The sequence below is a fragment of the Colletotrichum truncatum genome (genome assembly GCF_014235925.2).
Source record: "Colletotrichum truncatum strain CMES1059 chromosome Unknown Contig_0002, whole genome shotgun sequence".
Classification (NCBI taxonomy): Eukaryota; Fungi; Ascomycota; class Sordariomycetes; order Glomerellales; family Glomerellaceae; genus Colletotrichum; species Colletotrichum truncatum.
In genome coordinates, this window is record NW_027222399.1 from 4,597,502 (window position 1) to 4,868,734 (window position 271,233).

Below are 271,233 nucleotides of genomic sequence, written 5' to 3' on the forward strand. Positions count from 1 at the left end.
TGCATTATACACCAGTTTCAAATACTTCCTTACATATATTCAGTTCTGTTTTATCGGAGCTCGCTTTCGGATGTTGCTCTTTCAAGCTTTTCAAGCAAAGTCTTGGCTTATTAGCCCGGACATATCTATCCCGCCATGTCGGGATCGGGCCCGATTATGTGGGCCAGAGCGAGATGGCGACTGGCTAGGCAGGTCTCGCGTCATTCAAAGATTGCAATCACTTCCGAGGGCCACATCCCACTCTCTCCCCCAATTAAACCCAGAAACTCGGGCTTTCAGTCGGTGCCAGCCCGACATCGCGCAGAATCAGCGTTCGATTTGTAGGAAGGCTCTGTGGAACTGGGACGACATGGAGCATGAGGAAACCATGACCTTGTCCAACAACGGGCTTGGCTGCGTTAGACCGTTTACGTGATTAGGGACGGTCGGAGTAGTCCAGCCCAGTTGATAGCACTCCATGGGGCAATAAAAGGAATCAAGGAGAATGTGCATGTCATTCAGCTACTTTTCGATGTTTGTGAAACTTACCATTCCTCACGGAAAGTCTTCATCATTCGGCCCACAGCCTGTGCACGAAAAGAGATGGACTTCATCCGTAAGAAGAAAACGATGGTCTCCTCCGCGGAGGTGGATCAAGACGCACTCACACCCACAGCAGACGGTGGCGTGCCTAACGAGTCAGTGAAGAACACGCCTCAGCGTGTTGACGACGACAAGTCTGATGACGGCCTGAAAGTAAACGATCCTGAGCGGAACGAAGCCGAAGACGAGAGACAGCTGGTAAACGGTGGCGTTGTTATCAGAGACGGTAACGATGTCGCGAGATACGTTGTCTCAACGCAAGACGACGGCGACCCAGCATGCACATTTCGATCTTTCATTATCGGATCTGGTAAGAGTTGCTCTAAGTGTTTCGCTGGACGAATCGTAGACTCATACTAACTACCCATGTCAGGCCTCACTGCTCTCGCAGCGTGTATTAACCAAATGTGCGTTCAATTAAAATACGAAGTTTCAAGACAAATCTAACTTGCCCAGTTATTTTTACAAGCCAGTCGAAGTCTCCTTTGCTTCAGTGTAGGTTATGCAGCCGCTAACTTTGTTACTTAAATCTAATCGTGTGTATACTATAGCTTCCTCTGCCTAATGGCCTACGTGATCGGAGTCCTATGGTCCGTCGCGCTTCCCCGGCGCCACCATGTTGAGAAGTATCTGCCATCTCAAGCAAAATGGCTAGGCCCTGTCGTTCACTTCATCAATCCTGGCCACTTTGGATTGAAAGAGCATGCGGTGGCCTCAATCTTATCCACATCCAGTGGTAATGGCGCAGCAATTGTGCAGGTATTTGGTGCCGAGCGACTGTAAGTCTTGGACTGATGCCTGTTGAAAGTGATCTTTGGCCAGATAATCTAATTTCATTGCAGGTTTTACAACCGAAGCACTGATGCTGCTACTGCCATCCTGACCGTGTTTTCTGCCTCAATCTTTGGATACGGTCTTGTTGGTCTTCTTCGATCTATTCTAGTTCATCGTAAGTAGTATGTTGATTTGAAGCTGTTCGAAATGGCTGACGATCTACAGCAAGTGAAATGGTTTGGTGGCAATGCCTTCCGATGATATCCATATACCAAACTCTCCACCGTGACCCTAAAGGAAACAACCGAGAACGCCTTCGTATGTTCGGCTTCACATCCATCGGCATGTTCATCTGGGAACCGATTGCATCTTACATTTGGCCATGGCTGAACGGCATTTCCATTCCTTGCCTCGCTTCAATGAAAGCCGCCCCCCCGACGCGAAAGGTTTTGATGACGATTTTTGGCGGTATCTCATCCAACGAAGGTCAAGGTATCCTCAACTTCTCGCTCGACTGGCAGTACATCACCTCCCGCTACATGTCACTTCCCCTTCTGCAACAAGCCAACTCTTGGGTTGGAATCGTGCTGTCTTACATCATGTGCTTCAGTCTCTACTACGGCGGAGCTTGGGGCGCCAAAAAGTTCCCTTTTATGTCGACCGCCATGTTTGACGAGAAGACTGGAAAGGTCTATAACCAGACGGCAGTCTTTGGCCAAAATGCAATTTTAGATGTGGAGGCGTTGGAGCGGCACGGCCTCCCGCGATTGACCGCGACGAATGTCTGGGCGAACATGGCCGCGATGGCAGCTATTGGCGCGCTGATCACCCATATCTCATTATTTTATGGACCATTGTGAGTGTTCCATGATTTTAGAGTCGAAGGGGACTGTGTTAACTTGAATCAGGATCAAGCGGTCGCTTATACAGGCCTGGAAGAAGACCGAGACAGACCCTCATTACAAGATCATGCAAGAGAATTACAAGGATGTGCCGATGTGGTGGTATTTCGTAATCCTTCTGATCGGCTTTTTCACCGGTCTCGGTGCCGTCATTAAGGGGCACACTACTCTAGATGCATGGGCCTACGTTTGCGCTATTGTAGGTCTGCCTTTGAGATATTATCACATGTTCTATTACTGACAATCTAGCTTCTTGGGTGTATCGTCGCGCCTTTCTCGCTCTGCTTGTATGGCCTCCTTGGAACTAGTGTTGCAACCAACAACCTTTCCAAAATGCTGTGTGGTGTATTGCAACCCGGCAAGCCCGTTGCAAACTTATACTTCTCGATGTTTAGCCACGAGGTCACAGTGCTTTCCGTCTTTCTTTCCACCGATCTCAAAATGGCGCAGTATCTCAAAATTCCGTGGAGGACAATGTTTCTTCTTCAGACTTGGGGCAGTTTGTTTGGAACTGCGCTGAATTATGTCATTATGGATACCATCGTTACCAATCGTCGAGAGATTCTTCTTGACCCTATTGGAAACCAAGTCGTTAGTCACAATCTCGATCTCTCTGGGAGCTTGACTACCGGGTTACTGACATATATCCAGTGGAGTGGACGTAAGATCCAATCTCTCAACACCACCGCAGTGACTTGGTCACTTGCGAAGTACGTCTACGGCTTCAACAAGGATGGATATGGTTGGTGAGTTGCCACAACGAATGAACAGATGCTCTGGAATGATTCCTGATTATTTCCAGGATTCCCTTATCCATTGTTATTGGCGCGGCAATTCCTGTCATTCTGTGGCTTGTCTCTCGCAAGTATAAGACCATCTACGCTTGGGAAGTCCGGAAGATGGTAACTCCAGTGATCTTTCATAACGCGTCTGACACGACCTCTGGCACAACTTCAGTCATTTGGTCCCAAGTTGCCACAGGCCTGTGGTCTCAATGGTACATGCGCTTGCGCCATCCGGCGTGGTTCGGCAAGTATAATTACATCGTTGGTGGTGGCCTTGACGCCGGTGCTAAGGTCATGATGTTTATTCTGACTTTTGCCGTTGCTGGCGGCTCTGGAAAGGAGGTTCCTTTTCCTAAGGTACGTAATACTATATCACCTACTGATCTCGAATGTCTTGAAGCGGCTGACAGGGACGCAGTGGTGGGGCAACCCAACGTCGACCTCGAAGCAATACGCCGATTATTGTGGTACTGGCTAAACCAACTATGCTCTGAAAATTGGAGCATACAGGCTAGTGACTGGAACATTAATAAACGCAAAGTCTGAACTAAGCGCTGCTCATGTCAGCTTGCGGGAAAACAATAGGCGTAAATAATCTATTAGAGGGCCTTTAATACACATATACATATAAAAACTCAATACGATGCTTGGACTTTTCGAGATTGTCAATTTATGCTTTGGATAGAAGAAGTCCTGGTCCTCTAATTCCTCCAGGGACCAGTGGATACCCCACAGTTCAGTGGTGGAGCCCTCAGTGAGGATAGGCGCTAGATTATAGGATGTGTCAACTGCCCCAGTGCTGAAATGGCTCTGCGTCACTCGCCGGTATGAATCATCATGGCTCAGGTTTAGCGCTAAACTTCATTGGCTTGACAACACCACACTTTGTTTCACTTGCATGCGTACCGCGTTAGGGTTGGCTTCCAATAAACATTTGAGGGGCGGCTTTGCTACATGCTCATCATCAAAACCGCAATCGTCGAAACAGCAGCGCTAAATTCATACCTTCAACAACTCCCCCATTTTGCCACACTCCATTATTCGAAAAACTTCAGTCATGTCGGAACGAAATCATGCAATCGTCTTCGGCGCCGCTGGCCTTATCGGCTGGTCAACTGTCAATCAACTACTATCCAACTATCCCGCCAAGGGCTCGTTTGACAAGGTCACTGCCGTGATCAACCGTCCACTACCAGAAGCCGAATTCCACTGGCCACAGAACTCTTCAAGCCGACCTGAGTTGCAAATAGTGCCAAAAGTAAACCTGTTTGATGTGACTGCGGAGGAGTTAAGTCAACAGTTGAAGGCCAATGTCAGCGGCATTAAGGACGTTACGCATGTTTTTTATTTTGGTACCAAGCTCTAGTCTCACCTCTTCAATGTGACTTCTTCATCGCTAACACGTCAACGTAGTCTTCAAAGAGGTCAACGACAATCACATCCTTGAGTGCCAGGTAAACTGCGAAATGATGCAACGCGTTGTTGACGCTATCACTTCTTTGTCGCATAAGTTGAAATCAGTCGTCTACCCTGGTGGAACTAGAGTAAGTGTCAGCACCCTTTGATGAATGTTAATCTTTCTGATAGTCACAGGGTTATGGAATATATGTACCTGGAGGGACCTTTCAGCCTCCACTGGAAGAATCCATGGCGGATAATCTTCCAGAAGACTATGCCAAGACCGTCGCGTATCCATGGTTCAGAAAACTCCTCACCAAAGCTAGCGAAGGAAAAAGCTGGACGTGGACGGAGGTATGCCCCGACGCCGTGGTCGGCTTCACTCCGAATGGATCTGGATGGTCACTTGCGTTGCACTGGGCTCAATACCTTTCACTATATGCCCATAACCACAAAAGTTCCGCAGACAAGTCAACCTCTCCTGTGGAAGTCCCGTTTCCTGGCACTGAAGGTGGATTTGACGGGCTTTTCACCCCCGTGTCTTCACACACTCTGGGGCGTGTTATCGTCCACGCTTCTTTGAGCACAGATAAATGCGGCGGCAAGATCATCAACGTAGCCGACAGCGAGAACCCAACAAAATTTCGAGAAATTTGGCCAGCTCTCGCCGAATGGTTTGGCCTTAGAGGCACAGATCCCAGTGGAGAGGAGAATGTCCTCAAGCCTGGTGAGTATGTTCAAAGGCACAAACACCTTTTCCAGGAGATGGGTCTACACAAAGCTGTTACTGCAGGGGTTGGTGCAGGAGCGTCGCAGCTCGATAGCGTGGGCTACTGGTTGTCTTTTGACAGACAACTCAGCTTGAAAAGGCTTAGAGAAGTTGACTTCGTGGAAGAAAGAGATCCGATTGAAGGCTGGTTGGAAGCACTAGAGCAATTCAGAGAGGCTGGTATCATTATTTAAAGCTAAAGACATGGATTGAAAATTTTAGCAGGTAGGAAAAATCCTATTTATAAGCCACACTGCTCGGCTCGTCTGAATCATGACGATCAATTATTTCCAAGTCGCACTGGATGTGAGGGGCATTGCTTGCCTCCAGATGGCGAAGTTGAGTTACGTGTAGAGTTTAGAGGTCGCATGTTGTTACGGATATTGTCGTATTGAGACACAGGGTATGAGAGTAAATTTCTTGACCGGTCGAGTGATGCCATCCATATAGCCGTGTTTCGGACGATACTCTCTTTCCCTATCTTGTCTCCTGAAGCCTCCCAGTACATGGCGCCGCCCAGCTTCTTCTTTTTGATGTATTCCTGCTTGTATAGAGCGCTTTTTAGGTCATCGTAAGAAACGAGTTGTTGTGTGACATTATCATATGAGTACGTTGCTTTAGCCACATTGTCCCACATGACTTTGGCTCCTGGGCGTGGGAGGTCCTTGTAGGTCCATATGCCGGCCTGACCAAGGGTACCGTTAGGCAAGCCACGATAAGGCTTGCCGAGACCCTTGGTGCCGCTGAAGGCACGTCCATAAAGAGGCATACCAAGGTTAATCTTGTAAGATGGGACACCAGCCATGGTATAGTCTTTGACGGCCTTATCGATGCTCGCTCTTGTACTGAGTGGGTTCTTCTTACTTGGATATACGTTTGACTGGTGGCCAGTAGTGTTTTCCCATGGACCTGCGAAATCGAAGGCCATCAATGACCAGAAGTCAAGCGACTTGTCCATTCCCTTAAAGTCCAAGGCGGCGTAGTTCTTAGGTCCGGCAGGTGCTGCGAAGCCCAATGTGAAGTGATACCCATTGGCATACTTTGCTGAATACATATCCAATCCAGCACGGAGCTCAGAGAGAAGCTTTACAGTGTTGTTGCTCGCCGCAGTGCTGTTCGGGTATTCGTAGTCCACATCGAGTCCATCCAAGCCGTGATCGGCGACAAGTTTAATAGCCGAGGAGACAAAGTTGAGCCTGAGCTTTTGGTTCGCGAGGATAGGCGTGAGCTTTGGTGATCCGTTGTAGCCTCCAATAGATAGGATAACCTTCATTTGTCTGTTTGCCATCTTCTTCAGGTACAGCTGCTTTACTAGACCGTAGGCATTATGGCCTGGCTCATTGGGTTTATCCTTGGCAAAGAGCTTCCCCGTGTCCGCCCAGGGATCGGAAGAAACGCTGATTTTGTGAGTGACTTGAAATCATTGTATCTCTAGCGTAACGGAATGAATCACTTACACAGTTCCATTAGGCTTGACATCAGCGAAAGCATACAGGATATGGGTTACACTGTCGATTGGGATGTTGTCCGGGTTGTAACCTGCACCATAGATGCTCCAGTTGGTCACGTATAAGACACTCCGATGCCGTATCTTCATAGAACAATTCCCACGGTTCCCTGAAGGCTCGTGGTCTCCTTTCTTGGGGGCTCTAATTCCTGCAAAGGGCTTCCTTTCCATAGAAGGGAAGCTGAGCGCCTGGGTCACGAGGAGTGACACAAGTAGTGTTAGGAACTTCATCACGAAAGTAGTCCCGAACGGGAAGAAAAAGAAGCAACGAGTAAAAGATGTTGACGTTATACGCTAACATGTTGCGAAGGCGGAGACACAGGCCTAAATGGTAACACAAAGGCTGTGAAAGGCCGATAGCAACACGATATAAGCTTCCGAGGAAGCGCGAAGCTCTTGTTTAAACTTTCTCAACAAGGATTGCGACGGATCAAAGTTCGTCAGGGGAAATTCTCTCATAATCTCTTCAGTTTCCCTTCTTAGTATAGTATTGCTCGGATTTCGACATCAACGGCTAACGAACTCCCTAACAGTATTTATCCGGCAGGTTAATTATACATTTTGATTATGGATTCTTTGTAATATACATGTTTGATGACGGAAAATCACCAGAAATGACATTTATACAACCGGGTGGTTAGCTAGTTTGTGGAATGCAAGCATGTCTGTATCATTTTACGTTGCAACCCCTCAAAGCTTGTTTGTTTCTCACACCTTGTCTCAAGCCAATGGCACTTGCCATGATGAAAGCCACACGACCTCATAGCCGATGTTTGTGTGATCGGATGACGCCAGCTAAAGCTTGCCGTGGTCCGTGAGTCAGGATTTCCTCGGAGCAATGTTGGGATGCGTCGGATTCAATCATATCTGTTGTTCATCGAACAGCAGAAAGTTCCGTCTGAACAGTGGGGATCATCGGTCCAAGCCGAATTATCGGCATATTGTGTCCACTCTGATGGATCCGCGTCGGAACGGAAGTAGGAGCCGTTGGGTATCCTGGAACCAATCCTTGATAACGATAGGAACCTAAACTTGTTCTCCCACCCTTTGCGACTCGATATGCTTTCTTATTCTACGGCTAGCTTGGTTTTGAGTATTGCTAGGTTATCCGACGCGGAGCATTTTTGGCATTCCAAATACCAGGACATCTTTTGGTCTGATCCATATGATGCCATCATTTTGCCTTCGTCAGTGTCTTTCCCCTCACTTTCGATGACGAGGCCTTTCCGAAGCCGGCTAACCCTTGCTTTCCCAGAACCTGCTTAACTCGATCTGAAAGATAAGTAGCTCGAACCGATGAGGAATGTTAGTGTCCATGGGAATTACGAGCCATAAAGCAACTTGAAAGAAATAGAGGGTTCCAAGGCTGCTGTTTGGGCTTACCTTACATATGGGTAGGTGAAGATCCCCATAGAGTCTTGTCTCTTAGTCACCGACGCCAGTCCCCCATTATCAATGGCAGTCAATTCGTAAACATTATTATGTTGAAATTATTTTCATAAAGGAGAGATGAAAATTGACTCGACTTCCATGTCACGGAGAGATTGGTATGCAAGTTGCTTAATTAAGAGACGGTAGATATCGACATTTGCGGGTCCCCACCAAAAGGGTTGTGGGGGTCAGGCAGTTCCAGGATTACTTCTTGAACGGCACCAACCAAGATGTGCAGTTCTAAAAACATGTTGCTAGAAACTCCAATTAATATACACGAGCTTTATTAAAATAATCAAACGCCAAAAAAGTAGAAAATTATCCCATTTTCAAATGTCAATGGGGCCGAGTAGAGCAAATATCCTTGCTTTTACATGCCGTTGTTACCTGTTATCTCCCAGCTACGAGGCATATCCAAATTCAAATAAGGGGGTTAAGTCGAATATTCTGGATCTTTTATGTCTAGTATGTCATGAAATCTAATCAAGCATCATACTCCCCAAATTTCTTTTGGCTTCAGAGGCACTGAGTGCTCAGAGATGGAAATTCAATCTTTCATCATAACAGTTCAGCTTCATCTCTAAGCGACGACAGGACACGGCGCCTAACAATACCATAATGAGCGTAGATAGTGAGACAAGCAAAATAAAACCCACTTCTCAATGAACAGCTTGCGGGGTTCATGCGGGGATGCGGGGGGGCCATTCCGTTACCTTCAATCATCTCCAACGCTTTCTAAGCAACCGTGGGGAACATCTGACCTCGAAGACGTCCCTATTCCCTGTCTTTCTCCACACAAGTACCGGGTGGTCACCACCCATTGGTGCTCGTCGCGTGTTTGACAACCGAACTTCTCCTCTTTCACTCCTCATGACAGACCCCAAGTCTCATAAGAAAGAGCTCGATTTCAAAAAAGACGGCTTGTATGAGCCGCATTCCAGGCGATGTCGAAACGGACCTGGTCAGATGCCAATGACGGCATGGAATTCATGACGGTAATTCGTCTTTGCTTACCGATTTGTGGCATTAAGTGAGCTGACCCAAACCTTTAGTTGCTAACTGCTGGCAATGGAGAAGGATCTGTTCCACAGATATCGCGAAAGATAAAGGCATGCGCTGCATGCCGCAAACATAAGGTTTGCGCCAAGCCTCAATATTCAAGGTCCATTGCTCACAATTCGTAGATCAAGTGCTTAATGGACGAAAGCGGGCCGCCATGTCGTCGATGTTCCGAACGAAACTTGGGCTGTGTACTTGGAAAGAACCTTTCAGAGCATTATTGATGAAAAGACTCAGTAAGAGCCGCTGTTAGCTTTGAGACATCGTATCTGGTTAACAAGGCTGATAACCTCACAGGTACAACGAAGCAGTGTTGCATGATATCGAGAGTCTTCATAACACTCTGAAAGATATTACCAAGAAGATTGGCCTACCTGAGCCTGCCGCACTTCAGACCTTGAATCTTCGAAACTCTACAGATTCACCCTCACATAATGGGCGCCCGGCGTCCACGACAAACGGTAACGGCTACCGCCTTGGTGTACCCGGGGAGGACAATCATGGCCCGTCTTGCGACAACTCGCCCAAAATCTCCCCTGAGGACGAAAACCTTCCCCATGTGCCCATTCACTCGCTCTATGCCCTCACAAAACTGAGAGCTCTGAGGTCTCCAGATGCTCCTGAGGGCCACTCAAGTCCTGCTCTTGACGACTTCATTGCACGTGGTGCATTACGATTAGACGATGCTGAACGACTTTTTCGGCTTTACCGTGACCGGCTGGACCCGTTCATGTATGGCGTTGGATGCAAATATCACACACTGGACGAACTGCGCCGCAAAAGCTCTATCCTCACTGCTGCGACCCTTACAGTCGCATCACTTCATGACCCCCAAGCGAACGGGATCTACGGGGTCTGCAGCTCAGAGTTTCGTCGGCTTACTGAAAGATCAATGTTTGATCGCAGGGTGGATCGTGATTACCTCCGTGCCATGTGTGTGGCGTCCTACTGGCTCAGCGATATGTCATGGATGTTGTCGGGCTATGCAATCAGAAGGGCAGCAGAATGCAATCTACACAATAGCTACACTCGTGCGATCGAGGAGAAAAGTGAAGAGGCCGCTGATGGAGCTAGGCTATGGTACATCCTCAATATCTGTGACCAGCACCTGGCGACATTGTACGGAAGGCCCGCAATTGTTCAGGATGACTCGTCAATGCAGCAATGGGAAAGCTTCCTCGAGTCACCGGTTTCAACGGAACAGGATAAACGACTAGCAAGTCAAGTGGCGCTCTTGGGGATCATTGGTAGTATTCGAGAACTTTTTGGTCCAGACAAGGGGCATCCAACTCCAAGAGCGTACATTCACCAAATCACGCAGTTCAACAAACAACTTGACCATTGGATTAAACATTGGTCAGAAACGCTACCAGGCAAGTGGACTTCTCTAACGCGTATTATTGGGCGATAAACTGACAGTATACAGAAGAGTCAGAACATATCGGGCGCTTCCCACGTAAAGGCGCCAAGTTGCATTTTCACTTCGCGAAACTCCATCTCTACTCGCACATCTTCCGCGGTCTATCAGGAGACAGTCCGATACCTTACCATTTCCTCGACTGCGCTGCGACTGCAATATCAGTCGCAACCTCGACCATTAACTTCATATTAAGCGACCCGGACGTTGCTGCTGGTGTTGTGGGTATGCCGTCATATCTTCACTGTATGACTGCATTCGCATGTATGTTTCTGATCAAGGTGGCTGTCAAATACGGTGGAGATCTCATTGAACCAGACCGCGTCTGGGACTTGACGACAAGCCTTGTACGGCATTTTCGATCGTTACCCGCAGGAAAGTGGCATCTGGCCAATCTTATGGCACCGGGTCTTGAACGCATGGCTGCAACTCTGAAACGAAGCTATACTGGACAGCCAAGTCAGCTCCATGACATTATGCCTGCGAGCAACGGGATGAACGGAACAATAGGCTCACAACTGGCTGCTCCTGGAACTGACGGAGCGTTTCTTGGCCCTGAAGGAGAGTTCTTCTTTGACTATGACATGAGCTTTGGGTTATCACCAGTATTCAATTTCGACCTGTCGTCTTTGAATAATGAGCAGTCGTCGGCAACAGCTCAAGAGTTCCCAAACGTTGAGTACCAACTTACGAGACCTGGTTCATGAAATCAAACATCAATCTATAATGACATCTGAAATTAAGTACATAGACCATCACCAAGAAGTGGTGTTTGCTATAACGCAGTCGATTAAATTACAAACTACATGCCCTGAATTTGCCTAGGTCTATATTCGGATTCCAGATATTCGCACTCCTCTTCCGTCAGCTTGACCTTGAGAGCCTCAATAGTCTCCTTGATTCGCTTTTCCGAACTCAATCCTACAATGGGCCAGCACCCTTTGTGAAGCACCCATGCGGTAGATACAAGTGCCATACTCACTCCCTTCTTCTTCGCGATCTCCTCCACGCGGTTGACAATGTCCATGTTGGCATCGGCAAACCAAGCCTGAGACTTCTTGTCTGTCTGGCTTCGCAGCGAAGTGCCTTCCTGGCCTTCTTTTGGCAACGGCTTGGCGAGGATACCTCGGGCGATCGGAGACCAAGGAATCACCCCGACGCCAGTCGCGCGACAGAAAGGCAGCATCTCTCGCTCTTCCTCGCGGTAAAGAAGGTTGTAGAACGGTTGCATAGAAACAAACTCGGTCCAGCCGTTGGACTTTGCGATGTACTGCAGACGGGCGAATTCCCAGGTGTACATGGATGACGCTCCGATATAGCGGACCTTGCCGGACTGAACGACTTCGTGTAGTGCCCGCATGATTTCCTCGGGTGGTGTCTCGCGGTCAAGACGGTGAATTTGAAGCACATCTTATGTCTGTGAGAATTTGCTGCGTTCTTTTCCTTTTCAAGGTTACTCACCGATGTAATCCGTGCCGAGACGTTCTAAGCACTTGTCAACCGCATGGAAAACATGCTTTCTGCTGAGACCCATCTGGTTGACTAGCGGCCCGTCGTTTATACTCGGGGGTCTTGAGTCGTCGTCCATGACTGGATTGAAGATCTTTGACAGTATCACCACTTTCTGTCGAGGGATGTTGAACTTCTTCAGGGCTTTGCCGATGATTATTTCGGATTGACCATTTGAGTACATGTCGGCCGTATCCCACGTGTTGATTCCATTATCATATGCAGCCTTGAGAAGTTCCAGGCCTTCTGCTTCCTCGAGAACCCATGGTGAGCCTTCCCATTTAGGTGAACCAAAAGCCATACATCCAAGGATGATTTTAGAGACCTTCAGGCCACTGTTTCCAAGTCTGGGAGAAAATAGTAAGCATTGTCATGTAAGAAAACACAAGTTTCGAAAAGAAGAAGAGAAAAGTGACATCAAAGTGTTAAAAAAGGCACAACAGTGAGATATAGTATAAGACTAATTCTTGAACGAGGGGCAGCTAATGTGAGGGGTTATGTCGTTAACTACCAAAAACATTTCGCAACTAACCTTACGTATTCCATGTTTCGGTATCTGTGTGCTGAGAGCTTGATTGACAGGATCTTCGACAATTCAACCCGATTAATGAATTGGATAAACCGCAACAACGTAGCAGTAACAACTAGTGTGAACAACCTCGAGGTTTTGTTTCTTGTCCCATCACGTCATTTTCCTCCTTCTTCGGCCTCACTTTCCTCTCGTGCTCGGTTATGTGGGACTCCATCGGTTGCGTGGACCCCATTAGGTGCGGGGAACCCCCCCGGCCCGTACGAGTTCCACTTTGTTTTGGGTATGCCGGCTTTCTCACCGATGACCAAAATCGGCATCCTGCATCGGCTACCTGTCCGACTAACGAACGCGAACGTTGCTCGCCTACAATTCCGCCGCGCATCAGGTCGGATACACTCGGCAACTGGCAGCCGGAAAGAGGGGACTTCCCAAAAGACGTATTTTGGCCTTCCCCGTAGCGAGATCGGACAGGTTAACCGAATCGTGAGGGGGCAATGAGGGGTGAGGATCGTGTCTACATCATTTAGTAGGTAGAGCTTCATTCTCTGTGCAGCACGAACTGTCATCTAATTACCAAATACCGAAACAATAACCAACATGGCAAGCGAAATCCTCATCACTGGAGCTGCAGGCTTCGTCGGCCAGGCGCTTGTATCGGCCCTCATTAATGCCAACCCCTCTAATCAACTTACCATAACCGATGTCGTTGAACCTCCAATCCCGGCTGATGTGGCAGGAGAAAGTAGCAGAATAAAGTCGCTAAAGGCTGACCTCACCGACGCGGCTGCGGTAACGTCTCTGTTATCCAAGCCGTTTGCCGCCGTCTACTTGCTGCACGGTCTCATGTCAGGCGGGGCAGAGGCGAACCTTGACCTGGGTCTTAGAGTGAACTTAGACTCAGTCCGTGCAGTGCTCGACCACCTCCGCAAGAACTACCCTGGCACTACCGTCGTATTCACCAGCTCATGTGCCGTCTACGGCCCTCGTCAACCCGTCATTGAGAGTGAGACGGTGCCGAAGCCAAAGACTTCTTATGGGACTGAGAAACTTATCATCGAGTTGCTGGTGGAAGACTACTCCCGCCGCGGCCTTATTGATGGACGTATTGTTCGCCTTCCAACGGTTACGGTCAGGCCCGGCGCTCCGTCGGCAGCAGCGTCAAGTTTCGCATCTGGAATTGTTCGTGAGACATTGAAGGGTATTAAGAACGTCTTACCCGTTAGCCGCGACCTTGAGATCTGGGTCTGTAGCCCAGCTACAGTCGTCAAGAACCTTGTCAAGGTCAAGGACGTGCCTAAGGAGAAGTTTGGCGATTCAAGGGTTGTCAACCTCCCTGGTATTACTGTAACTGTGCAGGAGATATTGGATGCAGTGGAGAAGGTTGGCGGTAGGGACGCTTTGGCATTGATCGAGGAGAAGAAGGACCCCGGTATTTTGGCTATTGTGGACACATGGCCAGCTCGCTTCGACGTCAGTCGAGCCTATAGTCTTGGCCTGGAGCCCGACGGGCCAATTTTGGAGGCTGTTGAGGCATTTGCAAAAACTTTGAAGCAATAGTTGGGTCCATAAAGAAATCGGAGTATCCGCACATAACGTCGCACACCCACTTCTCGCACACCCCCACATTTCGCACACCCATAAATCGCTCATGTAGAATTTTACCCTCTTCAACATTCTTTAATATCTTCACCACTTTTACAGCGATTATTATAATTCTTTGAATAGTTACTCTTATACGCTTAATGGGCCAGTATACGGAAACAGAAGTCAATCAAGCTCTCAATGCAGTTGCAAGTGGGCAGAGTGTCCGAAAGGCAGCTCATGATGCTGGAATTCCACCATCAACCCTCCAGTCTCGATTAAAGGGTTCACAGGCAAGAAATGTAGCTTTCTCTAGCTTCCAGAAGCTATCTCCAGCACAGGAAAGTCACTTAGCTGAATGGGTGCGTATCCAGGCGGCGTTAGGGCTGCCGCCAACACATCAACAACTCAAGGAATTTGCCCAGCGAATCCTAGACATCAGAGGCACTACCCAGCCACTTGGGAGAAACTGGATTCAGTTCTTTATTAAGAGAAATCCATCAATCAAGGTTCATAGAGCTAGAGCCATCGATTCTAAGCGTGTCAATGGGGCCTCAACTAATGTAATCAGGCAATGGTTTCAACAACTCGCCCTTCCAGAGATCAAGGCGATCAAACCACATCATCGCTATAACATGGATGAAACTGGTATCCTAGAAGGCAGAGGATCAAATGGCTTAGTACTGGGATCATCAGAAAGCTCATCAATGCGAAAAAAACAGCCTGGGTCTCGGGCTTGGACAACTATGCTTGAGTGTGTCTCTGCAACTGGTCAGGCGCTTCCTCCACTTGTTATTTATCGAGGGAAATCGGTTCAACAACAATGGTTTCCTCTTGATATCCATAAACGTGATATTTACAGTGGTTGGAAGTTCACAGCAACTGAGAATGGCTGGACTTCAGACTCTACAGCTGTGGAATGGCTTGAGAACATCTTTATCCCTCTGACTAAGCCTGATCATCCCTCTGAGCAGAGACTATTGATCCTAGACGGTCATGGCAGTCATGAAACAACAGAATTTATGTATCTCTGTTATAAACACAAGATATATCTCCTTTTCCTACCGCCACATACATCCCACGTTCTCCAACCTCTAGACCAAGCAGTCTTTGGGCCTCTCAAGGCGACCTATCGAAAAGAGCTTGGATACCTCATTCAACACAACGATTCTACAGTTGTAGGCAAACGGAACTTTCTTACCTGCTATGGAAAAGCACGCCAGATGGCATTTTCAAGCAAGAATATCAGAAGCGGCTGGAAAGCAACAGGACTATGGCCCATTTCGATAGCTCGACCGCTCATGAGCCCTCTACTGCTTGAGAATGCTTCCAAGCCCTCAAAGCCAGGCTATTCTACGCCTATGAGGGCCTCTGATGGTGGAAAAGACGAAAACTGGGCATCTGCTACATCCATAGTAGCCTGGTCAACGCCCAAGAAGACAGTTGATCTATATGATCAACTTAGCTTATTCAGCAAGTTGGATAAAGATCAGCAAACGCAGCGACTGTTGTTTCGGAAGGTTCAAAAGGGATTTGATGAAAAGGACTATCAATTGGCTACAGCAGAGAAGAAGATTGCAATGTTGGAAGCAGAAGTTGAGGCTGGAATGGTACGGAAGCGGCGTAAGGTCCAAATGAGCTCAAATTCGAAGTTTGCCAACATTGAGGCAATTCACAAAGCCCAAATTGAGGCTGGCGAAATTGAGGATAGCTCAGATGAATCTAGCGAGCCTGAATTACCTATTAAAACTGGCGATAGTATCACAGTTGCAGGAGACGAATCAGACTTATAGTTATGAAGTTGATGAATACCTCATGATGACCCAATTTATGGGTGTGCGAAATGTGGGGGTGTGCGAGAAGTGGGTGTGCGACGTTATAGAGAATAAAGCAGGCATAAATTCTTCACGAAAGTTGTTGACTACTCTATTGAGATCAACAGGGAATTTTTTACTGAAGCAGATGCTTGGCCCCAGGGCACCTATGAACAAGAACATTTTTGAGTCGTTCCAGTGGCACAAAACAATGAAAATAGCGACGAAATGAATTCCATTTGCAACTGTAACATAGCTGGAAACTAGCGATTAATTCATATTTCTTAGACTCTGAGGTTGACACTTTCAGGCCTGGCGACACGCCTTCAGGCACCTCCCTGTGAACACCAAAACCACACAACACTACGCAAAACCTGCTAACCGACTCGTACACTCTCCGTCAGGGGACCGAGTAAGTGACTCGCTACCTACAAACAACCTCCAAACGCTCTGATGATCATATCTACAGACAAGGCCTACCGAGGGCAAGCTGCCACATGTACGTCATTTAATTGGGTTTAATACGCCTTCTCTACTCAGAGGTGAAGCGACCACTGTCGAAACTCCACACGGATGTTGTGCCCAGTCACACGTAGTTTCTCTCCCCATTGTGTGATAATTCCTAAATTATATGTTTTTTCTTTGTGTCTGTCCTTCTGATGAGGCTTATGGGGATCTCATACGCCTTCTAAGAGCGTCCTTGACTGCTTATCAAACCGTCTCCCTGACCAACGCACGTAATCACAGGGAAGAGAAAGCAACAGTGCCGCTAGGTTGCATCTAAACTGTCAATTAAACAACATCCAAGAACCATATTTTTGACAAATATTTGCATGGCTTACAACCGACCTATTCTCAGCTGGGACTTCTAGGGGCAACGTCCCACAGATGCTGACGTCTGCTATCCACCAACTACTAAGTCAGGTCACTTGGACGTGTAAGTCAGCAACGTAATGACACGAGAGACGTTTCGACAGTCGTTGAAGCTGCGTTAGTGGACGTTTCGAAACAGCCAGAAACAAAGAACCCCTGAGTACTGAGAACAGTTGCGGATGCCTCGTCGGCATCGCACGACTCCCAAGAAGCCTGATGACGCCAAACCCACCTAGGGCCGTCTTTTCAAGTACTTCAGCCACGGATATGGAGCGTTCAAGCGTCCTTGTGGGCTGGAAACCTCGCTCAGAGAATGTTGACATCGCCACAAATGCAGGCGCCGGCGTCGTCGGGGCATAAGAAGGCGGGCTTGAATCACCATTATTGGCAGAAGGCAGCTACAAATGAATGCAGAGGTCAACGGGAAGTAAAGTCCCTGGGGGCCTCATTTGAAACACCTGCCTTGTATGGCAGCATGACTAACTCCTGAATTTCACCAAGTGAGTTCAAGTAGAGCGGATCCTTAACTAACATGGCTTGCCAAAAGTTCATCGACCAGTATTTAAGAGAGGTTAGGTTGTCAGGCCGTGGAGCCTGGGTTATGACTCGAAAAGGGCCTTTTTTCCAAGACAAGATGGAGGGCATTGGGGCCTATCACAGGAATTGATCGCGCGGAGTAAGATCAGAAGTCATTGGTCAAACATCTATAGATAAACTTTATTCGCCCTGACCAAGGTTATGAACATCATCAATCAGAGTTCGTCTTTACTGTATCTCCTGCGTTGTTCTTGACACATGTTGGATTTGATCGACAGAGCAGACATCCAACTCAACTAGGTAGCCTTTAGAAATACGAAACCCGAATCCTCCTTTTGTTGAAGGTAAGAATAAGCATGTGGCATGATCTTCCCATTATCTTGGCGTTCTGTTGAAGGCTTTGGTGAGTAATATGGCAGGTCCCAACAGCTTCACCGTTCACGTGTTCCTAAAAGCCATCGTTTTGTCATCTAAAACAGTTCGGCCAGGGTCAGGTCTGGCAGCGTGAGCGTCACACCTACGCGAAGTGATCTTCTGTCGGTGTACTCGGCTGCAAGGTAGATACCATTCGTATCGCTTCCTGTCCAAGTTCAGTTGACTGCGATAGCGTAAAGAACTTAACTACGCCCGGCGGTAAAGCCGACGGGGAAACTAAAGCTGATTGGACATACATTTTTGACTCTATGCTATGGTTTCCTCGAAGCCTAAATTGTGCCCACTTCCCTGCTTGCTCTTCTATTTCTGCCTTTTTGCGAATTCCCGCGGCCTATTGTACCTTATTAGTAGCATGCCATCTTAAACGCTGTTCTCTAAATGTTTGACGTACTGTTCACGGCGGCTGAAGCGGTGCATGCTGCCTATGGGATAGGTTGGTATGTGCTTAGTTACGGATTTAAACCATGCTTATCACTCTTTTCTCTCCTCGCCGAAATCTGAAATTTGCCATTGACACAGTCCGATCTAATACTGCGATACTGACCTGTACAAATTTCACTAGCAAAGGGGGGCTTCTCTATGCTTGCTTTGGAGTCAACTTTAGCTTTTGTATACTCAATGCTAGGGGTCTCAAGTCGGCAAATGGCCAGTTTTAGGTTATCCAATTTCTGTTATTAGAGAATGTTCTTGAGGATATAGGTCCATCGCAAGATTGCATACACTGCTTCTGCAAAGTAAATGTATAGACCGGCTCCCAATAGGTTCACGGGTACCCGTGCGTGTAAAATTTCACGGGTACCCGTGGAAATGACTAAGCAACTCTGATATGGGGCTCATGAGCCAATGAGAGGCACGGCCTGCATCAAACTTATCCGGAAAGTTTACGACTTTACTACGATGCACTCTTCGGGCTTACTACCAGCGTATAACGCCTCCTGCTCTGCCTTATCTTGCTCGACTCGTTTCCAGACTTCGCTCATACCTCTCTTACTGTTTTTAAAGGGGTTTTGTCCATCTTCCGTAATAATCAGCTTATCGACCCGTTTGTGTTCAGCCCTATCCTAGTCCAGATAAGCTATCATCTCCTCCTTCGTCCAATCCCTTGACCCGTGTGAGGTAGTGCAGCGTCCTTTCATCTGCTTATAGTCAAGACACCACTCATAACACTTTTTGTCATAACGTAGCGGAAGTCCTATTGCCCTTCGATACTCCTGGTTTGTTTTGACACTCCCACGAGGTTGAGCACCGTACCAGGCGCTTCTTGCTGCATAGTACCGTCCGTATATCGCCTGAGGTGAATCGTATCCTGGCAGCGAAGGTGAATGCGAATGCGCAAATGGTGATAATACCCGAGGTGGTGATATACTGGTCTCTACCACTATAGCAATAGTCGGTTGAACCAACTCTGGTACGTCCTGCACGGCGTTTGAAGGAGGTTCTTGTGTATCTGTCGTCGTCCCGGTAAATATCGCAGTTGATACTGTAGCTGGATCTGGAGTAGGTGTCGGTTCAAGCAATAAATGCGTGTATCGCAGAGGGCACGCCTTTGAAGTCATAGTATGGCCAACTGTATGACACCTACTGCATTTGCTTGGGGCCCGTGAAGCAACTTTAACAACTTCGAACCTGCTAGGCTTTTGTCTAGTGCTTGATTTGGGAATACTGGGATTCTCTAATTGCAACCTGGGCTCTATGCGCTGGCGAGGCTCTAGCAATAGCTGCGGCGCTCCATCACGCCTCAAATGCTAATGTGCATGGAAGTGCTCACGTAGAAGAACAAGATTCTGTTCTTGTAAAGTCTTCAATTTGTGTAAGCATAGGAGACCATATACTCGAGAAAACGTCCCCGTACAGGCTATGGAAGGATTTGTGTCTTTCTTCGTGAGCAGCTTCCGTTGCTCTTCTACTTTGCGCAAGGCTTTATGCGATACCTAGCCAAGCATTGCGCCGTATATTGACCCTGAAAGCTCAACTGGTATCCGTATTTGCTGTTTAACTTGATTTGACTTTAGATCCGATAGCTGATTTAGTAAAGCATGCTTCATTGCTTGCCAAGCTTCAAAAAGGTCTAATATAGATCGTTTCAAGTGCGATTTAAGTAGTGCATGAATACCCTCAACTCGCGAAGTAGCCATATTGCTAAAATGGGTATGCTGATCGACCTAGGCTTTCACTAGCTTCTCTTTGTATGGTTTTAACCAAACGGACGTAACATAGCCGACTTCTTCGAGATGGTCCAGAAGATAGCGTTCCTTAAACTGGGAAACGCGCTCCTCAAAAACCACCTCAGATGGCGAGCTGATGATCGAATGCCAGGAGTTATAGAATTCTTCCTAGCTCTGAGTTGAAGGTTTGAGCGCTGCAGGATTGTTGACTGTCTTTGGCTTAGTAGAGTCAAAAGCTGGATTATAATGTTGAAGAACGGCCTTGTTTGCATGCCAGAGGCAAAGCAAAGATGCAGAAGAGGGGAAGATGGTTGCAACAGCGTTAATGCATGCTAAGCAGCGATCTATGAGGATAACCGCAGGTAGGCTAGCGTTGCACTGACTATACAAGGATTTGACCCGCTCTAAAGCCCAGGTATAGTCATCTTCTGCCTTGCCGCTAAGAAATGCAAACGCAATACAGAACGACCGTTGGCAAGCATCGACGCTAACTATATTAAGAAGTAGCATACCATACTTATTAGTCTTATAGGTACAGTCTAGTAACATGATGTCTGGGTAGGCTTGGAGAAGGGCTAAGGAATCTGGATGAGCGAACAAGACAGCCGTAACTCGGCCATCTGGTACAAACTGCATGCGACTCCAGAAGCCTTCCTCATCAAGTTGATTAGCAAGTGCATGGATCGAGGTCTGCCCTTCACGAACATCTCGTTTAGCGGCTGCAATATGATTGTAGATATCCTGCTAGGTCGCTATAGAGTCTGTCGTTTGTCGTATGTATGTTCTGATGTCCCTGGGTGCGACGCTAGCGTTTGAAAGACCGGCCACCTTGGCTTGATCCTCCTCAGATAGCTTGCAATGCGTTGGGTGAGCAGACGGATGTTGGCTTGGGGGATGATTATGAGAAGAAAAACGCTTATCGGGCTGGTGTCTCAAGCTCCATGTGCTCTTATCCAAAGATTCCTTAGCAAGGACGGAAAATTGACAACCAGTCCCCCTACTAGTAGTTTGCCTTTGCCGCGCTATTGATGTGCTTGGCGGATGACACGACCTATCGCATGAATATATAATCGTCCGTCGTCCGCTTTTCTCCTTTGTTGATCTCCCGGTAGTGAATGCGTATCCCTTTGTCGCCGCCCAGTTGTTGATTAACATAAAAAGCTCATCGCGAGATTTATGATCGCTTTCAGGGGGGAGACTGTCGTCTGGGAATGTGAGTATTGAGTCTTTGAGAGCTATTTCCATTTTTAAGAATATATGACTGAAGTGCTGGATGCAAATAACGCGTGAAAGGTGTATGACACAAGACGCGTTCATTGACGTGGGCAGGTTGCTTAGTCATTTCCACGGGTACCCGTGAAATTTTACACGCACGGGTACCCGTGAACCTATTGGGAGCCGTATAGACCAATTGTATTACATAAGCTATGAGAACCCTAAGTCTTTATGCAGAGGGTTGTGAATGTGTACATTGATTTGAGTGTATTAGGTATCCTGTACTTTTTTCTATCATCTTACTTCCAAGGAAAAGCCGAAACTGCATCAATACGGTCTGAGGTGATCAACGTAGAATCAACAATATAGATGTAAGGCCTATGTTGAATTAACAACTCACTTCCGGAGGATCTTCGATTGAATCTCATTATACACTCCCATATCCGGATTCTATACTAGAAATCCTTGCATCACGCGTATATCTCCACCTAGTGAGGAGGTCGCCGTTTCGAAGTCGCGTGTCTGGCTTCTGTTGAATCTTTTGTTGAATCGATATCCACCCCAACTCAAGCGATGTTCCTGGGCACCTCTAAACATGCCGAATCTCGCCCGTCTAGGTTGATCACCATGACTGTCGAGGTGGCGCGTCTGGCGGAAATGCCGCATTTCTGTCCATTCTTCTCTGAAAGTTGAACAACTAGTCATGAAGAAGATCACCGCATTCCACACCCCTTGAAGCGGCAGCACCACGGCGCAAGCAACATTCAAACCGAAACTGACATTGTTTGGATTGACAAGTTCGTAGATTATGTTGATTGAACTTGGAGTCCATGTAAAGAGTACGGAAACAGCAAACAAACAACAGGTTCGGAGATAGGCGAGCTTGATGGGATCGAAACTTTTTAATCGTGACGAAATCTTTTCGTTGACGGAACCTACGCGCGGAAGGATGGAAAGTTGGGGCTCCAACGATGGTGGACTAGAATAGTAGGTTGTTTTGAGTAGTGGGCTGCCCTGCAAAGCAGCCTGCTCATCACTCAGATGCTTTGGATCCTGGTCTCGGGCTGTAGGGTTCACAAAATCGTTTGTCATGGCAGAGCAGGGCATCTGAGGCACCCAAGGCTTTGGTGAGACAGTAGTAGCCTGTATATCAATCGCTGTGTCTCCACAGTTTTCGGTGCGACCAGTGAGGCTCTGTTGGGTATCGGGAAGAGACCAATCTTCAGACATGGGTGTCCACGACGAGTGAGACTCCTTTGCTGCAGAGTAATCTTTACCCAACCACGAGGCGTTCCTGGAATCATTACTTGGATTGCTCAAGATGAGATTCCTCAGTTGATCCCGCTGATGGAACACGTGGTACCCGACGATAAAATACACAACGGCTGAGCCGAAGATGCAGCACCACGTAGGTACGTAGAATGTGTAAATGCGAAGAACACCCCATTTGGTTGTGATCCAGCACCACAACTGCTGTCATATCAGACCATGCCCGATTATCTTCAAGTTATGTGGAGTTCAGGCTTACCGCAGCATCGCCATAAATTGAAGCACCTGCTCCGTCCGGCTTTATCACAAGCAAGCAGATGCCGAGAATCAAGGGTCCCCCGAAACATATAGCACAATAGACCCAGAGGTATCGTCGAAATGAAGACGGATTGGCGCCGTCGAAAAAGATGAGAAAAGCGTTGACAGCCATAGCGAAGGACCACCAAGGGTCGGACTGCATGAACCTGCCAAGGACAAGTGTCAGTTGTCGTGACAGTAAGGAAGAAGCTTCTGGTGCACCCACACTTGTAGCAAGAAGGCCTGCGTCTGACATAACCCTGAATCCGCACCGATATGGAGCCCACCATAGCCTATAGCACAGGCGATACTTGCACCGACATTGGCGATAGAAGCGAGGAGGACAAAGAGATTATGAAGCGATCGCATGCGTTTAAAGGCCCAGTAGGTCACAAATATCAAACTAACCCCCAACAATGATAAGATAGCACCAATTCTTTCGAGTGTGACTAAAAGGTTGATATCGTTCTGGGCGGCAAAATCCGAAGTCGTTTTCGAGACTACATCGCCGAAGCTGTCCTTCATTTTCCAAGATGAGCTTCTCAGTTCAACCTTCTCGTAGCCGCGTCGGCCTGTACGTATTAGGCGAAGTCGATCGATGTAGCTGGATCAAGCCTATTAGCTGACTGGTAAGGTCATGGGCAAACGCATGTTTTTGTTCCTCACTATAGAGAATATGACAGGCGAAGGTGTAGCCCTACCTACAATTGTGTCCAAGCAGCTAAGGTGGAACAAGGCGCAGGAGAAGTCGGCCATTCCAAGGAACAGAAATTTTAAGAAAGACAAGAATGAAGATTGAATGGGGATTGAGACTGACTATATGGACGGCAAAAAATGAAGTTTCGATAAAAGCTTTGAAAACCTGGGGGTCTTCGACGAAGAACGTCAAGTCAGGAGTCGCGCTTGGCTGCTCAAAGACCTGCGCTAGACGCAGTGTTGCAAATTGGAATGATGTTGCGGCGAGTCGCTGATTATTGCGATGCGAGAGGAGCAAAATCGAAATTTTGGGTGGATTGCTACATGTTCATCTCCAGCAACAAAGACTGGCAAACGGAGCAGCAGCTGCAAGGTAGCACGTTGTTATCAAGCCTTTGAAGGTTTTGAGAGAAATTTTTGTATGGTAGGAATGCGCCGATGCACGTATATTGAGGCTTTTCGCGATTAGGAACGCCCTAGGAGGTGACAGAAACCTTGGAGAGGATGTTTGACCTTACTCAGGCTTATTACACCGTACATGATTGACTCAGTTCCTTCAGGGAGGTATTGGATGAGTGCAACCAATAGGCATACATGGGTGTCGAGAATCACGCCACATTCTGAAACAGAACCTTCAACATTAGCATCATTATCTAGCTTTCCCACGTGAAGCTTCAAAGAAGGGTGCCGACTCAATCGAATCACTAGCAGAACCCCACAACACAACAGCTGTCGCGAAGGCGCCCATGAAAGCAGGCAGACCCTTGCTCATGCAGCCACTGAGACGTTGTTCAGACCATGGCCGGCATCAGATGAATCTGGGATTGGATGGATGAGCAGATGTCACCAAGAGGATATGAGGGGGTGTATGTGCTTGGCAACTTTATAAGCTGCTATAGTCCTCTTTCTTAGGCAATTTAGTCTAGAATGAATAATTATGTGATACCCGTCCGTTGCTGTTAGACACTGAGATATGGGCGCCCATCTTGGAGAAAGTAGCTTAACCACCTCAATATAGCCGCTATGTTAAACTGAATTGAGAAGCGACCACCCGTTGTTGACAGCCATTATAATAGTGTATGTCCTTTTGAGAAGCAACACAGCAATTTCAACATAACTGTAAGTTAAGGCTAAATATAGTAGTGTTCGTCCTCCTACATCCGCAACAGCGGCTTCTGCGCACGTTTGAAGAAGCAAGAGTACAATACTTATATTTCCCTTTACACACACTACTACAAGCGACTTCATAACCCAAGTCCCTCATTCAGATCATGTTTGCTCTTGCTAGTAGGAAAACGCACTGACCCAGACAAACCAAAATACGAAGCATAATGCAAAGGTCCCGCTAGTAACGAAGGTCCCGCGGCATAGCACCGACCTTTCCACGTTAGCAGCAAGCCATTATTTCTACAAACCCTAGATTAGTCATATCAGTTAAACATGGAGTTCATAATGGCCATTAATATCTTCTCTGCCTATTCTATAGTAGCATATTAGTACTAAAAGCTCACAGAAATAGTAGTCTTCCAGGAACCTGCAGCATAAAGTCTCAGTTGTAGGGTTGTCCTGGTATAGGCCAAGCCAAGTCTTCTCCGGCTCCCAATAAGCAACATCACGAAAATATCTGGATCGCGGCTAATTAAGCCTACCCATGACAGGCTTTGGATGGAACAGTTCCACAGAAATGCTACTTACGTGATCCAGGCGTTCCACAACGCTTCTCGTGCTTTCTGGTTGTGTTAGCAGCCAGAGCAGGCGCCTCGATGGCTTTATGTTCACAAAAAATATAAAAGATTAGGACAAAGGAGTTGCAGGAGCTGATCATCATTTATGCTTACAGAAAGAATAATGCATAATATCATACGCCAAATTTTCAACTTACGCCTCAATTTACCAGCCATCACATACCTATGGTGACAGTAGTATCGACCACGATCGTCCACACTATATGCGCTACTGAAAATTCGAATGTCTACGAAGTGCTACCATGCTGGGCGACGTGTCGGCACAAAATCGGATGTATAATAGTCTTCGAACAACAATCGCTTCCTTGAGGCACACCAATCACCCAGACGTATTGTCTGTAGTTCAACGCAAACGCAGAGATATTCGACATGCTGTCACGCACGTATCCAAGTCTGTCCACGCCCTGAGCGATATGTTAGCTATCCATCAAGAGTTTGATAACGCTTGCTACCATGAGGCTGCCGACAGAATGCGAGTTTGGGCCATAGATATCATAACTGATATTCGATTGAGATTCAGCGCTCTCCAGGAAAATGACGACCTGCCGCCGAATACTGCAGAGGTCAAATAAATTCTGGATGATCTTGTAGAACAGATTCGTTACATTCAACCGCCATCTGACGTCTGGTAGGCATCAGTACCTCAGTGTACCTTATAAGCACATGGCGGTAGCGGCGGGATCTTGTATATGTAAGTAGATGCTGTAATTAGTAGCTATCTGATTAAAATCAAGTGACAAAGTGAAGAACAAAGTGCCTAGTTGGGCATGGACTCATACCCGTCAGGCGCAATGAGCGGCGGTCGCACGTAATCAATCTCATCCAACGAAAATCCGTGTGAAACATCGTATGTAGAGACCAATTGTCCGATTTTAAAGTACTTCCAGCCCACATACCATTCAGTACAGCCCTCAACATCAGGATACAAGCCTCGGTCTGAGCCAGGGGTCCTCCCATCGAAAGCAGCATCAATGACGGCGATGACTGGCTTAGATAGGACACGATACTCCTGGGGCTTAATACTATTCGCTGGCATTTTGGCTAGCGTATCGATACATTTACTGTCCACATAAAGGCAGTAGTTGAATCGCGGTAGCCATTCCACCCCAGAATTGGTAGCGCCAGGGCCGTCACGCTCTTCACTACGGCCTGCGCACCAAGATTTAAAGTGTCGTCGTACATCGGCCTTGGATGCACCATTGAGTAAAGCCGGGTCGGAGATGACCGGCCCTAATATTTGCGTTAGAAACGTCGTAGTACTTCAATATAGGAGAGCAAACGATAATTAAGTAAAGAGACCACTCACAATCCATATACTGCTCAAGAAGTACGTCACCACCTACAATGTCGAGAGATTTACGTGCAGCAAGCTTCAGCACCTCGAGATAGCGTTCCCACGCTGCATTATCGTTGTATACAGTCCGGTAGATAACAAATCCAAAGCGGTGGAAGCCAGCATCCTTCATGCCAAAAGATGTGGCGGCAAGCGGGTGTTCCCCCCAATTGGATGCGTTAGTATCCTTGAGCGTGAAGCTATAAGAGCCATTTTGAGTGCTCATATGCCTTAGAGAGCCTGACGATGTCAGTCGCCAGTGGTGGGAAATTAATTGATGGGTGGAAATCCGACCCATGCCTAATAACAACCTTTGGGTTAATGCCATTGATACTAGAGTAATCTTGAGATTGTAGATTGATATGGGTTTATCAATGTGCAGCAGGTGTTTCTTTGTTTAAGTACTCGTTGGTGGCCCGTGCTACGCAAGCATCCACTATACGGTTCGAGACAAACTGGCATAGAACAGATTGCAGCTCACCTGAGGTGCCGGGGGGCTTGCTCCCTGAAGGTAACAAGACCCATTTAATTTATATTTCATTATAGGTGAGATCCCTGACCCTTGTTGTGTCCAAAGGGCTGGAACACCTGATATTCTCAGCTCGCCAGATGCGCGCCAACCAAGTTTCTATCCTCGCTCTTCCTAGGCATGGTTTTATTCTCTCACTAACCGGCCTATTCTTAGTAGCGGGCAATTGTTAAGTACCTACACCATTTTGTCAGCTCCTCAGTAAAGCTACAACACCTATATAAGTGTACTAGAAAAACAGCTACGTAAGATAAGTTTTTATTTATTTAGTAATGTACCTATTGTACTATCTTGTATCTCAATATGTTAAATGATTGGTCTTCCTTTCTACGGTACCTTGTTACCCCTTCCTACATCCCATCAAATATCCTGTCTTAACCGCCTAGCCTGGGTCTTGGTTGGATATACATAACGGGTAGTAGTAGTAGGATTGCCTTTTACTGTAGAGGAAAAGGAGTCTATTACTATAATCCGTATATAGCAGAGATAATGTAGGAGTGCAGGCTGAAGTAGTTGCCCAAGCCATCTGGTTCGCAGTCACCCACGAGACTGGTAGAGACAGGTAAACCGGCGGTCCCGGGCTCACTTCGTCCCAGAATTCTACCAATTGCAATCATAACTTTCAACATGACGGTCAACAGTCTCCCTTGATCCCGCTAGTCCATCCTGTCAACGGATAAGAACCTTGGCTGCCGCCGGGATCGGAAGTCAGGAGCAACCAGTCCCGGAATAGGTAAATATGATGCAGCTTGGATCGTTGAAACACCTTTCAAAACATTGTTGGGCAGCGAATGAGCCAAAAACCCGAGGAATGCCTGCGACTGCAGTATCGCATTTTATCTGCATGGTTCTAAAACACTGCCGTGGGTTTGAAGGGCATACGATTTTCGGTGCTGCTTCTGCTGTAGATGATGTGGCTGACGAAGTGGTTGTTCCTGTTGTTAAGTCGAGGCTAGACATGAAGGTGGTGGTGGCAACGTTTGTGGGTCCCCCAGTAGTAAACGATGTTGTAGTAGTTGCTAAAGTTTTCGTTGTGACGTCTGTAGAGGTTGATCTAGCAATGCTTGTTGTGGTAGTCTCATCTGTCGTCGTAATGCTTTTACTGGTCGACTCTATTGTAGTCTTAGTTGTAGAGCTTGAAATTAACTCTATTGTGGTGCTGGATTATGTCGGCGATTTTGAAACGGTGAACTTGGTGCTTGTTTTTGAGGTTGATAATGGAGGGTGGTAAGGTGATGAAATATTAGACCCTCTGGATGTGCTTGTCGTCACGGGTTCGGGAATTAAACTATCTGTACAGACGGAACTTCCTGATTGTGTTGTGACGATCGGTGGGCCAAAGGGAAAAGAGGATGATGTAGATGTTAACTGTTAAGCGCTCCTAACAGATCTTGGATATCTCTAGCTATACTAGCACACGTTTCTTACATTTTGCAACTTGAATATGTCTTCGCCCTGGGAAGGGCATCTACTACTAAAATTTTACGCTCGATTCTCCTAACCTCGTGTATGTCCTAATACTATTCTTCATCTGGATATCCAAGCTTTAATTTATGGGTATGACTAGACAAAAACACACAAGAGCATATGTAGGGTGGACCAATTTCACCGCTCATAGTTTGGATCGAGGTGTTCTTAGCGGCCTCTTTTGTCGCCCTTGCGCCTCAGACATAACCATGTAATCTACGTCCAACGTGTTTACCATTGCGGGAGTAGCTTGGCTGAGGCTCGTGATACCACAGAGTCGCATTGAAGTTTCAATCTCATCTTTCAAGACTGGTTCGAGATTGACTGGTTAGCAGTCGCCTTGTTACACTGTAGAAAGTGAAATGGGTATAAACTTACTCTGTGATAAATGCTCGACGCCTTCTTGGCCGTAGACCAGGGAATAGAGGAACGGCCGACCAATGCCAACTGCAGTCGCTCCAAGTGCGATTGCTTTCAGAATATCTGAGCCGCGCTCAAAGCCGCCATCAATATAAACCTCAAGCTTATCAAAGACTTCCGGACACTGTTCTCTGAGTTCCAGCAGAACAAGAATTGATGCTTGAGAGCTAGAGATCAGTTTGGTTAGCATCAAAACAACCCGGACTGTAGATTTTCATATCCAGGGGGTTTCATACCCATCAAGAGAGCGGCCACCATGATTACTGAGAAGAACGCCATCGACGCCATACTCTACAGCCAACCGGACATCGTCAGCGGTTTGTACGCCCTTGAGTACGATCGGTACACCGCTCGCCTCACGAATCCACGTAAGGTCTTCCCATGTGATTGACTTGTCGATATACTGTGCCATAAGTCGCCCCAAACCGCTTCCTTTCTTGTCCTTGCTGCTTTCAGCGTTGCTAATAGCCGATCTAATAGTACCTGCTTGGGCTGCGCGTTCATCAGCCTCCCGCTTACCAGGAACAGGAGCATCCACGGTGACAAAAATCGCCTTGATTCCGAGTGCCCTCGCAGACCTAAGAATCTCAATCGTTTTATGGCGTTCCGAGTTGATATAGAGCTGAAAGAAGAATGGCTGGCTTGGGGGCGCAGCTGATACAATAGACTTGAGGGTGTATGATGCGTTACTGGAAATCTTTTAAAATGTCAGTAGTTTGATCCTATTTCTTTGACAGGCATATAAACTAACGCATTGAATGATCCCTTCACTGGAGGCTCCTCGGCTCAAAGCTAACTCGCCGTCTGGATGAACTAGCTTGGCCATTGCTGCTGGGGAGATGAAGAATGGAGCCGAGCTCTCAAAACCAAGAATGCTCGTCTTGAAATCGACATGAGAAACATTTCTGAGAATCCTTGGTCGAATCATGATTCTTCGCACCAACTCCTTGTTCTTCTTGTGGGTTATTAAGTCCGTAGCAGCAGAAGAGTAAAAGGCCCACGTTTTGGGAGTTAAAGCCTTGGAGGCTACAACTTCAAGGTCTGGGGCGCTAATGATGGCTTCAAGAGGAGGGATTTCAGTGTCTTCTTCTTGCACTGTTACAGAAGAGTGAGAGAGGCCAACGGTTGACGCGGCTGTGCGGTTATCACTGGCTGGCTGCGATGCCATGGCGGGAACGTCTGGAGTAGCGTCCCTCAGTACACCAACAAACTTCTCTTCTGGAAGTTCCTCAAGGATGTCAGGGGCGTGAACTTCGTCAAAAATCTTTGTGGCGTTTGAGCCCGCACACTTCAAGAGAACTGACAGGGTTTTAGGTAATGAGACAAATGACTCGGTCGAGGAAGCGGGACAGAAACTTACCTGACGGACCTCCTGGATGCTCACTAATAAAGTCGGTGATATCCCACACCTTAGAATGAACTGCTATCCAACAGTCTGTCTTGGTGTTGTGTTTGCTTAGGTCGGTGAGGCTGATGAGGTTACTTTCTTGGGGCTTGGCCGCCATCGCGTTTGCTTTACCGTATGTGCCGATTGTCTCAATGTTTGTCTCAATGTTTGGTCAGGTAGCTCTGAATGCTGCCAAGTACCTCCGCTTGTCTGAGGTGCTAAAGTAATATCGAAGTAGGATGGAATTTCTGGTCATCAGAACTTCAAAAAGGGGATTTTGAAAAACAGCCGCGCGCACTCCATGCCCCGTTAGCTGTTGACCGCGCTTTAGCAAAACCGTCAGTTCCGCATTGTCTCCCAAACTGCAACATCCCTGTCTTCCCTGTGCACCGGCCGCACCCTTGTCAACTCCGAATCCACTTCCCCACGCTTACTCGGCCTTCTCACCGATCTGGGCCGCACCAGAATGCCGAACAACTCCCTGAGGAGGTACACTATTCCCCACGGTAGAATCCATGGCATCTGTACCATCAGTTCTGGGTACGTCTGACGTTCAACGAATAAGCGGATCGCCCGAGCCAGTTCGAAAAGCGAGATCGGGGGATAGTCCGGTATCAGGACATTCTTAGACATGGCCGAGTGATGCTCCGCTCAATTCTCCACAGTGTCCGAATGGTGAGTCTGGCTGCAATGAGGGGTCAGGCCAGGACCAGCGCCACGAACTCATTCATATCTTAACGTTTGAATCAACAGAGAATTGTCAATGCTGAAGCCCTAGTATTCACATTCCAACTCCCATAATTCCTTGTTTGCATTATCTCGTTACTTGGAGACCTTCACGATGCCTTCAAGCACTATTGCGCCGAAGTCTAAGCCTCTCCCTCAGGGAGTGTACAACCCTGTTGTTACGCTCTATAAAGCCGGCGACCCTCTACAACCTGTCGACCATGATGCTATGTACAAACAGTGTCAAGCGCTAGTACGCGCTGGAATGCATGGCCTCGTATACTTGGGCACGAACGGCGAGCTCGCACTTCTTACGGCCGATGAGCGCAAGGCGATAATCGAGACCGCAGTGCGCGCCGTAAAAGACCTCCAAAAGCCAGACTACCCGATCGTCGCAGGGATCTCAGCACAGTCGACCCGCGAGGCTATTTTGAACGCAAAAGACGCCACGAGCGCCGGCGCCAGTTTTGCCCTACTTCTGCCCCCTAGTTATTGGCCAAAGGCACTATCCAACGAGGCGATCCTGGGCTATTACCGTGATGTTGCAGACAGCTCTGATATCCCGATTGTCATCTACAACTTCCCTGGTGTAACATCAGGGGTTGATCTCGACTCCGACCAACTTACTGCATTGGCATCACACCCCAATATTGTGGCTGTCAAGTTAACCTGCGGAAACGTCGGAAAGTTGACGAGATTAACAAGCAAGTTCAACCACGAGCAATTCGGTGTCTTTGGTGGAAGCAGCGATTACCTTCTACCTACGCTGCAAGCAGGAGGCAGTGGTTGCGTGACGGGAATGGGGAACATCTTTCCGGCCTCGACGTCTGGTGTATTCGATCTATGGAAAGCTGGACAACTCGAAGCCGCACAGAAATTGCAGTTCGACGTAGCTAATGCAGAGTGGGCTTGTAAGAAAGGCATTGCGCTCACCAAATATGGTGCTTGGTACTTCCTTGGCCGCGATATCGGCATCGATGATGAGTCTTCATGGAACATGAGAAAGCCATATCTGCCACTGGGTGATGCGACGAAGAATTGGGCCCTGGAGACATTAGGTGTGCTGGAAACAGCCGAAAAGCAGAAGCCTTGGCGCAAGTAGGCTAGACTAGTTATTATTATTTGCATCTATATCCATGAAAAGACACAGATAAATTTATATCTGCTCTTTGACAATCAACGTGGCGACGCTAAGATTAGGAAGTGCAAATACAAAGTTGGCATCAGAGCCAGCGACAACGGTTGAGACGTTGGTGTGAATTACCTCGGGGCCACCCAAGACATTCTGGGCATCAGCACTACTCGACGTAAGAATAGTAAGCTCTCCAGTTGCTCCTGCAGGCACGCCATCAAAATCCAATGATATGTGAACATCGGCGGTGCTGTTATACACGGCCGCCTTGAATATCAATGATCCTGTCTGATTGTTGCGCCCAGTAACCCAGTATAGAGGGCCGTACCCAATATCTCCCTCGCTAGGCAAGGTCTCGGTCAACACGTGGGATGCTAGCAGCTTATATGTGTGGAAGCTCGTTGAGCGGGTTGTCCGTGCTGGGTCAGCATCGTAAGCAATCTGCGTGGGCGTCCACTGCGAGGCATTGGGGTTCATGTTCGCCAAAAGTGGTGCGTACGACACGCCGATGACTCTGTCACCGTTCCGCTCGGCACCGAGAAGAAAAACAGCCTCAGCGACAGAACCTAGCCAGAAAGGGTAGGTAGTGTACTCAGCTCGGTCTGATGGTGCGGAACCGTCCGGTCTGTTTGGTGCGACTACAGCGAGTTCGGAGACAATGGTTTGGTGAGTAAAATGGTCAAAAAAGCCAAAGTTAGATCCCACAAACCGATCGGGAACGGTGTATTTGTGTTGGTCTCCCGCAAGATCCCCAGGAAATGAAGTCATGTTCATCGTCAGCTCCGAGGCGGAAGCCATAACAATGAGGTCTGGGTAAGCCTCTTTTATGGCGTCATGGTACATTTTAAGGCGGTAACCCTCATAGGATGGCAATCCACCAGTTAGATTGTCTTCATTGCCGATTTGAATGTACTTGAGTTTCCATGGATCAGGGTAACCGAGAGATGCACGGAGAGCCCCGAACTTGGTACTACTTGAGCCGGTGATGAACTCGAGTTGATTGAGGGTGTCCTGGACATAAACGGCTAGATCGGAGGCTGAGAGGGGACCGTCGACGAAATTCAAGCCTGACCAGGCAACCAAGACTAAATGCGAGTTAGATCTAGACGGGTAGTCGAAATATGTGATGGTTAAGTGTCACTTTGTTTTACTCACCAGGTTCCATATCTAGGTCATCGCACCACTGCAAATATTCGATGAGGCCCAAACCTTGAGTCTCATAGTAACCCCAAACAGCAGTTCTTCCGGGTCTGTTCTGCAAAGGCCCGATTGTTTCGTTCCATTTATGCTGGGTGCCTTTCAGAATTCCGTTGAGGTTGCCTCCTCCGGGAAACCGGAGGAATTTCTAAGAAATATTAGATACGTGGGCTTAGAGTGAGCTGCATAACTTATGAGGACCCACCGGCTTCAACTCAACCAGGGCATTCATAATGTCAGACCGTAGCCCATTGGCTCGATTGTTGTATGTAGGAGGAAAAAGACTGATAAGATTAAAGTCCAACGAACCGTCCGTAAGCTAGAAACGGTTAGAAATGGTACAGGGTGCGTATTACTTTCGCAGCAGAGCTTTCGCATACCGAAGGGTCAAACGTGATTGAGATTACATTGTTAGTCGACTCAGCAGCGGTAGTAGGAGTCAAGGTGAATGCATGCTTCGTCCAACTCTCATCATTGCTCTGTGACCGAATCTGTACGCTCCCAAACGTCTGGTTTGTGACCGCCGACTGCAAAGATGCTGTAAAGGTTCCGTTGTAGCGGCCTCGAACGAAAAAGGACCCTTGATAGGGTTGAACCTTGACATCGATACCCCACCAACCAGAATTTGAGAAGCCAATTTGCGCAGCAGTGGTGGTATCGGATCCATTGCCAAGGCTGGCAGAGATACGCATATAGTTGGGGAGGGCATCCGACAAGGGTTCGCCATTGCTGCTGTTCTGAAGGGAGAGGATTGCACCGTTGATGGCACTGTACGATGCCAGGCTTGCTGGGGCGCTATCACTTCCTTGAAAGGCTCTATTCTGGATCAGCTCCGCATAAATTCCTCCGTCTGCACTGTGGTTGATCTCCTATAATGACTGTCAGACAGGTTGCTGTTTTCAATAGAAGTTGTGTGGCGAGAAATTCGGTATACCTCAAACATTAAACCGTATGGAGTATGGCTTGTGTAGTTGCCCTTTTGTGACAACACGGAGATATTAGCGGCGAGTCCGCCGCCCATGAAGGCTGCATGTATCAAAAAGTTCTTCATTCTGAGACCAAGCGCGCATGAACCAGTGGTGAAGAGAAGGTGTCAGAACCGATGGCAATGCTTATTTCGAGTTGAGTGTCTTTCACCCGTCTTAAATGAGCTTTTACGGAAGCCTGTTTTCCCTAAGGTATAGGTAGTGACTTTCGAATACACCGTAAGCGCTCCTTATGACGACAGCACTTTAGGTGAGCCAAACTCGGCCAGTGTTCTCGAAGATGAATAAACCATTGAAGTGGGGCCGTGAGATACGAATGCGCGGAACAAGGGAAGAAAATGCGAGGAAACGGACCTGTGCCACGCATCAACCGCTCGCAAAATAGTCTGCCACAAAAATGAGTACAATATATCCAAAGACTTGGCAAATTTGGTCTAGAACTCGCCGTAGATCGTTTTTCTTGGGCTTTTGAGGGCTTGTTCATTCAATCTGTTATTTGCAGCCAGGGGGAAATTTACCGCGGTACTTCGGATTTCGGCTCTCTGTCCTACAAGAACAGCATACTCTGGTTGCTGCAGCCCACAGTTTTGATCTATGAGCTGACAGTATCTTCAGCATGTTGCCGACATCCACACGATATCTACTTGCAAAGTGACAGGAATGTTTAAATGTAAATTTGTGTGACTGATCTGCAAGATTGACCGATCTCCTCTACCTGACGTCTACTCGATGAGATGCACAGTGTGCGTCGCGGCAAAGCCAATTGACCAAACGTACATATATTTATTAGGGATTCTCATGGGTATGCAATCGTCGAAAACGACAAAATTGATTTCTTAAAACATTTGACGCAGTCTCTGTCCCGAGTGTGTTGCGTTTAATCGCTGCTTGGACTGATGCTAAAGCCCACGGAACGAAAAAGCTGTTCACGAGAAATCAACATGTGACAAAAATATTACATAATATTCTTTACTATGAAAAATCCTATGGAGAATAGCTGATCGTGATCTGGGTCGTGATTCACGTGGCTTAGAGCTTTGACAGGCATCCCGATTCTACTCAGTACTCCCCAGACCAGAGTAAACAACAACCTTTGAGCCTTTTCAAGATGCCACGGGTCCGTATGCGAGACTGACAACCTCCGTGTCCCTCATTGCTTGAAACTCTTGGATCTGAGAAGGATACCAGATGTAGAAGATGCCCATGGTAGCAACCATCAGGACGGCATCGAAAACATACAACGTCCACTCGTTCTTGAGGGGGTAAGCATCAGCACCCATGACATACTCAATAATGCGGAAAATACACCGAACGAGGATGAGTGCAGAAGTTGCATACAGCATCATCATCATCCCCTCCCAGTCAAAAGTCCCGACTATTCCAGTGGAGTCCATGGTCCTCCGATGAGCACTTCTCTTGCGGTAGCGAAGATGAAAAATGAGAGCCGCGGCAACAAAGAGCCCAAAGAACAGGATTTGGATGAAGAGGCCGCCAACGACGATATTCTCGCCCATTTTAGGGTCATTGCCAGCGGCCATCAAACCTGCTCCAGTGCTCTGAATCAAGAACGAAAAGACGTCTCCAATAACGAACAGTTTCGTCAGCCACTTTACTCGAATGATGGAGCACAGTTCGGCTTTAGATCCGAGACCACTTATGATTCGACCGAGTGTCATATAGATCGAGGCGGCGAAGAGAGAAGGTGGAATGAGTAGGAAGACGGATTGGATGATGTACGGCATGAGCTGGTCGGTTGCATTATTGGCGGCGATTCGACCGATAAAACCAATGACTTCCACTGTTGATACACGTTAGCATGCTCCATTTGCGTGATTCAGAATTGGGCCAATGCTATAAACTTACTGTATCCGCCAATAACAAACGGAATGCAAAACCACAGGCGGGTGCGGAACATCTTCCATGTGTGTAACGCGGATAGCGCGAGAAAGATAATGGTGAAAATGACAGCAGCAGCCATCGAAGGAACGTATTTCCATAGGTAGAAGTCGCCTTTGTAGGGGAGAAGCTCTCCCCTGGGAGACAGAAAATTTCTGTAGTCCATTTTGGCGATGTTTGAAACGGTTGGCTTTTGCAGTTTTGAAATTATTGAATCAGTATGGTCTGAATGAAAATTGGCTTCGCGATTGTTGAAAAACAAGCAAAACCGTAAAAAGAGATACCGATGTACAACGGTCTAATGCGAAATGGAGGTAGTGAGTTTTTGAAGATGAATAATAAAGAGTAGAAGTATTGAAGATCTTTGGAAAGAGAATGTAGTCATACCGATATTTAAATAGTGCTGGCTTTTGTCGTCTTAAAAATAGAGTAAAGTAACCAAAGTGAAGAGCTTTTCAGAATTGTTACGAATACTCGTATCATCCGACATTGCTGAAAAGAGGATTGCATTGTGGAGAGCGTTGATTGAGAGCATGCAAATGTGGTAGTGCGTGTCTATTACGGTCAAATGTCCAGTATGCCAGCCAAGGGACTTCTACCTTTAGGATGAATCCCGAGTATTCGTATCTCGAATCACTACTAAGGGTATGAGCGGGGTGGCTGTGTAAAGATTTTGTTATCCAAGGGGCATAAAGCCACGGTGGAGTACCTTAGTGGGCAATTTCCTAGGCTATCAATCTAGAAGCTCTCCGAAACGCGTGTTCGTATTAGGCTACACCTCGCGTCTGCAACGGAATAACTACTCGTCAGCATAGGCCTCTTATATATGTTAGATATGGTTTATGGCACAGCATTTAAAGCTTTGCAACAAGTCTGTTTCAATGGGTAACATGCAGCGATAAACAAAGCAGTACCAAAAGCTCTACTGCAAGCGATAGACAAGGTGGTAGTATTGATAGTAGCTGTACAGCCTCTTCTAAAGATTGTTGATTGCTTTGAAGAGGACAACAACACATTGAGAAACAGGTTTTCCAGTTCAATTGGGTCACTGATGATGTTTGCAAAGGATTTGCTCGTGAGGAATGAAGGCAGAAATTCGCCACTAAGCTATGAAAATACTATGGGTGGCCAATAATGGAAAAGACCTTACCTAGTACGTTGCAAGACTATTCTCATGCTTCTAAAGTAAACAAAGGTCTCTAAAAATGCATAGTTGGACGTGAAACCTCCATATTAAGACTTTTGTAGACCTGACTTTCACGTTTCTGGTTCCTAGCTTTGGTGTGATCTGCTCGTGCCCTTGGTTCATAGCTCAACGAAGTAATCGTGATTCACTGCTAGCATTTTCTATATACACAATCATAAAAACTTGGGGTCTTACGGATTAATCAGGCGCTTTTTACCTGAGCATATGGGTTACAATATGTTGACTTCCTTCTTCGATTCTTATACCTTGTGACATCGTCTACCTATGAAACTAGACAGTTAGTGGTAAGTCAATTGTGGAAACTATTACTAGTAAATTAAACCGGAGGTACGAGGGAATTATGTGACGACTTTCGTAGGCTAGTGGGCGAAATCCAACTCAAAGCTCAAGACATAGAGTCACTTCATGTACATGCATCATGCAAAGAGGGCTTTTACCTGTGTTCTATTCATCGGCGCAATACTAACTCATGCTTGTTCGACCCATTTCTCAATGCCTTCGATCCTAACGTACTTAATGTACTGCCGGTAGAATGTGAATGCTATGTGTACAACTGGCTCTTCCAAGTCCACAAAGATGCTTGGGTAACTCAATTCCCGATTAGTCTTTTCCTTCGAGTTATTCGTCATGCAAAAGCCGTCGCCATCTTCGAGAACCCTTTCTGTCCATGAAAGACCCTCATCACTAGAAATGGCAAGTGTCAAGGTCTTTCGGGGCGTTCCCCAGATGGCGGTTTTTCCATTGACAGACTCTTGGTTGGGACGTTTGTCATCCTCTGGAGTGATATCATCGTATAATCCTTCTCTCTTGGCCATGTGCGGCTCTGAAGCAGACCGATTGAAAACAATTACCAGTTTGCCCGAAGGCAGACGAGCAGCACAGATACCGCTGTTTGGGTTTGGTAGGGATGTCGGCTTCGGAGGCGTCCATGATAGGCCATCCGTCGAGGTAGACCTGTAAATATTGTCGGCCCATCGGCTCCGGTAGAAAGCAACATAATCTGAACCCTTGCCGGGGCGAATGACGTTCATATGAACTGCGCCTATGCTGTCGGGGACGATATTTTCCGCCCAAGTCTGCCCCTCGTCTCTAGAATAGAAGACGGCCGAAATGTCGTTGTTGCCGATCCATCTCTGACCAGGTATAGATCGGCAGTGGAAGACGGGCAAAACCCATGTTCCATCATCTAATACCACGAGAGGTTGGCGCACGAATACACCGGAAACCCCTTTAAGAGGGTAGCGCGCCTCAGACCATGTCACGCCGTCATCACTAGATGTGCGAGCCATCACAACTGCGCCATCTTGGTTACCGGCATCTTGAGAGGTGTGGAACAACCAGATATCACCAGTTCTGGGAGCCCTAAATAGGACAGGGTTCTGGCAACTGCGGTTGTCGTCGGAAGATATTTTTCGCGGAGCTGACCAGGAGTTCCAGCCAGGCTCCAGGCGCGAAAGCCAAATGCTGATATCAGGCAGGCCCTCTTGTGAGCCGCCAAACCAGGCACATAGCAGCGTCTTATTGGGGAGTTGGAGAAGGTTGGAAGCGTGCGATTGGACCGTTACCGCGGGGATTGCGGCGCTGTGTAGAGTAGGAGTTGACATTGTTACGGTCAGGGCTCCGGAACGAAGATAAAAATTAGGAAGTATAGAGCAAAGCGCGACTGACGTAACCTAATGTCAATGGAAGCACGATTAATGATGATGATGCCGTAGAATATCGCTGATATGATGGAACCCTAGTGGACCGCGGCCCAATTCTATGTATTCCATCCACGGTGCCAAATGCCAAGTTGTGATGCTTTTGCCCCGCGTCAGTTAATCCCCGCTTCCAACTTTCCTCCGCGATTCAGTGACCCATTCGGCCCAAACCCCGGCCCCGCTATTCAGCGTTCCGAGAAGCCCCCGTCCTTAGGCTTCTTGTGTCGCAGGGTGAGAGTTCGAGACTAGGACATGTCGCCGAATTTCCTAATTCTGCCTAGCTTGATGGGAACCTGGGGTTGCAGAAGCCCCCAAATATTGAACCTGGGGAATGTGGGAACTAGAGCAGATCACTTTGCCAGATTGTCGAATGATTGCGATTGAAGCCCTTTCAACTAGAATCTCTTGTTGTGTCTTCCGGCATTCTCGCCGAGTTATTGCATAGGTTGATTCTCATGGTTTCCCTGGCCCTTGTGGTTCGAGGAGACGACTGTGGGTTACGCGGGGTAGTTCGGCTCTTGGTATCTGGCTCCTCCCCCATGGGGTGGTGTTTTACGAACGGTTAGGAGTCATTAACCAAGGCGATGCAGATATATGATACACGGAACAACCTTTACTTCAGTTTGTCTTTCACACAAAACTGTTCGATATAGTTTTGTCAAAATCGGACGCCCAACTCTTCACCTTCTTCACTGCGAGTTTGACGGAACAGACTGCGAAAATGGGCGGCGGAACTTCACTCTTCGCTTCTCCTGATTGGAAGAAAGATCCTCGAGAGATCTTTAATTCTAAACTTCTTTTGCTTGGAATCACCATCGCCTTTGCAGGATGTTCGTATGGCTTCGATCAGGGAAACATCGGAGGTATCATGACCTTCCCTTCATTCCGGAAGGCTTTCGGTTTCGACAAGATAAGTGAAGCAGAAGCGGATAAGAGAGGTAAGATTGAAAATCAATATGTGCTCAGGAGTTTCGGATCTAACACATTATGGCAGAGGGTAACATTGCGGCAATGTGTGAGTGGACACTTGTTTAGCCTGCTGAATGTCAGGCACTCCTAACACTATACAGTGGCTGCTGGAGGAACTGCGGGTGCTCTGCTTGCGGCTCCGCTCTCCGATTACCTTGGCAGGAAGAAGGCTGTGACCTCCATGGCTGGTCTCTTTCTCGTAGGATGCGCAATGCAAGAGGTTCCCAACTTGGATGTCCTCTATGCAGGTCGCCTGTTGGCAGGTGTAGCTATTGGAGCCACTTCTATGGTAAGTGGTTGTAGACAGAATCTGCAATGATCATGTTTGACTTGAGCTAATGATTTGCTACGAACTTTAGCTGGCACCCCAATACCTCGCAGAAAACTCCCCCAAATCGATCCGAGGCTCTCTTACCACGTCATACAATCTCATGATCATCCTGGCCCTTGCCATTGCTTTCTGGGTCAACTACGCAGTTAGCCTTTGGCCTAATCAAGACCCCAACGATAACAAGCCTTGGCAACTGGCACTTGGCATCCAACTAGTTCCTGGATTCTTTCTTTTCGTTTTGATCTGGTGTAAGCCTCTGCGAGTATCAAACTCTGTTACAAAACTTGTTAGCTGACTCTGTGTAGTTGTTGTCGAAACTCCTCGCGCTCTCATTGCAAAGGTAAATCAAGAACTTGGCTTGAAGAATTTGTGCAAACTGAGAGGCCTACCAGCCGACCACCCCTACGTACGACAAGAGTACATGGAGATTACTGCTCAGGTTGAGGCAGAGCAAGAAACGGTCAAAGGTAACATATGCCAAGTTCGAAAAAATAAAAAAAATAGAACAACCCTAACAGTCATAGGAACCAACTATCTTGTTGTCATTCGGGACATAGCTACGAACGCCAGCAACCGGCGCCGTTTCTTTCTGGCTATCATGCTGTTTCTGTTCCATAAGCTCACCGGTACCGATTCTCTCAACTACTTTGCGCCAGAGATCTTTGCCATGATTGGTGTTCCCAAGGGCTCTAGCTCTCTCCTCACCACCGGCGTTTACGGAGTGGTCAAGCTCGTAACGACAATTCTTTACGTCACTGTCATTGTGGACCGTGTTGGGCGCCGTCTTCCACTCATTATTGGTGCCACCATTCAGGCCACAGCCATGCTGTACATTGGGCTGTTTCTTCGATTCTCCAAGGTAGAGGCGGGAAGTGGAACTTCCGCTGGTGGAATAGTGGGTATTATCTGGTAGGTCACTCCCTTTCCACAGGCTTTGGGTTGATGATTCGTCTTACTGACAATTGGAACAGGATTTACTTGTATGCTTTCGGGTGGTCATTCGGGCATTCCGTCGCACCATACCTTACTGCGTAAGTCCAGCGCGGTCACAAAACACATGAATAGTTCTAGAGACTAACCGCGACGTACTAGGGCTGAGATATTCCCCCCTCGCATCAGATCCTTCGCCATGTCTTGCTGTCTCTTCACAAACTGGATCGTCAACTACGGCATTACTTCTGCCACACCGCACATGCTGCGAACGATGGGTTACGGCACCTTTTTGTTTTTCGGTATTCTGACATACATTGGCGCCATCTTTGTCTATTTTTGCCTGCCCGAGCTCAAGGGCCGCAGTATCGAGTCGATGGACGACCTCTTTCAGCACTCTCTCTGGACAATGTTCAAGCGGGCCTACCCGACCGAAGATGAAAAGGTCAGACATGACGTCCAAGAAAGACTTCATGACAAGATGCAAAATGAGGAATACAAGGATACGTCACATGTTACCATGGTGGAAGACAACAGTAGACGAGTGTGATGGAAGTTGTGGACTTGGAGTGACCTCGAGTCTTTATGATTCCCTACCTTTTTGTCCGATCCATTAATTAGCGAGTAATTGGTTTTCAACAGAGTCATGGCTCCACATTGTGGTGCTATATTGAACGTTAAATGTCTAACTCACATGCACTGTTGATCCTCTTGGGTTATGGTCAAAGCCACGGGAGAGCCATCCGACATAGATATTCATCGTGAAATAGATCCCGTCCCGATGGGACTGAATCTCGATATCGAAGATTCGAAGATGCAAGATTGAACAATGTTTTGCCCCACTAGATACCATAATTTGAGTGAGCGAATTAGATAAGAGTCATTCAGATCCATGACTTGTCTCATTGTGATCTGTGCGACTGACTCCGAATGGCTGGGAGGGACACACCCGCTAAGACAAAACAGGCAAGTGTTGCAGTGCCGTGCAAATGTCGACTGGGAAGTTCCGCTTAAGTTCCCCTGGAATCCACTCACCATCTTTTGGTTTCCATAGGGGTCCCTCTTTTCCCTCCAACCGTCGTCAAAAGACCCCCACGTCAAGCCCATTACGCCCAACACGCCGCACCACACGTTCAATCATCAGCTGCTGTTTTGACTTGATGCTGCTAATTAGGCGATTCCGGCCATGTCAACCGCTTCTCAGACAGATACCCGCCGTAGGAAAGGGTCCAAGCATGACAAAACTGGCTGTCTGACATGCCGATATCGGTAAGCTCTCCGGGCACCTTTGCACTGTTTGCCGTCAGTGCGTGTTCTGACAAACATTGGGGGGAGATAGGCGCAAGAAGTGCGTCGAAAACACATTCCCAGTCTGTGGAGCTTGTGCTCGCTTGAATCTGAAGTGCATACGGAGTACAACTCGCGACGTGGTGCCATCAAGTTGGGTTGATCGAAAACAAGAGTCACACCAAACATCTCGAATAGCGGCCTCAAACCACTCACAACAATGGTCGCGATGTTTTCCTCTTTGTGCACCAGCGCCGGTTCCAGATCAATACAAGCCGCCTCAAAAGCGGCACATCATGAGGTATTACATCGATACTCTTAGTCATCACTTGACTGTGAATGAGCAATTCAACTCCTTCATCTCAGGTAAGCTCGAAGCCTCCGTGATGATTGTGTGTTCTCATTGTACTGACAAGACGGTCCGTAACAGCATTCCTGCCCATGGCAATGGAATCTTCCGTGCTTTACGATGCATTGGTTGCTTTTGCTTCAGGTCATCTATCACTCAACGACCAGTCTTACAAGGTCTCGGCGCTTGAAGCCCATTCAAAGGCCATGAACAACATGGCAGCAGCTCTAAATAACCCTCAAAACGAAATCACATGGTATGAGACTAAAGCAGCGACATGTCTGGCGTTTGTAATCGGGGAGGTCTGTGTGGGCAGCTGCGACAGATGGTACACTCACCTTAACGGGGCAAAACTCATCATCGAATCTGCTACTGCAAACGCCAGTTCGGGAGTCGTGTTGCGCGGGCCTGACGCGTTCAAGAACAGCTCCGAAGGCCAATGGATCCTTCGGAATTTCGCATACCATGATATTGTTGGCAGCGTGACCCTACGGAGACGACCGCTGCTTGACTGCAGTTATCTGGATGGCATCACGGATGTCGTGGACACCTATTTAGGTGTTGCAACAGGACTCCTACGCTATGTCTCTAAACTCTGCTGTCTCGACGAGGAAACGAAACTAGAGTCGGGCTTGTCAGCGGAGGAATCCGCCAAGAGAACGGCTCAATTTCATAGCACTTGTGCCAGCGTTGAAGATGAGCTCCACCGCTGGCAATGCCGCCAGGACGCTACGCCCGACCTGGTGGCCTTGGCACACGCTCTCAGAAGTGCTGTTCTGATATTTCTGTACCGCCTTGTGCGTTCTCGGATCGAAGATGAAGAATCTTCGGATCAGAACATGGTGCTGTCCTCATCAGGGGCATGGGAGCTTTTGCCGACAAAGGTCCGTACACAGGTGTCCAACATAGTGAGGCATGTCTGTGATATCCCCGTCGGCACCCACGCCGAATCTGCCATTTTGTTTCCGCTCTTTCTTGCTGGTGGAGAAGCAACAGAGGAGGAGCACATGGAAGCCATCCGCATGCGATTAAAGATGACATTGCAGAAGCGGCGCTTCCAAAACATTGCACTATCCCTAGATACGCTTGAGGATTTGTGGCAAAAGCGGAGGTCTGATGACGGGGCTCGGGTTGACTGGACACAGATTCTGGATGAGTATGGAGAGCCACTATTATTGACATAGATTAATACAAAGTTAATTTTGACTATTCATTGATGTGCCGATGACTATAGTCTTAAAGTGGGATAGTCAGGAGCGTAAAGAGCCTTTTATATTGTAAAGGCATTGTAGCCCATGCCTTTCCTTTACTATTTCTTGGTCGGAGTGATCTGCATCGGTTATCGGCCTGGCTTGCAAGCATTCTGCCCCATATGAGATATGGGACATGCATTTAGAATGACGTATTACCTTGGGCTGTTAGTCACCGGTGTTGGGTGCCATATCGGAAATAGCGTGTGGGCAGAAATACAGGCCCCAGTTTGAAGTCAATATACGCGCTGTAGACTGGGAATGAGTTTCGACAGTGTCAACCAACTGGTCTATAACAAACAATCACGAATTCGAGACAAGATGGAATTTTAAAGAACTGTCGATGATAATTCCATCGAGAGTCAAATCCAGAATGTTTAATCTCAGCTTTCAGTCTCCCAGAAAGCTTTTACACGATGAATGAGACGGCAGCTACACGTAACGCCCGTAATATGTCGGTTCCAGTTTCTTACTTGCCAACCTCATCGGATAGAGCACAGCATCCTTCTAGAAAGGAACATGTGGATGTTAGAGTTTTGTTGTGGTAACGGCCGTACGGACTGATCCGTCCACTGCATATTATGACGCCTAAGCGTGTTGGGAGAGATGGAGCTACCCCTCATTTATGGGACACGCCAGATACGCCATGCAGATAAGCCAAGCGTAAGGTTATTTATCCATGGCTGATGGGCGCCTAGCAGTGTACAGTACCAGGATTTAAACCGACAAGAAGCGGCAAAGTTAAGGCTTTGGCCCCAACAAAGCCCCTTTTACCCCCATCTTACTTACTTTTATTCAACTACTTCACCACATTTGCCAGAGGAAAGCAAGTGGAGCCCTGAGTGATCCCCGGACTGTCAAACGGTTCACTGCAACATCACTGACCTACTACTACCACTTCGATACAATGCCGCTTAACCACCCCCTGACTCGCACCTTAATGCGGCCTTGTCGAACTCCCTCGACGAGAATCACAACCATTACTCGCCGGGGAGCTAAAACAACTATACCCTCATTAAACAACAATGAACCCCACTCACCGCCCACCCGGGGAAAGCACCCAGCTACGAGCGCAGTGCTCCATCGTACACTGAAAGCCCCTCCACCGCAGGTTGTCGCGGCGAACGGAAAACATCTTACCTTTTCCAACGGTCAGACAATTCTGGATACAACATGTGGCGCGGCCGTAGCCTGCATTGGTTCCAACAACGAGAGAGTCAAGAAAGCAATGGTTGCGCAGCTCGACAAATTCGCGTATTGCAACTCAATGTTTTTCGGCCATCCGATTGGGGAGGAACTAGCGGATGAGTTGATTCAAGGGACAGACGGCGCCATGTCCAAGACGTACATAATGTGCTCTGGTAAAGTCTCTCCCCAAACCTTTTTACCCATGAGATATCTTTCAATAATCTCATCAATTTCTAGGTTCGGAAGCTATGGAAGCGGCCATGAAGATGGCCCGTCAGTATTTCGTAGAGATAAACCAGCCAAAGCGAATCAACTTCATTGCCCGGGAAGGGTCGTATCATGGCACGACGCTCGGCTCTCTTTCAATGAGCGGTCACGTTGCGCGCCGAAGTCTCTTCACAGACATGTTGCTCCCCAACATTGCGCGGGTTTCAGCCTGCAATGCGTATCGCGGGATGAGCGCGGGCCAGACGGTGGAACAGTATGTCGAGCAGCTGGCAGATGAGTTGGATCGCAAATTCCAGGAACTTGGCCCCGAGACGGTCTGCGCTTTTGTCGCTGAGCCGGTCGTCGGTGCGGTACGTTTCGACGGATGAGCAAAGATGCATAAAGGTATTTTACTGACCAACATGTAATAGGCTTTGGGATGTGTTCCTTCAGTGCCTGGCTACTTCAAAGCGATGAAGAGAGTCTGCGATAAATACGGCGCTCTTCTTATTCTGGACGGTGAGATTACTATTCGCTAGCTTACTGATATGATTCTCACACTCATACAGAAGTTATGTCGGGCATGGGCCGCTGCGGCACTCTGCACGCCTGGCAACAAGAAGGCATCGTACCTGACATTCAGACGATGGCGAAGGGTCTAGGTGGTGGATACGCGCCCGTTGCCGGGATAATGATTAACCACCGGGTGGCTGACGCGCTGACTGACGGAACTGGGTAAGTATTTGGTCACTCATTCATGTGGTGTCCTGCTGATGTTTTATAAGCGCGTTCTCGCATGGCCATACATACCAAGGTCATCCGGTCGGATGTGCTGCTGCGCTAGAGGTCCAGAAAATAATCAGAGAAGAGAATCTGGTGGCGAATGTCCGACGACAAGGAGCTCTTCTCGAACAGCTTTTGCGTGGATATCTTGAAGATCACCCTCACGTGGGTGACATCAGAGGCAAAGGACTCTTCTGGGGGGTAAGTTTCCCTTGCACGGATTCTGCTACATCTGCTAAAATCTGATCAGATCGAGTTTGTCCTGGATAAGGAAAGCAAAGAGCCTTTCCAACGGTCAGCGGATATCGCCAATAGAGTCCATCTCGTGGGTCTCAACCAGTTCGGTATCAGCCTCTATCCAGGAACCGGCACGAAGGACGGCGTTTTAGGGGATCACATACTCTTGGCCCCCGCCTACACCAGTACAGAAGAGGAAATCAGATACATTGCCGAAAGGACAAGGGATTCTGTGATTCGAACATTTGATGAGCTGTTTTCAGGTTTCTTTTAGCTGTGGTGCCACGAAAGGCTTATGATAATGATGGATGCCCTCGATTTCAGAAACTACTTTAAATGAATAGTAATGACTTACTTGTGCCAAAGCTGTCCCCAATTATGTCTGATAAATAGCAGGGTTAGCCATAAAGCTTGGGAACTATCGGTGGATGTGTTAATGAAGTCGTACACAGTAATATTGTCAGCTTGATAAGATATAGGATGCGATGCTTGCTAAACAAACATTGCCGTGACAACTTTGACGAACCGTTCTTCAGGTGGATATAAAATCCATGCGTCTTAGAAAGACGTAATTCCATCTCCGAAAGAATGCCCCAGATATCTTTCAATGTTTGGGAGGAGTCGCGGCCTCAAATCCTAGCACGGTCCCCTGTTGACTTACTAGTACCCCTCCATCACTTATGAAAACCTACGTGCCGTCTTAACTAGACCCGGCAATGCTGTTGAATATCTCGTGAACCGTCCTGTGTCATCAAACTGATAGATATATAAAATCCTTATTTGCCGGCACTTCGTCTCGGAGCCATCTATAAGTCCGTCCGTCTCGTTTTCGCACGAGTAGTAATGTCGTTGCACGGGCACTATTATTGACTTTCGGCACCATGCCGACAGGTTCATCTGACCGCCAGATACGCGAAGTAGGATTGGTGAAACCTGGAATAGTGTACTAAAGGCTCCTTTATGCAGTCCGCCACCCAATAGGGTACCGATTATTTATAATTGCCAGGTGCCAAGGCCAGAAACTCGATGATGTTACAGCAGATAACGGTCTCATGCATATTGGATCGTAGTTGAGGCCATTTCGATTAGTTTTCTTTAGTCGCTAGTGACTACGGTACTGGCAAACGAGCATATTCCCTTCGTAGCTAGAGTGCCGGGCAAAATTGCATCCGTGCTTGGTGATACTGAATCTCATATTAAGCTTGTGGTTTTGCAGTCGAAAGAAGGAGTGAAGCTAGGACCGCATGATGCCGCTGCAAGCATAGTCGACTGTGAAAAGTGCGGGGAACCTTGCGTGAGCTACATTGTAAGGGCTGTAACCGGACCATGACATCTCGATCAAAAAGTTTAAAACCAATTAGCTGAAGACCGAATCGGTAGTTATAACATCTATCATGTACCAGAAGACCCGTTCGCCCGGTGGTGATTTGGGTACACCGAGCCATCTGATATCTTCCCTATAAAGCGTGGTTGTCCGATGAAAATTCTGCCGGGCTTCTAGATCAATACTCGAACAACTCACATGAGAAGCTTGAGACTTATTCCTTCTTTGTCTCTTTTTCACAAAGTTTTCTTTGACCAAGATGGGCTCCAACAGTGCTGAGCATGATGTCATCAAAAATAACGTATCAACACAGGCAAACTATGGGTTGAAGACGAAATGGCCAGAAGCCTATGACCTAGCTGGCTCCAACTTGCCGTGTCGTCTTGAAGGAGAGATTGGCGACCTTGTAGTTTTGGGAGAAATCCCAAAGGAAATCGACGGGACCTTTTACAGAGTTATGACAGACCCTTTCGTGCCACCGCATCCAGGCAACGTTCCACTCGATGGCGACGGCCACATCTCGGCGTTCCGCATCAAGGACGGAAGAGTGGACATGAGAATGCGTTACGTCGAAACAGAGCGTTACAAGCTGGAGAGAAAGGCGAACAAAGCCCTTTTTGGCCTCTATCGCAACCCTTACACGCACCACCCTTGTGTTCGCGCAGCTGTGGACTCGACGGCAAATACCAATCTCGTACTCTGGGCAGACCACCTTCTGGCTCTCAAGGAAGGAGGGCTACCCTATTCAGTTGACCCCCATACTCTTGAGACGATCAAGTACGACCCTTTCGGGCCGCAGGTCCGGTCGAAAACGTTTACAGCACATCCAAAAGTCGACCCTTACACGAACGAGCTGTTAGTTTTCGGATATGAAGCAACAGGTCTTGCATCCCTCGACATAGTGATATTCGCCCTTGACAGCCAAGGAGTCAAGCACGACGAGCAATGGATCAAGTCTCCGTGGTGCGCACCTATTCATGATTGTGCTATCACGCCGAACTGGATCATCTTAGTGCTCTGGCCTTTCGAAGCAAATGTTGAGAGAATGAAAAAGGGAGGACACCACTGGGCCTGGGACTACGATTTGCCGGCGACCTTTGTAGTCATTCCCCGCCGCAGTACGACCCCGCTGCCCCCCGGTTGGAAGCCCGGTGAGCATAGGGTATACTCGTGGGAGAATTGCATGCTTATCCACACTGGCGGTGCATGGGAGAGTGAAGATGGGTCCACGTTGCGAATAGAAACGACGCGCGTCCACGATAACGGTTTCCCCTTTTTCCCAACGAACGACGGTAGACTGCCAGCACCCGACCCGGCTTCCGACTACGTCTGCTGGACACTGGACTTATCACAGCCAAATAACAGCAAAGTATGCGACCCGGAAGTTATTCTTAACTTACCGTCCGAGTTCCCACGGATAGATGAGAGATTTCTCACGCAGAGCTACAATTGCGTCTGGATCAATGTTCATATTGATGAGAGCCAAGGCGCAAATGGGCACACGCTAGTCCATGGACTCAACGGGCTTGCGATGCACAACAAATCAAGCGGCAAAACAGAATACTTTTACGCTGGCTCCCAGTCATTTGTCCAAGAGCCTATCTTTATCCCGAGAAGCGATAATGCCCCGGAAGGAGACGGTTGGGTGATGGCCATGGTGGAGCGCAGAGGAGCAAACAGAAACGAGATCGTTGTGCTGGACACCAGGAGCTTTGGGAAGCCTATCGCCGTGATTCAGCTGCCATTCCATGTCAAAGCTCAGGTTCATGGTAATTGGGTGGACCAAAGACGTCTCAAGAGCTGGAAAAAGCTTGCGAGAGAGGTAGAGGCCGGACCAATTAGCGGTTTAGGAGCTCTTGAACCTCTGTGAGATGGCACGTGAGAGTATGAGTATAGGCACCTTATCCAATTCTCGTTTGTCGAGCTAGACGGGACTGGGGCTTCTCTTCCATTTGTGAAAAGCTCAGCCCAATGGAATATGACTTCATTTGGCTGCCTTTCCCGCCACCCTTGCCCGGTACAAGCGCAATGCCAGCAACACACGTCTGGCCTCGCAGCTTCCCCACCGCCTAAATTCGAGCGGAATCGAATACAACTGTAGTGAGCAGCGTGAAGTGTGCTTCAAAAGTACTTGCATTTCTGCCAACACGGATAGTGGAACCCCAGCGTAGGCGTGAGTAGGATGTAGGCGTTTTGCAGGCAAAAGGTATGAGGTTTTCTGGTTGAAATGACTCAATGTGCGAACCCATAGCCGACTAACTGAACTGATAGTCTTCGAAGACAAGTATGTCAATCGCATTGAAATTAAATGCCCAAGAATTTATTTACTGGCATAGCAAGTCAAACGCTCCGGTTGGTCAATGGAATAAATACATTCTTGCTAAACTCATGGTGAACAGATAACAGGAAGTGAAGTAGCTGCATTACCAACGTCTCATCCAAGGAGGACATCAACAAATTCGATAAAAAGTCTTAGTGAAGTCCTAGGATTGTGTCTATCTAGTCCAACCCTGGAGATCTCTGTTTGCTTGTGACTAAGACATGCTTTCTCCTTGAGGGTGACATACAATTCAGCGGAGACTACAGTATTCTTGTATGTCGATTAGTAGAACGATCAGACACTGCACTACCTTAAAACCCCATTCCCCTAATCCTAGAACCGACCTCACATCATACTTAAAGACGAAAATTTTCCAAGTGGCTGAGAAGATACTCAAAGCTACTGCTCCGGAAATCTCCGTCCAGCAGTCCTGTCGAACCGGCCCCAAATTCCAGCAACTGCCTGCTTTTATGCCATGATGGCCAGTGCATAGAGGCGCCATCAACAGCGTCGACTACGCCATCGTTGGGATCGAGAGAATTCACAAATGTAATGAGTCGATCCTGGATGCCCCTGCTGATTGCATCTGTCTTGGCGAACATCCTTGGTACATCGGACACGTGATACGTCCCCAGAATAGGCGTGCCACGCCCATAAGTGCTGAGATAGGACCATGCAGGTACAGATTCAGGGGCGAAGTCCAGAAAGACTCGGCTGATGAGAGTAAATTCGAAGTCTCCAAGAATCGCGGCCAATCGCCTAAATTCTGGGTACGTCTCGTTAGCCGTAGCATTTAGTGAGTCGTTAACGCTGCAGAGGGGATATGTGTCGACAAGGTCCGAGACTTGTTCCCTCGTAGCGTTGCGGAAAAAGATGTTGTTCAGATAAGAGATCGTTTCAGCTTTGGTGGTGATATTGTAAGCGAACATACTAAAAACCGTGCCCTGTGACATTGTCAGCCTACTAAATCACGCATAATGTGACTTAATGCCTACAAACCTCGTTCTCCTGGTTGCCGATGATCATAGGTACGGCTGCGTACTTCTTCGTCTGGGCCAATACTTCTGCGCTGTTGGTGAGGATACGGCCGTCAGGTCGAGGTGTGTAACTGAACGCGATGCTATGATAACCCAGGTAGCTAGGAACCTTAGTTGTGGCATCGGCAAACGTTTTGTAATCAAGGCCACGAAGGCAATCTAGTTTGCCCGCATCAGGGAATGCATCGCAGCCCGCTTCCCGGACCACTGTGTCAAAAATTTCTTGTGCCTTGACGCCATCAACTGGCTCTGCTGGGGTCAGACTACCGCTGTTCATAATAGCTCCCCTGAACAACGACCGGCCCTTGTACGTATTATTGCCGTCGTAGAGCGCCATCTGACTGAAGACACTCATGGCACCTGCGCTCTCGCCCCATATCGTGACGGCATCCGGGTCGCCGCCAAAGGCCGCAATGTTGTCCGCAACCCAGTCCAAGGCCAACCTCTGGTCAAGCAAGCCCAAGTTGGCCGCGCCGTCGGCAAGTATTTCTTTTCCTCCTAGGAAGCCGAAGCCCCCAAGGCGGTAATTGACTGCGACGAAAATGAACGGCTTGCCCTGCGATACTGCCCTGGGGATCAACACGGAGGCATTAAAAGACTGAGCACTTCCCATCTGAAAAGCACCGCCATGTATCCAAAAAAGCACAGGCAGCTTCTCGTCGGGCTTGGTGTTCTTTGGTCGCATGACCGAGACAGTAAGACAGCTCTCAGTTTCGTTCCCCAATGCTGCAGAGAAAAAAAAGGCTTCGGGGACGTCGGGTATGCTTAGCACTCGGTTAAGCACTGGAGAAGGTTCTGCGTTTGCGAATTGAGGGCAGGCAGGGCCAAGACCGGTGGCCTGGATAGTGCCAAACCCTTCCACGGGCTTTGGTGGCCTCAGTCGGAGAGGGCCTATTGGTGGCTGGGCATATGGTATGCCTCGATAGTACTCAACATCGTCGACCAAAGACCCGATGATAGTACCGGCAGCAATCGTGACTGCAGGAGTTGCCTGATTCACTTCGCTCGTTTTGAGCGGCGTAGCCCGTGCGATGCTGAGAAGCGTGGCGAAAATCGAGCTGACGGTCTGCGGCTTCATTGTAATTGTTGAGGGGGGAGTCCGTAAGATAATTGATAAGTGGATAGAGCACAACTTGAACCATCATGCCAAGGTACTGGACTCTTATATATGTGTGCAACTGAGCCTGTATGCGTCAAGTCTTCAATTTGATGCTTAGAAATCTTATGGGCAACGATGAACGATGATTATCCAGAGTACCGGACTACTCCGCGGGCTGCTTCGACATGGCCTCGTCGTCCGTTTGCCTGCCAACCATGCGATTAGTAACTCGTCTACAGACCTGATCTACGTATGGCATTAATTTAAATACTTAGGTATAATTAATTCCTCACTGACCTAGATCACTAATCACAAACAAGGTTACGGTTTTTAAAAATTCATTGTTTAGGTAGCCTCCGGTTCGCGAAAAGAGAATGATCAGAGCTTCTCAATGGGCACTCACCGAGGGCAACTTTTGATGCAGACTACGAGCCATAGTCCTTCCCGGCGATAAGCCAATCAATAAGCTAACACCGTTGTTCGGATGTATTTTAAGAGTAAGTTTATTAATCATCGCGAGCTCGTAACGATAATCTCCGTCGCCAATCTGACTCGTGTGATGGCATTTTCTACCTTTTCGGTCTAGCGCATCTCTCACCAGAGTTTATCATGAGGCTCGGAGCCGTCCGTGATTTGATTTTTAGGCCTGCTCGATGACATTTTCTCCTCATTCAGCCTAACCTATACGGTGGGGTTTACATCTATTGCGTGCCCTTGTTCAGCTCATTATAATTGGCCTTGTTTAGTGCAACAAACTCTTCAACCCCAAAGGTCTTCCTCACTGTCGACCGCTACGTATCGATAACAGCAATACAGAGGTGTATATTCGGTGACTTGAAATTATGGAGCACTCCTTTATCCTGCCTTTGTTAGCCCTGGGTGAGAGCGGTGGGGTCATTCATCATCATAGCCATGTCGACGCTGAAGCTAGGGCCGAGTCCAGTAAGCAGCGCAGGAAGATTCAAAACCGGAAGAACTAAAGAGCATATCGTAAGTTATTCCAGAAATCCCTTATTGCCTGCTAAGCCAAAAAATATTTGAAGGATAGCGGATTAAGGAGCAAGAGCCGGCTTCTGTTTGGACGTCAAGCCCGTTCTAAATCAGGCGCTAGCGCCTAGACGAACCCGATGATTATCTATCCCAAGACATATCATTAGAATCGATTATTAATATCATGCCGCCTCAAAGGCACGGGCTTCGCACCCAATAACCATATCTAATCCGGAGGCCATATAGACCCTACCCCTTACTGCAGGATTTGATGAGGATGAAGTCACTGCGGTACGCAAAGGTTTCGTTGTCTAGGGCGAACCGCATGATATGCGGAGCTGGGAGGTCACCCCTGGGTTTCTTGTGAAGTAGCTATAGGCTGTGGAGGGATGCGAGGGTCTAATTGAGCCTAGCAACCATTAGAGGCTGATAAGGAGAGAGGAACCAATACGTCGCTTTGAATCGCAGATCCGCCCCGGGTCCCGCTTCCGTAGTCCGTTCGCCGGCGTGAGGCCTAGCCCACGCTTACTTCCGGGCATAGCCCGTCATAAATCCATATGAATCCTCCATTGATTAGTGAATCAAGCATCTAGTTGTCGCAGATAACGGACCGATTTGAAAAGAGACCATGAATAACCAATAATTGATTTAGGGTATCGTATTGTATTCATAGAACACCACGCTAAGCATCATTGATATCCATTCTCACAGAACAAACGTCAAACACCGATTCAACTGGCTGCAAAGGAGATGCATTAAAAATCTTTGTAAGTCCCCAGTAACATGGAGACTGCCGCCGTGTCCTTAACAAGCCTTTCCCCGCAACAAGACGTCTCCTCCCACGCCATAACGACGCCCTTACGGCATAGCAACCCAGCTTCCGCAAAACATGACAATACTCAGGCACACGATGCCGATGATGGGACCGGTCTTCAAAGGCGGGGGGACCGGAATGTTGGAAAACTGCGCCACAATACGCTGGGTGAAGTTGCGCTCGGCCTCGACAAGCGCAAGGGCCGTCAGGTTGCCGCAGGCGTCGTTGAGGGCCTTGTCCATGATGACAGAGGGCAGCTTCGCGATGGCGGTGTCGAGGACCTCGGCATTGTATTGGTTGCCGTTGGGCGAGGCGGCAAAGAAGGTGGCGCGGTACGTGCTGTTGGCACCAATGGTTGACAGGTTGGCAATGCGGCTGTAATCGGCGCATGACATGATGGTGGATTGGGGGTTGGCGGCTACGGGGGCCGCCTGGCGGACGACCACGGCCGGACCGGGGTTGGAAATGGCATGACCAAAGGCAGTGTTGGCGAAGACGGTAACCGCCAGGAGGAGTTGAGCGAGAAAGAAGTTGTGCATCTTGACTGGTGTTTTTTCTTGGCTGCTTTTCTCTCAAAGTGGGAGATAGTCGAGCAAGATATATATTACTTTTTGTGAGGTCGTGTGACGATGGACAGGGTAGGATAGACGAATCGTTAACGAGAGGACAACGACGAAACCACTCAAAATTGCACCCCCAAAGTCTAAAAGTGGCCGGCCACTGCGAAAAGAAGGAATAATACGAAGGAAAAAAAGGTTTAAACGGAAAGGAAGGTTGTGTCAAAAAGAGGGAAAATAGCAGCAGACAGGTGAAAGAGGGACAGGGAAGGCTCAGTGGTTATATGTGTGTGTGTGCCATGAATGGCTGTGTTCTTGTCAGTGCAGGGGGCTGAAGCGTCTGAGACGAGATGACACATTTGTAACCTCAGATCAGACGGTCAGTTGTCTTGGGTGAAGCCACACAAAAGGGGTAAGACGCCATGGCGCTTCTAATGAGTCTTGGATTGCTGAAGATAATCGATTGGATCTGATTGACTTGCATTTTTTAAAAAATGCCCGAAGAACTAAAGCTTGTGATGTTGATGCACTTTAGAGAGCTTTTTAGTCGATGACATTTGCTGTTAATTAAAGATGCCATTACAGAGCATCTCTTTTTTTTTTTTTTTCTTTTTTTTTAACTGCTGCACGGACCAGCAATGGCCACTGAAATGTGGTCCGGTCGTGGTCCCTCCTGTTTGATCCTCCTCTGGCACGACGGTCATTGTTTTTGGTCGCCACAAGCATGACTGTAAGCCCGAGGGATCAAGCCAGCCGGGCTCATGTTTGAATCGAAGAACTGAAGACAAGCTCTTTCTTAACATGCTCTGTTATGCCCTCCTTACTAGACCTAATCTGACAGTTTGAGACCGGAACTCTCGAACGAAGACAGATGACCACTACTCGACCAGGGTGGCTAGGGCCACAGCTAATCGAGCACCAGCAAAATCTAGTTTTTCGTGAGGTATCTTATTATTCATTAAGTCGTAAGGGTATAGCCTCTGAGGCACTATCTACCTGGTTGTCGTAGTCAAGGCACAGCCGCGCTTAGAATTTGGCGATCCGTCACCTCGATCTTCAAACCTCCTCCTCCTTCTTCTAGGATCGGCCGGCATGAATTGCGGCATCAACAGCCCTTGCCGCCTTGGCTGTCTTGCCAGTCGATTTCTGCATCTTCCCTCCGAGTCCCCCCAAGTTTAAGGGCGGCACCTCGACGGGTTTGACGCCGCATTTGATAGCCATACTCGTAAAAAACCCGCCCACCGGTCGTAGCTCGGGCTGGAAGACGGCGACGTTGATAAATGCTGTGCATTTTTGCCCTCTAAACAGCTTCGCCTCGCAGCCGTCTGCCTTGTTTGCCAAGAATATTCCACACTGCGCTGTGCTGGGCAAGTCGTAGCATTGCCCGTTCTGGCTCGTGAACTGCGGGCTTATCGACGCGTTCTTGGGGAACTCCATGTCCACTATCATCGCGCCGCTCCGACATGACTTTACGCCTGGCGAGCTGGAGAAAAGCTGCACCGTGATAGGGATCGGTGGCTTCCCATCTGGGCCGGCCGTGGTATTTGGTCTGGTTATGTCGACTTCGTCGGCTGTCGCGATGGGTTTTGGAGGAGCCGGTGGAGTTGGAGGTGGATCTTCACGATCAACAACTTGAGGGATCGCCAACGCCGTAGAAGCGATCCAGGCAATTGTGAAGAAGGCTATGAAGATTATCTTTGATCCTATTCGCATTGTGGTGGCGTGAACCGCAGCTTGAGGTTTACAAAGACAAAAACAAATAAATCAATTGTTCCTCCCCGCGCTCTTCTGGATATGCACCTTTGATGGCTACATTGAAAATCGCCGGCGGCGGCAACGCCAAGATGCCTCACCCACGTTTCAGACCAACTCCGTATTGAAAATGCACGGTCACAACCTTGAAACACTGGAGGGGTACATTCACTAAACCAATAATAGTCGGATATTTGATACGATGTTCATGAAAGATTGAATTATAAGAATATACTCTGGCTTAATCCATCTAGTCCTATACCCGGACCGATATATGCAACAACTGACAACAACAACATTTCAGGTATCTGTAATCTAAGGTATATAATTTGAAGAATCATCAATCACTGCGCCCACGCTTGCACCCTAATAACAACTCTGACATCTAACCGCTCTTGAGGATAGAAGTCGTTGGCGACGCCTCGCTCTTTTGCTCCGCGTTCAGGATGGCGCTCTCCACCGCCGCAGCAACGTCGATGTGGAAGAACGGCCTGTTCATACCTTGAATGGCCGCAAGCTTGCCGTCACCGCGTCCCGCCACCGGCACAGCGCCATCGCCAATGTGCTTGCTTGGTGAGATGGTGTCGTCGTGTTGTTGTTCCTCCTCGTCGCGGCTGCGTTGAGAAGTGATGTGCGGCGCCTGGTTGGATCCAGAGTCCACGGGAGCGAAGCTGAAAATGGGCTTCCACCGGCCAATCGTCTCATCCTTGACTGAAGGGAAACCGAAGCCTGCAGCAGCGAGAGCACGGCGCGTCCAGCGGTTGTTGACGTTGGCAAAGTGCCACTCGACAACCTCGGGCTCGGCGTAGTGGTCCAGCTGGTTGCGCACATCGATGAGACCTTGGATGGAGGTGACGTCGATGTTGTTAACCGCGGAACAGTCGAGGACAATGGCGCGGAGGATGGGGCGGTTGTCTGCCATGTCGATCTTGGCGCCACGGCGCGGGCCGGGGTCATTCCAAGGACGGTCCTATAGGGGGTGCCATGTCAGCCTTTTTTTTTTTTTTTTCAAGAAACAAGTCAAGTGGGGATTGGGATGCAACTTACACCAAGCTTCTCATACCGGTCGAGGATAGTACGACGGGCGTGCTTCATAACATAGGCAACCAAACCGTCCATGTAGTGAGCCTGGTTGGTGTAGTTGAAGCCCTCACCGAAGCGGTAGACGAAGACACCGGGGTGGGGGCTCTGGACGTCGATGATGGGGTTCGAGGCATCGTCCTTCTTGAGGGGGACGTAGGCCTCGCGGGCCGGCAAGTCAATGGCCTCGCCCTGGTCGTTGAAGGGAACGCCCTTTCCGGCAGTGTCCTTGGTCGCACGGTAGACCTTGACGCGGCCGAGGAAGTGACCCTTGGCCTTGGCAAGGCGGACGAGCAGAAGCGCAGCGGAGGCGCACATGGTCAGGTAGATACCCTTCTCGATATCAGTGAAGATGGTGAGGATGACACCTCCGAAGAAGATGAAGACCTCGAGGGGCGAAACTTCCCAGAATTGGTAGACGACCTTGGGAGGAGTGATGAGATCACCGACAGCGTGGATAATCAGACCCGCAAGACTGGCCATGGGGATGTAGAAGAAGACGGAAGTCAGGGCGTACAGGGCCAGGAGGACGATGACGGCCGTGAAGATACCGGCCAAGGGAGTACGGACACCGGCCTTGGACTTGATAGCCGTTCGGGAGAAAGAACCAGTGGCAGGGTAGGCGCCGAGGAAAGGTCCAAAGAGGTTGGTGAAGCCGACGGCGACCAGCTCCTGCGAGGGGTTGATAACGTAGTTGTTTATTCGGCCGAAAGACTTGGAGATGGCAATGTGCTCGATGATGAGCACAATGATGGTGACGGGCAAGTCGGGGGCGACGGCCGACAGAAGCTCGGTGTCGATGTTGGGGGCTCCGGCGTGCTGGAAACCGCTGGGAACCTTGCCAAGAATCTTGAACTTGGCCTTCTTGGCGTCCCAGTTGACGTGGCGGTTGACGAGCCAGCTGATGAGCACGTAAAGCAGGATGACAAAGGCCATGCGCAGAGTCGACATGAAGAACCAGAACTTCTTCTTGCTAGGCTGGCGCTCCGACATGAAGTTGCAGAAGAAACGGATCGCATACAACAGGAACAGAGCTGTAAGACCCATCGCGGCATCGAGCTTGGCCCTAGGCAGCGCCTTGAGGGTGTCGATGATGACCATGTAAGTCGCACCACGGGTGTTGACTCCGGAAATACCGAGGAGGGCGGGGACCTGGCCGGCGGCGATGGAGATGGCGGCACCGGTCATGAAGGAGGTGATGGCAACGAGTGGGATAAACTCAACGATCCAGCCAAGCCGCACCAAGCCGATACCGAGAAGCACAGCACCCGAAATAACAGCCAAAGCCTGGGCAATCTGGGGTGCTTCATACTGAGGGTGGGTGTCACGTACACGCAGCACGATGTTGCCGACCAGCTGAGACATGACAGCGACGGTGCCGATGGTGATGTCCTTGGAGGTCGCAAAGGCCCAGTACAGCAGGAAACCGACGAATGATGTGTACAGGCCATATTCGGGGCTCAATTGGGCCAGAAGTGCATAAGCCATACCCTGGGGAATGACCACGAAACCGACAGTGACACCTATCACGAGACCTGGGTTAGCCCAAGAAACAATTTTCCCGTTGAAGAACCCTCACGAAGGGGCCCTGTGCCGCCGTTGTGCGACACCCCCCCCCCCCCCTAGAGTTGGAAAACGTACCTGCAATAATGTCTCCCAGAAGCCATGTGACATTGTAGTGGAAGATCCACGACCAGAATGGGAACAGAGATTTGACATAGGCGATGGTGCCCGGGACCGTAGGCCGATGGGCATAGAGGAATTCTTTGACGGTCGGCTCTTCCTCCTCATACTGCTCCACGGAGTTGAAGGAGGCAGCGGCAGACTGGACGGCCTCTCTGGGCTCGTTGCGGTATCGGGCGTCGACGTCGATGCCGAGGCCCTTGGCCAGGACACGTCCGGCGTTAGTCATGACGGACAATGTTTCGATCTTCTATCCCTGGGTGGGAATTGAAAGTTTGTGAGGGACCTTGAAAAGATCAATCCGTTCCGGAAATGCTCTGTAGCCGCGACTGGAATTTTGGGCTGACTGAGCAAACAGAAAGAAGGGGGGGGGGTCAACAATGTAAGAAGACCGAAGGACCTGGCCAGAAAAAACGATCGAAGCAGACGACAGCGAGGCCGGACAAGGAAACTTATATGCAGCGACGTACGAGGGCGACATGATGATGTATCCCCCATCTTGGGTATAGAGCTTGGCCGCGTCGCCAAGAAGCGTGGCTTCGGATCGTCCTGGTCTCGCCAAGCGCTCAGTTGGAGCTCTACGATGCTGCACTCCCACATGCCGCCCCCCCAGGGGGGGTGTAGACTGAGAAAAGAAGCCATTTTCTGACGACATTATCAATCTTTATTGCGTTGCATGGGGTGGACACCCTTATTTTGTTTTACTCTCTTTTGAGTAGAATAAACTCTCGGTTTTAGAACTTATTTTCTGCCCCCCTAGTGTACTAAAAAATGTTCAGCTACCTGCACATCTCGCTCTTCGGGATAGACCATGTTATGGTGTAGTATTCTGGTGTAGTGTGCGTCTGTCTGGTCTGGTGCCTGGCTTGACCTGGGGGAGGGTACGGAGAGGGGGAAGAGGGACGGCGGGGCGGACAGATGCCCACCCCCATGGTGGACTGAACTAATAAGGGTCCTCTTCTGTCGTCTAAGAGCGTATTTTATGAATGTTTGTATACCTTTCCCGGAAGTAACTTCTGTGCGGAATGTGAGTCTTTGGCTACATTCGTCCAAGGTCTCACATGTCACAGGCTAGCTTGATTCTCCCTCGCCGAATACAGGGGGGGCTGGCTCCAGAGGACGTGGGGGCAACGGGAGAGCTGTCAGAAGAGCAATTCCGCCGTCTAATTCAGCGCATCGCCGGCAGCACCGCATTACCTTGATTCAGCATGCGCCATGTGCAGAACATGAGAATTAACCAACAGTGTGCGGCTAATACGCCTAATGACGCTGGCTTCGAGTGCCCGGTAGGCGCCGCGTGAGTGATGCCGGGGCTAGATGGATGAGTTATCTTCCCTGCCTCGCTAATGTTCATGACCAGTATGGTTTCCTAGTATGTTTCTCTTCGGCTGATGAAAGCCAATAACATGATAATTCACAACAGATAGCGCCTGAGGCTGATCTTTTGGAACCAGACCATGACGTTCCAGACCAGAAAAAGATTCAGAGTCTCGCGGGATGCTTGGGGCGTTGGAACAGAGCGGACATCGCGGGCGTTGAACTGGGGGTAAGTACCAGTCCATGGCTAAGAGAGTCTACCAGAACATGTACATACTTCTTTGCAATACACCCTAGCGGTACTTCTCCGCGGCATATGCCATCGGTACGTGGCCTTTGCTCGTCGGTTTTTCCCTTGTTAGAATGCTGGGGCAAAGCTCCTCTCATTAAGCTTAAATGCCAGACGGTTTGGTGGTAACTGCCATCATGTTCATCCGCCAGTGCCATGTATAGCATAGTTAGTCTTCTATGCGACCCAGAGGGCTGCCGAAGACCCGAGATGGGCAAAGAAAAGATGATGGATGTCACTCTTTGACTGTCACGACTACTCGCCGGTCTGATACCTCGTATACCGGATCGCCCCCCCTGCCCTGAAAGAAAAAAAGGACCAGGGAAGGCAAAGTCAAAAAGAAAAAGTAGGTTAGGCAGTAAAGGTCTGTCCCTGTCTCGCCCGTTCCTATCGGTTTCTGGGGCTGAAAGAGGGGAGAAATGGGGGGAAAGACCATGTCGTGGTCTGTGATGGGGTGTAATGTTCTTGGTGTTGGAGAAAAAAAAAAGATTGGGGCCGGGAAGCACCTTGGACGATGGTGTCGAGCACGCCATTCTTGGCGTAAATGAGACCAACGCTGCAGAGGCTCCTCCCTCTCTGCCGGTCTTCACAGGATCGCACCCGCGCCAAACAAAAAAAACTAAAAGGGCGCGAATCTTTCGGGGACCATCTCCTTTTTTGGGTGGCCATCTTGGCGTTTTCCAGCAAGGCCCGGTTCCAGGGGAGATCGCCAATGATTTCGAAGCCTTTTGACATGATTGTCCCTTTCGTCTTCCTCACTCCTTGGCAAATCATCTCGCCATCTCCCCGGTCAACACCATTGACCAGCAGCAAACTCCTTCACACCCCCCGTCCTCGAATGGTCTCACACCAGCACCAGGCCACCCTAACTATCTCTTTTTTGAAAAGCCTTCAATGCTTAAACTGTGAGCTTGGTGTTGCTTGTTCAGGCTGGGCATCGCGGGAAAGATTTGGCCAAGACGCTCCTAGACCAGAGTCTAACTCGCGCACAAGACATGATCTCATGGGTGACAGATGGTGGCTTCTTGGTTTTCTTGGTTTTCCTGGGCTTCTCTCCACAAAGAGCAATTTGTCACGCGATGGGTGAGGGGAAGCGGAGGCGAAAAATGGACTGAAGCTGGATCCAGGAGATGAAAAGGGTGTAAAGTCTGCAATTCAACCAAGGCCACAGATGTCTTGGGGTTGTCGTGTCGTTGACAAGACGAGCCACCGCGGTATCGAAATGGCAGGGTTCATTGCCATTGTCAAATGAGAAAACGGGGGTCTCGCAACTTTGCCCACGGCCAGACTTTGGAGCTATTACGCGAACAAATTGAGGAGGCAATGGTAATGGAGTGGGATGTAGTGTGTCAATCCTGCCGACGGCACGTCCCAGCTGAATGGTGAGAGACATTCGGTTCGACAGGCATGCTAGTGTACGAGAGGCCTCTACATTAGACTGGCGCCTCATTGGGACACGAGCCTTTTTCACTCGGGTATGCACATGGAAGTATGCCGTAGGGTTGCTCTCATCCGGTCTCTCGGCGCCATGCGAGCGTGATGGGGGTCGCATGGGTGCCCTGGCAAGAAGCTGTGATGTTCGATCCGGAAGACTTCGGTGAGATCAGTCGGCAAAGGTCTCGCTCGCGCCAGCTAGGGAGAGTAGAGGCGGCAAAAACGTCTGTATCACCACAGGAGCTGGGCATCGTCAATTGTGACGGAGGTGGCCCAGAACGCAATAGATCGACATGATTCCTCATCGCGCTATGCGCGGCTTTGGAGACTTTGAGAGGTCCAATCCATGAGATGATGATGCTGCCAACCTGGAGTCGAAATCAAAGCTCCTCGGGTGTCAATATTCCGGAGATGTGATTTTCTTTCCATTTCGCCCTTACATATCCCAGCCCCGATCCAGGGTCATGGGTCTCGAGATGGTGATAGTAGGGGTTTTGGATGGAAAAATAAAATGCGTGAACGAAGGTTCCCCCCCCCCCCCCCCCCCCCCCGTGTTTACGCGGCTGCATGCATGTATGCTCCTCCGGCTCACTAACACCCCTTTCACATCCTACAGATGCGTCACATATCACATGGAAATGTACTTTTTTGTAAGATACTTTGGCGAGACGAGCCTACCCAAAGAGGGTTCATGACCGACCAACGAGGTCAACACCAGTCAGTGATGGCAAAGACAGCTCAAATAGCCACATTTTCTCATTGAGACAAAATTCAGAGATAGACACGGGATCGCCGCGACATCTGACTCCTTTGCATGTTCAGAGGCTGAAATAGGCGCATTTGGCCCCCATCAATAGATCCAATGTGGTTTGGACCTTGCCACCAATGGCGAAGGGAGACGAAAGGAAAACTCTGCTCTCTAATTACCTGCGGGTTTGTTGGACAGGTTTCATCTGTTGAGCGGAAATGCAAGTGCAGAAGCCAGCTGCAGCCTGTAGTGGAACATCCCAGGACTGTGGTTCCGAGCTTTCCTTCAAGAAGGCAAGACAAACAGGAGGCGGTGGCCTTGGGGGACTAGGATGACAGGAATTGGGTGAGCAGGCCACTCACTTGGCGGTACGGTTCTAGAAACCAGCGCCGGCATTGATGGAAAGCGCACTGCATTGCTTAAATGTGCCAAGAGACCGTCTCAGTACCTCTGCGAGCACGTCATCGCTAGTCGGGCGAGACTGACCGAGTCAATGTTGCCTTAATGCAAAACCAGTCGAAAGGTTCCAAAGTACCTTTTGATGGAAACCCACAAGTGTGGGTATGATTTGAGATGAGTCCTGGGCCAACATCAAGCAGCAGTGGCCCCGGGTTGGAGGTCCGGACGTGAAGATGAGGCTCTTGAAGTCGACGGTGGAAGCCGTTCTTGGCGGGCCGGTCCGAGCCCGGTCTCCGTTCCGGCATCGGGTCTCGGTCTCCGAGCGATAACGCGCTGCCCTGCTTATCCCCACAACCCACTTCCCGCCTGATGGGCTGATGAACCCCTCCTTGAGGAACTTGTGCACAGTCAACAATCGGACGACAACAGATATACGACTTTCGACGCAGTTTACCGCAGCTTGATCTTGTGAAAGCGTGGAACAAAAGGGTTCAACTCGTCTTGTCTCTTGCCAAGACCTCAGCCAAGACCCGGGTAATCACAATCCTGATATCATGCCACCAAGATCGCGACATCTTCGTATCGGTGTCGATGTTGGTGGGACAAACACAGATGGCGTTGTGCTTGATCCCTCCCGCGCGTCAGAGCCGGACAAAGGAATAATCGCGTGGCACAAGTCGCCGACGACAAAGAACCCAAGCGATGGCATCAGCAATGCCATCGTAACAATGTTCGAGTCCTCCAAGACTGAGCCCAGCGAGATTGCCAGCATCACAATTGGGACTACGCACTTTGTGAATGCACTTGTCGAGAGAGACGAATCAAGGCTGGCCCCCGTCGCTATCATAAGGCTAACAAGTCAATTCTCCAAGCATGATCCACCATGCCTGGACTGGCCCGAGGACTTACGAGACCTCATTCTGGGGTACTACGCCCTCTGCAAGGGTGGACTGGAGGTTGATGGTTCTTTGATTTCCGAAATCGACCCGGAAGAAATCAAGGCACAGTGTGCCATTATCCGCGAGAAACGGATCAAGAGCGTGGTGGTCAGCGGTATTTTCAGCCCCATTGACACGAACGAGCGTCAGGAGGAGCGAGCCGCAGACATCATCCGATCGGAGCTCCCCGAATGCACCGTTACCTGCTCTAAGGATGTGGCAAACCTCGGATTTCAGGAACGTGAGAACGCGGCGATTCTCAACGCTACGGTGCTCGACTTTGCTCGCAAGACCATCAGGTCCTTCCAGGAACCCATGAAAAGGCTAGGCCTGCACTGTCCTGTCTTCATCTCGCAAAATGACGGTACCATTCTCTCGGGTGAGATGGCTGCCAACTTGCCCATCAGAACGTTCTCAAGTGGGCCGACTAATAGCATGCGGGGAGCTGCTTTCCTGGTCCAGGACCAGATTGACGAGGCGGTCATGGTGGTCGACATCGGCGGCACAACCACCGACGTTGGTCTTCTTCAGGCCAACGGCTTTCCCCGTCAACAGGCGGCCTTTAGTGAATTTGCCGGGGTTCGCCTCAACTTTTCCTGCCCAGACGTTAAAAGTATTGGCCTTGGCGGAGGGTCCATTGTACGGAAGGGCGATGGGAAGCTAACTGTAGGCCCGGACAGCGTGGGCTACAAGATCAAATCCGAAGCTCTCGTCTTTGGCGGTTCCACACTAACAGCAACCGATTGTACCGTACTGGCGAATAAGAACTCATCCACATCGATCTCCCTATCCATCGGTGACGCTGAGCTAGTTGAGGGCGCCTTAGATAGCGAGGGGCTGGCACGTTTCACCGCTACTGTTCGGCAGAAGATTGAAAAGGTCATTGACACGATGAAGACCTCGCCCAATGATATTCCCGTCCTTCTCGTTGGCGGTGGAGCAGTCATCGCTCCAGACGAGCTAGAGGGAGCTAGCAAGGTGCTAAAGCCCGAGTGGGCTGGAGTCGCCAACGCCATCGGCGCGGCCATTGCACGTGTTAGTGCGACTGTTGACACCGTCAAATCGACTGAGTCTAGAACGACGCAGGAGATTTTGGAAGAAGTGGAAAAGGAGACTAAGGAGAAGGCCATCGCTACGGGAGCCATTCCTTCATCCGTCCAAATTGTTGACGTGGACACGATACCTCTCGCTGTAAGTGATTCACCATGGGGAGAGAGGCCTCGGCTGACGCAAGTTAGTACATTGCGAACAAATCGCGTTTTATTGTTCGTGCAGCTGGAGATTTTGACTTTTCTCGAACTGACTTGGCGTCTATTCCTCTAAACGATGAAGCAGAGTTACCACAGACTAACACGGCCCCCCATACTCGGAGTAAAAGAACTATCAAGGCCAAGTTAAAGAAGGCACCCGATGTTCTGACTTACAAACCACGTGTCGAAAACCGTGTGTGGTACATTAGTGAAACCGACCTCGACTGGATTAGCATTGGCTGCTACATCCTCGGAACTGGTGGAGGCGGCTCTCCTTATTCCCAACAGATCATTCTTCGCGAGAAACTTCGCAAGGGTGCGGTCGTGAGAGTAGTCAACCCCAATGATATTCCCGACGACGCTCTAGTTGGTTGTGGAGGTTACGCTGGCTCTCCTACTGTGGCCATTGAGAAGAAATCCGCAGATGAGATGCAGGAGGCACAGGAAGAAATGTGCAGGCAAATCGGCCAACCCGCGACGCACATGATTGCCGTCGAAATCGGCGGCGCCAACGGTTTGCAGAGTATGATGCTCGGATCTAGCACCAACATGAACGTGCCAGCAGTCGACGGAGACTGGATGGGCCGGGCGTACCCTACAAAGTGGCAGACGACGCCTGTTGTTTTTAACGAGCGTAGTCCCATCTGGACTCCCGTTACTATGAGCGACGGCAACGGCAACATTGTTACCATGTCTCGCGCATCTTCGGATAAGCAGGTGGAGCGCGTCATGCGTGCTGCACTGGCAGAAATGGGATCACAAGTTGCCGTCGCTGACCCTCCTGTGACGGGGGCGGAGACAAAGAGATGGGTGGTAGAACATACACTCTCCCAGTCATGGAGAATCGGGAGAGCAGTTGCCAAGGCAAGAAAGCTCAACAGGGTAGACAACGTTGCCGAGACCATTATTGAGGAGTGTGGTGGTCACGGCGCAGCGAAGGTCTTGTTCAAGGGCAAGATTGTGGGCGTTGAAAGAGTATTGAGAAAAGGTCACGTTTACGGCGAATGCATCATCGAAGCTGCCAACGTTTCTGGTACGCATGATTCAAATGGAGAGGGTGTTCAAGAGTTCAAGGGATTTGTCAAAATTCCGTTCAAAAATGAGAACATCGCCGCAATCAAGACTGCTTCTGCTACTTCTGCTGCCGATGAAGCTGGAAAGGAAAAGCCAGAGGATGTTTTGGCCATCGTGCCGGATCTCATCGCTGTTATCGATGCACAGAACGGAGAGGCCATTGGAACGCCGGAGTACAGATATGGATTGCTTGTTATTGTTTTGGGCATTGCAGCAAGCGACCGCTGGACTGCTTCAGAGAGAGGTATTGAGATCGGCGGGCCTAGCGCATTTGGCTTCACCCATTTGGAATACAAGCCATTGGGGAGCTTTGTGAAGCCTCAAAGTGTCATTGATGAGTATGACACAGAGACGAAGGAAAGCTGCCTCTGTGGGAAATGTAAAGATCTAGGTTGGTAGATGGAAAAGCAGTACAACGATGGGCTTGGAAATCCTACCACAGGGTCCAGAGCTTTGCATTGGTAAAATAGCGGGGGAAAAAGAAAGCCATTTACTCGCGTTCAGACTGAGCCGCTACCTAGTGATTGTCACACCATGAGCAAAAACAACTCCAGCTCTGATGCCTGCCAAGCTTCTGACAGGGGAATGTCCACTAGAGAAAACAGTTCCAAAACATTCTGCAAGTTCGGACCAACTGTCTGTAACTCATGAATCGACAGCTGTGTTCCTAGCTTTTGCCAAGAGGGGACATCCTTGACAATGGAGGTGCTCACTCGGCGGTTGTTAGTAGACAGGTTAACATGGAGATGCAGTTGAGTAGTCGGTTAGAAAACCCACCGTCGAATAGTTTGTCGAAAAAGCTGGAAACGTGGCTTCGAAATGCATCCTCGAACTCTGAGAACTTTCATCCTATTCCAGGCCTTCTAGAATGGAGGTCTCGAAGGCATGCGAGTTGCCGACGGGCTTTGGCAGAAAGGATCATCCGCATCAACTACGGAACCGTGGGGTAGCGAACGTGTAGTCTGTTCTCACCCCATATGGGCCAAACTATTCTGACTGGGTGGGCAGGAAACGCAGAAACACGTCAAAGTCATGAATTATTCGTTTGGTTTCTGATTTGAAACACTTTGCTTTGCGGGAAAGGAGTCTGCTGTGCGGTTCGCCCCGTTGGTTAAGGTTCTGCAGCGGCCTAGCGGTGTTACGCTAGGATATCGGCCAAAGCGGGCGCTTATACAATGCGATGAGGAGCTCACCATCACCATCGCGCTGATGGAAGTTTTCACATTATCAATAGGATCGTAAAAGATTTAATATTATTACTCTTAATGGCAGCTTCGTTTGGAAAACAAAGGCCAAGTCGTGCCTCTATATTGGTGTTGTTCAGGGGCATGATATGCACCACATCCAGCAGATCTACTCCCCGTGCGCCATGAAGTCCAATCGCTTGGCCTCACAACAGACCTGCAGGACATCCTGAGGAGAGCTTGATGAAAACTTTACTCAGACTTGAGACCATTTTAGCTTTGATGTCCGGTCACGTGGTCGCAAGGACGCCATGCGTTTGCAAATATTATAGACGAAGAGTTTTTGCATGACGGTCAAGAAATTCTCCTTGTCAACCATCTTTCCCGCTTCATATCCAAACCAGAACACCAATTGAAAGGGCAAAAGCGATGTGGGCTGACTTTTGGTCCTTTCATGCCTTTGCGGCACTCTTCCGCTGGCTGCTCATGCCACAGAGTCATCTGCCGTCCATATCCCACGCAGCATCTGGAGCAGCTGGAGTAGCCTCGAACTGGATTTCCGGCACACCCGAGACCACGAAGTCCACTACGGTTCTGGCCGAAGATGATTTTGACCCGTTACAATACGTCGATCCCCTTATCGGCTCGAGCAACGGCGGTAATGTCTTCGTAGGCGCGACGTTACCGTACGGTATGGCGAAAGCCTCCGCGGACACGAATAGTAGCTCCAACCAAGGAGGCTTCACTCTTGACGGGAACCCCATCACGGGATTCTCAGTTATGCATGATTCTGGAACGGGCGGCGCGCCATCCTTGGGAAACTTTCCATTATTCGCCTATACGACATGCCCCAGCGGGGTCATCAATTACTGCACGTTTCCGAAAAAGGCGCGGGCACGATTCGGCTACTTCAGAACTAGAGACGTTATCGCAAAGCCAGGGTTGTTCAATGTGACGTTGAGAGATGGTATCAGAGTCGAGATGACCACGTCACAACGAACATCGCTGTTCAGGTTCAACTTTCCACAACAAGGGCAGCCGCTCATCCTCCAGGATCTTTCAGACCTGGGCGACACGAGACAAGATAATGCTACAATCAAGGTTGACGGGCGCACGGGAAGAATAACAGGTAGTGCGAAGTTCAATCCCAGCTTCGGCTCTGGCACGTTCGTGCTTTACTTCTGTACAGACTTCCAGGGTGGCGAGGTCTTGGACAACGGCATCTTTGTGGATAGCCGCGCCAGCGCTGATGTTAAGAACATGACTATATCCCGCTCGATCAACGGTTATCCACTTCCCGGAGGTGCCTTTGTTCGGTTCAGGTCGGCAGACCAACCCATCATTGCACGAGTCTCGACAAGTTTCATTAGCAGCCAGCAAGCTTGCTCCAACGCCGTGGCTGAGATTCCCGACTACAACTTTGAGCGAGTATCTCTGGAGGCGACTGCTATCTGGAAAAAGAAGCTCAGTCCGATCAAGATTTCAACAGACAGAGTGGATGAGTCTTTTGCAAGAAACTTTTACAGCGGCATCTACAGAACCATGGTCAATCCGCAGAATTACACTGGCGAGAATCCATTGTGGAAAAGCAGCGAGCCGTACTGGGACTCGTTCTACTGCCTGTGGGATTCTTTCCGTTCTCAGATACCGTTCTTGGTCATTATAGATCCCACCGCCGTCGCGGAGATGGTGAGATCTCTTATTGATACCTACGTTCACACTGGCTGGTTACCGGATTGCCGAATGAGCTTATGCAAAGGTTTCACGCAAGGAGGATCGAATGCAGACAACGTCTTGGCAGATGCATACCTCAAAAACATCACAGATGGTATTGACTGGGACAAAGGATACGAAGCGGTGGTGAAAGACGCCGAGGAAGAACCTTTCGACTGGAGCGTTAATGGACGTGGTGGACTGGACAGTTGGAAGAGACTGGGCTACATCCCTGTACAGGATTTCGACTACAAGGGCTTCGGAACTCTTACAAGAAGCGTTTCTCGGACGCTTGAGTACAGTTACAACGACTTTTGCATTGCGCAGATGGCCGACAAAATGGGCAAGGATGAAGATCGCGAGAAGTACATTGGGACGAGTAGAAATTGGCGCTACTTATACAAGCAAGACCAAAAGTCCGCCTTCTTTAACGGCACCGATACTGGATTCCGGGGTTTTTTCGAGCCCAAGTATATCAACCAGACTTGGGCATATCAGAACCCCTTGAACTGCAGCAATCTCGACGGAAACAGTGCTTGCTCTCTTCAAAACAACGGGCCAGAAACATTTGAAAGCAGTCTCTGGGAGTATGGATTGTAAGTTCTTCCTTTCCCCTCCAATACTTGACAAGCATGAGCGCCTGCTAACATTCATCACCAGCTTTGTCCCCCATGATCAAGGAACTCTCATCAACACATACGGTGGCCCCGACGCCTTTGTTCGCAGGCTTGACTTCTTACACGACCAAAACATTACCTACATAGGAAATGAACCGGCTTTCCTCACAGTGTTCCAGTATCACTACGCCGGACGGCCAGCGTTATCGGCTAAACGGGCCCACTACTATGTTCCAGCTTTCTTCTCTCCTCAGCCTGGTGGACTTCCTGGCAATGATGACAGTGGAGCCATGGGATCTTTCTTGGCCTTCACAATGATGGGATTATTTCCCAACCCTGGCCAAGACGTTTATCTCATCACTCCGCCCTTCTTTGAGAGCGTTGAAATTACCCACCCTCAAACGGGAAAGACGGCCAAAGTGCGAAACGTCAACTTCGATCCCAAGTACAGGAGCATCTACATCCAAAGCGCTACCCTTGATGGTGAGCCATACAGGAAGAATTGGCTGAATCACAGCTTCTTCACCGAAGGCAAGGAGTTGGTGTTGACGCTTGGCCGAAGGGAGAGCGACTGGGGTACAAGGGTCCAGGATTTACCACCAAGTATAGGAGAGTACACAGGGTTCAACCGAACGTTCCCTTCAGCGTTTCCTTCGAACGCAACTGCCAGGAGGAGAGAAACAAACTACAAGGGGACTTTCGGGGGCTCAGGGACAAACGTAGGTGGATTATAGACTTTCGAATAAGCCTTAGAGTTCGTATATTTATATTTAGTACTTGTTCACATTGTTCAGACATGATCATCCGCGCAAATTATTCCCATATTCCAAATATTTCAACCTGCATTGTAGACATTGGACAAATGGTAGACAACTGTGATTTGCATTTAAGTGTCCCCTTTACTACCAATTGATCGCCTTCTTCCCTTGGCTGATTCATTCCCATACGAAGGCCTTTTCAGTGTAAACCTCCATTTTCTTGGTTGGAATTTCATCAAACAAAGATGCTTTGATCAGCGCCTTTCCGGGAAAGCTGGAAGCTACGGACTTGACCGGGCTGTGAGAGATGTAAGCCAAGGAAAACGCAAGAACACTAATAGCGCCATCTACCTTCCGCAGTTCTTACAGAAGTGCCGCTGAGGTAGTCTTGTCAGCATACTTGCGTAACCATATCAAGAGCCCGTTACTCACGTGTACGGTATTCCCTGAATCTGTATTTTTGTCCGGGTATTCTGAGAGAGACTTCTGAGCATCATTCAACTCGTATTGACCCTCATCAATAACCAGATTCATGGAGAACGCTGCTAGAGTGAGTAGGCCGCACAATGAAACAATTTGATCGTAACTTACGGCCACCCGCACGTTTGCAGTTTGAACTAATTGGGGGCCGCAACGTTAGAGCTTGGTTAACTGGGGTGAGGCACCGAATTACCTACCAATGGCATAGAATGACGGTCTCTGGCTTCACTTTCAACGCAACTGTGATGGAGCCACAGTTGCAATGTCCTGTATACTGACCCATAGTAGTTTACTGGCGATAAGCTACTTAATTGATAAATTTTTGAAGAAATTGCAAAGTAATAATCGCGTCCAGAATGCCAGTGTGATTGTCGTGTGATGTTAGAGGGGTAGGAAACCCATTTAAACAAACAGGGGTGCAAGTTTGCGAATTCCGATAACGACAGGTCCCTTGTCAGAAGGTATGTGGGCCCTCATCATGAGCATCGCATACAACGAGGCATTCATTCAACCCATACATGTTTTCCCCTTAACAAGATAACGGGGTCTGCATATTGTTGTTAGATTGACGCCTGCGTCCGGATAAAATGCTAGGAAATCTAGCTTAGTTGCATTCTTGCAATATGCTGAAACCGGGAAGAACGGGTAGATACAAAACAGAACCCCGCTTCAACCGGAATGGGTAGAATCACTCAATCAACAACATGAATCACTCTTTGCTCAATGAACCCCAGGTGTATTGCATCAAACTAATATCGTTTATCTAACAATTGTAGGTGAAACCCGCGATGAGACAGACGAGTGAGCGCTAATCCATTAATTTAGACAACCATTACACATTTCACCTTTGATGTGGTTAACCATAACTACTTTGACATAATCTCTCGAGTCATGAATGACAACATCGAAACTACCAGCATACCAACCTTGTTTTAGCGTCTCTTCCTCTCAGGTCGTCACCGCCCTGAGGGGAACGTGAGGGGAAGGATAACGCATGGCGGAATCACATGCCGCCTTTGTGGGGAATGTGGCTATCCATACCTAATCCAGCTGTACGCAAAGATCGAATCGGAATACAGGCGGAAAGTTGTCGGAAATCCGGATGTGTTGGAAAGAACTCAGTTTGGCAGAGTTCTTTTTATTTTGATTCATTGATCTTTTTATCGATTCCTTCTACGAGCCAAGGTGCGGACTGATTCAAGTCCAGTCACTCCACTTGGATCCTTGCCAGTAAACGTTTCCTTCGTGCTCAAACTGCGGCCCCTCGGCATCAACAATATGCCCCAACTCGCAGCGTGAGTATTCGACGCGCGCCTGTTGCGCGTAGAATTGATCATATGGTGGTGAAAGAGCTTCGCGCAGACTGCCGACGTTACCCTGAGGGTGAAGTGCCCTCCATGGCTGAGAGCATGTAGACCCTTTGCAAGACTTGAGGACAAACATTAGTGAGTCCAGTCTGGGAATGATCTTTTCGAGAGGATATCCCAGGACAGTGGTATGAGCGGCCAATGACCTCTCATCCTCATGCAGGAGGTTATGCAGTTGTCCAGGATCAGTCTGTTACAGACATACGTTAGTAAATGTTAAAAGCAAGATGCATGCCGAAACTTACAGTCATATCGTAAAGTTCGTGTTCATTGGTGCACCACACAGAGTAGTACAGATTGTATCCCTCCCCAACTACGCGAAGCCCCTTGTAAGTGTTGTTGAAAATCCGCTTGGTGTCGTCGCCGTTAAACCCGAACTTGCTCTCGGTGATTGCCCACCCCCAATACTCGACATTGACGTGTTCACGCGTAAGAGGAGATTCTGCAAGTTCCTTGCTAGACAAGGGAATAGGAGTACCGTCGAAATCGGCTCGCAGTGGCGCGCCTACAAGGGACAGGATGGTAGGGACGAGGTCGACATGAGCGGTGACGGCATTAGTAACGCCTCCTTTGGGGACACCAGGACCGCGGACAATGAGCGGAATGTTGATGTCTGTCTCGTAGCCGCACTCCTTACCGGGCTGCAGCCGGTGCTGGCTAATATGGTAGCCGTTGTCGGTCGTGTAGAAGATGTAAGTGTTGTCCAGAATATCGTGTTTCTCGAGCTTCTTGATGAGACCGTCAACCAACTCGTCTACAGCTTGTAGAGCTCGGAGGCGGCCACGGTAATGCTCATCGTTGTACTCGACATTTTCATCCGTCAACTTGGGCTGACGGCGGATCCAGTCCGCTCCAGATGGCTTGTCCGGGTTGAAGTTGGCCGTGCGAGGGACTTTGGCATCGGGAAAAAGCTTCTCGTGTCTCTTGGCAGCCTTAGGGATGCTTGTCCTAAATTTGTCATCGGATACGGGAACATCGTCGTCTGGGCCCTTGACTGGCAGAAGGACACTTGAGTTCACATTGCTGTGCGGGGCGATGGGAGCAATACCCAAAAAGAAAGGTTTGCCAGCCTCAACAGCGTCGTCAAGAAACCCGTAGGCTTTTTCGGCTACCAGGTCAGTAGAGTACTCTCCAAGATGGTTGACTGGCTTGTCCTTGTTGCGCTGGAAGGTGGCGTTCCAGTAGTCATAGGTGTTGGGATCAAGGAGGAAGTCCTGGGATAGGTTAGGGAATAAGCGCTGGTGGCAATCGAGGAGATTCGGCGTGGGGGTCTGCATACGGAAGCGTTCCAGCCCTTCAAGTGGGGGCTGTCATAATTCCAAATGGTATGGGCATTGAACATCTTTCCGGTGTAGAATGTATTGTATCCGGCGTCCTGCAGCCAGATCGGCAGGTAATTCTCGTTATGTCCATTCTTGACAAAGATGGGGAAACCGCCTGCAGGATACAATCAGTACAGTCCTCTACTGTCGCATCTCGCTTGGCTATCTATATGCCATATGGCATAGCCGACCCCTGTGACAGAGGTCTTACCGTAGGGGGGGTTGAGGTCCGTTACGTTGGTGTTATGAGCCAACTTGCCAGTCCAAAGACTGGCACGGGATGGGCAGCAAACAGCGGTAGTGCAAAAGTGCTTCTTATAGAGAGTTCCCTTCTCGATGAGCTGTTTTTGGATGAGAGGAATGTACTCAAGAGAGTTCATATGCAGGTCCTGGTCATCAGTGAGAACAAAGATGATGTTTGGTCGTGACGAATGTGATGGTGGTGCCGCATCCCGGTCTGGGCCGACGAGGGGGGTCTGAGCATCGCCAGCTCCCGCCAAAGCGCTCCTAGATAGAAGCAGAGCCGCGGAGGCAATTGCTAATGATTTGAATTGCATCTTGTACACTTAAATCAATGGATCTGAAAGTAAGCTTCAATTGCTTCGGGAAGTAAATTGAATGTAAGAAGAAATATTTCCCATATAATCTTGAACCTTAAGGGCCAAAACTTGAAACCCCACACAAATCTAGCTAAGTTCTGGCGAGCCGATCCGAAAACCGGGTCGCCGGATGTTGTTTGCTGTGTGTGAACGACATGTTTGCGAGTTCCGATGACGTGCTCCGTCCCCAGTATCGCAACACCCGGATACCCACAACCTTGACCACAGCGAAGTCGGCTTTTCGGTGGCGGAAGAACGCCAACGGACCAGCAAGTAATCGATGAGCGAAAGCTCTTTTGCATCCGTGTACAACGGCTCTCGCTCGGGTCGGGGCACCTTTTGTATCTTATGTCGGACAGAAACTTCTTAAAGGTGCATGGATTTCTCTTGGCTTTGGGATTGCGTCTTCGACACTAAAATGCTGCGAATAACCTTCTTATGGGCTTGAAATTGTAGTCAGTCAGAAACTTGACCATCATGTCGTCTACTGTGTTTTAAGACGTTGACAATAGCCATATGACGAAGAAGATCCAACGAAGTTTTATCAATGCTACCATCCAACTTATTCCAACGAAGTCATTCTCTGCCGGCAGCATCAGGTTGGGATTCAACATCCTCTCAAGCCATTTAACCATATAACATTATGTTCCTGCTTATACAGGCCCAGTTCATGTTTGTTTGGTCAACTGCATTGCCGACAACACTGTCTCGGCTAAGACTTGACAAGCCCTGAAGCAACGCCTGGCGTTGTGAGGCGGTCTTTCGACCCTTGCCACTATTTGCTTATCCAGCCAATTGACTTTGCTGGTTTGGTCAAGATCCAAGGTCGCGACCGGTTGGCATGCATGCATAGTCGGGGTCCATGTCGCGGCCCTCGATCCGATGGCCGAGAACGATTTATTATATCAAGGACCCCCGCGATGGTGCAAGACATACAGCGGATGATGGTATTCACTTGTGCATGCTCTTTCAGTAGGTGACCTTACTGGCAGATCTTTCGGGGACTCTCCGGCTCTCGCTGGAACTTGATTGCCTGTCAGAAGCTGTGGCAACTTAGCTGCTAGGTACTCGAGATAAATAACAACAGATTGCTGTCCCATCTTTCGTCGTGATTCTGTCGCTCGTGACATCCAGCTTTTTCTTCGTTTCCATATTATATAAAATGGGTGTAGTAGAATCTGTCAAGCCGGCCATTGAGTCGGCCTCGGACTCGTCAGAATCTGTTAACAAAACAGTGCCCAAAGAGTCGATTGCGTCCATCGAACCGCTTGGCAAACCTCGACCCGAAAGAAGATTCTGGTTTCAGAAAAGGAAAAATTATGACAAAACTTCAATCGGAACTCAGGTAGATATGAGACTTTATCCTGTTTTCAGGCTTGTTTTAACCCGTGCTGCAGCCCAGTGTCTACGACGATGCTGTTCTAGCACCACAGTACCAGCCACGTGATGATTGGTAGGTGAACATACGCAGTTCAGATGTCCAATAATTAATGATTAACAGGGAGAACCTCCACCGTTTCAATCCTTCTGCAAGATGGACCTGGGAGGAAGAGGACGCCGTTGTTCGGAAGACGGACTGGAGAATCATGATCTGGGCTTGTATAATGTTTATTGGCCTTGAAATTGATCGCGCCAACTTGAGTCAGGTAAGATGTCTCTCCACTGTTCTAGTAGGAGGAAGAACTAACAGGTTGGGTAGGCTTTGACAGACAATTTCCTAAACGACTTGGGAATGACGACGAACCGTGGGTACACATGCCAACGAGTTGTTACAACCAGCTGACCTCATACGAGATTATAACATGGGCAATACTGTCTTTTCCCTTTCGTTCCTTTGCGCCGAGCTGCCTTCTCAGCTAGTGTCAAAATGGGTCGGGCCTGATCGCTGGATTCCAGCGCAACTTGTTCTTTGGTCGTTAGTGGCTGTCTGTCAGTTCAAGCTCAACGGCTATGCTACGTTCTTGATTTGCCGCTGCCTTCTGGGGCTGCTGCAGGGAGGCTTTATACCCGATGTAAGTTCCGCCAAACCTTTGAAGTTCAAACAGGAAAATCGTTTACTCATTTACGAAATGAACAGATCATTTTGTATCTGTCGTACTTCTACAAGCACGCGGAGATGACAATCCGACTTGGCTTCTTCTGGATGGCAATGACCTTCGCAGACATCTTATGCGCACTTCTGGCGTACGGTATTCTTCACATGAGAGGTGTCCTTGGCTACGAAGGTTGGAGATGGCTATTCTTGATCGAGGTACTTCTTTCTTGCATAAATGTCTCAGCGCTCGCTATTTCTAACCAGATTCAGGGGCTTTTCACCATGTGTATTGGCTTTCTCTCATTCCTACTAATGCCAGCGGGACCCACACAAACTGCTAGCTGGTTCAGGGGTAAGAATGGATGGTACACTCCTAGGCAAGTCTGATCTGAGGTTTTCAGAAGCAATAGTTACTGACCAATTTCAGAGAGGAAGAGATTATGGTTAATCGTATCATCCGTGACGATCCGAATAAGGGATCTATGCACAATCGCCAGAGAATCACCCTCAGGTTGCTTTGGAAGAGCATGTGCGACTATGATTTATGGTAAGGAGAATCTAGGTTCCCGTCTCGACTTCACAATCACTCACATTCCGTGAACAAACAGGCCGATTTACCTCATTGGTTTCACGTTCCTTATTCCCGCCACTACTCCAAGACAGTACCTGACCCTATCCCTCCGTGGCCTTGGGTTTAATACATTTCATACGAACTTGCTTGTCATCCCACAGCAGGTTCTAGGCAGTATGTTTTCACCTAACCACTTTTTATCTCTGTAATATGACGCTCATAAATCATAGCAATTACAATGATGTTGCTGTTGTGGATTGCCGAAAGAACCAAAAACATTCTTGCTTGGGCGGCATTCTCTCAAGTTTGGATGCTGCCGTTCCTCATCTGGCTAAGGGTTGTTGACAGCACGAAAGTCTCGAGGTGGGTCGTCTGGATTGTCATGACCCTTATGTTGGCAAAACCAATGCGTGAGTCCCCCAAGCCTTCATCCCATAAGAACCTGCCGTTCATACTGATTCGCAATACTGTTTAGCACATCCGATGCAAGTGAATCTCGTATCACGTAATTCCAACGCCGTCCGTTCAAGAACTGTGTCTGCGGCCCTGTACAACATGACGGTGCAGGTCAGCAACATCATTGGTTCCAACATTTACAGGGCTGATGACTCTCCTTTGTACCGCCGGGGCAATAGTGTTCTCCTGGGCCTTGTAGCTTGGAACCTTATCCTCTACGCAGGCAGTAGGACCTACTATAAATGGCGTAACAATGTGAGGGTTGGAAAGTGGGAGGCCATGCGTGAGGATGAAAAGGTCGCATACCTAGACCAGAATGACGACGAAGGTAGCAAGCGTTTGGACTTCCGCTTCACTTACTAGCGCTGCTCATGTTTTTCAACATACAAAAACACCTGTACAGGACTCCAAAGGTTCAGGTAGATCAGAAGACTTAGATAATAGCAAATACAATATTTGGTTCAGAGTTGCTTACCCCAAACTGACGCCCATTCGGACTGCTTGCAGTACTTGATTGCGACCGTAGTGTAAACACAAGCACAACACTAACGTATCAGGTCACCCATCGCAACATCATGTTCTCCTCGAAACATGTAGTATCGCTACCCAACAGAAATTTTCAATTGCAGCCACACCATTTTCTATCTACTGGTATCTTCATTATTCTGTGCCACAAACTCGTCAGGTATTGCTTGTTACCACAAGCACCTGGTCGCCTAATACACCTCACCACAGCCTCTACGCAGTACCCGCCTGCAAAAATGGTTCCGCGGCGAAAATCTTCCAACGGGATAAAAAGAAATCTGGCCGTCATTGACGTATTTGTAGGGGAGTAGGCCAGAATCATGCGTAGTGGATGTACGAAAAGCCCAATAATTCTGTTGTCATGACGTCCTATGCGCATTCCCAACTACCAAAGCGTCCAGCATCGGCTTTAGTGTGACCATGAAGGTCAACATGTCCAAATTCTTTACTGATTCTTAAGTTTCGCCGCTTGCAGTCATCTAGGAAGTTGGTCGATTTGCTATGGTGAGATTCAGATGGGCGCTTCCCCGTTCATTCCTCGGGTTCAATGAGTTTCAAGCTGCTCAAGGCTTTGCAAATGTTGGATTCGGTCTTGCCTAATCGTCTCACTATTTCAATAACAATTTAGCCAAGTTCACGGGTTGTAAAAGAATATCCTGCTAAGAGCGGCTTCTACTCACTTTGCTTGGGATGTTATCCCACACTTGTCGTTGCGAAAAGAGAGACAGGCTTTCAAACAGACCTGTTCTTGTTCGTCTTTTCAGCAGCGGTAATGCCCCCCACGGCTCCAGCAATGATTCCTCCAATGACCAGGATCGACATGGCCAAAACAAAGATCCAGTACCTCCGCCACCACAATCGCCAGTTCCTCGGAGATTTGTTTTCTGTAGATATAGGAATCGCTACATCGATGGTAGATGGACGGTTCTCAGCGTACTTTGGTTTGACCTCAAGCATCGAACTTTGCTGTCGAGCCCCGCTCTCAAGCGACGAATAGTCTGTGGTTTGCCCTGGCCAGTTCGTATTTGACATGATTCCGTCTATTGTCGACCTCGAAAAGTAAATTGTTGGAGTTTTCACAAAAGATAGGGGGGCTGGATGATTAACGTAATACTGACATTCCATTCACGCGAAATAAAGTACATATAAACCTGGAACGGAGGAGAAGTTGTAAGGGCGGATGCCGGTGCCATGTGTGAGGGAGGAAGATATTTGAACTCACGCGTGGTTTCCGGCGTCCCCGTTACACCCACCACGTGCGCTACTGCGTGCCTCCCCGGTCAGTCCATGTTAGCCCGAGACATTTCAACTGTTTCTTACTAGTTCAAGGGATATGAGAGACATTGTCTTATCAGGAGTTAGACATGCGTGCAAGTGAACCCGTATTGGTGGTGGCGGAATCTTTGGCGGTCTGTGCCAGCAGCAAAAAAAAGCAACGTACGTTGGATGTGATTAGCTGAGTGGTGACAAAAGAATTGGCGCACTGAGTCCTTGTTGCAATACCCTTTTGCCTGTTGGCTGGTGTGCTGGCACAGATTGCGCAACTTTGTAGTCGCTTCAGCTGCTTCAATACTGGGATGATTAATGCTCGAGCTCAAACGACAAGTAGGTGTTGTTCAAAGAGCATTTTTGGGGTGTCTCCAGGTTTTCTTTCAGTTATTCGAGACTGTTTATTTTCATATCTGATTAACACCCCTGTCTTCAGCTCATGCAATTACCATCACATGTCTCAGTTGCGGACCACTGATTCTACTTAGACGCGTGGTTCTTGACTAGCGTTCTTTCTAAAAGAAAACCTTAGAGCATTGGTACACCGAAAGTCGTATTACTCTGGAACATAGCCTGATTTTTTTTGGGATCACACCGGCGAGAAGCATCCGTCTGCGATGAGCTAGTCGGTGATGTTATGGTTGGCTACAACGCATTTGGTAAAGCCATCTTGTTTTGTCTGATTCAACAGACCTTTTCATTCAGTCTGAATATGCAACGATAACTGTTGGAATTTGGCTATCCCTTCGAAGTGCCATTTTACACATGCATCGAATTTCAGAAAGAGAGAAAAAGGGGGGACGAATAGCTTAGAAGGGCCCTTTTCAATCCAATCGTGTTGAAGTTACGACAGTGGCTGTGATAACGAGGGTAGCCAATTTACGGTCTAACGGCCTCGTCCTTCATTCTATTAAATACTTAGACTGGGCGAACAGCGGCAAATTGACGGTTTGCTGGGTGTCGTCGGATGATGTTAATCGTAATGAGTCAAGCTAGACAACTTGCTGAATTTGGCTAATAGTTCGAAGCAAATACCGTGAAGTAGCTCATTGATCATAGTGGTTTGAGTGGACCTGAAGTGCTACAAAGGTCGACCCCCCCTGTGAAGGCTTCGAAAGATTATGTTCCTAGTTAGGAGGTAACCTCACAGCGGGTGTTTATTGATTTCCAGGGTTTGTCTTGTTGTATGATGGGCAAACTGTCTGTTTTCGTTTCCAAATAACTTGCTGGTCAACTTGGATAATGGTTCAAGTATTTTCGAAGTGCCCCATCAAGGACCCGAGATCCCATTGACCCGATCGGCCTTATCGTAACTCCGCTGCTGGGTCATCTTGGCAATGCGCGTTGTTTTCCATTGATAAGGTACTGCAGGTCGGCCACAGGAGGAGAATATCGGTTGTTATTGTAGGATGAACCCCCGCTGCATTTGTAGTCTTCTGGCTTTGTTTAAGTCACTTTGCCCATAACAACCTCGCGGTCGTCCGCCGACATAGCCAAGTCAATAAACTACACGAGCGTCGGCTCCTCCTGATCCTAGTAACCGCATTGTCGCCGATAGCCCGACGAAAATTTCCTGATGCGGAGCAAAGAATTGCCATCTCTAGGATCTAAAGTACGGTTTGGAGATGTCGCAGTCTGGACCCTCAGTCACGCAATCGCCGGTGGCAGGGCTTCTCTGGATCCAAATCCGAACTTTCTCCATATTTACCTCGTGCGCGATTCTCCGCCACCACCCGGGGCAATACCCGCACCCACCATCGCGGGCTCTGACTCCGGCTATGATTGGAGGCCAACTCCACCAGCCAACGGGAAATGACCTTGGAAATGCAGTATTGCAGTGATAGGAAAGCTTGAGTGGGTTTTGCCCAGACTTTGGCGTCCTTGGAAAAATGGACACAATGGGACATGGCCGCGGGATGGTGGTGCAAATCTTTGGGATCGCGACATCCAAAAATCACTTCATCTGGAAAGGGTTTTCTCGGTTACTAACCTACCTGAATCGCATGAACGCATGGTGTTACGTTTTTTAATACAGGCTGAAGACTGGCCTGACGTTTATATAACCTTAACCACGCCAGCCCTTCCCGTCTAACCTTTTGTTGTGAGGCTATCGCAACTGAACCGGACCTTTTCCTCGCCGTCGATCCTCCCTCCCCCCGCCTTTCAGGCTCCCCCACACCTTTTGTTGACAACCAACCTTTGGTCTCCGACGACAGCAAGTGGCTACCATGGGTAAAGCCACAGAGGTGTCAACGACACCTCAGCAGTCTACTGAGGAGCCCATCAACTACGGTCCTCCCGAAGAAGGCATCTTCAAGTACATCTGCAAAGTCATTCCATATTTCCGCAACCCTCGCAATGTGCTTGTCTTCAAGCTGGATGTCATGCTACTCGCATGGATGTTCCTTGCCGGCATCATGAAAGAGATGGACCAGTCAGCCACAACACAGGCTTACGTTTCTGGAATGAGAGAGTCATTGAGTCTCTACGGAAACGAGTTGGTTGAGTTCAACACCTACTTCTCCATTGGATACGCTCTTGGTTTGGTTCCTGGCCAGTTGATCCAGACAAGAGTAAGTAGCTTCAACACTTGTGGCATATACGCAGTACCAGCTGACAACGATAACAGTTTCGACCGTCCATGTTCCTGCCTTTTTGTGAGATGAGTTGGGGATTACTGGTGCTTTTGTAAGTGCAATTCGTCGTTGGCCAAACACTAGCATTGACTAATAAACAACCTGTAGCACATACAAGGCCACCAACGCACAAACCATTTTCGGCCTGCGATTCTTTTTGGGACTTTTGTCGAGTGCTTTCTGGCCGTCAGTCGTGAGCTTGATCTTCAACTGGTACACCCCCGCCGAACTCGCTGTCCGTGTCGCCTGCTTTACTGTCTGCGATGTCGCCGGTGCCATGTTCCTCGGTGCTCTTCAGGCCGCCCTGTATCGCGATATGAATGGCGTACGTGGTCTTGCTGGCTGGCAATGGCTCTTCATTATTTCCGGTGCCGTCACTGTCGGTCAGGGTCTTATTGCTTTTGTCACTGTTCCCGACTCTCCAGCCAACACTCGCGCCCTTTATTTATCCGAAAACGAGAAGAGACTCGCACGAGAGCGTATGGGTAACGCGGGCGTCAACACCGCCAAGCGAATCCCCGCCTCTGTTCTCAAGAACAAGCTACGGAAGCTCATTGTCCACCCGATTACATACTTTTACCTATTTTCCTTCGCCTTTAGCGCGTGGGCCCACCGCGCCAACTCCTACTTTGTGTTATATCTTGAGAGCATCAAAGACGCTTCCGGTAACCCAGTATATGACACTTATCACGTCAACATTCTGCCCTTGGGAGGATACGCATTGCAGATCGTGACAAATATTGCTCTCAACTGGCTATCTGACTGGAAACGCTGGCGCTGGCAAATCAGCATTTTCTCGGCTGCCGCTCACGGCATCTGTTTGGCGGTTCTATGCGGTTGGCCATCCGATCATAAGGTCATCCTTGCATTTTACTTCCTTACGTACGGTACCAACGCCGGTAGTCCATCACTCATGGCATGGATGGCAGAAATCCTCCGGAAAGAGCCCGAGGCCCGCTCCATCATTGTGGCAATGACGGTTACTATTGTCTATGTCGGTCACGCAACAATCCCGCTGAGGGCATTCCGTGTCGCGGACGCCCCGAGATACCCCGTGGGCTTCCCTCTCACAACTGCTTTCACTGTTGCCACGATATCGGTTCAGCTTGGCATGCTGTGGTGGGATAGACGCCATCCGGAGATGGCCGAATATGGTTACGAACCCGCCATCAATGCCAACGGCTCAGATGAGGAGAACCCTAAACTTGCAGAGAATGAGCCCACTGTTGGGGGCGCTGATTCGAAATCCATTCAGCCCGCTGTAGCAAGGGAACTGTAAAGCCATAGAGCCGAGTTACATGACTTGATGGGTTACGCCGGTTGTTTTGAGATTGCAGTACTAGATTAGCGCATATTGAATACCCTCTATTATTTCCATTCTTCAGTTCTTGCCGTCTATGTGATGTTCAAAATTGTTTGGAGTTACAAATGAGAAAAGTGAGCATCATTACTGAACCTAGCTATGTTGTCGTGGTACCTACTCAAGTTGTTCTCTACATAGTTGCATACTAAAAGGGTTTTGTACCACGAAAAATAGAAAACTACTAACAGAATTGGGACGTGAAAGTGCCACGCGTTGCCATAACAATTAATGTTCTCTTCTTTAACAGGGCTCAGCACAATCAGTGTTCCCAAAATGCGGTGGTCCAGTGCAATCGATGGAGCAACAATGGTTTAAAAAGATCCTCATCCGCTTACGCAGATAATTCAGTTTACATTTTTTTCGAATGCAGCATATTAGCAAAGACGTGCCAGCATGATCAACTAGCAAATGTCTCTCCGTAGATAGGTAGGTATATGCATACAGCTGTATATTCTATGATATTTGGCTCGTAACGCCTTATGATCTATTGTAAGGCACTGGCTTAAGGGTGTGGCGCGCCTTGCCAGGTTTTGACTGAATACAGATGGCGTGAAAAGCGCTTCTAATGTAAAATCTAAAATAAAACGATGAAAGAAACCAAAACAGCAAATCTAGAACCGGTTTCTCCCTCCCTTGCTCTCTCCTTATTCTGCGCATTTTCTCTCTCCCTATTCTGCGCATTTTCTCTCTCCCATCAATGACCCTCTACTTGCCACCGGTAGCCGGCTGCTCGTCAAAAGCGCAGTCAAACTCGCCCTTTTTGGGACCATTTTTCAACTTCTTCATGTTCATGGTTTCAATCAAGTCGCCGGCGAAATCTTCGTCCTTGAGCGCAAGGTGGGCGCTTCCAAAGTTTGCGTTGAGCAGCTTGTTGCGCACGCCACTGGGAAATCCGTCCCACGAAACGAGATCACCGCGGAACCAGACCTTTTTATGGTTTTGAAGTTTCTCGTCGGTTGGTCTGGCAAAGCGGAACGAATGCGTGTTGAAAAGGCTCTGCCAATAAACAATTTTGGGGTGCGTCCCGTCCATGCGCACGTCGCTGACGGCTCTCACATCGTAACCGCCGTGCGCCGAGGCCGCCACATATTTGACCTGCTCGTTCTCATACACTCCGCCCGCGCCGACGTCCGACTTGGTCCAAACGATGACGTGTTCCCAGTCGTGTCTGTGACCAATGGAGCCGATAACGTGGGCGGCGTCTTTGGGGAAGTAATAGGCGTACATGTAGGCGCACCAGCCGCGGTTGCAGCGGCGACGAGCGTATACATTGTTATTGTCGAGGTCCGAGGCGAGCCGGCACTGTCCGCTAGGCGAGCCCTCTCCAGCCGGGAGGCCGGCGCTCAAGACGCCCTTCTTGTCGATCGCCGGCCAGTTGTAGCAGCCGTCGGTTTTAAAGTCCAAAGACGGCTGAAAGGCGAGGTAGCGCTTGTCTGCGTTCTTTGGCAGGGCTTTCGGAGCGCCTTCGGACGCTCTGGCGGCAAGCGATGCGGTTACAACCGGCGAGGCGGATGTGAGGCCTGGTTGCTGCGACATGGCAAGCATTATGCACAACATAGAATTTAGGCTGGAAAAGTTGATGCCGAGCATTTTGGAATGTTTAACGGAAGACAATGCGAGGGTTCTTGATTGGAATGATGTCAAAAGGCTGTGTTGGTTAAGTCTTTGTATTTCGAAGAGGAATTGCGATTGTAGTTTGATGATGCGATGCTGAATAGTCCAACTACTTAATCACTGAGGAGGGCATTTTTCCCTTTTTATATATTTCGCTGGCCATACTACGAAGATGGCACATCGTGAACAGCCGAACAAGCAGAAAGGTGGTTTCAAAGCAACATACTCATTCACGTTCAACGCAAATAGAACCGCATAGAGGAGGCTGAATACAGGCGGGAAAAGCTTGCATCGGCGAGCCCGTATGTCGGCGATTACGTGGTAACGAAAGTCTCCACTTGAATGCATACTGGCAAATCTGCGAATAGCGCCTTTTGTGAGAGAGAGACGGTGGAGTTACTAGACGATGCCAAGCCATGGCATAAGCTTATCGTACAGACAAACCGTGCGAGGCCTCTCAAGATACGAATCTGTGATTGGCTCTCGTGCTGGGACAAGCCGTCCGAAGAAGGAAAAAAGGTAGGCTATGTTCCTGCATGTCGCTGCGAATGCAAGGTGATGAACACTGCCACGAGTAGGGTGTTGAAAAGCAGAAATCTAGGGCCTCGTGAGTAGGCCCGGGCGAAAATCAAATTAGTGCACAAGAATGCTTAATGCCATTAGCCTTTTGGATGTCGGTACCTGGCCAATAAAATGGAAACAAGCGGTGTGCCGTGGGAGTTGTCAAAGTGGCCGGAGAATATGCTTCTTTTCAGCTGGCTTGGCGCTGGGATTCCTGGTTCACTCTTAACGCAGCATTCGACACCATCTCCTCGACCTATCACATCAAAGGGCCCAAGAGATACAGGTATATAAAATCATCATTCCTAAAACGAAGACGAAATAACATCCACGAACATGAGAACCGCTTACATTGCAGCCCTGGCCACCAGAAAGATGCATGTTGCTTTCTTAGTGGACAATTGTTCAAGGGGAGAGCATGGAACATGGGAACAGGCGCAGAAGCGTCAGTCGATGTCTGCGTAGGGTACATTGCGGACATAAAACAAGTAAATAGCGCTTATAAATTGATGTTTTGCTAACACATCCAGAGAAAACAATGTGGTAAATATGTTTGACAAATTTTGAAGATTTTGTTTGTCATAGTTATTTAAAGAGTCAAGTTCAAAGAAAGCGGGACTTTCCCTCGTTAACCAAATGGTGATTTGAACATCAATCATTAGGTAAGATCAAGCAAAAGTTTTTTATTTTTAAAGTTACAAACGGAAAGCGATAATGAATAGGTATTCGCTACTATACTAATCGCGTGCTAAAGGAAAGCTTTTCCAGTCCAAATACCACGAGCCTCTTCTTTCGGGCCTGTCTTCCTTCTTCGGCCACAGTTCTCGAAAGGCCGAGTACACAGGTCCAACTTCGACCACTGCCATAGTGGCTGTGGCTCTTGTGCGATTGTATGCATCCTTGGTCGGCTTGACGGCTACCTCAGAACGGTGTTCGTAGCGGGGATCCCGTTTGACTACCCAGGGGCGGCCTAGGGTGCTACAATACGCACGAAGAATGCGGGGTGCCGAATTAAGGAGTCTGAAATTATACCAACCTTTGACGTATAGTTCTAGCGTGTCCAAAGAGGGTATTTGGCCAGGCCCTCTGGACGTAGCGATGACGTTGAATATAGCCCTTGCTAGAGTCTCGTCGACAGCAACATTGACGAGAAGGTCCTTGATGTGGTACTTTTTGTATGGCTTGAAATCCGGATCTTCCTCAGATGACTCTGTCGTTCTGCTTTCGCTGCTTCCTATAGGTCTCTGGTCTTCATTTATGGAGTCATGAGAGGCACTACGACCCCATCCAGTTTGAGGCTGATGAGGGTCTGTTGGCGGGCGCACTTGTAGACTCAAGGACAGTTTGCGCAGCCGAGGTAATTTTCCCAGTGCTTTATAAACCAAAACTTCTTGAGTGTTTCCTTTAGACCGCAGGATTGTGAGGGATAATTCATCGATCAGCGGGCTCTCCGTGGCGATTCGCTCAACACTGTCTACATCGACAACGTGGGATTCTGCCGTTTCTGCCGTTTTAAGATGAAGGCTTCGTAAGTTTGCCCCCAAAACCGATGATATGCCCATAGAAGGAAGCCACTCCGACACTTTCAAAGTTACCAACTGCGGCGAGATGCTCTCGAGGAACAGCACCGCAGTGGCGCAGTAATTCTCGTTCGGCATGGTCTCAAATTTGATTGCAAGAACTCTCAGGGACTGAAACCTGCAGCTAGCAAGGAACTGAACTGCACCCAGCCCCAGATCATTGCGTATTTGAAGGTTCCGTATAACAGTAAAATCTGTGTTCTTGCTCCACTCCTGCAATTGCCAAGCTTTCACAACTCCGGCACAAGTTAGATAAAGAGAAGTTAGAGAGCCCAGAGAGTGTGGAGCCGTGCTGTGAAGGTGTCTGACGGACTCTAAAGACATTGATTCCGAAGAGCGTGTCGTTGGGAGGCGCAGGCTCACATTTTTCAGAGCAGGTGCAAACTGTGTTAATAAATCCATGTTTATCGCATTTCGGTGATTGTTCCCTGGCTGGAGATCATGGATAATTGTATCATCATGGTCCTCTTCCCATTCTTCCGGGTCGCCCGGACACCAGCATTGAACGCTATGCAAGCATCGAGAGCTCAAAAGTTCTACCTCGTAAGAGTCTAGCCTTGTTTCAAACATGCTATGCAAATAGAATCTACGAAGCTGTAGCCTGCAGTTGGGGAGCCTCGTATGTAGCGCTTTGAGTAGGCAAGGGGGAAACTGGCTACAGCAGGCAAAGAGGAAATCGGTTAGACCCGGTAGTTGCACAACAAGGTCGGCCAGCGGGGCCCATACCGGGCCGTCGTCAATACCTCTATTTCGATGTGGTTCGTCGCCAAATTCAAAGTCGTCGTTATCGATTTCAGCTGTTAAATAGCTTTTTAGCCGCGTGTCGTCATCGTGCATCTCAGAGAAAGCGATTTGCGGTTGCCGCCAAAACTGACGACGCTGAGCTGGTCGCCGAAACACGGGCTTCCGGATTTCCTCTGACTCTGTCGGCAAATCACCGTCTACAACTAGGCGACGCACTGAAGCGAAGGTATCATCGCGGCGAAGTGTCTTGGCGCATAGCTCGATGTCGGCGTGCAGTTGATATCGTACATGGGCTATGTCTTGAGCATGAGAAAGTGTAAACTTGATGGTGCGGACTAATATGCCTCTGGACACATTTTGACACGTCTTGCTTGCCAAAGCGAATGCGGCCAAACTAGCGACGTAGTCATTGTCGTAGAGGCATTCACATATCCGATTCAAGATCTCCGTTGGTAAGGCTTCCAGCGCACTGACTAAGTGCGGGGTCTCGGTTGGTCTAATCTTCTCTGCCTCATCATCACCAGGTGATACAGCGCAGCCGTCGCATTGTTTCCTGAGATTCATCGAATATAAAGCAAAGGCGTCAATGTCTTGATTGTGATACAAGGAGTTCAATGACATAATAAAACATCAACCGAGAAAGTACACTTTGCCATGTGGATGTCGGGAAAACCATCTTCCCGTGGCGATTCCTCATGTATGCAAGCTTTATGCACGCTATGCATGTGTCTTCAAGGGTCTGTATGCATGCATACGCCGAGTCTCCCTAAAAGACACTTGTCTGAATCCTGCATCCATTAGTCTCTCTTAAAATCACTGTTTGTCGAAGAATACCAAGCGTGATTTTGCAAAGATTCGGGACGTGAAAGGGCAAATTTAACTTTGTTTTCTGCCGTCAAGCATGCAACTGAAAGCTCTGCTGGTTCAATCTATTAGTCATAAACACGATCACAGTGAACCACGGTCGTTACGGAGCCTGTTGACCGTGGTTTCAAGCTTGAAAGATTCCTAAAACCAGAAATAACAGAATGCAGTTGGAGTAAGACTTGCTGTTCGTTTTTTTGCTCACCTTTTTAACGACGCCTGGATCGGCCTAACGCGCGTGCCTGGCGTAGAATGGTGTCTACCATGATTTTGTGACGGGAAGATAGTCCGATGTGATCAGCTTGAAAGGATAGCACACTTAAACAGGGTAATTGCCTTCAGGCACTAGACTAGGAGATGAATGTGTCGTCTGAGTAACCGTCAAAGCTTTGGGAGAAATGGTAGTCTTATAGTACAAGTAGTCGGCATGACCATGAGCTGCTCAAAGAGTGACCGGAGTGGCCGACGTTTGACACCCACTCATTCCGTCTGTAAGAAACGGTCTGGTGCGATGTGCGTGTCTGCTTACTGATACTGCTAGCTCTTTCCAGCAGATGTGATGGGTCTTGCTTATTGAAAGCGCATGTGTCGGAATTTCTCGAGAAAAAAGCAGAGAAAAAGGTGGTTAAGGCTTAGAGGCGTGGTGATGCCGATTTCCTGGGCCCGAACGCCATTTCATTAGATTGCTCATGATGGTTCGATGGAATGGTTTCGAAAGAATCGGTCAACGCCGCAACACATCTTTCCTCGTGCACCTCAGGCATTTTTGAATCATTCATCGCATGAGGAAATAAAGCCACGTCGGCGGCCGGCTTTGCCATGGCCTGGTGAGTCCAATAACCTCGAAATGGCAACGAGGCCGGCAAGGGGCACCACTCCGACACAATTTTGAGAGAGCAGATCTTCGTTCTGCTACTTGGCATTGCAAGCGAGCCGTTTGTCTCGATGCCATTGGCAATGGCGAGCGACGTCGACTGCCACGGCGAAACTTGATCCACAACAGCCATCAGGCCTGATCTAGAGTCAGTTTCGGCCGTTGAGGTTGTGACTGCGACCACAGTGAGAGAGAAGGGGAGACATGTAAAAGAGCGGTGGAACTCACGCTCTCCAGAGACACCATCTCCCTTCTGAACACTGCCTCGGACATAAACTATCCGAGCCTATCCTTCGGCTAGCGACCAACCAGGACACGCCGTTGAAGATCTCAGACACCTGTCAACAGCAGGCCCTCGAGATCTAAGGTAAGTGGAGAGCTGGTCCAAAGACATACTTCGACTAGGCAAATTCCTAGGAGAAAGTTGCAGAGAAGTCAAGGCACTAAAATTACACAGGGCAAACAGAGGCTCATCGAGTTATTGTTTTGAGATGTGCTCACTGGCAAGTATATTTTTGTAATGGCTTTGTCGAAATCGAGGGAAGGCCTGGGTTCCATCTTCTTCAGCTAGCCATTGGGGGCCGGAGTATCCCGAAAAGGGGGCGAGGAAACAGGTCTTCATGCTGGCTGAACGCCTCAAATGCAGGTATTTTTGCTGCTTGTTTATGTGCTCATTTCTTAATCGGCATGCGTTGTGATGTTGCCCGTCTTGCGCCTTCAGAATGTTAGCCCGTCACTTCACTGTTTTTAATATCCAAAACAAGCTCTTCGCACTTCACACCCGGTCTCATGAAGGGTAGAAGCGAGGGCGCAGCTGTCAGCTCACCACTACTATGACCGGGGTGTTTTGCAGACTGTTCTAGTGAGACCTTTAGCACGTTCAGAGTCTAGCCTGTGTGCAGTATCCATCAATGTCTCGCGCGGAGACACGAAGATGACGGCGTGAAGTTATCCCTCATATTTTTTTTATTCGGGCTGGACAGGCCGCCCCACGAGCTGAATGCCTGTGGCGGTCCCGACAATCAGGTCGGTCTGGAATTCAGCCGCCGTTCTGAGTGAGAAACCTACTGGGATGTAGAGCTCTGGGCTAAAGCCGAGGAGAATCGTGGAGACAGCTTTTCGGCACGAGGCTTTGATATGTCTTTTCCATACGATGTGCGGAATGTGAAGCATCTCAAGAGACTATTCTCAGATAGAATGGGGCTTCAGCTCTCCACGATATGTGTCGATAAGGCTGCATGGAATCTGCCGATTTACCTAACCTCAATAAACCTCAGTGCGTGATCGGTGATGTACTTTCTCCCAACTGTGAAAACGCCTTGCTTAACACAACCCCTACGTCATAAATTTCCAAGCTGGTTCGTTGAATATGCATCTGGCTGCAATCCCTCAATCTTTGGGGGTCAAAATATCCCACAGGGAGAAGAGGCTCAAGCCCCCGTTCCTCTCACAAACCTCACGACATCTCAGCTTGCAATATTCGGACGCAAATCCATTTCGAGCTTGTGGCGTCTTTTCTTCTCAGTTCACTATGCACAGCCAATGCAGGGCTTCTGGAGAGTCCACTCACTCATCAAATATGACTCGCACGTGCAGGGCGGGACACGTTCTCTCAAGATCCTCGCGACCACAGCCGAAACGCTTTCTTTTCCGTGATTACCATATGCAACCTGCATGCTCCTAGACCAAGATTTTCCTTTTTCCAACCAATGATGTGCACGGAATATGGCCACTAAGTCTCTCCTCACGGCTGAGAACCTCTCCCTTTCCATGATTTTTTCCCTGTTTCCCACTGGTGCTGGTACAGTGGTCCTGATGCAATGAGCCGATGACTGCGTCTCAGACAACAGCTTCCATCGAACCCTTGCAGTGAGAATGACGGGTTCCTTGCAGACACATTAACCTGAAGCAGCGCCGAGAGTGTTAGTTTGGTAGCTAAGGCGAGAGGCATGGCTATCTAGCGACTTTCCAAGGGAAACATTCCTCCCCCCCACTTGAGCGTTCAATATGCTTATCTACGTCCGGAGGGCTGAATGACCGGGTTTCTACGTCCCGGCGATTGATCCGCGAACGCAAGGCACGCTGGAGCTAGTAAAGCCATCTTCGCTAGTGTCCGCAAGTTTGGTCTTGTTGCTCTTGAGGCCCCTCGCCCGGCTCAGTGCAGGGATGGGATTGCTTATGTCTTAATTGACCTTGAGGAAAAGCAACCGTTTTTAGTGCCGAGTCCTTACCATGACAGGACCGCATGGCAATATGGTTGAGGCAATCGCGAGATGAATCCAAGGGAACAAGGACTTTGAGACCCAGGAAGACGCCATATTGTTGGCGGCCGTGGTGACCGGATTTGCCCCCTATCCCTTGAATTTGAGATTCGCGTTCGATCCTTGATTTCTATTGCTCTCTACGATGTCTTCGGTAGTATATAGACTGAGGGCTTCCGACAGGTTCTTCTCGAATGTTTCCCTCTTCATCCTCATCAGCGCAGCCATCTCCTGCATCTCCTTCTTTTGACAAGCTCCGGCCGAGTCATACCTTCGTTTCAATCCGAGGTTCCCAAGAGCTCAGTCTTCGGTAAGTAATAGATAGAGGTCCATCTTGTGCAGCAGTCATGAAGCCGACCACCACCGCCGTGTTGGCCTCCCTCTTTGGGTTGAGCGCTGCTCAGTGCGCCAGGGACAACTGTCTGAGAGGTAAGCTTATACCACCCACCCATGCCTGGCACTCCGTGGTACCGGGAGATCCATGGTTTGTGATCGTCGACTAACACCCCACCTAGCTATTGCGGCCAGTGCTTTCAGCACCCGAACTGGTACTGCCGACTGTTCTCGTTTCTTGGAGGTCACGGTCTTCCCCAGCACTGTGTAAGCTTTCCTATCCCTGAAGCACATCATTCTTTCTCTAACAAGCTTGGCTAGTACCTCAACGGAGACCGTCACGGTTCCCACCACGGGAGTTCTCACCGAGACCCTCACCGTCACCGAGGCCGGCGCTCCTGGCCCCGTCGTCACCAGCACTGTTCTTGAGACGTCTGTCGTCTCTACCACCGAGACCGACTTCGTCGACGTTACTGAGACTATCACCGCAACCACCGAGACCATCGTCGTTCCCACCACTGTTGTCGTTTCCTCTACCCGGACTCTCACCTTTGGCACCACCGAGATCGTGACCGTGACCACCGAGACGCAGACCATCGATGTTACCATCGCCGGCCTTAAGAAGCGTCAGGCAAGCACCGCTGCACCCAGCGCGATCCCCACATACGCCTCTGCTTGCAGCTCGTTCGCCCGCTACTCTTCGGCCTGCTCTTGCTTGGGTGTCACTGCCGGCACAGTCACCTCGGCGGCCTCGACCGTGACCGCCACGGAGACTGTCCCCGCCACTGTCATCGCCACTGAGACTGTCACTGTTACCGTCACTGGCGAGCCCGGCGCGACTTCCACTGTCTTGGCTACTGAGACCGACCTGACCACCGTGGTTATCACCACTGCCGTCACCTCTGCCGTCACCACCTCCGTGACCGCCACGACTGAGGTCGCCAGCACTGTCACTGATGTGATTGAGGAGACCACCTCGCTGACCAACACATTCCTTCTCAACGCTACTTTCACTACGTTCATTACTCGCACCACTTCCAACCCTCCTATCATTAACAGCACCACTTTGACATCCAGCACGGAGTCCGAGTCTAGCACATCTGCCAGCTCAACTGAGTCTACTACCGAAAGCACTTCAGAGACCAGCACTGCGGAGTCTACTACTTTCTCCTCAACTGTGTACTCCAACACTACCACGGTTGCTTCTTCCACCGTGTACTCTAATACCTCGTCTACTATCGAGCCCACTGTAACTCCCAGCTCTTCCGAGTCTACTACTGAGAGTACAGCCGAGTCGACCACCTTCTCCTCCACTGTCTACTCCAACACCACCACGGTTCCTTCTTCTACCTTCTCTTCTACCGTATACTCTAATACCTCTTCTACCGTTGAGTCCACCGCGACTCCCAGCTCGACCGAGTCAACCACTTTCTCCTCTACTGTCTACTCTAACACCACCACGGTTGCTTCTTCCACCGTGTACTCTAATACCTCGTCTACTATCGAGCCTACTATAACTCCCAGCTCTTCCGAGTCTACTACTGAGAGCACTGCGGAGTCTACTACTTTCTCCTCCACTATCTACTCCAACACCACCACGGCTTCCTCCACTGCTTCTTCTACTGTGTACTCCAACACTACTATTGTTCCTTCCTCTACTGTATCTTCTACCGTATACACGAACAGCTCTACCATCGCGTCTACCACTGCCAGCGAGACCGAGTCCACCACTATTTCTTCTACTGTATACTCCAACACTACCACCGTTGCTTCTTCCACCCTCTCCACATCCACCACCTTCCCCAACACCACTACCAGCGCCTCGTCTACCGTGACCGACATCAGCTCCTCGACTATCGCCCCCAACGCTACGAGCAGCACCATCGAGCCTCCCATCACCTCCACCTCTACCAGCGGCCCCTTCACCAACAGCACCACTGTTGCTCCCTCGTCGTCCACCGTCTACCCCAACAGTACCATCACCACATGGACTGATGACTTCTCCTCCACTGTGCCCCCCAACAGCACTGTCCAGAGCACCATCTTTGACTCGACTACGGGGCCTACCACTACCTCTGCCGAGGAGTCGTCTACGGAATCCACCACCGAGGCTTCGACAACTGCTGAGGAGACAACCACTACCACTGATGCTTCCACCACTGCCGAGGAGACATCCACTGAGGCGTCCACCACTGCTAGCACCTCGTCCGAGTCCTCCATCGTTGACTCTGTGCCATCCACGACCACCAGTGCCTCTAGTGCCTCTACCACGATCTCCTCTTCCTCAACCGTCGCCTCCACCACGACGGTCTCGAGCAGCGCCACTCCCTCGCCTACCCTTTGGGCCCGCAACATCTGCCTGAGGGTGATTGACGAGGACCACCTCCACTACGGCGCCAAGGTCGTCGAGGGAACCAACCGCTTCGTCCTCCGGTCCTCTGCCTCCTCCGCGTCCGCCGCTCGCTTCGACCTGAACCTGGTCACCGGTCAGCTCTACCAGTCCAACGGCGAGCTGGTCGCTCTCGGTGCTCCTTTCGAAGCCAACACGCGCCCTCTGAACGGCTTCACCCCGTCCCAGGTTTTGCGCCTCAAGCTCGCGCCCCTCGTGTGCGATGTCAACGGCAGCAGTCTCCCTGTCGGCGCTCCCCTGAGCTGCACGGCCACCGGCAACGACGGCGTGAACAGCCAAACCTACACCAGGCTGTTCTACAACAGCAACGACGCCGAGTTCATCATCCGCATGGCCACGGCCGATCGCGTCTTCAACAGGGTCAACACGCCCATCGAGCTGGCTCCGTTCGCCGACGGAGACTGCGACAGGGAGATTTGAAGAGGTTAACAAGAGCGAACGGTGTGGCATATACTGCGATTCGGCATCCAGACACACAATTTCATAAGACATGACGGCCGATTTGTTCCGAGCCATGTAACTTTAAAGCCATCGTTTTTTTTTTGGGCGAATCTCGGGGATCCCTTTAATCATTTTTTGTATAGCTCTGGGATCCCCCGCTTGACGGATAGCTTAGTTTTGTCTTTTTTGGTCTTTTAGTCACTCGTTTGCCGAATACAAGTCACTCCTTCTTCTTACAATCGTTCCTATGAATGAATGTCTCATGTGCATGTCTTGAATAATGTGAAGGCAGTTGCTTTGATATTTGAATAGGGATCTGACTGTTGGGTCTGGGGCTTTTGTCTAAGACGCAGTTGACGATACTCGATAACATTTACGGAAGGGAAACAACTCTTCATGGGAGAGCCACATTGAACATGCAAAACAATAAATGATTGTTCCTGCAACTTCGTCTCTTGTGATCAATTTGAGAACGATAAGTCGAGTCTATGATATAGCACAAGTAGTCAATGGCTATTCGTCAAGAAGTATCACGGCAGCGAAGCAACTCCAACAACTCCAACGGCAAGAACTCCCTTGGCAAGGCTGAATAAAAAGCCGAGGCACGGGAGTCGGACGGCACGCGTTCCGTAAAGTGGGCCCCCAAAAACGGCATCCCGTTCGGGCCAGGGGGTTTCCACCATCGGAAGGACATCCGAAGGCTATGTATGCTTCACAAGCTGCAATTTCGTCGGCACGCGCAGCCAAAATTACTCATGACGCTGTCCGCCCACTTTCAACTGCCAGTCGAAGCGCAAAGGTTCCCTCATTTGTTTTTTTCCCACATGCCGGGCTCTGCTCCATTCTGGGCCCCTTCGTATCTGACGGAGTCACGAAGCGGAGCACCCCGTTCGGGGCCATGCCTCGGATCATTCAAAGGAGGCGAAGAGGGGACGAAAAAAAAAAATAGAAGTTGGACGATGGACGGAGCCACAATCGAGGCTGATGGGTGCAACTTGCATACGCAGACTATGCGTATGCAGCAGAGGTGTCAGACCTGCTTTTTCGAAAGCCCCAACCACCAACCTGGAACCTAACGATGGATGATCCGTAGTCTGGTTCAGGCTGGTCTGGTCTGGTCTAGCCTCTGGAGCTAGGAACGAGATGAAGTGCACGGATGCTAACATTTAAGTCTGGACTAATATTCAGATGGTGCAAAGTAGAGACGGTTATTGAATTTCAGCCCTAGTTAGCCAAACGCGACAGGCTGTGACTCTCATCCAAAGTTTTGCAAGACGGGCAAGTCTGCTAACATTTCGCTCATACCTAGAATGGTACTCTGTCTACACAAATACAGTAATAATCAGCGGACGAAAAAGAACTCTGCAAAGTAGTTGTATTGCAATAGCGGCCAAGCCGAGGAGGTAAAGTCCAGGAACCCTGGGAGAACGGAACAGCAGGAGACGGAAGCGACCGTCGCAGTCAGAGCATCCCACAAAAAAAAAAGACAAAACTAGGTCCTCCTGGATCACGTCTAGCCCGACGGTGCCCCAATTAAAATAACGTTCAAGCTTTTTTTTCCGAACGGGGGTGGGCTGAGGCAGAAAAGTAATCACAAATGATTGGATCGGACACCGTTCATAACCGAGAGGGATAATAGTGTATACCAAAAAATAGTGGCCAGACCCCGTTTGACGGCAGCGACTGGGGTGCTGGGGAAGAACAAAAAAAAAAATACGTATACTGACTGGTAGTACGTAGACTAGTAGCACGGAAGTGCCCCACTTGACGGAACACCTTCCACCACTGCCACTCATTTGGAACCAGCGGCCATGGTCTCCTTCTTTTTTCTCCACCGTGAAGCTGTGAAGGGAAAGTGTGGAGCTACTTCCCATTTCGCCAAGGAAGCTTCGCCACCACAGGGACCCAAGAACGAAAAAAGAGAGCAAGTACGAAGGAACGAGAGTCGGGAGCAAGATGCAAGTGCAATTTATCGTTGCTTGTTTTTTTCATGACCGGCATCGACGGCACGAGTCAGCCCGTGACATATCGCCTCCTACTTTATTTTGCAACCAAGTTGCTGCAGGAAGATAGGAGAGGAGAGGAAGAGAGGCCCTCACCGCGACTTCCTTTCTGCCGGTAATACATAGTACAAAGCATGAGGTACTCCATACCGCTAGGAAGGGGGAGGGACTTGGAGTGGGAAGAGCGAGATTTCACGTTGAAATGCAGGGGAAGTGGGTTCTTGGCACCACCACGAATCAAGGAGAAACATTTCACGGCAGATACATCAAGAGCGCGTCATTGAAACCATGAGAATATCAAGGGGCAAAGAGACGGGCGGCATGCGAGAGGGAAAAACAAACGGACAGGCAGATCCATGCCAGTGCTTGATGGACTGTTCGAATGCCACCTTTCAAACCTCGATCCCGAAGGCCAGGCATTAATTACACATGTGCCCAGTCAACACACGTGTAGTGTCCAGACAGACAGACTAACAGAGACACAACCGGCTGCTGTGCTCTATGCCTTGAGGTCGTTTCCGACTCCCCATATTTGTTGTCGTGATGCAAAAGCCGCCAAACTGCCGGCCGCTCAGACGCTAGTAGCCGCACTCGCCTAACCCCCATGAGGCAGGCTTGCAACAGAGGTCATCCCGGTCTTCTTGTCTCTTGAGAGAGACCGTGTCTTCTCCCTCGAACGTCTGAACATCGGATTGGTGCTGTGGTTGGAGACTACCCGCCTCAGCTTCAGACATTGGATGCCAGCCTGCTGCAAGCTTCAGATTATTAAGGATGCCGCCAAGATCCAGTCGGTGATAGTTGTCTGTTGCGCTGGCGAAATGAGCCAATGTCGCCTGCCTCACTTTTTTACTCGCAGGTCTTGGGCTATGGGATCTTACGGACATTATTGAGCGGGAACGGCCTGAAGGAGAATGATCTTCTCTCCTATGCCCACGGAATACGATCGATACGTGTACAAGTGCTCTGGGAATGGGGATGAGCCAGGGGCCTGGGCTGGTTGGCCATCAGGGGGAAAATAGGACAGGCTCACAGACGGTGATGAGGTGTTTTGGGGGGGCCACAGTGCCCGCTCCTTACCTGACCCATGAGAAGTGGTAACCCATGGTTAGTGTCAGGGGGTGTTTTATGGGTGGTGAGCTACGCCAGAACGTGAGAAAATGCAGTGCATTTCGCCAGTGTGATACACTGTATCGATGTGAGAGCGTCACATTCACCTGTGCAATCTCAAGCTGAAGATGACAAGAGTGACCCAACATGTGCTGTGGCGCGTGCCAAGACATGAGTCGGCCAGCAAATCAATCCCAGTCACAAACCGGGGGAGAAAAATGGAGCTGTAAGCCTGTAAACAATGCTGGCGCGCTTGGCTGTTGACAGTCGATCCCGTTCTTGGGGGCTCCGACTTTTACTACGTAGCAGGTGGCGTGTGGTCCCAATGAAAGGCTGAGGTGCTATTTTTTGCGTTGCTCTGAGCCCCAGTGGATGTGCATCCGGATAGAGGGAGGTGGGAAGGAGAAGTTGTTAGAACGAAAGAAAAATAAAAATCAAGAAAATCCCAAGCATCAAGCGATCAACTTGGGCGCCTCCACGTGTCGATGGCGGTTCGGATGGCCCTGTCTGGGTCGCAAAGACCACTGCAAAAGTGGAGGAGTAAGCTGCAAGTCAGCGCTTAATTTTGTGATGTGCATGGCTTCTGCCTTGATAGTGTGGCTCCTACGCCCACCGTAATAGGAATTGCGTATCGCTTTGGGCGATTCGCGACTGCTGTCAACCGCCAGTATGCAACTACACGGCAGTGAAGAAGCCGAACAGAAACAGCCCCCTTGGCATGCCTCTTTTTTCTGCTGTTACGAGGGGCCAGTTTTGGAGCTATTTCCTCAGCCGCAACTCATAAGCAGCATGATGCTGATGGTGATGATGACAGAGCGGCGAGTGAAAGTTATCCGTCACCGCCTTTAGAGAATGCAATAATTTCAATACCAGGTGCCATAAAATTTTATTACTATTAAATGGAATAAATGAATAAAAATCATATACAATACCAAAAGACCCCATGGAAAAAAGCAGGGGAAGCAACTTAGGTGGAGCCGCATGGCCCCTGTTTCATCTGCGGGTCCCTGGTCCTTTCCACCGGTTCTTACTGGTTTCCTGCCTGGGCTGGCCGAGTGGCTCCTTCCCCGGCTGTGGTCCAAAAGAATGTCAATCCGAGCAGGAAGGCGAAGGGGGAACAGACGAAGAAACGAAGTGGTCTCATTGGCCTAGTGTCAGGGGCACTTGCTCAGTTGACGATCCAGCAGCGGGAACGTCTGGACTAAAATGGAAATGCGTTCAGGGGTGCAGCTTGTGGCTTGCAGGAGAGCCTGGACGTAAGTGTGCAGTGCAAGTGCAACACGGGCTGGCTGACAGGCAGGCAGGCAGGCACGAAGGCAAGGTAGAGAGGCCTAGTTCCTTCCTAGTACGCAATGGTAGAAAGTTGTTGTTAGCAGATGGGCTGGCTTGCCTGCTTGGACGGAAGGAGAGACGCGACAGGGAAATATTTTCCTGGGCCCTTTTTCCATTGTATTCTACTTTCTTTATTCTGCTCCTCCCCGTTTAACAACCGAACAGCAGGGTCCTTCTTTAGCTTTTTTGCTCCTTCTCCTTCCTCTCAAAAGCACTTCTTCTTCCTTCCGTTTTCTTTTTTTCCTCCTCCTCACTCACGGTTTCCCCTTTCTACGTGCATCACCTTTTTCTCTCACACATATTTCTCAAACAAGCTAATTCTCTCACTCACTTGCCTCCATTGGTCACCCACCACACCCTCACTTCCCTCTACCCCCCCGGCAGACCTCCCACACCATTTCAGCTTCCCGTAATAACACCATTCCTTTCCTTCCCCTTCAGACCAGGAACATCCCTCCTTGCTTCAGCCTACATCAACTACCGTTAAACCTCCTATCCCCCATTCAGCCACTGCGCCTCGTATACCTAACACTCTAACGCCAAGCTGCATACGCTCTTTAAACCGCCCATCCCTTCCCGCGTCATCGTAGCTGATTGACAGGGCCTAGTCCATCTACAGTCGACTGGCAGGACCTTGTTTATAGAGGTCCTCCCGTCCACTCTCCATTTCTCGTCTCCCGTTATCCTCTCCCCCACGGCTATGCCACAGCTCTCATCCTCGGCCTTCGACGTCCCAGTAATCAATACACAAGTCTACGACTCAGGCAATACACCTTACATTATGGGTGAAGACGGCGGCGGCGCTACCCACGCGCCAACCGGTGGAAACAACCACAACCCGGCCAGCGACAACAACCTCAACCAGCTGCCCCCCGACGAGGTCAAGATCAAGCCCAGAATGACCGACTTCGACGCCACCGAGCTTCGTGAAGCCGTGTCGCCCACCGGCCCCATGACCCCGAACCCCTTCAGTCGCAAGAACACGAGTATCGACATTGACGATTACTTCACCGGTCCTCGCGACATCCTCAAGCACTCCAAATGGCCCCTGTTCATGCAGATGCACGGCAGCATTCTGCCCAAGATGATTGTGCCCCTCCTCTGGATGTGTCTCTGGTCTGCCTGTATCACCGTTATCCACATGAAGAGAACCACAATGGCCGTGGACTCTGTCTTGCTTACCGTTCTGGGTTTCGTCGTCGGTATGGGTCTGTCTTTCCGCAGTTCTACCGCCTATGAACGTTATGCCGAGGGCCGTCGCTACTGGGCCCAGCTCATTCTCGCCTGCCAGAACCTCGGCCGCGTTTTCTGGATTCACAGCGGCGACCCCGATGGCATTGAGCCCAGACAAGCACTGTTGCGCAAGGTCGGTTGCATGAACCTGCTTCTCGCCTTCTCGGTCGCCCTCAAGCACAAGCTGCGCTTCGAGCCTTATACCGGCTATGAGGACCTCGAGCACCTCGTTGCCCACCTGCAGACTTTCGCCCAGGAGGCCACTCACGCCGAGCCCGAGAAGATGGTCATGCGCAAGAAGAACTTCTTCAAGGAGACGGGAGAGTATCTCGGTGTCTCCTTCGCCGCCAGTAACCCTCGCAAAATGATCAAGAAGGCGTCCCGCCCCCTCGGCAACCTGCCTCTCGAAATCCTCAGCCACATCTCGTGCCTCGTTGATAAGATCGTTGAGGACGGCCAGCTCAAGGTACCCATGCAGCAGACCCTTGCCTACAACAACGTCGCTCTCCTGAACGACATCATGACAGGCACTGAACGTGTTCTCACCACTCCCCTACCCATCGCTTACACCATCGCCATCAGTCAGATCACCTGGGTCTACGTCATGCTTCTACCCTTCCAGCTCGTCGGTAAGCTTCAGTGGATCACGATCCCCGCCACCGTCGCGGCTGCGTACATCATCCTCGGTATTCTCTTCATTGGTCGTGAAATTGAGAACCCTTTCGGAGAGGACGTCAACGATCTGCCTCTCGAGTTGTACTGCGAGCAAATTGCCTCGGAGCTTGACATCATCGCCTCATTTGAGAAGAGTGAGCCTTACGCATTCATGGAGTCTAACCGCAACCTTCCGCTGTTCCCCGCGAGCATGGCGCCGTATCCCGTGTGGATGACGCGTTCCGACACCCGCGTTCGTGATGCCATCTTGACCAAACACAACACCGTCTTTGAGTTCCGCAAGAGGGCTGTCCTTGAGAAAGAGGCGCTGAAGACTGCCAGCACAACGAAGAAGACAAGTAGCGAAGGCACTGTCACCTCCAACGGGGATCACAATGTGTAGAGACAATGATTCTCATGGTGTTTGTGTCCTTTTTCTTTTCATTTCTCCCGTCTGTTGCATATAAAAGGCTGGCTGGGAATGGGTTTAGCGATTCGCGTCAGGAGCATTTCGGCACGGGAAAACAAACAATATATACAGCACCCTCTCCGAAAGGGTGGCATTTGGCACAGGAATCGACTTGGGTTTCTTTTCATTGTAATGACCTAGTATAAATGAAACAGGTCGGCTTTGAGCGTGGTTTTATCTATTCTCATCCAGATTGGCATTACTGCCTCCACATCTGGTAGATACCCAAATTGATGAAAACTTTTTGAGAATAAGTGTTGAGAAGCCAACCCTGCGTGAAAATCACTAGAACCCGTGCGGCGTGGGAAAGGCGACCCTCCATCACAGAGAGAATCGGATCACGGCACTGACAAAAGACTTGGCTCGAACTGACCAAAAGTCTGGACCATCTCCAGCACGACCGGGGCGGCCCGTTCGTGGAGGCGGACCCTCTTCTTGCCGTTGGTGGGTGTGGGTTTGGTCCCAGAACCAGACTAAGCCGGGGTCTGAAGGGCACATCATACAAACAAAACGCATAATGCTCGCGATCTGCGTCGCGTTCGGCTTCAGGGAAGCGGACATTTCATGCTGTATGAATAAAACTTGACATATCTTATATTATCAGCTTTCTGTCGGCTGTAGCTGTTCAACTTCTTGGAACAACACTTTGTGGCAATGCTGGCTGACGTAAGCAGCCATATAAGCCTAAAGTCTTCTCACGAGATAGTAATGTTTTGAACTCCAGGTTCTCGGTTAATTCGTATGCTTGTACGAATAAACATAAGGAACCATCTAAACAAAGGGTGTATGTAGCATTGAATCCAACTTAGCTTTCTGCCTTGCGCCGCGGAGTTAGATTGTCCAACGAGGAAGGGTACCTTGAAGGTTAAAGTTTAGAGTTCCAAAAAGAAAAAGGCTTGGAAGAAAGCTGAAAAGAAAGGAATGGCAGGTGAGCTGTGCCTAAAAAGGCTGTTTCCAGTGTAGGTAGCTTGGTCCTTTGCCGTGAGCCGTCTAAGTGGCTGGCCTTCCACGACGGAATAGGTGGTTCGGCCGCTGTTGGGCTCATTTCTGTCCATGAGTTTTGTATCACATGCTAGCCGTTTACCCCAGGCTGACTATATTCCAGACTATGTGAAATCGAGTTTAGTATCATGGCCGTTTATCGTCACACGTCACACGAGAATTAGGGCCATGTAATTTCAAGATATTCAATCCCGTAGAGGAATGAAAAAGAAAATGTGTAAATACACTGAATCCACAACATCACGGACTATCCGTAAACTGCTGACCCTTTGGCGGTGGGCTAAGCGGCGTGGAGCATTCCGCCTCAACATCCTCCTCAGCGACTCCAAAGTAGCAAGTGTCGTCGTCCGAATCCCTCTCCGTCAGCGCCAGGCTCATGTGCCTCCGAGCACTCATATCATGCCTCAAACCACCCCCGAGGTTCAGGACCTCGTCCCCGCGCAGACTAAGCCGTATGCTCCTCCGCTCCCGCGGCGCGTCGGCGCTGTTGACGGTGCTATCGCTCGGCCTCCTGACTTCCAGCACGGGCATCTGGACCACCGTGGGCGTCGACGCCGGCGTGATCAGGGTGACGGGTATCGTCGGCGTGCGCAGCAACGCCGACACGGGGACCGGCTCGATCTCGTCACCGCCCGCGAGCATGGTCGCGTCGCTCATGCGGCTGCCGCGCCGCCAGAAAAACGTCGACGAGGGCTTGCGCATGAAGATTTCGGATTCGGTGCTCATCTGGGACGATGTGCGTTCCCTGGCGCACCGCGGCGGTTTCGGCGGTCGGGGGTGCGCGAGGAAGGCCGTGCTGCCGCTGGTGGTGCTGCTGCCCGGGTTACCCTCATTCCTGACTTTGCACGGTTTCCCTTGAGACTTCCTCGCATATGGCACGTATTGCTGACTGAACTTAGTAGTATACTGTTACTCTACGGGATTACATGCGTCAAGATGCGGCTGTATGTTCATGTCGGCAATTAAACATCATTTTCACCGGCGTCAATTGAGCAGACAATGTGGCTCACATCTACCTGCTATTCACTAACACGTCTATGTAGTAGGATGACAAGTAAACCTGCAATAATAACGGCTAGAATCAGGCAACTCGCAGACCAGCTTCTTTAACCAAAGGTAGGATCTTGTTGCCAAAGTACTCCAAGTCCGGTGCAAAATCGTAAAAGTTCGCGACGACCCCATCGATCCCGATTTTATGCAGAGCCTCCAACTGCTTGACGACTTGCTCCGGTGAGCCGATGATCTCAATATTTCCTCCGAGGTTGAGCCCCTGCTTTCCTTGAACCCCTTTCCTTCCCCGCCACGCATGGGCATCACTGTCATAGTTCCCGTTCGCCGTACCAAACTTTTTGGTTCCCGTCTGCACCTTCGTGCCCTCGGCAATGCTGCGAGCGTACGCCCAAGACTCCTCAGGCGTGTCACGCGATACGATGATGGGGTTTATGAGAATCTTGACCTCCCGGCCCTTGGACTTAACCGCAGCTCTGATCGTGGCAATGTGGTCGGGCAATGTCTCTAGCGCGCTCTCAATGTTTGCCGTCCCCGGGGATGTGATAAAAATCAAATCAGAGTACTGCGCCGCAAAGTCGATGCCGGCGGGCGAGCCGGTAGCGTTGATGAGGATCGGCCTGCCATACTGCGGCTTGGGCGTGATCCACGCATTCTCGAGCTGCCAAGGTGACACCTTACCCTTGTATGACAGGTTCTCCGTCTCGCCCCAAAGACTGTTCACCACGTCGAACAACTCCCCAGCCATCTGATACCGCTTGTCATGCTCAATACGCTGCCATCCAAACATTTCATGCTCAACAGCACGATGGCCTGTCACCACGTTGATGCCCCAGCGCCCTTTGGCGATGTGGTCCAGTGTGGCGCCGTACTTTGCGATGTGTAGCGGATGGAGCGGGCCGTATAGCACATGCATGGTGGAGATGAGCAGGATGGATTTGGTCACTCCGGCCATGGCGCCGAGAGCAACGAAGGCGTCGAGAGAGGCCTCGCCGTCATAGCCGCCTTTCGGCAGCCATTGGGTGCGGCTGAAAGCGAGTTCGAAACCAAGGTCCTCGGCTTTACGAACGAGGTCGACGTTGTAATCAAACGTCCAGCTGTTGCTTGTGGGATGAGTGGATATATTGATATCTTGAAGGTTGAGAAAAAGGCCGAGAAGTAGTGGTTGGCGAGATGCGCGACTGAGGGGTGAGTCCTTAAAGTCGAATGGGCCTTTAAGGGTAGGCCCACCCTCACGAACCGAAGTAGCTGACATTTCTTAACGTTCGTGTGATAATTGTTTACAATACGACGAGCTTTCAATGTCTTGAATCATCAACGGGTCGTTTCTTTTGGACTATTTCTATCGACTTGATTACACAGTGAAGCAAGTTGAGGCTTTGAACAATCTGCTTATGCAAGCCGGGAATGACGCGCAAATGAGGAGAGATGTCGAGATCGCATCTGCATCGATCGACTGCCTTATCAGAACAAACCATCTCCGCAGTCGGCTGATTGCGAAGCACGTCATCGGTAGTTGTCTCCTTCAATGTCAAAGTTAGTAATCAGACACTTTCTCTACCCGCGATAAGACGGATCATGCGAAAAAAAGACTTTGGTGAAGGACTATAAGAGATTGATATCATTCTAACCAATCTATAACTGCCAGTAAAACCGCGTAAGGAATATGAAAACATTCAAGCAAAACCATTTCAAGGCATTGTACTATACTTCCAACGATGCCCTTCAAACACCTTCCCAGAAGAATGTCTTAGGCAAAGTGAAGCTAGCTCTTAGGATTTCATTCTGAGGGTTTGAACTGGCTGCCACAATCGCCACATATTCTCCAGCCTCCGCTTGCCACTTTGACCTCTCCTGCGACCAGAACGAGAGCGCGTACTTGTCGAGCACCAGCTGGACAGTCTTCGTCTCATTGACAGCCAAAAACACCTTTGCGAACGCTTTCAGCTCCCGAACTGGACGCTGAACCGTGCTGACTGGATCGTGAATGTAGACCTGAATGACCTCGGCGCCATCATAGGCACCCTTGTTTGTCACATTCACCGAGATAGTAATCTTGTGGTCGACAGACGGCTCGAACGTGGCCGGCACCTGGAGTTGAGAATACTCAAAGGTTGAGTACGAAAGGCCGTGTCCAAAGTAAAAGAGCGGGTCGCGGTCAACTACCTCGTAGTATCGGTGGCCGATGAAAACGCCCTCGCCGTACACAATATCGTAATCCGTTTTTGAGAAGTTGAGGTACGCCGGGTTGTGCTTAACGGACCTCGGGAACGTTTGAGATAGTCTTCCGGAGGGGTTCTCCTTGCCAAAGAGGACATCTGCGAGGCCATGTCCAGTCTCCTGTCCACCAAACCAAGCGTGAACTAACGTGGACGCTTGAGATTCCCAGGGCATCTCGATAGGGCAACCTGATTGCGTGACGATAACCTGTGATTGATTTTAGCAAAACCTCCTAACAATAGACCATCCTTAGCAATTAAGGTACTTACGGCGTTGGGATTCGCTGCAAGAACCGCCTGGATCAAGTCGTCCACACGGCCAGGTAGTCTCAAATGCTTTCGATCTGCGCCCTCATACTCAAAGTCCGAGGAAAGTCCAGTGACAACGATCGGAATGTCAACGTTCTTTGCCAGCTCCGCTGCCTCCCTGATAGCAAGATCCTCGTCAATAATCTCGAAACCACCGACTCTGCCGGCAAGAGTCAACGCCGTACCAACACCGCCAGAAAGATCCTCGTTGACTTGGACGACCTCAATAGTGATAGGCTTGCCCTCAGTAAGTTCGGTATCGCAGAACTTTTCCATGGACAATCTGTTAAAGCAGGGCGTAGGTCCCGTCTTTTCAGGCTGGTCGGTCCACAGGTCGATGACTTCTTCACCATCAATCTTCACCCTTCCTTTTCCTGACGTACTGAAACCGAAGCGGAAGGGGCCAGTCGTTTCCGGAGTGTAGATGGCGCGGGCTCTGGCGTAGAACATCTTTGGCAACGTGGCATGGAAACTCTCGGGTACGTCAATCAGTTCCTTCTCGGCAGTGGCTGACAAGAGAACCTCAGCATTAGGGTTTACTTCCGGGTTCTCTCCGAAAACTTCAACGGACCAACCGAACCCCTCTGCGTTCAGAGGCTTCAAGTTCTTGAGAAGCGGGCTGAATCTGAAGGCTGTGAATCATGACATGTTAGCCCAATGCAAGCATCTTCATGTCGCGGCAACTTACAGTGGCATCCGAGAGAATACGAGACATTCTCCTTTCCTACCTCCTCTACAATAGCGGTGTAGGGAGTCACGGAGTAGTAAGGCTCGACCTCTGCACTTCCACCGCCGCTCAAAGCAGGGTTCTTGATGTGGTCACCAATCAAACCAATGCGTTTCTTTTCCGAGCTCTTAATAGGCAAGACTCTCTTCTCATTCTTCAGAAGAACAATGCTCTCAGCAACCAACTTCCGAATCAGAGATTGCTGCTCTGGAGTGTTTGAAGCAGAAAAGTACCCCTCCGGTTTTGTGTCCGTCACTTTGTTGACCAGATTGAGGACATTTCTCACGCTCTCGTCAATGGTTGTCCGCGCAACCTTGCGGCTGTTGACGGCGAGACTTAAACATTTACCTCTCCACTGGGCAGGCCCAGGCATCTCTAGGTCCAGGCCGGCATTGATTGCTTCTGAGGTACTGTATGTGCCAAACCAGTCACTCATTACCAGCCCTTTGAAGCCCCATTCTTCTCTCAAGATTTCCTTCATCAACAATGGGTCCTCGCTCACGTGGATACCGTTTATCTTATTGTAGGATGTCATAAAGGTCCAGGGGTCTGAGTCACGCATGACCAGCTGGAAAGGGAGCATATGAAGTTCGCGAAGGGTCCTTTGAGTCATGCAGACATTGTCTTCAATGGAGTTGTCAGATTGATCATGAGCCGCGTAGTGCTTCACACTTGTGGCAACTCCTCTTTCTTGGACGCCATTGATGTACGCTGCTCCGAGAATGCCGCTGAGATAAGGATCCTCAGCAAAAGCCTCAAATCCTCGGCCAAATAGGGGTGAACGTTGGAGGCAGATTGTGGGTGCAAGAAGCACATGAACTCCCCTCGCTCTAGCCTCCTCTCCTAGAAGGTTTCCGACCTTGCGAAGGAGTTCAGCGTTGAAAGTGGCCCCCATACCAGTTGCGGAGGGCAACATGGGGCTCGGGTTCTAAATTGGCACGTCCGTTTAGTCTTGTCCAGTGAGCCGGTAGCCTGCATGAAAAGGCTTCCCGGGCGGCTGCGCGATCTACTCACTCGATGAAACGACCGACGGCCGCGAATACCATGAGGTCCATCTGAGGTCTATTTCAATTTAGCAGCTGGATGCACGCGTGAATACTGTCAAAACTCACAATGAGCGCCGGAATGCCTCGGTGAGGAAGACCTGTTGTACGGAAGGAGCCTTGGCCGGCAAGAAGCTCAATCTTTTCGTCGAGCGTTAACTGACTTATCAACGCTTCCACATCGAGTGGGATATTTTTGACAGTCATGGCGAAGTCGGGGGACCTATGATGTGTCGAAAAGAGCGCGCGAAGAGTTGTGATCCAGTTGAGATGAGTTCCGACTATCCAAAATATCTGCCAATCGTCTGGGCCTAGAAGCGGCTGTTCTTCCTATCCTTTGAATGAGGTTTGTTTTCCTGATCTTCCTCACGTTTATTCAAGATCCGAAAATCCCATCTCATCTGACGGCTCCGACAGCGTGGAACTCTCCTAATTTGGAGTAGCGTCGGAAAATACGACGGAATTGCGGGAGGCCATGCGTCAGCAGAAGCAGCCACAGTATACGCAAAACACTCTCTCACTCTATTTAGGCTAAACTTGTAACCTCCGGAACCCTGTCCGAAAGCCGCCGGAGCCCACGGGGCCCCACAAATTGGCCGGCCGAAGTGTACCCGGGCGCCGTGACTGGCTCGAAACGGTGAGTGCCAATGCCGCTGACTCCATTCGGCTAAATCCCTTGTCGGCGTCCACCAACACATCGTGACCTGGGAGGCGGAACTATAAATTCCCGTGCCCCAATCTTGCACTAAGTTCGGGGATAGCGTTTGGTATGTGAATTCGATTACAAGTTGGTTTATGGCGGCCTTTCAATACATATATTATACCTGTAGATGTTTCCAGCAGGATCTAGTTTTATCGACTCAAAGCTCTTCATCAGACTCGCTCTAGGGCGGTCAATTGTTCTGCTATATACGGCGAATCTGGATGAAGTCTTGTTGGCGTTATTATGTTGAAGATGCAATTTCAAACAGCTACATAGGTGTGCTTAGTATGTATTTCTCCTCTGACAGTCGGAACATTGCAAGTCTAAACCTCCACTTTGCTAGCTAAAACCAGTTGCCCAGGATGCAAAATATTAAAAATAGCCGTAGTTAACAATATCAGGGTAATATCAAGAACATAGATATAAATTTCTCTCGACTGAAGCTCTCCATCAGAACCCTGTGCATACTCAGCGATTCGAAAAATTGATCGAACAAAAATCAGACTGCTTGCCACATAAAGCGCCTGGATATACCGTCGCCATGAAAAACGCAGGGACAAAGCTTTCTTGGTAGGTTTGGCCACGACCGCACTGTAAAAAACATGAAGGAGGGTGATGAAGAACGCAAAGAAGTAGATTTGAATTGCAAGGCCCGCAATAATAATGGCCTCACCGAGCTTGTGTCCATTTAATGACTTATCAGCAGCTAATATGCCACCTCCTAAGCAGATTTTCGGTTAGCATGAAGCAATACCTAGGATTTTGAAGACACACCTGTGGATTGTGCTAAGATTGATATAATATCTGCAATAACAAATCCTTTAGAGATCATTCCAGCATCCACCAATGAATACATGTTGGCGTCAAGACACGTAATGAATCTTCCTAACGTCATGTAGATAGAAGCAGCCATCAAAGTTGGGCCAAGTAGCAGGAAGATACTTTGGAGCATAAATGGCGGTAATGTCCATTCTGTACTTTGCCTTGCGGAAATAATGCGCCCAATGCAACCGATAACTTCGACTGATAACCATACGGTCAGCTACCTATTCGACGGTCTAGGCTGTCGGGAAGTTCTCAATGCGCACTTACATGCACAGCCAAGGAAGAAGGCAATAAAAAACCAGGCTTTGAGCCGGAAGCTTTGATAGAGATGAGCCGCTGCCGACAGAGCGAAAAGAACTGTGAAGATAATGGCCGCCGTTAATGACGGGGAATAGTGATAAAACTCAAATTCCTCCATTGCGATTAAACTTTGGACGATATGTGAGAACAGCTATTAGAGTAGGATGCAAGATTGCAAAAGAGAAAAGGAATAGTCCAGAGATTCATCATTTAAGAAAAGAGAGGGGGTGGCATCTTGTACCGTCGGAATACCCCAGAAATTTTGTTTCCAGCAACCAATATGATAACGTTAGCTAACAATGGGTGAGCATTCCCCCATAAGTTGGCGATCCCTGCATCTCGTATCAGGCATTACTGCTGCATCAAGATGATTCGGCGAACTAAGAGAAAGGCTAAAACATCGATGCTAATCGTTCAAAGACAAGACACGAATACGCGCATTCGCCAAAAATTGTTATGAGGCATTGAGTGAAATATCCGAGCTACGAGTGAACACGCGCATTTGCCTACGCAAGATGCGAATAAGAGTATTACACGGGTCTTCAAGTACCCACTCATATCCGGCCCGATTGAGATCTAGTCCCACTTGAACTACAATACTCCTTTAGCGCTTCACTGTAGGCTTGAAAACCGATTTATGGCTCAGGGAGTACTAGTCCGTTACACAAGATGAAGCACGTGACTTTCTTTCTCACTGTCCTAATGCTGATGAAGCACCATGTAACTGCCTAGCCGAAGGATAGACCTGGGCGTTCAATATGCGGAGCTGGTTTGGCCGCACGGCGTCACTATGGGCGGAAGAAGTGGGCAGCCGGCGCCTGACCGAGCCGGACCTGGCGGGCCCGCCGACGTCAACCGTGCCGCTGGCCCACGCTTCTTGTCATCCAGCACCTCCGTTCTGTTAGGAGAGGTGCAAAGCCAAGGGAAACTGAACCCAGGGTGACAGAAAGAGATGCTGGCCACTAGTGCAAACAGCTCGAAATCATGCCAGAGTGGGAAGTTTCCGCTTGTGGGTGAGACGTTTGCACCTTACGCGGGATGGCCGCGCGGAATGAGGGCTTGACCAGAGTTATCTATGCCGAGAAATTCAAGGCTTCTTCTTTCCGCAGGAAGACCACGCTCTAGATGACCTTCCGCAGGTCTCGGCCATTGGCGCACGAGCGCAATGATGACCTGAAGAGCTTAGGGTCGGTCGGATGATGCTGGTCGGAAGAACCTACCACAACAGATAAAAGGCTGGTAATCTCTCATGGCTTCCGAGCTGAGACGAAACTGCAGCGTTGGGCATGCAAAAGTACCCGAAAGAAGGATGCAATGCGGCATAGGATTGATACACCGCAGCGCTTTGAGAACGACATAACGCTCGGAGTTGCGGTCGTATCCGTACTCACTTGATTGGAGCCTGGTTTTGTGTCAGTCTCGATGGTGTTGTCAAGTGTCCTGCCCGTGACACAACCGTTATCGGATGACAATCGGCAAGTGTAAAATGAATGCCTTCCGTTAGGATCAGTATTGTCTTTCGTTGGAAAGGCTTCGTTCTACTTAGAGGAAGCCCCTCGAGAAAGAACACCCAAACCTGAACTATCCCTTTCCGCGCTCTATTACCAGCTAACATATAGGCTGCTATTACTACTTATGAATTCTAAGCAATTAGCATCTGTAAGATCGTTATATCATTCTTAGGGTTTAGAGTCTTTTGATATAGTGACGATCCGTTTTGTTAGGTAGTTGTTCATGGTAGCCAAGAAGACCTGATTCCCAAATACAAGAAGTAGTTGCATATTTGAGCCCTAACTCAATTAATACGGCGTGTTCAGCGGTGTTAAGGCGGCCATCAATAACACAAAGGACGTATCTTGATCCTCAAGCATCATGATTTAACAGCTTCCCTGACCTCCGTCTTGATCAAGAGAACGCCGCTAGTCGGCATGCCTCCCTTGTCCAACAGCCTCACAAAGCGGTATCCGACCCTCAGCCTGTCCAGGCGGACACACGCCCAGGCAGTCATGACATCGGGACCGATCACGTCATTCATGACTACAAAAGACAGAAATGCCAACTCAGGTACGACGCCTTCCACGTTGAGGAACTCTATAACTTCGCTGCCAAAGTCCGGGCTGGTGCCTCTGCCCTTACCCGTCTGGCCACTATACCCGACCTGCGTGACCTGCTCTCCGCCCGCACTTTCGCTTACCATGGCTGCCAGCGCGCTTGGTTCCGTATGGAGTCCTACCTTGACGTAAGGTATGAACTTGGCGGGGTCATCATCTCGCCTGAACAGAGGGACATTCTGCGCCGCCAACACCGTGACTGCAATCCTGTCAAGTGTCTTGCCGGTGATTTTCGACCCATATGCCTTTTCTCCCTCGCCGTCGGATCCCCGTACTTCGCCATGGTGATGGCGATAGCCCTCCGGTTTGAGGACGTAGCCACTGGAGCCCGCGAACATGCCTTCGTTAAGAATCATGCCCACGTCCCACGACTGCCAATTCAGCGCGACAACCTGCACGCCTGCCCGCCAGAAACTGACGGGATCGAAGTTGGACGAGTCCACCCGCATGCCGTGCGGGTATGTCCGCATGAGGAAAGCCCTGTTGTGCGCGAACAAGGCCTCTGGCATGCGTCTCTGGATTGCAAATGCCTCCTTTTCGGAGAGGGAGAAGATGTGATTCGGCATCGACGCTTCGAGCTGCTCAAAGGACTTGAAGGTGATGCCGCGCGTATAGATGCCCAAACGGCTCAACCTCGACGTGACCTTGGGCGGCTTGACCTTTTTCGTTTTCCTCTCGTTGTCTTCCGTCGTCACCTCAAACATGCTGTCTTCTTCAGAAGTGCCTGCGGTGTTGTCCGTTTCGTCATCGGGAATGTATTTGACCTTAATTAGGATCTTATTGCGCAGCTGGTCGGGCGACGGAAGGGCGCCGGGGGCCGTCTGGATTGCAGGCAAGAGGTACTCTCCCCACAGCTCTTCCATAATGTCAACCATGGCTCCCTGTTGCAGCGGTGAGCAGTGCACTTCTAAGCTGACAATAAGAGGCAGATCTGTCGTGACGAAAGCGTAGTCCCGGACCACTCGACACACGTCGCGGAACAGCACTTCCTTCGTCATTGTGAAACCGTGGAGGACCCGCGGTTCTGCTTGGATGATATCCGACAGCCTGTCGTCGACGGTTCTCCCTTCTGGGTCAACTGGGTCAAACTTGTTCATCACCCACCGCCCAACTTTCGTAATCAGTCGATCTCTGAGTCCAATGCTCTGAGGTGAAGCATTGGTGGCAAGACCAGCTGGTGTTCCCGACTCGTCAATCCCGTCTGGGTTGAAGCCTGGTTTGTAATACTGCTGGCCATCCCACACATCAATTTCGATACACCGACACCCTCGTAGAAGGACATCTTTGTAGGCATCGGTGCTGGAGTCGCTCGAGAGCTGGTTTCCGATAAGATAGGTGTTGTGGCTCGAGCTGATGAAGTAGCTGCTCAGCGGCCAGGAAAGATCCTGCGGAGCTACCGGCCCTAGTACGTTGCCGCAAGGAGAGGAAATGTACTCAATCAAGTCGAAAAGGTCTAGCTCGTCTTTGTCGACGAGGTATCCTGCTGCACCGTTGGGGTCCTCTGCCTGCACATGCTGCATGAAGATGCCGGTCTGGTCTCGCGTCCATTTGCCGTTTGGGCCGGCATAATTATTGAACAGCTGTGAGAGGTGGCCGAGTAGAGACTCATTAAGAGTCTCCTGTAGACCACTCTCTTGGGCACTAGATTGGCCGCCGCCGGCCTTATGTGTCTGCTGTGGAAAATGAGGCGGCATGGCTGCCGGTTGAGTGGTGGTGGACATTGAGTTGGAAACCGTCTCAAGCCGATTACGAAGAAACAAGGCGAGTGTCGTTCATTGAGACGGAATTGGCTCGCCCGATTTTATACTATTTTGGCTGAGGGATAGTTTAGTCGCGAAGAAGCCGTTGTGCCGGTGAGAAGACCTGCGCGGTCTTGGCACACCGGATGCCTTCCGGCTTGGAAGTTCCACAAGCCCATCGGCTCGGCCGAGAAGTGCGTACAGCTCGCGTAGACCCATTTTTAACGTGGAAGGGTTTTCAAAGCAGGGCTCCTAGCCTGTGGTTAGATTAGTTTTGTAGGACTCGGAGACGATAGTTTATAGTTGAAAACACTAGGAGGTTGTACTACATTCTGAGACTGAATGAGGCCCACGAGGGTCCCTGGCTACAGATACCTTAATTGCCTACGGTTCAAAAAAACCCTCAGAGAATCAGGTTTCGCAATAGTTATGGGAAAGGATCATGTATTGAGAAAAAGACCAAATGTAGCGAATGAGCGTAAGCAGGGCTGAAATAGAGAGTGTAGTTGCAAGATATACGTCTCCTCCAAACACTATTCAACAATATGAAGACAATTCATAATCACCAACCACTGAACCAACCAATCTCCGTAAGGGAGTCACCCCCTTAGACCTAACAGAGAAGCGACACAAACAAGTTGTTCATCCGTAATTTTTGCTAAAATAGTTTAAATTAGACTTATCCCAGACGGGCAGTGACATGGGGTACCTGCATGGTCCCATTCATGATCGAACTTCCGAATCAAGATAAGCATCAGTCGTTGTCAGCGGCACAGCGACGAGGCTAACCTGGACCGTTGGTAAACTTGTCGCAGTCATTTCTGCCGTTTACAAATAGGAGGCTATCTCCTCCTTTCTCTGAAGGAGAAAAGAAAATTTAGAGAAATCAACCTTCTCCACAGTCGCTCGTTCCATTCAGTCGTTACCTCCACCACACCATGCCGCGATCAACCACCGTCATGCTCCTCGGACTGCTGGGCACCAGCCTGGCATCTACACCGCCGCCATACGATCAAGAAAAACAACACCGCGACGCAGACTGCGACGTGAGTCGCAACCAAAACAATATGCCGTAGGACGCACAGCTCACTCTCTTAGAACGGCTGCTTCTTTGGCAGTTTCCCAGGCGGCTCCTGCACGAACGACCCGGCATGCATGTGCACCCATCAGAAGTACCGCGAGAGATATTTTTGCTGCATGGCCGACAAATGCGACCGCTCCGTCCTGATCGGTGAGTTTTACCCAATAGTCCACGGACACACATGCTTACTTGCAAAACACCCAGATTCGATCCAGCGGCAGAGTCTAGGATGCGAGAGCTGGAACAACCCGTTCACGTTCGACGCGGAGGCGGTATGCGGTATCAAGCTCTACGAGTCGCCAACCCAGTCGGTTGCCACCGTAACTCAGCAGGTCACTGTCACCGTCACCCACGAGGCAAAGACAACATCGGCGTTTGCCGCCTCGGCCTCAGCTTCGGCTGCGGCCACATCTAGGGGCTCTGCGGTTGCTTCCGGATCTGAGACGACTGGCGCAGCTTCGTCTACGAGCGCGCCGGCTCCGTCTACTGTGGCGAACGGCGCGCCGATAGGTCGCGTTAGGGTGGGTATCGTACTTGTAGCTACTGCGTTCGCAATGTTACTGTAGTGTCTCATTCACTCAAGATCCTTACACTCATTGACCGCTTGAGTCATAACTGTAATTATCGCCATCGGTTGATTAAAGTTAGCAACCTTCTTTGCCTCTTTAGCGCCGTCCACTTCTAGGCGTTCGTCGAATAGGACCCCATTCAGCTCCCAATCAAGCCGTCCGATTACCGGCCATCCCGGGTGGTCTTGGTCTTGCACTTGTTCCGGGTGCTGGTCTCTGCTGGGCCGGTTGTCGGGTAGAGCATTATCTATCTCTTCTTCTTTCTACGCTCCCCGCTAGTAGGTTGGTAATATCCATAGGAGGAATATCTATTACTCTAGTACGAATCTTTATAGTGAGATTAGTTAGCACTAGATTTGTAGACTAGAAATAGAAGGCGCGCCAAGTAGGATAATTCAGCCATAGCTACCTAGTTGTATAATATTAGGCGTAAGTAAGCTTAGTAAGCTTTAGTATTCTATACATAATTTATCTATGCTAGACCAGGAGATTTAAAGATGGTCTTAATATAGCTGATTATGGCGGGCATAGAATACAAGGTTCGGAATTTAGTCTTCTTCTGGTAATAGATAATCTTCTTTAACAGCCCGGTTGTCTATAAAATTGCCTATCTCACCCTACTCACCCTGCTCAGCCAGTTCACACGACCTTAGGGCGGCGGGTGATCTATGCAGACTTAGGCGGTCTATCGGCGAAGTTCAGATTTAATTCGTCTTCAACAGTCTCAGACCCTCAAAATTAAACCGGGTTAGAGCTCGAATGGATCCAACCTGGGCTACTCTTTCGCTGCCCACGCTTCAACATCCGTGATTCACAAAAGAATTCAGGCTAGGTCTTGAATTGAAGATCTAATCGAATCTAAAGTGCGCTTAGCAATAAAAAAATCTGGGGGCTTTTACAAAGGCTTCCGTATCAGTTGCCATTATGATTTGATGCAAAACAGTGATGCAGGAATAAGATTAGGACCAAAGTCTCGGATGAAATATTCAAAGACACTTTTATTTACCTGGAAACTGTTTGAGAGATTTTAGTCATCCACTTTCTGTCAAACAGCAGTAACCCGGCTAAACAGACGGCCCTTTAGCTCGGAAAAGAGGCTGGGCGACTGTAGAATGGGTGGTGCTGTCATAGAATCTGCTCAAAGCACGGTACGTTTTGTCGTAGAAACAGGTTTTGCTTTGTGCTATTGAATACTGAGTATTTGGTTCAAGGCTACCTCAGCGTTCCAATGGCTACTGCTAAACAACACAAGGGACATACATGTAAGGTTAGTATGACAACAACTTTACTGAAGAGTAATTATGGAGCAGAAGAACGATGGTTAGCGTGGGGAGAAATTGAGTTCTGTCCCGGCGCAAGGACACATCTCTGGTCAAAGTGGGCCCGGCCAAGGCCGAATCCGGGGAAACTCGCAATAATTGCGCTACCTTACATTGTGGCCCTGCCATCCCACACATATCATCCTTCAACTTACCTAAACCACAATAACCATGTCTGATTCCGCCATCGCCACTGACTTTAAGCGTCTCGACGACTGGATCGACGATCATTTCGACGAGGAGTTACAGTTTCTACAGAAGCTAGTGAGGGCACCGACCGATACTCCTCCCGGTAACAATGCCCCACATGCGGAGCTCACAGCCGAGTTGCTGCAAAGCTTCGGCTTCGAAGCCGAGCGCCACCCAGTGCCTGAAGATAAGGTCCTTGCTTACGGCATGAAATCCATCACGAATCTGATCGTGCGCCGCAAATACGATGAATCTGGCCGTACAGTGGCTCTCAATGCCCATGGCGACGTAGTCCCGCCGGGCGAGGGCTGGACACGCGATCCTTACGGCGCAGTTATCGAGGACGGCGTAATGTACGGCCGTGCAACTGCCGTCAGCAAAAGCGACTTTGCAAGCTTCACTTTTGCGGTTCGTGCCTTGGAGTCACTGAAAGCTCCACTGCGAGGCTCAGTTGAGCTTCACTTTACTTATGACGAGGAGTTTGGCGGCGAACTCGGCCCCGGCTGGCTGCTGAGCCAGGGGCTAACTAAGCCTGACCTCCTGATTGCTGCTGGGTTTTCATATGAGGTGGTGACCGCACACAATGGTTGTCTTCAGATGGAAATCACCGTTCATGGCAACCAAGCTCACGCCGCCATTCCCGACAGCGGTGTTGACGCGCTTCAGGGTGCAGTGGCTATTCTTAACGCGCTCTATGCGCTCAACAAAGGCTACCGAGAGGTGCGGTCTGAAGTAGCTGGCATTACTCATCCTTATCTTAACGTTGGTCGTATCGAAGGCGGTACGAATACAAATGTTGTGCCCGGTAAAGTGGTGTTCAAGCTCGACCGCCGCATGATTCCGGAGGAAGACCCGGCCGAAGTGGAGACGGAAATCCGGCGAGTAATTGGTGACGCGGCTGCTGGGATACCTGGCATCTCAGTGGATCTCCGGCGCCTGCTCCTTGCGAAATCAATGCGTTCCCACCCTGGCAACCAGCCACTGGTGGAAGCGATTCAGAAACACACTGGGGAGATCTTCGGTCAGCCGGCGCCTGCGACGGGTACCCCGCTTTACACCGATGTACGGTTGTATGCGGAAGCCGGAATACCCGGTGTCATCTATGGCGCCGGCCCTCGCACAGTCCTAGAGTCCCATGCTAAGCGGGCGGACGAGCGGTTGCAGCTCGATGATCTAAGACGTGCTACGAAAGTCATCGCCCGCAGCCTACGTGACCTGTTGGCCTAGGAAGTTGCAGTTTCAATACGAGTGAAAGCTTACGAGGCGATTGGAAATATCTAACTAACATTGAGATCTATGCCGTCTTTGGTGGATACGGAATGGGGTGGGTAAACGTGAGAGACCGCTGTGGTGGTTCAAACGAGATGGCCATAGATATAATACATTGATAATGTACATCAAGTATTAGTCAGCGACAAAAAGGGTGTTAAAGATGTTCTTTTTTGCTTGAACATTGATGTATTAAAATTCTTTATATCCACGAGCGACAACCATTGAAAAAGCCTGAGCATCAGCGTATACATGAGCTCAGCAAATCCATGTCCAATCCCCACCAACTCCTCGTCTCTGGCCGTTACTGAAATCTCTGAACTATCCATATGACAGATTTAAAGCTGCTCAAGAGTAATGTTGTCGATAAAATGCTCGACGTAGTTTGTGTTTCTTGTGAACCCAATGTTCAATCCACAATCGCCTTCGTACCTGGCGGGAACCGTAAACTCTCCACTGAATCTGTACCAACCATTTCCAAGAGGAGTACCGTTCTGCAAAGGCGAAGACCAAGATGCTCCGATAGACCAGTTAGGCTTACCGACGACCGAGAAGTAGGTGTTGGGGAGTGTGTTGCCGGCGCCAGGAGCTGTCGTCTTGCCCGAAAAGCTGATTCTGTACCGGGGGCCCGACTTCAGATGGAAGTACCGGTTGTTGAAGTACAAGAGAGCAAAACCGAGGTACTGACGGTTGATGGAACGAAACGCCCAGGTAGGCTGGCCGTTGGCACCTGGAACTCTGACGATGTCTCCATCCCATCCGGCACCGTTGTTGTCACTGTAAGTCCAGCCGTCGAAGTTGCCTTTCTCGAAATCCAGGTTCTCGAGAGGAGCTGGAGCGACTGTTACGGTAGCCACGCCGCTCGTTGTTACGGTAGAAACTGTCTCCCAGACTGTCGCCGTAGCAGAAGCAGTGAGAAGGGAGGTGGACGTCTATGGCAATTGGTCGTTAGATTGGGCCTTCATTGTTGTGTAGAGTATTTACTTACATCAGTGACAGTCACTGTGCCAGCTGTGTAAGTGACACTGGTTGTCTGTGCAGGCACATCGATGCAAGAGCAGGCTGAGGTGATGCGCGAAGCTGGGTAGCCTGCACCTTCGGTGGCGCACTTGGGAGCGGGAGCCGCACCAACTTCCGCACGCTTTTGAGGGCTTTGGCCATAGAAAGCGGTGACGGTGATGGTTGAAGAGGGGACAGTTGCTGTGAATACCGTCGTAGTTGAGGTGACAAAGTCTGTCTGGGTGGTTGCCACCACGTCGGTCCACACAGTTGCAGTGCTACGGAGCGCAAGAGTCTTAGCGGGGTTGAACAACGGTTCTACGATTGAAACACATACTCTGTAGCCGTGACAGTTGCTACGGTCTTTGTGAATGGAGTAAGCCCGGAGCAGAACGCACTCGCTTGGGTCGAGTACCGCTGATCGATGAAGCAACGGAAGAGATTGTCTCGGTTGCAGGTAGCACGCTCATGAAGTTCGAGAGGCGAGGCAGCTACGCTGGCAAGAAGCACAGACAGAGCGCCGACGAATGTGTTTTGATGAACCATCTTCACAAATCACTTGAGCGACAAGTTGGAGGTTTTGTCCGATCCGTTGGTGTTAGAAAACGATGGAAGACAAGAGCGTGAGGATGAGGAGGAGAAGGAAATGCATTAGAAGGCAAGTGGCAGTTGCCTTTTTATCTTCCTTTTTGACAATCTCTACTCTGTTGATGCATCTTCATCATCCCATAAGGAGTATAGCCAGCCGAAAGTTAGTGATGCACCAACAGTCGACATGTCAATAGTCGACATTGCTGGAAGTCTACTCTGGGTTAGACACAAGCATGCGGCGAGCTGAAGCTACGATGTCAAGATGCCAAGCCATCGTAAACATGCCCAGTCAGTTGGGGGTTACAGGGCGAAAGCTGAAAGCTGAAGTCTCCCGACCCGACTTTCTGGGTCCTTCAGTCAGAAACTGCTTAGATTCGGGCGAAGCGGCATCAATAGCTTTCTTCTACCACACTATCGGTCTGATCTGGGCAACTGCTGCGTACGTGAACAAGGGTAGAAAATTCCGAATTCGAATCTGGCAAGGAGCTTCTCCCGGAGGCCAATCCGAGTTGGCCACCTGAACCAATCTGCTCCTTTCAGCGACCTTCGCGTGCTCGATTGGGAAAGTTGAGCAGGGATTCAGCATATGGCCACCTCTAGACCGGTGACACCCTGGCTGGCAACTGTGGAGCGCTGATGGTCCAAGGCTAGGAGGTGCTGCAGCGGCAAAGTCGAATGCTTTCTGGTAGCATCGAATGCCATCGGGGGAATGAATAATTCCGGCCAATCCGCCAGAATCGTCGGGCAAGGCGTTATTCTCCTGGGCTTGGCGACTCAAAAAATGCTTATGGTACTATCCGAAACCAACTGGTGTTTTTTTTTTTTTTTGACGGATAGGGTCTCAGAAAGCTTTCCTGATCCGATGCATTGGAAAGGTCCAACACATGGTGGTTAGTAAGCATGGCAGTTGAAATTGAGATTCTTCCCCATGAGGTAGAGCTGAACATCACGTGGTGAGACGCGAAACCTGGCTGTTTGTTGATTAGTAGGTTGTCTAAGGATACAGCCCGCCTCAAAGAAGGCTAGCATTGAGTTTAATGTTTTGTGTTGGACCAAGTGCTCCACCTCGTAATTAGACCACTACATTCGTCGCTCGACATCATCAAAGAAGCGTAGAGAGAGGAGGACAATCAATCTCTTTCCTGCATCCGGACCTGTCACTTTTTGGGGCTTTAGGATATTCCCGAATAATTATCAACCTGCATCACATGCAGTAAAGCCCTAGTAAGCTGTACCTTACTGTTAAATGACAATCACCAGCTCCCCGGCTTGGTTGAAGGAAGACAAATGTGCCACTTGTACACAAAAATAGTCATGGAAATTTCGACATCGATGTGACCCTTATCTTGTACTGCCATTCAGTAATCTGTCCTTGCTACTGCTTGCTTTGCAGATTGCGATTATGCCTGTGGTTGCTATCACTTTACCGGTTATGGAGAGAGGAAAATGGCGGAAGCAATTTACGATATCTCTTCTTAACACGTCCAGAAGCGCTTATTTTCCTCCCTACAAGAGCCATATACACGGGCTTGAGGACTAAAGTGCAACAGATGAGAGCACGTGGTTATGATTTAGTGTAGGGCGCCTGCAGGTGTATTGGAAAAGAATCTCGCTAATCCACAGCCTCTCCGACCCAACCGCTAGGGGCTTACGGCCGCTATGCATCTTTTGCAGCAACTACTGCATACGGTAATTTAAGAATGGCTAGTGGTGTTTACTGGCACTAGGAACTAGCCAATCAAAGCCACTGTTGCAGGTAGACCAATCAGCTGCCAAGATACCATCATAGCAATGGCGCTGGCCGGATGACTCAGGACAGTTGCATCGACTCGCCTTCAAAACTAAACACATTGTAATGTTATAGGGACTTAAGTATAACGAGTTCTGGACTAATACTAGTGCGTCCAAGTCACTCTTATCATCCCTCAGCTCTGATGGATTCAGTGTAAATATCCACACTCCCAGCCTTAACACCTAATATCTCATCGAGACACATACTCGATGACCATGAGCATCATTACCATCAGACTCGCAGAACCAAGAGATGCACCCCTTCTACCTACAGTTGAAGTCTCAGGTGCAAAAGCATTCTTGCAGATTCCTACCCTTGCTTGGATTGCCAGCGACAATGTGCAGTCTGAGGCACGACATCTGGAGTTCATATCGAGTGGAGCCGCTTTGGTAGCTGTCGACAACAGAGACGTCCCAGTGGGGTTTATAAATGGCGAACCAATTGAGGGCAATTTTCATATCTGCGAACTTACAGTCAAGTTGGATTTTCAAGGGAGAGGTATCGGCCGAAGCCTGGTGCAAGCAGCGAGGGCGTGGGCAGCATCTCGTGGCTGTGCCGCAATCACGCTAACTACCTTTCGAGACGTTCCCTGGAACAGGCCGTTTTATGAATCAATGGGATTTCAAGTTTTAAAGCCTTCAGAGGTGACAAGATATCTATCAAAAATAATGGAGGAAGAGGCCGACGCTGGTTTGGCTTCAGAGCTGAGATGCGCCATGACGTTACCGGTTGCACCAATGCATTGAAAGGACAGGCAAGTCTGATTAAGGAATTTGAAACTGTCTCGATAGATCTTGGATACAATTGCCACAAAGTAATTGCGGTTCTACTTTTGTTGTCACACAAGTTTTATGTATCTGGCATTTGTGTCTTCAATCATTCAAGATTAAGTAAAGCTAAGAAGAATTTTTGGAGCAATAAATCCAACCCACCCCAGATCTATGAAGGTCGACAAAAGAATAAACAAGATGCCTTGGTTAGGAAAGAAAGGTTACAGCAGTAAAAAAAGAAGAATTGCGGATCCCCGACATCCCGTACTAGATACGACGTCCTAATCAAGCTGCATGAACGATATATCGTCAATATAGATTTGATTGATGTTGTTGGATCCATATACAGAGCCAGTGACGCTCATCTTCAACTTTATGAAGGACGTGATAGTTTTGATGGTCAAAGTTCTCTTTACCCACTGATTTGTCGGAGTCGAGTTCAAAGACGACTCTCCAATGGCGAAACCACCAGGCTCCAGGTTGACTTGCACACCTGTGTTCGTTCCCGCTTTGGTCGACCAGACGTAAAATTGGAGTTGATACGTCTTGCCAGGCACAACCTTCTGCATACGAATAAAGGAAACCGCGCCGTAGTTTATGCCTGTATACAGCGCCGAGAGACTGTATTTACCTGACCGGGGTCGGACAGAATTGACAGTTACTTCCATAAAGTTTCCCTTTCCGGATATTCCCAACTGATCGTCATTGGAAACTTCCCAAGGATTTGTGTTGCCAGATTCCCACCCTCCATCTCCGAATAGGTTAATGCCAATGGTTGGGGTAGTAGTGGCTGGGGAAGCCGTTGGTACTTGGCCGACTACATATGTCTTCGTAACGCAGGCAGTGTCGTACTGGCAGATCAATGAGGCTGACGGCGCATTCAAACAGCTGTTTGCGCTCGGAATGCTCTTATACGTGTTTGCGTTTAAACAAGCTAACGCTTGGGGATTTGCAGGCAAGCCATTTGCGGACAGTTGAGGCTTGCAATAGGATATAAACTGGTCCAAGGTCAAGTCCGCCTTCTCTGCAAACATCATTTCGCAATAAGTGGGAAGGTTTCCGGGCGTAAAGCAGTATTCCGGGGTCCCATTGTATGTTGCTGTTGCAGCACAACTAGTGACGGTCGTCATGGCGGGACCGGTGGTTTTCGACAAGTCAGATGTCAATGATGATGATGAAGATGATGATGAAGATGAAGTTTGAGAAGCTGAAGAAGTAATAGATGTCGATGATGGGATCTGTGGACCTGATGATGTTGACATAGACATTGAGGACGTCCTGGATGTTGACAATGTAGTTAATGAGGATGATGAAGACGTCTGAGAAGTCGATGTTGTTGTTGATGTCGATGAGGAAATCTGCGGAGTCAATGATGTAGTCGATGCAGGTGAAGATGTATGAGAAGCTAATGATTCAGATAGCTTCAAGGATGAAGACGTTTTGGAGGTCGAAGAAGACAATGATGTCGAAAAAGACGTCGGAGAAGTTGAAATCGTCGATGACCATGACGATGTGACTGAAGTAGACGACGATGAATAAGATGGAGAGGCCGACAACGTTTGCTTCGAGTATATATTCAGTCTGTTCGAGTCGCCACACTTTTGATCGCCTGCACCCATGCAAGACATCTTACATTCATCTTCTGGCGCAGCTTGTCCGATCAAATCGTCGCCACAAAAGCACTCTCGTGAATATTCAAGCCCAAAATAAGTGTATGCTTTACACCGCTCTGCGCACTTTTCGACAGTCATGTCATCAGCGCGATAATCAATAGCCTTTAGCGATCGGTCGTACGGCGTATCAGTCCAGCAAGAACGGTAAGTAAAGCCGCCGAGAGAGCTTCCATTGCTTACAGTAGTACCAGATGTACCGCCGGAGGTTGACTTAGTTGCTGAAGTTTGGTCAACCTTGTAGATATTCAGCCGCATACTGCCACCACAAAACTCGTTATAATTGCCGGAGCAAACCATGTTACAATCGGATATAGGTGCTGAGATGTCTGGAACGGTATTTCCACAGTAGCATTCTGAAGACCACTGTGTCCCAAAATAGGTATAGCCAGCACAACTGGCCGCACATTTGGCTGCTGTCATGCTTCCATCAGAAATAGTTTTGCTCGGCAGTTTTCGGGGTATACTATCGACGAAGCAGCCCAGAGACGTAATCCCAGGCAGGGTGGCAGGCCCCTGAGTCGTAGGACTCAGGTTACTATAGATATTCAAGCGATTGCTTGCGCCGCATAAGCTTCTTGAATCGCCGGAGCAACGAAAGTTGCAATCAGAAGGGTCTGCCGCCTGGCTGCTAGGATCTCGGGCATTACCGCAGAAACATTCGCGGCCATATTCGACGCCGAACAGAGCGAATGCAGAGCAGAATGCGGCGCACTTTTCGACTGTCATGTCGTTCGCAGCAGTATTTCGACCGCTCAGAGCTCTCTTTCCGTCAACAAGATCTGTGAAGCAACCGAGGGAAGTACTAAGCACTCTCTTTGGATGTTGTCCTGGCAAGGCAGAACCTATAACGAAGAAGAGATATAAAAGCGGCAAAAGCCGCAGGTTCGAGTAAGTGGGAGACATAGTATTCCAAGCTTAAAAGAGTGACTGTTTAACCAAGAAGGAAACACGAAGAAGGATTGTGATGAATTGAAGTAGAAGTCACAAGAAAACTCGTGAAATCAAGTCTATATATCATGACACCCATGTCTAAATTTCGATTACCTGTTGGCTTCTAAGTTGAATGGCTGAGTTCCACGGCCCAATTTCAAACTCAACCAGGCAGTGCACAAATGAGAGCTTTGTTACATGTTTCGATATGGTACTTATGGGTGTCCGGAATTAAATTAGCTTATCTGCTAGGGAAATTAGGGATAAAAAATGTCCCACTGTGAAAGAAGTCTTTGTTAGGATTTAGTGCATTGTACTATTCTCTTTCCAACAATGATCCTTCTGGCTCAACCATGCTATTGCCACTTTTCTCTATTTGCCCCAGTCTCTCAACAAAGAATCCCGGGACAAACTGTCCGCGGTCTTTGCAAAAAACTTACCCCTAGACCTAGGATTGTTCAATATCTGAGGCCACAACCATGCTATGTGTTACCGCACGTGGTGCTATTCGTACTTGTTCAACAACCTCGCACGCAGTTGTACTTCATAAGTTACTTCTAGTCTGATTTAGTGGCACCACAATATAGACAATCGCGAAGCCCTAAAGCCATATACTAGAAATCATTGAGGCATTTAAACCTTCACTAACTTATCGCGATCTGTATTCGGAACTTTGCTGTTTAGGACTCAGCAATTGGCTTTAACGTTTGGACTGTAACTAAACTCAAGTTATACTGAGATCATTGCAATCAAAAAAGACAGTAATCAAGCAGCCTTAGTATTATGACCATGCCCCTCAGAGAGAAATTGCAGCCATTGCCGATATTATGATGGGCAAGGCTATTGTAGGTTTCACAGGGGGTGAAACGGAATTCCGTTCGTTAATAACAAATAACAGTAAATTGGTTCTAATCGATGGTTCATGATAGTTGAAAGTGGTGTTGTTGACCAGAAGGTGGGGATATTCCCCCTTGGCCCGTCACGTGGGTCTGGGAGGCTTGGGCCTCTCAGCGTGGCGGGCGTGTGGCTGAAAGTGCCACACGACTCCGTATTCCAACTATCGCAACAGCTATTATCTTCGGCGCTCGAGCTTCCTTCCACCACTCCGGAAACTAGCTCCTAGCCCAATCACCTCCTATTGATGGACGTGTTGGAACCTCGAAAATCACTTATCGCATTTCGTTTCACCTTTTTTGAGGTTTTTCTGGTTGCTGTACTGTGCCGATTATATCCCATTGTCGTTGTCGAATTGAGGGTTCAGAACGATGTATATTCCGTTATGTGTGTAACTGTCTAAGGGCCCTTCAGGGGCGCGTAGGGAAGGGGGTATGCCACCCCCTGACCCGGGGCTCGGCGCTCGGAAATAGTGTTCTGCCGAGCGTTGCCGAAGCCTCGCGTAGCGCGCTCAATCTGACACACCCCCTCAGGGGAGCGCCGAATCGGGGCTTCCCTGCCCTCGAGTCGCCCTCTCCCCCTCGTATTTAGATTACACTGCGTTCAGAGCTCTTCTTTCGCTCATCCCTCGGCTGGTAGGCTTTCTACTGCGCTGTCTCCTCTCCTTCTGCTAAGAGGACGTTTTATACGTACAACTCGCGTACCACAGCAAGTCACGAGCTTCCCGTGGCACTCGGAGCGCGCTTCTCGTGGTCTTCGACCGCCCAGACGTCTTCCTGCGCGGCTCTCTTGGCCCACGCTTCTTCGTCTTCTTCTAATTCGCGTCTCCGATTCCGCTTCAGGAGCTCTGCCTGTTCGCTCATACGGACCTGCTTCCGGAACTCGCGGAACTGTGGGAGCGCGAGACTCTTCGTCAGACCGTCTGCCATAAGCTCTGACGACGGTGTGTATGCCACGGATACGCGCTTCGCTGCGACCTCTTGTCGTAGCCAGTGGTTGTGAATATCCACGTGCCGTAAGCGCGTCTGAAGGGTCACTAGATCCGTTGTCACCAGTCGAACGGTCTGTAAGTTGTCGCATTGGATCTGAATCGTGGGTACGCTGCGCTTTTCTGCGGGAAACGTCGCTTCCGGCGCTTCTTCTGTTAGAAGGTGTACGTTTAGCGCGGAGATCAGGCGGCTTGCAAATAGCGCTTCCTTTGCTGCTTGCGAGAGGGATAGCAGCTCAGCTTCCGTCGTAGATGTGGTGACCGTGGCCTGTTTGTTAGCGCGCCACGCAACAAGCCCGCCGAATAGCTTCATAGCGAGCGCCTGAGAGCTCTTCCGATCCAGGGAGTTGTCTGCGAAGCTGGCATCTGACGCCACGATAAGCGTGTCTTCCTCGCTGCCGGGTTCGCAGCCGTATTCGAGGCAGAGGTAGCGGGTGGAATAGAGGTAGGCGAGCGCTCTGTCCGCTGCGCGTTGGTGTTTCGGCCCGGGATTCTGGTTGAAGCGCGCGAGACGGCTTGCCGCGAACGCGACGTCGGGTCTCGTCATTATTGCGGCGTATAGGAGAGTCCCGACCTTCTTCTGGTACTGGTTGACTTCCCACGCGCTGGCCTCTCCTTCGTAGGGTAGAAGCTCCTCCAGGACCATAGGAGTGTACGAGCGCGCTTCAGAACCGTCTTCTAACGCGTTAGCTGTAGGTGGAAGCAGCCGCCTCACCTTCTCGGCGTAAACTGCCTGCGAGAGCCATAATCGGCGTGTGGCTCGGTCTCGTATGACCTCGATTCCTAAAAACCACTGGAGGTCTCCGCCTCCTTCGAAGTGGTAGCGCTTCTGTAGCTCAGAGACCTCCCGCAGCGCTGCCTCCTTGCGCGCGCGGGGAAACGCCAGTACGCAGTCGTCCACGTAGAAGAAGAACATGACTTCGCCTTTTTGCCAGCAGCAATTCTCGCCTGCCACGCGTTCGAATCCACGTTCTACGAGTCCCTTTTCTAAGTAGCGTTGCCACAGGAGAGGGGAACGTCGTAGGCCGTATAGCGCCTTTCTCAATCGCAGGATTCTTCCTGGAACGCGGTAGCCCGGCGGAAGCTCCATATAGACAGTCTCGTCTAGATCCGCGTGGACGAAGGCGTTTACCGCATCGTATTGTAGTAATTCTAGGTCAAAGCGCGCGGCAACGGCCATCAGAACTCGGAACGACATACCTGCGAGCGTCGCGGCGTACGTCTCCCGCGCGTCTCTTGCTTGCTGGTCTCCTCGAATAACCAGGCGTGCCTTGAATTTGGCTAATCGCCCGTGCTTATCAAGCTTGTAAGTGTATACCCAGTGGCATCCGAGGACCTGGTAGCCGCGCGAGGCGCTTCTTGCGACCTCTTCCCACGAGCGGGACTCCTTGTGCCCGTCTAGGTGGCTTCTTTCAGCGCGCAGGAACTCCTCCCGGAAAGGGTGACGTTGTAACTGATCGTGAGACGTTGGCAAAGGGGCCAGATCCCTCCAGTAGGCGCCTTTCTTTCGGCCTTGCGCTTCCACGCGGGAGCGGAGCTCGGTCGGCGCCAACGCAGTCACCACATCCCGGTTACCGCGCGCTCTGAGATCCTTCGTCTCTTCTGCGAGCGTCTGGCTCCGGTCTCTGTGGGAGCTGGGCTCACTTGTCTCAAACGCTTCTACCACGGAGCAACCTTCCTGGGATTCACTTGCCTCTTGCTGACCTGTAACTTGGTCTTCCAAAGGGCCTTCATCCGCGCCGTCATTCCCGGATTTCACGGTGAAGGTTGCCTCGGAAACCCTCTCAGGGGCGCGCGGCTGGCCAGGCACAACGCGATCCCTTCGTGGGCCGTCTTGACGTCTAGGGTTTTGTTTATGAAGCGTCGTTCCAGCTAGAAAAGCGGCTTTGTACGACGTCCGTGGTGTGACCTTCTTATAGATGGGCTTCGTAGCGGGGATATCCCGCGTATGCTCTTCTCCCCACCCCCTCACGTCGAGCTCGGTGAGCACCGCGAGAAAGGATGTGGGAGGCGACGCCTCCGGCGTCGGAAAGGGCTTAAACCGCGCTCCCGTGTATTGCCCTTCCACTTGCTTAGGCGCGTCCGCTTCAGCGTTATGGTGCCCGAGCGCTTCTGCTGCTTCCAGGGCAGGCTCACCGGGATCGGCGTGCTCTGAGACTTCTTCTGCTTCTTCGTCAGCGCTTTGTATATAGTTTTCTGAGCCCGTGGTCTGTCTGATCAGCTCCTCTATGCGCTGCTGAATCGCCTGCAGGTCGAGGTGGTTGATTTCTTCCACTAGGGACCTGACGTTGCCGTCGAAGTGGCATTTCTCGTTAAACACCATATCGCGCGTGGTAAATACTTCACTACGCAGGGGATTCCATATCCGGAACGAGTTGCTTGATGTGTAGCCGACTAGGTAGCCTATCCAGGCACGCGGAGCGAGTTTCTGGCGCCTGTTGCGCTTTCCTGACAGTGTGGTGAACCACGAGGGGTCGTTGAATACATGGATCGTTGATCCAGAGTCCAGGATCGCCGATCTGAAGAGCTCGTATGTCTCCGGAGCGGTGTGGAAGGCACTCGGGACGGTCCCCTTGCTTCGGCCATATAGTCAGTGTTCTTCTTTCGCTGGTTCTCTCACCTTCCTGACACGGTTTGCGAGCGTTTCGTCTTTTCTCATCCGCTCGTCGAGGTTCGCGAGAAGCTCTCTACTCGGCTCGTACCACTCAGGGCGCTCCCGTTCGTTGACGAGCCAGCACTTCGAGAGCGGGTGAGGTTTCAGGCACGCAGGGCACAGCCGGTTGCCCTCGCTCTCCCCATCGCTTCTCTTCCGCGACCGGTCTCTGCGAGCTCCTCCTCTGGAGCGCGTGTTTCCTCGAGATCCCCGGCTGCTTCTCATTGGTACCGTTAGGCGCGCGGGGGAAGTTCGTTCCCCTTCCTCTTCGTTTCTTGAAGTGGCTTCTGTGGTAGGACCAAACGCTCCGCGTCCGGCCTGCTTCTTCGGGTTGTGTTGAGAGGTTGTTTGTAGGAACCGCCGCGCGTCTGACAGGACTTCTCCAACGCTCAGTTTCTCGCTTTCGACGCGTTCGTCCTTGACGGTCTGGTATGAGAAGATCCATGTATCGGCGTAGCTGTGGCTCACGGCGTAGGTGAATTCCGGGAACCATATACTGGGGAGCTCGGTACCCGGGACGCCCGCCGCTGCTGCTTCGTGGATTGATTCTTCCCACTTCGTAAGCCACTCTTCCAGCTCTTTCTTCGTTGCGAGTCGCTTCCGCTCCGGTATCTGGAGCGCTCTCTTATATGCTTCGCTCGCGGCGGTGCGTCTCTCACGAGTGGTTATCCCTACGCGTTCCTTCAACGCGTAGACCCAGCGGTCCAGTGCGCGGTCCGCGGTACAGCAGCTCTTGAGGAGAGAGGTGCTGACTGTATCTCGGACCCAGTCTTCGAGCACGCGAATCCCTTTCAGGAACGCTTCATGGGTCTTGGAGCGCTCCATATATTCAGACCGACGTTCCTTATACAGGGCGAGATTGGCTGCCGAGAGCTCCTCCAGCGCTTGTGCGCGCGTTTCGTAGTCGGCGTCTTCGTTTAGCACTTCGGCTTTGCCGGTCTTGGGGTGATCGTATATTTCGGGGCGCTTCGGCCGCTCCATCCGCCGCTCGAGACGCGTTTGTCCCGTGTTTAAGGCGCCTGGGCGCTGGGGATCGATATATCGCCAGAGGTCGTAGGACTTGGCCTTCGACTGCAGCTGGTCGATCCATAGGATCCAGTCGGCAGGGGTATTCAGGGTGATTTTCGCGCTTGAGGAGGACATTTCGACGATAGGGGTTCAATTGGGCGCGTAGAAAGGGCTTTCGTATGCGTAGAATAGATGGCTGGCGGCGTTTAACGTAAACGCAGCACGTATCAGACTGTTAATTGTCGAATTGAGGGTTCAGAACGATGTATATTCCGTTATGTGTGTAACTGTCTAAGGGCCCTTCAGGGGCGCGTAGGGAAGGGGGTATGCCACCCCCTGACCCGGGGCTCGGCGCTCGGAAATAGTGTTCTGCCGAGCGTTGCCGAAGCCTCGCGTAGCGCGCTCAATCTGACAGTCGTGTCCACAGTCGAACTGGACACAGGACAAGTGCCAGATCCTGCTCGCATGTAATCAAATTCCGCTGTGCCTAGATGGTGGTTAACAACAATCTGAGTAGAGTTGATCTCCACAAGTATATTACGAATTATTGGCACATCTCAACCTATACTGCAGATGTATCGACAGGAGCCAAACTTCAATTGGTCCTGGCGCAGTTCAACCAGGGGACTGTTGCGGCTAACCCCTGGTTTCATGGTTGGCAATGGCAAACAGCGACAATACATGCATAAAGTTAGGGTTGCAGGTGCATCACCTTTCTGAAAGGCAAATAACCGCCTTTCCATGGGTCTATTGTTCTAGTTTCGAGGGTTACTGCCCTCTTTCGAGTCCAGAACGCGCATGATCAAGACTGAAGATTACTCTCGATACTGTAGTGAGACCGGAGGCAATGTTTTGTGCGCGTGTGAAGAGTTCGAATGCATCAACTATGCTGCCAGGAATACTCGTGATTTATACACCAGCAGCTACCCTAATGTGAGGTGATGACCTGACAACCTACCTCGTCTTTAGCTTCCGAGGCTGACTCTACGATGACACGGAGAAGTTTCATATACGATCCTTCTGATTTACATGTTGCCTGCCATAGAATCTGATCTCTCACAAATATGCCAATCAACAACATGAATCACTTTCTGCTCAATATCCAACCCCCATTAACATGAAAGATTCACATTTACATTTAACGTAAGCATTCACACATATTATACTACCTTATCTAGTAGCTCCGAAAGATAACGCCTATATCTGTAATAGGCTGGGCCCGTGCAAGCTTTGCTGGATATTTCGGCCAGAAAAAAACAATCGCCTCTGATTAGACCACCACGGAACTGTCTCTGAGCAGAACAATACGGAAAGCTTGAATCAGGCCTGTAGTCACTATTAACCCCTGATCTGGCCCAACACGGAACAAATGCGGAGTTCCCATATGACGGTTTTCCTAGAGCATGATATGGCGACGTTTGAGAACTCACCCCTAAATGTTAAGGTAGCAGCGGAAAACTACACCTCTCTATACCTAGACACCTGGAACTACGTCATGCTACATCATTTCATAGAGTGAAATTCAAGGCTCATTAGTAAGTGGAATAGTAGAAAAAAAAAACGATACTATGTATCTGGTACCACAGTATTAATCTATTGATCAACTAGGTGTTTCCTAAGTCCACTGGATAGGAAATAATTCCTATGTTTATCTGAGGGAAACTTAGTCAACCTAAACCCATCTATCAAACAAAGCTTCACTGATTAGTGTAGGCATGCATGCTTTGTCCGGGTGTTGAATATTGTTAATTATTCTAAAGAATGTTGTATATTGCATTACTAAAGAATGTGGTATATTGCATTACTAAAGAATGTGTTGTATGTCTTTAATCCTATCGATGCGTAAGAGGACATTCATGAATATCGTATCGTTACTGCGTTTAGGCGGCTATATTTTCCTTTCCGTAGACCAGGTTTTCCAACTTAGCCGTTGTTTTGTATCTCACAGTCATCAGCTAAGAGAGATGACCAACATAACCCGATTAACAGCTGGAGACGTAGTTGATGGTAGTCAAGCAGCCATCGCCCCAGTGCTTGGAGCCGCAGACCCGGCAGTTGTTGTTGCGAATGTCCTGGTAGTCCCACCACATCTGGTTGCCCGTGCGAGCGCAGCCAGACTTGCCCTGGATGAAGATACCGCATCCGTAGCCGCCGAAGACGTTGGAGCAAGCTCCGGTGCGGGATCTGCCACTGCTACACGGTGGGGGAAAGACATACAATTAGCTTTCAGGAACCTTCCAACCAAATAATGGTCTTCAAGAGAGGAGTAGTAGGGCGACTTACCCGGGGGCACCGTAGTTCACGTCATCGTTACGGATGAGCTTGTTGTTCACAGCGTCATCGCAGGCGGCAACCTTTAAGGAAGAGCACATGGAGCTACCCTTGCAGTCGTAAGAGTCACGCTTGTCAAGGATGCCTCTTGGTACGGGGGAGATGTTGTGAGAGTAGTCGGGCACAAAGTCGTGCTCAGGGATGGCGACGGCGGTGCACGTGGCGGCCAGAGCCGAGAGGAAGAAAAGGTTGAAGCGCATGTTGGATTGATTCACAGAAGCTTGTGTCTGAAGAATTGGATTGAGCGAAGAGTGACAAAGGACAATAGCATTATGTAGAGGTCGCGGCGAGTCTTTATACTTTTCAATACAAGAATCCCACCCTTCTGTCAAATCGGGCTGTGGGGCAAAGAGTAAACCCTTATCGAAGTCTACTGTAGCAAGCTACGAAATCTGTGAGCATTGAGGCACAGCAACACATTGCCACTGGTACACGATACTTGCAGATGCCCGATATTCATGCCAGATTCATGTCATAAGCGCATGTACTTTGTGACTTACGATGCTGCACGGCTGCATGCCACTTGAGAAACACCGTCGAGATCCCTCACGCTAAGCTGTAAATATCGATACTAACGATGCCCTGATGATTGACCAAGTGATCTCAACCTCGTAAGGTGTAGAGGCTGGATGTTCTACGTAACCACACCTATCCTTGTGTGGGGACATGAAGCCTCGTGAGTATAATAACAAAGTCGGCCCCCGCATGAGACCGAGCGATCTAATCGGAGACGGGCCGTTCCCGTAAGGTATAGCTTCCACTAAGGTGCGTCGCTAAAACTCCCACCTGGGTGCATTACTAGTGTTTGTTCTATACCTCGACTTGGTTTGGCCGAGTTGAGACTTCCCGCCAATTGCGGGGACCTAGACTGTTGCCTAATCCAAGGGTTCCTCAGAATCTCCTCTTGTCATGAGCTCGGTTGCTTGGTCGTTAAGCCGAAAAAAGCTAGGAAACTAAGAGTTAACTAGGTGAGGTAACCTGTTCGCATTGAGTAACTGGTTTATAGGGGTAGGGCTTTGCCACATCGCCAAAGCTTGGAGTAATAATGCCTAACGCCTTAGCCGTTTCTGTGGGGACAAAAGAGGCACGGTAAAGCTTGCCTACAATATCGGTGAAAAATTACTCAAGTCTGGTTTTGAAAGTGCGTTAACAAGGGTGGTCTCCCTGAACTAGAGCTAAGCGGCATTTTTGACAGGAGGAATGCGTTTATCTACGTATCGATGGAGATCTCCACTGCTACACGAAGGTATCCATCGGATCCGCCACAGCACCTGAACGAGGAATAGCTGCGAGGAATCCTTTCGCCAAGCCGGGAGCTATCTGACAAAGGTCAATTGCATACATAGTAGAGCCCAACAGAAACAGCACACATACAGACGTTGCATACAGCTAGAAACGGCAATAATAAAAACAGTTCAGCTTTAGTTGGAGCCTTTGTGAGCTGTAGCGGACTGCATGCTCTATTGATCCAGGTGTTAACCTACTGTTGTGCTATACAGATCATCAGTAACACCAGTCAGCCTAAATGTGACACAGATTCGTCAATTATCCTCGAGGTTGCTTAGCTCAAATTACAACCCAAAGAACGGCTAACATGTCGCGCAGGGTGGTTGTGTGCCCCAGGGGCGAATCTGTGGGGAGGAGAGATGCAATCGTACAAGACAACTAGGTCGGGTTTGGCAGGACGACGAGCATAGTAATCCTACCTTCCCCATCGCCGCTAGTCCAGAAGACTAATAAAGGCGAGATTAGCCACAGACCTCATTACCCAGTTATAATACCACGTGCTATGTTAAAGAAATGTTGCCACTTTTTGAAGGAAAACTATGACGCCGACGGCGCTAGGTTTGTATCCATTGAGATTATACTATGAAGATTTGTCTAGCCTCTTTACACCTCTCAACTCGTTCAAACCGGAACTCACCACGAATTCCCCACAATAAAGCTCGCTCGTTCATGCCCACAAGGTCCAGGAAATCTAGAGCAGTGAAAACTCAAGGTGATTTCTCTATTTTCTTCCTCCTCCTCATTGAGCGTGAAAGATAAAGCGAACCGAGTCTATTCGTGGTCAAGGATATTTACGTCACTCAGGACGGCAGCCTCACCTCAGCCTGCCAGCCTTAACTGGGCATTGTCGAGTTGCAGAGAAAGTGAATGAAGTCTCGGCCAGGCATATCTTGGCACGTAGACGTAATAGAACCAGACGACAGCAGTCTCGAAAAGAGTAGCAGCGCCGCTGATTGTCCTTACGCTGTGATCTTGTCGTTGTGGAAGACCACAACGACATAGCCAGAGCAGGCTTCTCGAGGCTGTAGAGGAGGATGATGGCTCGTCATCAATCAGCTTTGCATTCGCTGCGGATCGAATCCCTGACGAGCAGGCAAGAACACTGTTGGATAGGTTCCGAGCCACCTTGGAGGCAATTCTGGAGAATCCGAACTGTAGTCTCAGCTACTTGGTTGAAAAAATGACGGGGCAGACGGCGATGTCTTAGGGGGATGACCATTAGATCAGGAGCATGTTTTGAAAGAAGGGGCTCGAATTGAAGCAGCGAGGAGGCAATCATTCAGGAGTCTTTCATTGATAAGCATTGGCAGATTGAACTACCAAGCAAATGAAAGATTTGAATTTTCTTCAGATTTCTAAATATTTTTTCGGTATGCCTTTCGTGGGGTTTAGATACAGATTGGTCGATCGATCACAATGATGAATTGGTCCCCCATATCTCTTGAAGAAACTACCTAAGTAAGAGGCACACTTCTTTAGCGGTTTGGTGTAAGTTATTGTACGGTTAGACTGCCAATATCTACATTTCCATCACTTTTCACAAGTCAATTCCCATTCACTTCGGGCACAAACTGTGTGCTGATCAACTCCTGAAAGATCCGGCGACCCTCCTCCAATTTCTGAACACGGTTCGTTAGGAAGAGTCTCTGTCTCTTGGTAGCTGGCCGCTCTGCAGTTATGGTATTGACCTCGTTATCTGCCATGCTGATAACGACTAGCGGCGAGAATATCTTGTCGAGCCCCCGGATCATCTGCCGTTCAACCACCTGCGTCGTGACGTTGGCAAGGAAAGTCTTGTACTGCACCTTATAGATAGCTTGCAAACAATCTAGAGCCTCCTCGCCGCTGAACATGTCCATGTCGATGGTTGTGGTAGTGGAGTTGCTCTTCAAGCAGGATGAGATAAGCTTCCTGGCGTCAATCTCTGGGCTGTATTTCTCATAATGGTGGCCACGGCTGCATTTCTCGTGCGACACGTGTGCGATATTTCCTGCGATAAAGGTTTCCAAGCGGTTTTCCAGCCTCTCTTGACGCCGCTGTTCGATGATGTCGGTGTAATAATGGTTGTAGTTGATGGGGAAATCCTTGATGTCGCGGATGAGCTTTGCCAGCTCGTCATATGCTGCCTGCTTCCGCTGTTTCAGCGTATTCTCGACCATGAACGACCTGAAATACACCTAGAGTCAGTTTCAAAGAGTGCAGATAGTCTCTTTTACGGGAAAATTGCTCACCAAATGCGACCTTGTATTTCTTTCGGAACCTTCTGTTCAAGCAGATTGGTAAGGAATTTCATGCACAGCTGGCTGACTTGCTCGATATGATTGCTAGCCAGATTCTCCCAGGGCTGAGACTGCTCCCAGAACAGCTCCCCGATAAGATGGGGATTGAAGTTTCCAATTAGCTCTGTGCCCCTCGAAAGGAGAAGCATCTTCTGAACCCACGCCAGTGATTCCTTCTGGGAGAGTGACTTCGGCAAAGTTGTGGGATCTCCCTCCCGGCGCTGTTCACTGGGCTGTTCTTCATCAGTCTCAGATGAGAAGATGTACTTGTGTCCCCTTTTTCGGACCTGTTCGGCAAACTTGCTGTTACTGTACTGTATAGCAGCTCGCAATCGGGCGATGGTGCTCTTGTTCTTCAACGAGAACATCTCCTCCGCGCCCAGCTTGAAGTACTCGTGCTCGTAATTCCCGTTGAGACCCGCCTTGCAGATTTCCTGGCATTCCATGCTGAGTTTTGTCAGGTATACACGGCATGCCGCAGTAGTCAAACGGACATCGCCCAACAAATTCAGCTCATCCCTGTCCGTCTGCAGAGCCCGCTCAAGGTCCTCCCGGAGCTGCGGCAGCTGGGCCTTGACATGTTCAAATAAGAGGAAACTCAACCTCGCCCGCAGCGCTTCGATACCAACCATATCTTTCGGCAGAACGCTGAAGTTTGAAGTGCGGAAGAACTCCGCCTCAGCTGCGTTGCGTTCCTCGAATGAGAAACCGTTCTCGTCAAACCGGCGATTCCTGATGACGTGCCATCCGAGCTTGAAAAAGACGTCTTTATTGCACGCGAGCTCGAGAAACTTGGACTCGGACCCGGATCCACTTGGCAATTGGTCGGGCTTCGTGATAACCCCGAGGGTACGCTCGCCTTGAGGGTCGAACTTACGAACACGCTGAAGGATAGGCTGGTTGGCTGCGTCGTTGGTCGCCGAGACAACGGCTAAACAGATAGTACGGGGCCTCTTGATATACCGGTCTGTGATCTCCGTGACCATGGCCACGTCCGCCTCCGAGACGCCTTTCGTCGCGGACTGGATAAGGCCTGGGATATCTATTAGGGTTAGCTGAGGGCGGTCGGGCCCGTTGATCTCGATGCTCAGCGTGTCTTTGGAGAAAGCGCTTCCCGGCGCCTGTTCTGACTGTGAGTCGCTACTGTCGCCATTATTGATGCCCATGACTTTCGTCGCAGCGTCCATGATGAAGGCTAGGTCCTTGAGATCAGTGATGGATTCCGAAAATTCCTTGATTCGTTTTTGATCCTCCTGGCTTCGATCATTGTCTGGGATTACTCTGACTGTAAGGCTTTCGGTAAGCTCTCGACGGAGACTGATCTCCGTGGCAAATCGCGTGCAGAGGTTGTCGTTTCTTGGGAAGGGTATTTCAGTGAGTGCTTCTAGCACGGAGCTTTTGCCGGCTGATTGGTCCCCACATACGACAATGTCAGGGAGAGAGAGAATGCCGTCAAGGCCACATTTCCGCAGTTGGGTGATGGTGTCGAGAATTCTTCGCTGGTCTTCGGTTTGCAGGTCCTCAAGAGTTGAGCCAAGTGGTACAGGAGCCAGTTCATGGTCATGAGGGTGACCCTCGGGCTGAGGCCCCTCTACATCAACGTTTTTCATCTGTGTCGAATGGTACGGGTGCAGTCTGTGTAAATTGGGTAGCATAAGCAGATATGTTTGGTGTGATGATGGTGTATTTTAAGGCCCATCAGGTGGAAGAGCCTTGTGGTTAAATAGTAGAAAGTTGGTAGGAACCCACAGGCTTCCAAGACAGCATAGAAGGATAGTAGCTTTTTCATCTGTTTGGATTAACGGTGAAGCCTTCCCTTATTGATGCGGTGTGGTATCTGGGGGCCAATGTTGTCTTTAGAGATGTGCAGCCTCTGACAGTATGGTCAAGACTCTTGTCTCAACTGGTCTCGCTCATTGAGTTGCCCAGGCTCTAGGAATGAATTATTTTTGGCTAGCCTGGACGGCCTCCTGCAGCATGCAACCGATCAGCAACCTTTTATGCAGGCATGGCTAACCCTGCGCTTGTTCCAACTTTGATGAGTAGAATCTTCCAGCCGTTTGCTGCTTTGACTTTCTACGACTTTCCCCGGATGCACCATATAGCGAGCTACTGTCTGTATTGTCGTCAACAAAGCGGCTGCTACATTGAACCTCCAGTCTCAAAGCCTTATTTCTCAGTGGTTTGGACTTCCAGAAGTCAATCAGTGTTTACTCAAACTGAAAGAAAATCCAACTTTTTCAGAACTTCTACGAAAAGCATTATGAGCTCTTACGTGGAAAGATAACTGATCTGTAGCTATTAGGGACTTAAGTGATTAACCCGTACATTTAATACCAATGGTTCATTAGATGAGCTTTTATATTTTTTCTAGTGGTTTTTTTTTTTTTTTTTTTCTGGCTCCGATCAGGCCAAACGCTCAACAACATCGGATCGCTCCGTGGCCGTGTGTCGGTTTGGTTATGGATGAGACGCAACGGCGGGATTCAACGTATCAATGCCTCGTCTGAAGAGTTTTCCCAAGCTTTGGGATTTTCTTCGCTATTCGAAACTTGCAACTAAAATACGTTATGTAGATTGATGAACGGGGAACGTCTTATGATATTCAGGCGCCTACGTGGACACTTTGGAATCCCAACATCCTACCTGGACATCTGGAATAGCCAGGTTGCAGCCATTCTGCTCCCTTCAAGTGCATCATCATAGGAAAAGAAAACGTCCAAAGTTTGTAGCACTGGGCTTAAATGTGTTTAGCGATGAACGTCGGATGGCTATCTTAGGTAACATTAAATACGAAGAATAGGGTAACACAATGCGTTTTTAATACTTTCAATTTTGTCTGGGTGATTTGCGGCGAGTAGCTACAAATACCTACAGCCAAACTCAATAACCTACCCACCTATCCAAATGCACGAACCAAGGTTCATTTAGTCAGAAATCTAACATACACTAGGTAGGACTTGGCGACTGCCATCCACTCATCAAGATTAAGGACATTCGGCAGAAAGAATTACAATTGTTTAGTCCTTTAGACGGCTTTAGAGGGTTAATTGTTTTGGGGCAAAGCCCGGGCCCATCTCCGAGCATCCATGTTGATCGGAAGCCATCCCGCGGAGGCTTACCCGACTTATCAATGCTTTTCGTATCTTCCTTCATCGAGTTTAATCCATCCCCAGGCTCCCAAGTGAGGGGTTCGTCCTCAATGATACCTTATCTCTCATGTGGGGTAAGGAGGATCGTTGGAGACAACATGTCACGCGGTTGTAACGTGCCGGTATTGTCATGGGATCCCAACGACGGATTAGAGTTCAACGGTCATTGGACAAGCATTCGCCATGCCGGGACAAGACCTGTCATGACGATAAGCGGGAAACGCCTCTTTCCCCCCTCTTTCCGGGGGATAAACAACCCTTTTCCCTGAGACGCGGTTCGTATACCTTGCAATCAACCAAGCGCGATGCCTCTTTTGGTACAGCATGAGTGGAGAAGATGGGCCTGGATATCCGTCCCCCGGATGAACTGGGATCCATGGCACGTTACGGTGGAATGCTCGTGCGAGCACCATGATTGATTGCCTTGGACAAAGTCCTCGGCTTCCTCCCCAGATAGTTCGATTGATTTGAGTTCATTGAACCAACATACATTATAAGAACTCCATCATTCCTGTCACGTTTCCTTCCCCGGGCCCGTCTTCTCTCTGCAGAGCGACGATCTCGTTTGTCTCTTGTGATTTCCAAGGGCTCGAGCTGTTCGGCTCAGGTCACCTCTAATTGTGAACTCCCGAGTCCTTAAAGCGTCAATTAGCCCAGACGAAACTTCTATAGCTACCCAATATGACCAACCCAAGCCAGACACAGCCATCTGGTGCGATTTCGATGGATGAGAAGCACCACCACGGTGTTGACGTTTCTCAAGCGGCTGATGACCTAAGAGGCTTCCAGCGCGACCACCAATGGGATCCAAATCTGTCTCAAGAAAAGGCCGACATGGTCAAGAAGGCTCTCCAAGATGACCACTCGGAGGAAATCATCACTGCAGACGCCATTCTCACCGAAGACTCCCCATACGAAGAGGTCCGAGCCGCCGTACGTAATACCGATGGTGAAGAGGTTGCGAATACCGTTCGCGCGTGGATCTTGGGGATGATATTTGTCACGATCGGCAGTGGGCTGAACATGTTTCTGAGTATGAGGTATGAACATGCCGAAGAAAAACGCAGTCGTGGGGGACGACTCACTGACTTGAATTTGCGAAAACAGGAGCCCGGCAATCAACTTCCCGTCAATCATTGTTCAGTTGCTCGTTTACCCTATCGGTTGCCTATGGGCCAAAGTCATGCCCACAAAGGTGTTCAACACATTCGGAGTCCAATGGACTTTTAACACGGGACCTTTTACGATAAAAGAACACGTCGTCGTCACACTAATGTCTAACGTGTCCATCGGCTACGCTTACAGCACAGATGCCCTCCTAGCATTACAGGGCAAGCCGTTTTACGACATTAATCTCGGCTGGGGTTTCCAATTGCTATTCACTCTCAGCTCCCAATTGATCGGGATCGGTCTCGCTGGGCTCTGCCGTAGATTCCTCGTCTGGCCGTCGGCTATGATATGGCCAAACCAATTTGCAAATACTTCTCTGTTCTACGCGCTCCACGACAAGAGCAAGAGTGACGGCTCGCATAGTAATGGATGGGTCATCAGCCGCTACCGGTATTTCTTTTATGTCCTGGGGATCATGTTCTGCTATTACTGGATTCCGGGTGTCATCTGGCAAGGCTTGTCGGTGTTTGCATTCATTACGTGGATCAAGCCAAACAATGTCGTCGTGAACCAGCTGTTTGGCGGCTTCACAGGGCTTTCGCTGATTCCGATTACTTTTGACTGGACTTATATCTCTGCGTACCTCGGAGACCCTCTTCTCTCACCTACGCATACACATATCAACGTCCTCATCGGTCTCTTCACCTTTGTCATCATTCCGACTATCGGTATTGCGTACACGGGGGCCCTTTTCTCAGAGTATCTGCCTATAAACACCTCGCAGACGTACGACAACACCCAGGGCTCGTACAATGTCAGCAAAATTCTCGGCCCAGGCTACACATTCGACGTCGAAAAGTACAAGCAGTACTCGCCACTGTTTCTGCCACCCACCTTTGCTCTCAACTACGGTCTGTCTTTCGCTGCTCTTACCGCTGCAATTGTTCACTGTACACTGTTCCATGGAAAGGAGATTTGGTATAGACTCAAGGCAGCGCGCAACCAGGAGGCTGATATCCACATGAAGTTGATGAAGAAATACCGAGACGCACCAGAGTGGTGGTATGCCGTCCTCCTCGTCATCGCCATTGGTCTTGGCCTCGCTACTGCGGAGGGCTATGAATCTCAACTGCCCTGGTGGGCATTCTTCGTCGCGAACATTCTGGCCATGGTCTTTGTCGTTCCAACCTGCACTATTTTGGCCATTTCTAACTTGGGACTGGCGCTCAATGTGCTTTCTCCCTTCTTAGCTGGGTTCATGATTCCGGGAAAACCCATTGGCGTTATGATTTTCAAGGTTTACAGCACAATCACTCTAGGTCAGGCGCAAACGTACTCTGGCGATCTCAAGATGGCCCACTACATGAAGATTCCACCTCGCATTACCTTCTGGTGCCAGGTTGTGGCTACCATTTGGGCTGTCTTTGTACAGATAGCAGTCATGAACTGGACTCTGGGAAATATCGAGGACTGCTGCGCCCTGTGAGTATTAATCCATTCTCAAATACCACTTCCAGCTAACCTAGTCTGTAGTCATCAAGCAGCACATTTCACCTGTCCTAATGGAAGAGCCTTCTTCTCATCGTCCATTGTCTGGGGAGTGATTGGCCCGCGAAGGATGTTCGGCGCGGGCTCCATCTACCAAAACTTTAATTACTTTTGGCTCATCGGCGCCTGTCTCCCTGTCGTATTCTACGTCCTCTCGCGGGTTCTCAACCTCAAGTTTGCCAAGGTCTTCCACGCTCCGGTTATGCTTGGCGCCATGGGCTGGCTGCCGCCGGCTACGCCCCTCAGCTTCTCAAGCTGGGCCATCGTGGGCCTCGTTTTCAACTACGGCATCCGGAAGAGGTTCCACGGCTGGTGGAAAACGTATAATTACATCACGGCCGCCGCACTGGATGCAGGCCTCATCATCAGCACCATCGTCATCTTCTTCGCCATCACGCTACCCAACGTCACGATACCGCAGTGGTGGGGCAATGTCGACGTTTACAACACAAAGGTAAGTAAAAAGCAATGCAATGTTGCAGCCTCACTTTTTTTTTTCTTTCACTTACATGCGCCCTGCACTGCACTGCACTGCACTACGCTGTTGTCAAGTGACCTGAAGATAGACCATCGACTAACTGAATCTCCCCCCCAAAAAAACAGGATGCTACTTATGGCGCCATTCTAAAGACGGTGGGGAAGAATGAGACCTTTGGCCCAGCGAGCTGGTGAAGAATTTCGTGAAATCACCTTGCATGATAGCGCAGATAGCCGCAGTTAGCGCATATGCTGTAGAGAGAAGTATTTTGCTGCCCAAAGTTGGTACCCAAACTACCACCACCACCAATCTTACAGGTGGTGCATGCAGGCACCGATCACCTACCACCCTATAATCAACCACCACCATTTTGCTGTGATTCGACGCGGGGGATTGAGAGCATGCAAGAGGAAAGAGAGAAGACAATCTTTATTTGAATGTGATTTGTACAGTTTTGTAATATGTCGTCGTGGGGATTCTCTGTGGCCGGGGAAAAAAAAAAAAAAAAAAAAAGAAGAAAAAAAGAAGAAGAAAAAAGTCATAAACAAATCTAATAGTACTCCGTTAATGCTGGGCGGATTCTTCGTTATTTGGTTTCTGTGTGTCGCAGTTGAAACATTGCAATCGTTAATGATGATAGTCGTAAAGAAACATAAGGAGCCGCCCCCCTTCTCATCTTCTTTTCGCGCCCGACCCTAGATCAATGCAACGAAAATTTGAAGCCTCCCCCAAATTCATACTGGCCCAAAAAAAAAAAAAGAAGACATTTTCCAGTCCCGTCAAAAAAGAAATCATTCCCCTCTGGCTGTCGCAATGTCATACATGGATCCTGTCTCGTGCTCAGGCGTCAGGCGATGACTGCGGGACCGTGGGAGATCGATGCGCTGCCGGTAGGGTCTCGAGGCTCCGTCAATGTGATGATCCGACATCTTCCTCGGGAGATCCTCACCCCTGGGTGGTGCGTGTGCGCTTTCCCTCCGAGAACTTCTTCTCTCTCGAGAAGCATGTGACCGAATGGAGGCGGCGTCGTCGGCATTTCGCGAAGGCGACGTCTGCGGGGGCGGCATGCTGGTGCTGTGGCTGTACTGCGGCGGCATTGGGGGAGCAGGCGGGGGCGGAGGTGCCATCGAGCCCATCGGGGGCAACGGGGGGGCTGGCGGAGGCGGAGGCGGCTCGGCGGCGGCAGCGGCGCTGACCAGAGGTTCCATCCTCTTTGTCTCCTGGACGGCGACGTCGTGGTGGTGCTGGTGGTGGTGCTGGTGGTGGTCGGCGTGAAGAAACGCCTCCGGACCGGCGGACGTCGGCTCGCCTTCGCTCTCGCCCTCGAGCTCCTCATCGTCTTGGCCACCGTTGACAACGCTCGCTTCAAGTTTCGCTCCCTTCTTGCTGACCAGCTTTCCCTGACGGTACTGCTCCAGCGCCCTCTTCAGGACGTTGCGCATCACAGCCTTGTTCACATTCCTCCGCACACGGTCGAAATAGCGGGTGACGTCTCCTACGACCATAACCTGGGCGTCGTGATCGACCTCGAGGACATCGGCGTAGTTGGCCCGAGAGTTCTCCTTGACGCGGAACTTGCCCGGACGCAACTGCATACCGACCGGCGAAAAGGGAAGCTTGTCAAAGGGCGGAGTACGGTCATTCTCGTCAAAGACGTAGCCTTGCTGGCTTGAATCGATTCCGGGCTTCTGGAAGTCGTTCTTGGTGGGGGTGGAGATTGGCCTTTATTTTTTTTCCCTTGGGTTAGCGGGACATGGTAATGAGGGGAGGGGTAAATCGAGTGAGGCGCAAGACTTTGATGGGAAGATGAAATGCTTACACGCAAATAACGTAGTGCGGAAACGTGTCGCTATGTCGAAGGACAATGAAGCGAGTATATCCAAGGCACTTCCATTCCCATTCGAACTCGTGCGAGTCCGCCCATAGAAACTCAAAGACATCTCCTATCTCCAACCGAGCAGCGGGGCCAATGTCATAACCCTTGCGAGCTGTAGAATGTCTTAAAGTCAGCGAAATCAGGTTCCAACAGCTAAAAGAAACAAACAGCCTTGTCGGTGCGGGCCTTGTCCGTGTCTCGTATGTTGGTGTTCTTTTTGGCAACTCACCCAGAGGGTGCTCATACGAGCTTTCATGCGTGCCTACTGACGCATCATCTCCGTTCCCCGAGTCACCACTCTTAGCGCTCTTGGTACTCTTGGTACTCTTACTCCCGAAAATCGAAAAATCACGGTTCCCGATCACCATCTCTTGCCGCATCCCAGGAAAGAGAGGAAAAAGAAGAAGAGAAGAGGAGAAAGGAGGAAGAAGGGGTTTCTCTTATGTTCAGGGTGCCGCTCGAGAGAGGTCAAAAGCTCTGGCGGGGAAAATGGAAGAATGAGTGATCGGTCATTGTAACAAGACTGGAACTGGAACGGGGGACTTTGACTGGGGGGGGAAAAGAGTAGGTGAGCTGTCGGATTCGGACGCGAATTGAGCCAATGCAATGCAAGCAGCCCAACCACAGAAAAACATCAGGGACGAATCTGGGGCTGTTGACTGGGTCAAACGGCTGACCGATGTGGGAGTAACTCTGGCACTCTGGTCGACTCTGGTCAGGGCAGTACAGTATGAGAGCGAGAGAGAGAGGCAGGGCGAAGGAGGCAGAAGGGCGGTCTCGTCAATCTGCGGCCCGCTAACAAGCCCAGTTTGCTCTCTGTTTTTTCCGCCACGTCGCTAGGATGGGATCATGCGCGGTGTATGATGCCCAACCTCCACCGCCATGCGTCGGCCTCGTCTCCACCCGCCGCGATTCCAACCAGACGTGAGTTGTCCCAGGGCAAAACGAGGGCTTCTTGGGGGTTCCAACGCGGGTCGAAGGGGGACCCGTCACCGCCATTTCGGCACGGAACAAATCGCGGGACCATCCGGGGTTGGCTGATCAATCATATTCACCCCCTCCCTCCCTTTTCCCCCTTTATCTGCTCCGAGGACAGCAGCAGGGGGGGGGAAGGGTAGTCTCGTGACTATGCCATGTACATCCCTTTGAGTGGACGAGATAGCACTTTACCTCGTCGAGAAGTTGGAAATGCTAGAGCGGTTACTGTCAAAAACAAGACAGACTCTGGCTGAATTGGATATGCCTCGCATTGCCTTGTGGGTGCGGGTGCAGCCGTCGTGCTACCTATCTACCTTAGCTGAATGAGGGGTTGATGCGCCTAAAATAAACCCCCCAGTGTCAAGGGGGGCTTCCAGAAAGAGTCTTGGTCGGAGAAATAGATCCTGACGAATCGCCGGCCAAAGACACCCAAGAGCCTCATTAGTACTGAGAGAAGGAGAGAGAGAGGGAGAGGCAGAAAGAGAGACATTGGCAGCGCAGTTTGAGTCATTATTGGCGACCCTGAAATCGAACCTGTAGTGTCTGCTGCTGCTGGCCCAGGGGCCCGGGACACTACTCTGCATCGACAAGGATCAGGACTGTCCACCCAACCACTCATAACAGGCCCAATACTATGCGACGGTTTGTTTTTTTTTTTTTTTTTTTTTCCTTCTTCTCACCGTCATGTGACAAGAAGGCTGGTTTTAATGTCGGACATGTTACGTATTCGTCAAAGATGCCAAAATGACTTCATTTCCCATCAGAGGTGGACCCGATTGAGAACAGTTGATTTTTTCGTTTGTTAGTCATCAGGTTATGCGTGAATCCCAATGAGTCAATATCGCCGCTCACCGATTTTCTTACGCGCGGTGATGGGTATGATTATCTGGTGTAGGGAAATCATGTCTCGGGGTTGAAGAATTTATATAATACAGACTTTTCGCCTTGACTTGCCGATTTAACTCTCTTTATCATCCTAGGTATTTCACTGCATATGCTTCAACTTTCATTCAGTGCCACGTACACCCCCACCAAGCTACAAGTTGTGAGTGTTTACTTTACAAGTGCTCTCAAGCCGCAAGTCACTTTCTCACTGCTTGATTTTCGCCTTAATGAGAGGTTTTGCCCGATGAACTGCTGGGCTTGTTGAGTTGGCTATGCCTTTTAAGCTTGTCGGTATCGGATGCGTTTCTAGAGAAGCAAGCAGGCACGCAATTGAGGGAATTGAGAACAACATGTTCTACACTGATGTAAGAATTGTTCGGTAGCAGTACAATTGCATTGGCGCACGCGGAAAGGAGATGGTGTTTTCTGAGCGATTGGCCAACTAGTCGTTAAAGTCTGCATCTGTAGCATCAGATTACCCTGGAGACTAGGCAGGCTCCATTGCATAGCGGTGGTCGCATTCAAGATGAATGACCCGATGTGGATTCGGTTCATCCGTTCTACATAATGCTCAGCTCCATCTGAAGTTGTAGATGACCAAAGCGCATGAGGTCAAAACAAGCTCGTACGGCAGGTCTGCAGCCTTCAGTAAGCGCAAATGTCTCAAGTACGACCCAACCACTTCCCAAATGTTAGAAGCAAGAAATGTTAGGCATCGGAATCCTCAACCTTTTGTCTCATATGTTCAAATGGCAGGATAAGAACCGGACAGCGCCATTAAACTCATTGAGTTTGTTTCTAGAAATGAGCTTACGTCAATGTATCGAGGCCAAGACATGCTATTTTTCATGTTCTATTTTGAGCTTAGGCATAAATCTTTCAGAGAAGGGTCAAGCCAAGGTCAGCGGAAGCGTATCGTGAAGATGGAAAGTCACGTCGTCAGACACTGTTGACAACATGAATGGATGGCTTTTCAGCTATTTCTTGGCGGCATTTTCACTTGAATAGCTCTCAGAAGTAAAAGAGAGCAACTCAGATTCATCTCGAATCGGCGACTACAATGTATGACCCGATTGGGGAGCAATGCCATACTTTATAATGCACTATCTTGAGTATCAGCTCAATAATAAGGAACTAGACAGTGTAATCGGCTTCTAGGGTTCTGGAGCAAAATGAGTAAATAAGCCATGCCCGCAGGATGCGAAGACTCATATTGTCTCGCAAACAAACACTGCCAGTCCACTGAGAACACCCTGCTACATGGCTTCACGATGCCCTAAAAAAAAATCGTCAATTATGCCCCAAGACAACGATTTTGTTTATGCTCATGCGAAGACAGGTGTCGCATAGTTTGACTAGACAACTTGGGTTATGTTTCTCATCACCCTTGTCTATATTCCTTGTGCCCGACCCCGAGAATAGAGCCTGATCCACAGCACTTACCGACTCCGATCCCGAACCAAGTGAGTAGCCTAGCTGACATTTAAAACTTCATATCAGGCAGCAGCGCGTTGATTCTGGCCTTCATATGCTCATTGAATCTTATCTTTGACGTCTTGTCTCTATCAAGATTGTATCAATTTCTTTGGCTTCTTAATCGCGATTTCGCTACCATTGAGCCAGCGATGCCTGATTGCTCTGCCTAAGGTATTTGGTGATTCTCTCCTTTTTCATCCTTTTTTTCAACGTGCGCCTTACAAGCCAAAAACTCGGTTTGATCATGTCAATTCTGTCAAAAGTGGTTGCAATTACGCCCTTCGAGTTGATTACGATAACGATAGTGCACCAATCACGCAATCTGCAATGGGCTAAACACCGATTTAGGAACGGTCTGGAACTCGGGATCGGGGTCATGGGGTGGATTAGCCGCTACACCTGGGTTACTTAAAAAGAGCTGGCCTGCAACAGCTGTTTGTCCTGGGATTCAGATTCTTCTCTCAAGCTTCTGCAATTTGACGAGTTGCAATCACACGTCTTCTAAATCAGACTGTGAATAATTTGCAGTTACTGGTAAGTCAAGTTTGTTGCATTCCCTCCAGACCTCCAGATCTCCAAAAACAATCAATCATAACCACTCATACAGCCTTTTTGCACAAATTCAAACATGCATGTACGCGCCATTACCCGCGCTGACATACCCAATGTCACAGATGTCAGCGATGCCGCCTTCATCAACGCCGAGCTGAACGTATGGCTCTATCCCCACCGACAGGAATACCCCGAATGCTGGCGTTCTCGCATCAACCGTATGCTTCACTCGTCCTTGGTGAAACCAGGGGTTTACGGCTTCGTGTGCGTTACAGATGATGAGGACCCAGCCGACTGGCCGCGAGACCAAATCATTGGCTACTCCTGGTGGGAGTATAATGGACCTGCAGATGATCCTCTCTCTTCCAAGTGGCGACAGAACAACAGCGGCATTTCCAATGCGGTAGAGCGGACCCTGATGGATTGGCACTCTCGATACGTCAACTTCTTCCAACTGGACAAGTCTGTGTCGAGGGAACGCCAAGCTGCGTTTTATAGAGAGGGCGCCGAAAGAGGGAACCCCTTTGCGCCTCTCAAGAGTTTCTGGAATTTGATTGTGCTCGGCGTGCATCCCGATTGGCAAGGCAGAGGTGCGGGCAAAAAGTTGATGCGGTGGGGCCTTGACCGCTCCGCGGAAGACAAGGTCCCCATCATTTTGATCGCGAGCACCCCAGGCCAGCGAATGTACACTCGAATGGGATTCGACATCGTCGACTGGGCTACGACTGAATCTCTTTCGTCGGCCGAAGGAGGTGCCATAATGATTCTGGATACCAATAGGAAATACACACGAGAGGCTACGCCTGAAGAGAGCGAGAGAGACTTTTTCGGCATGAGGAGAAAGATAGACGCCGTCTACATTTAGTGCATACAGAATGTGATGCAAAGCGTTGCGAACTTGTCTTTGGTTATTATAATGCGGTAAATTCTGCCAACTAGAATAACGTAGCCTTCGTCACATGGAGCATAATGGAACATGAGTTTGGGATAAATTCCCCCCGTTTCGATCCAATGCTGCCAGCGAACTCTGACCTCTGGATACATGCCAGTCGATTAGATTGCCGTTGATACTCGCATTCTCTGACCATGACCAGCGCCAGATGCTCGACAATTCACATACTACAAAACGCCGGCTTCCGCCCACTCCTTGTTGGGCTTTCGGTTACTTTGATGAACATCCCACATTCTGGGTTATGATTATCACTCTTTGCTTCATCACTTCATAATCGCCGTCAAATCACCATCGAGATCGAATGGCAGTATCGTAATTTATAATTTCGCGAAAACGAACTAGTTCTCGTTGCTCGAACTCACAGCCCAAGACCATCGCGTCTTGAATACTTGCATCGACTGACAGAAGGTTGACAGAGAAGAATAGAAAGTCATTTGCACGTCTGAATTTTATCTTTGGAAAGTGCCCCTGAATCTCAACCAGTAGTGTCATCGTGTAAAAAGGGCAGAGCGGCGATGACAATCTCAGAACAAGTGATAGCAGCCTTTGTTCTGCCTGAAAACCCGGTTCTCAGACGGCCCTTTGTCTATCGGTCTCATCTTCTATCCCTAGGCTGGCCACGCAGGAAGCCTGATGAAGCGGTAGTTCTATTTACATTCTGGTATAAGGTTACTGATGTCGCCTAGTGTCGATTGAAAGTTATAATTCACGTCGATATAGCATTTGAAGATGAGTTGGTAATTTCTGTTATCTTTAGAAATGTGCAAACACAAGGATTGCGGCATTGTTCTGGAATCTACGCGAGATGGGCTGCCAAATGACTGTTGGTGGCTAAAAAAAAAAAAAAAAAGGAAAACCACAAGATCCCATAACTTATCTTGCGCCACAATCGCAAAAAATCCATTGTTTTGGCCTTAAGATACTAATAATACTGTTATATGACGGCTTTAACTCATAAATGTTTTAGAAATATAAATGTCTAGTTTTTGTCAGACTTGGTGAATATTTCTTCTGGATTCACCTTCAATAGTTTTTAGACTTTTGACGTCAATATAAGGTACTATATGTGCGGCAAAACATTAGCAGCTCCCGCTAAAGACACATGGATAGTTGGCCATTTTCCTCTCATTTATAGCAGAGTAAGGTAGCTCAATATATCTTTGTCTTCATGTAATACCCATGCGATTACCCTGGTAGGCAGGTGACATAGGATAGGCACACCGACTCCCTTGAAGCGGCCAAGTAGATATTCTCAGCATCACCAGTAACTCAGCATATTGCAATTATAGCGAGCAAGCCCTTTGCTAGTTCTAACTTTTGGTGCATCGACTCCGGGCCGTCCGTGCTGGTATCTTCGGCCCCACCTGACTTAACTCCGGCCGTTAACTGTGACCGGAAGGTTCCTTGTCTGCCCCCGGAGCCATCCGTTCAAGTTGCGGATGGAGTTAAGGAACACTTTTCGGAGCGCGATTGCCAGTTCATGATAATCCCGATTCTCACGGACTGTTAAAAGCTCCATTTCCGTTAGCACTAAACTTTAATACAATGCCGTGCCGTTTTCGCTGCAAAGCCAACAAAGTATTTAGACTCTATGCCTTTTTCCTGACTGTAATTATTCAAGATACATTCACTCATCAACTTCTTGACTTATTCTTTAACAATCTCACAATGACTCGATCAATCTATCTTTCTGCCGACGGCCAGCTCAGTGTTACTGAGAAGCCCGAGGACTACGTGCCCCAGAAGTCTCAGGCGCTCATCTCCGTCAAATACTCGGGTGCCAATCACTGTGATCTAACATTCTTTCATTTTGGGCTGAACTCTTTTACCACGGGCTTTGAGTTTGCCGGTATCGTCGAGTCTACAGGTCCTGAATCCGACTTGAAGGTTGGTGATTCAGTATTGGGAATTTCTCCAGTGTGTTTCCCTCAGCCTTCATCATTCGGCGCGCATCAGGACAACGCAATTGTGGAGGACAGGCTAGCCTACAGGGTCCCAGCTGGTCTAGAACTGAAGGACGCTGCAGCTGTAGCGATGGGGGCTCACACTGCCGTTGATGCCATCTTCAACGTACTTGGCTTTGGCCTACCAGCTGCTGGTGTCACTGGGGCAGACCCGACAAACCACCCAATCATTATCTGGGGTGGCGCCAGCAGCGTTGGAGTGGCGGCCATTAAGCTAGCCAAGGTGGCTGGCTTCAACCCTATCATTGTAACCGCCTCGTCCAAGAATCACACCGCCCTTCAGGATGTGGGGGCCACCCACTGTTTCGACTACCAGAGTCCTACCATTACAGAGGATATTCGCGCTACTGTCAGAGAGCTCGGGGTGACTTTGAGCACTGGTTTCGACACTGTCGGTAAAGGCGTTGTTATTCCCGACTTCGACACTGAAAAGACCTCGCCCGCACTGCTCCGCAAGAGCTTATCCGAAGATGTCTCAGCTGACTCTCTCAAACTCGCCTGCACGCTTCCCGTTCGTCATGATCCAGCTTTCGGTTTCTGCACCTCGTACAGACCCCCCGGTGACATTGGAGCGATGGGCCACCCTCAGAATCCCGAGTTCCCAATCCGCACCCGCAAGATCATGGACTATTACTTGAGTGCTGTCGAGAGAGTACCGACACATCCCAATGTTGTGATAGTGAAGGGCGGTGAGGCGGGCATAAAGGCTATCCAAAAGGTGGCTAGTGGGGGCGCTTCCTTTGAGAAGCTGGTTGTCGAGCACCCCATTTAGAAACAGAATTTTAGGAAATAGGTATCGAATGAGCAATCCATATTCATATGCAAATTCATGTCCAGATGAATCTATGTACAGATTATCGATAGAAGTGTTGCCCCCCAGTCAACATATTTACCTCTGGGCACCACTTCTTGATCTCCTCCATTCTCCCTTTTTGCCAACGGGCTGGTTGGTGATAGCCTAACGGTTCATCGTAGTATATGGTTTCGACGACAAACGTTTTGGCCACCTCCGCGCTTGGTAGATGCGCATCGCGTTCCCGTAACCGGGTGTAAAACCATTGATCCTCTACTTTGAGCCTAACAGGCTGTCTTTCCTGCTGTTTCGCGATTTCGAGAAACAACTTTGGGTTTCGTATCGATAGTCCACCGTTGTATCCTTGTCCAAACTTTTTCGCGATTGGTGCACCAATGAAGTCCCATTCGAGAAAATCTTCGATTCTCTTGGATGATTGGGAACATAGGATGCTGTCAGCCTGAAACATGAGTATTCGGTTTGCAGGTGCAAAAAGCTCCCACAGCCAACGGCCGATCATGAAAAAGCTGACGGATTTGTGATCTGGAAACGATGTACCGGGAGGGAGGTACAAGACTATAATGCGCTTCGCCTCCATGAGTTGCTGGAATTGCAACGATGGGGGCACCTCCCACTGCTCCTGCAAGGTCAGGAGGACGACCGGCCATTCCGGGCCTAACATCGAAGCAAAGTGTAGCATAATAGGTACAAGGTTGGCTACCTTTGCCGGTTCGGTCTCCATGATCACAGCCACATTATTGTTTCGGAACATGTGTTCGGGGAAAATCATATCCATAGCATCCGAGCTGTAGAATTCGTCATTATTCAATAGGTTTCCCTGCTGATAATTCAGCTCTGGCGAGTGATCGGTGGCCGTATTGATCTCGCGACGAGAAAGCATCGCCGTGGCCTGTTTATCATTTTACATCAGTAAAATTCGGTTGATCAGGAACTTTTGGTGTTACCTGTATGCTAAATACGCCCTCATTCCCTAGCAGGAGAAAAATGCTCAAGAGGTTTAGTACGGAAATACCATAGTGATTGCCTCTCCACAAAGCGCCCATATCGGCGGTCTGGCTAGAGCTTGATGTCGAAGATGTTGAAGTCAACGCGGCAACAAGAGGAAAGCATTTCCACACAAGTACTGCAATGGGCGGGCAGCGCAATCCCTTAAATAGAGACGCTCTATGACGTGAGTCTGGGCAGATATTTGCTTATCACTTCATCCCAAGAAATTCCATAGAAAAAAGGGATAGGAAACGCGGAGAAGTCAGTGCAGGTAGTGTCCATTTCAGGTTGTCGCCTACGGCTTGCGTACACAGCGCTTTACAGGCTAACCTAATGGAATATGGTACAAGCTAAAATTCCGAGCATTTGAGGAATCTGGAAACTCATGTTATGAAACCTAACCAGCAAGAAATTACTAGTGCGTTGCATGGCGGGCTGGGTCTAAGACACTTCGTCTCCCTGGCGAGTTCTTTCGTGCCCCTTTTTCCTTGACTATCTATCGATAACCAATGTCAGGTAGAATCCCAACACCTGATTCATAAAATAGAAATCAAACAGTGAATTGGCTAGAGGCTGTTAATATCCTGTCATCTTCTATATTGTCATCAACGGTCTAAATGCTCCTGGGCCTGTTGTTCGAGCTGCAGGATTGCTTTTTGCAACGGCCACAACTTTAGGTGAATGACAAGACATGTCACTGACAGCACTAGCATGTCGCGAAAAGTTCATCCAAGCAGTGACGTATCTCCCTAGTGATTGTAAAGACTGTCGTTGGCAGTTCTCCAACGTCGTACTTTTCGACCTATAAAGCTAACTTCGTTGAGTTTGACAAAATATGGCGACCATTGTAGAGCACACCAACTTAGCAACGATGTCTCAAGGATTAGCCTACCACTCGTTTCAGGATCTTCCCATCCCCTTCTCCTTGAGGTAACAGGAAGATTCTTGGGAAGGGATTGTCGCCTTACAGCTGTATGACTATGGCATTGGAGAATACGAATCATCTCCGCTCCAGCATCTATTTTGACCAATAGAGGAAGAGACATATCCTCTTCACCCAGTACGGGTAGTTATCCAATACAGGCGTCTAGCTGGTAAGCTATCAAAATGATCACGCTGTTATAGGAGGAAACTTCAGAAAGGTAAAACCGAAAGGACAAGAACGAAGCTGCATTGGTCAGCGCCAATCACGGTAAGACCGTGTGCATGAGACAGTTTTGTGCTTGGCCATGACTCTGATAGCAGAGTTAGTGGCATTGGGCAACCCAGTGTGTAAATAGCCCTTCATGTCGGTAATCCGGCAAGAAAACAGCATGAGGAAGGGAGCCTTGGACGTAATCATAGAAACCATAAGGCCCAAAGCAGAAGCTGGCATCCAAGCAATCCCCGTGCATTTGTATTCTGTGTACGAACGAGCAATAAGCCCCGAGTCATAGCATTTGAGTATGGTACCAAAGGAGTAAGTGATGGCCGCTTAGCCAAGAGTTAGGAGCCATGGTAATTTGGTGGCTTTGTAATGGGAAGATCTGTCAGGTAATTTCGGGCCCCCACACGCTGTTGCTACCTACCTCATATATCTTGTCAGGACTTTGAGGCATCCATCTCTCCGATGGTCTCGGCTTATAACGCATATACGCTCGTTTGCGGCATTAATCCATCCTTTCTTCAAGATTAGTGCTATATATATCTGAGAATCGCGCTGCTCATGGAACGGTCTGTTCTGGCCGTCTGAAAGAGAGTCGCTACTGAAATGCCTTTAGCAGCAGAAATGTATCCCAGATAGCTACTTAAAACAGTAGGACGAAATCACAAGTCTGTTGTAAAACTTGTATCCGAATACATTCATCAGTTCTACGTTTATCAAGCACTAAGCAGTTATTTTGTTTCAGATAGTGATGGATGGAAGGGTCCAATCTGTCAAGGATGTTGTCCTAAGTTCCGGGGATGGATACAGAAAATCAAGATATTCCCAGACTATGGGGAATAAGACCTGTTGTGTTCCTGGATGGCTGCAAACTTTATTCTTTAACTTTAGACTACTCGCAAGTACCTCGGATAACCCGAACCGCAGGCTTACTCGCTGGTCAGCCAGTTGCTTGAAGATCCCCAAATTGCCTTTCTTGCTGCCATCGCGACAGGAGTCATCATTAGTTCAAGCCACGCAGTTTTTACAACGCTAACCATGCTTCTCTGTACAGCTCACCTAGAGTTTAAAGGGAATTAGTAAACATCTGCAACGTGGAAGCATACATCACCCAACTCCATGGAGTGTTCCCCTATATCAAGAACGTTGACAATGTCATGGATAGCAGTCAGACTTTTCATTATCTTTGCAAAAAAGCGTTGGGCGCAGCACCGTGATTGTTCAGTTGATTCAGCCGCAAATACTTTCTTCTCTTTCTGGTCAACAATGAGATCTCAATGAGGCTTCATGCAATACATACTTTTCAATAATCCGGCAGACAAATCAGAGAGTAACCATGGTTTTGTCCATCAGGTTTAAAGAGTGGCATCATCAGACCTTGTCTCAAATTGCCCTAACATTTCCCCTCGTTGCGCTGTAAGGTGACTCCATGCTGTAGCTGACAGACCAAGGCCTTTGAACTCGAAAACATCATGCGTTGCACAAGTATGTCGTCATGGGGACAGGATTCATTACTAAACATGAATTCTATCTCTGTGACTACTTAAAAAGGAAACTTGTTCCCCCTTGACCTTCTTAATTCAGGATTCAATAGTAACTTGAGTAAAGCTAAAGCACTCATTTTGCACCTCCTGACCTCCCGTACCATTAACAAGCAGCATCCTTCAATTCAGTCAATCGAAATCGTTGAGCCTGGGAAATCGTTTTCCGAACAATCTAGAGCTGGTCTGGTCTCCGAGTCAAGGAAACCTTTGCCATAGACAGCCGAACTAGTCATTGAAAAAGCTTATTTGACGGCGTTGGATCTGGGAATTGTCAAGTTACAAGAAGTGGAGCTACAAAGTGCCGTAAGCTATCCATTTTGAATATCACATCATAGCTGCTGGAATATTCTTTGTAATAAACACTGCATCCTCACAACGTGAGAGCGCGCCGAACCGAGAATTTAGAGCAAATTGACCGAAAGCAATTCTGCAAATTTTCACATCACATGTTGCATCGTATCATCGTCCTACTGAGGGGTGAAACACTGGCCATGTACTTTCCAACTTAGACTTTGATGAAGTAACCTACATCAAGACCCTGGCGACACACAATGGCGGGTACTGATTGGAGCACCAGGCACGGAGCTAGGCCTTAACTTTAGAGCATGATTCAAGGTTTAGTCCAATTGACCAAGAAAGATCCGAGCAGGACACGGTTACGGCACATCAGTGTGAAGTATGCATACTTTCAACTAAACACTGGCGGGAAATGATATCTCTCTTTATTGGATTCGGCCCCCATCATCAGCAACCTCGTCCGAGTTCGCCAAACTGGCTCGTCTAGATGCCAGCTCATTATGTCAGACACGACGCTCCGCACGACGTTGGCGCCACTTCCAGAAGATCACCGCGTTGGACTAATAATTCTAACAACATTTTCCTGTCTTTCCTTTTTGTCAACGACCCTGCTTTGGCTTTTTATTACATACAAGCTCGTGGCAGAGCGGCTGGCGGAAAGAGCACGGCGGAGGAAGAGGAAACAAAAAGCCCAACAACGGAATGCTGCTGCTGCTGCCGCCGCTGGCCCACAATTGCCAGACCTCTCCCTTGGTATTGATGCTCCCTGCTCCGGAGCTACCGGATTCGATCGCATCCTCGAACTCGACAGGCTAGCCGCTAGTGCACAGGAGCAACGTAACAATGGCACAGTAGACCGGGAAGCCGACGATGAGACGGAGCCGGAAATTCGCAACCCGTTTCCCATTCTCGTCTACAACCTTCTCTTGGCGGATATGATGGAAGCACTAGCCTATGGACTCAGTTTCTATTGGGTTGCGGTGAATGGGATCTTTGCCCCCTCTCCAGTTTGTTGGGCACAGGGCTGGCTAGGGTCGACAAGTAACCTGGCTGCCAGTTTGTTTCTGGTGGTCATATCTGTGAACACTTGCCTAACAGTGGGATTGGGATACAAACCACCACCGTGGGTAGTTTACACATGTATAGCCGGCCTCTGGGTCTTCGACTTTGCCGTCAATGGAGCGGGAATCGCCTCTTCTCACCTTCATCCAACGGCTCCTGGGGAGTCATTTTATATGCGGGCCAACGTATGGTAAGCAGCCCTTTTGACAGCCTTCTTCACACAAGGCTGGATATCTTGAAGCGCCTTTGGCCAAGCTGATATGAACTTAATTCTCGTTCAGGTGTTGGATATCCAACGCATACGACCCATGGCGCCTATGGGCTCATTATTTTTGGGTCATTGTATCTATCCTTATGACGATTATACTCTACTCCTTCGTCTTCATTACTCTTTGGAGACAAAAAAGGAGTTGCCGTCATTTGCCGCAGAAGCGGTCAGTGTCGCGTAGCGGCCATTCAGAATTCAGCAGCGAGATCAATCAAAGACCGGCATGTCCACAACCATCCGGCTACCACCCAGCCTTCCTCGCCTATCCGTTTGTATACATAGCCTGCAGCACACCTCTGATAATAGGAAGAATCACCTCTCTCTTGGGCACTGACTTGGGCACCTCTTATTTCGCATTTGCAGGCTCTCTGTTAGCTGCCAATGGCCTCCTCAACTCGATCCTGTGGACGACAACCATTGTCTTCAGCGCCCCACAGGACGTCCACGATGCAGGGCTAGACAGATTTGCCTTTATGAGAACACCTATACGAGAGTTTGGAAATATAGTGGTTATCAGTGGTCCTGCTAGCAGAAGGGTTCCTCTCTCGGAAATCACTCCAGACAGTGGCCGCAAGCATTGGTGGTGGTGGGAACACGGAGGCCAAAGAGGATGGGGGAGGTCTTATGCCAGTACGCATCGTATGCCCAATGAATCATCGATTGAGGTCCCTGCTTATGAGTTACAGAATCTTGTGGGGGGTCCACACATTCAGATGGATGTTGTGACGGCAGTCAGAAGTGATTCTGTGGACTACACAGTTGATAAGTAGCAAGAGCTACGGGTTGGGGTTTGATTTGGTCATTATCATAGCGTATTTCCAGACTTTAGATATGGTTACACTGTAATACAAACCTCAAGCGAGGTCCACTGCGGATATTGAACGACAGGAAAAGCACAAGGGCTGCAATATATACACCAGGAGAACAGAGGCCAGGCACATGTATCACTCTTTTCTATGCTAAAGGAGCGGATGAATCAAAACACTGGGCCACATAAATCGTTATCAATTAGCCGCTAACCTCATGAGACTGGATATTTAATAATATTAGTCAATGTGAAATATGTATTGCCCCTATGACCATCGAGGCGCCCTTCGGATAGAAATCAGGATGTCTTCGCGATCATAGAGAGAATCATGTAAATCTAACACTCTTATACCATTCATTAAACCTTGTATCGATCATCCCGCATTACACGACGAACACTCTAGATTGTGATAAATGCCAAAGCAATACCAGCAGCAGATGCTAAAAGGAAAGACCCAGCAACTTGGCTGGCAGAGTTAGGGGACACTACAGTAACATTATTCGAAGTTACAACGGCGTTAATATAGGGCTGGTATTTGTAGCTACAGAGGCACACTTACGGTAGAAAGGACCCGGACCGGGGGCTTGTCCAGAAGCAGATACTACCGGGGGTTGGATGTCGATTTGATAAGGTTTAGCACCAATCGGAGCGGGAAATGGCTCTGAAAGGCCGGTGATGTATGCAACATCAGACATGGGCCGCGTAATGGTCGCTGTGATGGGCTTGTCGCCACATGTTGTGCACGTCTGGACATCGGCTGTGAAGCCAAAAGGCACATCTGTCGAAGCGACCGTAGGTTTGGCGGAGACACCGCTGTATGTCTCCGTCACCGCGTAAAGCTGCTTTGTCAATCCAGTCGAACAGAAGGCATCGTATGCCGTGGTGTACGCGACGGTCTGGGCACAGGCGTTGCAACCGCACGAGTGACACCTAGGCGCGTCGATGCAGACACCGATGGGCCCGCCTGGATATGATGGCTGATAGACTGTGGGCTTCGCACAACCGCCATTGCAGAGTGAAGTAGTCTCAAAGACGTAGGCGTAACATTGCGTGATGGTCGCCGTGCGCCATGTCAGGGTGACACCCTGTGATGCCGCCGTGTTGATGGCGATGGAGGAGAGAGCCAACAGAGCAGGAAAAGACCACATTTTTTCCGTCTTGTTGTTTATTGAGCGCCTTGGACGAGCGAAGCTATCGGCAATCTTTGAAGGAACGTCAGCTGAGAGCTGGACTCCGTAAATGTAGGGACAGTCTAATCGGCGAGTGGTCTCTCTCGGTGTCTAATGAGACGCAGCTAGATCTCAACCTGATCACCCCGCTGACCAGCTTAAGAACTTTGTTGAATCGGGAACAGAAGATGTGGGCGAAACCAGCACAGAACGCTCAGAATGGGGAAAAGTGGTGTTGTTGGTTGAAGAACTAACTAACTGGCTAGAGGACTGTGGAGGCTGGCTAAGACCAGTGGTGGCGGCCGTCAGCCCACGTGACGGGCCGGCGAGGCCTGCTACCCACACCCCCTCTCAGACTCCTTAGCGAAAAAGAATAATAGGAAAATATAGGAAAAGTCCTAAATCTTCTAAATCCGAGGAGTTCTTAACTATTAGAAAACTCGGTTAATTACTAGTTAAACCTAGCTAATAGGAGGCTATAAAATCCTCTGAATCCCGAAGTCTTAATATTAATAGTCCTATAGTCTCAAAATCCCCCTCTTAATCTAATCCCTCTATTATGCCTAATAAATAAACGAATTCCTTATATTTAACTATAACTAATAGCTTTGTAAGTCTATCGGCGGCTATATTAGCGCTTTTGATAAGTCGGAGTTCGATGCTTTTCGTAGTATAAACCTCCTATATAATCTATTTATATCGGATATCGATATAGTAGGTTTATACCTTGTTAAGTAGGTTTATAATGTTATTATAGTTATTAGTATTATTAATAAATATAATAATAGGTATAGTAATAGGTTTGCTAAGTAGTTAAGAGAAGTAATATCTAATTTACTTTATAATAATTACTATAGGTATAAGATTAATAAATTTAGCTTTTATAATACTTAAAGTTATAAAAGTCTATTTCTTTAACTTCTAAGTAATTAGCATACTAGTAAGGAAGACGATATAACTACTTATTAAGACTTATAATAGCTTATTATTAGTAAAAAAAGTATCTATAATAGTATAAAGCCTTAACTTATTAATCGTAAAGATACTTCTAAGTATAATACCGAGATAAATAATACTTTTAAGGTATCGGAATAAGTACTTAATAATACGAAGATAAGCCTTAGAAAGCTTTAAATTCGCTTATAATAATTTACTAATAGTATAGGCTATATTAACGCAAGTTCTAGCTACTAGGAAGTTAAGGTAGCTAGTCTATTTAATATAAAGTTACTATTCGTTAAGTAAGTACTTATTTTTATCCTAGGTAATAAGTAGATTGTTAATAGTCGTTATAAGCGTCTTAATAACGCTTAAACTATTAAAGTCGAATCGTTAAAGTATTGCTTTTATATACTTAGCTTAGGAAATAAAAATCTTACTAGCAGCTCTGTCGCGTTCAATCTAGAAACTAAGAAAATCGGTAGCCTTGCCGAGGTCTTTAAGAAAATAAACCTTCTCGAGGAGACGATAAACTTCTATTATAACCTGCTTATTAGGAATAGTAATAGCGTTATTATCGACGTATATAAGTATATATACTTTAATCTTATAATTAACGAAAAAATAAACCTCCTTATTAATAATAGTAAAGCTAATTTATTCTATTTCGCCTTTAATAAGACGAAACTACTAAAATAGTAATTTTCTTAAGTTATAAAGTACCTTGTATAGTAACTATACTTTGTTATCTTTAGTAGCATAGCTAGCAGGAGGCTAGACGTATACCTTAACCCCCTCTAGAATCGAGGCGGCTAGGAAGGCAGTATCGAAATTATATACTTCGTATTCGAGATCGAGAAGTATAATAATTATAAAGAAGAGTTAGGTAGTAGTAATAAAAGTAATTATAATATAAACCTTTTATAATAACTAGTTACCTTTCTTATAGTTTCTATAAACTATATATTAGGCTTTATAGTATACGATTTCGTTATTTTTATTTATTTTAATATTATATACCTATTTGCTAGGTAAGACTTTAGTATTACGTAGTAAGTAAACGACTTTGTAAACCCCCTTTTCCGTAAATTAAGTTATCTCTCGTTCGAAGGCTTATTCCTACTAAGGCTACTATAGGCTTGTTACGGCCAGCTATCTGACAGTAGGGTTCTGCTAACAGAAGGTGCAGTAAGAGACTAACACTGGTTCGTAGAGGTCGTTCTGGTAGATCGTAGGGTTAGGGTAAGGTGATCAGTCTTACACTATGGTAACGAGGTTCTTAGTATTCACAATACTGAGAGGTAAGCTGAAAGTCATTCGAGGATGAATCACAAGTTGATTGCTGAAGAACTATCTAGAGGGCTTGAGCAGGTACTCAAGTCCTGGTCTATATAGGAGTCTATCTACACGTATTGTCTGTAGTCGTTGGAGATCATATTGATCGAACATGATCCGTTGGCCCCCAACTCTTCTTGGATCATTCTGACCTAGAATGATTCATCACGTGACTTGTTCCGTTCTATAGTTCTTCCGTTCCGAGAGGTTACCTTTTGTTCCCGTGGCCCTGCATACAAAGTCCTGTCATAACCGCCCAACCGAGTGGGTCCTGTTAGGTGTATCTAACGGGTCGTAACAAGGCTCTTCTACGCCTTACGGTAGGACTTCGGGATTACTACGCCGTTAGGTAAGACTTTCAAAAAGGTAGTAGTAGAAAGTATGCTAAGAGAAAATTAATAAGAAGTTAGTAAAGCTAGAATATTAGTAGATAGGAAGGTCTTTTTAGTATAGGAGTATACGCTACTAGCAGCTTAGTAGTAACTAGGTAGTTGCTAGGCTAAGGCATAGCAAGGTCGAGAGGATTTTGCTAGTTAACTTATTACTTCCTTAATAATCGTAGAGAGGGAATTAAGGTCTTAGTAATTAGTTTCTATTATTTCTACGGAGGCGATAAATTCGTCGTCGTTTAATTCGTTAGTAATACTATTACGAGGTATAGTAATAGTCTTTAATAGGTTTTCTAGTAGCGGAGATATAAGATATATATTAGTAGGTGTTATCGCTTTTTTAATAATAGTCTTATCTAGTTTAGGATTACTAGTTATAGGTTTTTTACTTTTAATAGGCTTTTAATAGATAATATACTAAATAATAATATCTAGTTTAATAAACGTAGTATTATATTTAATTTTATTAATATTAGGTATGTTAGTAGTTAGAAGCAATACTATCTTATATAGTTCCTTACGAAATCGAATATCTTTATAGCGAATAACCTCCTTTTGATTAGGTAAGTAAACGTAGTAAATATAGCTATAAAGAGAACCGTAACTAACGAGGAATCCTTTAATTGCTTATAATTCTATCTTAGCAAAGCATATAAGGCGTCGAAAGCCTTTCTTATATACGTAGGCAGTATAGCTAAACGTTCGGAGATATTTAATATAAAAGGCCTTACGTTTAGTAGCTAAGTTTAGCTTTCTCGCTATGATCTTGTAAAGGCTTAAGTTACCTTTAGAGGGTATAAGCAAGAGGTTAAGAATCTAAGTTACCGAATCGATACTATAATCCTATAGTTCTTCTAGAAGAGATATATTAATTAGCTATATCTAAGCGCCTTCGACGATAGTATAACTAGCATGCTTAATAATATTATTTATAGAAGGCGTATAGGTAATAGTTATATTATAGCAAATACCTTCGAAGTAGGAGTTGTTAAAAACCTTGATTAGCTTAGGAGTATTATTAGAAACCTAAACCTTAAGCTTAAGGCTAGTAAGACTATAGAATTTAGTATCTTATTTCTTAATAGCTACTAGGATAATAGCAAACTTATAATTAGGTAGAAAAACAACCTAGTAGTAATTACTATACTTATTTATAAGGTATAAAACCTAATAGTTCCTTTTTATTAATAAAGGAAGAATACTAACGAGATTAAGGTAAATTTTATTACTAATACTTATAAGTAGAAGTAGGTAGTTTTAACTAATCTATTTAGTAGATTTACTAAGATAGTAAGACTTATAAAAGAAGGCGTTAATTTCTAATATTATAAACCGAATACTAATACGGCGGCAAGCCTTTATAATACGTAATAAGTAGGCGTAAACTAGCCGGCGGTATATTAGTTTAAGAGACGGTCGCTAGGTAGCCTAGAAGGCGGCGAGGCTAATAGTAATATCTCGAGGTATATAATTTCTAGTATTATAAGTCTTAACGACATAGACGTTAGAAACCTAATAAACTTTAGTAAGGGAAGTATGTTATATTATATATATAAGGCTTAAGGTTTACTAATTATATTCTACGTAATTACGATAAAGTTTTCTAAGGCTTAGTAAGTTAGCTAAGCTAGAAAGGTTATACTTAACGTTATAAAGTATCTAATCGTAAATAACGTTAAGGTTAGTAAGGTCTTAGGTTTAGAAGAAGACGGTATTTATGCTAAGTAACTAGACTAAGGCGCTGGAAGCAGAAGTAAAAGGTATTAAATCGCTTTTTTTAACATACTTAATAAAATATCGTAAGTTGTTAAAAGTTAAAGTAGTATAATTAGAATCGAGAACGATATCGTCTCGGGTAATAAGGTTATCGTAAGTAGTAGTAAAAACTGCTAGGCTAGCGATAGAGGCAAGGGTAGACTAACTTAAGATAGTAGGTAACGCTTTAATAATAGTCTAGTAGGTATTATTAATAAAAGTAGGCTAATCCTAGTAGTAGCGATTGCTATATATATACTTTCTTACTTTTTTAATTAACTTATCCTAGTTAATATAATATGTTGGAACGGTAGGTAGGAATCTCGTAGATAGTACGATATCCTTATAACAGGGTATTAGAGTAAGGGAACTTGTACTTATGAAGTAGGGCTTTAATAGTAAAGAATGTATAGGCTTATATTGAAGCTGAGTTGGTTGAGGAACTAATAGCTAGCTAAGGGAGAGAATTAGGCTAGTTATATAGTAGTATAACGTCGCCTATAATAGCTAATATAGGAAGCTATAAGCTAGGTTTAGTATACGTAAGTATATACGTCAACTAGCTTATAAAGCAGCTTATAAATCAGATTAGAATCTTCTTTAACTAAATAGACTTTTAGATAAGGTTAAAGAGAGTATTCCATAGGGATCTGAATGTCATATGTTTAAACTAGCAAGCAGCCATTCTTAGCTAGTTACTTTTGTAAGTCCTACTAAGTCTTAGATAAGACTAAATAGGATAAATAAGTAAAATAGAAGTATAATATACTTATACTTCTAACACCCCCTCTTTTATACTATTTAGTAGAAAAGATAAAAGGGTAATTCTAGTTAATACTAAAAGAAGGATCTAAACCTATAAGTTTAATAAACTTAATAAAGTTAGGTCTAGATAGAGGCTTAGTTAACCCGTCAGCCGGCATACTAGTAGAAGGAATATAGGATATAGAGATATTTCCTTTTTCTACTTCTTGCCTAGTATAATAATAGTATATCGCCGTGTGTTTTGTTCGATTATGATATTCTGGGTTATAGGCTAGGTTTAGGGCTCCGTTATTATCGGTTTTGATTGGTATCGGCTTATAGTTAAAGCCTAGTTCAGATAGGAGACCTTGAAGCCAAATAGCCTCTCGTATAGCCTCTTGAATGCCGTTAAATTCAGCCTCAGTTGTAGAGAGGGCTATAGTTGATTGTTTCTTAGATTTGTTGAATATAGTGGCTTTGAGAGATTTGTAAAGACCCATTAGGTCTATCTCTAGTGATCTTGAGACCTAGAAAATAGCTGATTTCGCCTAGATCCTTAATTTCAACGAATTTAGAAACCAATAACTTAAGCTTCTTTATTTCGTTAAGATTCTTAGCGAATATAATAAAATCGTCGACGTGGGTTACTATGATAATAGGATTGTCCTTATTATTATTATAGTAGGTTGCCTCGTCGGATTTAAGAGGTTGTAGGCCTAGTTGTTTAAATATAGCCTTAACCTTAAGTTGCCACTGTCGAGGACTCTGTTTTAGGCCGTATAGGGCTTTTTCTAGCTTTAGAACCTGATTACTAGTAGGATTATATCCTATAGTGTTTTGTTTAGGGTTCTGTTTAAAGAATTCAGCTAGAGGAATATTAGAGGGATCTAAATAGATATCTTCCTCTAATTCGCCGTTTAAAAAAGCTCCTATGATATCGATATGATGAATTTCCCAATCGTAATAGGCGGCAAGGGCAAATAAAACCCTATAAGTTGTAGGGTTAGACCCTATAGCGAAAGTCTGGAAATAATCGATTCCGTAACGTTGTTCAAAGCCTCTAGCCACAAGGCGGGCTTTATATTTATCGATTTTTCCATTAGGTAATAATTTCCGCTTAAATACCCATCTAGCCGTTATAGGCTGGGTTGAGGCTAACTTAGAATTTATAGCCTTAAAGGTGCCTTTAGAGATAAGTTGGGAAATCTCTTGATATATAGCTTTAAGCCATTTGTCTTTTTCAGGGCTTTTAAGAACCTGTTTAATAGTAGACGGTTCCTTAGTATAGTAACTAGAAAAGAGATAGTGAATAATATAGTTATTCTCTTTAATAGTTATATATTCCTCCTTGTTCTTAATAGAAGGAAGCCTGATTTCGATTTTGTTTTTAAAGTCTTTAGAGACTATAACGTCTTTAGAGACGTCTTTAGAGGGTATAACTTCTTTAGCTTCTTTAACGTCTCTAGAGACGTCTTTAGAAATACTAGAAGTAATGGATTTAGAGGAATCTTGAGCCTCTTGTTCCCCCTCTCTTATAGTATTTCGTATAAAACGAATATGAGTAGCCCTTATGATTCGTGATTTATAAGGCTTAGTAGGGCAGTATATAATATGAATATTCGTTGCCTCTGTATAGAGGTATATGCCCTCTTGAGTATAGGTATAAACCTTATTCGATTTGACTTGTTTTTCCTTAGGATAATATATATAGACCGAATCTCCTATGTTATATAAGGAAGATAAATCAGGTCGATTATCCTTATTAGGAAATATATAGTTGAAAAATGCCTCGTATGGTGTAATAAAGAGTCTTGAAGTAGCTGTATAGTTTAATAACTTAATAACAGCTTTAAAGACTTCATCCCATAGAAATAGAGGTAGTTTTAAAGCTAGTAATATAGTTCTAGCCTTTTCAACTATGATTCGATTTGCTCGTTCAGCTATACCGTTTTGTTCTGGCGTGTATGCAGTAGTAAGCTCTATAACTATCCCTTTAGGTTTAGTATAGGCTTCTAATTCGCTTATAGCGAATTCAGTACCATTATCAATTCGTAATGACTTAGGGTACTGGTTATACTGCGTATAATAATATTCTAGCTTATTTTGTATAAGAGATAAGATTTTATCCTTAGTAGGACTGAAATCTATATCTCTATAGCTAGTATAATCGTCAGTATATGGGATAGCGTAGATATTCCCAGCTATAGTAGAAGGCGTAATCTTAATCGTATCGATACATAGTCGATCGAGAGATTTAGTAGCCCTGTTATAGTTAACTATAGACTGTTGTCTAGTTAACTTAGCTTTCTCACAGCTAGGGCACTGTAAATCGTCCTTTTTAAGCTGGTTGATAGGAATCCCCTTAGTTATCTTAGCTGTCTTATATAGGTAAGAGTAACTAGGATGTCCTAATTTGTTATGCCAATCCATAGTAGGATTAGTAGGGTTATTACCCTTAAGATTAGGGTTATTTTGACCCTTTAGACCCTTAGGGTTAGGGTTACCTTGTAATTCCTCAAAAGCCATATAGTTAGAGGCTTCAGAATCGGAAAGTTCATCGATTCTAGAGGATAAATCAACCTCGTTATAATTAGAGGTAGTAGACTTTTTAGTCTTATTAGTTGAGGAGGACTTATTCGTCTTCTTATTCCTCAAACTATGAATATCAGGTTCTAATTTCCCATATATAGATAGGAAAAATCCCCTTTTAGGGATATTTAAGGCAGCAAAGGCTTTGTGAGACGGGGTATATAAATAATTCCCGTTAATATAGCCTCCTGAGAGATAGTGCCTTAGACCTGAAATAATATTTATAGGGAAATCCGGTATATATAAGGCTTGTTCAAGCCTAATAGTTGACCTTTGACCTTTAAAGTAGAGCGGTAGGTCTATAGTACCTTGGCCCTTAGGTTTTATAGGTCCAGCGCCTGTTTTGACTTCTGGGAGGTTGTCCTTAGAAGTATAGGCTGTAAAGAATTCTCTACTGTTAGCTATGTGAACAGTAGAACCGGAATCATACAGCCACCAGTTCTTAGGACTAGAACTAGAACTAGGGCTATTAGGCCTCTTATTAAAGTAACTAGCATCAATCCCACTATAATATTCTAAATTATAGAAAGAGTAGGAGTTGCTAGGAGGCTGTTGGTTTTCCCTTTTATTATTGCCTTTAAAGGCATTAGGTCTATAGTTAGACCTCTTAGTCTTTTTAGACCGTTGTTGAGACTGTTGCCTATGGATATAGGAATTAGACATAGGGGTGTCCTCATCACGCCTATTTTCATCTAATATATCCGTAATAAGGGCTTCTAAAGTAGGTATCTCTTTAGAACGTAAGGCAGCCCTTTGCCTTTCAGCCCAAATAGGAAATGATTTTGATAAGGCAGCTATAAAGACCGTATTTTGGTCTATAGTCTCGATTTTTGCTCCTACAGAGGCTAATTTAGATAAATAAGCCTTAAAAGAGCTAATAAATAGATTTAAAGAGCTATAATCCTCGAATTTAATAGCGTGGAATTCGAGATATAGCTGTTGCCTTAGAACCGGCCCGGAACCTTCATAGGTATCCTTTAGTAACTTTAGGGCTTCTGCTGGGTCTTTATTATTAAAAACCAGGCTAAGAGGTTCTGGCTGTAAATTTTGCCTTATAACTAGTAAGGCTTGTGATTTTTGCTCTTCGGTTATAGCTGAATATTTCTCTTGATCCTCAAAGTATTGGGATAAATTCAGCAATTTAAAATAGATTTGAAGGGTAGTAATCCAGGTATTCCAGTTATCTATACCCTTTAATCGTTGATTTTCAGGCATTAAACAGCCTGTAACGGCTCTTATAGCAGTAGTAGTAGTCGTAGTAGTCGAAGACATATTGACTTTTAATAGGGTGCTTATTGCCCTTAAATATAGGGACTTATAGCCCTTGGGTACTTATTGCCCTTGAGATAGGGGACTTATAGCCCAAAAACTGCTTATAATATAGGGAATTTATCCCTTAATAGGCTGCTGAAGATACTAAGGAGCTATGCCTTGAGTAAATAACAGGTATTTTGCCTTGTTATTAAGTGCTAAGCCCTAGGATATGCCTTTATAATAGGGTATATAAGCACTAAAAGCAGCAAGTAATATCTTAGAATAATAGTTTCTAAGACGTAATCCCCTTAATAGTCTCGTATTTAGTAGTACTAAGGACTTACACTTCGTCTGCCTTAATAGTACTAGAATAGAGTTAAAGTTTTAGACTTTTCGTCTTAGGGGAATATAGCCGTTATAATAATAACCGTTATAATAATATACGGTTTAAAAGAATAATAAATATAAATTCCTAAAACTTATATCGTTTATAGGAATAAAATAGAGTTCAAGATATTTAATAACCGAAGAGTTGAGGATAAAAGAATAAGTAAAGTTATTACTCCGCTGGGCTCATAACCTGTTGGAACGGTAGGTAGGAATCTCGTAGATAGTACGATATCCTTATAACAGGGTATTAGAGTAAGGGAACTTGTACTTATGAAGTAGGGCTTTAATAGTAAAGAATGTATAGGCTTATATTGAAGCTGAGTTGGTTGAGGAACTAATAGCTAGCTAAGGGAGAGAATTAGGCTAGTTATATAGTAGTATAACGTCGCCTATAATAGCTAATATAGGAAGCTATAAGCTAGGTTTAGTATACGTAAGTATATACGTCAACTAGCTTATAAAGCAGCTTATAAATCAGACTAGAATCTTCTTTAACTAAATAGACTTTTAGATAAGGTTAAAGAGAGTATTCCATAGGGATCTGAATGTCATATGTTTAAACTAGCAAGCAGCCATTCTTAGCTAGTTACTTTTGTAAGTCCTACTAAGTCTTAGATAAGACTAAATAGGATAAATAAGTAAAATAGAAGTATAATATACTTATACTTCTAACATATCGGCTACCTTATTCTATATAGGATAGGTAATGCCTTTCGATATAAAATACTTATACGTATTAGGAAGTCGGTTTTTAAAAAAAGTTAAAGAGGAAAATAGCGAAAAAAAAGTCTAGTAGACGACTATAAATAGTCTTAATATACTTTCTAAGGTAGTAATAACGATTAAAAGCATCGTAAAGAGTCTTATAATCGTTAGTAGTAGTCTTAGCAAACTTGTTAATAAAGGTAGCTATAGCGTCTTATAAGATTCTCGGAATATACTTCTTAAGCGTTTATTATAATTTATAAAGGTTTCCATCGTTAACCTAACCTGCTATATAGAGTCTGTTAAGAACCGATTTGCTAGCGTTTATAAAGAGACTATACGTAACGTTACGGTTCTTTCTCTATTCCTTTATAGCGATAGGGTTAGCAAGGCGAGGGATATTAGTCTTAAGGAATATCTCGAAGTCGTATCCTCGTAGGGTTGCTATAATAAGCATATGCTAAGTATTCTAGTTAGATTTACTTTTTAAGCAAGGAAGAAGCGTAAAGATAGTCTTAAAGTCGTTTTAAGACATCTTAAAGTAAAAAATAAGGGTATTATAATAGTATAAGATAGACTTATAGTTATACCTCGATTATAAGCGTTTCTCTAAGGCTATAGCTTTAGAGGCGTATCTATATATTAGATAACTTACTTTCGCTACTACTTATATATACTATTAGAAAAAAAAGGTATTAAAAGGAAGGTATTAATAAGTAAATAGTACTAAATGTTACGACCCGTTGGACATGGTCGCCAACACGACCCCGCCTGGATCCCGGCGGCTAACGCAGGGCATATGTAACCCAGCCGACAGGTGTAACCAGGGATCCTCGGAACGGAAGAACTATGGACAAGTCACGTGGCCTCGGGGATAACGCGGGGTAGGGACAACCCGGGCTGGATATGTTGGATATGTCAGATATCCAACCGATCCCCGGATATGTTGGATATGTCAAATATCCAACCGATCCCCGGATATGTTGGATATGTCAAATATCCAACATAGCCAAGATAAGGAGGACCGTTCAGGACTTGTATATAGGATGGACTCGAGCCGGGCTCGAGGACAGACTTCCATAGCTCTTCAGCAATCAACTTTGTGATTACCCTAACCGGTACTTTCAGCTATACCTAAGTGACGACTACTCTACGACTCTTGTTGAGGCCTTGACTGATCACCAAGACCTTTGAAGATCTACGATTCAATCGACCAGACCCCAGAACGACTGTTACTGTTGTCAATCCCTGGCTTACTGTTAACACAAACCCACTGTCAGTTAGCTGGCCGTAACACTAAAGAAGTATAAATATTATATAAGAAGGAGAATCTTATATAAGAATATAAGAAATAAGTAGAATTATAAGATCTAACTATAGAAATATAGTAAATCGAAAGGAAGAATAAATACTTATAAAAGATATAAGAAACTAATAAGCTAGTTTAAAAAACCGAAGCTAAAATAGTTAAATTCTTATAAAAACAAGGAAATCGAAGTAAAAGTATAGTTATAATTAAAAAGTCTATTATTATAATAGAATTCTATAGTATTTATAAAAACTAGTAGGTTATAGTAGTCGGTCGCGTACTATATAATATTCGTACGCGCTAGGTAGCTAATATCGCGTCAGAAAGTAAAATTCGTTAGCGAAGAGGAAAGAAAGCGAGAAAATCGCATAGAAAGGTAAATAAAGCGAATAAAATCGCAAAAATTCGTGAATTAATAGAAAATTGATAGACAAGTAAAATAATAGGTAAAACGACGTTATTCCGAAAGAATAACGCTAGGCTCATAACCTATAGGCGAAACCAGCACAGAACGCTCAGAATGGGGAAAAGTGGTGTTGTTGGTTGAAGAACTAACTAACTGGCTAGAGGGCTGTGGAGGCTGGCTAAGACCAGTGGTGGCGGCCGTCAGCCCACGTGACGGGCCGGCGAGGCCTGCCACCCACAGAAGATGTCGAGGAAGACTTGTTTTTTTTTACAGCAGGGTGAAGAACTAGAAAGTAGTGTCACATGCGAAACTAGGGGTGAGAGGCTTGTGCTACGGACGACACTACTAAAGAATGAGGAGATTAGGGAACAAATGAGATTAAGGAGGTAATAGATGTTACGACCCGTAAACAAGGATAACAGCTGAACGACCCACTTGGGCGTCGGGCGGCTAGAACAGGACATTTGTACTGCAGGTTGATTGATTGATTGATTGATTTATTCCTACTCGGTTATGAAGCCGCTCTTATGCCAGCAGCTATGCCCGGAAAGCGGGGTTTGGCAGGTAGCCGAAGCGTCGACAATGAACAGCGACGCCCCACTTCGCCCTGATGTTGCATCAGGGCCAGCTATCCCCAAGCTCCCCACTATGTTCTCTATTCTGTGTGTTTGTGCCCTCTGTTGAAGAAGTGTGTTGCTCTCCTGTCTGCTTTCTCGCTTTTGTGTTGCTCTCTAGAATGCTTGTTTTGCGTCCTCCTGCTTCGGTTCAGTTGGTGCTGGTAGCACCGTATCTGGTTCTTTGTACCTACAGTCTCCCCCCAGCGCTCAGCTTTGTCTCTTTGTTTTGTCCGTATCCTCCCGGACTTGTATGTGCCGTTTTCTCAGTTGCATCTGTAAATTCTTTGTTGCCTCCTGCCGGGTTCCTATGTGGCCTCTTGTTTCTTGCCTGTTGACCACTATTGCCCTCCACCACATTGGCCCAAGGGTCTTCCACGAAGCACAATGCTCCTTAGTGCTTCGTGTAGCGGCTTGTGGCTCGCCTGTGGTGGTGGTAACAGTGTTGTCTATTGATATGTCGTATTTTGCGGCTTGCTCTCAAGTTTTTCATTGTAGTCGGGGCGTGCTCTGCGGCCATCTTGGGCCCCTTTGGGACGTAGAATCAAGGCCGAGGATGGCATTGCATCGAAGGGGGCTCTGTGGCCGCGAGCACGCGTATTTGGGGCCGTTTTTGCTCCGATTTTCAAAAATTTCGTTCTCGCTGTTGTTGATGTTTTTCTTTGTACTGCAGGATCACGGGAACAACAGGGACTCACTCGGGAACGGAAGAACTATGGTGCAAGTCACGTGACGATAAGATAAGAGATTAGATCCGTACGCCAAGAATACGGAGTCCGTCCTTGGCACATACGGGATCCGTATGAACGAGGAACGGACCCCGTCAGGATCAGGAACGGTAAAACAAACAAAGGGTACTGTTCGGACTTGTATATAGTATGACCTGAGCTCGACTCATAGTCAGACTTCCATAGCTCTTCAGCAATCAACTTTGTATTTATCCTCAGGATACTTTCAGCTTACCTTCACTGCGAATACTTGTTGAGCCTAAGATTGATCACCTTAGCCTCTGACTACCGATCTACGACACAGCCTACGACCTACGAACCAGACTTACGACACGACAATACTGTTTACTAGCGTCAATCCCCAACTTCTGTTAGCAGACCCTACTGTCGGATAGCTGACCGTAACAATAGAGAGGGGTAAGGAGCCACTACCCAAGTATTGGTTCGACTGGAGTTATAAATGCTGGTCTTCAACCTAACAGATGGTTGAGAGACCGGAAATGAAGGACGTTGCCCTTGGAAACCCCATTTTCTGGACCCCTTCACTCTGTGCTATAAAACCCTCTGACAAGTACCGGTAGCTTGACCTGTGGCATCGAATGAATGTGCCTCTTCTTGTCGGTGGTGTGATTAGCTACTCTTTTACCAATTGACATAGAAGCATATAGGCTTCATTTCGTTTCATTCCTAGGTCTTTCTGTGGCGTAGGAGAAGAATTCAAATTCGTTGTTGGTCTAAGTAGGCACCGTAACTGAGACATCTCCCTTCCAGGCTGTACCAATCACAATTTCTCTTCCGCCACATCCACTTTATGCGCGGTGAATAATCAAATTATCTGTTCATTGTTTCCAATGATCTGGAATTGAAACAAGAAGTCTGAAATTAACCAGCATGCCCATCAACGCTCGAAAAATGCCGAACCCTCACGTGATGCCACATAGCTCGTTGCTTTGGTTTCTTTTCAAAACTCACAAGCCCTTGTTCCATTTTTGGAGTCGACGTTTGGTTTTGACTATCCTTAGAAGAATGGTAGCTATTATTCCTCACGTCTCAGTTATGAGGATTATTACAATCTTTAACACTCTTCTGAGCGGCGCCACGGCTGCCCATGCAGCTCGACCAGCAGACAACTACTTAGTGGTGCTTTCTTTAAGGTATTTGACATACCTGTCAACATATCTAGAGTCGGTACCAACCGTGACTGTTGCACCAGTTCCAGGCGCCAATTTCTTAAGACGGGCGGGTTTTGTACCCACAGCACGGTCGACAGGCGCCGAAACTCTGCCCGTTGCAACTACGTCTGGTTTACCTTGGCTACCGCCATCTAGCCTTGTCTCCAGCTTAGATACATTAACTCTGGCAGAGATTGTTGGTACCACTACTGCACCGCCGCCTGGCACAAGCTTTAGCATCATTCCTTCAACATCACCAAGTCCTTCTAGCCCTCCTGACCACCAGTCCGGGGGACAACATGTCATCTTCTTTGTTTCTCCCGCAATTATAAGTTCCGCAAAAAGACGCGTAAGAAAGAGAGCTCTCGGCGGCTTTCTAGGTCACGGCGGCAGCGCAACTCCTACCGCTTGCAACCTCGCCCACATATTTACGCTCTCTTCAGGACAACTGTTCGATGGCAACGTGCCTATCTACTACTTTCCTGGAGATACCTTCAAACCATTCGGCGGTTCCGGAGCACCGCCAACCGAAGCCACAACAACTACTTTTACTAACAGCGGTGGGGCACTACACTTTGCAAGTTCTGCGATTCCCAACGGCCAGGCGGGCTTCTGCCAAGATTTTGTCACTGGAGTTGTATACATCACATTTTCGCTTAGCCCTCCTAATTGTGCGAGAGTTAAACTCATTAGTTACAGGGGTAATCATTTCGGTACTGCAATTGAACGGACAAAAGCAGAGACTAATCTTGAGAACAGCCGAGCAATGTCAGAGCGGCCAAATCGTTGAGGACGTCACCAGTGTTCAGTCAAAACATCCCCCAGCGACATCTGAGCATTCCCAAGCCACGCAGCCAGCTGCTACTTCAGAGATTCAGACTCAGCTCTCCCCGAAAAACGCCACGTCTCTATTGATTATAAGCCGTGGGCAGCTTAAGTTTCCGGCCTTCTGGCCTGCTGGCACGTTTGCAACAAGTCCAGCCTATCCACTGCAGCATGTATAGCCACAAACAGCATCATGTAGTTACTGGTTATGTTCCTCCACTTCAGAGAAGTTATCACTACATAGCCGATCAGTGCACATGTTTCACGTCCGTTTATAAAGCCTTATGCTACGAAACCATATGAAAACTAAAGCGGCAACTAGGCTTTCTCCGCAGGTAGTCACAACTTGATATCTTTATTCAAGAGAATTTCAAGCCGCACACAGTTGAAACCCCCATCTACAGATATTCTTAGTCTGAATCCTCCCCTTCTGACTCCGAAGTCTCCCACTCATCTCCGTCATGAGAAACAGCGGGTTCCGAATTAGCCGAGACTTCAACACGAGGGACGGCAGGTGGTCTGCAGAGAAAGCACCAGCTAGCGGGCGCTGCTGGCCCTTCACAATTCCGAATAGGGCATTGGGTGTCTTGAGCCGTAAAGCGCCTCCACATCGAAGAGGTGCCGTCGTTGCTTCGCCAAGGTTTACCCTTCAAATTTGGGTCACTAAAGTTCCATACAACATAGCCATCTTGGGAGAGAGCAACAATAAAGTCCTTATCCATCTCGATGCTGTCGATGGAACGACAGGTTCTGATCACGTCCTTGTCGTAGCCTCCCATGACCAAAACTCGTGAGTCGTCCGTGGCGCAGATGACGTTGTCGCTTCTGAGCCGCAAACTCCACCATAACTCTGAATCTTCCGGGGTAGAATTGATAACGCGGCCTTGTAGATAGTAGAGCTGATTATGCCAAGGAATCCCACCGCACTCCTCTGGTTTATTTGCTTCCATGTTCCAGAGCGGCCTGCGCATGCCTTTGGAAAGATCATGATAGGTTTGCGAGAATCTTTCCTTCACCACATTAAAGTTGATTAGCCAAACTAAGTAGTCCTTGGTGGCGGGACTGTCCGTGTAATACGTGAACAAATTGTACAGCCCATAAGGATTCATGGGACGACAGCGAAAGTCACAATCTATGTCTCTCAGGGGATTTGGGACCTCTAGGCGGAAAGATTGGGTGTGCTTCAGGTCGTCGAATTTGTGCACTGTAATCACAAAACACTTTTCGAGTGGTTCGGTTTGATTATTGTATCCAGTTGACTCCATATTACTCTCAAAGATTTCTTGTAAATGGTGTTAGTCATATAGAACCTGCACCAAGAAGCGAAGGTGAAGAAAGGATGAGAGCTTACTTGGTCCACCCAAGATGGAGACAGAGTACAGCAGGTTAGTTTGCGTGGGATGGAAAATAAAACCATAGGCAGGGTTTAGGAGGCCACCTTTCTCCGAACGTTCGAAAGCAAAGGTCACTCCGTCTGATGCCTTGGGTATGCTGGGGAGCTTTAGTTTCGCAAGGCCGCGACCCCAACGCCAAACATGCGGTACATTAGTGAAGGGGGAGGTGGAAAATTGCACAGCAATCGTCTCTTTATGGGCAAAAATAAATTTTGCACGATTTGGGAGCGTGACATTGCGGTATTCTTGTAATTCCAGATGATAGACAATCCTGGTAAAGTTAGCGTAGCTCATAAAGTGAAAACGGCTTGCTATGATGATCAGCAATAGTACTTACAGATTTCGTTCAGTAACGCTATCCACTAATACGACCAGTTTCTCCGTCATGGTACAAATAGCAAAGTCCACCTCTCCCTTCAGGACTAGGTCTGGGGGTGAAATGTGGGTTCTTGTCATGGCCCGTAGATCGTCGACGAAAACGCCGTAGACTTCGGCCTGCCAAGCAACTCTCCCATTTGAATACGCGTAGTTCCTTGGGGCTACCGTGGATGGACGGCGCATAGCACTGAGAGGCCGCATGCCACGTCCACGCGTGCCCTCTCTGTATTTGATGTAGCTATCATCAAGGGTGAAACAGGAACGTTCGTGGATGGCAAGCAAACCTGTGTTGACTGCAAGAGACGAAATGAAGTTTCCTTCGGTGAGGCGCATCAAATTGCTAGTGATATCGACAAAGAGCGGCCACGACAACTGTTGCGAGGGCATTTCAGAAGATGATCCGAGGAGCAAATGCGAAGAACCAGGGAAATGTATCTCGAGCAGCTCATTAATGACAAAGTCGTCGGTCATGGAGCTCCTCCAGTCCTTCGAGACATGTGAACAAGCGATAGCGTCTCTTGCCGAAATCTGACGAGCTATCATGACGATGACCTCTCGGGGTAGATTCGACAGACTTGCGAGGACTGGGTGTTTGTCCCGGACTACGTTTCTTAAGTATGTCAGCTCCCATGGTGATAGACTATCCACTAGGTTCTTCAGGTTTTCTTGTCGCAGCAGCACATCGGGGGCTCCATCGCTGGGCTTGAGGAGGAGTGAAAACTGTTCTGCTAGCAGACGCGGCGACATAGACGCATCAGATGCGTTGGCAGTCCGTTCATCCGACATTTTGGCAATGGAATTTCATGCATGATTCTATTCCAAAACCGAAGGTGTCGAGTACGAGTTGTGGAAAGGCTTTCTGTTTTTCCTCTTTTGAACGCAGCGTTGTATATGGGAAGAGAATACAGTACCAAAAGTATCATTCACTGTTGCTGTTACCAGTGAACAGTGACATGCCAGCACAGACCGATGCTCATGATCCTTAGTACGGTAGTACGTAGTCAGATAAGCAAGGAAAGCCTGCGTTGAATCTTTATCGGAGCCCGGACACAAAATCTCCGGGCTTCCGATCTCGCTAAGCGGATCGGCCAAACAGGCAACGCTAAGCCCCGCGTTCCAGCTTTCAGCACGCTCCAGCGCTACAGACGCCTAACAGTCGGCTCGGTCCACCATACTTGGTGGCATATTTGGCGGTGTTTGTGGCGCCCACGGCGTGTGCTGTGTCATGTTGCCGGGCAGATGGTAGCAAAACGGCCTAGGAGCCCCACCAAGGTGCCGAGCACGACATCATTAGGTGATGGATATGACCTGCTGACGTGCGAACCCGAGACTCTGACTCCGACGCGAGTAGTGTGCATCTCAGTGCTTCGGTACCTGTCTTCACCCTCCATCTCGGCTCTTCCCCAGTGGCCACTCCTCTCCGAGCTTTCTCCTTCCCTCTTCGGCTGGGTGTCTTCTCCACGTCATATTGTTTCCCTCTCTCTCTCCCTCTCTCCTCTCTGGTGATCCTTTCTGTCCCCGTCTTTCTGTAACGCTGCTTAACGTCTGTTTTGGTCCTGATTCCATCTGCTTTCTGGGGGATCATGAGCGGCGACCATCGTCTTTCCTCTGTTTAATCCGCTGCTCGCTCCTCATACTTCCCGACCGCCGAACCCGGCATATTCCCAATCGCAATCCCTCCGTTTGTCAATAACTCAATATTAAAAGAGCCCGAAAGCTTGAATCCATCATCATGGCGCGAGCCCCAAGCACGCCGACCCCGTCCGATGACCGGACGATCGTCGCAGCGTCCCACGGAGACTACGACGACGATGGTTCCTCAACCATTAGCCGACTGAGCTCGCGATCCTCTCTCGACCTCCACCGAACTTCCTCGAGCCGCAAGCACCGAAGCCGCCGCGCGGCCAATACCTGGCGAGCCATCTCCTTTGTCGCCGCCCTTGTCTCTGCCCTCTGCGCAGGGTCTATTACCGTATTCTCCATGTACGGCCACATCTTCCAGGAGCGCCTGCATTATACCCAGTTCCAGGTGAACGGTCTCGCCATCAGCAGCTCCGTCGCCCTCTACCTGCCGGTGTCTTTTCTCGGCTACATCTGCGATCGCATCGGCACACCGCCCCTGTCGCTCCTGGCGGCCATCCTGTTCAGTGGAGGTTACGGACTGGCCGCCGGGACATACCGTCAACTCGAGAATGAGAACCTTGGAGGTCTGCGCGACATGGCTGGCCGGCGCGTCGCGGGCGGCGCGGACTGGACATACCCGCTAATGATTTTCGCCTTTGTCTGCGTCGGCGTCGGTACTTGCTCCATGTACCTGGCCGCTGTCGCGACTTGCGCGAAGAACTTTGGTAAGGGGAAACACCGTGGTCTGGCTTTGGCTGTACCCATTGCCGCGTTCGGATTGAGCGGCATGTGGCTCAGCCAGCTCGGAAGCCGCGTGTTCTACGAGAGATTGCAGGACGGCTCAGCCGGAGACCTGGACGTCTTCCACTTCTTCATCTTCCTCGCAATCCTCCTGCTGGCGGTTGGTGTAATTGGAACCTTCACGCTGAAGGTGGTTGACGAAGAGGAGATCATCGATGAAGCTGTCGAGGAGCTCGAGAGGAGCGGCCTCCTGGAGCGGAGCACTTCGTTCCTCAGTGCGCGCGGTGGTGATCGGGGCAGGGGATACGGTGCTATTGGGCAGATTGACGACGAGGAGGATGTCGGACCGGCCGAGGACGATGCCAAGTTGAAGAAGAAACTCGTCCTCAACGCCGAGACGAGAAGTTTCCTGACCGACCGGACCATGTGGTTCTTCGCCTTGGGTTTCCTGCTCATGATCGGACCGGGCGAGGCCTTCATCAACAACCTCGGCACCGTCATCGGAACTCTGTACCCCCCAACCATGCATTACGTCGGACCCCCGACATCGGCCGCCACCCACGTGTCAATCGTGGGTATCACCAGCACCGTCGCACGTCTGGCGACAGGTACCCTGACGGATCTGCTGGCGCCATCGCCGCAGACACAGCATCTGCAGGTGACGTCGAACCCGCCTTTCATCCGCGGCAGACTCACCATTTCCCGCGTCGCGTTCCTCCTCTTCTTCGCCATCATCCTGTCTCTTGGCCTCGTCGCCCTGGCATCGGGCTTCATCCAAGAGCACGGCGAGAGGTTCTGGATCGTGTCCGGCCTGATCGGCTCCGGATACGGAGCCGTCTTCAGTCTCACGCCCATCATAATCACAGTCATTTGGGGCGTCGAGAACTTCGCGACCAACTGGGGCATCGTGGCCATGTTCCCTGCCCTGGGCTCGACCTTTTGGGGCATCGTCTACTCGGCCATTTACCAATCCGGCGCGACAAAATCCCCTTCGCCTGGACAGGGCGGAGACGTCTTCTGCTACGGCAAGCAGTGCTACGCGCCGACATTCTGGGCCATGGCCGTCACCGTATGGGCGGCGTGCGGAATGGTGTTGTATGCCTGGAAGGGCAAGAATGGATGGGCCCAGCGTGGCATTGTAATCTAGATTTTTCATTTGGTTCTATGCATCATTATCGCACACGCACAGACACACACACACATATATACTACATAAGATATATGCATGTACATCGGAGTTTTTGGGAACGGACAGGAACGGTCTTTCTCTTTTTTGGGTAGGGGCGCGCATGATATCTTGCGCCATGATTTTCATTGGGTATATAATCGCATAAAGTCATGAGAACACTTTTCTGGCTAGTCCTGTTTTGCCTTTCTTGTGATCTGTGTGTTGGGCTTTCCTTTTTTTTTTTTTAATTCTTTCCATCTAATGTGCCCAGTGCCCAGTCTCATCTTTTAAACCCTTTCGACTGATATGCTCCTATAACATCATCAAAGCGAGGAGGGTGGCGAAAGCTATTACCAGTCTCGTCACGGCGGGTATACTAGTACTCCTCGTCGCATCCGAGCTCTGCTTGTCCAACTCGCTCATGGTCTTCATGCAGATCCACTGCGAATACAGCAACTTGTCGAACAGGACGCTCATGACGGGCGTGTAGCCGTTGAGGCCGCCGGTGGGCCTCGTCGAGCCGCCCTCCTCGTCTAGGATCAACTCGACGTCGGTCAGCTTCAACAGGTCGTACGACGACGGCAAGGTCGGATGGCACCCGTTGTTGATGCCGGCGTCCTGCGCCAGGGCGGTCGGGGCGTCGGGCCCGATGATCTCGGCGCCCGTGATGTTCACGGCGCCGGCAATCAGGTTGCAGTGGAAGTTCTTGTCCGTGCGCGTGCGCTCCTCGAGGTACATTGCGATGTCCTGGCACCGCGGCAGCGTCTTCTCCTTGGCGTGCTCGGCGCGGAAGTCGTCGACGTAGCCCGTGATCTCGTCCATGCAGCTCTGCTGCAGCCACGGGGAGCAGTCGGTGGTCTCGAAGTCCTCGACCTCGTGGGCTATGGGCAGCGTCTGGAAGAGGTGCTGGAAGATGAGGGCGCAGCCCTTTGGGTACTCCCGGCTCGACAGGTTGAGGCCGGAGGGGGCGCCGAGGTAGTAGGATTGGGTGTAGACCTGCTTCTTCATCCAGTTGGAAGAAGTCTGGGAGGAAGGGGCGCCATGCAGGGTGGCGACTGTGAGGGAGAGCTTGCGGATGTCGGTGATGTTGTTGTTGTCGATGGGGATGTCGAGGACCTCCGGGGCGATGCCGACGCGGCGGATGACGGAGCCGCCGACGGTGCAGTTGGACTCGCCGACAAAGTCATGGACCTCGCCGGCCGGACAAGAGACATCGGCACAACCTCTAAGGGCGACCTCGGTGAGTATGGGGACGGTTGCGAAGGCGGGCCCAGTAAGGAGGGACCCCATGAGGGGGAATAGTCTCATTATCCTCTCGGTCTTTTTCCCCCCCTCTTGACGCGTAACACAATCTCTCTGTTTCAGAAAGAATTGTGGAAATACAAGCAGAGGCCAAGACGCCCGAGCAACAAGGCCAAGGGCGAAATAGCCGGAACGGGGAAAAGTGTAAGTAATTGTCGGGCTGGATTGGATGAGTCTCACGGCGCCGGTGCTGGGGTTCCCGGAAGTACGGCAAAGAGGACGAGAAAAAAAGGCTCGTCGCGCAGCTGAGCGGCGCCGCGGCGGTGGGGATTTCTTGTCCTTTTTTTGCTGCTGTTGGGGGAGGGGTTGGATTTTTGGTGCGTTTTACAGGAAGCGCTCTCACTCGAGGCTTTGCAGACGAGCGGATCCAACCATGGGACTGGGATCTGAAGGCTTCCCTATCCTTTTTCTTGTCCCTTCTTTTTTTTGGCTTCCTCTTTTCTCTTCGGTTTAACAAGGGGATGGGTTAGCCAGCAATATCGCGGCTGGCTTCATTGTAGAAGAGAGAACAAAATGAGAGGATGTGCGTGGAAAACTTGGCTAAATGAGGGGTGCAAGAGAAGGAGTCGAAAGAGACAGGAACGGAACGGGCACATCGGAGGGGGGGCACAGTTTCTTGCCGGATTACATCAAACGAGCAAAATAGTGAACTTGAAGAGGGTCGCGTGGTGCGAGGTGATAGGTGCTAGAATGGTGACTGTTCTTGGCATTTTGGCTTGGCGCTCTCACCGATCCTTCAATCATTGATTAGGTAAGGCTGCTGAGCCTGCTGAGCTTGCTTCTGGCGGATCCTTTAGTGGGTTAGAGTGTTATAACTTGTGGGGGAGAGAGCTAGGAATGTTGCTGATTCCGAGGAGAATCAGGAGAAGTAGTGTAGATGGGACGATAGCTTAATGTGTTTGGGCATAAACAGGGTGGGTTGAAGCATGTATATAAAAACATATCTTAGATGGTACCGAGTAGCTAGATAAGATGTTTGTCCATATGAAAAAAGAGAGTTTGGATAAATGCCATGTATTGGATTGGAGCATCTGTACGTTATTCAGCAGGTTATGAATGGATAGATGACTAAGCACAGTTATGCTATAGTCAACCAATCAAAAGAGGGATTCCCTCCAAGTCTTACTAGTACCCCACTTATGAATTATACACTCACAAGGCACTATTGCATCCCCCAATCGTTCCTTCCCTACCACCTACCTACCTCGTCACCTCATTCATTGAAACAATCAAGCCTCACCTCCTCACCTCCTCAAGATACTCTCCAAGCAAACCATCACATCATTTTCGTGCTCCGCCAACATGGTTCTAGAATTGCCCAATCCGCCATCCGTCATCCGGCAACACACCCGACATTCAACTGGTTGCACCTGACGCCAGTCTGCAGCATGAAACTCGCAGAGGACCCCAATGCTGAGGCTGTGTACTCTAACGACTGGTTACCCTGCAGCACTGTCAGCTCGCCAGCCAATCGATGCTTTCTCAAATGTACAAGCCACACGCCATTCCTCCGGGCAAGTCCGCTGAACTTCGCCATTGCGTACTAGTTGCTGTGTTCCTGGCCCTCGCCGATACCGAAATCTCGAAAATGTGGTCATTGTTCGGTTGCCTTGTGTCGGTCGCTTCAAGGAAACAATATGCAACTCTTCCTCGGCTCCCTCCCATGAGCCCCTTACCTCATATCCAGGATGCGTTGGCCAGGCCTCTTAAAAGGCCGTTTTTCTACCGGCTTAGATTAGAAATGTGGCAAATGCTCCCACACCCAGGACCCTAAACCGACCGACCACCTTTCGACACGAGACAAGGCCAGACGATAGCAGACCCCCAAAGCTTCTAAAGCTGTAGTGCCACGCCAGGATATCAAGTACACCGGCATGAACGGCGCACCTACCTCCGACGATGGACCCAGCATTCGCCCAATCCCATTCTGCACTCCCCCACACGCTACCGGCGGTCCCACCGACGAGATGCCGTTGAAGGACCTCCTCATGGCCGCCATGTGCCCGGCCATTCCCCTTGGCGCCGATGAACCCCCATTTTTTCTCCCAATCGACCAGCTCCACCGACTCGTGACGCCGGACTCGGCTCTCCGGACCCTACAGAAATGTATGCCCGGAACCCCGGACTCTATACGCAACATTTTTGCCTCTGCCATTTTTAGCGAAAGTCGTGAATTCCGCAAGATTTTCGCCATCTTGGTCCTGATCGACAGACCTGATGCCATCATCAAGTTTATGGAACTCTCCATCAGCGACAATAACTTGCCTCTGGAGCCGACTACCAACTCCCTCGGAGAGCAAACCACTATCGTCAAGTCCAAGACGACGCCTTCCTGCTTCGATTTATCGCTTGCCGGGCTCAATTGGTACGACATTTCTGCCTTTGAGGACGTCCAATGGAAGCTTCTTGCGCCTACTTTTGACCAATTAAACGTTGACGGTGCACCATACCGTTTCCATCCCAAGACCATCTTGCCCTTTGTCTGGGACGACGACGCCGAGCCTATCACTCAGGCAGGCGGCCATTCGTTGGTGTATCAAGTCCAGATCCATCCCGGGCACCACACCTTCAACACCTGCAACGTGAGTAATGTCGTCAAATTCTCCATTATAACGCTAATCGCGCGGTTCCTAGAAGGTGGAACCCCGCTTCGCCGTAAAAGAGCTTCATTCGAGCAATGATGATGCTTTTGATCGAGAAGTGGAAGCCCTCACCAGGTTCAACGATTGTGATACCAACCCTCACATCGTCAGCCTCCTCACCGCCTTCAAACGCGGTGAAACCCCCTACCTCGTCTTCCCCTGGGCAGACACCGATCTCCAGTCCTTCTGGAGTCAACCCGGCTTGCCCAAGGATGACCAGGCCATCCTCACCGTCAAGCAAATGCTCGGAGTAGCCGAGGCACTCAAGGCTATACACTACTGCCGAGCAAAGAAGACCGTCAAGAACCCCAAGCCTAGCCTCACCCGAGCTGTAGCGGAGGAAGGATATCATGCGGATCTTAAACCCGAAAATATCCTTGTCATGGACGGCCAGTGGAAATTGGCAGATTTCGGCCTTTCTCGATTCCGTCATCCGAACGAGTCCAAAGAGGACCGACCTTTGGGATGTTCTCCCACCTACCGCGCGCCCGAACACGATGTTGGCGCGTTCAACGGCCAGAAGGCGGATATCTGGTCTCTCGGGTGTGTAATGAGCGTCGCTGCCACTTGGATGACGCTAGGGAGGAAGGGAGTGCAGAACTTCAGAACTAAGCGTGCTCTTGCGTCTGCCCAGTCGCACGGAAAGGTCGATGACTCTTTTTTCGAAGTTGGCAGGAGACAAGGCAAGCAATCCCAGCTCAAGCTTAACTCTGCAGTCTCTAATGTGAGTCTACATTCGAACGTGCCTACTGGATCTTACTGACTCCAATCAGTGGATCAACAAGCTCCATGAATCTCCGACTGCCAGCCCGCTTATTCACGATCTACTTGACTTAGTGGAGAGCGATATGCTCAAGGTCAACGGTGCCGAGCGCATCACGAGCGACGAGCTCGTTTCAAAGCTGCGTATGATCCATCAGAAGTGTACCGAGGATTTGGCCTACCTCAAGCCGAATCCTCGCCCAGTCAAGCAAAGCCGTATTCCGATCAATACCCATCACGAAAAGCCTGATACGCAAAACCCTCGATCAATCAGCGTCAACATGGTCCGAGTTCCTGGCCATCCCAACCCAATCTACCCGACCCGTCGCACATGGCCCAAGGAGTCCCGGCAGAGTGATAATTGTAACGTCAACACTGACATGGTTAATCCCTCAATGACAAGGTCCTCGACTGTTCCATCGGTATTCCCAGGTCAATCCGCCTTCTATCAACCGGCAAGTAATTACAACCAAGCAGTTGGCAATGAGTTCAACCTAGGCTATGCGACTTCATACACAGAGAGCTTTGCGACAGCACCAACTTACGCCCCAGTCTCGCCTTCTAATAAGAGACAGCCCGGAAACATGTGTCGGGGTCAAGGCCGCACGAAACGGCAAAAACCAAATCCAATGACGACGCCAAGTCCAGCCATGCCACGAGAAGCTAGCGATCTCGGGGACGCCAGCCCCAAAGCTTGTCCAGAGTCTTCATCCAAGGTTCTTTTTGCCTGTCCTTACTTTAAGCATGACCAGCAGAGGTACGGCACCAAGGAGTGGACGTCATGCGGAGGTCGCGGTTGGGAGATTCCGAGGTTAAAGTAAGTTCTTCTAGCAATTCTCGATCACAAATCTGCCAGATAACTAATACTTCTGATAGGGAGCACCTTAGCCGTGTGCACCGCGTCTCGGGTCATCGATGCAACCGCTGTCTGAATATCTGGCCGTCAACGGCTGGGCTGGCCGAGCACCAGCGGTCCCCCGACCAGTGTGAAAACCAACTAGAACAGGTAGACGAGCGCATCGATGATGCTCAGTGGGGCGGGATTCAGGACCGAAAGCGCGGAAAGTCGGGGAGTATCAAGTGGACAGAGATCTATCAAATCATCTTCCCTTCGGAGGTGCCCCCGTCGCCATGTGAGTTTCACCCTAAACATGACGTCTAGAATACCACGCTGACCGTCCTCCCAGACCGGGACGAGCCGATTGTTACGCTCGCCGAATTCCGTAACTTTCTAACTTCTCAACTACAACAGCCACTGAGCGCCCAGGACCTTCTGCGGGTCCAGACTGGTATCAGTTTGGTGGATGAGTTTGAGAAAACGAGCTCCGTACCGCAATTGACCACGGGCTCAGATGTTCCGTCTCGGACCGGAGGACAATCAAACTCCACCACGATGTTGTTTGACACCCCATCGACAAAAGACGAGCAGTCGCCAGTCATTGACTACGCTATTGGAGACCCTGGGCTGAACATGACTTCCTGCTTGCCAGTTGGTCAGCCGGCGGCTTTCCATGACGACTTTTGCCTCTTCCCGTATGGGAGTTCTGGATCGCCCCTTGAAGGGATGAGCCAGGATTGGTGTTCGCAATCGTTCATAGGACAGCCAATTGCGCTTGGGGATTCCCAGATGGGAATGTTCCCTGATGTGCCTATGAGCTTTTCTTTCTCTTAAAAGTGTGGTTTCTTTTTTTTTTCCCCGAGCGTCATGGAGGATGATTTACGAAACGTGTTGAGGACTTAACGATGAATAGATAAGCGATGTGGTAAGAGATATGTATGCATGGACCATGTTTAATAAACGGATGTCTTCTTTCCTTTTCTGTAATCTAGTACACTGTTTTCATCTTTCTCTTGTTTTTTTTTTTTTTCTTTTAGTCTCACCCTTAATCATTCAGCAAACAATGATTGGAGAAAACATTTCAGAAATGTAGGGCTACCACGGGTCTCCTGGTGAGACATCAGTCTGATGTCAATCGGACACTAACTAACAAAGAAGTTCTATTGGCTATACAATCATAATATATGAGTGGCTGTACAAAGTGCCTAGATGCTTCGGGGAATTGTTTGCCATGAGTTGAATGCATGTAGGAAACACCAGAGCCCAATGCTAGTAGAATGAAGGGGTATGTTTAGCAATCAATTTGTCGTGGACTTCTGGCAACAACAGTCTGGCCTTAATTTCAACTCCGTTAAAGATACTTCACGAGTCTTTGTTGTCGGCAGGAGTTGAAGGCTTCCTGCCGTATGTAGACCAGCTGGATTTGTCAATTTTTATCCATGGAATTCAGTGCCTTTTTTTACTCACATATTGACGTAAGCGTGGATGTTCCTGTCTCCGATATCCCTGCGAGCTTCCGCAGATAGTGTAAGAACATCTCCTTTTTCGTCCAGCCCAGGCCTCGTGTCAAAGGAGCCTCGATTTACAGTGAAAAGAGGATTGCAGGAGTTGATACATCACGATGCATACATCTCGACAAAATCCAAGAGATACCTGCTTATAAGCCTGGAATAGTAATTAGTGCCTTTCCTTCCGCATCAAGTAGTGAAGCTTCACATGAAAACCATCAATGTCTATCATTGATAAATTCTCGAGTCTTCCTTGGACTACTGCTTCCTCACTCTGTCGTGAGAATGACACCGACCCCTGCCGGTGACTAACCTTTGGATACTGTAGGTTTCACAGGGGGTGAAACAGGGGGTGAAACGGAATTCCGTTCGTCAATAACAAATAACAGTAAATTGGTTCTAATCGATGGTTCATGATTGTTGAAAGTGGTGTTGTTGACTAGAAGGTGGGGATATTCCCCCTTGGCCTGTCACGTGGGTCTGGGAGGCTTGGGCCTCTCAGCCTGGCGGGCGTGTGGCTGGAAGTGCCACACGACTCCGTATTCCAACTATCGCAACACTGGAAACTCTCTTTTTATGGTGTTGAAGCGGTTGGAATACGTTGTCCCTATACAGTTCCGTCTCCTCGTCAATTCGGCCTCCTATCCCTACTTTCTCCCGTAGTTACGGTCTTGTTACCCATCCCTCCATACGTATCGTTATCGTGTTGCTATCAACGAATCTCTCGAGGGCTCGATTTGGTTTGCTCTTCGTGAGGGCATCAGCAGGGTTGTCTTCGCCGTTAATCCAACGAATTTCTTGTAGTTCTCGTCTTTCGTACGATTGTCTCAACGCCATGATATCGATCATGAGTCGCTTTTCTTTGGTAGTGCCCAGCTTCACGAGACACTCGTACAGCGAATAGGAATCGGTACAGACAACTGTCTGAATCGTTGGTAGGTTGAGGTGGTCAGTGATTGTCGCCAGGGTTGTGGCGAGGGCGTAGGCCATATCGACGCCAGCGACCATCCCGTAGATCTCTGACGCTAATACGCTGCGGGTGACTCGTTTACTCTTCGTAGAGCTGTAATGAACGAGGTTACCGTGAATCGTGAATTCTCCGTTGTTGCTGTCAGAGGAAGTGTCGTTGGCTAGGATGATCAGAAACCCTAATTGGGAGGAGAGGTCGTGGTTATTAGCGAACGACCCGTCAACGAAAACGAATAGCTTGGCTGTTGTAAGGTCGAGTGGGATAAACGTTATTCCTCGGTTAGGCGATTCCATTTGCCATCGAATCCGTTGATCCAGTGCTTTTATCGCTTCTGGCGAGGGGTCTTGGTGTTGGGCAGCAGTAGATAAATCGAAACAGGCCTCGGGTTGGCAAATTGACGCGATGTACGCCCCTCTGGCGCGTTGTTCGACATATTGCTGTTTTGGGTTGGGTTCAGTAGTCTCAATACATCGTAACTTCTTGGCTTGTCCCTTTTGCCTCAAATTGATCGAATTGTCGGTTGACAGCGCGACTATCCCTCCGTTGAATTGGAGGGGTTCGTCAATTGTGAGGATATTCTTCGCTTTTGCCGTAAAAGCCGCTTTTTCTAACTGTTCGTCTTCTAATTGTGAGAACGCCTTGTCTGACAAACCGAGGGTATCGTCGGTTTGCATGCCGATACAGCCAAAGTGTGGATTTTCGGTAGATGAGATCAATAGGCATGGATCGTACGAAGAAGTAACCATCTGGAGATTCTCTCTGTGATGCTTGTGATACGTTGCCCACCAGTGGGTTCCAGCTTCTGCGATTCCGTACAGAGGCTTCACAACCTCCATAATGGTCCCTTTTGGGTACTGGTCTTGAATTTGCTTCGGTGGGTAGGCGAGAATAGTACGATTGAGCCTTGTGGAGGATTGAACGTAGGCTTGTGTGATATCTCGAAGCCATAGTTGTTTCCCTTCTCGTAGGAGTGACGGGGTAATTGACAGAATTAGCCGTTGACTCGCCCGCTGAATCGTTGGCGATTGGGTCAATATAGCCTTCTTGCTATCGTCGGCGTAACCCTGTATTACAAGTCTCGATTTCTCGTAGGGTTCGGTTGTTTTACCCTTGACTTCGTTGACGATACGAGATCGGAAGATTCGTACGTTCTGGTGCCTTCTCTTATTGAACTGGGTGAATTTGAACACTCCTCTAGCGATGAGGCTGTTGATCTCTTGTTTAGTTGACTGTTCGAACGGTTCGCCTGGTGTAGTAATAACACCTTCTCGTCGTAGTTTGATTGCCAATTCTTCGTCTGCTTGCTCCTTAATCGATAGGAATATTTGTTGATAATCCGGGTCATCGTTGAATTCCTCTGTGAAGTGGGCGATTGGCAGTGGTCTCTTCCGGGGTCTGCCCGGGCGTCTTCTCGGTGGCTCCGGTGCCTCTTGCGGTTCGTCCGGTTCACTGCCTCCGCCGGCGACGATAATTTCGTCGCGTACTACTTCCTGCTGCGGTATCTCAGCTTCGGGTTCTTCTTCTTCTGGCGCGGCGATGGAATTAGGTGGTTGATCGGGATCTTCGTAGTATGGTTTGACTACGGTAGACCGGAAGGTCTTCGGACCACGTGGCGTATCGACAGTACAGGTTTCGCCGTTTATGGCTGCTAAAGTAAACGGTCCGGTCCAGCCCTTCTTTTCGCGTACATCGTACATATCGCCGCTGTATTTCATATCGTCGGGGTATAGTTTCGCGAATTCTGTTAATTGCTTTCCGATACGGTCTGTTGACTCGTATGGTTGGAAGTCTGTTAACGGAGAGACCGTGGGATGTGGCGGTCGGTACGGTAGTTGCCACTGTTGTTGTTCTTGTGGAGGAGGTGGCTGTAGGGTTGGTTCGACTCTTCCTCCTGTGCTGTTGGCTACTGTTGCCGGTCTCGTGATCTCTTCGTGGAATTCGGGGTCTTTTATCAGAGCCTTCAGGTTGCGATATCTCTTGACGCCTTGTTCGAGTTCTTGGGGTGACCAGTAGTGGAATTCTTCCTTTTTGAGGGCTAATGCCACGTTTTTCGAGATTTTCTTGCCATCCATTTCGACGTAGACGCCGTTACCGATTAAATAGCATTTCGACGTAGACGCCGTTACCGATTAAATAGTCTCTGAAGAATCGTAGGATTGGGGGAGGTACGTTCTGGAAGTCTTCTTCTGACCAGTCGGCGAAATCGGGAGAAACTTCGTTCCATAGCTCGAGGCCCGTGAGATTCCTCTTCTCATAGGTCTCAAGTAGGAAACCCATATAGGAACCCAGTTGCTGTGGGCTAGCGTTTGTAAGGTCGATTGCCCAGTTGCCCCATACTGCTGGATCGATCATACTTTCGATTCTCTGTGGGATGGGGACTGTTGATTGGCTTTTGGCAGTGACGCCGCTCGCGGGCGATCCTTCTCGTGAATTTCGCTCCATTCTGACAGTATAAAAGGATTACTTCTGTTCAGAATCTTGAATTCTAATCCTCAACAGCGTCAGCTGCGATTGGTGCAAGATGCAGGCCTGGAAGTGGGAGTCAAAAGACGATTAGGGATATTACGATTCTAAGGGGAAAGAATCGTGAAATCGGGGATTTTCGTCGGTTCGTCGTTTGTTTCCGTCGGCGCCGTTCTCGCTGATGTTCTCGAGGGGTGTGAGGGTATACACAGGTCTCGAATTGGTAGGGAGAGAGTTCTACCGTAGATTCTCTCGTGAATCTCTCTTTCTCGCTTCGGGCTTCGCTCCTCACTGTTGGGAAGTTTAGAATCTAGCGGACAGTTGGCCTTATGACGCCCACAACCACGTGCGTTTCTCCTAAGCCGCAGCCTCGGAGGCGTATACGTATAGCTGTATAGGCGGATTACCGCCGGTAGTCTCCGCTCGCCTTTCGGCGTGTTCTTCTTCTGGTAGGGAGGTCTCTTGTGGCAGGCGCCTCGCGGTTGGCACCTCGTCTGGGGATTTATTGAGAAACTAGCGGGCGCCTCGTGATTGGCACCGCGCGTGGGGGATAGTTGTAGTTGGGGAAGTTGTTGTCCCTTGTGGGATTCGTGAATCTTCGCCCTTGTGGCGTGAAGAGGTTGGAAGACCGTCGATTCGGTAGGTCTCTTCTTCTGGTGATTGAAAACGCGTGATGGAACGCTCTTGCCAGCGATAATTGGCTGCGATTAACCTTATCCCGCCCAGGGTGAGCGTAGCAGTCCCTAGGTTACTCGAATAATCGGATTGCTGGTAGATTCGAGGAAAAGAAGCTTTCTTCTGCTGGTTTCCGTAGATCCCAGTTACTCTCGCTTCTTCTCTCGTTAGCACGAAATCCCTACTTTTACCTGGGCTTGGGTATCCAGTTCAAGAAGTCGTCTCTTCTGGTGTTGACCTTGCTGATCTGCGGTTTGTCCGTAGCAGAGTGGTAATTGTGAAGTTAACCAAATTAATGGCAACTGTGAGGTTTACCACTGATCAGTGTAGGTTTCACAGGGGGTGAAACAGGGGGTGAAACGGAATTCCGTTCGTCAATAACAAATAACAGTAAATTGGTTCTAATCGATGGTTCATGATTGTTGAAAGTGGTGTTGTTGACTAGAAGGTGGGGATATTCCCCCTTGGCCTGTCACGTGGGTCTGGGAGGCTTGGGCCTCTCAGCCTGGCGGGCGTGTGGCTGGAAGTGCCACACGACTCCGTATTCCAACTATCGCAACAGATACTGAGGGCCCACCCATCAGGTGTATCTCTCGGGAACTAAACGGCACGTCCCGGAGCTAGAAGCGTCTAATAGGGGTCTGGAATGAGGACCAATATTGAATTTCAGAAAAGCATGGGGGCCGAAGAAGCAGTGATCAAGGGTCTGCTTCTGCCAAGCTGGAGCTGGTATGAAGCTTTAGTGGCGCAGCCGCAAACAGACAAGCCGCGGTGTAGCAGCATGCTCTTTTTGGTAGCAAACATGCCATGGCCTGATTTAGGGCCGTTGTCACGTTATTGTGGCTGCTCTTTTGAGACCCGAGCTACCAATTCGAGGTAATAAGACCGCTCGCCAACATGGCCTATCCAATTAGAGACGAGGTAATAACAAGCACAATCTTTAGCATTTCGCTGTTCGCTACGGTTAAGATAAGACCACCTCCTCAATGCCGTGAACGCCAGACCCTGTCAAACCCCGCAGGAGCTGAGGTGAAACATTCCAAGCACGGTTTCCAAGTACCGGGTTGCGCAGACGACCACTACCATACCGACGGGTTCGTTGGGTCGGGACTGCAGTTAGAGACATGGAGACAGTGAGGCACCAGAAAATGTCGTCCAGGGATATTGGTTGCGGTGAATATCTTCACCGAGCGGGTCAGCAGAACGCCGGAAGCGGTAAATACCATGGTTTATCCACGTGTCTGCCCCGCGAAGGATGCCCGTGGACCCTTCGACAGCTTAAACTGTTTGGTGTAAGACACATATTATCGTACTCTAGGTCTGCCTTACTAATCCTCCTCTACTGCCAGTTAATGATCTATACCAGAGATGAATCTGGTTATATTGAAACTGACAAGTATCGCAGAACTGAGTGAAAGGCATCAAAACCCAATTTCTTGCGTGTATATACCATGTTTTCGAGGTGGAGCCAGATATTCAGAATTTGGACAATCCTGCAAATGGACACATCTCCGAATGATAGCATGGTCTTACTTGCCGTCCAAACTTTGCATCTAGCCAGCTCTACGCCATGGCGTTCGGTTGTCTTATGACAGCTTCTGGCTGAGGCCGCTAACGCTACCATGCTTATTGCGCAATGCCATCCAAGGGTATTGGAATGAGTCTTTATGAGGGATCTCGTTGTATAATTACAGAGATGGCAAAACTACTTAAAGAAGACGGGTTCACCATCTTCATGCTCACTCCCTCAATCTCAACAGACAACTCAACTACCTCCTCACTTCTCAAACATCATTTCCAAAAAGAATCCGCAAAGATGAGTCAAAACACTGCCCCAGCCGTGGTGATGAAGCTCCCCCAAAGCTTCCAGTTCTCGCAAACTGTGCTCCTTAAAAATGCGGCATCTCCCAGCAATGGTACCAATGGTACCAACGGGGCCAACGGCAAGAACGGCACCAATGGAACCAACGGTGTTCATTCGGAAGACGTTTCCACTCTCGCAACAGTACCCCTAGACGTCCTAGTACGGTTCAAAGGAACATTCAGGGGAAACGGCTTTAACACCATCTTTCGGCCAAACAATACCAAAAAACCCACTGCTCTTAAAGTTCAACCGACCGATGGTGTCAAGGATAACATCCTCCAACTCAATCTTACCGCAGAAACCATGGTGTTCTCTGATACGTTCGGGAAGAAGGACGGGCTAGTGCCCAACCGCGGCGTGTTTAACCAAGAAGACATCGCGCTCGACGGACTACCGTACACCCAGTCCATCACTGATGTGACGGAGAATATCCAGGGCCCACAGCCCGTCATCCACTTCGAAACAGGCCTCTGGATGCGCGTCCCGGGGAGCGAGGAACCTGCTCTCAAGCCATCCTTCGCCCGCATGGCGTCCATCCCCCACGGCACGACCATCAACGCGCAGTGCTTCGAGCCCGCCATTACCAAGCCTGGTGCTCCGGTTATAAAGAAAATCGGCATCACACCGTTCCCAATCGGGGGTGGACGGGAAATCCATTTCGACAGCCAGGATGCCGACAACCAAAGGACACATCGCCTGCCTGAAAACCTTTCAGACCCCAAGTTCAAAGACAGAATCACTCAAGAAATGATCACCAACCCCAACGTCGTCTTGACGCAAGCCAATAAGGGAAAGACCTTTGTTGACACCACTACATTCTCAATCTCGACCGAAGCAGTCGGGACTGGCCTCGGCGGCGGCACTAGCAACATTGGCTTCCTCGCGGGCGGCAAGAAGGTTGCCGGCAACGCAAACGCGGCCAAGGTGACGGCCGACTACTGGGTCTCGAAGGTGCGCACGCAGCTCGAGCTCCAGCCGTGGAAGCCCGCCCACAAGGACGACTTCAAAAAGTTCACCCCGGCCCACGACGAATCGGCCGTCGGCGTCCCTACCTTCTTGGCCAGGGAGGAGATTACAGAGGCCAAGACGGTCACGGTCGAGTATACTCAGATCCAGTACTCTCAGACTGTCATTCTTGATTTTGCCACGCTGAGCTGGCCTCATGCTACCGTTGCGACTCTGGCCCCCGTGGACGCGGAACTTTCTGAATCGCTTGTGGACTAAAGGAGTCGTCGGGGCGCCGTTTCTTCTCCGCAAGGTGTTTCTCTGCAGTTGTAACGCAAGCGGGAAGACAGGCTGGTGACACTAGGCTGACTGCTTTCTACCATTGAGTTCAATTACTCAGGATTATAGTATCCGTAGTTCAGACTTCAATACCAACTGATGAAATAAAATAAAATAACTTCTATTAATGTCACTTTTCGACGGCAGACAGGGCTAAGTGTGCCTTTCATTTTCTGCAACTTCCGTGAAAACCTAGACTTGAACCACGCAATCATCAAAGATCTTCAGCGTGTGCCTCCAAACCTTTTCATCAACTCCCCTCGACCTAAAATCAGCCAAAATACTCTCGTTGTCAGAGCTGTCTCCTAGAGGATCAACCAAAAAGACACCCCCACCAGACTTCTTCGCAATCTCCAACCCCTCAACCAGTGGCGCGAGGCTCCCCCCACCCTCAACAACGTACCGATCACTCGTGGCCAGGAACAACGCCCGCTCCCCGGACTCCTCCTGGCTCATCTCGCTCGGGGGCGCCATGCCGAACCTCTTCGACCTCGCGAGGCCCCTCGTCGACACGGGGCCGGGATACCAGTGCACGAAACTCACCCGCGGGTTCTCCCGCGCCAGCTTCTCCAGCGCCAGCGTGCCCATGGTAGCACTCTGCACCGACGCGGGCCAGTACGCCCAGTTTCCGGGCCGGCGAAGGTCGAGATCGTCCTCGTTGATGGACGCCTCCTTCCCGCCGGCCAACACCGACAAGACGCGGGGGCTCTCCGCGCCGGGGTTGTTGAGCAGCGGGAGGAGCCGCGACACGGCTCGCAGGCGCGAGTAATACCGCGTCGTCATGGACGGGTCGAGGCCCTCGCGTGTATCTACGCGGCCCTCGAAGGCCATGAAGCCGGCGGACATGACGAGGAAGTCGAGTTTCGTCTCCGTCCTGGTGATTTCTTCGACGACCCTGTCGACTTCGGAGATGAGGGAGACGTCGGCGGTGATGAGGGTGTAAGTACCCCCCGGGCTGGATTTTCGGAGGTCGTCGAGGAGGGCCTCGTGCGAGGGGGCCGACTGCGGACGGGCGACGGTGTATATGCGCGGCGACGGGACGTGTTTTGCAAAGTTTTGAAGGGCGCTCTGGCCTATGCCGGACGTTGCACCGATGAAAAGGGCTACGGCGCCTTTGGGGAGACTCGTGAGGCGGGCGTTGGATTGCTGGACTAGTTTTAGAGCAACCATTTTCGTCTTCTGGATTTGTAGGTGGATTATCTGTGAGGTTGATGACTTGTAATTATACGCTTCTGAGAATGTGATGTGCCTTGAAGATGGGGAGTTCTGGATTAGAGTGTTTGCTTCTGTTTATACTTCTTTGACATCTCACGTACAGGGTACACGTCCAAGGCCATAAACGACAAGGCTGAAGGCAGTCAGCTGTTAGCTAGCTGACAAAGAGCCCCGAAGCGAGGCCATCATTTCTCGGTCTCCAGCGCCCGGGCGGCTGCCGGAGCTTGGTAAGCCGCGTCGGATGGATTCCGTCGTTGAAAAAGACCGAAAGTCCGGCTGTTGAGACTGGTTTTCGGACTCTGCGACCCACTAAAGTGGCCACGGCGGAAACGCGCGGGATTCCGCATCAGCATAGTTTAGTAAGACGGACAAATATCATCCCAATCACTCATGTCGCCTAGTATGTATGTATCATATAATTAAATATTGATTGACATATGAAATCGTTGGCTAGAGTACAACTCGGCAATCTACTCAACACTACACAAAGGAAATCTATAATATCGACAGCGACCGCCCTGGTATCATCAAAACTTCTGAATCAAGCAAAGCCGTCAAATAAACGCCGATATCCCAAATCTTACACGTAACGAATGTATCATAACCCCAAATAACTCGCCTAGTGGCCGCCGTTGACAGCGTGCTTGCCGGCCTGCTCGCCCTGCATGGCGTTCATGCCAGCGTTGAGCTTGCCAAACTGCCACTCGGGCAGGGTGATGCCGGTCTGCTCGTTGATGGTGGTCATCAGGGGGGGCAGCATCTGGTAGACGTTGCGCATGGTGTCGACGCCGGAGTTGCCGTTGGAGCCCTCGCCGGCCTGGCTGCCGGTGTTCCACACGCTGATCTTGGGCTCGAGGCCGCGGATGGCCGCCGCGTTGGCCTTGGCCAGCTCGACGTAGGTGCCCTTCTCGATCATGAGGTACTGGATGAGGCCGGCGGGGCCGCCAAAGGCCTGGGACATCTTGCCGTAGGCGTCGGCCATCGCGGCGACACCCTCTGCCTTCTTGAGCGCGACGGCGAGGTCGGCCTCTGCAGCGAGCTGGGCGGCGTACTGGGCGGCCTCGGCCTCGCGCTTGTTCTTCTCGTAGTGCGCCTTGGCGTCGGCCTCGACGGCGTAGGCCTCTGCGTCGGCCTTTTGCTGTCTCGCCTCGCGCTCAATGGTGGCCTTGACGACGTCGGTGGCACGCAGGCGCTCCATCTCGGCGGCGGCGCGCTTGACTTCGACCTCCTTCTTGAGGTCCTCGTCCTTGGACTCGAGAGCGCGCCTGGCCTGCACGCGAGCGATGTCGACGTCCCTGGTGAGCGAGGCCTGGCGGGTGTCGAGGTTGGCCTCGGCGGTGGCGCGCTCAATGTCACGCTCCGTCTTCTGGACAGCGGTCTCGGCGTTGATCTTTGCGATCTCACGGTCCTGCTCACCCTTGCGCTGGGCCTCTCCAACATTACCGCGCAGCTGGGCCTCGGCGACGTCGATACGGGCCTGGTTCGTGGCGCCCTCGTGGGCCTTGCGGGACAGCGACTCAAAGTAGATGGAGTTGGGGGCGTCCTTGAGCTCCTTGACGTTGGCGTTGTAGATAACGAGACCGAACTGAGAAAGCTCCGACTGGATGTTCTTGAAGATGCGGCGTTTGAAGACCTCGCGCTCGGTGAAGATCTCCTCCATGGTCATGCTGGAGACCAGCACACGGACCTCACCCTCAATGACACCCTTGACGATGTTCTCGAGGTGGGCCATGGTGCCGCCCTTCTTGTCGAGGGCCTCGGCGAGGAGCATGGCGTACTTCATGAGGGCGTCGCCGCGGTCCTCGCGGCGGTTGGCGGGGATGTAGTCCTCATCATCGGCGTGGCTGGAGGCGGCGCCCGAGTTACCGTGGCCGGGGTGAGTCGCGTTGGCCCCTCTGGAGTTGACGTCGGGACCGACGGTGAAGACGACGGGGAGCAGGAACTGAAGCTTCTCCTTGGTCATGGCCTGCAGGTTCATGGCGTAGTCGTGGGGCTGTACGCTGAAGCGCATGCAGCGCTGGAAGGGCCAGACCCATGCTGCCTTTGTGATTTTGACCGACTTCACGGACATACCCGTGATGGCGAGGTACTCATCGGGGGCGGCGATTCTGTAAGACATTTTGGCGGTGTTGTCTGTGGTGAAGTGAAGATGTGAAGAAGGTGGTTTTGAGAAGAGGGTCGACTCTTATAGATTATTTATCAAATAGGTTGTTGTTTTATAGTCAGGAAGCGATGAGATTGTATCAAAGATTCCTAGATGAAGGTTGACTGGTGCCTTGGGTGAGTCAAGAATAAGGTTTGATGGCTGGATGTGATCGAGTTGAATTGGGTGACTATGATATGTAACCCTTGGTAACGAGAGAAGGGATATTGGGGGTATCTCAGGATAAAGTTAGACTTGTGTGTGACCAAATACCAAACGCATCATGGACGAGGCGATACATCTTCTTTTATAAACACATCGCATTGGGGAATCAGAGACACATGTCGGTATGCCAGATATGCCCACCGATAGGCAAACGGCAATGCGGCAAAAATCCGCTAGGCATTCTTACAGGCTAAGCAACGATTGGAGCCTATCACGGAGCCTCGTGGTGTGTCACAACAGTGCCATGCCTAGAAGAAGGGGAAAGCTGCGCGAGAGTAGGCAGGGAGGCATTGGCACGGGAAGCCATCAAAGCGGTAGTGTGTGTATGTGTGTGTGGCGGTGCAAGAGCTGAAGTGAACGAAAGCAATAGCACGCCAGGAGGAATGAATCAGAGGGTGAATCAGAAGGGGGAATTAGAGGCGGACAAGGCTACCAGCCAAGAACCCTGAACATCAGTGGCGCCCCGGCTAGTAAGAAAGGAGGTCATATGATGTGGTCAATGCTCGCTAGCGCTTTTCTAGAAGCCTTCCGTAAGCGGCTGCCTGGGGCTTAAAGCGGTATAGCCTAGTGGGTCTGTGGGGAAATAAACCGGCGATCATTTGCCCTGATCCTCACTATGCTTTTGGCCTTTTGGTACTCTGTATTGAGGCCAGCAATATGCATTGCATCCTGCAACCATCAGACTGGCGATCGATGAGACCACTTTAAGTGTGACATGATGATGGTATCTCTGATTTCTTCCTGCACCGGAAGCTGGTCACCTTGTTGGACATGACTTTACAGTATCCAATTAACAATCAGTACTCTAGTTCATGTACGTAGTAACGTTATAGCATTCAAGCTAAGAGACACTAGATCCGTCACCGAGGAATGCCTTGCCTGGGCATACCAACAATACACATCCACCTCATCCATCTTTTCCCTTGAAAAAATGTTATTGATCAATTCCATAACAAAAGAAAAACACTGCCCAATGCCATCAACCAATTCAATTCTCGCTCTCGCGCCAAACCCGACGACCGAGACATCGGGACCGACACCCAAAGTGGAGGCCGAGCACCCGGGGGCGGAGCAGGCCTCAAAACTTCGGTCCCCATTCCGGAATGCTGGCACTGCAACCGGGCGAAACGGGTCCCATCACACAATTCCCCAGGTGGCATGGGTGTGTGCCTCATTCTGCCATGTTTATTCAAACTAGAGTGCAACGAAAGAAAGCGCCCAGTAATTTAGCGCCCAATTAGCGTTGCCGCCCTGCCACCCGAGTCACACGCATCTCGCTCTCCCCCTGAAAACCAGTAGGTACCAATACTGTAATACGGAGTAATAGCGCTACCACTCACTATAGTGACACTTTGGCCGCCCGCGATCAACGGCACAGCAAAATTAGGCCCGCGGCAGTGCGAAGCCTCAGCCTCACGCCATTTCATTAGTGCCCGACGGTTCTGTACTTACTTATTTCCCTCGGTCCATGGCTCGGTAACGTTCAGGGAATAACTCATAACTGCGGAGAAAGCCAAACTCGAACGACGAGGAAACTAACTAACCTGGTCCACATCCTTGGTTCGTCCCATCCAGCCCTACCAAGAACAACCGCAACTCTCTCTCCGTACCTCTCGGTTACCACCTCGCTCATCGGCGTCCACCGAGCTCATCACCCACGTGAACACTTTGGAGGCGAAACTACCCTGCCCTCTTCCTCCATCCGCATCCAAGATTCCGCCCTGGGTGGTTTTCTCCGTTCAGGCAAGGCACTCCGCGCGGCATTCTAGGGAAATCACCTCATGATTACCTAAGTCTGCTAACCTCACTCACTCACACTCTCACACTCTCACACTCACCATCTTTTCATCACCAAACCTACACTCACATCCTCATCATCATCATCATCATCCTCTCATCTTCATCGTGAACCTCAAACACCCAAATCTAACAACACAACGCCAAAATGCCAAAACAAGAACAAGACGACCTACCCCCCTCCTACAACGAAGCAACCCTCCCCCCCTCCTACCCGCAATCATCAGCAACAACAATCTCATCGACCCTCTCCTCCCTCACATCCCTCCTCCGCACAACCCAAGCCCAGCAATCCGCCCTCGACACAATCACAACCACAAACCTCCTCCCCCTGCTCACCCCGCACCTCACCTCCCTCCTAACCGGCCTCTGCACGACCCCGAACCCTCCGTCCCTCGCAGAACTAGTCTTCGTCCCGGCCGCCGCCGTCGGTCCAGAATGGAGCATAACCTCGGACGCGGATCGAAAAGCCGGCGAATTGGTGCAAGTAATCCGCGTAGCACACGAAACGGATGAAAAGGGGGGCAACGAAAAAAAGACCTCCTCACGTCCTTCCGCGCCATCATCATCATCATCATCACTACGCGAATTCGACGACTGGGGCCGTTGGGGTGACGACGACGACGACGACGCAGCAGCAGCAGCAGGCGCGCGGGGCTCTTCTTCGAGTAGAGAGGAGAAATGGTGGTGGGACGACGAGAACATGGCTCGTCGTCTGGCGAAACAGCTGCAGCCAGAGCCCAAAGTCGACAGGACGACGGTCCGCGCCGTCGTCGTCGAGCAGGCCAAGGAGAAGAAGAAGGCGAGCAGGTGGGGGGGTCTGTTCAAGACGCCCTCCGAAGCATCCTCGTCCACGTCAACGACGCCTCCGCAGCAGTACAGCAGCAGCAAGTCTGCGACGCCAGCGAAACAAGACGAGGACGTGACCATGACGGTCCGCGCCGAAGAAGTCACTTTTCGCAGGGAAAATAAAATGGGAATCTGGGAGGGAACGCACGGGTGGGGTATTGTCGCCCGTGTCCGGATTCGCAGGTGACGGAATGGAATAGAGATAGCGCATCAAGACCTCTCTCATATATGTATAATTTTTTTAAACGAGCAACAACAAAGCTGGAGCTATGATACATCTAGCTAGACGATACAGAACCCACCAACGCCAAGTCCGCTTGCTTCGCACTCACGCCACAAACACTAATGCTGCTGTCTCTTTTTCCTGGGGCTTGGAAACCGATCCCTGTCCTAGCCGAATCTTATTCCGGATCCCGGATCCCAGGTGCCGCTCTGCGGCGGTTTGTTTGACGCTCCCTGGTTTTGCGTGTTGGCTCCTGACGCGCCGGCAGGAGCCGAAAACTTGATGCCCATGTCCGGCTGCCACATGTTTGTGGGCACTGCTGGTGCAGGTCTCGGGTGCTGCGGCTCCACGGTCGAGCCGGCCCAGGATTGGATGTGCGCCTCGGCCGGAGAGTGCACATCGTGTCGCGAGGGAGGCTGCTGCTGCGGCGGCGATGAGCCAGGAACCACACTAGCGTTGAAATAGGAACTCGAGCGCGGGTCGTAGTTAGACCCGGACGGAGAGTGAACTGGCGATCGATTGATATTAAGGGAACTAAGGGGCGGCATGTTGACCTCCCTGGACAAAGTTAGCATGAAAGTTGTAAATAGTACCCCATCAACATCACTTACTCTTCGAGACTCTTGGCGTCCATCCGTCGCTCTGCAGCCCATGCCTTGACCGGGTCCCGGAAGTTCTGGCCTACCACCTTGCTCAGGTCGTTGTAGAACTTGCGTCCCACGTCCACGTTGTTGACAATCTCCTTGTACTTGTAGTAGGCGTTGTCAAGTCTCTGTAGCGCCTGCTCCCGCTCCCGGCTGCCGCTTGATAGGTTCTTCTTCTGGTTCTCAAACTCGCGGTTGACTCTCTGGACCTCCGTCATGAGTCGGTCTTGCTCGTCCTCCTCCTTTGCAACAGCCTCAATCTCACAGTCGTAAAGCTTGTCGAGACGCTTCTCAAAGAAATCCTCAAAGTGCGCCGGGACAATGGCCGTCGTGGGATACGTCCGCTCCAGTCGGGCTGCTTCCTTGAGGATGTCAGGCTTGATATCGTCCGTTCTCGCCTTCTCCCGCAGTGCCTCGGCCTTCTTTCTCCTCCTGGACTCGAGGCGCAGGACGTCGTTGTAGGCCCCGCGCAGTCTCCCTATCACTGGCTTCAGAGGCTCCGGGATGTCCATCCGTCTACTGGAGGGTACGAAGTCCATGAGTGCCCGGTCCGATCCAGACAGCAACTCAAGCAGGTCCTGCACTTCCCTGAACTTCTCCCGCACAACTGCGTCACTGCTCGTACTGCTGGCAAAGTATCCCTCAATCTCGGCCACTTGATTCCAGAACGCACTGCCTTGGGGGTCGCTTCTGCTGTCTGGTCTCGACCATCTGTCGGTTCCGTACTTTCGCCTCAGCCTCTGATCCTCTTCCTCTTCAGCTGCAAGGATGGCCTTGCCTTCGTTGAATACTGCAAGGTCCGCGGTGCGGAGCTTGTCAATATCGGAGAATGCTCTCTGAATACGACCAATACCATCGGCTTGCCGTATTTCTTCGGCATGATGAACCAGGCTGTGGGGCAGACCTAGAGGTTTCTCGAGCGCCTGCAGTGAGCCGGGGAGATTAATAGAGCTAAGCATTTCGTGAAGCTTCTCCGTCTGCGCTTCCATCTGACCTATTATGTTCTCGTTTACTATACGATCACGACGTTGCTCATATAGCGTAATAGCGGCATGCACGGAAAATGGCACCAATTTCGTGAACAGTGCGGGCCCAAACTCGGCCTGGTCTCCGAGATAATCGAACGGGTTAGCCACTTGCGGCGGGACCTTTGCGACGGCCATGTTCGCTCTTTCAAGGATCTTGAGCTCCGACTTTGGCGGCACGGGTTCTGGCAAGAGTTAGCGCACTCGGCCAAGTTTCTCTGCGGGAAATCCAAACTTACGAAGGTAAATCACGTCATTATCCTTGTCCGCCCGTTTCAAGTCCTCTTCAACCTTTCTTTTCAGACCATTAAGATCATCAAGCACAGCCTTGTTGAGATAACCCCCGCGACTCTCTTTCAACCCTTCGTTGACGCACGACACAGCGTCTTGCAGACGAGCAACCTCCTCGCCGTATCTTCTCTTCTCAAGACAGTCACAAGCAGCGCGGTACTGCGCAGCACCGGCAAAATGGTGATGTTTCGCACTCATGTGGTGAATCCAAGCAGAGCTGATAGCCTCGCTCTTCATCGCCGCCTCGCCAGCCAGGTTGTAGAGATCCGAAACACGCGCCGCCAGCCGAGCGATAATAGCGTCCTTATATCCATCCATTACGGCCTTTTGCCAGAAACACTCTTGTGACTGTGCGAGCAGCAGCTGTGTCAGCGACTCGAGGGTGTTGCCGTCCATGTCCTCGGGGGGATCCGACATGCGCAGTTCAGGGAGTATCTCTTTCTGCATATGCTCCAGGACACCCGCAGCCGACGAGAAATAGCCTGCCGCAGTCTTGAGACCTTCAGTTCCGGTTCTTGACTGCGCAACAGCAAGTTGAGAGTAGAGGGAGGCGAGGTTATAGAGGATATTCATGAGCTCGTACTTGAGGTTGTTTCGAACCATAGGCCGTTCGGTATTATAGCCCAGCGCCGGGTACCATGTAAATTCGGCTCCGATCTGTCCCCAAGTCAAATCAGCATACCCATTATTCTGTCGAAGCACTCCTGCAGAAAGGACCACGTACGTCGATTGGGAACTTCCCACCGATCCATGCCAGCTGTCCCGCATACGTCTGAAGCTTCTTGATGCCACTGGGGTGCGGGTCCCTCACGTTAACCGCATCTCGCCGGAGGGCATCAATGACCTCCAGGTCTTGACGGAACATATCCGGATGCTGGTCATATTTGGTGTTGATGTACTGCCGAATGGTGGACGACAGCGAGAGTTGGGTAGATTTGCGGAAGGGCAGCGACAGTATGTTTGATATGCTGGCCATGGCGCGAATCGGTCAGTAAATCCACAAGCAGTCGATTTTCAGCAAGCCAAAGGTCACTCACGTCGCCATATCGGAGGTCCCTGGAGGGTTGGGTGTTCGTGGTGGGAGAGCTTTCAAGCCACGCTAAAGCTTCATGACTTCATTTGTCGAAACATGGAAGGAAAGCCCAACTGACGTTGGTGGGGCATGAATGGCAGAAGGTGCAGCGTGGCTTGGACTTTTCTCCAAGTGGGGGCGGGGCGTGGCTGAGACACTCAAAGGTCGAAGCCTGACGAAGTCTAGTTTTTCTGCCTCAATAACAAGGCAGAAACGGTTCATCTCGAGGCCACACTTTCTTCAGTGGCATTCACGAGTCACGAGTCGGGCACCAAAAAAAGTAAGATGGATATTTCTTTTGAGCATTTCATAACATTGGTTGGTATACAGTTTTCTACCTCTATAAGCGCCAGTGAAATGGGCGCCTCTCCTGATACCAAAAATCAGACCTGATGGTTGACCTCCATAAACAATAAAAAGGACATCCGACGTCCTTATCATGACTCCAAACGTCCGGCCTGTCACAGGTCTATGTACCGATTGCGAGATCCGTCCAAGCAATCCTTCTATGTGCAATGTAGTAATGCCGCAGAAGATGAAAAGAAATGAGAGTTTTAGCGGCTGCCAGCATGCTTTGATGTAATAAAAAAGAAAAATGAGTTCGAACTCAAACGCCGAAGCTCTGTGGAGAGCTGAATGCCGAGGCTGAGATGCGAGTTGAATCGAAAAGGTATGTTAAATGAGGGTATTGCGGTCAGCGGATTATAATTATGATCCTGTCCAGGGTTCCTTCTTATTGACTGGGATTGATGCGATATGGTTCTGCCCTGGTATTGGCAAGCTTTGCTTTTTGTCAAGATTGCCTTTGTTGCTGCCGTCTTAATCGAAACGGGCCCGTGCCATTTCAGCCGATGGCCAAGTGAGAAAACAGGCCAGGAGATCCTGGGATGATGGCGAAAATGCTTGGACGGGTTATGTGGTGCTTTTGATTTGTTGGCGTTTTGCAACGGCAGAACCACCCGCCTCATCATGTCATAAGGTCAAGGAAGCTCCGAAGAGCTTAATTGCCTGTGTCGTATCGTATCGTCGTGCTCGGCAGTTCCGAGGGCACCTCATGTGGAGGGGATCCAGACAAGCTCGATGATGCCGTCAATCTTGCTCATTGCCTCGCCGTCCTCCTCAACCCAGCGCTCGTCGTCTTTCCTGCGGGTGTACACCTGCAGTACGGAGCCGTCCTCCTGAACGTGAGCCTCCTGGAGTTCCCAAGCGATCTTCCGTCCGGTCTTGTGGAGAGATCTGCGCTGGGGGCCGAACATGTAGTCCAAGTTCCAGCCGATGTCATCGGGGGCGGGAGTGAAGGTCCGTTCCATCTGGTCGAGGTTAAAGTCAATGCCCTGGGGGTAGTGGGCAACACTGAAGCCGTTGGAGATAATGAAGTCGTCCGATGTGATGAATCGCTGGTAGGAGCAATCCTCACCGCAAGCGTGAGCAACCTTGCTAGACTGGAAGGGCTTGGCGAAGTGCCAGCCGCCACCCTTGTAGTGGTGCAAGCTCAAGGGCTTGATGCCACTCTCGTAGAAACCCGCCGGGTCGCCGTACAGGTCAAGCTGCCACAGTTCCCAAATGTTGGTGAGTCGGACCTCGGTGTTCTCGTAGATACACTTGCGGAGAAGAATGTCGCCCTGAGGACCCCAGCCGGAATCGGCCTCCTTGATCTTCTGGGGCGTCTTGCAAGCATCGTACAGCTGGTTGATAGCGGCGGCCAAAGGAACACTCAAAAAGACACCAGCACCGCCAAAGGCCTGGGAGCCGTGGCGATGGATGGCGTTCACGTCCTCGGAAAGGGTTCCGATGTAGAGAGGGTCGAGGTGGTCAAAAGTGGCAAACTTGTCAATGAGGCCGTGCATGCTGGGGAAGTAAGTGTCGTCGTCGCAGGTAACCAGCCACTTCTTCGTCTTGCGGTCGGGGTGGTTGTAGAGATAGGGCACCAATGTCAGGTAGCGGACAGCCATTTCCATGGAGGGGTCGGAGTGAGCGACGTCAACGTCGATACCGATCCGCTTGAGTCGGTCGCTGGCATCCTTGAGCTCCGCATCGGTAGCATCGAGAAGCAGCAGCAACAGCTTTCCACCGTTGGACTTGCCGTTGCTGTCGGTAAGCCAGTGAGACCACTCCTTGATTGGGCTCGTCTTGGGGTCGTTGAAACGCTTGTAAGTAGTGGACACGGCGAACATGAAGTCGGAAGCGTTCACAGTAGCGGGGTAGGGGGACTGGGTAACGGGGACCTCGAGAGCGGCAGGACACTCCTCTGGGGCATAAGACTTGGCCACATCAACCGTCTTGAACTTCTTGGGCAGGAACTCCTGGTCGAGAACGGTGTAGCCCTTGCGTTGGATGTTCTTGCGGGTAAACTTGACGTAGCGCTTGAAGTAGTGAAGCTTGCTGTCGAGGCCATACTTGTCCTTGAGCTGCTTGATGTGGTCGGTGTTGACATCGCAGTTCATGACGTGAGTGGACGAAGGAGCAGGCTCAGCGGGGATCTTGTCGGAGAGGGAAGAAGAGCCGTGGGACTCGATGGGGTCCAAAGGCTGTTGGTGAGAGATGGACGACTTAACACCGGCGCCAGTCTTAATGATGCGGCTGCGGACGTCAATGGCGTCGTTTCTGAGAGTGAGGGCCATAATGACCAGGATGACGACTGCAAAAAGCAGCGTTCTCGTGAGTGGGTTACGCATGCTGCAAGCACGAACCGGACCGGGCAATTTAGCGCCCATTGTCCGGATAAAGACGTTTAATTGTTTTTCGTCCAGCTTGACGGTCGTGGAGGGTTGCGAAGCGTATGTAGATGTTGGAATGTGCAGTCACGGGTAGTCGTCGGAGGGGTATCGTCGAGGATGCTGCTTTACAGTGTCGTTCTTGATGTGTGACGTCGAGGATGAGGATCCTACTCTATATTGAAGCTTGACGACAAGAAAGCTTTTGCAAACGATAATGAGAAATCTAGTAGAACATCCGTTGTAACCAAAAAAAAAATATAGGAAAATGAAAATGCCGATACTGGTGATAGTAGCTAGCGGTGGTGAGCGAGTGACACGATCATAGGACCGGCAAGTGATCGAGAAAACAGGAATCTCTGCTACTAGGAAAACATAGAAGCATGTAGAGACTGGCGATCCAGATTCGTCATGAACTGGAGAGACGAAGAAAGGGAAAAGGAGCAGGAGGGGATGGGGGGAGATGAAGGAAGTAGAGGTAAAAGAGGTCTGGAAGAATGAAAAGAGGGTCCCTTATTTTGGTAGCGGGTAGGTACAAAAAAAGAGTGCGTAACGGTGGTGAGGAGACGCCAAAAAGGGTACAAGATACAGATACCACCGAGATAGTCACAGAGAGAGAGAGAATTAAAGGCGGCGAGGATCCAGGAGGAGTCTTTGGACGTGCGGCGTAGAGTGATGGACGGGGAACCGGGGTGTGTGTTCAAGGGGAGGCGTGGGTTTGAGAGACGGGGGGGCGGAGCCAGGGGGAGTGGGAAAAAGAGTGGGCAAGAAGAAAGAAAGAGGGAAAGACTGGGACTGGACGAGATGGATGGGAGTTGTCACCACCAAGCTTGGTTGGAATGGCGCGCTGGGAAGTGTCGACGACGACAAGGGGAGAGGTGGGCCAGTGATTGGGATAAAATTGGGTGCAGGGGGGCCTGCTGAAGAAACCGGACTTGTAGTGGCTTTCATTGCTCACGCAGCTCAAGACCATCTCATTTATATCATCCTTGAATACAAACACGTAGTCCATACACAGATTGTGGCACGCGTACGGAATAGAAACAAATACAAATACCCTCGACTGGAGCAGTGGAAAATATTCGGGAAAGGACAGTACAGAAATCAGAAAAATAAAGGGGGACGGTTGTGCCACGGTCATGCCGCCGCATCGCCGCCATCCCCGCTGTCAACGATGTGCGTTACCGCTGCCGCAACCGCTAACCGCAAAGCCAGCGGTTCCCTGGGGGCAGTTGGTGGTGCTTTTGTGACTGAGGTACTCCTCCTGCATCAGAGGGGGGGAAGAGAGAGAGAGAGAGGGCAAGATGCTATGGGTGTAGGGAGTGCGGTGCAGGGGGAAACGGCAAGGAAGATGGGGGCAAGGATGGATAAAACGGGACCTGCAGCCAGCTAGTAACGGAGAGTTGCGTCCTGCATGGGATTTCGCAACCGAGTTGGAGGTTGACGAGGCACTCGGCCCATTCATTCTCTGTTTCTCTTCAGATACAAACAGTCTCGCCTTACCATGCGACTGATGCCGAACCTGGCGTATGGACGTCGACAACATGGAACATGCAGGCCGTTTGTCTGATGTTGTCTGTAGCAGTGCTTTTTGCTTGGTGTCCTCGTCATCATCTCATCTAATCTCTCATCTCTTTTCTGGCTCCATGATTGACTTCAATCATTTCCAGGGTTTCGCAGTAGCGGATGGGTGATCCCAGCTCCCATTTGAGTACGGATAGCACCTAAGTCGGTGGCTAGCTTAGTTGGTTAGGGAGGTCCAGGTAGTTAGGTCCGGATGCCTTGCCTTGAAAATCCAGAGGCGACAAGCGAGTTGGAAAATAAGTGGATAAGTTTTTTTTTTAAGTCGTTGTTGTTCCATTTTGTTCGAAAGGGGGGCACAGAGGATGAGAGGCAAGAGAAAAAAAAAAAAAAAAAAAAGGGAAAAAAAGGGAGGTGGGAGGTTCCTGTCCGTGACCAGGGTGCCAGGATGAAGTTCCGGGATGGGGGGACTCTGAATTGGGTCGGGACCGGGATTATTGAATGGGAGGGCAAGGGAATTATTCCAGGTGGGGTCTATAGTGGGACGTGAACATCGAACCGGGATATCTGGGACGGTAGGGGATAATGAACCTCGCCCACAGTTTCCCCAGCCTATCTGTGACCTTACGCAGCCCTTGAACAGAGAAGTGCGGCCGTTACGGGACGGTGACGGAATTCTGCCAGAGGCGTATTCGTGCTCCGTACTAGACACGTTGATCTTTAGCTACGAATGGTAACTTGGCGGTCGATAAGCTTGAGACTTAGCTATTTTGTGGATGCTATTGACAGGTACAGGTGCCGAAGCCGTCGACCATGAAACCCCGAGATCTGCTGTCTCGACGTCAGGAATGCGTTCAATGGGTTCCAGAAGACCGACAACTCTTATTACGGTAGTCTAGTAAACGCGCACGAGCGACCTAGCCTTGTCAACTTCAAACGGCCACAACGGTGTCGTGGCTCCAACGGCTGGAGGCGCTGCCGACGGACCGTGTGGGCGGATCAATCTCCCACAGAATCAGCCTCGAAGGGGGCGTTCTAGTGTACTCAGTTGAGGACAAGACGTGCTTGGCTAGACCTTTCGTAGGCCCTTCGTCTGCCGGACTCCTCCTGGAAACCAGCGCCGAGATGCTCGCTAAACCACCGATTGCGTACGCAATTGGTACTAGTTTCCCGTACGCAATTAGTCCTATTTTGGACGGATGCCCATGGTACAATCGTAGGCGCAGCGAGGGGGGGCAGATTTGGGGTGGAGTGGACTGTTATGTAAGACAGCGCGCTAATAAGCTCTTGTCACTGGCAACCAGGTGCCGCAGCTTGGCTTAGAATACTAATATGTTACATTATGGGATGGTTAGCTGGTGCTGGCTTATCAGTCATGGTCAAGGCCCTGGTGCGAGATAACAAGTAATAGGAGAAAACGCAGGTCCCTATCAGAGTACCTCATGCAAATACTACTTGACAAACTGTGACTGCTGCTGCTGCTCCACTGTAAATTGATCAGCGTCTTTTTATTGGTCCACAGGCCCAGCTTGGGCCACAATCGCCATCTCGTGGTTCTGCAAACGTGCTCGTTGAATTCGCTCACGATTGGAAGGCGCAAGCCGGGTGTCTGATTCCACTACCAGTACCTTCCTTGTTTGCCTCATCCCCCATCCTTCATCCCCTACCAGTAAAAGCAACTGGCAGGAGCAAAGGAAAGAGTCGAAAATTAGCCTTGGAAATTGCCTCCCAAGTTTCTGTCAAAACAAAATCTTTCATGGCAGTTGCCGTTACACCGTAGTGTTTCTCTTTTATTTTATTTTTTTTTATTTTTTTTTCCCTTCTTTTATCTCTTCCCTCTCCAGAGACTACGAACCACCCCAGTCACCCACTTATCAAAACCCGTTCCTTGTACCCTCGTAGTACAACCCTGTGCCGGTCAAATTACCGCTTCCCGCCAAGTACCGCTGCTGTACCCGCGGACCACACCTGTAATCACCGCAACCCTCGTTTCCATGTGCCGAGCGAACCCAATCTTAATTCTTCCATTGCAAACACAGCAACGATCCCAACCCGTCCAATTTCATCAACTTGATGCTGCCGCTGCCATCCACTTCCAGAACCCTTGGCTAGATCCACGGCCCAAAACCCAATCTCGTCAATTTCCCACCGACGGGTAGTTCGACATCGGTCCCCAATCAGGGCGAAGAGAAACACATCAAAACAACATTTCCTTCACATTGGCACCATCATAGACTGCCATTCTGCCCACAGAATATGCGGTTCACGGCTGTTGACACGCGGACCCTGCTCCATCGAGAGACCCAGCTGGATCACACTGCATTTAAGTCTACTCAGTATTCAGTCCACCACCTTACGGATACCTGACGGTGATCAACGGAGCCTCGACTCAATCCCCAACCTCCGTTTCTTGTTCCGTTCCACCGGCTAGCACCGCCGCAACCCCAAGGACCTTCAACCCCCCTCCCTAGTCACCTCGTGGGGTCTGAGTCTCCTCTGCCGGGTCCTACAAACCTGGAGGTACGGATATCCGTACCCGTCAATCCACACAATTCTGTTCTGCTGCCAGCTCTGTCCGTTTAGTACCGAGTACGGAGTAGAGCACCTAATACCCTGCCTGTCGCCCTGTTCAAGCCACCTTACTTCGAACTGAGGATGCTACGGCCATGACTCTTTCACCCAGTCCGCATGGCAATCGTCATCTACAGGCTGAGCTGAGCTGAGCTGAGCTGAGCCAGCGGCCATGCCGACTCAACTCGACCTGCTAAACTTAACTCGAGCCCGTTAATACTCAAAAACACAGCCTTCCCATTGCGACGGTCTGCTCCGAGTCCTGGCCACCATCCATATATTACCCCAACGACATCATCTGCCTGTTGCAGGAAACCCCCAAACGTCCTTTGTATGCACGCCTCGCAGTTGCGCCAGAGGCGTTGCGTTGCTATTTTCGCAGCACAAAAATGGGCCGAGTTACGCGTCCGTCATCATCAACGACAGACGATCGGATCCAGCGCAAGCCGGTACCTCCACATGAGTGGCCAATGTCAACGGTGAACACCAACCACCATGCACACACACCGTAATACTATGCGCTTACAGTGGCATACGCTCACTGTGCCGTTGCGTTTCTTCGCCTACACCTGTTCCTGTGCCATTTCTGTCAGATGCACATCACCGCCTCAATGGGAATCGAACCACAGGGTCTCGGAATACGTACCGAGCCCTTTTTTGCCGAGTGCCACGCCGTCGACTACAGCAAGGCTTCAAGAGGCTTTGATCTTCAGCTCTGTCCTCACGCTAGCCCCCTCATCCCCTCCATGCCCTCGTCAAACGTTGTCAGTCTCCAACACCTACGGAGCAAGCAAGTTGCTAAATTACCCCCCGTGACCAACCAAACGACTCCTACTAGGAGATCGACACTAACTAACATATGGGAAAAAATTGGAAAATAAGAAAGGATCTGCTCTTTGTTTCTTGACTGTCATTCACCCCATCCGCGGCTGGCTTTCGGTCATCCATTGCCCGCTACGGAACATTCTGCACCCTAACGGACCTTGAAACAGTCCAAATGAAGAAGAATGCGCTGGGATTGGAAGCCAGGACCCACAGCAGTTGGACGCCTGCAAGCTTGCTTCGATGCAACAAATCATTCCTAGTACACTATATCCAGCCTGACCCTGAGCACTCATCCTAGACCAACAACGACGCTGGATTCAGGGATTGTGCCGGCTCCTTTTGCTTCCTCGTCCTTTTGACGAAACATGACGCGGATCCCACTGCCAACTGTAGCCGATCAGCATTTCTCACACAATAGAACGCCGCCTTTACGCCCCTTGTAGCGAAAATTGCGAAGGTCACCGCCGCTACCATATCCTAAACAATGGTGGGTGCTTGGAGCGGCTGTTGGTCAATTCAGGACAGACTTTCGGCTCGGCGCCATGAGCCTAAGTGGCAGACAAGCCTTTCAGCTGAGAAACGGGAAGCTCAAGATTGCCAAAGTCAATTCGCCAGCTTTACCCGGCCGGCAACAGCCAATGACCACCGATGATCAGAGCTTGTCTTTGAGCTTGATATGTCAAAATCCCAGTGATGAGATGACGGATGGCACCGACACTACAGTCGTATTTTATTAAATGTGCGTACGACCGACACAATGCTCAAACGCCAAAGGGAAAGCCGGTAGCCTTCTCAAGCACCAACTGTTGGCCGGCACATCTGCCCACCCGAGCCACAATTAGAGACCACTTCAATGGGCCTAACACGATCTGACGAATCAATTCCTAATTCTTTGCTGTTCCCGCACCATTTCAAGTGACCTTTCCTTGGCGTGGGGATGTCGGAGAAGAAGGGTTTGTGGGCAGTTGAAGGCTGGAGAGGCAAAAAAGAAAAAGAAAAAGGGGCCCTTGGGCCACCGGTGAAAGGCCGAACACAGTCAGTAACCAGACAGGATCGAGACTGACGAGGATGGTGGGCATTGCTGCCAAAAGACCCAGGAGGGCCAATGCTGCAAATCCCGGGCGTCTCATCGCCGTGGAGTCGATGACGTCCTCAACACAACCCTGCTCGCTGCGTCCAAGTTGTCTCTGTTCCTCCATCTAGCAGCAGCCCACCGGCCATCATGGCCTGGCTGAAATTTCAGGCGGCCTGTACGTACACTATCCGTAGATTTAGATCACGGCACAATGTCCACTTTTTCGGTATTCAGTGTTGCGGTCCCTTGGATATGATGAGCAGAAAATCTGGACAATCGTCACAAATGCGACGTGCGGGCTCTCTAGCACCGGCCAGAAAGCAAGAAATGACACCCAACATTCGAACATCAGCGGGGAATACGAATTAGTCTAAAGAGCTAAGCTCAACTACACATACAGGGCTGTACCGAAAAGAAAGAGTAGGGGAAAAACCTGAAATACAGTTCCTAGCGGCTTTTTTTAGGATCATGGGAGTCAATTTGACGAACATCGTCCGAAGTCGTCAGTCCTGTACCAACACCCTGGTGGATCTCCAAATGATCCGTTTCAAAGCATCTGATGATCTGCCCTGCCCTGTCCCTGCTCTGCACATCAGTATTTCTCAACAACACATTGAACCGGCAAAAAAAACGGTGGCTGCGAATTAATTGTCATTGTGATTCTATGCATTCAACCTCTGACGAGACGAAGGGGAGTACACGGGAGCCGGCCGGCACTTGGAACCCAGTCGTTGATCCCCTGGATCACACACACACACACACACACACACACACCGCGCCAGTATCCCTTATCCCGTGCCGCCCCAAATAGGCCAAGGTGCGATACGTACTACGCCCCCCTCTCTTCCCTTCCGCCTATCTCGTCGGTCCGATCGCTAGCGTGGGGTGGGGAGGTGTTGCAGGATCTCATCTAGTCGCCATTTGAGCGAGGCGTCAAACGGCCTCGCTAGTTGTGCAGAGCAGAATTCCTTCCATCTCCATCTCATGTGTAAGACAACAGATCTCACACAGCTTCCACCAAACACACCGTTGCTCTAATTTAGCCGAAAACTGGTTGGGTCAGCCGTTTTGCTTCCTTGCACTTGGCACAACACCCTGCATGGTCTGGTGCCTGTGGGGGAAGACTTTAGATCAGCGGCCATACATCCAATCGTTGCTATTTGGTAACCAGCATGTCTTTATTTTTCCCAATCACGATGCGTCTCTAGGTCGACGTTAACAGGAGTTTGAAACATGGCAGTTGGAGCGCCAACCACACCGACCCCCCAATATCTATGAAGCAGTCTCTGGAACGTCTGGCGGCAGACGTGCAGATTAAAAAAAAAAGCCACAAATCGCTGCGATTCCTGGGTGATCTACAATACATGAGATGCCACTTTCTAACCCCGCGTCTCCCCATCTACTTTCTACTTTCCACATTCGTGCTGTCGTACTTTTGTCTAGACTAACTTGGTCATATATCAGAGGGAACGGTGGTGGTTTGTGGTCCCTGTTACAAAACTAACCGTTGGCGTCGACTCCATGCAGCTGGCCTTTCCCGTTGTGCGTCCGCGTTATTTTTTTTTTTTTTTTTTGGTATATATCCGCCCGCCCGTTGTGTGTCTTTGCTTGTTTGTCCCTGTGCCACATCGGAGCATGTCTGACCGAGTTGGCAAGTCGTAAACCGCTACGTCTCGGCTAGATGCAGAGACTTCTACCATGATTCATCCGGGGAACGTTTGCCCAGGGCTTGTTTTTGAAGCAGCGGGCATTCGAAAGCTTACATGCCGCGGAAGACGATAATGCCAAATTTTAGCCGGTAGTGACAGTCACATACATGTTTAATACATCAAGAGGGACAGGAAAAAAGTTGAAGAGAAAAATTTAAATCAGTGGACTATCTAATCTCTCAACTGAAACTGGCCATGCAAAGGGATATCTCTGGGGGCAAAACTTTCCGCACACACACGATCCATATCATAAATACTCATTTATTTACTGGTAGGTTCCCTTGTGGTCTCCCACGCCGGGCCTCGGCACACCGTCGTCCACGTATCCGGGGAGCTGCTCCCCACCTAGGGCTCCAGAGGCAGTTGGGCCGCCCTGGGGTGGGTGGGATCCCAGCGGGCCGCCCTCGTGGTAGGAGGAGTATTGAGGTTGTTGGCTGTAGCCGGGGAGCCCGCTTCCGTCGGGATGTCCTCCATAGTGGGGTTGCTGAGGAGGGGCGGCTCCGTGGCCGCCAGGGACCTGTCCAGGCACTGGGCCAGAGGCCGGAACGGGGGCTGGGGGAGGCAGGTTCGCGTCGGGAAGTGGCTGTTGCGCCTCTGCGACCCGGAGGGCGTCGTAGAGCGTGTGAGCGCCTGCCGGCCACATACCAGCGGGGCCCTGAGGAGGAACTTGGCCCCTGACGATCTGCTCGACCGAGACCTTTTGTCCGTAAAAGGCGGCGTTGGCGTCCTTGCGCTCCGTGACGACGGTGCCGTCGACCTGGACACCAGCGTAGAAACCGCGCGACTTGACGTAGGAGAAGACGGGCTTGAGGGAGCTGCTGCTGCTCCTGCGCTTGTGTTGCTTGTCGTCGGGCTTCAGCTTGCCGTCGTCGGCGGGTTTGACGTCGCCGGCGGCGGCAGCTTGCTCGGCCGTCTTTTGGTCCTCGGGCTTCTTTCCACCGAATGAGGCACCCATGTCCAAGACACCACCGGCACCGTAAGGGCCGGCGACAACGGCAACGTCGGGACCCAAGCTAACGCGGGTGCTCATGAAGGCGCCCAGAGCCTCGCGGCTGTTGATGACGCAGACACAGTCGTAAATGTCGACGCCGATCATGAAACCGGCACCGAGGGCGTGCACCTGGATGCCGGAGGGGGGACTCCAAGAGCCGTCGGGAAGACGAGCAATGAGGATACCAGAGCCGGTGGCACCAGAAAACTGGAAGCCTACTCTGGCGGTGGTGAAGATTGCCAGGCCGACAGCCTTGTTGATGACCTTGCTGGGGATCTTGACAATGGCCTTTTGCTCCTTCTTCACCTTCTCCTTGCCTGGGCTCGCGGGTCGTGAGCCATGGCCATCGGCAGGCTTTCCAGGCTCGAGCTTCTCGGAATGCTGGGGCTGGGGCGGGATATCAGATGTAATGCCCTCCTCTGTGAAGATGTTAATGATGTGTCTATCCTGGGCAAACAGGGTCAGGGGAACCTACTGCAGAAGCTCTTCAGAATCTTGGCGGCCTTTTCGCATTCCTTGTCCATGGTGGTGGGCAGGAAGCTCTGAGAACCCATCTTGTTGGCCAGAGCGTTGATGGGCACGGCGGCCTTCATGCCGATTTGCGTCAGACGCTCACTCCATCCCCGGTGCTGCTTCTGGGGCTGTGTGGTTTCTGTCGAAGCAAAGGCGGCAGCAGCCTGTCCGGCGGCGGGATCGGCGTGACCGGCACCGGAAGGAGGGTAGTGGTGACCGGCGCCGAACTGGGCTGGGTTATAGTCTGGGAGGGGATTGTCGTTTGTGTGCTGGCCCAGGGGTGGCTGTGCGTATTGCTGCTGCTGCTGCTGGTGACCCTGAGGCGGCGGTGCATATTGTTGCTGCTGGGGAGGAGCAGCGTATTGCGGTTGTTGAGATTGAGGCGCGTGAGTGAACTGAGGCTGGTTTGCCGGAGGAGGACCGGGAGGCGGCGGAGGGAAATACTGGCCCTGCTGGCTCTGGCCCGGAAGCTCGCTGGTTCCGGAAGGCTTCTCGCTGAAACCGGGCTGAGGCTGGTGCTGTTGCTGCTCAGTTGGTGGGGGAGGGTAGAGCTGTTGCTCACCCTGAATAGGAGGCTTCTCAGAATGATTGGGGCCTGACCACGACATGATTCAAGGATTGAGGTTGTATAATAACAAAGGGGGGGTATCGATGAATCAGACAAAAGAGGTAAATGGGAGTATCTGGGTATCGGCTGATGGAGGTGAGGGGCTCTGGGGTTGGAAGGAACAGCTGTAAAGGCAGTTCTTTTGTATGTTTGAAGATGATGAAGAGGGACCTTGTTTCTCTCGGAGTCACCAGATGAATTGTTGAGAAAACAATGTGGCGCAGAGTGTCATCAACGTGGATATCGCAAGTCTGTGAGGCTTAGATGGAAGTATTGGAGAGGCCTCTTGTTCAAACGAGAGAAAAAAGACATTACGATGTACACGTAGCTGGGGGGCGGGAGGCAGCATCCAGCTCATAGAGGGGCACAGAGAGGGGAAGCTTCCAGGGACCACCAACGTCATGGATGTGGCTGATGACAGAACTGTGGGTCTGGTGCGGTAATAGCGTGTGGCTGAGTCTTGGGGTACACTGCACTTCGGTGGCCGCGGGGGTGGTTCATCCCTGCCTTCCTTATTCGAGCGCTTGATTCCCTCTATCTCTTTCTCTTCAGGTACATATGACCGACCATCGCCTCATTCCGTCAACTTCGAGTGTCGCAGTCCTTTTATCAAAGTTTTGGTTCGCGTCGTTGACGTGTCTTCAATCGATGTCATCTTCAGGTGACCATAACCCGATGGAGGTAGTAAAAGCCAGTTCCGTTACGACAGGGCCGCGAGTCAAGTGACAGTCCAATTCGGGGAAAACGACTTGTTCGCTCGCAATCACAAGCCGGCACCCGGCATTTTGTTGGGTCTTTTTTTCCCACCCTTTCTCGCTTCTTCTGACAGAATTGATAACTTACAGCGATGTTTGTGACGATGGGGGTTTCTCCCTATTTATCAGCTGCATACAAACTACCTACGTGACGTGTGGCGGCGACATGCCCTAAACAGTGACAAACGGCCCTCGGCCCTCGGATCGGACGCCGCTCGAGAGACATGGCCAAATTGGGTTCAGCGGACGTCTCGCAAGGGTCCGGGGCCTCGAGATGGGTGATCCCGGACATCGCTCAAATGGGTGGTACAGTTTGGGCACGCGAGAAGACGGCGACCACAACAAGACCTGTTCAGCATGCCTACCTCGGAAGTTTGTATCATGGTGCTACCCAGCGGCCAGCCGATCGACTTGCCTAATGTGTCTGTCTTCGTGCTTGTCGAATGCTACGCATCCTAACCAAGCTTTATGGGGTGCTTCATCTCATCGCATCTAAGTTCTACCATGTGCTTCCATGGAATCTGATGTTCCATTTTGCACCTGCTGGACCAGTCCTTCGGGTCTGGTAGCCTTTACAGTTATGTTTTAGATTGACCACATCTGGGGTTCGCAGGACGAACTCGTAACAGTCCGACCGACGCAACCGAGATCCCTCTTGTCTCTTCTAAGGGAAGGGGAAACACGACCAGATTAGTCTCTTCGTATTCACGCCAGACTATCTGTCGGCTTAATCAATCAACCAATTCTAGCAATCCGGAATCCGGAATCCGCCCTCCGCCCGTCCGTCAGTGTCGGCCCCTACCATCTCGACCAAGTGTGCCTCCTGGGCGCGGGCCTTCCCCAAGAAACAAGGGGTTGTGGTTTACGCCAACGGCAGACTATGATAAAAACGGGCAAGCCTGATCTCCAATCTACCGTCCCCCCAACTTGATCTATTGGAGCTAGGTCAGCAACGTGGGTGGGATTGGGTGACAAGGGCTGACCGTCATCGTCGGAGCTCCGGCCGGTGAAGCAACCGGACAAAGGAATCCATCGCCCCACACTTAGGGAGGGAGTTGTGTGCTGGGTCACTCGCTGTCCCTGCGCAGGTGTGCATTTTTATTTTTATTTTTTTCGGCCCTTGCCTCCCAAACGTTGAACGAGCGTTGCATAGCGGCCGACCGACCGGGGACATTATTGAAGCAAAGAAGAAGCGTAACTTTTCCTTTTTACTTCGTCCTTTCGCGTCTTTCTCGCTCTTTTCTCCCTCCTCTCTCCTCTCTTCAACTTACCCGACCTACGAAACTTCGGTCCCGAGAAGACACAGATTTGGCATTTGCCTTACCTCACCCTTGCATCAGCCTTGAACACTCGCCTCAGCTGGCTTCGGCCATCTCGCTACTTACACATTCTCACATACACACATTACCCCAGCCAAGGCCAACAATGCCAAGCGCAACATTGCTCCCGCCGGGACCGGACACAACCCTCCATCTCCCGCGCATTCTGTGCCTCCACGGCGGCGGCGTCAACGCAGCCGTCTTCAAAGTCCAATGCCGCGCCCTTATCGCCCGCCTCAAGAACCACTTCCGTCTCGTCTTCGTGGACGGGCCCTTCATCTGTGCCCCGCACGAGTCGATAGTTTCCGTATACGGTGACTACGGCCCCTTCCGTCGCTGGCTCCGCTGGCTCCCAGAGCACCAGTATGTCGACGCCGAGACTGCCTCCGCTGAGATTCACTTCCAACTCCGCATGGCCATGGATGATGATGATGCCCTTGGCGCCACAGGCGAGTGGGTTGGTCTGATGGGCTTCAGCCAGGGCGCGAAGATTAGCGCGAGTTTGATGTACACGCAGCAGATGCTGCAGCAAAAGTACGGACGGAGGATTGCTTCCGCAGGCGGCTCAGCCAACTGGAAATTCGGAGTGCTGCTTGCAGGACGCGCGCCGCTCATCGTACTGGACGACAGGATAGACCCAGCCCAGGGCGTTGGTGATGCAGCTGAGGCGAGCGTTACTTTCAGCGACTGGCCAAATGGCACATCGCAAGACCATTTGCTCAGGTTGCCGACGATTCACGTACACGGCATGAAGGACCCCGGTTTGGAACAGCACCGGAGGTTATTGAAGCAGTACTGTGAGCCCGGCTCAACAAGACTAGTCGAGTGGGACGGTAACCACAGGGTTGTTATCAAAACTGTGGATGTCGATGCGGTCGCGAGACAGATTTTGGAGCTGGGTCATGAGCTTGGGCTTGTTGACAACATCGAATAGCACAAACGCACACTCATCATCATTGCACATCCTCGCACTGTAAAATCATGACTTGCTTTTATTATTCCCTGTATTTTTCATAGGCACACATAGACCTCAATACCAGATCTGCAATTCTCGTCGTCATGTGGTATAGACCCCCGTCGGCACAGCGTGGTAGCCCTTCTTCCCCACCAAGTGCGTCAACTCGCTCCTCCAATCCTCCCCCCTTGCCAGCTTCTCGACGACTTTCTCAATGGTCCACTCAGGCTTCCATCCGAGTTCCCTCACCGCCTTGGAAGAATCGTATACCCGGTCCAACCTGCCCAGGAACGACCATCCGAGCTTCTCAAACACGGCGGCGCACTGCGGCACCGCCTCGCGGAATACCGCACCGGCGTCCGTGTCCAGCCGTGCGAGCGTCTCGGGGTCGTCCCGTCGGAAAGGCGGCGGCGCCGAGATGATGTACTTGCCCCACTTGATCTCAGCCGCCTTCTGCATTCCGCAGACGATGGCGGAGACAATGTCGGAGATGTCGGCGCGCCGGTATGCTAATTCGCACACCTTAAGATTGGCGTCCGACAGCGCGTTCCTGCGGTCCTCGTCGTCGTCTGCCTCCGGGAAGAAACGGCTCGTGCGGAGGACGAGGACGGGCAGAGCGGTCTGGTGCGCGATGAGCCCGCAGAGGTCTTCTGCGGCGCACTTGGTGACGCCGTAAATGTTCTTCGGTATCGGCGTCACGGACTCGTCGATCCAGGCTGCTGGCTGGCCTTGCTTCGGGGATAGTGCCTTGCCGAAGGTTGATGTCGTGGAGATGAAGATGAAGGATTGTATGCGCGGCACGAACTTGGCTGCTTCTTCAAGCAGGACGAGGGTCCCTGTGATGTTTGTGTCGACGAAGGCTGATTTCGGGTGCGAGGCTACGTGAGGCTTGTGGAGGGTTGCCGCGTGGATTATGTGTGTGATTGACGGGTTCGAGGAGAGGATTGATGAGATTAGGTCGCGGTTGGTGATTGTATCTGTGATTGTTGTCGTCGCTGACGGGAGTATGTCGATTCCCAGCGGGTGGTAGCCGAGAGACGGCAGGGACAGCATCAAGGCTGCGCCGAGGTGGCCCGAGGAGCCGGTCACGAGGACCGTATATGGAGGTGAGGCCATTATGAGATGATTTGAGGGTGCTAGGCGATGAGATGGTAAGGGAGCTCAGGTGAGGAATTTAACGGTGCTTGATGCTGGTTTTTTTGCGTCAAGCCCGGCGTGACTCATTGGTCGTTGACGGAAGGGCGCGGCTAGCTCCGGTGATATGACCCCATCCTGACTATCGTCTAGTTTAACGAATAGGCGTGGTTGAAGCTGTCATGATCAAGAACCACTGTAGTTGGCTTATTTTCAAATGCCAGAATAGTTCACGATTAGGTAAATATTTAGTAATCTTGCAGCGGTGAGTGAACTACTTTTATTGCTATACGTCTTCCCAACAACACTTTCGCGATGGCTTCAAATGAGATGACAGTCGTCAAAATCCAGGAGAATGAAGTTCTTCACAAAATTGACATCATTCTTCACATTCCAGTGATTGAACGGAGAGATTGAACATCCCAGTTCAGTGGTCAGAAATAGACATGGGCGTTGTTGTTGATTCGTAGTTGGGTTGTGGCATGTGATCCTTTAGTGCAAACTCAAGACTGACTCGATATAGGCTAATAATTGAGGATTAGTTGAATTGTGCTGAGTATATGCCAGTTGAGCATGGTTCTCGAGTAAGTGACATACAGAAAACATTCGCGCAACCTCAAACAAGTCGGCAATAAATAGCTTCGCTTCTACCTCGCAACGCAATCCATGCCGCAGAATTACCGAACCAGGAATGCCCTCCGTCTTAACTTTAGGCGTGCTTTTGACGTCTCCTTGGCTTCCGGGATCGCTATTCTGGCAGTGCCCAGCCTCTCATGTGTGTCTTGTGCACCCTCACTTCCCACGTGCCACAGCACCATCAAAATGACATTGTTTATGTTCATCTCGTTCAGCGTCCCATATCCGACTTCTATCTGTGAATCCGACTCCCCGCTTTCCAGCGAGAGACTCTTACCGTCATGTTTGAAGACGATTGCCTCCAACTCACTCCCCAACAATGCATCTTTATCCATAACAGAATCTGGCGTAAACACGCCGTATATGACTTCCTCTTCGTTAGCAAAAGCCTCAAAATAATAGTGCTCTTCGACGTTGGCGCCTGCTAAAATAGATCCTGAGGAGTCCGTCCCATGTTTCATCTGCCCATGCTTCAGCCTTATGGTCATGGAAAGTCCCTCGAGGCAGAGTGACCGTCCGGTCTTCAAACTGGGTTCATTTATATGAGGCCCATAGACGTCGTGAAACTTTTCAAAATCCAGCATTCCCCAGTTCCCTGTTTCATCCTCCGCCTCCACTTTGATCTTTATATCAGCGTACGGAGACTTTAAGCGTTCCACGGTACTGGAAGCCTCGAAGATAGCCTTGCCGGATGGGGGTTCAACATCCTCGGCCCGATCGAAGCTCAACTCTAGCGGCCCTTTCCAGCCCGTCCATGACCAGCTGGGAAATCTCGGGTTCCGCTGTGCAGGCTTCTTCAACTTCCAATCTAGAGCTTGTAAAAGTCCCACTGTTGCTGTCTGGGGGAGAGGTGAGCTGATCACCGAGTTCCCTTGTGCCTGCGATACGGTGAGTATCGGCAGACCCCAGAAGTGGCCGAAGGGCGGGTCTGTCGTTGCACCTCGGCTGAGGATGCCGAGCATGCCGTTGAGCGTGTCGCTGTTGAAGCTAAGTGATCGTTTCATGTACTCTTCTATCAGCCCGAAAATCGTCGTCCCCTTGTCCAGACTCAATGCCATTGGAAAATTCCGGACGCTGTTCGCAACTTCTCCATACATTGGCGGCCAGGCCGGCGCCCCGTCCACGCACTGGAATGCCGTTCCGTACCTGAAAAAGATGTCGTCTGGGGCGTACACCGCCTCCGTGCAATGCGAGAAGTTGCATTCAAAGTACACCTGGTACTCCGTGAAGATCAGCCGCCGAGGGGAAAGGATCCCCTCTTGAAAAGTCCAGCCACGCTGTCTCCACTTGATGTGCCTCAGAAGATCTTTCAAGGATGGAAGAGAAGATACATAGAGGGTATCTGAAATTGTGACGGATGGTTGTCGGAATCGAGGCGTGGTGCTCACACCTGGAAGCCCAAAGTCGGCGTCTTGGCCGGCTGCGGCGATGATAGTGAACTCCGCCGCCTCATAGATGATGTGCATGCTCGCCAACTGGGCCTGGGCTTCTATTCTCTTGTGCGGATCGGGTTGTGCCTCCCCCTTCTGGTCGATACAGTACCTGTCGACCCAGAGGTACTGTATTCCGAGGTTTTTAGTAACCTCGAAGGCGTCTTCGACCACTTTCGGCATACCAGTTTCGTCGCTTTGTTTACCCCAGACGTAGCTCAGAGCAGCGTAGCCGTGACCTTCAGGTAGAGGAACTGTCTCCCTCGTTGAGGCGTCCATAACCTTGAACCCAGGTATATCCTGAGCCGATTGTTTGCTGCGGTTACCGCAGCCGTTGGGGTGGTACTCAAGACACGCAGATATCCAGTCTTTTAGAATCCCATAGTCAATGCTAGAAGGCGAGATCTGCCTTCCGGAAAAGCGACGGCTACCTTTGTCGTCCATGAAAACAGGATATAGATACCCCGAGGACCCAGAGTGCTGGCTCAAAGAGACACCTTGATATTGCGGATAGTAAATATGTGGTGCTTTCGGATCGACAGCTAATATAGTGGTATCCTGGAACTTCCGAGCTGCTAACAGAGGACCGATATTGTTTCCTTTCGCAATGGGTTCTAATGGCTGGAAATTGACGTACGTAGCAGATACGGCGTTGAGTTCGTACGGCCACTCCGGATGCCCATGGGCAGATCCCTGTAACCTTGTACGAACGGCAGCTAAAGCATTACAAAGAGGACAATTCGTTGTCTTAAAATCATCCGGGAAACGACCCAATTCAACTAGATTCCCCTGAATGGCGTTGCGACTACAGGGTAGAGTGCCTTCGTCTGCGACCTCGTTAATCAAGAACAGTCGTAGTTCTTCTGCTCTCGCGGTGTCCGCGGCACCCTCCATCCAGAGGTACCATTGGTTCCTTGAATCTTTCCCATCATCGCTATTTTCTGAGTCTTCAGCACCGTCCTCTCCAGCTGGCGCCGAAGTGATGCCTGGAATCTTTGCAGCGGAAGAAATGGGCATGTCAACGGGGTTAGGAAGGCAACCGAGCGATAAACCGGCACATCTGCTGCAGAGCTCTATCTGACCTTCAAGCACATCAGCTTCGGAGGGCGGGCTCTCGTCTCTTGGCGAAGCAGTCGTAGGCAACTGCCTGATCTGTCGATTTAATGAACCAAGAACGTCTTCAATTGGGTATGTCAAGGTTCGTTTTTCCTGTTCTGGGTCCTGAATAGTGGCACTGGCTGCTTCCTTCACAAGCCCGGATTGAAATAGTCCCGATAGCCTATCTGCCACCCAGACCATCGAGTCGTTAACCCATGGAATTGATTCGTTCCGAAGATTTTCTGGTGCCGGCACGAAGTTGTTATTTCTCGCGACGCTTTGATGAGTTGTCGCGTCATTTTCGCTAATCGCAAGAGGATCCATTGGCTCGCCGCTCGAGGTGGTGTGAAGCGTGCCAGTATTGTTACGTGACATGAAGAAGTGCGGATGTTGATGATATTGTTCTGGCTGGCGACTATCCAACAGTTCGTAGACTGGAACCAGCAACCAATGCGGTGGGTGTCGGCTGTTTACTGTACAACTTTCGCCATTAGAAGTTTGGCCAAGCGGTGCATCACCAAGGCGCTTATAACATGTAAGCTGAAGATCGCTTTTCAGACCAGAATTTGGTTACATTGCATGAATGCAGGAATCAAGAGCTTCTGATTGGGCTGAGCCCTGCCAAATGAGCGGAACCTTGCATGGAGCGTCTTCACTTTGCTGACTGATGGGCGGCTATGTTCGCCTATTGAAATAAGCCAACCGTGGGTCTTCTCACTTGCCAACTTTTGGATGCCGTTAATCTATTTGCTCTGCTTAAGTTGGTCAAAGTCAGAAAGTTCATTCCAAAAAGAATCTCACCACCGTTAATTAAAGAAATTTGGCGATGCTTTTCATTTCCGTATAGCCTACCGCATCCCCAGACAGTCGACTGCATCATGCGTGTTCCCCTCTCGTCCAGAGAAAGCTCGCCTCTGTCAACAAAGCGGCTATCTCACGCGAGTGCCGATGAACAGACTGTTGAATCCATTTTTCCAACCGTAGGCGCTGAATACAATGACGACGAAAGGTTACTTTCGATAGAAGATGGTGCAAAGGCCGAGAAGGCTTCGTATGGCAGCAAATGCTCCTCAAAGATACTGTATCAACACTTCGATGACGACGAAGATCCATTCTGGTCAGACGAATACCCAGAAAACGTACCCCTAGCTGCGGAAAACGACGAGACAAAAGAATGTGCGATTCTTGTGAGGAAAAGTAGGGGGTAGCTCAACTTGCTAGATTTCTGTGGTACTAACTGGAATGTAGAGAAGAGTGCCGATCCTCGAAAATCCTTGGAGATTGACAGTATAGTCATTCAGAGTCCTTTCCTCAAAAAATCACTTGAAGGAGCTCTCGCCGACTATCCCGACGTAAATCTCAATTTGGAGCGTGTGGAATTTAACGCTCCGTTTGGTCCCTTTGTACATCGATGGGAATCATTTATCGCGACTCTAACAAGCAAGGAACACGATGAGGAGACCCGAAATCACCTGAAACTATTGCACAAATCTATCGCGTCTGAGGTAACAGATACAATAAGAACTATCAAGGACTACAAAAAGAGCAAAGTTGTTGACTTTGAACGACTCTGGGCCATATTCGAACCAGGATGCAACGTATTAACCACCGAAAACAGCCAGCAAATGGCAGCAAGGTTTGAAAGAGCAGACTATATCGAGACGAGAACTGGAATGCAGTTAATGCTCGACTGCGATGTCATCAACTGGAGCGAGTCGAGCTTCGGCTGGGAGCATAAGACTTTCCAAATCCCCGCATTCAAGGACACTATCCCAATTCTGGCTCTTCCAGTATTTCCCCTCAAGAGCCATCCAAGAGTTTCCTCGATCTCAAAGACACTAGTCGAAAGGGGAAAACTTTTCGAGAAACTGCGCGGCATGCAATACAGGGCCTATGACGGCCAGGCAGTTCAGGTCGTAGAGCTGCAACAGAGCTTTGAAATCCGAGAAAAGGTGGTGAGGGTACAAGAGCGTGTTATTGTCGACGCCACCGCCTATGACAGGTTCAATCCGCACGATAGCACGCTGACACATCCGATCATCAACGACAACATGAAGGACATAGAATCTTCGAGGTTTGGACATGCAGAATATAAAGTCATTCCTTTGGACCACCTAAACAAAAGCAATTCCGACGAGTCCTTGACGGATAATCAACGCCTGCTTTGCGTGCCAACGGTTCGGGGATACGCCCTCAAGACCAAGCGATGGCTAAAGCTCAATATTTCTTGCGTACGCGAGATAACCTTTAATGAAGAGGCATTCAACAGCCTGGTTCTGCCTGGGAGCTACAAAAGGCTTCTGGGAGCCTTCATTGAGAGTCAGTTGCAGTTCAAAAACGAATTCGATGACTTTGTCTCCGGCAAGGGCAAAGGGATAGTCATTCTGCTTTCCGGAAGCCCGGGAACCGGCAAGACTCTTACAGTAGAAAGCGTGGCAGATGTTATGAAAGCGCCACTGTACAGTCTTACAGCCGGAGATCTCGGGACAGGCAGCGAAGGTGTTCAACGGCGCTTAGATGATGCTCTCCAACTCGCAGCTGACTGGAATGCGGTTCTTCTCATTGATGAGTGCGATGTGTTTCTCGAGGCTCGAAGCAACAATAATCTCGTACGCAACGAGCTCGTTAGCATTTTTCTGCGGACTATTGAGTACTATGAGGGCATTATGTTTCTGACGACGAACCGACTCAACTCGATCGACCCCGCGTTTCAATCCCGTGTGCATCTTAGTCTTGAATACCCTGGCCTCGAACAGTTATCTCGTAAGGAGATTTGGTCAGGCTTTTTGAGCAGAATTGCAGGTGGCGAGCAAGGGCATCATTTAACGGACAGCGAAGTCGAGAAGTTGGCTGCTCTGGACTTGAATGGGCGGCAGATTAAGAATGTCCTCAAGATGGCAAATCTTCTAGCGTGCTCGGAAAAGAAAATGATTGAGTGGGAGCATGTAACGAGCGTTCTAGACGTATGGCGTTCCAAGGTTGACTAGGCTTGCCCATTTTTTAAGGGTATAAAATGCGACTGAAATATTTTGGTTATAGTTGTTGCTTGGTATGCCGGAAGGTGACTTTGCGGCAAATGGCAAATGGACAGTAAACTTCAAACAGCGCCTTGGCTCATTTCGGTTTTCAGCTGCTCCGGTGTGGGCTGAAGGTAATCGATTTCACCGAGAAAGCCGATTCCTTATTACCGTTTGAGTACCAGATTGTCGCAAAGTCTCTAGTTCCGTCCACGCAAGGGCTCGCAAATGCACCAAGAGACCTATCTGGTCGAGAAGAAGACTTACTTGAACATCCAAATGGCTGCCGTGATTTCACGTAAGCTTTATACCAGGTGCTTCTGTTTCCACGACAGTTGCATTTTCCCCACTCACGCACATCCGATTCTGATACAGCACAGAGCGCAATGATTTTGCTGACTTCATCATGCCGGTTATGTATCATGGGATACTTTTGACCCGAGATATGTTGGCAATATGCAGCCAATTCAGAAGAGTGGGGCTTTCCATGATATCATAGGCTACAGATACAGCCCTGGGCGTATCGATGTTTGCCCTATTGCCCAGGCAAAGATGCCGCCGAACCAACGCCAGTTTCAATTCAGGGCGGCTTTGGTATTCAACCCTAATATTGGTACTCTGATTCCCAATGCACCTGTCGAGTTCAGACATGGCGTTGTACTTCCATATCAGGATGTCCGCCCTCCTGTACAAGTCTTTCGACAAATGCCTGATGCTCAGGTTTACTCTCCGAGAGGAAGAACACCAAAAGCGTGACCATCTGCATCTCTGACAAAAGATAAAGAGAACCCACGATTAAGCTGGTATGATTGCGGTCAGTTTTTCGTTAGCATATGCTATGCGGGCATGTAAAGAACCTTGTTATTATCTACTTTGCCGTTTTCATGAATGTCAGTCAACTGCAAGGACAAAGCGTGCCGGTTATTATTGGACGAAATTGGCATTTCAATTCTTTCTAAGCATGCACAACTCGTCATTACTAATTCTTTCTTTGATTTTTGGTGGCTAAGTAGACTGAGCTGTGTATGCCTCTCTGCTGGACTGTCTCTATGCCCTGTTGAATGCGCCCTGATCTGTAGTGCGTTCGCTAATATTTGTACCATTTTTTACTACACAGCCACTCCATTTAGGTGAACATAAATGTATGTTAAACTGTATGAGCGCAGAGTAACTAGCAGTATGTTACGTGATTTGATAGTTCGCTATTGCTGTGCGCGTATTGAATCTACAGATAGCATGTAACTAGGGTACTTGTTTATTAAACGTAGTTTGAAGAGTTGCCTATAACTGCTGAGAAAGGAAACTAGCTGTCAGGCCACCGGATACACGGCCCCTCGGCATGCTGCTTAGAAGTGGGTTTCAATATGTTAGAAAAGCATGATCCCGGAAAAGATTAACCCAAAGTGGAATTGTCGATCTCTCCAGCACCTAGCTTCGAAGTTCATCCACCCCTAGACACTATCACAAAGCAAACGACAGAAGCATGATTGTAGATCAAGCCCCGACTGACGGACAAAAGAACTCGGATCCTTGTTTACACGCGCGGCAGGCTCACACTTGAGCATCTATGTAGAAAGCTACAGGACTGGAGAAATTGTGCGTGCCTAGTTCCACACATGTCGTAATGCGATGCACCCTGATGCTTTATCGTATGAACATGTAAAAGCTTGATGTCCCACACACGACAGATGTTTAAATAACCCCTAAATTCCCATCTCGAGAAAGTAGGTATCATTTCAAGCCCATATCGACCCAAAAACCCCATCATGCTTCGTTTCTTTACACACGTGCTTCTTGGCGCCACCGCCATTGTCTTCGCCGCTACTCCCCCGGGCTTCCGGCCGTCGACTGACAAAAGCTTGGCTGTCGCCTACGGAAACATTTCGGCACTGAACGGCGTAGACTTGCCTCAAGCCTGTTAGTTCCTACTTGTAGAAAAATCATCGCTAAACTAACCATAGCAGTAACTCGGAATGAGCCCATCTTTGGTACCACTGAACCTCTTGTAGGCACGAGCTTCACGATCATCATGGTTGATATTGACATTCCGACCGAAAACCCTCCCGCCACGGACACTTACCTGCATTGGTTTCGGACGGGTTTTGTCCAGGACTCATCTCCTACTTTGTTGAGTCTCAACAATGGCTCTGCTTATTCTATCTACCAATTCCGATCAAATCACGGTGATCAGGCGCACTACGTTAGCCCGGCACCGCCGGCTAAAACCCCTCTCCGGCACCGATATGTTGAGATCCTGGTCGATACTTCCAACATCTCGGGGGAGGCTGCAACCATTATGGGGGGTGTCGCGTCGTTGAATCGTAAGGGTGTCAATGTGGAGGGTATCTTAACGCAGGCGGGGTTGATTGATAAGGTTGTGGCCGGTAACTGGTTCACAATCACCAATCCTGGGCCAGAGGAGAACTCCTGAGAGTGTATACAATTAAATACTTAGATACGCTCTTACTGTTAATAACTATCTAGCTCATAGTCCACTGGAGTAGCGTGGGCGATCAGGGAGGCTAAAAGTATGGTGTTGGGTTTGCGCGAAAATTGCATGCACATATACATATGCTGATTGGTGGTTGACGGATAAACGAGCATCAAAATGCTTTCTTTGTAAAAGAAAACCGCAATTTAGCATAACATGACTAGCCTGTCCTGCATACTGTTGGGATCGAGAGAGGCACATTCTGTGTCGTCGTTGTACAAAAAGGCAAAAGGAAATTCCGGAACGGGGAATTGAACCCCGAGCCTGACGGAGCCCTCGTATGAGAGCGTCAAATGTTGACCATTACACCATTCCGGATTTGCTTATGCTGATCCTGCCCCTGTAAGATTTCATAATGGTAAGAAGCTAGGGGCTGCTAGCTCCACTTCTCTGAACGACGTTATTTCATGCAAACCAATGATCTGCAAGGATCCATTTGTACTATTGGACAACTTGTCTGGCAAGACATTTCTCGTCTGCTCGGTTAGGACCTCATTTCGTAGCTCTTCCAGCCAATAACTCACGAATAGACCAGTATTTCTTTCAAAGTGAATTATTACGTGATATCGTTAAATGTTTTGGACTAGTAAGAAACTCTGCCAACAATGTCTGGTTTAGAGATGTCTCCATATAGGAAAGAACCTGGTGCTGGCCTCCCATCTCAGTGCGTCTATAGCATAACCAAATTTTTCCAAATTGAAACTGAGGTACTTGGCCCATTGTTAGTCTCGAACCAAAATGAGCTTCTGCTCCATACTGTCTCCATTCAAAGATCTTTCAAATCACCACGTTAGTGATTGATAACAGTTTACAATTGCCTTGACCGAAGACTTGAGCCTCACATGTATCTGAGTACATCAGTATTGACTGGATGTGTAAGCGGTATAGGATTCCAACCTTCTAAGTGTTGTCCTATTTGCTCTCTTTTGTACATACAATGATGCTGAATTGTAACCAGTCTGAACCAAAATTATCAAAGATTTGTTTACCTCATTCAGGTCATTATTATTAGTATTTTAAGATGGGTATTATTTAATCTGACTGCTTTCTAAGAATCAAATGCGCCGCTTTCGTTGTAGTCTTCTGATGATTCGTTTCGACCAGAAACTCTGGCCCGAAGGCGTTGATAACACGTTCATCTTTTGAGACGTCTTCATTCCCATCTGCCGATTTGAATCCATTTGTGCAAAACGACTGCCATTTTGCGGCTTCATTTACAAGAAACGTTTCCAGAGATCGATGCGTATAGGGGATGTTTGGATTCAAACTCGTTTTCCCTTCAGCATTGGTATCGAGAATTCTGCAAAACCACTTCGTAGACTTGTCCTCGCCGACAAAAACTCCAAATATGCAACAGAGAGGGCCATCGTTGGGACGAAACGTGTCGCAACTGACGCGTATCATGGTGCCGTGAACTTCATTTACGTGGAACCGATGCCAAGATGATAGGGTGTTTGCATTTGGGGGGCCGGCAATCGTGAACCTTTTCATCTTGATGAACCCCGCCTTTGACTTATTGTGCTTCGGAATTGCTTCAATGTTTGTTACTGCCAAAGTTGATTTTGAACTGTTGAAAACCAGAAGCAGAACTGCGAATTCTCCCAAGGTGAACCTTTCATCGAACGATCTGACGGGAGAGGCCTGCAGATCCCATCCCGGTTCCCTTGAAGGGACGAATATGTTTTGCGTTTTGACGCTTACTCCGTCGGCATTGAGGGAGCCAAGGTTCTTCCAGTGCATTATTATGGGGCGAGGGGAGTCGCGGACAACTTTGTAGGTATCTGCGGTCAAGGTCTTTTCCAGAGGCAGGGCAACCAGAAAGCCATCCGCAGTGCTTGCGGATAGGATGCAGATATATTCGAACGGGCGGAGCCATTGATCTACGATGGAGCGCGGCATCTGAGCCAAGCTTACGATGGGAAGCTGAATGGATAGCCCGAAGTTCGTCATTGAATAGGGCGCTAGCCTGCTCGTCTCATCTCTCGCTGGCTGGTATCCCGCGGCATTTCTGAAATTGCGAGGAGAGGGAGCTAACATGCTCGACCAGGATACCGGGTCGTCCTCGTTCCACGACCAACAAAATAGTGACTCATCTGTCGATATTTTGAGTATTTCCTCTTGGAGACGCGTGAACGCTCTCGTGCCTTCACCGTACAGCAAAGGCATGTTGATGTCGAAAATACCCAACATACAGTAGGCCATATCTTCGACACGCGTGGTTTTGCGGCGAGAAAGCCACGACATACGCTCTGCAACGCTGGCTGCGGAGATACGTGTCCTGTGCTTCATTTTCTTATGGTACAAGTAGGTGGTACCAATGTTGGTAGTTTTTGATATAACATCCGCTAGGGATTTGCGTGTTCCCACCTGCCGCCATTCACGGGAGAAGAACAGGACTTGCTGAGGAGCCAGAAGTTCTTGTAGCGTCCAGCCGCGCGTGAACCAGTGGCTTTTGGAGACTCTGGTGAACAAGGCGCGTCTACTGGTACTCTCATCTGGATCGTTCTCTTCTGATACATCGGAAAGGTAGGCGTAGCAAACTTCGGCATTTCTATACCAAGAGAACATAGAGTTGATAGCTTCGGAAAGCTCAGCGGAGCTCTCTTTGTTGATGCAGGTTGTGTCAACCCAGAGGTACTTCAAATCGTGACGGATGGCCTGTGTTCTGGCCAATTCGATCTTTTGAAATCCGCGCTTTTCTCTTGCGTACGCGAGATTCTTCCAGTCTTGGAAAGTGACCTCTTCAGGGCCCCAAGTGTGAGAGAGGATGGCATAGCGGGGGATGTTGGTGCCGAAGAACTCCTTCAAGGCGAGAGTGCGGGTGTTGATAAGTCGCATCGGGACTGAAGAAAACAAGCATGGATTCGGATGGGGTATTATATGCCGTTCGTTCATGCGCTGAGAAGGCACAACTATGCTGGGGCGCGGTAAGAGGGACGAGAAAGTGCGCTCCTGCTGACCGACTGACAACGGCACCAGATCCTTCGAAAAACGACGTTCTCATTTGTGATGCCAGCTGGCGCCAGGGGAGAGCCATCAATCTCATACCACCCTAGGTATACACTCGTTTCCCATACAAAACTAACGGAGTCGGCATTTTACCCATGAAAAAACAGAATTCAGGTTCATGTAGATGCCCAACAAACATTTAGACAGTCTTATCCTGATTAAAAAAAAAAAAAAAAAGGAGCACATCTCACACCCTGTAAGCGGTGGGCCACTTGACTGCGTGACGCCTAGCTACTTGGCACAGCCCCCTAATTAATTGAATCCCTGTACTTTCGAGGCTGCGCTAGGCTTCCTTTCCAACTTACTGGGCTCCGTTGGAGCCCTCCACGTTTCGAGGTTGCACAAAAGGGCTCGTTTCCAGGTCTCATCTACTGTGCTAGACCAGATTCCTTACACATCTTGTCAGGTCCAGTTGATATAGTACCATATCAGAAGTTGGGAAATTGACGTTACCTACACGAAGAAAACCAAGCCTCCCGTTCAAATCGAGGTCCACGTACCTGTTATTTTGCAGATATTTTGTCTCATCGGCTGCCGCCTCAGCATCACGACAAACTCTCATACCATCAGAAGAGCTATGTCTGGCTCATCAACCAAGAGGCGGGCTCAGAACTCCATCCCAACAGGTCACAAGCGCCCCCGCATCGAGTCTTCCAGTGGTCGACGCGATGCAGTTGACGAAACTTCGAGAATCGAGGCATCTTCTAGTACCGCAGAAAAAGCTGGCAAGATATGTCATGGATGTCGCAGAATCGATTTAGAATGTATTTTTTGCGAAAACATGCGAAATGCAAAACTTTACAGAATCTGGGGCGGTCGACGGTTTTCGTTGCGACACATGAGTCCACAAAACAACTGTCCTTTGTGCAAATTCTTCAATAACGCAAGGAGCCCTCCAATAAAAGAAACTGAAACCGATCCGACATATGAATTGCGTGTTTTCCCCGCAAAGGGTGAACTTGGTGCTTGGAGGCTTGACTTTGACGACTCGCCGGGCTTTGTCGTCCTTCCTTCCAGCAGTCATTATCCCGGCTCATACCAAGATACTCAAGGAATCATTTTGGAGCTCGCCGATATACCTAATAGGCTTTGTGGTCGTCAGATCCAGCCTCGTGTTGACCTCTCTCTCCTCAAAGGATGGCTGGGGTTTTGTGATAACAATCATAAAGCGCTCTGCAAGAAGCCCATCTCGCAGATGCCCCAAGGCTTCCGCATGATAGACTGCTCAACGCGGAAGATTGTGTCATGGGAGAGTGCTGTCGACCCCAAGGACTACATTGCCCTCAGTTACGTCTGGGGAAACGCTGAGGAGGGCTATGCGGTCTCTACAGACTCTCTTTTGGGCCCATTGCCCAGAACCATCGAGGACAGCATTCTCTTAACAACTAGTCTCGGCTACCGGTATTTATGGATAGACCGGTACTGTATTCCTCAGGATAACATCGCAGGCAAGCAGTTGCAGATCCAGAGCATGGGACTCGTCTACGAGAACGCCGTCGTGACAATTGTCGCCGCAGCCGGCGATGGTCCTCATCACGGGTTACCCGGAATCAGTGCGACGCCTCGAGAATCTCAGCCCAGCGTAAAGATTGGAAGCAGGACGCTCGTGTTTATTCCATACCCGAAGAAAGAAATTCTGAACTCGAAGTGGAACAGCCGGGGTTGGACTTACCAAGAAGGACTCCTCTCGCGAAGAAAGCTCATTTTCACTGACACACAGGTGTATTTCCAGTGTAACGCCATGCACTGTCTCGAGAGCATCCAAATTTCTCTCGAGAGGCTGCATATACACAAAAATATCCGGATGCAAGACAACGTGGATATGTCTAGAGTCTTTCCCCTCCGAGGACTCGGCAAATCCACCAATGATCTAGAGGACCGGCTGGGAGAGTACCTGCGACGGGATCTCACGTTCGACAGCGACATATTGGATGCCTTTAGAGGGGTTCTGTCTGCGTTTGAGCATAAGTTCTCAACGCCGATGAAAAGCCTTCACGGAATCCCAATCTACTCAACTTTGTTTTCGACGACGGATTTAGAAGCTTTCGTTTTTGGCTTATCATGGTGGTCTGTTGGCCATCAAGAGCCACAACGACGGCCGGGGTTTCCAAGCTGGACATGGGCGGGATGGAAACTATCAGGAGTTTCGTTCTCGTTTTACGGCGCAACGCGGGATCCAGCAACGCCTTCACTTGTTGATATATCTGTAGAGTATGCCGATGGGCTAGTGCTTCCGTGGAGCGAGAACGAAGATCGAATTCTCGCTAATGACCGCTCGGGATCCCCTCCCAGCTTTCTTCGCATATGCGGTCCGACTTTCGAGGTCCAAGTATCTCCAGATGGCGAAATATTACGGGACGACGAAGCTGGGATTTTGGAACAGCAGATATCACGACGCATGGCTGGCAGTATTCAGGATGCGACGCGCCGGTATCCGTACAGTGCTCATCGGGCAAAGGCAAACGACGACGGCACTTTTTCGCTCACCTTTCTTGTTCTGGGCCATGCAGGTTATTCTATAAGCTTTCTTGTCCTCTGTCAGCCCGAGGGTTGCCTCCATTTTGAGCGATTTGACTCCAGTATGCTAGTAAAGCGCACAGTGGAGTTAGGTGTCAAGGCAGAGCTGGCTATACCCGATGCGTTGAAGGGCTTGACAATGAGAGAGGTCCGGATAGGATGAATTTAGGATATCACTGAGGCCTTCATGAGGCATTTTTATACGCCAGGGCGACAAATTTGTGTCGTGTTTTTTTCTTGCACTTTCGAAAATTTCCTTGCCTCGTGGTTTTTTCCACCGATTGGTACTCTATATCTTCAAAACAACTAATTCCTTCCCGTAAGTGAAAAAATCTTCCATAACGAGCCGTAACATGTTAATTGGGTTCTGATCAGACGTTCCATCCCAGTGGATTGGTAATTGGTACAAGCGACCTCCTCCCTCAACCGCTGCGTACCTTCATGCATCGGAAGGCCCTACGCAAGCGCGCGGCCAGTGTTGTCCGGGTCAACTTCGAATAGTCGATGTGGCAATTGCCACGGTAGTAGTCTAGATGTCAAGCCTGAGCTGACAAATTGACTAGAGAGATTGCTCACTTCAGTTAGCGTACGGGATTGATGGATGCTAACTCTTCCAAGAAGTCGCCTCAGTAAGCCATGGTTTTCCGACTCGACTAGAATACTATGAGAATTTTGTTAGACGTAAAATTTGAGAGTGTCTCTTTCTTTATCAAGAAATACCTAATTACGGAAATGTAAAATGAACAGTAACCTGAATATCCTATCACAACATCCATGGACATGCGAATTGGTTTGTCGCAGTTTCGTACCGAAAATCGTGGGGTTTCGGCGATAGTGTTGTTGACTAACCAAAGAAAGGCAGACTATTGTTTGTTTGTTTTTCCTTTTTTTTTATTTCTTATTTTTTTTTTTTTTTTTTTTTTTTGCCAATGTTCCGGTAGACTAATACCAAATCAAGTTGTACACCCCGTACTCCGCTATAATACCTCAACATAAGGTACGAAACCAATAGCATCCGACAACTAAAGGATGCGCAACTTCTCTACTGTTGTTCCAGTTTACAACTTGTAGCGACGGTCCTTATAAAAAGCTGCGTAAGCTGCAGTTTCTCACGAGTCGTTGCCCAGGCGGAGAGTTCTGACCGTTGTGGATGCGCTCGAGTTCAACGAGTCATTGTCACTCGCAAAGCCTGATAGGTTTTTCTGGAACGCTAAAGCTCCACCCACGGGGCCCCGTCCGACCCAAACAGGCGAATAGATCAAAGATTCGCTTAAGTTTTTTTGGGTTGCTGGCCGATGAATCGAGATTCATGGGTTGATGATGTCATTCTCGATGAGGTTAGCCGAGTTAATTTTTCTTTCATTTGTCGCCACGTCGACCAACCCCATCGGTTCTAGAACCCCCATAACCCACACGTGTGGTCGATCGAAAAGTCGGTTCAGGAGCGGGGACGCGTCAATCTTAATCCCCCCTGACAGGAAACGCCTCCAACGATGGAAGACTGAATAGGTTCGGAGCGAAAGTTGTGTTACTTGAGACTACCGAGGCCTCACCGAGGATACACCCCAGGATAATCACGCGTCAGACCACCCTGCATTCCATCACCCGGCGAGACATCAATGTCAACCTCCGCCGAGCCCCAGCGCGAGCGGGAGGTCCAGCGATACCTCCAGAGTTGGCAGGTCGCCCAGGGTTCTTCTCTAAATGTCGCCCTCAATGTCGAAAGCATCGCCGCTCCTGACCTGCAAAGCAATGGCTGGAAGCCCAAGGCTTCTCCTGACAGGACTCTCACAGCCTTTGCTCAACTGGCTGTGCTGCGACTTGACGTCAGGCGCGCTATGGTATCGCTGATTGACTCGACAACCCAGACCATCCTCGCCGAGGCCACTCAACATATTCAACTCGGAACTCACGATGACGCTGCCAAAACCGCGGACCATGAGACCGTGAACAGCACCAATAGCGATTTATGGCGTATGTAGATTTTTCCAAGGACACATGATTTAGTTGCACTGTTTCACGACACTATCCTGCCCACCAATGTCATGAGATTGTGCTTTCTTTCTTCCCTTGTCTCAACGCAAGAGTCATGGAAGGAGGCCTACCTTGCAGTGCCCATATGCTAACGATGCAAACCTCGACTAGTGGGCGCCGCTATCCTGTCCCGTCCGGACGCCGTCTGCGAGCACTCTCTCATTAACACGTGTACTGCGCTTGACTCCAAAGACCAACCATTCACCGTTCCTGGTCTCATAGTCCCCGACTGCCGTTTCGACTCACGCTTCAGCAAACGTCCATACGTACTGTCAGAGCCAGGCGTCCGCTTTTACGCTGGTGTGCCCATCTTTTCTCGCAATGGCCACAGAATCGGCTCATTTGCTGTCTCTGATGAGCGCCCGCATGATGGGTTGACTGTCAGTGAAATCAAATTCATGCAAGGCATCGCCCAGACTGTCATGGAGCATCTTGAATGGGCGCGAGACCGTGTTGACCGGTTCAAGGGTGAGCGCATTGTCCGTGGATTGGCAGCTTTCGTCGAGGACTGCTTCACTTTGAGCGAGGACCCTACCTTGACCAAGGATAATGTGTCGCCAAACCCGTCTACAATGCGCCCACCTGAAATGCCGCTCATCTCTTCAAAACGTCCGTTATCGACATCTAATTCTCACTTTCGATTTGGCAGTTCCGGCTCCCCCCGGGCCTCGCTCTCTATGCGCCTACGTAATGAGGCGCCTGGCTCTCCTCCTCAGTCACCACCAAGGCATCAGAGACAGACGGCAAGACCGAAATTTGATAGTATTTCAAACATATACCACCGAGCAGCTGAAATCCTCCGACGCTCGACACTGGCCGACGGAGTCGTTTTTCTAGGAGCCACGGCTACGACATCTAAGCAGCTCAGCCGATCTATCAGAAATGGCGGATCAAAGTCCTCTGATGAGGATGAGCAGTCTGTGCCCGTCACCTCGGGATCTGAAGGTGTCGGAATCGACAGCTCTGACTCTGACACATCGCCATCATCGAGACCCTGCAAAATCCTCTCTTATTCCATCACCGACGAGCAGACACGAGCAGGCATGGAACAGGGCCCTCCACTTTCACTCGGAACACTTGAGAAGTATTTCTCTTTGTTCCCCATGGGTAAGACTTTGTCTTTCACAGAGACCGGAGCCGGGGTTTCCTCCGAAGACGACAGCGCAAGCGACAGAGAGCCCATGAGAGTTGGGCCGATATCTGGAGAGAGGTCCACCGAAGGCAGACGCCGGAGGGTAAGGATGGATCACGAAGAGCTACTTAAGAAGATCCCCGGAGCAAAGTCAGTAGTCTTTGTGCCGTTGTTCGATTACAGTGAGGACAGATTTGCTGGAGGATGCTTCCTTTGGACCTCTGTTACCGGCCGCATGATGAACCTCGATCAAGACTTATCGTACCTCCGCGCTTTTGCCAACAGCATAATGAGCCAGATCGGACGTGTCAACACCCAGAAGAACGAAGTGGCAAAGACAACCTTCATCGCTAGCATGAGCCACGAGCTGCGAAGTCCCCTGCACGGAATTTTGGGATCCGCAGAGCTTCTCACGGACACCGAGACTGATACATATCAGGCCGGTCTTATCAGCTCGATTTCTACATGTGGAAAGACGCTGCTCGATACTCTAAATCATGTGCTCGATTACAGCAAAATCAACCGAATCGGTCGCGCACAGATGAGAAAGAGTGCAAGGCAAAATAGGCCGGTTGTTCTCTCCTCCGACTCCCTGGAGAGTTTGAGTATGACGGCAGTGGTGGATCTGGGTGTCCTGGTTGAAGAAGTGGTTGACACTATTGCGGCCGGGCATGCGTTCAAAAAGCTTGCGGGTGCTGGTGTTTTGAAGCCGACAAAAGCTGTCAACGGCCAGTTGATGGAGCCCGTGACGATTGGGAAATACCAAGCTCCTGGCTCTGAGGGACCAGTGTCGGTGTTACTCAACATCTGCCCGAGGACTTCGTGGCTTGTAAAGACACAACCTGGTGCTCTGAGGAGAATTATAATGAACTTATTCGGCAACGCTTTGAAGTACACTTCATCCGGGTTCGTTCTCGTCTCCCTCAGTAGCCAACCGAGACCCGACGGGTCAAAGGTCAGTACCTTGATACGGGTGGCCGATACTGGAAAAGGCATGTCGGACGATTTCCAACAAAATAGGCTCTTCGTGCCGTTTAGCCAAGAGGATTCCTTCCAGCCTGGTACTGGTCTGGGTTTGAGCATTGTCAAGCAGATTGTGGATTCTCTTGGCGGGACGCTCGAGGTCAAGTCAGAGCAAGGACGAGGAACTGAAGTCGACGTGCACCTTCGCTTGGCCCCTGCCACTGGCGAAGCAGCCCACCAACCCGACGAGCTCATTCGGTCCCTTAAAGATCGAACAAGAGGTTGCCGGGTTGTGGTGCTGGACGGAGAGGAAAAGCATCAGCCGACTTCTGTTGTTCGGCAAGTCACCAAATTGCATGAGGTTCTCGCCGAGACTTGCACATCGTGGTTCGGAATGCAAGTCGAGAGGGAAACTCCTGACAACGTTGACAAGGCCGACATCTACGTATATTGCGAGCCACCTCCTATAGAAGCGCTGGAGAGGCGATTCAGGGATCCCACAAAAAGATCACCTCGAAAGATCCCTATCGTCATCGTCTGCCAGAACGCCGAGGAGGCGATCCATCTGTCGCACAAGCACACGAAAATCTTGGCCGAGATGTCACAGATTGTCGAAGTGATACCGCAACCGTGAGTCTAAACTCTGTTTCTGAGGGCAACCTCTATATATCCACTGCAATGCTAACCCAGTTTCTAGATGTGGCCCGAGAAAATTTGCCAAAGTCTTCAGTAATTGTTTCAAGCGAGTTGAGGCTGCGGCAAAACTCCCAAACGGAGAGCTCATATCAGCTCCCTCGAAGATCAAGACGAAGCAGAGGGAAAAGGAACAGCCTAACACCTCTGCAAAACTCGACGATAGGGTTGTCGTTCATTACGACCAACCTTCGCCATCCGTCAAACAGGAAGTCGCTTCCACTGAAGCAATCGCTAAATCCTTGGATGCGCCCGAACTACAGGAAGAGGCTTCAAATCCACAACCTGCAGGTCGGAAAGACAGCAAACTACACGTCCTGCTCGTCGACGACAACAAAATCAACCTCAAGCTTCTTGTCATGTTCATGAAAAAGTGCGGCTTCTCCTACGAAGAGGCCGAAAACGGACAGGAAGCAGTTGATAGGTTCATAGAGGCGTCTGGCGTTTTACCTTTACAAGACTCACCCCAACAAACCAAGCAGCGACCATTCGACTTCGTTCTCATGGACATCAGCATGCCTGTATTAAACGGCTTTGAAGCTACGAAGCGCATACGGGAATTTGAACACGAACACCGAATCACACCGCCCGCAAATGTTGTTGCTCTGACAGGCCTGGCGAGCGTCGACGCAAGGCGTAATGCCGAGTCCGTGGGCATTGACGTTTTCCTTCCAAAGCCGGTTCGTTTTGCCGAGTTGAAAAAGCTGTTGTCAGCTGGCGAGACTCACGGGTAATGACTTTTTGCGAAGAGTGTGAGGCTGGCGGATTTGGTGTTTACTCGCTGGTCGACGAAACAGTAAATATCAAGTTTAGACTTATAGACACATTAAAGAGGCAGAAATAAATTTCTTTCAAAACCATCAGTCTGCTGTAGATCGAGGCTCGTGTATAGGTGAATGCGTAACCTCCATGTTTATGTGCTTGGAGCCTGACGACTCAGCACCCGGAGTTTATCTGACGAAATACTCCAAGAAAAGAATGCTCCGAAAGTCACATTGAATTTGTTTGGTGGGTTCTACATCAAGGATCGATGAGCTTCTAACGCGTCCAGGTACGACTACTCTTGCTGAGAAAAAATGGGTGACTGTGCAGGGTCATAAGTCGAACCGAAGCCCGCAGCAAGCACGCCGCAAGCGTCATGCACCAGTTGCCGACTGATCTGATGTACACTAACACAAAGGTCAGAAGACTCCTCATCTCCTACGGGAAAGCAATTACTCACCCAGCAAGTACCAGCACAGAGTGAGTGGCGCCCTTGTAAACTTTCGTCTGGACCTCAACACCCGCATCTTTCAACTGATCCGCGTACTTCAATCCTTCGTTCGTGAGAAGGTCCACTTCCGCCACGGCTACCCACGTCTTGGGGCTTTTCTTAAGAATCTCCTCAGGGGCAAAGCAAGGCGATGCGTCCCATTTCTTCTTGTCTTCGGGTTGCGAAAAGTAAAGGTCCTGGTACCAGGTCATGCGACCTGGGGTCAACCAAGGGACGTGCTTAGAGAGTGCCCATCCTGTCTCCGCGGTGGCAGTGCTGTCAATGACAGGGCAAATGAGGAGTTGAGATATGGGATCTGGAGTCACGTTCGCCAGAGATGCCTTCATGGTAAGGACTGCGGCCAAGTTGCCACCGCTGCTGTTTGTAAGCTACATGAATAGAAAAGGAGTAATCCGATTCACTAACGCTGAAAGCCCGGCAACTGTGATGAGAGAGGTGTTGATGTTAAGACGTGAGGCATTCGAAGGTTCAACTATCCACTTGAAACCAGTAAGACAGTCATCCACGGCGGCCGGATAGACATGCTCAGGCGCATGGCGGTAGTTTATCGTGACTACCACACATTTCACATCTGTGACGGCTAAATAGAGTGCCTCAAATTAAGAGAGCTTAGAACTTACATTTACAAACATGAGTCAAGAAACCGTTCTCGCTGTCTAGTCCGCCGTTGACCCAGCCACCTCCATGCAACCACACCATGCATGGCCACCCTTGTGGCGGTGCTTCACCTTCCGGTACGAACACGCGCACCTGAATTCCATCTCCCAACTCCTCATCCCAAGTCTTACCGACAGGCGAGAGCTTTTGCGTGGTGTGGGCGAGCGGGTTGGGTTTGGACCGCGAGGCAGGATCCCAAGGCTGCGCCTCGGAGGGTTCCATGAATTGAATTATGCTATCATGAAGGGCGACGTATTCAGGGTCCAGCTGCGCGCGGACCGAGGGGTGGATGGGTTGGTAAATCTTCCTTTCTTCCGACATCTTGGGAACGTCTAAGGTAAAACAGCCAAAAAAAAATGCCCAGAGCAGTGGTGAAAATGAGGGGGTGAGGTTGTAACTGGTTGACGTGATTGGTGTGGAGCTACGGAGTGAGACTTTTTTGAAAGTTTGCGAACGGACCCATTGCAAACTGTAGTTTTTCAAGCCAATTCGGGCGATGAAGTCCAGGAGGCCCACATTCTGCTCGCTGTGAAAGTGATACATTTTGATGGGAGTGCGCAAGTCTATCATGTAAGGTAGTTCAAGTAGGGTTGTCAACCACGTCAGAATTGCATGCCGAAAGGAAAAATCGACTGTCTGGTAATTTGGCCATAAAATGGGTCTCTGCTAAAGGTTGCTGGTAACTTATTGGCACTCACAACATAGACAGAGTTCCCAACTAGCTGGCTTAGAATACTTGCTGGGCTGCATAGTAACTGCAATTACTTGCATATTTAGTTTGTAAGAGTAACATGCCATCTTCATAGAATGGAAAGAGTCGTTTACATACTAAATGTAACTACTTTAATAGAAGGAGCCTACAGTGTGTCTAAATACATCTCAATAATGTGTGACATTTTGTTCGTCCTGACTAGAAGATGCCGAAACGAGGCGCAATATCAATATGCAGTGTCCAAGTCTTTAAACGTGCAATTCGTTTCTCTCAAGCAACTTAATACCAGTCTCAAACTACAGCCCCGTTAACTAACATCTGATACTTTAGAATCCCCTAAGGTTTGTCAACTACAACCTTAAACAAACTCCGATATATTGCGTAGTAATTGAGAGATATACAAAGACCAGCTCTATCCAGTCGAATTCTGCTTGAAGCCTGTAACATAGTTATGTATAGTTTCGTACTACCTTCATTAGTGGTAAATTTATGTCGTCTTGTGTTTGGCACGAGTCGTATGGCTGGTGGTTAATGTAGTCAATCAATTTACCATTCAGATTTGATTGGGCAGTCAAAGTAGATATGGGACCCTTGAGTCCAATTAGACGACCCTGGTGGTACAATAGTCCAGCTCATTCGCTAATAGGATCCCCTCCCGGCTCATGTATCCACTGATATCGATGGCCTCTGGCGAGCTGCATGTAAGAGATACGAAATACCTATGATTCCCGCAGACCAAGGTGATTGACCACAGTAACAATCCGTGAAGCTGACCGGCCCGGAAAAGTTACAAGACGGAGAGCCCGTATGTTTAGCGGAAAAGTCGAAAGAGCGGACCGGCAATATTTACCAGCTCAGGTGGTTGGGCTTGGCAGTATGGCGATGCTGCAGGGCTTCTTAATATGACATTGTCACCGCCCAGTTACATCCAGGATAGTGCCAAGGATCTGATGCAGGTGAGCCGGCCTAATGATAACCGAGGGTTCTAATCGATCGACACATTCGCCATACGGACGGAACTATTCTCAGGAAGAAAAAAAAAACAGCATTTATCGCTGATTGGTGTATAATTTCGCAAAACCTTGCTGATTAGGAGAGTGCCCGCGACTTTGGGGCCAGTGGCGTCCAGGAACCCTCAACGCCAACTTCCACAACCGATGACTGCCGTACCGGCATTTGTGATTCCTTGCAGGCCCTTCATACTTCCGAGCGGTGAAAGGGTGTAGAGATGATTTATCTTTAGGGTGGCCCTTGTTCTATCTTGGAGTGCCAGCTTCCAATGGCTGCGAAAGCCACATGAGGGAGAGACGTCGTTCAAAATAACTCAAAGCTTTTTGGTTAAAGGGCTCCCATGGACCCAAATTAAGCATACAGGTAAGCTATTGGGGTTCCCCGCGGCGGATTACCTCCCCAACCCCTTCCCCGCAAAGTCATAGCAGCATGGGCAGACCCCGCACACGTATTGTAGCTAGGATCTGCTTTTCCGTCTAAATCTCGACGCCCACATTAGTAGATCTTCGTATTGCCATATTTTTCGGTTTATGGTTCGCGCTTTTGCCAAGAAATGAAGTCACCAAGAGGCATATCCCATAAGGTACTCATCGGATAAGCAGATGGAAATACACGCACACACGATTCATTGCATGGGCGGGTGTTGGGTCAGTGAGGGGAACCTGGAAACACTGGATATTTACAACATTTAGGACTGCTGGTAGAAAAGCCTCAACATGTTTGGCCAATGAGTATAAATAGTGCTTGAGGCAGACCATATCGTAAAAAGATTCTGGTTGCTTCACCTCCAGAGACATCGGTAGCCACATCTCATCGGCAGTCACCATGAAGGTCTCTACTCTCGCAGTCACCGCGCTGGCTAGCGCCACCCTCTCATCTGCGTCTATCTCTCTGCCAAACGGATGGTTTTCCATTGCTCCGGAAGAAAAGATTAAGCCGGGCAAGTTCAAGGGCGAGGACCGGTTCTTGACTTGGATGGCCGACTCTCAGATCAAGCATGGTGTCGAACCTACTTTCGCCTACACCATCTCATCCTTTTACTCTGGTGTCTTGTTGGCTTATAACCGAACCGGCGACCAAAAGTACTATGATTATGTGAAGCACGCGGCTGATATCGTTCTCTACCCGGCATGGGACGGCGAGATCCTCTTGTACAACAAGAGTAACTCCATCGATGACATCCGCTTTGGCCACACCTTCCTGGACCTTTACGGACTCACTGGTGATGAGATCTACAAGAAGGCTGCTCAGACCTTGCGCGGCCAAATCGACCGCACCGGCCGCACCCCTGACGGCGGCTTTTACCACCGTTACCCTGTTTACATCGACCAAATGTGGCTGGATGGCATCTACATGCTCGATGTCTTCTACGCTCGCTGGACCCGCGAGTTCGAGGCAGATAACTCTACTGCCTGGGACGATATTGCTCTCCAGTTCGACTTGATCGATGCCGGCACCACGGCCGAGAACCGCACCAACGGACTCCCGCTCCATGGCTTTGATTGGAGCAAGAAGGCCATCTGGGCCCACCCGGAAACTGGCGCCTCTCCGCACGTCTGGGGTCGCGCCGTCGGCTGGTACATCATGGCTCTCGTTGACACTCTGGAACTGTTTCCCAAGGAACACCCCGGTCGTGAGCGCTTGATTAAGTACCTCCAGTCCGTGTCAGATGCTATTGTCGCTGCCCAGGACAAGAAGACCAAGGGCTGGTGGCTGGTTATGACCCCCGGCACTGAGGGCCAGTGGGGCAACTACATCGAGAGCTCTGGTTCTTCCATGTTTGTCTACGGCTTGCTCAAGAGTCTGCGTCTTGGATACATCAAGGGAGATCAGTACCTCAAGACTGCTCTCAGCGGATACAAGCTGATGACGGATACCTTCGCCACCACACGTAAGGGTGACAACGCTCTCGTCTACGGCTGGACTGTGCAAACCGGCAGCTTGAGCTCCAACGGTACTTTCGAGGTAAGGATGACTGGATTTTGATTGCTTTTTATCCGTTACCTCTTTTTTATGTAGCCTTACTAATAATGTTCACAGTACTATGCCAGCATGCCGCTCTTCGAGAACGACCTGAAGGGAGTTGCTCCCTTCTTGTTTTCTAGCTACGAATATGAGCTTTACTTGGAGCAGAAGAAGTAGAGTTAGATCACTGTTCATTTTAGAAGAACGAGGACCTGTTCTTGATGGAATCATGAATCTATGGCTTGAATGAATAGAAATTGCACAATCATGTAGTCTCATGAAAGCTGCGGTATAATTAATAGAATTATTCAAGACGCATAGATGAAGCCATTTGCATGGAACTTTTTACGGACAGCTTCGCCCGAACTAAGTTATAACGAGGGCCATAAACTATGACCATCAGTTTTTAAGGTTGGATGATTATAATCTCACTCTCTATAAAGCCGTCGGACTCCTCACGTTGCGACAAAGCTACATCCGTGAATATTCATCAAGCAGTTCCGAGACAACGAACTGCCAAATTTCGGCATAGTCTTGAATTTATGACTGCCACAAATCGAATGGAGAATACCTGAGCTGCAAAATTCACGAATCGCTCTTGTACTCAAACAAGTCAATTCCTTGGATGAGTCGATTGTGGTATCTTGAACGAACGCAGCTCAAGACACTGCGAGCAGAATACGCAGGACCAAAGAGAATTGACATTATGTTTGATTGCAACTTTTCATATCGTGGCGCAGAAGTAGCTCCTCATATGAATCTATTTTTGTTTGCGCGTTTCTTGGGGAATGATTCTACCGGAACATATAATGGCCAAATTCTGCTATCTCTTAGGTTGCGAAACGGAAGTCAAGCCTATGAGAATCTAAGTTAGCACAAGACCAGAAGCGAAATGTAGCGAGATACTTACCGCTTGTTTCCTTCATCTGTTGTATTAGTTCTATATTCGTGTTGTTCTTCTGGGCTCATGGCATCCCAGATCTTCGCCTTTTGATCGTTCCTCCACCGGTAATAGAAGAAGGTAAATGGGTATTGTACGAGCTATGACTGTGAGCCTTTGCGTTCATTTCATCAATGGGGATTTGAAGATGCATTCAACTTACACACATCCATATGCAGATAACTAGTAAACCTTTGTTGGCCTTGTAGTACCGGGGGCTGTCATCGGGTTGATAGACTTCTTGGATTAGCATGTCGATTGTCACATGGATAAGACCGTCGACTCACTGTTTGCTCCTATCATACCACTCACTTGCACCCACATATTATACAGCCTTAAGATGGTTAGTAAAAAATTAGCCAGAAAGAGATTATTCGTAACTTACGAGGCGGAAACTGTTCTGTTCTGGACAGATCCTGCGTTCCTGCTTGTCCAGGCAACCTGAATGGGATGGGTGCTGATACCGGTTAGCTGAGCTCCAGGTTGCTTCCAGTGAGTACATACTATGGGAATGATAGCAATACTGTTGCAATGGCAAAATAAGACCAGGCACCAATTGGGTCTGGTAGGGCAATCAATGCCACGAAACACGGTAGCAGCCACGCGTCTTCCGCCATCGCCACGAAACTCCGATTGTTGACCAGCTCACTAAAGGCGGTAATGAGCAGCATTGTCAAACTGGAACCAACAATGTTCGGAATTGAGAGCAGGTTGGTCTCTATAACGTTGAATCCCAGTTGCCGGAAAGACAGAGTGAGGTACTGGTTGACAGGATACTTTGGCAAGCCGAACAGCAGGCCCAGAGCGTACAAAGGCCACATGTCGTAGTCCTTTGCACATTTCCAAATTTGCCCAACAGACAAGCCTTGTCTGTTGTACATGCCACCTTTCTGAGGATCATCGCGGATGACTTATTGATGTGTGGTCAGTAGTGTACCAAGTTGAAAGTCTTGGGCAAGGAAGGCTCACCGGAGTTAACGATAATCTTTACCTCCTTTTCCTCGAAGTAGCCCTTGGGGTTCCACCAACTCTTCGTCCGGGCTGGGCATTGCGGCATCAGAAAGAATGAGAGAATTCCAACAAGGAAGGTGAAGCAACCCCTGGAGAGTTATTAGAAATAGGTTCGGACGTTGCGAAGCTAAACTCACTCGATGAGGAACATCCATCGCCAGCCTTCATAGTTCAAAATGCCCCGCATGGACAGAAGACCAACAGCTGCGAATCCAACGCCGATATCGACTGGAAAAAAGTCAGATTTTGCTAATCTCATCTTTGTTTAAGATTCTTACCTATTTGGGAGGACATCCAAAACCAGGCTAGGCGGATGGGCAACTGACAATGGAGATGTAAGTAAAGATTTGCCTAACCAACGTTGGCGATTCAGTTCAGTATTCTTACCGATGTACCGGTATACCAGTAACTAAGATATAGAATGGTGTCTGGGATAAAGCCACCTTGAAATGTAGCTCTAGTTGTTCATGTTAGTGAAGCTTTTAGGTCAATTATAGTTAGTATACTCACATCAAGTAACGGGTCGCAAGGAAGGAGGCTCTTCCCTTGAGGAAGAACTGCAACGCAGAAATAGTACTGAATAAACAAATTTGGATAGGAATCCATAGATCCGGACCAATTCTGTGGACGTTAGCAAGGCTCCCATGATAGCAGGTGGATGTAGTCTGACCGCTTAGAGATGAGCTGAGATGGCAACTCAGCGACGAGGAAACCGACTCGGGAGATTGTTTGGCCGATGTTCTTTCTCAAATTAGCATTGATCAGTTATAAGGGACTGGTGTGATGTCAAGGGTGGAACCAACATAATCACCGCGGGTGAGGCCGAGGTCATCGAGCATGTTATCAGAGACAGCGTTGTTGATGTTGTTTCTGTCAATGTTCAATGCAGCAAACATGATGCAACACCAAACCTAAACAGTTAGCTTTGTATCTCGAAGTTCGATCTACCAAAAACCTACCATAATCTTCCAGTCAACCTTCCGTCTGACTTGACGCTCTTCTCTCCATGTCCAGCGGAATGATGGATCAAAAGCTGTCTTATTTTCCCATTGCTCGTGAATATAGAGCTCTTTATATTCTTCAAGGTTCTCGGAGTCCCAGATGCTAGGTTGCGTTGCGATCTTGAACTTGATTAGCGTACAATTCCAGGAAATGCTCGCCAAAGGATGCACACTTACTGCATCTAGGTCGTATTCCTCACTCTTTGGACCCTTCCGAATTCTAAAGAAACGAAGAATGGCGTCGCCAAGAGCTGCCTCCATACGCTGAGTCTGCTGAGTCGCCAGTGCTGGGGCTGTAGGGGGCACCGAGTGGACAGCATCCTTGTCGATGCCTGTCTTCGAGTCCACACCTGCATTGTCTGAAGAGGTGATGGACCCTGGGGGTGAAGACTTGACAGTCGGTTTCTGCTGGGCAGACATTTTGGCCCTCGACTGAAAGAAATAACAGGAGTTCTTCGGTGACAGCAGATCTGACAGACTAGGGAAGAGAACGACCAAACAACCTATTTAAAGGACGAAGGGGTAAAAGTCTTCCTCAGGGATTTCGGTCGCCTCCCGAACCCCCTGCCCGCAGAGCCGGACTGTTGGCCGACGCTTGTTCCCGCCAAGCGGCAGTCATGGAGAGCACGTCAAAGACGTGATGAAGAATTGGGATTGTCCATAGGCAGGGCAGAACTCCGATACTCCAATTTTTTCCCCTTTACCAAAACACTGCTCCCCACAGCAGACGACGACACCTTGTTCGCTCAGGTAAGAAAGACACATAAGATCACAGTCCGAGGAGATCCAAAGCTTGAAACAAATTACTTGCATCCTTCTTAGTTAGTGCCTGTACCCAATTCAACGCTAAGAACCTAACTGCTCGGGATATTGCTCAACTTTAACCTTAAGGCCATATCGTTCTATCTTCTCTTTCAAACCTTTCTCTGACATTGATCTATCGATACGCGTTCCTTAGCGGATCGGTAATTGAGGAACAAACAATTATTGGGGCCGATGCTACGGTCCGTCCACTTTAGTGACTTGCGCCATTCGCTTGCAGCGCACGCCATTGATTCACCATCATCTGAATCAATGGCGTGCTACATACTCACATATCTGTTGCCGATGCCGTCGAAGTTGAGTATTCAAAAACCAATCAACATTCTGATGAATGTCACCCGGTAAGTGTTCCCCGATTTCGCCGCCAATTAGTCGCCGTCGACGACGGCAAATCTCACTGATGCCCCGGACCACCGGGGCCCAGATTTACCTCGCCCCACCCCCGAAACGGAAGGTCGTTCTATGTGGACCATGCCCGGACCTTGATTCTCCGCCGATTTTCTCATGTTCGTATACTTTTTTAACGCTTGACATGCGCAGTCCCATCCCAGTTATCATCCGTCTGAATGCGAAAACCCCGTTTCCTCCTATTGATGCATCCAAAGCCACAAAGCCCCCTCGCCACTTGGCCGACGATGTTTTGTAAGATGCAAAGAACAAGATGTTGAATCTTGTGCGATTCCTGATGTTGAGTGTTCGCCATTTATGTTTAATCGTTTCGTTTTTGCTTCATACACACAGACTGGAAGTTGTATATGCAACACTGTAAGCTCTTGTGTAGGTTGAGCAGATTGCGAATAAATTGTTGGTTTATTCATTTGGCATAAGGTGAGTACTCCGGTGGTTTCCCAACTTCGTATGGTGGTGGTGGCGTTGAGAGCACAGCTCCCTCTCTGTAAGTATATGGAGTATGGCAATATGAAACCTCGGAATGGCATGGTCTGCAACATGAAGTCTGCCGATTGTCAGAACCTATCAAAGCTAACTGGTGAGTCAAGGACACCTTCGTCGACTGGCATACCTGAGGTGAACGAGGAGAAATTTCTGCTAAGGATGAGGCATCATTGACGGTGTTTATTTGGTCTTCAATAGGATCGTAACCGTAATCCCGAATGAGACTCTCTACCCCAGAGTTGAGTTCGTTGGTAGGAGTTGCCGAATTTGGCGGCATGTGAACTTGTGATATGTGACATGATTCTTGATTGAGTTGAAGGCGGCTGCCGCAACAAAGACAGCGTCGGCGACAGTGCATCCGGTTGCGATATTTGAATCCGTACTCCATGTAATAGTTATTACCTAGATTGGTCTCAGTGGTTCTAGCTCGCTCATGGTGGCAGCAGCGTTGGTTTAGGTGCACGCATGCCTGGCATGAACCGTAGCGATGCACTCTTGAGCCACGTGAGACTTCGACATACCACTTGCCGCGACTCAACATGGCCACAGCCTGGAGGAGAGAACCCATGTTGACAAGTAATACGATGCAGTTTTCCTTGCTTCCTTATGTCAGATGAGCATGGTGACGATCTTGACTTGTTCCGCTTGGAGCAAAGGCTGTCGTAAACCTGGTAGTTTACGATGGAGAAGTTGCAATGGTTGTAACATCAAAACGAGGGGTGGAAGAAATCCGGAGGTCCTAAATGGATTCTCGAAATGATATCTCCGATTAGTTTGCCTTCAAGTGGGCTATCAATGTAGATTCCAGACAACCTTGAGGCTTATACTTGGGGATCCGGCATGTTCACCTGCCGCGCAACAAAGCTTAAGTGTAGTCGTACACGAATAGAGAGCGTGCTGGGTTGTCATGTCCCGCTACTTTTATTGTTCTTAATTCTTGCGAAAAACGATATGTTGTATTGAACTTACGATATTGCAGATGTGGAAGATGTGGTATTGGGCTATATGCCTTCGCTCATTGAACAAGGCCCAAAACCACGTAATTGAGCTCATACTTTGTTTCAGCTGACTTCCATTATCATGATGATATTGACACACCTTTGCCGACACGCGATCACTGACGGGGCAGCGACTGGGAGATGTTGTAGGCATTCAGGCCATTATCGACAGGTTTTAGTGGAATAAGATATGAGTGCTGAGGCTGAAAGCCAAATAGATTCCGGTCCGGGTGTACTTAACCTGTTATACCTGATATCAAGACAAAACTTTCACAACCTGTCTACAACTGAAATACAGCCGTTGTATATTTAGTAGTCGGAGCGACGATCTGGCACCGCCCCCATCCCGGATGCATTCCCTCAGCCCAGATGCGAACATCAATTCCCTATTCGAAACGATGACGTACTGTTAGGGTGCTTGCCTAGTCAGGCGGTTAGGCTAGTATGCACTGCGTATTAGGGCAGCCAATCAACAAGCAAGCAGAACAAGTTGGATTCGATCCCTGGCATCTGCTGGGCGATTTAGACAATTAACTTCTCTTCCTGACCGAATGTGGGCCTGGTTATGCTAAGCGCTATCACACAATGGAGTTTCCCCGGAGTGCCAGACCAATTCATCATAAGCCCAACACTGAACCTTAATGACAATCATACCATACCAAGAAGGAATAGAGAAGTTGGAAGGGACTTTTGTGGTGGAAAAGGTACTTCCCTACCATGTGAGATGATGAACTCTACCCCTGCAGACTTATGAGACACCCACCGCACCGGGGCGTTATGTCTTCGTTATGGGATATACACAGGTAGCTACCGAGACAACAATGTGCAACAAGAGCAATCGGGCCATGAGTCTAATTGGCAGAGCTACGGGAAAGGATTAGTGGCACGTTGTGTCTTGTGTTTACATTTTACCCGCCGAGACGCTAAGTTTTAGCTCACTAAACTACTCTTATTTTCCTGTTTTGTACTGGTCGTAGCAGTAAATACCTATGCCTGCCCACGCGGTGGGTACAGTGTAATATACTAAGCCTTGGCAGGACGAAGGAAGCTAGAAGTGTAGCATTCGTACACTAGTCTGGCGGGTAAGCCCGCCGATTTGACGAACCAGAGGCGTGTTACACCGGCTTCGCCTCGCATGCCGTCAGGGTTGACGCCCTGCGAAGGTGGGCGGGCTCCATTATCGCCTTATACTACCAAATAGTAAGCGGCCCCTTGATTGAATACCACGGGTTCCTGGGCTTTTCATAAGGGTCGTGTCCACTTCCATTCGCGTTTAAGCTCTCGGCTTCCTTTCCCTCTCCCACCCCCCGCGGTGACGATGATGCATTCATGACACTTCTTCTTCGACACCTACCTTAAGCAACATGACTTCAAATAGGTCGATATTGAAGAGTCTGTCTCTTGCGCTCTACCTTAGCGCGCAATTGGCCCAGGCTCAGGAATGCAGCTACGAAGGTGGCTGGGCTCTTCGGAATGATAGATCGTGCCCCCCGAGCGCTCCAGTCGAGTGCGGTACTGGCGCCCAGCCGCGGTGCTGTCCTTCAGGCTTCACATGTACAGGAGATGGAGACTATGTGGGGAATTATTGCTGTTCAGGTAAGTAAATATTTCCAATTGCTCCCGTATTTTCTACCGTTGTCCGGGAGATCAATGCTGATGGATTTTCGTCGCGACAGACCCGAAGGATTGCAGAGCGCTAGCTCTATCACACCCCAAGGTAACTCAACTAACATAACTTGTGAAGGGTTTACGATCCTTCTCTTACTGTCGGTGATTGACAATCATTTAGTGCCCCGACTCATCGTGGACGCTCTGGGGTGTAGACGGCAAGCTTGATAACGGTGGATGGTGCTGCACGTCCGGCTCCAACGGCACGTATCGAGAAAATTCCCAGGGCATAGCGCTTTTGTGCACGCCCTCCACGGCGACCTCCCTCCCACAGAGCCATCACTGGGCCGAACCCGTTAGTACTTCATCATGTTCTACGACAACTACGGCAGCAAGCTCTGCTGCAACGACTACATCGGCAGAAGCGACCTCGGCTACCGCAGCGGGAACAGAGACCACTTCACAGCCCGACCCGACCAACACAGCCGCGCCAGCTGACAAGGAATCGAACGGTTTATCGAGCGGAGGGATCGCAGGGGCTGCCATAGGTGGAGTGGCCGGTGTCGCTTTGATAATTGCAGGAATCTTTTTGATGCGGAGAAGGAAGAAGTCTGCGGCCGAAACGACTACGGCTACTACAGAAGAGGGGGGATGGGCATCTCGTGATAAAAAGAATAACTTTGGCGGTTACTATAACCCAGCTGCTAACGAGATGCCCGCTCAAGCCGCTCGAGTCGAGTTGGCCGACACCGCGCAGCCAACCTATGAGCTGGACGGTTCGACGCCTCATGAGCTTGAATCGATACCCACAAACACACCACGAACAAAATAACGATACCAACGAGACCCTGTCCAAAAGGGAAGCCATCTCATACGAGAAAAGCGAAGAAGAAAGCAATTGTCACATGGCGGAGGATGGATGGATACCACGGAGAAGTAATGTATTTTACTCGCACGCATGAGAGCTTGTGGCAGAGGAGAGGCAGAGAACCTAATGACGTATGGATGGAACCACCGTCGACGACACGTTTTGTCTGCATACATAGTACCATACCAGGACCGACGCACGGCACAGGCTAGCTGTTTACAGTTGCTTGCGTTGGTGCAGGAACTGTCAATAATTGACCGTTCGTATTCTCCACCAATGATGTCGCCCCACCAAATGAACTCCGAGAGGAGACTCTCGGTTAGTGAATGTTTGTGGGACGAACTTGTAGAGAGCAACTGCGTAAGATACATTTAAACAACTGTTTTGTCTGATATGTTGGGGTCACTTACAGGCCGATAATATTTTTACGCGGCAAACAACGATCTTTTCTCACAGCTTCTTTGATGGTCTTTTCTAAAGCTGATTGGCCGCAACAGTGCAGAGAAACCATTCGTATTCGTTAATAGTTACGAGGCTTTGCGCCACAAACCGTACTTGCAACGAATTCAAACTGATTGATTCACAGGACAAGTTTGGTTATGAATAAAGCTTGTGGCTCTCACAGCGCCTAGTCTTCCCTCCACTGTGACCTACGTATGAGCGTGTTTCCGCCAATATTGTGTATATCTGCTTTAATACTGCGGATTTCATGGTTGTCACACAATATGACTACTTCTGTTAACAGATTACCATGTGGGTTAGAATTCGTTAGCACACCATTAAGTGGTAATCATTCATCATCCTCCCAGCTGCCTCAGGTGTATTTGTCAACGAATTTCAGCGGCTGTTCGCAGTAGTTTAGTTGGGGTCATAGGGTTAGCCGTAAAGTAGGATAATCTCTTGAGGAGAATACTGGTGTCTGTTCTTGTGTCCGATGTTTAGGAAGGAGTTCCAGCAGAAGTGCTGGAGAAAGTGATTGCGGAACTTTTACCCGTCTGTCGGACTGCTGGCAGGTCTGCCGGCGACGGAACTACTTCAACCGGGGGTTTCGGCTATTGCAACATGTTTTTTTACAATGTTTTCTACTCTGGTGGCCAACCACACGTAGATCCCAGTCCCTGCCCAGAGCGGTAAGTAAGGCATACCGCGCAATTGTTCGAGGTGAGAGAAAAATACTATCTTAGTAGCATACCCTATTTTAAAAGTTATATATAGCACAAATGACAGCAGATCAAGCTACATACTACGCGCTTTCCGCTAACACTGGAGGAGCTAGTTACCCATGATAGCAGAATCCTTATGTTCAGCCCATACCATGCGTTTCTTCAGTAGCACCGGCCAACGCAAATTGGTGGTCATTCACTTCTGCCAGCTTTGCCGGCGTAATCAGTGTGGTAAGCCCGTCAGAAAAGTGGCTGAGGGTTCTAACAAACAATGGTCAAGGAGAACAGAGCTTGATTGTGTAGTTCTAATCAGTGATTGGTTGTGACCTTAAATCGTTAGCTAGGCAAATGCCTAGTGAACTCCAAAGTACTAAAGAAGTACTAAAATGATTTAAGGTTTTATCACAGCCACCCAGCTGAACACAGTACAATCAGCCACTTGACGTTTGTAGTTGAGCGTCTTTGCTATCACACTAAATAATGAAAATATCAGCAAGAGCTACAATATATTTCATTTATTCTGTGCATACCAGATATTACATGATTAAGGTAATGGAGTGGCTTTCGTAGAGTGCCTCTATGAAATCACTGTTTAAGGAAGGATAAGGCTTAAAACATTAATAACAGGCGCGGCTTTCGTCAAGTCAAATCTTTCTACCTAAGATGTTCGTGGTAACAAGGGGCTTATCTTACCGCTGTCACAAAGGGTTCTGGACCCAAATTTTACATTGCCTCGGAATATTGTAGACAGTGTTTCGAAATTTCTGAGTTCTAAGCTACATTCCCAAGACAGCGGCTGAGACAGATTTCCGCAAAGGTGCCCCACAACAATCGTGACCTTTCCATCTTTGTTGTTCCTTCTTTGTCAAGTGCGTTGCAGCTAATTGGCTTGCCTTATGCAGGGCACATGGGAAGCTAGTTAGCTCACAGTCATAAACAGCCTCTTGTAGCTTTCGCGATGGCTAGTGAGCAAACCTCTAATCCCACAGGCTTCAGCTAGCTTCTAGGCTATTGCCTTGAAACGCCTTGATGACTTCGCAAGGCGCCAGGGTGTACCTATTTACACTTTGCCAACAATGCAATCCAAACAGCCTACCCAGCGCATGTGAAGGCGCTGTGGCTGCGGCTGTGAGATAGCCAAGGACGCACTGGACTAAAAACGGCAATATCCGCAAGAGCATCTTTGAGAATCTGTTGGCAGCGGAGCAGTGGCTGGGCCACCAGTCTCCGAAAATTTACGATTTCTTTTGATAAATATATAGAAGTACGACTTTTGGCTGATCAGAGGCTGCAACACTCCTCATGTTAGACTGTTTCAGGAGGCTTGTAGATGAGGCTGATTTGTACTAATTTACAACTTTCCAAGGAGTCGGATCAGCACATGTCATCAAGAGATTGAAACTGTCAACCATAACTAAAGCTCACATTTCCACACTCATGATTAATTTGAACCCCTATTCCATTTTCTTTCTTCAATAGTCTCACTTTCATCCAGTCTTCTTCTCCTCGGGCGAGATGGCATCCGGATACCACTCGATAGAGCTTGATAGAGATGAGTCTCAATTCCAGGAAGCTCTAATGTTTGAAGGCATTCCAAGCCAAGCACTTGCTCTCCACGATCCCTCCGAACCCAGTTCTAATCATCGCCGGCCGCTTCCGTCGGGGTCGCAGGATACTGTTCAACAGCCTCTTCTTCACGAACAACCACCCCCTCATCATCAATCAAGTGGCCTTGGTCCAGACTCCGAAAACTTTGGATATGGCCATACAGAAAATAAAGCAACACATAACTACATGCCTACTCAGTCAGCCACCAGCTTCAATCACGCCTCAGACCTGAAATACAATCATCTTGAAGCACATAGAGTGCCAAAGCAAATCACACGTACCAGTTTGGCACGCTACTTCAACGGGTGGCTTGTTCATATACCAGCTGTCCTGCTGACAGCCATCACCATATGGGTTAGCACGAAAAGATGGTTCTGGTATCCTGAGGAAGGTCTGGGCAGAGGTATTACTGCCGAAGTTATCGGAAACATTCTCCAGTTTGTGGCAAAGATACACGAGCTTCTCATCGTTGCGTCACTTTCTTCCATTGCTATTGCAATGTTCCGGCGGCAGCTAGTTGGCGATGGCTTACGGCTGGGGCTTCTGACCGGTGGGTACAGGGTCGGCGATATCGGATACCTCATGTCGTCTCCCTTTCGCTGCCAAGGACTAAATGGCACGATGCCATGGGACATTTTCCTGGTCGTTTACATCGTCTTCGCTACACTTCTATCCACAGTTGTGGGTCCCGCATCAGCTGTGCTCATAGTCCCAACGTCGGGCTGGTTTTCACTCAAGCATCCAAAGGCTTTTAGCGATCTTCCAATGCCTCTCATATACTGGGCGAGTAGCAACGAAGCCTGGCCACAGCATTTAAAGGACGGGAGATTGATTGGTAACGAAATACTGGAAAATAATAAATGTAAAACCACCGAGGGGTTATACATTTCTGAGTGCCCCACTGGAGGTTACTCGGAAATCTGGAACTGGGCTGCTAGCCATGGTTCGACATCCCTGGAGAACGTCTTGACCTTCAATCATCCGTCCACAGAATTGCGCCGGCATCTAGTGTTCACCCAAGCACTCAACGCAACAATACTTCTCACTACACCATCACATTTCCTGTTGAAGAGCCTCGGCCTCTTCCAGAAGTATATCACTAGCAATCATGTGGGCACTGTATCCAACGGCGCTCGCCACGAGTTCACAGCGAAGAGGAAAAGTCCCGATAACAATCTATCGCAGCTTCCCATTTATCAGCCTTTTGTTCAATCAAGATGTAGGATTTACAACAAAGAGGAGGTTCGGAGGAACAACAACGTATTATACTATCCGACTGAAGAACTCAACTGCCTTGGCGACGAAAAATGCGAAAAGCTCAAGAAGGATCCACCAACAACTGAACTGGCATTGGAAAGTGACGACAACAAAACGACCAGTATGGCTAGTTCTTACTTTGTGAAGATAGATAACAGCCCTATTGTTCTTACCTACGGACTTGTCGCCAGTTTACCAGAACATCGAGAGGAGGACATGATATACGCCTGCAGCATGTTTGCTAGGTGGGTTTCTTCTGGCTATTCTATCGACGCAAAGGTCAGCGACGTCTTGAGATCCACCCTAAACGACAAGGAGCGGATGAAAGATGTCTTCCAAAGCCGGACTCCTTACAATGGGGACATAATGCCTTGTCGTTTCAACAACGAATGGCTCAAATACCTTGACATCAGTTTTGACAATGCCGTCAACAACACTATGGGCCAAAGCACCAATAGCCCGACATCGTCATTGCTTCAACTCGCCGACCTCTTCCAAGGAGGCGACGATGCAACAGATAAATCTATTACCAGCCGTAATCATAACGAAGCAGAAGTGATTCTAGCTAAAGTGTTTGGGGCTCATCTCACGGACGGGTTATCTCGTACCGGGCCCCAACGGAGCACCATTCTCAAACGCAGCGTAACAAAAGATCGGCTAGAGTTATTCGAGCTAGACACCCAATACGGCTACTACAAGGGTTCCTTAACGATAAAAGCAAAAAACAATACTCATTCACAGTGGACACGTGGCGATGAGATGGGAGTTGAGTCGTGGCCGTTGTCTTTAGAAGGGGTAACCCAAGCAATGAATGAGACTCTCATCCAGTTGGACTTTGATACTAGGCGATATGGATATGGCACCGGCCGGCCTCGAAAGACCTTGACTTTTGCGCTGGTTATCATGTATACCTACCTCGGCATAGCGACTCTCTACGCCCTATCAGTGGGCTCTGCCCATGTTTTAGAGCTGATGGAAAGAGGTCGAAAATTCCGGGTGCCGAGCATAGTTCCTTGGGCCGATCTGCAGGACTTGTTGATCCTCGCGCTGAAGACGCCACCTCCCAGGGATGCCGACCTGGCGGATGCAGGAGCAGGAGTTTCTTCTAAGCGAGCGTGGAGAACACTTGTCAGGGCAAGAGCCGATTCGCAGCAGAATGTACAGCTAGTCCTGGATGATGAAACGACGACAAAAAAGCTGGACCTGACTGGGACGGAGAAGTACTACTAGAGGGCCTGTTTTTGAGTTGATTTGTATTTGGTTGGTGGTATTGGTGTCTGATCATAAAACTTCAACTCTACTGGTTTATATCCCGATGCCCCGGCCAGGCTTTCGTAGAATAGATACAATCACAAGGCTAGGCCCTGGCGGCTTATTCATTATGTTCAAGTCTGGGTAATCTTGCTAAATTTAGTTTTTGAATTTTTTCTGTGATCCGTATCAAGAGATGTAGATGCTGTAACAAAACAACCAGCGACGATTGGAGAATTTGTTGATAATTTTCTAAAGAGAAAATAGTTTCAAATGCATGTCCTGACTAAGGAGACGACCAGAAGTTCAGTTCAGTGATGATGCAGAAAGTGAATCGCTATTTGCTATTTGAGAATGTAAACTCTGCGAGTCATGCCACCTTGCGCTGTCACCAAGGCCGGGCAACAACATCTCAGAAACACTTAAGCCGGAATACAACCGAAGTTGGAAAGGCTGTAAAAGCCACACTTGTCCGTCCTCGCCTTCCATGCATAGCAGTTTCCGCAAACACGATCAACAGTTACTCTGCAAAGAGACGCCTGGCCGTTGCCGTTCGCGCCACGCCAGTCAGAGGTTGTGAGGCCAGAGTCTTGCCCTGAGATGCGGGCGCGAACCGTTGAGCCTAGTGCCGGTGGGTTTGCCCACTTAGAAAACTCACTAGAGGTAAATATTAGCGATTTTACTCAGAGCTGACATCAAAGTCTGATCTCAAGTTACTCACGCTGAACAGTCACAGTCTCTCCGGTTAGAACCACAGCTTCCGCGGGCCTCGAGCTCGCCGTGCTCTGAAGGCTGCGTGCTCGGCGCCGCGTAGACGCTGGAGACGAGAGCAAAAGCGATGGGAAAGAGAGACAACTTCATATTGATAGATGATAGTGACAGTAAGGTTGAAGAAAGGAACGTATCGAGTCGGACCTTGAGCGAGAGAACGAGAATGGAACTGCGTCAGATGATGAAGAGAACTGATCGACACTGGTGACGATCCAAGAGCTTTAATAGTCCATCTACGAATCTGATGTTCACGGTTATTGTCAATCTTTCTATTGATGGACCCGCCTTTACAATGAGACGAACTAATAAGATTAAATTTTGTAGAACGCTGGACAGCTAATCAGATCCGTCACTTGTCGGGACCAATGAGGTCTGTTGAAGCCGGTGAGACCCGCGCTCTCATGACTGCCGAGAGAGGGTAATAAATTAGCTTACTCGGAATCGCATTGGTCCGCAGCATCCGAAACTGCAGCACTGTACAGCTTGTGAGGCTTAGAGCCTAACTGTTGTCGTTAAGACGAGTCAGTGGCGAGCACAGCTCACTTGAGCATGGGCTACTGTAATGGCCTAATCCTGCCGAATGCGTGCTAGGGCGGAATCGTAAAGGAAATATATAGTGATCAATAATCAGCAGTACTTTGGACGTAGTCACTCCAATGAATCGCTGGAACTCAAAATCACTCGGATACGGTGATGATGATATTTGCTGGCCACAGGGTTCTCCATAAATTATCAAACAAGCCGCCTGCTAATATGAGAAAGCATTACACGGCTCCGATGAAGGTGACGGAGGTTCAGAAGCACGCTCCATAGTTAAGAGTGCCAAGTAAACCATACTTTTTGTGCTCATAACTTTACATTCAAGAGAAATAACGCCAATCTACCCAAGTAGCTCCAAGTGACCCTCCTCTCTCAACGTCTCCCTTACAGCAGTACGCACCTTCTCATGAATCGCCGGTGGCGCGGCGATAAAACCGTAGTTGGCCACCATTTTGCGTCCCGCAGTAAGGTTCACCGGGTTTCCGTCGACGTCCGTTACTTTTCCGCCAACCTCCTCGAACAGTAGCATCGCACCGGCATGGTCCCAGATCTTGGCCAGACGGTCGCGCCTCCTGTATGCCCAAAAGGTGCAAGTCGCCTGCCCGAGGCCGAGCACAGCCCATCTCAACACCCAGCCAAGAAGGTCGTTGCCGGGATAAGAAATACCGAGGCGGTCGGCAACCTTCTGGTGGATCCCTGGCACAGCGGAGTCAGAGCCGTCGATGCAGGTGACTGATACCAGATCCGGCGTCTCGGTGTCGGCATGGCGAGGGATTTTTGTGGGTTGAAGGTCCAGAGGACCGGAAAGTGGCCGGATGAATGTGCCATGCGACTTGACGGCGAACATGATGCTGCCCGTGCCAGTGGGGTCAATGCTGTTGTTGTTGATTGGTGCTTTGGCGTCTGCTGCGAGCAAGGGCAGGCCTACAATTCCGACGCTCTGCTTGCCATCTTCCATCAAGCAAACGTTAATGGCATAGAGCTCGCCCCTGACGAAGGTCTTGGTGCCGTCAATAGGATCAAACACCCAGAATCTGCCGGTTGGTGACGGCTCACCCAGGCCGCACCAGTCGATCATCTCACACATCTGCTCTGGTGACTCGGGCAGCTTGCACAGAGAATCCGGCTCTTTTTCATTCTCAACCTGCTGCAGAAGCGCCCATACGGATTTGAGAAGCTCGGGGTTCTCACGGAGGTCGGCGGCAGACTCCTCGCCAACAAACTTGTCATTGGGAAAAGCGGCGTGCAATGTTGATGTCAGGAGAGCTTGAATAGCGAAGTCAGCGACGGTGACGGGACTAAGGTCCTCCTTCGTCACGACGCCCTTGTCAGAGGCCACTAGAACACGGCGGCTAAGTCTTGCGGCATGCTGAATTGCCGCGATAGCGACGGTCAATTCTCGAGCGTACGGTCCGTCCATGGCTGCAATCTATCGGCGGTAAAATGAGATGAACTGAGAAATGTGAGTCGGGGCCGAGCGGGGCGAGCTGCACAGCGGCGGTGATCTTGCAGGGGTTGGTGTGGTGGGTGATTATTTGGTGCGGCTGCGACGTAGGATCTGGATGCGGGGGAAATCGATGTTTGCGGCTGCGAGACAGATGAAATCGACGGGGGAGTCAATGATGGTATATTTGGTTGGGGACGGGGCAATGATGTCAGAGCAATAAGCGCGGCTTTTTTGGGGGATGTTGCTACACATGCAAATTTTCGCCGGGAGAACTTGGTTGGGTGGTGGCATCAGCACCGGCATCGGCCTCGGAGGCTCCGAGGGTAAAAGTGGGTCGTCCCTTCAAGATCTCGGATCCGATCACAGCAAAACGGAGAAGTCACAAGGAAGGACGGCGATAACAAAACAATATACGGAAGCTTTCTTAACCTAGGTATTTCGACGGGGTCGCAAACCTTCCAGCTGCTGGAAGACCTCTTGTACAGGTCTCGATAATGTGCTTTCCTACGGGTAATGAGGCACGTTTCGTTAGCGAACTCCTGGAAGGTTATTATCAAGGGCCACAACTGACTGTCTTTCCACGTTCGCTTCTTGTGGAACTGCACCGATTTACACTCCCAAAGCCTTATACACCATGTTGCGACAAGGGCATCCCGCACAGCGCGCTCCAAGGGTACCAGAATGTTCAGACTGTACATGTCGTCTTTAGACTCCTCTACTGCGAGGCGGACTCCCTTCCCATCAAGCCAGTCAAACACGTCATTGTTTGGCTTGATATCAAACAAAAGTTCTCGGGGTTCATATTCGCCATTCGTGTTAGGTTTCCTTCTGATGCGCCATGCTTTGCAAGCGCTCTTGCCAATCTTTGCAAACTTGACGCCGATTGAGCCTAGTACGCTACGAGAAGCGGGCCACAGGTAGTATGCGAAGGGGTCATGCACAACTAGCGGTGGACGTTCGAGGTTAAAGACGAGTTTGGGTTGTACAACGATCTCCGGGGCCGCGGTGGAGTCGGGGTTCCGTCTTTTGAGGTTGTAGTCGATACGGCTAAACTCGACTTTCCGGTCTGTCTCGCGCAAGAAATCGATCTGGCAGTTGATTTCATACACTCCCGAATTCGCTGAAGCGGAGTTGGCCGAATGGATGGAGCGTCCTGCAAAGCGCAGGGTGTCAGGGGCCAACGTCTCCTGAACATTGGCGGCGTCCGCCGCATAGTCAGGGGGTAGGGGGCCGCTGACCGCTGCAGCACTTGCTTGCGACATGGTTTATGTTTGCGCCGATGGTCCCTTGTAGGTGGCTAACAAAAGTACCTGCCTGAGAGTTGACTAGGTTGGCGTTTGCAAGTGTTTTAATATGAGTTCCAAGACATGTAGTCAAAGAAAGCATTCCGTAGCGGCGGTAACTAGGAGCTCATAAGGCGGGCATGTCCCATTATGTGAGCATGACCAGTGGTCTGGGCGGTGGTAGAATGGCTAAGCAGGTCGCTGTATTTAGTGGCTGCCTGGGTAAATGGTCAACTGGGCATGGTTGGTTTTACCCAATTGGGTATGTTCGCTAGTGGTACGCGATACTATTGGTTCCTAGATGGTTAACACTGGGCACTCTCGGGCGCAATTCTTGGTAAATAGCTCAATTGCGACAGTCACCTGTTCTCACTGGTTGCCCGGCATTTATGTGATGGCGTTGACTTTTTCTCGTAATCCTGAAAAAAGTATGCACGCGGCGGTTTTCGGATGCAAGAGTGCCTGCGGTTCTTCCATGAAGCTAACCAGAATTCGGTAGTTCCGCCAAAGGTTTGTTACTTATATGCCTCGTTCTATTTGTCTCAATTTGCCGCACTTAATCATGCACATCGCATAGCAAAGGATTCAAAATACGTCCGCCAGGCTGATGACTTTATGACATGACAGAGTAAAAACGGTGTCTGAAACTTTGGGCTCTTTTTGCAACTCAGTGCACGAGGGTCAGAGGCTGCGAAGTTCAATACTATGATGACTTGTTAGCTACCTGTCTGTTGCAAAATGGGGAAGTCGAATCAGAAGCAATAACCAGTTCATATGCTACTTATATCTAAGCTTTGGTTGTCGAGTGGTGTAGTTCTTTAGTTGTGGATGTTCATGTAGTTGTCAACTTGAATTGACGCTTGTTATCACTCAGCTCTAGTTCGTTTGTGATCCTGTTGTATGTTATTTACACACGAAGAGTTTCCGCAACAAGCTAGATAGTTAAAGCAGAAGAATAAGCAACAGGTTCTGGACACTTATGTATGCGAGAAACTCTTGGAGGACATACTACTAGCTGCTAGGGATATGGATTGGCATTAGACTTTTTGCCGCTCGACAACCCGTAGGAAGTCACAACCACTCGCACCTAGTACATACATATTCCTTTTGGCCTTGTTCGCCTGCAACTACCAGTGTACCTACACTTGCCAATCCAACTCTGGTGTTGACAGAGTAGTAGAGTAACGAGTTTTGTCGTCACCAAATAGTTACGTCTACTGCGTCGTGAATCATGTGTTAACCTATCCTTCGGATGTTGACCAGTTTCAGTATGCTGAGTTGACCCTCAAAAGTAAACTCAACTATGGCTCATTTGTATTATCATCAAAATCGAGCTGCGTGCTATTCTAAAGGCCATCGCAGTTCTTTCTCCGAGGTGGTTTCAAGAAATGTAGCAGGGTTGTAACCTCGCAGTCGCCGCATAAAAGAAATAAAAAGAATGGACAGGGCAACCCTTGCAATTGCAGTTGAAAAATTAAACTCGAGACTAGCAATTTTGCGTAGGGTCGCGGCGTAGGGTCCTGTCAATCATCCAGTGTGCATAGCCAAGGCTAAACCTGGGAGATGGCGGCGATTGAACCTGCCGATCGGCCTTTTTCGCGTCAAAAGAAACTTTTCACGAAAAAAAGTTAATTGCCTATGTTTTGGTTGTCAGCTCATTGATTGCTGTACGACTTTTTTTTCCCCCTTATTGAAAAAAGAAAAGAAAAATGGAAACTGGCAACATCAACTGGACCTAACTCTTTTCTCTTTTGCCGTCCCACGGTCGTCGTAATCAGTGGAATAATTTCCTCATTTCGACGTACAATATTGGGTCACGTTCATCATCAATTGACCTGACATCTATGTTTTAGTCTTCTTTCAATAGAAACCTGAATTTTTCCAGCTAGAGATAACCGAGGGTTTGAGGCCCAGACCTCACGAACGTGTTCGGAGTAAACTCCGCATACGGCTAAGTACGACATGGGAACTTCCGTAACAGCCGCTTAAGGCAAATATTGTTTCGTGAGTGTGACGTCGAGACATTCATCACGCGATCCAGGTGACGGTGGTTTCAGCGAATACATCTGAAGGCAAAACTGTGATCGCCACAGTCGCTGGGGATCCATTTGCAGTATATTAAGTTATCCGAGTTTGTTTTTCTACGGTCGGGCTTCTGCCGAATGCTTACGGTGCGAATCCTGCACAATGCAACATGGATTCGATGTTGGCTTCCAGATTTGCGAATGGATCAGTCGGTTGCGAGACCTCGAATCTCGGATCAAACCCTGATATTTCGATGGAATCGCCTGGCCAGTCCCAACATCACGTGCAATGAGGCTTGTCAGAGTAAAGAAAGGTAGTAATGCTATCCACATGTGGCTAACAATGGGCAAAAGGGCAACATGGCGATACGTTCAACAATCTTGTCGACCAAGAATCTGGAATTAGTTGCCTGATTTCGTCCACGAAGAGTACGTGGCGAAGGCATCTCCAAGGAGCTCAACCGAGCCGTGTGTGGCCGTGGCAATATTGGCATTAGATAATGAGTTGAGGTATTCACTCGGGCACACTCGCAAACCAAAGCCGAGGTCAGCCGGGGAAATGGCAAGCAGCGGAAGAATTGAACCCAGAAAAAAAAAAAAACACATATTCCCGTATACCCATACGGGAATGTCCTCGTCTGACCCTGCATTGTCGGTGGCCGCCGCTCGATTATTATTCGTCGCCAACAGCGCGTAACCTACGTCATCTCGTAGAGCCTTGTAGCAGAAAAAAGACGCTTGGCATCTTACAATGGATGCATGCCAAGCCACGAACAGCGGTTGGTCGGCAGAGATTGGAAGACGGCGCGAGGCCCCCACTCTCGGGCCCGCACCTAGTGGGGCCGTACGGTCTGCTTCGCTCCCGTGTTCCAATCAAGCGGTCGGTAGCAAATACGCCGCAGACTCGGCGTCATGCGATTATCCACCCGAGGGAAGCCAGAGAGGTGCCAGCCACTGGCAGGCCACGTTTAAACACCTGGCTGACCCCCCCCCCCAGTCTCCCAAGGGAAATGAAATGAAACACCATCAGTTAAGAGATCGCCAACCTTTTGCCAATAAAAGAGGCGCACACCCCCAAGGACTGCGGCTCAACTTCTAGGGATGATCATTTCCAGTGAATATGTCGCCAGGCATAGGCAACCTTCTTTTAACGTCGAGGATTCATTCCGCTCTGCTTTAGTGCATCACAGTAGGCCTTCTTATCGCCTCTACGCCGTTGACGACACCATCTTTCCTAGCGATTCAGACTGGTGGAGCCCGTCTCATTTTCGCCCTTGCCTCCATGGGAGTAAGGTGTCCACATCCCTTGGTCGGGCATTGACTGGTTGCTGCATATAATGTGGGACGTGAAAGGCTTTTGGGGGCGCTCTATGGTTCATTGTTCATTGGGATGTGCCGCAGCTTCTTAACAGCCTGCCACTGATTGGCCGCGGCCGTTTGTTTAGGCCACTATGGACTAATAGTTAGAATTTTCGTTATTTTTTGTTACGAGAGGTACACCCTTCTCGGCCGGGATTCGCTCGCCAACCTCGCGCGATTTTAGGACTGGCTGGTCTCACCGAAACAAAAAAGAGATTGGCCACCGAGTACACCATGGTCTGAAATTATGAGACGCTGTTACCCTCATTGGCTGCCTCCTGGCAGCAGCGAGGTGCGGCCCACGCGGTCCATCTTTTCCCATCTTTTCCCCTCATACAGTGAACCCCTACATCGTAGGTCCCTTCACACATTGGAGCAGCTGGAGTTGGGATGAGCGTTACTTATGGAGAAAACCAGCATCGACTCTAGACTTTTGACACTCTCTCCACAAACGGTTGCCCTTACAGGCAATTTGAACCCTGTTGAACTGATAAAAAAATGATGGGGCGACCACTCAACATCCCCCCGATCGCATTTTCGGACTCTGCGATACCGATTAAACGAATCTTTGAGCCCTTGATAAAGAACCATCAATCGTGACGAAAGGACGCCAAAGGCACATGCAGACGGGCTCTCATTAAGACCCCAAACAGACCAATAACTGCTGTTTTCGAGAATGGCACTAAGGCAGCTTATGACGACATTGCGGAAACCATTTTTCTCCTAGCCCTGCCCGCGCCGAAGGATTGGTATGGGGCAGCCTAGTCAAAGTCAGGGACTGTCCTAGTCAACTCCACACAGACGTCCAACATCCATGAACGCTCGATGGGTACTGGACATGTCCCTGAATTTCTGAAGCAGAGAACGCCCAGCACGTACTACGTTTGACCGATTGTCGTTCGGCTGTATGGTTACCTGTAGAATGTCAGAGTGTGGCGGACACGTTGGGTGCTTGTGAAAGTTTTTTTTTCCTCCGATCTTTCTTAAATTGGAACCGTCGCCCATCGAGATCTTGTCGAAGACTCTTTTTTCCTTCTGACATTCCCCCTCTTCGTCCCAGCGCTTGTCTCAACCCCCGCGACAGCCACTTTTGCCCCTCCATTCACATGCAATCTGTGGCTTTCTCCCGTCTTTTCTTCTTCAATACCATTATCGCGGGGAGAATCTAAACAAACCCATCAAGGTGGATTGAATTAGGTTTCTTCATCATGTCTGGCGAGCTCAAGACATCAGCGGACTCCGCCGCTGCTACCCAGAGGGTATCCATTGACAGCTATGGATCATCCATCAGGCACAACTCCGACGGCCTCCAGCGCCGCCTCAACAACCGTCAGATTCAGCTCATTGCCATTGGAGGCACCATCGGAACTGGTCTCTTCGTCACCATTGGTGAGGGCCTCGTCAAGGGCGGACCGGGCTCCCTCCTCCTTGCCTACACCCTCTATGCCTGTGTCGTCGCTCTCGTCAACAACTCCATCGCTGAGATGAGCACCTACATGCCCGTCTCTGGCGGTTTCATCCGTCTGGCCGGTGTTTGGGTCGACGACGCCCTCGGTTTCATGGTCGGCTGGAACTACTTCCTTTACGAGGCACTACTGATCCCCTTCGAAATCACGGCGCTCAACCTTGTCCTGTCCTTCTGGAGTGACAAGGTCACGGCACCTGGTCCGACCGCGGGTATCTGCATCGCCATCATCATTGCTTACGGGTAAGTCCCCTCTGGTCCTGTGGGATTATTGACCTCCTTTTTCTTCTCTCTCTATTTTTCCAGGGTCAAGCGAAAGCAACTAGATCGACCGGATATTCTAGAGCGCTCTGTGCCCATCGTGACCTTTTTTTCTTCTTCTTTTGCCCTCTCATCCCTCAATGGGTGTGTTGTGTATGCATGCTAAACGCGAATGTGTGATTCTAGTCTTATGAATGTGGCTGCTGTGCGCGTATTCGGAGAAGCCGAGTTTTGGCTCTCTGGCGGCAAGGTCCTTCTCATCTTCATCCTCTTCTTCTTCACGTTCGTCACCATGGTCGGTGGAAACCCGGCCCATGATGCGTACGGATTCCGACACTTCAAAAACCCCGGGTCGTTCGCGACCTACATGACATCCGGTGATACGGGTCGTATGGAGGGCTTCATGGGTGCTCTGGCCACTGCCACGTTCACCGTTGTCGGCCCGGACTACATTTCGATGATTGCCGCTGAGGCGAAGCACCCTTCCCTCTACATCAAGTCCGCCTTCAAGACCGTCTACATGCGATTCGGCCTCTTCTTTGTTGGCGCCGCCCTCACCTGTGGCATCGTGCTCCCCTACGACGACCCCGTCCTCAAGAAGATCTACCTCGGTGGCGGCAGCGGCGGCGGCACCGCGGCTGCCTCCCCTTGGGTCATGGCCATGGAGAACATGGGGATCCAGGGTCTTCCCCACTTGGTCAATGCTCTGCTCTTCACCACCATCTTCTCCGCGGGCAACACGTATACCTACTGTGCCACCCGGTCCCTGTACAGCTTGGCCCTCGATGGTCGTGCCCCAGCCCTTCTCCGCAAGACCACCAAGAACGGCGTCCCCATCTACTGCTTCGCTGTCACCATGATCTTCCCCATGCTCTCGTTCCTGCAGTGCGGCAGCGGCTCCGCCAAGGTCCTGAGCTGGTTGCTCGCCCTCATCACCGGAGGCGGCGTGATTAACTACCTCGTCATGTCGATCACATTCCTGAACTATTACCAAGCGTGCAAGGTGCAGAACGTTGACCGCCGCAACATGCCTTACTACGGATACTTCCAACCCTACGGTGCCTGGATTGCCCTCGTGCTGCAGACCATTGTCATCCTCTGCTACGGATGGTCCGCCTTCCGTCCCACATTCGACGTCGGATCCTTCTTCTCCAACTACACCATGCAGATCGTCGCGCCCCTCCTGTTCATTATCTGGAAGGTTTTGAAGCGCACCAAGTACGTCAGGCCCGAGACGCTTGACCTGACATGGGACCGCCCCATCATTGATGCCTACGAGGACCATCTGCGCACCCACGAGCCCCCCACCACGTTCTGGAGGGAGATGTTGCAGATGATTGGCATTGGGCGTGACAAGGTCATCAAGGGAGAGAAGGCCTAAGTTAATGTTTTTTGATGATCAGTTGGCCCGTTTAGATATAGAGAGGGCTAACATTTAATGAATAAAAAAATATGTCATTATGAAATACGAGTCTTTGGTGTTCACAGTGAATCTTCTTTTTTCTTTCTTTTCGAATCTAGCAGCCCACGCTGATCGGCGATTGCTCCCTTGGCAACATGTCCCTTGTGGGGTTCTCGTGTCATTTTCGCGCCGTATATCCGGCTACTGCTGCAGACATGTCTCGCAAAGTGCGTTAGTTCGCATGGGGTAAGTGGGACATGGCGGCCTCAAAAGTGAGATCTTGCGCCCATAACAAACTGTGCTATACGATTTAGCATCCTAGGAAGATGATCTGGTCCCAGGAGAAATCGCGGGATAGAGGTAGGTCGAGGATGGCATAAAATTAGCTCTTCTTTTACCGTTCGAGCTCTTGACGCAGGCGGGAACCAACCCTTTCAGGCCATCTTCCATCACAAATGCCAAGCGAATCCTTGCGATGAAGGTACACAAAATCCGGATCCCGTACACCACCTGCACCCCGCGTCCAACCTAAATGGGATTAGACCTGGGGCATTGGGAGGCGCACGGCGAGGATTCTGCAATCGGGGTTGTCTTCTCTTTCATCGAATTTGAACCAAGAGATATATGCAACACTTACTCCCGTTTAACAAAGGTTGTGGCCTCCGCATCAAAGCCTCCACTCTATCAATGCCTCTTGATAAATATCTCTTGATCATTTGCGTTCATAGTATCACCAACACGGAACAGGGCTTTAAGAACAGTAGCTATGATGATTTTGACGGCACATCTACTAGTATAAGAGACACCACTGATCCAGTGAAGAGGTTTAAAGACATGGTCTAACCCCACCATTCAGTGATACTGTGTGTGTTGGTTTGACGGGGAATTTCTATACCGGTAAATAAATAACAAGAAGGCAGTGAATTCTCATGGTAATAGCATGCTGTGTAAGATACAGTAAATGAGTGCTTGAATTGGAGAGAGGATAAATTGTTCTCACCAGATGAGCGGCCGGGCAGCTATGCATACGTCGTATGCTAAATAACTATTGCAACAGCTACCAAGAGTTTCAGGCCAATCTTGATGAATTGTACAAACAGAAAGCTTGGAACTTCCTGGTTAAATTTGGGATTGGTGTGGATGGCCCAGCTCATGGAAGGCTCGCGTCGAAAATAGTGACGAACCGGTATGCCCGAGCGCTGAAGGGGTTGACATAAGCTGCGGTCATCGGACGGTGGTGCCGCCAGCGCTGATTCGATGGAGGTATTGCCGACTGATAGGTTTTGCCGGGGCTGGATCCCTCAATACATGTAATCGTAACCAAGTAAATTGTTTCTGTAGATCTGCGGGGGATCTCCATTTCCTTGCCTCGCTAGTAAATCAATCATCCTCCCGGACAATACCCCTGCTCCTTTAAAGCATATCGACCGACTGCGCATGCAGTTTCAGGGAGATAGGTTACCTAGAGTCACGCGATCCATGTACACCTGGTCATTAGGATGGTATTACTCAGTTTGCGACGTGTTACCATTGGCGCACTCGGCAACGTTTGGCGTAGCTAAAATACAACAGAACATGGGATATTGACGGCTCATTATAGAAGCTTTTGCTTTGTAGCACAGCGGTTAGCCTGACTGCTCATAGCATTAGCGGTCTCATAGCTACTATCCTGAGTCTCTTTGGCTGGTTTTCCTTCCTGCTGAGGCAACAGTAGCTACGAATGAGGAC

The 271,233-nt window shown here is 49.3% G+C and overlaps 82 protein-coding genes across 82 annotated transcripts; 37 read left to right on the forward strand and 45 right to left on the reverse strand.

Moving 5' to 3' along the window:
• Positions 1-609: 609 nt before the first annotated feature.
• Positions 610-3,521, forward strand: CTRU02_204209 (peptide transporter mtd1; the record flags this gene model as incomplete). The annotated part of the gene is made up of 10 exons (XM_036728302.1): positions 610-892; positions 956-989; positions 1,039-1,077; positions 1,134-1,361; positions 1,425-1,531; positions 1,582-2,212; positions 2,265-2,457; positions 2,508-3,004; positions 3,061-3,400; positions 3,462-3,521. 10 exons carry the CDS (start codon positions 610-612, stop codon positions 3,519-3,521), a joined length of 2,412 nt encoding a protein of 803 aa, XP_036580011.1.
• A 579-nt stretch (positions 3,522-4,100) lies between these two features.
• On the forward strand, positions 4,101-5,404 carry CTRU02_204210 (sirq protein; the record flags this gene model as incomplete). The annotated part of the gene is made up of 3 exons (XM_036728303.1): positions 4,101-4,395; positions 4,457-4,587; positions 4,637-5,404. 3 exons carry the CDS (start codon positions 4,101-4,103, stop codon positions 5,402-5,404), a joined length of 1,194 nt encoding a protein of 397 aa, XP_036580012.1.
• An 86-nt stretch (positions 5,405-5,490) lies between these two features.
• Positions 5,491-6,948, reverse strand: CTRU02_204211 (complement fixation-chitinase; the record flags this gene model as incomplete). Its single annotated transcript, XM_036728304.1, has 2 exons — positions 5,491-6,607; positions 6,668-6,948. The coding sequence occupies 2 exons, from the start codon at positions 6,946-6,948 to the stop codon at positions 5,491-5,493; spliced, it is 1,398 nt and encodes a 465-aa protein (XP_036580013.1).
• A 2,070-nt stretch (positions 6,949-9,018) lies between these two features.
• CTRU02_204212 (C6 transcription factor) lies at positions 9,019-11,331 on the forward strand (the record flags this gene model as incomplete). Its single annotated transcript, XM_070204345.1, has 3 exons — positions 9,019-9,071; positions 9,505-10,580; positions 10,634-11,331. 3 exons carry the CDS (start codon positions 9,019-9,021, stop codon positions 11,329-11,331), a joined length of 1,827 nt encoding a protein of 608 aa, XP_070062108.1.
• Positions 11,332-11,426: 95 nt separating this feature from the next.
• CTRU02_204213 (Versiconal hemiacetal acetate reductase 2) lies at positions 11,427-12,434 on the reverse strand (the record flags this gene model as incomplete). The annotated part of the gene is made up of 2 exons (XM_036728306.2): positions 11,427-12,034; positions 12,086-12,434. 2 exons carry the CDS (start codon positions 12,432-12,434, stop codon positions 11,427-11,429), a joined length of 957 nt encoding a protein of 318 aa, XP_036580015.2.
• An 828-nt stretch (positions 12,435-13,262) lies between these two features.
• CTRU02_204214 (NAD dependent epimerase/dehydratase) lies at positions 13,263-14,222 on the forward strand (the record flags this gene model as incomplete). The annotated part of the gene is made up of 1 exon (XM_036728307.1): positions 13,263-14,222. One exon carries the CDS (start codon positions 13,263-13,265, stop codon positions 14,220-14,222), a length of 960 nt encoding a protein of 319 aa, XP_036580016.1.
• Positions 14,223-14,881: 659 nt separating this feature from the next.
• CTRU02_204215 (transposase) lies at positions 14,882-16,039 on the forward strand (the record flags this gene model as incomplete). Its single annotated transcript, XM_036728308.2, has 1 exon — positions 14,882-16,039. One exon carries the CDS (start codon positions 14,882-14,884, stop codon positions 16,037-16,039), a length of 1,158 nt encoding a protein of 385 aa, XP_036580017.2.
• A 2,747-nt stretch (positions 16,040-18,786) lies between these two features.
• On the reverse strand, positions 18,787-18,885 carry CTRU02_204216 (mule transposase domain protein; the record flags this gene model as incomplete). The annotated part of the gene is made up of 1 exon (XM_070204346.1): positions 18,787-18,885. One exon carries the CDS (start codon positions 18,883-18,885, stop codon positions 18,787-18,789), a length of 99 nt encoding a protein of 32 aa, XP_070062109.1.
• A 2,850-nt stretch (positions 18,886-21,735) lies between these two features.
• Positions 21,736-23,376, reverse strand: CTRU02_204217 (g-protein coupled receptor; the record flags this gene model as incomplete). Its single annotated transcript, XM_036728309.1, has 3 exons — positions 21,736-22,755; positions 22,814-23,018; positions 23,078-23,376. 3 exons carry the CDS (start codon positions 23,374-23,376, stop codon positions 21,736-21,738), a joined length of 1,524 nt encoding a protein of 507 aa, XP_036580018.1.
• A 2,188-nt stretch (positions 23,377-25,564) lies between these two features.
• On the forward strand, positions 25,565-25,864 carry CTRU02_204218 (uncharacterized protein; the record flags this gene model as incomplete). The annotated part of the gene is made up of 1 exon (XM_036728310.1): positions 25,565-25,864. The coding sequence occupies one exon, from the start codon at positions 25,565-25,567 to the stop codon at positions 25,862-25,864; it is 300 nt and encodes a 99-aa protein (XP_036580019.1).
• Positions 25,865-26,049: 185 nt separating this feature from the next.
• Positions 26,050-26,851, reverse strand: CTRU02_204219 (uncharacterized protein; the record flags this gene model as incomplete). The annotated part of the gene is made up of 2 exons (XM_036728311.2): positions 26,050-26,522; positions 26,599-26,851. The coding sequence occupies 2 exons, from the start codon at positions 26,849-26,851 to the stop codon at positions 26,050-26,052; spliced, it is 726 nt and encodes a 241-aa protein (XP_036580020.2).
• A 1,915-nt stretch (positions 26,852-28,766) lies between these two features.
• On the reverse strand, positions 28,767-30,546 carry CTRU02_204220 (cytochrome b2; the record flags this gene model as incomplete). The annotated part of the gene is made up of 5 exons (XM_036728312.1): positions 28,767-28,930; positions 29,000-29,208; positions 29,278-29,738; positions 29,793-30,340; positions 30,402-30,546. The coding sequence occupies 5 exons, from the start codon at positions 30,544-30,546 to the stop codon at positions 28,767-28,769; spliced, it is 1,527 nt and encodes a 508-aa protein (XP_036580021.1).
• A 723-nt stretch (positions 30,547-31,269) lies between these two features.
• On the forward strand, positions 31,270-32,256 carry CTRU02_204221 (dihydrodipicolinate synthase; the record flags this gene model as incomplete). The annotated part of the gene is made up of 1 exon (XM_036728313.1): positions 31,270-32,256. The coding sequence occupies one exon, from the start codon at positions 31,270-31,272 to the stop codon at positions 32,254-32,256; it is 987 nt and encodes a 328-aa protein (XP_036580022.1).
• A 54-nt stretch (positions 32,257-32,310) lies between these two features.
• On the reverse strand, positions 32,311-34,504 carry CTRU02_204222 (alpha-L-arabinofuranosidase; the record flags this gene model as incomplete). The annotated part of the gene is made up of 5 exons (XM_036728314.2): positions 32,311-33,371; positions 33,442-33,631; positions 33,689-33,802; positions 33,864-34,352; positions 34,418-34,504. The coding sequence occupies 5 exons, from the start codon at positions 34,502-34,504 to the stop codon at positions 32,311-32,313; spliced, it is 1,941 nt and encodes a 646-aa protein (XP_036580023.2).
• A 1,068-nt stretch (positions 34,505-35,572) lies between these two features.
• Positions 35,573-36,531, reverse strand: CTRU02_204223 (RTA1 domain-containing protein; the record flags this gene model as incomplete). Its single annotated transcript, XM_036728315.1, has 2 exons — positions 35,573-36,267; positions 36,333-36,531. The coding sequence occupies 2 exons, from the start codon at positions 36,529-36,531 to the stop codon at positions 35,573-35,575; spliced, it is 894 nt and encodes a 297-aa protein (XP_036580024.1).
• A 1,508-nt stretch (positions 36,532-38,039) lies between these two features.
• CTRU02_204224 (glycosyl hydrolase) lies at positions 38,040-39,176 on the reverse strand (the record flags this gene model as incomplete). Its single annotated transcript, XM_036728316.1, has 1 exon — positions 38,040-39,176. One exon carries the CDS (start codon positions 39,174-39,176, stop codon positions 38,040-38,042), a length of 1,137 nt encoding a protein of 378 aa, XP_036580025.1.
• Positions 39,177-39,993: 817 nt separating this feature from the next.
• On the forward strand, positions 39,994-42,052 carry CTRU02_204225 (MFS quinate transporter; the record flags this gene model as incomplete). Its single annotated transcript, XM_036728317.1, has 8 exons — positions 39,994-40,210; positions 40,267-40,287; positions 40,343-40,530; positions 40,601-40,820; positions 40,878-41,039; positions 41,097-41,481; positions 41,544-41,603; positions 41,665-42,052. The coding sequence occupies 8 exons, from the start codon at positions 39,994-39,996 to the stop codon at positions 42,050-42,052; spliced, it is 1,641 nt and encodes a 546-aa protein (XP_036580026.1).
• Positions 42,053-43,085: 1,033 nt separating this feature from the next.
• CTRU02_204226 (C6 transcription factor) lies at positions 43,086-44,322 on the forward strand (the record flags this gene model as incomplete). The annotated part of the gene is made up of 2 exons (XM_036728318.2): positions 43,086-43,155; positions 43,220-44,322. 2 exons carry the CDS (start codon positions 43,086-43,088, stop codon positions 44,320-44,322), a joined length of 1,173 nt encoding a protein of 390 aa, XP_036580027.2.
• Positions 44,323-45,328: 1,006 nt separating this feature from the next.
• CTRU02_204227 (putative class III aminotransferase) lies at positions 45,329-47,077 on the forward strand (the record flags this gene model as incomplete). The annotated part of the gene is made up of 6 exons (XM_036728319.2): positions 45,329-45,749; positions 45,814-46,154; positions 46,215-46,302; positions 46,353-46,518; positions 46,569-46,767; positions 46,817-47,077. The coding sequence occupies 6 exons, from the start codon at positions 45,329-45,331 to the stop codon at positions 47,075-47,077; spliced, it is 1,476 nt and encodes a 491-aa protein (XP_036580028.2).
• A 1,309-nt stretch (positions 47,078-48,386) lies between these two features.
• On the forward strand, positions 48,387-49,997 carry CTRU02_204228 (isoeugenol monooxygenase; the record flags this gene model as incomplete). Its single annotated transcript, XM_036728320.1, has 1 exon — positions 48,387-49,997. The coding sequence occupies one exon, from the start codon at positions 48,387-48,389 to the stop codon at positions 49,995-49,997; it is 1,611 nt and encodes a 536-aa protein (XP_036580029.1).
• An 806-nt stretch (positions 49,998-50,803) lies between these two features.
• On the reverse strand, positions 50,804-52,562 carry CTRU02_204229 (secreted lipase-like protein 5; the record flags this gene model as incomplete). Its single annotated transcript, XM_036728321.1, has 2 exons — positions 50,804-51,391; positions 51,447-52,562. 2 exons carry the CDS (start codon positions 52,560-52,562, stop codon positions 50,804-50,806), a joined length of 1,704 nt encoding a protein of 567 aa, XP_036580030.1.
• Positions 52,563-54,431: 1,869 nt separating this feature from the next.
• CTRU02_204230 (uncharacterized protein) lies at positions 54,432-54,926 on the reverse strand (the record flags this gene model as incomplete). The annotated part of the gene is made up of 1 exon (XM_036728322.1): positions 54,432-54,926. The coding sequence occupies one exon, from the start codon at positions 54,924-54,926 to the stop codon at positions 54,432-54,434; it is 495 nt and encodes a 164-aa protein (XP_036580031.1).
• Positions 54,927-56,021: 1,095 nt separating this feature from the next.
• On the reverse strand, positions 56,022-56,657 carry CTRU02_204231 (uncharacterized protein; the record flags this gene model as incomplete). The annotated part of the gene is made up of 1 exon (XM_036728323.1): positions 56,022-56,657. The coding sequence occupies one exon, from the start codon at positions 56,655-56,657 to the stop codon at positions 56,022-56,024; it is 636 nt and encodes a 211-aa protein (XP_036580032.1).
• A 424-nt stretch (positions 56,658-57,081) lies between these two features.
• CTRU02_204232 (sulfate permease) lies at positions 57,082-59,688 on the reverse strand (the record flags this gene model as incomplete). The annotated part of the gene is made up of 3 exons (XM_036728324.1): positions 57,082-57,666; positions 57,744-59,299; positions 59,418-59,688. 3 exons carry the CDS (start codon positions 59,686-59,688, stop codon positions 57,082-57,084), a joined length of 2,412 nt encoding a protein of 803 aa, XP_036580033.1.
• A 4,512-nt stretch (positions 59,689-64,200) lies between these two features.
• CTRU02_204233 (hydantoinase) lies at positions 64,201-67,307 on the forward strand (the record flags this gene model as incomplete). The annotated part of the gene is made up of 2 exons (XM_036728325.1): positions 64,201-65,775; positions 65,823-67,307. The coding sequence occupies 2 exons, from the start codon at positions 64,201-64,203 to the stop codon at positions 67,305-67,307; spliced, it is 3,060 nt and encodes a 1,019-aa protein (XP_036580034.1).
• A 1,214-nt stretch (positions 67,308-68,521) lies between these two features.
• Positions 68,522-71,156, forward strand: CTRU02_204234 (alpha-mannosidase family; the record flags this gene model as incomplete). Its single annotated transcript, XM_036728326.1, has 2 exons — positions 68,522-70,401; positions 70,466-71,156. 2 exons carry the CDS (start codon positions 68,522-68,524, stop codon positions 71,154-71,156), a joined length of 2,571 nt encoding a protein of 856 aa, XP_036580035.1.
• A 201-nt stretch (positions 71,157-71,357) lies between these two features.
• Positions 71,358-71,943, reverse strand: CTRU02_204235 (glutathione-dependent formaldehyde- gfa; the record flags this gene model as incomplete). Its single annotated transcript, XM_036728327.1, has 5 exons — positions 71,358-71,478; positions 71,532-71,557; positions 71,613-71,722; positions 71,772-71,797; positions 71,858-71,943. 5 exons carry the CDS (start codon positions 71,941-71,943, stop codon positions 71,358-71,360), a joined length of 369 nt encoding a protein of 122 aa, XP_036580036.1.
• Positions 71,944-72,857: 914 nt separating this feature from the next.
• On the reverse strand, positions 72,858-74,906 carry CTRU02_204236 (arylsulfatase; the record flags this gene model as incomplete). Its single annotated transcript, XM_036728328.1, has 4 exons — positions 72,858-73,217; positions 73,273-74,241; positions 74,307-74,464; positions 74,561-74,906. The coding sequence occupies 4 exons, from the start codon at positions 74,904-74,906 to the stop codon at positions 72,858-72,860; spliced, it is 1,833 nt and encodes a 610-aa protein (XP_036580037.1).
• Positions 74,907-76,110: 1,204 nt separating this feature from the next.
• CTRU02_204237 (transporter YIL166C-like protein 1) lies at positions 76,111-78,373 on the forward strand (the record flags this gene model as incomplete). The annotated part of the gene is made up of 11 exons (XM_036728329.1): positions 76,111-76,293; positions 76,346-76,401; positions 76,450-76,594; positions 76,648-76,693; positions 76,743-76,960; positions 77,026-77,199; positions 77,254-77,360; positions 77,411-77,530; positions 77,592-77,728; positions 77,785-77,964; positions 78,030-78,373. 11 exons carry the CDS (start codon positions 76,111-76,113, stop codon positions 78,371-78,373), a joined length of 1,710 nt encoding a protein of 569 aa, XP_036580038.1.
• Positions 78,374-79,267: 894 nt separating this feature from the next.
• CTRU02_204238 (uncharacterized protein) lies at positions 79,268-79,660 on the reverse strand (the record flags this gene model as incomplete). Its single annotated transcript, XM_036728330.1, has 2 exons — positions 79,268-79,575; positions 79,654-79,660. 2 exons carry the CDS (start codon positions 79,658-79,660, stop codon positions 79,268-79,270), a joined length of 315 nt encoding a protein of 104 aa, XP_036580039.1.
• A 2,372-nt stretch (positions 79,661-82,032) lies between these two features.
• On the forward strand, positions 82,033-83,719 carry CTRU02_204239 (major facilitator superfamily transporter; the record flags this gene model as incomplete). Its single annotated transcript, XM_036728331.1, has 3 exons — positions 82,033-82,377; positions 82,434-82,492; positions 82,549-83,719. 3 exons carry the CDS (start codon positions 82,033-82,035, stop codon positions 83,717-83,719), a joined length of 1,575 nt encoding a protein of 524 aa, XP_036580040.1.
• Positions 83,720-84,508: 789 nt separating this feature from the next.
• CTRU02_204240 (uncharacterized protein) lies at positions 84,509-85,393 on the reverse strand (the record flags this gene model as incomplete). Its single annotated transcript, XM_036728332.1, has 1 exon — positions 84,509-85,393. The coding sequence occupies one exon, from the start codon at positions 85,391-85,393 to the stop codon at positions 84,509-84,511; it is 885 nt and encodes a 294-aa protein (XP_036580041.1).
• Positions 85,394-86,715: 1,322 nt separating this feature from the next.
• On the reverse strand, positions 86,716-88,923 carry CTRU02_204241 (uncharacterized protein; the record flags this gene model as incomplete). The annotated part of the gene is made up of 1 exon (XM_036728333.1): positions 86,716-88,923. The coding sequence occupies one exon, from the start codon at positions 88,921-88,923 to the stop codon at positions 86,716-86,718; it is 2,208 nt and encodes a 735-aa protein (XP_036580042.1).
• A 3,725-nt stretch (positions 88,924-92,648) lies between these two features.
• CTRU02_204242 (uncharacterized protein) lies at positions 92,649-95,464 on the forward strand (the record flags this gene model as incomplete). The annotated part of the gene is made up of 3 exons (XM_036728334.1): positions 92,649-92,730; positions 92,817-92,901; positions 92,956-95,464. The coding sequence occupies 3 exons, from the start codon at positions 92,649-92,651 to the stop codon at positions 95,462-95,464; spliced, it is 2,676 nt and encodes an 891-aa protein (XP_036580043.1).
• A 5,163-nt stretch (positions 95,465-100,627) lies between these two features.
• Positions 100,628-102,217, forward strand: CTRU02_204243 (uncharacterized protein; the record flags this gene model as incomplete). Its single annotated transcript, XM_036728335.1, has 1 exon — positions 100,628-102,217. The coding sequence occupies one exon, from the start codon at positions 100,628-100,630 to the stop codon at positions 102,215-102,217; it is 1,590 nt and encodes a 529-aa protein (XP_036580044.1).
• A 1,308-nt stretch (positions 102,218-103,525) lies between these two features.
• Positions 103,526-104,011, reverse strand: CTRU02_204244 (uncharacterized protein; the record flags this gene model as incomplete). The annotated part of the gene is made up of 1 exon (XM_070204347.1): positions 103,526-104,011. One exon carries the CDS (start codon positions 104,009-104,011, stop codon positions 103,526-103,528), a length of 486 nt encoding a protein of 161 aa, XP_070062110.1.
• A 355-nt stretch (positions 104,012-104,366) lies between these two features.
• On the reverse strand, positions 104,367-105,548 carry CTRU02_204245 (methanesulfonate monooxygenase; the record flags this gene model as incomplete). Its single annotated transcript, XM_036728336.1, has 1 exon — positions 104,367-105,548. The coding sequence occupies one exon, from the start codon at positions 105,546-105,548 to the stop codon at positions 104,367-104,369; it is 1,182 nt and encodes a 393-aa protein (XP_036580045.1).
• Positions 105,549-106,018: 470 nt separating this feature from the next.
• Positions 106,019-108,798, reverse strand: CTRU02_204246 (beta-glucosidase; the record flags this gene model as incomplete). Its single annotated transcript, XM_036728337.1, has 5 exons — positions 106,019-106,720; positions 106,783-107,453; positions 107,510-108,476; positions 108,563-108,610; positions 108,661-108,798. 5 exons carry the CDS (start codon positions 108,796-108,798, stop codon positions 106,019-106,021), a joined length of 2,526 nt encoding a protein of 841 aa, XP_036580046.1.
• An 819-nt stretch (positions 108,799-109,617) lies between these two features.
• CTRU02_204247 (Protein RTA1-like protein 1) lies at positions 109,618-110,537 on the reverse strand (the record flags this gene model as incomplete). Its single annotated transcript, XM_036728338.1, has 3 exons — positions 109,618-110,015; positions 110,069-110,317; positions 110,387-110,537. 3 exons carry the CDS (start codon positions 110,535-110,537, stop codon positions 109,618-109,620), a joined length of 798 nt encoding a protein of 265 aa, XP_036580047.1.
• A 1,752-nt stretch (positions 110,538-112,289) lies between these two features.
• CTRU02_204248 (phospholipase c) lies at positions 112,290-114,251 on the reverse strand (the record flags this gene model as incomplete). Its single annotated transcript, XM_036728339.1, has 1 exon — positions 112,290-114,251. The coding sequence occupies one exon, from the start codon at positions 114,249-114,251 to the stop codon at positions 112,290-112,292; it is 1,962 nt and encodes a 653-aa protein (XP_036580048.1).
• A 956-nt stretch (positions 114,252-115,207) lies between these two features.
• Positions 115,208-115,916, forward strand: CTRU02_204249 (uncharacterized protein; the record flags this gene model as incomplete). The annotated part of the gene is made up of 3 exons (XM_036728340.1): positions 115,208-115,315; positions 115,368-115,500; positions 115,555-115,916. The coding sequence occupies 3 exons, from the start codon at positions 115,208-115,210 to the stop codon at positions 115,914-115,916; spliced, it is 603 nt and encodes a 200-aa protein (XP_036580049.1).
• A 1,493-nt stretch (positions 115,917-117,409) lies between these two features.
• CTRU02_204251 (metallohydrolase YodQ) lies at positions 117,410-118,654 on the forward strand (the record flags this gene model as incomplete). The annotated part of the gene is made up of 1 exon (XM_036728342.1): positions 117,410-118,654. The coding sequence occupies one exon, from the start codon at positions 117,410-117,412 to the stop codon at positions 118,652-118,654; it is 1,245 nt and encodes a 414-aa protein (XP_036580050.1).
• A 380-nt stretch (positions 118,655-119,034) lies between these two features.
• Positions 119,035-120,241, reverse strand: CTRU02_204250 (FAD dependent oxidoreductase; the record flags this gene model as incomplete). The annotated part of the gene is made up of 3 exons (XM_036728341.1): positions 119,035-119,628; positions 119,685-119,973; positions 120,033-120,241. 3 exons carry the CDS (start codon positions 120,239-120,241, stop codon positions 119,035-119,037), a joined length of 1,092 nt encoding a protein of 363 aa, XP_036580051.1.
• Positions 120,242-123,129: 2,888 nt separating this feature from the next.
• Positions 123,130-125,247, reverse strand: CTRU02_204252 (uncharacterized protein; the record flags this gene model as incomplete). The annotated part of the gene is made up of 1 exon (XM_036728343.1): positions 123,130-125,247. The coding sequence occupies one exon, from the start codon at positions 125,245-125,247 to the stop codon at positions 123,130-123,132; it is 2,118 nt and encodes a 705-aa protein (XP_036580052.1).
• Positions 125,248-129,923: 4,676 nt separating this feature from the next.
• Positions 129,924-130,811, reverse strand: CTRU02_204253 (gag protein; the record flags this gene model as incomplete). The annotated part of the gene is made up of 1 exon (XM_036728344.1): positions 129,924-130,811. One exon carries the CDS (start codon positions 130,809-130,811, stop codon positions 129,924-129,926), a length of 888 nt encoding a protein of 295 aa, XP_036580053.1.
• Positions 130,812-132,976: 2,165 nt separating this feature from the next.
• On the reverse strand, positions 132,977-133,525 carry CTRU02_204254 (uncharacterized protein; the record flags this gene model as incomplete). The annotated part of the gene is made up of 2 exons (XM_036728345.1): positions 132,977-133,187; positions 133,278-133,525. The coding sequence occupies 2 exons, from the start codon at positions 133,523-133,525 to the stop codon at positions 132,977-132,979; spliced, it is 459 nt and encodes a 152-aa protein (XP_036580054.1).
• A 2,631-nt stretch (positions 133,526-136,156) lies between these two features.
• CTRU02_204255 (dynamin family protein) lies at positions 136,157-138,501 on the reverse strand (the record flags this gene model as incomplete). Its single annotated transcript, XM_036728346.1, has 2 exons — positions 136,157-136,778; positions 136,844-138,501. 2 exons carry the CDS (start codon positions 138,499-138,501, stop codon positions 136,157-136,159), a joined length of 2,280 nt encoding a protein of 759 aa, XP_036580055.1.
• A 2,223-nt stretch (positions 138,502-140,724) lies between these two features.
• Positions 140,725-143,373, forward strand: CTRU02_204256 (OPT family small oligopeptide transporter; the record flags this gene model as incomplete). The annotated part of the gene is made up of 4 exons (XM_036728347.1): positions 140,725-141,083; positions 141,151-142,635; positions 142,687-143,155; positions 143,305-143,373. The coding sequence occupies 4 exons, from the start codon at positions 140,725-140,727 to the stop codon at positions 143,371-143,373; spliced, it is 2,382 nt and encodes a 793-aa protein (XP_036580056.1).
• Positions 143,374-143,970: 597 nt separating this feature from the next.
• CTRU02_204257 (uncharacterized protein) lies at positions 143,971-145,423 on the reverse strand (the record flags this gene model as incomplete). The annotated part of the gene is made up of 3 exons (XM_036728348.2): positions 143,971-144,901; positions 144,999-145,167; positions 145,285-145,423. The coding sequence occupies 3 exons, from the start codon at positions 145,421-145,423 to the stop codon at positions 143,971-143,973; spliced, it is 1,239 nt and encodes a 412-aa protein (XP_036580057.2).
• A 3,599-nt stretch (positions 145,424-149,022) lies between these two features.
• On the forward strand, positions 149,023-149,811 carry CTRU02_204258 (GNAT family; the record flags this gene model as incomplete). Its single annotated transcript, XM_036728349.1, has 1 exon — positions 149,023-149,811. The coding sequence occupies one exon, from the start codon at positions 149,023-149,025 to the stop codon at positions 149,809-149,811; it is 789 nt and encodes a 262-aa protein (XP_036580058.1).
• A 1,755-nt stretch (positions 149,812-151,566) lies between these two features.
• On the forward strand, positions 151,567-152,634 carry CTRU02_204259 (alcohol dehydrogenase; the record flags this gene model as incomplete). Its single annotated transcript, XM_036728350.1, has 1 exon — positions 151,567-152,634. The coding sequence occupies one exon, from the start codon at positions 151,567-151,569 to the stop codon at positions 152,632-152,634; it is 1,068 nt and encodes a 355-aa protein (XP_036580059.1).
• An 82-nt stretch (positions 152,635-152,716) lies between these two features.
• On the reverse strand, positions 152,717-153,556 carry CTRU02_204260 (uncharacterized protein; the record flags this gene model as incomplete). The annotated part of the gene is made up of 1 exon (XM_036728351.2): positions 152,717-153,556. The coding sequence occupies one exon, from the start codon at positions 153,554-153,556 to the stop codon at positions 152,717-152,719; it is 840 nt and encodes a 279-aa protein (XP_036580060.2).
• Positions 153,557-157,148: 3,592 nt separating this feature from the next.
• On the forward strand, positions 157,149-158,748 carry CTRU02_204261 (uncharacterized protein; the record flags this gene model as incomplete). The annotated part of the gene is made up of 2 exons (XM_036728352.1): positions 157,149-157,900; positions 157,992-158,748. 2 exons carry the CDS (start codon positions 157,149-157,151, stop codon positions 158,746-158,748), a joined length of 1,509 nt encoding a protein of 502 aa, XP_036580061.1.
• A 544-nt stretch (positions 158,749-159,292) lies between these two features.
• CTRU02_204262 (uncharacterized protein) lies at positions 159,293-159,934 on the reverse strand (the record flags this gene model as incomplete). The annotated part of the gene is made up of 1 exon (XM_036728353.1): positions 159,293-159,934. The coding sequence occupies one exon, from the start codon at positions 159,932-159,934 to the stop codon at positions 159,293-159,295; it is 642 nt and encodes a 213-aa protein (XP_036580062.1).
• Positions 159,935-175,519: 15,585 nt separating this feature from the next.
• Positions 175,520-177,667, reverse strand: CTRU02_204263 (F-box domain-containing protein; the record flags this gene model as incomplete). Its single annotated transcript, XM_036728354.1, has 3 exons — positions 175,520-176,391; positions 176,461-176,774; positions 176,841-177,667. 3 exons carry the CDS (start codon positions 177,665-177,667, stop codon positions 175,520-175,522), a joined length of 2,013 nt encoding a protein of 670 aa, XP_036580063.1.
• A 946-nt stretch (positions 177,668-178,613) lies between these two features.
• On the forward strand, positions 178,614-180,392 carry CTRU02_204264 (MFS monocarboxylic acid transporter; the record flags this gene model as incomplete). The annotated part of the gene is made up of 1 exon (XM_036728355.1): positions 178,614-180,392. One exon carries the CDS (start codon positions 178,614-178,616, stop codon positions 180,390-180,392), a length of 1,779 nt encoding a protein of 592 aa, XP_036580064.1.
• A 333-nt stretch (positions 180,393-180,725) lies between these two features.
• CTRU02_204265 (uncharacterized protein) lies at positions 180,726-181,721 on the reverse strand (the record flags this gene model as incomplete). The annotated part of the gene is made up of 1 exon (XM_036728356.1): positions 180,726-181,721. One exon carries the CDS (start codon positions 181,719-181,721, stop codon positions 180,726-180,728), a length of 996 nt encoding a protein of 331 aa, XP_036580065.1.
• Positions 181,722-183,589: 1,868 nt separating this feature from the next.
• On the forward strand, positions 183,590-186,791 carry CTRU02_204266 (protein kinase domain-containing protein; the record flags this gene model as incomplete). The annotated part of the gene is made up of 5 exons (XM_036728357.1): positions 183,590-184,297; positions 184,350-185,081; positions 185,131-185,936; positions 185,996-186,252; positions 186,307-186,791. 5 exons carry the CDS (start codon positions 183,590-183,592, stop codon positions 186,789-186,791), a joined length of 2,988 nt encoding a protein of 995 aa, XP_036580066.1.
• Positions 186,792-188,128: 1,337 nt separating this feature from the next.
• CTRU02_204267 (uncharacterized protein) lies at positions 188,129-190,877 on the reverse strand (the record flags this gene model as incomplete). Its single annotated transcript, XM_036728359.2, has 2 exons — positions 188,129-190,470; positions 190,562-190,877. 2 exons carry the CDS (start codon positions 190,875-190,877, stop codon positions 188,129-188,131), a joined length of 2,658 nt encoding a protein of 885 aa, XP_036580068.2.
• A 2,512-nt stretch (positions 190,878-193,389) lies between these two features.
• CTRU02_204268 (uncharacterized protein) lies at positions 193,390-194,661 on the forward strand (the record flags this gene model as incomplete). Its single annotated transcript, XM_036728360.1, has 1 exon — positions 193,390-194,661. One exon carries the CDS (start codon positions 193,390-193,392, stop codon positions 194,659-194,661), a length of 1,272 nt encoding a protein of 423 aa, XP_036580069.1.
• A 252-nt stretch (positions 194,662-194,913) lies between these two features.
• CTRU02_204269 (short-chain dehydrogenase reductase) lies at positions 194,914-195,891 on the reverse strand (the record flags this gene model as incomplete). Its single annotated transcript, XM_036728361.1, has 1 exon — positions 194,914-195,891. The coding sequence occupies one exon, from the start codon at positions 195,889-195,891 to the stop codon at positions 194,914-194,916; it is 978 nt and encodes a 325-aa protein (XP_036580070.1).
• A 664-nt stretch (positions 195,892-196,555) lies between these two features.
• Positions 196,556-198,055, reverse strand: CTRU02_204270 (flotillin domain-containing protein; the record flags this gene model as incomplete). The annotated part of the gene is made up of 1 exon (XM_036728362.1): positions 196,556-198,055. The coding sequence occupies one exon, from the start codon at positions 198,053-198,055 to the stop codon at positions 196,556-196,558; it is 1,500 nt and encodes a 499-aa protein (XP_036580071.1).
• A 2,194-nt stretch (positions 198,056-200,249) lies between these two features.
• Positions 200,250-201,137, forward strand: CTRU02_204271 (uncharacterized protein; the record flags this gene model as incomplete). The annotated part of the gene is made up of 1 exon (XM_036728364.1): positions 200,250-201,137. One exon carries the CDS (start codon positions 200,250-200,252, stop codon positions 201,135-201,137), a length of 888 nt encoding a protein of 295 aa, XP_036580072.1.
• Positions 201,138-201,340: 203 nt separating this feature from the next.
• CTRU02_204272 (BRO1-like domain-containing protein) lies at positions 201,341-204,109 on the reverse strand (the record flags this gene model as incomplete). Its single annotated transcript, XM_036728363.2, has 4 exons — positions 201,341-201,731; positions 201,785-203,027; positions 203,082-203,790; positions 203,858-204,109. 4 exons carry the CDS (start codon positions 204,107-204,109, stop codon positions 201,341-201,343), a joined length of 2,595 nt encoding a protein of 864 aa, XP_036580073.2.
• Positions 204,110-205,257: 1,148 nt separating this feature from the next.
• CTRU02_204273 (uncharacterized protein) lies at positions 205,258-206,919 on the reverse strand (the record flags this gene model as incomplete). The annotated part of the gene is made up of 1 exon (XM_036728365.1): positions 205,258-206,919. The coding sequence occupies one exon, from the start codon at positions 206,917-206,919 to the stop codon at positions 205,258-205,260; it is 1,662 nt and encodes a 553-aa protein (XP_036580074.1).
• Positions 206,920-214,885: 7,966 nt separating this feature from the next.
• On the reverse strand, positions 214,886-216,732 carry CTRU02_204274 (DUF500 domain protein; the record flags this gene model as incomplete). Its single annotated transcript, XM_036728366.1, has 2 exons — positions 214,886-216,030; positions 216,087-216,732. The coding sequence occupies 2 exons, from the start codon at positions 216,730-216,732 to the stop codon at positions 214,886-214,888; spliced, it is 1,791 nt and encodes a 596-aa protein (XP_036580075.1).
• A 2,179-nt stretch (positions 216,733-218,911) lies between these two features.
• On the forward strand, positions 218,912-219,739 carry CTRU02_204275 (citrinin biosynthesis oxidoreductase; the record flags this gene model as incomplete). The annotated part of the gene is made up of 1 exon (XM_036728367.1): positions 218,912-219,739. One exon carries the CDS (start codon positions 218,912-218,914, stop codon positions 219,737-219,739), a length of 828 nt encoding a protein of 275 aa, XP_036580076.1.
• Positions 219,740-219,862: 123 nt separating this feature from the next.
• On the reverse strand, positions 219,863-220,876 carry CTRU02_204276 (UDP-glucose 4-epimerase; the record flags this gene model as incomplete). The annotated part of the gene is made up of 1 exon (XM_036728368.1): positions 219,863-220,876. The coding sequence occupies one exon, from the start codon at positions 220,874-220,876 to the stop codon at positions 219,863-219,865; it is 1,014 nt and encodes a 337-aa protein (XP_036580077.1).
• A 695-nt stretch (positions 220,877-221,571) lies between these two features.
• On the reverse strand, positions 221,572-224,433 carry CTRU02_204277 (tol protein; the record flags this gene model as incomplete). Its single annotated transcript, XM_036728369.1, has 1 exon — positions 221,572-224,433. One exon carries the CDS (start codon positions 224,431-224,433, stop codon positions 221,572-221,574), a length of 2,862 nt encoding a protein of 953 aa, XP_036580078.1.
• Positions 224,434-224,936: 503 nt separating this feature from the next.
• CTRU02_204278 (AAA family protein) lies at positions 224,937-227,045 on the forward strand (the record flags this gene model as incomplete). The annotated part of the gene is made up of 2 exons (XM_036728370.1): positions 224,937-225,255; positions 225,307-227,045. The coding sequence occupies 2 exons, from the start codon at positions 224,937-224,939 to the stop codon at positions 227,043-227,045; spliced, it is 2,058 nt and encodes a 685-aa protein (XP_036580079.1).
• A 582-nt stretch (positions 227,046-227,627) lies between these two features.
• On the forward strand, positions 227,628-227,831 carry CTRU02_204279 (uncharacterized protein; the record flags this gene model as incomplete). Its single annotated transcript, XM_036728371.1, has 1 exon — positions 227,628-227,831. The coding sequence occupies one exon, from the start codon at positions 227,628-227,630 to the stop codon at positions 227,829-227,831; it is 204 nt and encodes a 67-aa protein (XP_036580080.1).
• Positions 227,832-228,841: 1,010 nt separating this feature from the next.
• On the forward strand, positions 228,842-229,506 carry CTRU02_204280 (uncharacterized protein; the record flags this gene model as incomplete). The annotated part of the gene is made up of 2 exons (XM_036728372.1): positions 228,842-228,992; positions 229,040-229,506. 2 exons carry the CDS (start codon positions 228,842-228,844, stop codon positions 229,504-229,506), a joined length of 618 nt encoding a protein of 205 aa, XP_036580081.1.
• Positions 229,507-230,598: 1,092 nt separating this feature from the next.
• Positions 230,599-232,461, reverse strand: CTRU02_204281 (Vegetative incompatibility protein HET-E-1-like protein 2; the record flags this gene model as incomplete). The annotated part of the gene is made up of 1 exon (XM_036728373.1): positions 230,599-232,461. The coding sequence occupies one exon, from the start codon at positions 232,459-232,461 to the stop codon at positions 230,599-230,601; it is 1,863 nt and encodes a 620-aa protein (XP_036580082.1).
• Positions 232,462-233,152: 691 nt separating this feature from the next.
• On the forward strand, positions 233,153-235,255 carry CTRU02_204282 (tol protein; the record flags this gene model as incomplete). The annotated part of the gene is made up of 1 exon (XM_036728374.1): positions 233,153-235,255. One exon carries the CDS (start codon positions 233,153-233,155, stop codon positions 235,253-235,255), a length of 2,103 nt encoding a protein of 700 aa, XP_036580083.1.
• A 1,456-nt stretch (positions 235,256-236,711) lies between these two features.
• CTRU02_204283 (sensor histidine kinase response) lies at positions 236,712-240,648 on the forward strand (the record flags this gene model as incomplete). The annotated part of the gene is made up of 3 exons (XM_036728376.1): positions 236,712-237,066; positions 237,238-239,851; positions 239,919-240,648. 3 exons carry the CDS (start codon positions 236,712-236,714, stop codon positions 240,646-240,648), a joined length of 3,699 nt encoding a protein of 1,232 aa, XP_036580084.1.
• Positions 240,649-240,971: 323 nt separating this feature from the next.
• On the reverse strand, positions 240,972-242,165 carry CTRU02_204284 (AB hydrolase superfamily protein; the record flags this gene model as incomplete). The annotated part of the gene is made up of 4 exons (XM_036728375.1): positions 240,972-241,083; positions 241,137-241,541; positions 241,593-241,758; positions 241,808-242,165. 4 exons carry the CDS (start codon positions 242,163-242,165, stop codon positions 240,972-240,974), a joined length of 1,041 nt encoding a protein of 346 aa, XP_036580085.1.
• A 2,227-nt stretch (positions 242,166-244,392) lies between these two features.
• On the forward strand, positions 244,393-245,709 carry CTRU02_204285 (cell wall glycosyl hydrolase; the record flags this gene model as incomplete). The annotated part of the gene is made up of 2 exons (XM_036728377.1): positions 244,393-245,532; positions 245,608-245,709. The coding sequence occupies 2 exons, from the start codon at positions 244,393-244,395 to the stop codon at positions 245,707-245,709; spliced, it is 1,242 nt and encodes a 413-aa protein (XP_036580086.1).
• Positions 245,710-246,362: 653 nt separating this feature from the next.
• Positions 246,363-248,904, reverse strand: CTRU02_204286 (allantoate permease; the record flags this gene model as incomplete). Its single annotated transcript, XM_070204348.1, has 15 exons — positions 246,363-246,387; positions 246,443-246,573; positions 246,636-246,712; positions 246,760-246,806; positions 246,858-246,929; positions 246,977-247,382; positions 247,442-247,572; positions 247,621-247,711; positions 247,762-247,804; positions 247,871-247,940; positions 247,994-248,104; positions 248,154-248,224; positions 248,287-248,394; positions 248,443-248,604; positions 248,662-248,904. The coding sequence occupies 15 exons, from the start codon at positions 248,902-248,904 to the stop codon at positions 246,363-246,365; spliced, it is 1,788 nt and encodes a 595-aa protein (XP_070062111.1).
• Positions 248,905-252,562: 3,658 nt separating this feature from the next.
• CTRU02_204287 (uncharacterized protein) lies at positions 252,563-253,638 on the forward strand (the record flags this gene model as incomplete). The annotated part of the gene is made up of 3 exons (XM_036728379.1): positions 252,563-252,794; positions 252,875-252,915; positions 252,988-253,638. 3 exons carry the CDS (start codon positions 252,563-252,565, stop codon positions 253,636-253,638), a joined length of 924 nt encoding a protein of 307 aa, XP_036580088.1.
• A 2,714-nt stretch (positions 253,639-256,352) lies between these two features.
• On the forward strand, positions 256,353-258,932 carry CTRU02_204288 (uncharacterized protein; the record flags this gene model as incomplete). The annotated part of the gene is made up of 1 exon (XM_036728380.1): positions 256,353-258,932. The coding sequence occupies one exon, from the start codon at positions 256,353-256,355 to the stop codon at positions 258,930-258,932; it is 2,580 nt and encodes an 859-aa protein (XP_036580089.1).
• Positions 258,933-259,375: 443 nt separating this feature from the next.
• Positions 259,376-262,973, reverse strand: CTRU02_204289 (3',5'-bisphosphate nucleotidase; the record flags this gene model as incomplete). Its single annotated transcript, XM_036728381.2, has 5 exons — positions 259,376-259,610; positions 259,675-259,770; positions 260,160-260,227; positions 260,665-261,693; positions 262,167-262,973. 5 exons carry the CDS (start codon positions 262,971-262,973, stop codon positions 259,376-259,378), a joined length of 2,235 nt encoding a protein of 744 aa, XP_036580090.2.
• A 4,612-nt stretch (positions 262,974-267,585) lies between these two features.
• Positions 267,586-269,484, forward strand: CTRU02_204290 (General amino acid permease AGP2-like protein 1; the record flags this gene model as incomplete). The annotated part of the gene is made up of 2 exons (XM_036728384.1): positions 267,586-268,085; positions 268,290-269,484. 2 exons carry the CDS (start codon positions 267,586-267,588, stop codon positions 269,482-269,484), a joined length of 1,695 nt encoding a protein of 564 aa, XP_036580093.1.
• Between the last annotated feature and the right edge of the window lie 1,749 nt (positions 269,485-271,233).